General features: G+C 43.2%; 2 protein-coding genes across 2 annotated transcripts; one reads left to right on the forward strand and one right to left on the reverse strand.

Moving 5' to 3' along the window:
- Positions 1–29,894: 29,894 nt before the first annotated feature.
- TIMM21 (translocase of inner mitochondrial membrane 21) lies at positions 29,895–47,986 on the reverse strand. Its single transcript, XM_073676698.1, has 6 exons — positions 47,612–47,986; positions 41,733–41,795; positions 41,554–41,651; positions 32,274–32,347; positions 30,534–30,639; positions 29,895–30,439 (listed from the first exon to the last, which is right to left on the reverse strand). Exons 1-6 carry the CDS (start codon positions 47,859–47,861, stop codon positions 30,338–30,340), a joined length of 693 nt encoding a protein of 230 aa, XP_073532799.1. The 5' UTR covers positions 47,862–47,986; the 3' UTR covers positions 29,895–30,337.
- A 267-nt stretch (positions 47,987–48,253) lies between these two features.
- FBXO15 (F-box protein 15) lies at positions 48,254–155,158 on the forward strand. The gene is made up of 12 exons (XM_073676699.1): positions 48,254–48,433; positions 53,774–53,903; positions 96,861–96,965; positions 97,842–97,946; positions 99,421–99,666; positions 103,953–104,162; positions 105,895–106,024; positions 108,234–108,316; positions 112,128–112,273; positions 149,077–149,201; positions 151,157–151,426; positions 154,189–155,158. The coding sequence occupies exons 2-12, from the start codon at positions 53,782–53,784 to the stop codon at positions 154,201–154,203; spliced, it is 1,557 nt and encodes a 518-aa protein (XP_073532800.1). The 5' UTR covers positions 48,254–48,433; positions 53,774–53,781; the 3' UTR covers positions 154,204–155,158.
- The last annotated feature ends 133,200 nt before the right edge of the window (positions 155,159–288,358 follow it).

Consider the following 288,358-nt stretch of genomic DNA (forward strand, 5'->3'; position numbering starts at 1 on the left):
ACCACAGCATCTTGCAGCGGCATGCTATTCCATCCAGTTTGCATTTAGTTGGACCATTATTTATTTTTCAACAGGACAATGACCCCAAACACACCTCCAGGCTGTGTAAGGGCTATTTGACCAAGAAGGCGAGTGATGGGGTGCTACGCCAGATGACCTGGCCTCCACAGTCACCAGACCTGAACCCAATCGAGATGGTTTGGGGTGAGCTGGACCGCAGAGTGAAGGCAAAAGGGCCAACAAGTGCTAAGCATCTCTGGGAACTCCTTCAAGATTGTTGGAAGACCATTTCCGGTGACTACCTCTTGAAGCTCATCAAGAGAATGCCAAGAGTGTGCAAAGCAGTCATCAAAGCAAAAGGTGGCTACTTTGAAGAACCTAGAATATAAGACATATTTTCAGTTGTTTCACACTTTTTTGTTAAGTATATAATTCCACATGTGTTAATTCATAGTTTTGATGCCTTCAGTGTGAATGTACAATTTTCATAGTCATGACAATACAGAAAAATCTTTAAATGAGAAGGTGTGTCCAAACTTTTGGTCTGTACTGTAGGTTCAGCAGTCTCAGCCACAGATCTGCCTGCTTTTTCACAGCTGTCCACAACTCACAAGCAGTGTGAGGTTTATCACCTAAGCTTATGAGTTTCAGCACAGCCTGTTGCCGCTTGGCTGAGGCAGTACTGCAGTGCTTCTAGCTTGTAACTGATGTGGTGATATCTGAAATGGAGGCTGAACATGAGGAGGAGGATGATGCGCAGGAGCTGTACACTATGGGGGCAACTCTGACTGACTTAGGGCCTGCAATCCTCGGTGTGGGGAGGATGTGTTCCGTCCAAAGGTCCGAGTGGGTCCCGGCTTCCACTATGTTTACCCAGTGTGCCGTCAGGGAGATGTACCGTCCCTGGCCACAAGCACTTGTCCACGTGTCCGTTGTCAGGTGGACTCTCCCAGTAACTGCGTTGCTGAGGGCATGGCAGATGTTTTGGGACACGTGCTTGTGTAGTGTGGAGATGGCACACCCGGCAAAATAGTGTCAGCTGGGGACTGAGTACCGAGGGACGGCCACTGCCATAAGGTTGCGAAAGGTTTCCGTCTCTACCAGCCTAAAAGGCAGCATTTCCAACGCAAGCAGTCGTGAAATGTGCGAATTTTGGACTGTGGCCTGCGGGGCGTTGGCTGACAATTTGTGCTTTCTTTCAAAGCTCTTGGATATGGACAATTGAACGCTGCGGTGGGATGTGGACGTTGATGCTGTTTCTTGAGAAACTGCCATAACAAGTGAAGACTGAGAGGAGGGGGCATCTTTGCATGCAGTATGGACAGGGGATTGCCTTGCACGCACAACAGGGGGTTCTATTACACGCACAACAGCGGAAGAAGCAGTGGTGACACCCGCTGACACTGGTCGTGGACTCTGGGGTTCGCCCCACAAAGTCGGGTGCTTTGCTGACATGTGCCTGATCATGCTGGCGGTGGTCAGGCTGGTAGTTTTGTCTCCCCTGCTGATGCTGACATGGCAGGTGGTACAAATGGCCTTTTTGGGGTTATCAGCAGTCTTTAAAAAAATTCCATACTCTGGAAGACCTACCGGTTGTTCTGGCAACTTCCCTCGTGTTGGTGTTACGGGGGAACTGTTGCCCGCCTTCTGTGTGCGGCCACCACACTGCTTCTTCCTGCCTGTTGGGTTACTCTGCCTCCCTCCCCCTGTGTGCTGCTGGCCTCACTCTGCGTGTCCTCCTGCCACGTTGGGTCAGTTACTAGATCATCCACCACCTCCCCCTCTTCCACACCACGATCCTCCTCCTCACTTCGTGACAATTGTGTCTCATCATCGTACACCTCTTGTGACAAATTGCCAGCGTCGACTTCCTGTGGCTGTGGCTGTTCAAATATTTGGGCATAGCTACATGGGATCTCCTCTTCCACCACTTCAAGCGGAGCAGGTGAGGGGCACAAATATGGAAATGGACCAGTAAACAGCTCTTCAGAGTGTCCAAGTGTGGGATCAGTTGCTGTCTGACGACACTCGGCATGGTTGGAGGAAGGAGCATCAGGGTGAGGAGGAGTATGCGGTCGAGACTCACGGCTACTAAAACTTAACCGTGTGGAAGACAGACCGGAGGTGGTGGTGCCCAGGTAACTGGAAGTATTATCTGCTATCCAATTAATAACCTGTTCACACTGATCAGTTCGCAATACTGGTGTTGTAGTGTGCTTCCCTAGAAATTTGGTCAAAAAGTGGGAGGGAGAAGATGTGGCTGTTGGTTGTGGCACATTTTCACCTTGGCCACAGCCCCGTCCTCTATATGCCCATCACCAGAACGTCCAGTTCCACGTCCCTTGCCACGCGCTTTGCCCATTGTAAATGAAGTAAAATAGCTTACACTCGCAGTATCAATGGAAAAAGGGTAATACAAAGGAGATTAGAACCGTGGAAGAGGAAAACCACAGTTATATTTATCTGGCCTACACCAGACTCTTGTAAACTGATATATTGGTGTCTGACCAGTCAGGGAGACGCTATTACAGTTTTTTTTTACGGCAAAAAATGCCAAAAGCGGGATAATACAGAGATTTGACCCGTGGAACTGCAAAACCACAGTTCTATTTCTCTGGCCTACAACAGACTCTTTTAAACAGATATATTGGTGTCTGACCAGTCAGGAAGACACTATTACAGTTTTTTTACGGCAAAAAATGCCAAAAGCAGGATAATACAGAGATTTGACCCGTGGAACTGCAAAACCACAGTTCTATTTATCTGGCCTACACCAGACGCTTTTAAACAGATATATTGGTGTTTGACGAGTCAGGTAGACACTATTACAGTTTTTTTTACGGCAAAAAATGCCAAAAGCAGGATAATACAGAGATTTGAACCGTGAAACTGCAAAACCACAGTTCTATTTCTCTGGCCTACACCGGACTCTTTTAAACAGATATATTGGTGTCTGAACAGTCAGGGAGACACTGTTACAGTTTTGCAAAAAAAAGGAGCATGGACCGCACCTCCAAAAATCATACATTTGATCCAATGCCTCTCGGCAAAAATATATAAAACTGAACATGAGGTTCTTAGTTTAACATTCTGATCAGACTGTATGAAGCCCACTGCTACGTCACGGCAAACCTCGAAGTGGGTCCTAACATTTCCTACCTGAACGGGAGCGGAGCCGTGCGCCAACCACTGCCACAGCGACAACGCACCAGCAGGGTGGGCAGCCTGGTGCCTCACAGCACCCATGCTGCAAGACCGAGTCCCCATGACTCCAGGCCATGCCGTCCCACAAGCGCAAAACCACAGCAACAATGGCCGACACTGCACCAACACCACAAGAAAGGAGCATTGTGACTCACCTTCCTAAACCTCTCAAGTGAGAGCAAAAATAGGCTAGACCCTCTTTGCAGTCTCCTGCTAATTAAAATTACATTTTGTGAAAGTTCGGAGTCCCCGCACTTCCATGTTTTCTATGTAGTGGATTCCAGGAAAATGGCCACCGGAGGCGGCACCTGCGCAGAATGAGATCTCGGCACTGAGATCTCCCGTGCCTTGGACTTCTGAATGGGTGAGCTGAACTGACCTCTTTTCTATTCTCCCCCACAAATCCCCTCTCCATAATATCCTCCCAAACTGTTCTTGCTCTTACATCCCACCCACCTCCCTATGTGCCCAAACAGTAACACCCTCCTCCCTTATAATATACAGCTCTGGCAAAGATTAAGAGACCACTGAACAATTTTCTATTGGAAAGCATGGAAAGACTGGTGGAAAGCATGCCAAGACGCATGAAAGCTGTGATTAAAAATCATGGTTAGTCCACCAAATATTGATTTCTGAACTGTTCCTGAGTTAAAACATGAGTAATTTGAGGTCTGAAAGCGCTGTTTCTTTTTTAGTATTTTGACGCTTTATCATTTGCTGCAAATAAATACAAAATTTTTAGCTTTGAATTTCGGAGACATGTTGTCAGTAGTTTATAGACTAAAACCACAATGTACATTTTACTCAAAAATATACCTATAAAGAGAAAAATCTGAGAAACTGAAAATTGTGCAGTGGTCTCTTAATTTTTGCCAGAGCTGTATATAATATAATAATCCATACATTGAATCTTTGTCTCCTATATAGAGCACTTACCATCCCCTGTTATGTTCGCCATGTCCTTGCCACCTTTACGGTGACAACAGGAGTGTGATGAGGTCAGCAACATGATGACCTTATCACGCCACTGCAAATTGGGGAGGGGAACTCCCAAATGCTGCTTTCCTCCCAAGTCTGTGCTAAAGGCTTCAAATGTATTCACACCTGAAAGACGCAAATGCAATTCAGTACAGAAAGAAGGGAATCTACTGGTTTTCCAAAGGCCGCAGGAAACTCTTTGGTGGGCTGAATGTTGTGCAGGGTTGCCCTATAGCAGGTTAACACATAACAGGAGCACTTCAGTCTCTTTCCCCACTATATGTCTACTTCTGCCAAGTTCCAGCCAAGACCATACCATACACATAAAACTTACTCAGAGAAGCAGGACACAAAGGGATGGTAAAATCCTTTACCATTTTGGAGCCTCATGTGAATGTGCGCTAAAAAATAAAAACAGCAAATGGGTTCTAGCAGCACATTTCTGTTGAGGATTAGCCTCTATACTGATGGGGGCGACTGTCTGCAGACCCCTCTATGAGCTCTTTCACAGCTTCAGTGTAATCTTCACAAAATAACAGTGCAGCTGGTGATGAGGAACAATGTGATACAGAGAAGAATGATGAAAAGTGGGCTGTGGATATCCACAGGACGCCACGCTCTGAGTCAGGAACCACCCAGGTCAGATAAAAAAAAGTCAATTTATTCAACACACAATGCGTTTCAGGAGCAATCCGTCCCCTTCATCAGGTGGTTACAAAATGTATACCACGCTCAGTGCTTTAAAGAGACAGACACTAATGTGATTGGTTGATAACTAATTGCACACAGGCTTTAAAAATCATGAATATACAGTGGGGTAAATAAGTATTTGATACAATTTAATTGTTTAAAAATCATACAATGTGATTTTTTGGGTTTTTCTTTTTAGATTCTGTCTCTCACAGTTGAAGTGTACCTACAATAAAAATTACAGACCTCTCCATTCTTTGTAGGTGGGAAAACTTGCAAAATTGGCACTGTATCAAATACTTCTTTTCCCCACTGTTCACAAACCTTACACAATTACAAATCATATAGGACAAAACAATAATAAAAATCAATAATACACTACTAATTAATTGTTAGAAAGAGGATAAAAAATATATAAATATACAATTCAAATACTCCTAAGATCCCATCCCCCTGGGCGGCTCCATTGGATTTGGATCAAAAATTGTATAGCAGGACTTATTTGTGTTAATAGACAGAACCCATAAATGTAATACTATTATTAATCAGAACTTCACCTAGCTAAGTTATATGATGTTCAATCGATGGGTGTGCTCAATACTAAGGTTCAAGCACTCTGAATGCAAAGTAGCCAACTTATACAGTTGTGCTCAAAAGATTACATACCCCGGCAGAATTTTTGCTTTCTTCGCTTTGTTTCAGAGAATATGAATGATAACCTAAATACCTATTCTCCACTCATGGTTATTGGTTGGGTGAAACCATTTATTGTCAAACTACTGTGTTTCTCTTTTTAAATCTTAATGACAACCAAAAACATCCAAATGACCCTGATCAAAAGTTCACATACCCCAGTTCTTAATACCGTGTATTGCCCCATCTAACATCAATGACAGTCTTTTGTGGTAGTTGTGGAGGAGGTTCTTTATTTTCTCAGATGGTAAAGTTGCCCATTCTTCTTGGCAAAAAGCCTCCAGTTCCTGTAAATTCCTGGGCTGTCTAGCATGAACTGCGCACTTGAGATCTCCCCAGATTGGCTCTATGATATTGAGGTCAGGAGACTGAGATGGCCACTCCAGAACCTTCACTTTTTGTTGTAGCCAATGGCAGGTCGACTTGGCCTTGTGGTTTGGATCATTGTCATGTTGGAACGTCCAAGTAAGTCCCATGCACAGCTTCCGGGCTGATGACTGTAAATTTACACATCCCCAAAACATCAGCAATCCATCTCCGTGCTTTACTGTAGGAATGGTGTTCCTTTCATTTATGGTTGTGACCAAAAAGTTCAATTTTGGTCTCATCACTCCAAATTACCTTGTTCCAAAAGTTTTGAGGCTTGTCTCTGTGCTGTTTGGCGTATTGTAGGCGAGATACTTTTTGGCATTTGCGAAATAATGGCTTTATTCTGGCGACTCGACCATTCAGCACATTTTTCTTCAAGTGCCTCCTTATTATGCATCTTGAAACAGCCACACCGCTAGTTTTCAGAGAGTCCTGAATTTCAGCTGATATTATTTGTGGGTCTTTCTTTGCATCCCGAACAATTTTCCTGACAGTTGTGGCCGAAATTTTTGTTGGTCTACCTGACCGTGGTTTGGTTTTTACAGAGCCCCTGACTTTCCATTTGTTAATCACAGTTTGAACGCTGCTGACTAGCATTATCAATTCCTTGGATTTTTTTTCGTATCCCTTTCCTGTGTTATACAGTTCAACTACCTTTTCCCGTAGATCCGTTGACAATTCTTTGGCTTTCCCCATGACTCACAATCCAGAAACGTCAGTGGCTGGATGAAAGATGCAAGAGTCTATCTGGATCCCAGAAACTCACTCAGCTTTCATACACACACACTGATTACAAGCAAACAGGTCACAGGTGAGGATGTTACCTTTAGTAGCCATTCAAACTTATTTGTGTCAAATTCTGTGCATGTTATCAGGACAAAATCACCAACGTATTTGAACTTTTGATCAGGGTTATTTGGATGTTTTTGATTGTCATTAAGATTTAGAAATTGCCATTTGCCATTTATTGCCATTTTGACAATAAATGGCTTCACCCAACCAATAACCATGAGTGGAGAAAACGTTTTTTGGTTATCATTCATATTCTCTGAAACAAGACCAAGAAAGGAAAAATTCTGCTGGGGTATGTAAACTTTTGAGCACAACTGTATATCCAGAAGGATTCTCTGTTATTCAGCCTCTGTGTCCGATCTGGACTGGTCTCAGGTACATATTCAAGAATGGTCAAATGTAAATTATTAGGCATTTTTTGGTGATACATTAGAAAATGCCTCGACAGGCTATGATTGGTTACCCCATTTTTGATGTTGTGCCATTGATTGAACATCATATAACGTAGCTAGGTGAGATACTGATTAATAATAGTATTACATTGATGGGTTCTGTCTATTAACACAAATACACAAATAAATCCTGATATACAATTTTTGATCCAAATCTAATGGCGCCACCCAGGGGGATAGGATCTTAGGAGTATTTGAATTGTATATTTTTTTTTTCCTATTTTCTCCTTTTTCTAACAATTAGTGTATTATTGATTTTTATTATTGTTTTGTCCTATATGACTTGTAATCATGTAAGTTTTATGTATATTCATTTTTAAAGCCTGTATGCAATTAATTATCAACCAATCACGTCAGTGCCTGTCTCTTTATAGCACTGAGCATGGTATATATTTTGTAATCACCTGATGAAGGGGACGGATTGCTCCTGAACTGCGTAGTGTATTGAAAAAATTGACTTCTCTTATCTTACCTGAGTGGTCCCTGACTCAGAGCATGGCGCCCTGTGGATATCCCCACCTTTCATCATTCTTCTCTGTTCCCTTACTTTCACACCTAAAATAAGGTTTGATTTCTGGAGTGACGAGAAAAGGTTGGGCTTCTCGCTAAGACCACAGTCCTTGTCTTGGGCAGTCTAATGAGCTATATTAGGAGCAAGCTAAGTTGGCTTCTTAAAAAAATATGTGCGCTTTTCATTTTTCTATACATTGCTCCCAATCTGATAGTGTCCAGGTAGCCTAGGAGGATTTATTTTGTTTAGATGCCCAAAATCATACGAAAGGTGTGTGTATGGAATTTGCGATCTAAGGGGTATAGCTTCTCCTTAAGACAAACAGGTATAGGGAGACGCACTGTATAAGCCATTCAATGTTTCCAGAGGAACAATATATGTAAATAGATTCTTCATAGATGAAGAGAGCAGGTTCTCTAGTGCCACCTATTGGAAGTAACAATCCTAGAAGTTATTATTGACCCTTTAAAGATCCTTCCCACATGACTTAGGAATTAAAGCCGAGCCAGAATATTTATATGCATACAGATGTTTAAGGGTTTTTGCCCCTCATCAGTGCAAAGTAGGAGACTGGTTGGTTCCATTTACATGCAATTCATGGATAAAATGTCTCATTACTGTGTAGCAACGAAAGTTCTCCTTCAAAATTTGTGTCTGCCTTTTAATTTATGCAAGAACTGTTTCCTGATTCTGCTCTTCTAATTTCATTACTCGAGCCAGTGTCTCAGTAATTAATACAAGCAATAATTAAACATGAGTAGCTATTTCTGTCTGTGTGTTCGTAAAGGTTATCTGTTTATAGAAATTGAACAGATTACAAATTCCTAATATGCATTTCACCAGTTTCCCTTCATGTACATTTAGAGGGTATTTAAGGAATACATCATTTTAATTTTTTAATGTCTAATCAACTGTTTTTAATTTCATTCATTACAGCCATTAACCAAGGTTATGATAAGTATGATTTTAGCACTTACTTCTTGCCAGTCTTGATGCCTGCTGCGGTGTTATTTTAACCGCTGAATGTCACAGCATCATCCCTCTTTAAGGAGAATCTGTCACCATTCAGAAATGGTAATGAAAATGATAGGAAATGTTCCATTGGGCAAGGGATTCATTAATTTCAGATTAAGAAAGCAGCCATGTGAAACAGTGAGGGCCAAATATCATATATTTCATAATGTAGTACATACAGAAGATGATGTAGCATATACCAAAGAAATGTTGCATATCTGATTTCTCATTATTGACTCCATTTGTTAAATCCTGATTTTTAAACTCTCAATTTTGGTGCATAATATGCATTATACAGTTATATGAAAAAGTTTGGGCACCCCTATTAATCTTAAGCTTAATGTTTTTTAAAAATTGATGTTTTTGCAACAGCTATTTCAGTTTAATATATGTAATAACTGTTGGACACAGTAATGTTTCTGCCTTGAAATGAGGTTTATTGTACTAACAGAAAATGTGCAATCTGCATTCAAACAAAATTTGACAGGTGCATAAGTATGGGCACCTCACCAGAAAAGTGACATTAATATTTAGTAGATCCTCCTTTTGCAAAAATAACAGCCTCTAGTCGCTTCCTGTAGCTTTTAATGATTTCCTGGATCCTGGATGAAGGTATTTTTGACCATTCCTCTTTACAAAACAATTCCAGTTCAGTTAAGTTTGATGGTCGCCGAGCATGGACAGCCCTCTTCAAATGATCCCACAGATGTTCAATGATATTCAGGTCTGGGGACGGGGATGGCCATTCCAGAACATTGTAATTGTTCCTCTGCATGAATGCCTGAGTGGATTTGGAGCGGTGTTTTGGATCATTGTCTTGCTGAAAGATCCATCCCCTACGTAACTTCAACTTTATCACTGATTCTTGAACATTATTGTCAAGAATCTGCTGATACTGAGTGGAATCCATGCGTCCCTCAACTTTAACAAGATTCCCGATGCCGGCATTGGCCACACAGGCCCAAAGCATGATGGAACCTCCACCAAATTTTACTGTGGGTAGCAAGTGTTTTTCTTGGAATGCTGTGTTTTTTTGCCGCCATGCATAACGCCTTTTTGTATGACCAAACAACTCAATCTTGGTTTCATCAGTCCACAGGACTTTCTTCCAAAAAGAAATTGGCTTCTCCAAATGTGCTTTTGCATACCTCAGCCGACTCTGTTTGTGGCGTGCTTGCAGAAATGGCTTCTTTCGCATCACTCTCCCATACAGCTTCTCCTTGTGCAAAGTGTGTTGTATAGTTGACCGATGCACAGTGACACCATCTGCAGCAAGTTGATGCTGCAGCTCTCTGGAGGTGGTCTGAGGATTGTCCTTGACTGATCTCACCATTCTTCTTCTCTGCCTTTCTGATGTTTTTCTTGGCCTGCCACTTCTGGCCTTAACAAGAACTGTCCCTGTGTTCTTCCATTTCCTTACTATGTTCCTCACAGTGGAAACTGACAGGTTAAATCTCTGAGACAGCTTTTTGTATCCTTCCCCTGAACAACTATGTTGAATAATCTTGTTTTCAGATCATTTGACAGTTGTTTTGAGGAGCCCATGATGCCACTCTTCAGAGGAGATTCAAACAGGAGAACAACTTGCAAGTGGCCTTGTTAAGTAGCTTTTCTCATGATTGCATACACTTGGCTATGAAGTTCAAAGCTCAATGAGGTTACAAAACCAAAAAAAGTGCTTTAGTAAGTCAGTAAAAAGTAGGTAGGAGTATTTAAAACAAGAAAATGATAAGGGTGCCCATACTTATGCACCTGTCAAATTTTGTTTGAATGCAGATTGCACATTTTCTGTTAGTACAATAAACCTCATTTCAAGGCAGAAACATTACTGTGTCCAACAGTTATTACATATATCAAACTGAAATAGCTGTTGCAAAAACACCAATTTTTATAAAACAATAAGCTTAAGATTAATAGGGGTGCCCAAACTTTTTCATATAACTGTATGTTAAAGGGATTGTCCCACGAAAAAAGTACATTTTAATTAATGGATCTTGGAATAATAACAAGTTCCACAATTGGTTGTGTTAGAAATGAGATAATCTTATAAATGTGCCCCTGCTATAAATTTCTTATGATAAGTGAGTATACAGTCATGGCCAAAAGTATTGAGAATGAGACAAATAGTAATTTTTCCAAAGTTTACTGCTTCATTTTTTGTAATGGCAATTTGCATATACTCCTGAATGTCAAAGAGTGATCAGCTTAACAGCAATTACTGTACTTGCAAAGTCAATATTTGCCCAGAAAATGAACTTTAACCCCCAAAACACATTTCAACATCATTGCAGCCCTGCCTTAAAAGGAGCAGCTAACATCGTTTTAGTGATTGATCCATTAACACAGGTGTGGGTGTTGATGAGGACAGGGCTGGCGATCAATCAGTCATGATTAAGTAAGAATGACATCACTGGACACTTTAAAAGGAGGCTGGTTCTTGGTATCATTGTTTCTCTTCAGTTAACCATGGTTATCTCTAAAGAAACACGTGCAGCCATCATTGCACTGCACAAAAATGGCCTAACAGGGAAGAGTATCGCAGCTACAAAGATTGCACCTCAGTCAACAATCTATCGCATCATCAAGAACCTCAAGGAGAGAGCTTCCATTGTTGTCAAAAAGGCTCCAGGGCGCCCAAGAAAGACCAGCAAGCGCCAGGACCGTATCTTAAAACTGTTTCAGCTGCGGGATCGGACTACCAGCAGTGCCGAGCTTGCTCAGGAATGGCAGCAGGCTGGTGTGAGTGCTTCTGCACGCACTGTGAGGCGGAGACTCTTTGAGCAAGGGCTGGTTTCAAGGAGGGCAGCAAATAAGCCACTTCTCTCCAGAAAAAACATCAGGGACCGACTGATATTCTGCAAAAGGTACAGGGAGTGGACTGCTGAGGACTGGGGCAAAGTCATTTTCTCTGATGAATGCCCTTTTCGATTGTTTGGGACATCTTGAAAACAGCTTATTCGGAGAAGAAGAGGTGAGCTACCACCAGTCTTGTCTCATGCCAACTGTAAAGCATCCTGAAACCATTTATGTGTGGGGTTGCTTCTCAGCCAAGGGAATCGGCTCACTCACAGTCTTGCCTAAAAACATAGCCATGAATAAAGAATGGTACCAGAATGTCCTCCAAGAGCAACTTCTCCCAACCGTCCAAGAGCAGTTTGGCGCCCAAAAATGCCTTTTCCAGCATGATGGAGCACCTTGCCATAAAGAAAAGGTGATAGCAAAATGGCTCATGGAACAAAACAGAGATTTTGGGTCCATGGCCTGGAAACTCCCCAGATCTTAATCCCATTGAGAACTTGTGGTCAATCATCAAGAGACGCGTGGACAAACAAAAACCAACAAATTCTGGCAAAATGCAAGCATTGATTATGCAAGAATGGACTGCTATCAGTCAGGATTTGGTCCAAAAGTTGATTGAGAGCATGCCAGGGAGAATTACAGAGGTCTTGAAGAAGAAGGGGCAACACTGCAAATATTGACTTGCTGCATTAACTCATTCTAACTGTCAATATAACCTATTGGTACTCATAATATGATTGCAATTATATTTCTGGATGTGATATAAACATCAGACAAACACTAATAAAAACCAGAGGCCAGCAGAGCATGTGAAAATATAATTTTGGTGTCATTCTCAAAACTTTTGGCCATGACTGTACAAACAAAACAGCAAGGGTTGACACCTGCAATTTTGTCAGGTAACACATTTCTCTGCCTTTTTTATGACAGGAGTGAGTGTTTCTTCCGCCCTCTGAGCTCATGATAAATAAAGTCAGTGGAAAAAAATTGTGGAATTATTCCAAGATCTATGAATTAACATGTACTTTGTTTGAGGAACAACCCCTTTAAGTTAAAAAGTATTCAAATACATCTGAAGATGTTATCTGTTTTAAAAGTTGAACTTGCATTTTTATAGCTATGGGTGTCATGTGGGCAATGCTTATGGTCAAATTGGCCATCATGAACAGGTTTGGTGCTAGCTACTCTGTTTTCCAGATCCCAGGGGTTTCCTTGACCTTCACCCTTTAACCCCTGTGCAGGGATCTGGACATTACATGGACTCGTAGACTGGGGCAACAGAGTCAGCTGCTGTTCGATGGTGGAAGCTGGCAAAAATAGTCAGGTAGAATGGGTTAGAACCAGGAAGTACAGGAAGCACAAAATAGTCACCCAGGACAAATATCAGTATACAAACCAAAGTCAAAATCAGGACAATCCACTAACACATCAAATCTGATACACACAAAAACAGCTAGTTAGGTTATAACTGGCAGTGGGACCGGAGTCTCAAGAGTTTTAATAGTGACCATCCCCACCCATTGCTAAAAGCTGGTGCAGACATAAACTGATTGATTGGGTTGTCTGACCCCCAACAATCTCATACTGATGATCCATGCTATGGATAGATCATCATTTGTTAAGTTCCAGAAAATCCTTTCAAAGAGAACCTGTCATCACAATTTTGCATATTAAAGACATAGCCATAATTGCGCTGTTAGGCTGTGTGCCCACAATGCGTTTTTTTAAGCGTTTCCACAGCAGCAATTCCGCTGCAGAAACGCTTAAAAAACGCTTGGTAGAAGGTCTGCCATGTTCCCCAATGATAATCCGTATGTGCTGTGCACATGCTGTGGAAATTTCCACTGCGGATTATCATTGCAGAAAAAAACGCAGCACTACCAATTATTTTGCGGAAGCGCGGCGTTTTCGCCGCCATTGACTTGCATTGGAACGCATGGAATCCACATCACTGCATCTGTACATGCGGAATACATGCTTTTCAATGTGCGGATGGTACCCGGGTCTGGAGGAGAGGAGACTCTCCTCTGGACCCAGGTACCATAGAACCTGTAAAAAAAAAGAATAAAATAAAAAATAAATATACTTACCTTCTGATGGCCCACGGTGCGCTTGTCTTTGCTTGCCGGCAGATCGCGGTGGACTGAAGGACCCGCGCTGACGTCATTTAGTCATGTGAGGGCAGGTCCTTCAGTGTACTGCGAGCTGCCGACAAGCCAGGACGGATCGAATAAAGACTCCGGGGGCCATCAGAAGGTAAGTATAGATTTATTTTTTTATTTTTTGACATTCTTTGGGGTCACACTATATAAATCCATGCCGTTTGCATGGATTTATATAGTGTGACCAAGTTGTCAAGCACTTTCCAAGTGATGCTAAAATCGCTTGAAAAGCTCTTGACAACCCGCATGCGGAAATGCATGTGAAGAACGCTTCACATCCGCATGTCCCTGGCAGGAAAACGCATGTACAATCCGCATGTACAATCCGCATGTGTTTTTTCTGCCAAGGAGATGCAGAAACGCTCAGGAAAAAATCCAGAGCATTTCTGCATCGTGGGCACATAGCCTTATACAGATTAAATATATACTTTTAGTGAAGAGATCAGCAACCAGGTTTTTCTTTAATCATAATTTGAAGTTTAGGTGTAATAAGCTTTCAGTGGATATGGTCATGACTGTGGGTAGGGTCTTCGGCTCCTGCCCCTCCGCCTACTACGCTACAGCATTAGAAGGTTAAAGGGCATTTTTTCACCACTTTTAAGCTATGTAACCTATTAATATGGGCATATAGGTTATAGACTGCTGAAAATAGTCCTACCTGTATGCCACATATCAGATACCTTGTTGAGAAATCATCTTTTAATCACTTTATGTAAATAAGTTCTTCCAGGCTATGGGCAGGACATTGCCTGGAAGATAACTCTGCCTCCATACTTCATTATCATGTGAATTGCCTCCCAGAGTCACTGTGTGCCTGTGACATCGGGTTTTCCTCCTGTAATCTCGCGCCTGCGCAGTCCCAGTTCTGTCATTGCTCTTCCGTGTTTCGCCCTTCTCTGGACATTGGCTTCACATTCCTACTGTGCAGGTGGCAGAGAGTCACTGGTACTTTCGCTTCTAGTGTTTCTGCATGCCGGAGAATGTTGGGAGCAGAAGTACCAATGACTCGCCGATGCAGTAGAAACGTGAATGTTGTTTTCATTGATTTGATCTGCAAATACACCTAAAGTTTACATTTTTGAATGTGGTATGAAAGTGTTTAATAAGTGGGCTCCATGTGTGGCCACTAAGCTGTCCTTCAACCGAATCCATCTGAAAGGTACAGCATAAGGCCACGTTCACACATTCAATATTTTATCAGTATTTGTAGAATACTAACCAAACACTGAACATGTGAATGTGGCCTAAGGCCAGTCCAGTTTGCAGGTTTCTTTTTTTTTAGTATATTCCATATTTAACTCCTTCCAACCCAGGCAATTGTCTGCTCTTCCGCTTTCATTATTCTTTTTCTTCTTCCAAGAGCCATAATTTATTTAAATTTTCCATTTATATAAAAATAGTGCGGTGAAATTGTGAAAAAAAAAAAAAAAAAGACGCAATTTGTCAAATATATATAATATATTTATAATATATATACACACACACACATTTTTTTTGACAGTGTTAATTATGTGGTGGAAATGACTACGCAATATGATTCTCCAGATCAGCCCGATTACAGGAATACAAAACATGCATAATTTTTTTCTTATATTTATGGGGTGGAAAAAAAAAAGTTAAAAATTAGTAAAAAAAATAAAATAAAAAAATCGCTTTTTCCAAGACCCATAACCTTTTTATTTTGCTCTATGGAGCTGTGTGAAAGCTTATTTTTAGCGTAGCAAGCTGACATTTTTATGATAGATATAAGGTTTTGATCGCTTCTCTTACATTTTTTGCAGAGTTGCGACAGCTAAAGAAACCGCAATTCTAACATTTATTAGTTTTCGTGTTGCAAAGTTTACCCATCATGTTAATTAGTTTTATATTTTGATAAATTAGACTTTTGCAGACCCAGTAAACATACATTATTTTTTTTTTATAAATTTGTTTTTATTTTTAATTGGCGAAAAAGGAGGTGAATTGATTTTTTTTAAAATAAATGTAAAAATAAATATATTGTATATATTTTCTTTTACTTTTTACTGTATCATTAGGGAACTTGAACCAGTGATCGTCGTAGGCTGGGTTTCAACAGAGTACCATCATGACAGGCACAGGGGTCTTCAGTAGACTCCCCTGTGTCATGGCAACCCATTGGCACCCTGCGATTGCGACCCCAGGGCCGTGTGCTGTGGGTGTTGCTGTCAGAAATTGACAGCAGCAATTAAAAAAATTAATAGCAGCTCCACCCATTGTTGCTAAATGCCAATGGTGGCTGAATAACACAGGCACAGCTTCTCAGCAACAAAAACAGGGAGCAGACACTAGATGTACTAGTAAGTTCAATGGCTGTAAGGGATTAAAGAGAATTTTTCACCGAGTCAAAAGTGGACAGTTTTTGCCTTTATTTTATTCCTGCTGCTCACCAGAGTATTGCTTTTTTATAAACCTATCAAGACAGTTCCAGAGAGATGAGTCTTTTTTATTTTGTACTACTTTTTATGGTCTTTTCCAAGGAGGTGTTGCTCCCAGAATATAATCTCTGTGCCTCGCCCACATAGTACCAATTTAGCACTTTTGCGTTAGCAATAAGAGTGTACCGTGCTATTTAAATGACGTAGATTTCTTTGAGAGGATATTTTACTGGGGTTTTCTAGAAAATCTTCTAAGGCTTAGGAGGAGTTTTTAAAATTTCCCAAAGATTCCAGATTTTGTTGTAAATATCTAGTTTGTTGATTCTTTTTCATCTAATTTTCTCAAAGTTGTTAATTAGATTCTATGATATCTTGGGATGTTACATCTCCCTTGGTAGCAAGATTTTTTTTGCTGCATTTAGAATATGTGAGGGGATGATACAGGTTTGCTGACATAAAAGTTACATTCACACGTCTAAAAATGTGCTGTTTTTCGGTATTGCATACGATTTAAAAAGCTGAAGGAGGTAAGACTGTCTGAAGTTTTACTTATTACATTGACTCTTAACAATGGATCAGTGAAAATATAAAAACAGTACAGTATAGGTGCTTGTTATAGTTCCCAGATGTATTTTAGTTGTTGCAAATATATGGCCATAACGCAGTGGCAAGGGTAATAGCCTGGGGTGTCACGCAGATCCCACTACTGTTACCACTTTGTCACAGATGACGCCAGAGAGATCTCACAAATCCTACCGCTGCCACCTTTTGCCAAGGAAACGCAAGTCCGCTGCCTCCAATCGTCAGGGCAGTTAAGCAATTGAGTGATGGATGAGGCCGCAGCTGCTTCCACTACTGGGCTGGTTACTGGGGAACTCACAGCGAGTGTATGGTATATACACCTCCAATTTCAATGGATGGAATATATATATATATATATATCCTGGTACAGTCACTGCCAGCTCCATAATAACAAAAGAGGAACCACTACTAGCCGTCACCACCAATAGTTTATACAGGCCGATTGAACTCCTGTTACAGGTAGCGTATAGCTTCATGGGTGCGGCTTACAGAGCTAGAGGAACAGAGCTATTACATTTTATATATTTAATACAGAAAGTCAGGCAGTGTTTATTAAGAGTATACAAAGATGATACAAAATGGGAACAAAACAATACAGTATATACAATTACATAAAATAAAAAGGAATAATGAAGGAAAATTACTAAACCTGATGACACGAAAATGGCTATGAGCCTAGCGGAGGGAAATACTCCTTAAGAAAAAACAGACAGAACCACAGCAAGCTCTACCTTACAGGACTGAATGGACCAAACCCAATTTCTGCTTTTTATTAAATCAAAGTTACATCCATATACCTCCCCTTGATAAGCTCATGTGGGGGCTGTTTGTGGGATGTGCTCGGCCCTTCAGAGCTTTATGAGGTCCCCAACCTTCAGGATATCTGTCCCTGGAGGTCCCAGGAGGTAGATATCAATCATTTTTCCTATTGCGATTTTACCTTGCCATGGAGATTAAAAATGGCATGCACAACGTCATCTATAGGACCGATATCAAGTTGGAAGTGTTCTAATGGCCCTACGGTGATGTGATTGAATGCGTTCTGTTCGCCCCTTCACTAAGACGCCGAAAATATATCAGATCAATGCAAACCCCAATATTCATATTTGGACACTGGAGACAGAGTGTCCAGCTGAAATTGTCCAGTTTTTCTTTTAAGAGAGGAAGCTGATTGGCTTGGAAGCTTAAAACCCTGCCTCTGCGTAAACCGATCTCAGGCTTGTTGTCTCCTTCCCAGCAAATCTGTTTGCTGTAATTGTCTTCTCCCTTCTCTGGCGAGGTCTTTATGGATTTAAATTTTTCTCTATAACACGCAGCAACAGCACATCACCACTATCTGATCTCCAGAGGAAAAGGTGCACAGCTCCTCTTCAGTAGCCAATTCCTGTGGCATCAAGTGGGGAGTCTCTTTCTCCTACCTGCAAAGCCTCAGTTCTCCAAATCACCTACGGGCATCTTTGCCATCAAGTTGAGCAGCCTCCATATCTCAGTGACATTCCCAGCAGGCTCTTTAGGCTTAACTGGTGCAGGGGACCAGTTAGGCATCCCCAGTTTGGAATGTGTACAGAACAAGGGCTACTGCCCATGCTTGTTGCAACTTTCCAGGTCCCTTTGCTCTGCTACACACAGGGAACCCCAGAAAGATCTCCATCAGGATGCACACCCCACAGCCAAATGCCTGAACACCCTAGTGATAGCAAAACCTGACACTTTTATATAGCTGAACATGCCCCCCATAGTGTTGCAGTACGCTAGGCATATAAAACAGGGAAAGTTTGTGGTCCATATCCATGCTGCCAGATGGTGAATAAAATGCCAGAGATAATAAAAAAATTATGGATTTTTTATTTTTTCTACGTGTTTCGAAGTGTAACCCACTTCTTCAGGAATAAAAAGAAAACATATTACTGGTTTCAACGTTTCCATTTGGCTAGCATCACAATTTCTCTTCTGCCACTTATTGGGGCTGTGGCCAATTTATGCAATGCCCATTTGGGTTCTAGACACAGTATCCTCCATCCACGGTGGGTTCTGGCTCCACCTTATGAAACTCAAGAGCTCCATTTCCCTTTACAGAGCCAGAAGCTTCCATCACAAATTCCTGTTTTGCAGAAATCATTGCATAAGATTTACACATCCATTTAACTTTAAAATAAATCAACATTCAGTAAGTGTTTAATACACTCGGTACTTTGATAAAGTAATATCTTTGCCTAGTAATTTGGTTTTAGTGAGTAATATTAGAACTATTGAGAACTGCAAGTAACATTTATTTTTGGGTTCTGGTACAAATACAGTTATTAAATGAACACTCTCTCTGGTGCGTGTAATTTAAAATGCAAAGGAAATCTGATTTTTTTATTTATGGTCAATGAAACGCCATATTAAATCTAATTTAGAAACGGCTTCCTGATGATAGAGAATTATATTTACATTCTTCTCAGCATCCAACAGAATGTTCAACCTGTTTTTGCAAGAAATGGCTTCACATCGGGCATTTGTTTAGTGTTAATAGTATCACAACAGGGAGGACACATTTAAAGCATTTTGTTTGTATGCCACAGAGCAGAGTGGGAGCTTGTTATTATAGTACGGAAAACATAATTAGCTCCTTACTCCCTATTTTACTAAGCATATATAAAATATAAAAGACCTGATGAATAGTCTGTGGCTCTTGTCAAGATGTGTAAATGGAGAAGACTAAGTCATAGAAGAAAAATTCTTAAAAAAAAAAAGATCTTGAGTACTGAAAGCAAGAGCGACCCATAGCTGATGCACAAGGTTAATGGACTAAAATGTAATTATAAATTGTAATTTTAATTGGTTTGAACATGCATTTGTGTGGATTTTGTTCACTATGATTATTCAATATAATTATTTTTCCATATAGTATTCAGATTGCCTGTTCAGTTATATAAGTTCTAATGCTCCCTCACACCAAATAATCTTTATTTCCTTAAAATGTAATTAACACCATTATACAAAATAATTCTAGATGAGCAGGAAAACATTTAAAAAGACTGCAGTAAAAGGTATACAAAAGGTCATGCTGACCTGAGTCAATTACCGTATTTTTCGGACTATAAGATGCACCGGACCATAAGATGCACCTAGGTTTTAGAGGAGGAAAATAGGAAAAAAAATATTTAAGCAAAAAATGTGGTCATGATGCCCTGTTATAGGGGAGGGAGTCTGCTGCTGACACTGGTATTGAGGTAATGTCCCCCAATTCTGTTAATATCCTCCATCCTGGTATGAATGGCCCCTCCTTCCTGATATACGTGGCCCCCATCCAATCCTGGAATGCATGGCACCCCTTGATCCCCCATCCTGGTATTCATGGCACCCCATTTGATCTACCATTCTGGTATGCATGGCACCCCTTGATCCCCCATCCTGGTATTCATGGCACCCCTTTTGCTCTACCATTCTGGTATGCATGGCACCCCCTGATCCCCATCCTAGTTTTCATTGCACCTCTTGATCACCCATCCTGGTATGCATGGCACCCCTTGATTCCCCCATCCTGGCATGCATGGCACCCCTTGAGCCCCCATCCTGGTATGCATGGCACCCCTTGAGCCCGCATCCTGGTATGCATGGCACCCCTTGATCCCCCACCCTGCTGCCCACAAAAAAAAAAAAAATAATCATACTCACCTCCTCTCTCCTCCAGCGCTGTCCCGCTCTGCTTCGGACACTCTCACTGTGTGTGCCGTGCATGGCGTCCCTGCCATGCGCCCTCACACAGTGTGAGCGCGCACACTGTACCGCAGCACAGCTCCTGCTGCCGCTCTGCGGTCAGTGTGCCTGTTATTAAAGACCATGGATATTCACTACAACCCATGGGAGTGGGTTGTAGTGAATATTCATGAGCTTTAATAGTGGGCACACAGACCGCAGCAGGAGCCGCGCTGCGGTACAGTGTGCCGGCTATTAAGTAAAATGAATATTTCCTGCTCCCCACGCCCATGGGCGTGGGGAGCAGGGAATATTCATTTTCTTTAGTAGCGGGCACAGCGCAGGCTGCAGCAGTCTGATCCCCCGCTGCTGCTCCCCCAGACCTCCTACCACGCAGAGCCACAGTATATACAGAGAGATAGTATTCGGACTATAAGACGTACCCCCCCAATATTTTGGAGGAAAAAAGTGAGTCTTATAGTCTGAAAAATACGGTAAATTGCAATTAATGCATTAAGATTCGAGATGAACAGATCTTTTGAAATTTGACTTAGACTAATTTTCCCTAAAAATTTGACTTGCGGCGAATACATTTGCGCAAATTTCAATACTGGAAAGCTTGTAATTGCTTGTAAAATACATGTGGGGAAGAGGAGTGATAATCTTGTAATAAATGTATTTTTCACTTACTATTACTTGATTCATCACAGTGGTGACTACTAGCTGTTCTATGGAGTCCAACAAAGCAGTTAACATGGGAAAAAAAGATACGCAAGATATCTCTCTGCAAAACTATCTCAAATGTCACATATAGATAACTACCCTGTAAGTCAATGGGACCATTGCCTGGCCTGTAAGAGTCCCTTTGATAGCTGACAGGGTTCATTGGAAGAAGCAGTAACCCCAAAAGCTGTGTCTTCTCACTCACCCTAAAACAGTGCTTTCTTTTGGAGGATTGGTGGTTTTGATAAAATCTCTAGTATTGACTCTTTAATGGATCTATCTGCAATTCTATAGTGCCTATAGAAAGTAGAGGGAGAAGACCAAGTGGCAGCCTTACAAATTTCCTCAATGGAAAGCCCTGTCTTCTCCGCCCAGGAGGTTGATACCGCTCTGGTAGAATGCGCCCTCAATCCCTCCGGTATCTCTTTATCCCCTGAGGAGTATGCGAGGGAAATGGCCTCCTTGATCCATCTAGCGATTGTAGCCTTTGAGGCCTTACAACCCTTCCTAACCCCCTGATAGCACATAAATAGGGACTTATCCTTTCTAAAGCCACGTGATACTTCTAAGTACCTTAGTACGCACCTCCTAACGTCTAAAGTGTGAAGTCTCTTCTCTTTTTGATTTTTGGGCGGAAAGCAAAAAGTTGGGAGAACTATTTCCTGGGTTCTATGGAATCGAGTGGCCACTTTAGGAAGAAAGGATCATATTAAAACCTGATCCAGCCTATCGTCCAGAATTTGCGTAAATGGAGGGCATATTGAAAGGGCCTGTAGGTCACTGACTCTCCTGGCTGAAGTTAGGGCTACTAACAGGACCGTCTTCAGGAAAATAATTTTGGGGGAGACTAAATCTAGTGGCTCAAAAGGAGGACTGGTCAAGGCATCGAAGACAAAATTCAAATCCCAGGGAGACATCTTTACTTTGGTAATGGGTCTACACCTAAAGGAAGCTTTTAAAAAACGGGCTATCCAATAGTTATCTGCAATATTGGAAGAAAATAAAGCTCCCAACGCCGACACCTGTACTTTCAAGGTACTGGTAGTGAGACCTAATTCTAAGCCCCGCTGCAGAAATTCCAGAATTTTCCCAATAGGGGGCCCCTCCTCCACCTTAACTTCTGCAAAGGACAGAAACAGGTTTTCTGCTAGCTAGGAGAGTATTCACTACATTTGCGGGGAATCCTTTGTTGGTCAATAACACCCTCTCAAATTCCAAACCGTCAAATGTAGACTCGGGGTTGGAGGATGGGAAAGTGGCCCTTGAGTGAGGAGGTCCGGAATCACCCAGGGATCTGATATGGACATCTTCCGGAGACAAGGGAACCACGGTCTTTTGGGCCAAAAGGGACATATGAGTATCACTCTGGCCCGGTCTGCCCTGATCTTTCTTATCACCGCTCGGAGCAGGATCATGGGAGGGAAGGCATATGCCAGAGGAAATCTCCAGGGAACCATGAAGGCGTCCACTGCCAGGGGTCCTTCTCTGGGGTCTAAGGAACAAAAATTTTCCACTTTCCGATTGGCTCTTGTTGCGAATAAGTCCACAGTCGGAAGGCCCCACATTTCTACGATTCTGGAGAATATTTGTGTATTTAGGGACCACTCTCCCTCTTTTACAGAAGTACGGCTGAGGAAATCCGCTGTGATGTTTTCCTTGCCTTTTAGATGAGTAGCCGAAAGAGAGAGACAGTGATCTTCGGCTTTCAGCAGAAGTGCGTTCGCTACCCTCATCAAGTTTCTTGAGCGGGTTCCCCCTTGGTGGTTTATGTAAGCTACCGTGACTTGATTGTCCGAGAGTACACGGACATGATGGTCCTGAAAATATATAAGGAACTCGTTGAACGCATGCTGCACCGCCAGAAGCTCCTTAACATTTGATGACAACTGTTGCTCACTGCTTGACCAGGTTCCCTGCACTAATTTCCCTTCAAAGTGAGCTCCCCAACCTGTAGCACTCGCATCAGTGGACAAGACTGCAGTTGGACTACATTCCCAGGGAACCCCTTTAGCAAGATTGTCTTGTCGTAACCACCAACGAAGGGACCATATGGCACGAGGACCTAGCGTAAACTTACGGTCTAGATGCCCCTCTAAAGCTGCGTTATTGTACAACACATCCCACTGAAAGGCTCTTGAATGCAATTGTGACGAACGAACCGCAGGAAAAGTGGAGGTGAAGGTTCCCAATAGTGACATGGCCTTACGGAGTGACATAGAAGGTTTACGTATACATTGTTCTACCAACTCCCGGATTTTATCAATTTTCTCTTCTGGAAGACAACATACAGTGCCTACAAGTAGTATTCAACCCCCTGCAGATTTAGCTGGTTTGATAAGATGCAAATAAGTTAGAGCCTTCAAACTGCAAACGAGAGTAGGTTTTATGAACAGAAGCATAAATCTTACAAACCAAAAAGTTATGTTGCTCAGTTGAATTTTATTAAATTTTAAACATAAAAGTGTGGGTCAATTATTATTCAACCCCTATGTTTAATATTTTGTGGAATAACCCTTGTTTACAATTACAGCTAATAATCGTCTTTTATAAGACCTGATCAGGCCGGCACAGGTCTGTGGAGTTATCTTGGCCCACTCCTTCCTGCATATCTTCTCCAAGTTACCTAGGTTCTTTGGGTGTCTCATGTGGACTTTATTCTTGAGCTCCTTCCACAAGTTTTCAATTGGGTTAAGGTCAGGAGACTGACTAGACCACTCCAACACCTTGATTTTTTCCCTATTGAACCAGGCCTTGGTTTTCTTGGCTGTGTGCTTTGGGTCGTTGTCTTGTTGGAAGATGAAATTACGACCCATCTTAAGATCCTTGATGGAGGAGCGGAGGTTCTTGGCCAAAATCTCCAGGTAGGCCGTGCTATCCATCTTCCCATGGATGCGGACCAGATGGCCAGGCCCCTTGGCAGAGAAACAGCCCCACAGCATGATGCTGCCACCACCATGCTTGACAGTAGGGATGGTATTCTTGGGGTCGTATGCAGTGCCATCCAGTCTCCAAACGTCACGTGTGTGGTTGGCACCAAAGATCTCGATCTTGGTCTCATCAGACCATAGAACCTTGAACCAGTCTGTCTCAGAGTCCTCCAAGTGATCATGAGCAAACTGTAGACGAGCCTTGACATGACGCTTTGAAAGTAAAGGTACCTTATGGGCTCGTCTGGAACGGAGACCATTGCGGTGGAGTACGTTACTTATGGTATTGACTGAAACCAATGTCCCCACTGCCATGAGATCTTCCCGGAGCTCCTTCCTTGTTGTCCTTGGGTTAGCCTTGACTCTTCGGACAAGCCTGGCCTCGGCACGGGAGGACACTTTCAAAGGCTGTCCTGGCCGTGGAAGGCTAACAGTAGTTCCATAAGCCTTCCACTTACAGATGATGCTCCCAACAGTGGAGACAGGTAGGCCCAACTCCTTGGAAAGGGTTTTGTACCCCTTGCCAGCCTTGTGACCCTCCACGATCTTGTCTCTGATGGCCTTGGAATGCTCCTTTGTCTTTCCCATGTTGACCATGTCTGAGTGCTGTTCACAAGTTTGGGGAGGGTCTTAAATAGTCAGAAAAGGCTGGCAAAAGAGATCTTTAATCCACACATGTGAAGCTCATTATTCTTGGTGCCTGAACTACTTCTTAATACTTTAGGGGGACCAAACAGAATTCTTGTGGTTTGAGGGGTTGAATAATAAATGACACTCTGAATTAACTTTTTCCGTTTTAAAAAAAAAACAAAAACAAAATTTGCTGCAGTGCATTTCCCACTTCCAGGCTGATCTACAGTACAAATGTCACAATGCCAAGTTAATTCCGCATATGTCAACCAGCTAAATCTGCAGGGGGTTGAATACTACTTGTAGGCACTGTAGCTGTTTCCTGGAATCTGATATGACCCCCAGATATTGTTGTACCTTGAGTGGAGATAGTCTAGACTTTTCTAAATTTAGAAACCACCCCAAACTCTTTAAGACCGACATGGTCTCCTGCAGGTGGGTCTCGCACTGAACCAACGAATTCCCCACTATCAGGAGATCATCCAGGTAAGGGATAATTAGAATGTACCTTTCTCTTATATGGGCCATAACTTCCGCCATTACTTTAGTAAAAACCCGTGGGGCTATAGCTAAACCGAAGGGGAGTGCAGTGTATTGGAAGTGTTTAACCACCCCGTCTATTTCAATGGCCAGCCTCAAGTATTTCTGGTAATTACTATGAATTGGGATATGGTAATACGCATCTTTGAGATCGAGCACTACCATATAGCAGTGGGGAAAAAGTAACTTTATTACGGATTTTAAAGACTCCATTTTAAAGGTGTGTATTTTAAGGAAATTATTCAGGGATTTCAGATTTATAATTGTCCTGAAACTTCCATCTGGTTTCGGAATCAAGAAGAGCGGGGAGTAGAAACCAAGACCCTTTTCAGCTTCCGGAACCTCAATCAGGACGTGCTTTCTTATTAGGGTTTGTACTTCCGAAACGAGGGCAGCCTGGCGTTCTGGGGAAGAACTGGAGGGAACAACCATGAACCTTTTGTGAGGCAATGCTTTAAATTGAAATTTAAGACCATACTTAATCAGGCTCAAAATCCAATTACTATGAGAAATCTGTTCCCAAGCTGGGACAAAAAATGACAATCTCCCTCCCACCTGGGCTGATTGTGTATCCCCTGGCTTCTGCTCAACTTTTGGAGACGGACCAAAGAGTAGACCTCTACCTTTTCGACCTCTTTCATCAGACTTGTCTTGCTCCCTGAAATATCTCTTCCGGAAAAATTTCCTCTTCCGGAACGATCTCTTAAAGGAGGGTAGAGGTACTGATGGAAACCCCTTCTTAGGGTACCCCGCTTTCTCCAATAAGTCGTCCATGGTCTGACCAAAGAGGTATTCCCCTTCACACGGGATTGTACACAGTCTGGACTTAGTCTGTAAATCCCCTGGCCAGCTTTTAATCCACAAGGCTCGCCGAGCCGCATTTGACAGTGCTGCTGACTTTGCTGCCAACCTCACCGAGTCCACAGATGCATCAGCAAGAAAAGCTGCCGCCCCCTGAACCAGTGGAAGGGAAGAAATAATGTCTTTCCTAGAAGTCCCATCCTTCAACTGACTGTCTAGCTGTTCAAGCCACACCATCAGGGCTCTGGACGTACAGGTAGCTGCTACTGTTGGTCTCAGTGCTCCCGCAGCTGTCTCCCATGCCCCTTTCAGGAAAGTATCAGCCCGTCTGTCTAGGGGATCTCTCAATGCACCCATATCATCGAACGGGAGGGAAGTTCTTTTCGCTGCTTTGGTAACAGCAACATCCAGCTTGGGTGCTTTTAACCAGGAGGAACACATAGCATCCTCAAATGGATATTTCCTTTTAAAGGATGGAGGAACACTACCCTTCTTGTCAGGCTTTCTCCACTCCTTATCAATGAGGTCTTTCACCTTTGAATTTACTGGAAAGACCCTTCTCTTCTTTAGCCCCAGACCACCAAACATAACATCCTCAGCTGACTTCTCTACCCTCGAATCCACTATCCCCATTGTAGATCGGACGGCTTTTACTAGGGCATCAACCTCCTTCAGGGGGAAGCACTGTCTATTTGGCTCACTATCAGAGGAAGAGAAGGCGGAGGAGGAAGCGACCGATAGCTCAGAGTCTGAACCCAGCTGGGTTTCTTGAGGAATATGCCCAGACTCTGAACGTTGCAATGCTTTGCCTATTTCTTCCCTTATTAAAGTTCTTAGGCCTAGGGAAAAATCTGGGGTCTCCTCCGATATCATTTTGCTGATACAAAGCTGACATAACCTTTTGCTATATGAATCAGGGAGCGGACAGCTGCATAAGGCACACTCTCTGTGCTTGGACTTCGAGGAACATTTCTTGCTCTAAAAGAAAGTCATAGATAGAAAGAAGGAGGAAACATTAGTAGAACTTTCACGAAGATTCCACTCACCCCACAGAACCTTCGGTACCGTAGAAGCAGAAGAATCCAGCATGCATGGCGAGGAATCACGCCACACCGGACCGTCCTTCCTGCTCTTAGTGGTAGCTCTTCTAGCTGTACGACCAGACCCTAGCCGGGAATGACGCTGCGCCACTAGTTGTGAGGGCTCCCCAGAGGGCTGCTCCTGCAGCAGATGTTGTTGCCTAGGTGACAGCTCCTGTGAATCTTCCATAGCTTACAATGTAAGAATGGGCTGGGAAGCATCTCTGTATGTTACCAGACCCTTTATATACTGGCCATACCGGTACCATGTGTGGGTGTGTGTTTCCTTTCTTTTACCCAGGAGGGCGCTACCTGCTCCTTGGTCTTCCTCCCCAGGTCCAGGTGGGATCCAGGTGGGCTCCTCGCCGCCAGGTCCTCAATCCCCCGGCGTTCAGCTGCTCGCGCCAAAAATTCAAACGAGCCCCGCCCCTTCCGGTGACATCACAGGGCTTCCTGCCCGGCGCACCGGAAGTCACGTCAGAAGGTTGCGCCCGTCACGTGCGTCGCCGGCGCGACCTGGATCTCCTGCAAGCTGTAGCGGGGGGGGAGGAAGCCCGCTAGCGGCCCCACACCTGGCGGACATCTACCTCCCGTGAGGCGATGTCGCGCCCGCCGCAACGCTCACGGAGGAGCCCCAATGAGCTCTGCCGTGGCGTCTCCAGAGGACCGGGATGGACCGGCTCCAACCACCTGCTGTGGCCCTCTCTGGGACAGGAGTCCATCTTCTGCAGGTAAGCCTGCAAGGTCCCCCATCATGGACAGGAAACCTAAACTGAGGCGGGAAGAGAGGGCCGCCCTTTTTAACCTGTAGGTTTCCTGTCCTTGATGGGCGGATCCTCTCTCTCACGTGGTGCTGTCATGGGCGACCGAATAATACACCATTCCCTGCTACCGAACTACTTGACGGGTTTAATTACACATTTTAAGAGAGGAAAATGTTTACACCGTCAACCACTTTCCCCCTGATCCTGTCACAATAGCTAATGTCCCATCTATCTATCACACCGACTGATCAAGATGCAGGAGTAGGGAAGCTACTGGACATGTGCATCCTCCACCAAAAGTGGTCCAATATTCCAGTTTTTTACCACATTGTCAGTTTCTTTTTGAAACAAAACATCACTTGTTACTTTACCATGAGTACAGTATTTGGAGCTATGACAATGCCCAAGCATGGTCTGCAGCACAAGGGAGCGTCCTAGTTCATAAGCCACCATAAATTTTATGCAACATATCAGTACACAAAAATAAGATGAAGGACCTGATGCATCAAAGCTTTTAACCAAAAGTTCAGACTTAAAAAGCTTTGAAAAGTTGCAAAATTTTGTCACAACTTGAGGCTATGCTAAAATGTTGTGACTTGGCGTTCACACTCCATTTTCGCCCAGCTCTGAGAAACTCAGCTGGGATGGGATGGGACACAGAGCATGGCAACCCCCTCTCATCTAATTCATGGCAAGGGTGCTGGAGCAAGTCTTGTGTCGAGGCGCACGCCACTTTTCAAATGCTCCTGGTTCATTAAGAGGCTTGCAACAATGAATTAGTAGCGTCTTACTCCAGCAAGAAAAACGTCGGTCTTTATGAATTGGGCCCAAAGTATCCTTTAAATAATGAAGGCAATTCAGCTTGCATACTTATTTTAAAGAGTTTTATACAGTTTTGACATTAAGTGTTTTATGTTCGTTATAAAACTAGATACACCACAAATTTAGATTAAAAACAAAAAAACATCTGTTGGCCGAAGAGGTGGCAACTAGTGTTGAGCAAGCGTGCTTGGTAAACTCTTTCACCGAGCATGCCCTGGTGCCGACCGAGTATTTTCGGCATGCTCTACAACTATGTTCGAGCAGCCGTATGTGTCGTGGCTGTTGGACAGCTGCGACACAGGCAGGGATTGCCTAACAGCCGCGACACATGCAACCACAGCTGCTCGAACATAGTTGTCGAGCACGCCAAAAATACTCAGGCAGCACCCGAGCATGCTCTGTGAAAAGGTTAACCGAGCACGCTCGCTCAACACTAGTCGCAACTACTGTCCTAGTGGTAATGTATCATTCTTTACTCGATATGGAAAATTGAAAGTCAATTTTATCACAAAGTGTGAGTGACACTTTCCCTCCATTCTTATTGTGGATTTCATGGAATATGTTTTCATAAAGAGCTGATCCAAGATTAGAAAAGTAGTTAGCTTGTTTCACCTTAAAAAGAATCTGTCAGTATAATCCACCATTCTAAGCCATCTATATGGCCAGCAGGAAGCTGGATAAAATATCTTGAGATTTGCAACCTAATGTCTTTTTCCAGAGAAATCCACATACTTCCTATAAATGAGCTGTTAAAGGGGTAGTCTGGTATACAAAGTAATTTTCATCCTAAATAGCTATCTATTTAATGCCTTAATTTAAACTACTGTAATTTCTAATATACTTGAATTAAAAGTTTCCTATCCTTCCCTAACTACATTATCAATTTAAGATCTATGGGCCTGGCACAGATCTCCCAGGGAATTTGTCTCCAGAGTTTATTTTAAACTAAAGGAGCCTTACCAGAGTCCCTTTAAAAACAGTGCTGCTCTTTCCTACGGGTGGTCTCTGGCATGGCAGCTCATCCTTATCTAAGGGGTCTATTTTGGAGGAAAAAAAGCAAATCCTTTCTTCTAATTCTAGACTTCTCCTTAAGGGTTTTTCCTATCCAACCAGCCACTTTTATTTGTTATATAAATGTAAAAATTACATGTTATAGTCTAGCTAGAAGAAATAATTTTAAAGGCTGCTTTTATATATTACATTATGTTCAATTAAACATTATCCACTAAAAAGATATGAATAATGTAACACGGCAGTTAAATGAGAAAAGAAAAATATGCAGAAATTAACAAAACATTGTTTTTCTTTATTCTTTAGATCGGTCATTGTGCCGTGGACTGTTCATGAACAATAAAGGCGCTTTGTAAAAGTACAATAAATTGCAGTGTTTGATTAAATTATTGGAATGCCCTGGCGTCATTAAAAGCAAAAAAGGACTAATCCATGTTAAGAAATATCACAGTACGGACAGTGCGTATTTGGCATCTGATTATTTTCTGTTGCAGGCAGAAAGTCACGTATCGCTGATAAGGGGCCAATGAATCTTCATATGCCTTTAGAATAAAGAAACGACATGATTCATTCGAGTTCCTGTATTCCAAACAAGTCACGATTCATTTACAGCTCGGGTCACAGTATTTCTTGCCATAGTGAGAGTTTCATGTCCAACGCACCAGAAAATCTTTTTCACATCTATAAAAAATAATTGTTTGATACAATGGTACTTTTCTAATGAATATACCGATTATCCTCCACAACAATAGATCTGCGAGGAATAGTGTCCACTTCAACAATTATATACTGATATTCATACTTCTTGCTTTCTGGATTCTGCAAAGTGAAACAGAGACAAGTTCTGTACTTGTATAGGAAATGCATTGACCTTATGGGGCGGGAGAGAAACAATTCAGAAAACATACTGTACCTCTTTCAAATCCACATGCACGACACCTTGTATTCTTGGCTCTGAACCCGATATGTAAAACTTCAATCGCATGCACTTTATGCCATCTTTAAAGTATTCAGAGGAGCTTAAAATAAATTAAGAAAATTATAGATTTACACATTAATTAAAGGGGATTTCAGGGCTCAAGCAAAATTTCTGCACTCACTCTGATTACAAATTTCTGCATTGTGAGTGTGTAATGTGCCCATTGTCAGGATCTCCCTTTATTTCCAAGGCGAGTGGGCTAACGTGAGAGACATACACGTATTTTTTTTGGCCACAAGGCCAGTGTCATTATGTAGTACTAGCCTTAAAGTTGATCTGTCACCAGATTTCACAATACAAATTGAATATGTTAAGTCTATTTTTTAGACCTGACAAGACTGATGTCCTTGTCAGAATGACTGTGTAATCTTGAAATAAAAAAAAAAAAAGATCATGTCACTATTAAGAAGTAAAATGTAAAAATGAAGGATTATGCAGCCATTCTGGGGTACCGTGTATACTCGAGTATAAGCCGACTTTTTCAGCACTTTTTTATTCTGAAAAAGCACCCCTCGGCTTATACTCGGGTATATACTTTATGGTATATATATTCCGGTGGTGGATAGTGGGGGGGGGGGTTGCGGCAGAAGAGTGGGGCACAAGCAGTAGCCGCAGCTACCACATGTGCAACTGCAAAAAGGAAAATGAATATTCACTGTTCTCCACGCTCATGGCAGTGGAGGGGAGTGAATATTCACTCTCTTTAATAGAGCACGCAGTATAAGTCACAGCCGCCGGCTTCCTGCTGCAGCTCAGCTATCCTTTGTGCCCGCTATTAGAGAGTACGACTATTCACTCCTCCCCACTCCCATGGGCGTGGAGAAGAGTGAATATTCATTCTTTTTAGTAGCGGGCACACAGGATCGCTGCACGTTATTAAAGAAAATGGATATTCACTGCTCTCCAGTCTCGGCATGGAGAGGAGTGAATATCCCCGCAGCTCACCTCAACATCTTAGGGCGCATGGCAGCGACGTTATGCGTTGCTCAAATGAGCTAGTGGCAGAACAGGACACAGTATTAGAGCAGAGGGAAGGAAGTGGATACAAGTGTTTATTTTTTTCATGTGTGCAGTGATGGGGGGCCATGCACACCAGGATTGGGGATGAGGGGGGCTATGCACACCAGGATTCGGGATAAGGGGGCCATGCACACCAGGATGGAGATATTTAACAGTATCTGCTACATTTCCCACAATAGGCTTATACTTGAATCAATAAGTTTTCCCAGTTTTTTGTGGTAAAATTAGGTGCCTCGGCTTATACTCGAGTATATACGGTAATTACACCATTTTTCCAAACATAATGCAGACAAAACAAAAGGGCAATAGTTTCATTTTGATGCGATAAGGGGGAATGATGAGACCAGAAAATAAAAACAAAACAATTTGGTATATCAGACTTCAGAATTAATCCAAAAAAGATCAATGACCCTTAATCCAGAAAGGGTTACAATAAGTCCAAGTGAAACCTTTGAAATATTGCTCAAAGGTTCCTATACATTTTATTGGGAATCTTATCTTAATAAATTATTTTTAATGAAAGAGAGTATATTGTATTAGTGTGCGGAGTACTTATCCAATATTTTTAGCCTAGCAATGTAGTTCAATGTCATACCTTATATTATCAATGTATAGTGCAATATGGTATATAATCCAATTGCCTCTAATACTTACGCAACATGCTGTCTTCTTCCACGCCTTGTGGTCTCTCCAAATGCCTTGATGGGCTCACCAAAAGCTCCAATAATCTTTATAGAAAAAATAACAATTAAACCTCTAACATAGATAAATGAACGTGGAGAATTGTAATTACTGTATTTTGCCGATTATAAGACGCACCGGATTATAAAATGCGTCTTCTAATCCATTTTACCTGGGGACGGCTGTGGTGGAGCGGGGATCACAGGAGCCAGGGTCACAGATACAGGAAGTTGGCGGTGGCTGCGGCAAGAGACAGGCGATGCTGCGGGCCCCATCCTCAGAAGGGTCGCTGATTCTGGCTGACCTGGGCGGTGGTGGTGGCGGCGGGATTGGGGACGATGCTGCGGCCCTGTCCTCAGAAGAAGTTGGCGGTGAGCGAAGGTTCCGTATCCCATACATAGCCCTGGAAAATGGCCGCTGGAGCATGCGCAGATCGAGAGACGAGATCTCGTCTCCAGAGATCTCAATCTGCGCATGCTCTGGCGGTCATTTTGTCGAAGCCCACCACAGGGCTATGTACGAGATAGGGAACCTCCGCTCACTTCTTCTGAGGATAGGGCTACAGCATCGTCCCCAATCCCGCCGCCACCACCATCGCCTAGGTCATCCGGAATCAGCGACCCTTCTTCTGAGAACGGGGCCCGCAGCATCGCCCAACTCCTGCCGCAGCCACCGTCAACCTCCTGTATCTTTGACCCCGCTCCACCAAGGCAGCCTCCCAGGTAAAATACCGTACCTTCACATTATAAGAGGCACCCCCTTTTTGCTCCCAAATTTTGGGGGAAGAAAGTGCGTCTTATAATCCGAAAAATATGAGAAAAGAAATTACAGCACGGTGGCTCAGTGGTTAGCACTGTAGCTTTGCAGCGCTGGTATCCTGGGTTTAAATCCAACCAAGGACAACACATGAAGGAGTTTGTATGTTCTCCCCATGTTTGTGTTTTCTCCGGTTTCCTCCTACAATCTAAATACTGATAGGGAATTTAGATTGTGCGCCCCGAATAGGACAGTGATGATGAGGTCTGTAAGTCGCTGTGGAATTAATAGAGCTATATAACATATAAATGAGTAAAATAAATAAGAAAGGAATCTGTACTCTGAAATAAGAAAGTGAAATAACTGTAACTAGGGACTGTCACTACTTTACGCTGCCTCAGAGAGAGCTGCATAAACCTCGGAAGAAATTCCCTTTAAAAGGGTTGTCCACTACTAGGAGAACCCCTTCTTGATGTAAATATTTGGCCCTGATAAAATAAAAAAGCTGTGTCACGTGATCCCGGAGCCCAACCAGCGCGGGCATCACTGTCCCCGCCTTTGGACGTTTTAAACACGAAGAGGAGGTCAGGGCTGCAGCTGATCTCTGACTTCCTCTTCATGTTCAATTCGTATGAAGGTGGGGACAGTGACGCCAGCGCTAATAGGACACGCGATACCCGGTGCCCAAAGAACCGCATGAGAGCCCTGGGGACCGCGAGTGCTGACACCACTAGAACGACGCAAGCACGGGATGCGAGTAGAAGCTTTTTTATTCTATCAGGACCAAACATTTAGATCAAGAAGTGGTTGCCCTAGTAGTGGACAACCCCTTTAAAGGAGTTGCCGGACTTAGGGTTCAAGTCTGCAGTCACTATGTGACTGCAGACTTGTGAATCCTCACAGCGTGCAGTTTGTGTGAGGTCAGGATTCTTCAGTGCAGAGAATGGGCAGCCATATGACCGTAATTATGAGATTTGTATACATGCAGTCACGTGATGACTTGACGTGCACGGCCTTGCTCAATACATGTGAACTGAGCGAGGCTGGCACGACTAGTTGAACATGGCTACAAATAACCAAAAACGCATGCTTGTGGTCACATCACCGCCTGCTCCCAGCGCCAGAGAATGCAAGAATCCTGACAGCGTGCAGTGTGAGGTTTCAAAAGGCTGCAGTCACCCTTACTCTTACACCAGTACACAGAATTGTACCAACAAGTAAAACAACACCATGAAAGAAACTCCTATCTAACAAAATCCCGCGTGACAATCATGTCTGACCACTGACTAGACATCTCTCCTGCTTCTGCTGTGCCGTATTACTTGTCTGCCATTTAAATGAATAGCTGACCATGTAAGATGGCAATCTGTTAATCCGCGGCTCCCCATTCTTGCTCATGCGAGGAGAGCCCCTTTATGACATACATACATACATACAGTACAGACCAAAAGTTTGGACACACCTTCTCATTTAAAGATTTTTCTGTATTTTCATGAGTTTGAAAATTGTACATTCACACTGAAGGCATCAAAACTATGAATTAACACATGTGGAATTATATACTTAACAAAAAAGTGTGAAACAACTGAAAATATGTCTTATATTCTAGGTTCTTCAAAGTAGCCACCTTTTGCTTTGATGACTGCTTTGCACACTCTTGGCATTCTCTTGATGAGCTTCTAGAGGTAGTCACCGGAAATGGTTTTCACTTCACAGGTGTGCCCTGTCAGGTTTAATAAGTGGGATTTCTTGCCTTATAAATGGGGTTGGGACCATCAGTTGTGTTGTGCAGAAGTCAGGTGGATACACAGCTGATAGTCCTACTGAATAGACTGTTTTAAATTGTATTATGGCAAGAAAAAAGCAGCTAAGTAAAGAAAAACGAGTGGCCATCATTACTTTAAGAAATGAAGGTCAGTCAGTGCGAAAAATTGGGCAAACTTTGAATGTGTCCCCAAGTGCAGTTGCAAAAACCATCAAGCGCTACAAAGAAACTGGCTCACATGAGGACCGCCCCAGGAAAGGAAGACCAAGAGTCACCTCTGCTTCTGAGGATAAGTTTATCCGAGTCACCAGCCTCAGAAATCGCAGGTTAACAGTAGGTCAGATTAGAGACCAGGTCAATGCCACACAGAGTTCTAGCAGTAGACACATCTCTACAACAACTGTTAAGAGGGGACTTTGTGCAGCAGGCCTTCATGGTAAAATAGCTGCTAGGAAACCACTGCTAAGGACAGGCAACAAGCAGAAGAGACAAGTTTGGGCTAAAGAACACAAGGAATGGACATCAGACCAGTGGAAATCTGTGCTTTGGTCTGAGGAGTCCAAAATTGAGATCTTTGGTTCCAACCATCATGTCTTTGTGCGATGCAGAAAAGGTGAACGGATGGACTCTACATGCCTGGTTCCCACCGTGAAGCATGGAGAAGGAGGTGTGATGGTGTGGGGGTGCTTTGCTGGTGACACTGTTGGGGATTTATTCAAAATTGAAGGCATACTGAACCAGCATGGCTACCACAGCATCTTTCAGCGGCATGCTATTCCATCCGGTTTGCGTTTAGTTGGACCATCATTTCTTTTTCAACAGGACAATGACCCCAAACACACCTCCAGGCTGTGTAAGGGCTGTTTGACCAAGGAGGAGAGTGATGGGGTGCTACGCCAGATGATCTGGCCTCCACAGTCACCAGACCTGAACCCAATCGAGATGGTTTGGGGTGAGCTGGACCGCAAGGTGAAGGCAAAAGGGCCAACAAGTGCTAAGCATCTCTGGGAACTCCTTCAAGATTGTTGGAAGACCATTTCCGGTGACTACCTCTTGAGGCTCATCAACAGAATGCCAAGAGTGTGCAAAGCAGTCATCAAAACGAAAGGTGGCTACTTTGAAGAACCTAGAATATAAGATATATTTTCAGTTGTTTCACATTTTTTTGTTAAGTATATAATTCCACATGTGTTAATTCATAGTTTTGATGCCTTCAGTGTGAATGTACAATTTTCATAGTCATGAAAATACAGAAAAATCTTTAAATGAGAAGGTGTGTCCAAACTTTTGGTCTGTACTGTACGTCTAATTGAGTGTATAATAATAATCATTTTTTATTTTTATAGCGCCAACATATTCCGCAGCACTTTACAATTTTAGTGGGGACTTGTACAGACAATAAAGACGTTACAGAGTAGGCATAACTCAGACATCAAAAGGAGTGAGGGCCCAACTCGCAACCTTATAATCTATGAGGAAATAGGTGAGACAAAAGCTAAATGGTAAAATGTGCTTATATTGTACAATACAGCCAAACTATACTAAATAGGGTATGCACATAACACTGCATGAACTGGCCGCCAGCCAGTATGTGTACAGTACAGACACAGAGGCTATTAAGTGCATGGAGGGTATGAACATGATTTTGATGAAAACTGTGTATGGGCCAAACTGGGACAGTTAGACAAGTATGTTGAGGCGATAGGCCAGTCTAAAGAAATGGGTTTTTAGGGCACGCTTAAAACTGTGGGTATTGGGAATTAATCAAATTGTCCTGGGTAGTGCATTCCAAAAAATTGGCGCAGCACGCGAGAAAAGACGGGAGTGGGAGGTTCAGATTATGGAGGATTTTAGTTTTAAGTCATTAACAGAACGGAGGGCACGGGTAGGGTGGTAGACAGACGAGAGAGGAGATGTAGGGCAGTGCTGAACCAAGGAGAGCTTTTTGGATGAGAGTGATAAGTTTATATTGAACTCTATATTGGATGGGCAACCAGCGCAATGACTGGCACAGGGAAGAGGCATCGCTGTAGCGGTTGGCGAGGAATATGATCCTGGCTGCTGCATTCAGGATGGATTGGAGAGGTGAAAATTTAGTAAGAGGGAGACAGATTAGTAAAGAGTTGTAATAGTCCATACGAGAATGAATAAGAGCTACAGTAAGAGTTTTTGCCGAGTCAAAGGTAAGAAAAGGTGTAATTCTAGAGATCTTTTGGAGGTGTAGGTGTCATGAGCGAGCGAGTGATCGGATGTGAGGAGTGAAGGAAAAATCTGAATCAAAGATGACCCCAAGACAGCGGGCATGTTGCTGAGGAGGAATGGTGGAGCCACACATGGAAATGGCAATATCGGGCATAGGTAGGTTAGGGGAGGGAGGAAACACTAGGAGTTCAGTTTTTGACAGTTTCAGTTTTAGATAGAGGGAGGACATAATGTTAGAGACGGAGGAAAAGACAATCACTGGTATTTTGTAATAATGCAGGGGCGATGTCAGGAGAAAAGGTGTATAATTGGGTATCATCAGCATAGAGATGGTACTGAAAACCAAATCTACTGATTGTTTGTCCAATAGGGGCGGTGTACAAGGAGAAAAGGAAGGGGCCTAGGACTGATCCTAGAGGTACCCCGACAATAAGGGGAAGGGGAGAGGAAGAGGAGCCAGCAAGATACAGTGAAGGAGCGGTCAGAGAGATAGGAGGAGAACCAGGAGAGGCAGATAGTGCATAGCAGAGCGACAAAGAGCTGGTAACCCATGGGCAGTGTCGAATGCTGAAGAGAGAACCTGGAGAATCAGCAAGGAGTAGTGACCATTGGATTTAGCAGTTAGTATATCATTAGAGACTGTAGTGAGTGCAGTTTCAGTAGTATGTAAAGATCGGAAAAAAAGATTGTAAAGGGATAAGAAGAGAATTATCTGAGAGATAGCGGATTAGACGGGAGTGGACGAAGCGTTCCAAAAGTTAGAGATAAAGGGAAGATTGGAGACGGGTCTGTAGTTAGCAGCGCAGTTCTGGTCGAGGGATGGTTTTTTAAGTAATGGATGAATGCTGGCGTGTTTAAAAGAGGAGGGAAAAATACCAGACGAGAGAGTGAGATTAAATATTTTAGTTAGGTGAGTGGTGACAGCAGGGGAAAGGGACTGAAGGAGATGGGAGGGAATAGGGTCACTGGTGCAGATAGTAGGGCGAGAAGATGCAAGGAGCCTGGTCACTTCTTCTGGCGTGACTGGTTCGAAGTCAGAAAGTGAGCAAGATGCAATGTGGGAGGGAGGAGAATGCATAACATTAGGGGATTGGGAGAAAATTTCCTGTCCGATATGGTCAATTATTTGTTTTTCCCGTGAACAAAAGTTCATTTTAATCAATAGATTTTGGAATAATAACAATTTCCACAATTGGATGTGTTTAAATAAAATGTCCCTGTGCTGAGATAATCTTATAAATGTGCCCCTGCTGTGTACTGTGCAATGGCTGTTTCTGACTGTGCAGGAACATGGTCTGATCATACCACATCTCCTGGGCAGGGAAGGAAACAAAGGAGCACACAGACATATTAGCAGGGGATCTATTGATTAAATCTATTGATTAAAATCAACTTTCATTTGTGGGAAAATCCCTTTAGGTTAAGTGCACAAGTAGCGTTTTCTCAAAGTGGAAATGCATCAAAAACGCTCAGTAATCTTTCTGCCAGCTAATGCAATGACAATCCTGATGTGCTGTGCAAATGATGTAGTATTTTCCGCTCAGGATTGTCATTGTGTTTAAATACGCAGCATGTCCATTGTATGCTGCGTCTCTCACCCATTGACTTTAATTGAACCGCAGCAAACCCGCAGGTATAAATATATCTGCGGATTTGATGCAGTTGTTTGCTGCGTATTTGACTAGTCAATGGGTCAAATATGCTGCAAAAATGCACAAACAATGGTACCCGGGTCGGACGAGGACTACTTCTCCCATCATCCCACCGCCGGTCCCGCTGATAATAGCGAGAGCGGCACGGCTGAGGGGAGCAGTAGTCTCCTCAGCTGAGCCGACGCCTGTGTGCGCTGTGTGTAAAAAAAAAATTAAAACACATTCTCACCTGTACGGCGTCCCCCGGTGTCCTCGCGATGTCCCCCAATGATGCGATCAGCCTGGAAGCCGGCGGTACACTGACATGAGATCGCTTGCTCCAGGCAGTGTATTGCTGCTGCCGGGACTGAGTTCACGTGCGGTCATCAGCTGAAGATCACCGTTGCAGTTTTTTTGCTTTTTTTTTTTTACAGAAGATCAAGGGATTTGGGGACTGGGCGTATAATAAAAAAATTATTAAAACCGTGTGGAATTTTATTTCAATAAAATGCTTTTTCAATAAAAGACACGGCCAGAATAAAGTGTTGAAAACACGTGGTTAGTAATGGGGGCGTCCTCCATTACCAAGCTGGGCTTCATGTCAGCCGCCAATACAAGACTGACATGAACCCCAACCCCATTATCCCACTCACCACTACAGGGCAGTGGGAAGAGCGGAAACTAAGTGCCAGATTTGGCGTATCTTATGGATGCTCCATTTCTGGGACTGCTGAGGGGTGATATTACAAGCCTGGGAGGGGCCCAAGATACATGGCCCCTTCCCTGGCTATTAATATCAGCCCGCAGCTGTCTGTTTAGCCTTTTCTGGTTAGATTTTATAGGAGGACCCTACGACAATTTCTTTTCTGGGGTCCTCCTGTAATCTAGCCAGTAAAGGCTAAGCAAACAGCTGTGAGCTATTATTAATAGTCAGGGGACATTGTTGGCTAATATCAGTTCCCATCGGTCGGCTTTCCCTCTGCTGGATATGAAAATGACGTGGGAGCCCACGCCATTTTTTTTTTTTTTTAAATTTAGGCTCTGTGCCCACAATTCAGACTTACCAGTGCTTTGGACGCATATTTTTGCTGTGTCCAAAATGTTGCATTCTATTGAACACAGGTAAATCCACATGTGTTCACTGAACCATGCGGATTTACTGCATTCTATACGCTCTAGTGGTCAAATTTATGTTGCGGAGACTAGAGACTCTGCAAGAGAATTTTACATGCTGCGGTCCCGAAAGACGCGCCGCATGTGCTGCATGTCAGTGTCCGCGGGTGATCCGCAGCCTCAGATGCACGCATAGTGGACATGGGATTTCTAGAAATCCCATCCACTATGCTGTAACATCTGGACGCTGCGGGTTTGACGCTGCATAAACACGCAGCTTCAAACCCGCAGCGGCTCCTGATCGTGGGCACGACTCAAACTCACCCGCAGCATGTCAATCTCTGTAGTGGAGACGCCAGTCTCCTCTGCAGATTTTGACTGAGCGAAGTTCATTATATGCGGTAGAATGTCATGTACCGACAACAAAAGTGCAGCATTAGAACACTGCGTTTTGGAAGCAGCAAAAATACACTGTGGCCAAAGCGCTGCTTGTTGCTTATCGGGGGGACGTAGGGGCTAACGAAACTGCTGTGAGCTGTTCTTAATAGCCAGGGACCATGTTTGCCTAATGGCACCTTCCTAGGCTAAAAATAGCAGCTCTCAGCTGCCCCAGAAATTACATGAATGGAAATGCTAATGAAATTGGGTATATAGGATTGGCTGACACCTGTTTGTCATCTGTTTGGTGAAGACAAGGTGTCAATCAGACCCTTTCATTACCAAACCTAATTAAACTCAAGTAAAGAGTTAAATAAACACAGAGACACAGAGCAAACACTGCATTTGAAATACAACAGACACATTCTTAAATTAACCAATATACTCACCCCAGTTCTGACGGTAATCCAAGGGTTAAAGCAATGTTCCACATTTCTTTTTCAAATAACTTTATTTAGCTCCCAACAGCATGCATTTCAGAACAAAAAACGCATAAAAAAAAATCAGGAAAAAGGGTGTTTTTTCCTCAGCGTTTTTCCTGCCAAAGAGATGCAAAAACTATGCAGAAATTTCTGCTTCAAATCCTGAACGTGCGTACATAGCCTTAAGGAAAGAGTGAAAAGTGTCAGTTGTTTAGGATTATTGGATAGTGAGGTGATAAGGTTGTAGGTTTGTTTTGAGTGGTGAAGGGCAGAGTTGTATGTTTTAAGCATAAATCTATAATGGATGAAATCTTAAGCCAAATTGGATTTTCTCCATAGACGTTCGGCACATCTGGAGCACCGCTGGAGAAAACGTGTTTGCAGTTTGCTTTTTAGACTAAGTTGGCAGGTTGAAGTGAAAGGCTAAGTCTGAGGGGGAAGTTTGAGGGCTATCTACAGGTAATCAAATGTAACCCCAAGAGTGCTCAGTGGGGAGTGATGTAATGTATACCTTCTGTTACCCATCGTATGTATCCAGAAATGGTTTCAGAAAATTACTCATCCTGCAACAAAAAAAAAGAAAGCAAGCCCTATACAGCTCTAATAACAGTAAAATCGCCACACCAAAACAAGGTTGAACAGTGCAACATCTAAAACAATGGTGGAGTTCTCTTTCCAAAAGCATTACTGAGAAAAGTCAAAGTAAAAAAAAAAAAAAATGCTGGCTACTCTACTACACCACTGAGGCCAGTGATTGGCTGCAGTGGTCACATAGGTAATTGGACAACATTATTACTACAGGGTGGACTGGCGAGAATATTTAGAGTGGAAATTGATTTTTCAGGTAAGTAATATGTCTCATTTTCTTTCAACTCCATGGTACAATTTTTAATAAGTCAGGAAAACCCTTTAAGAGTTGTGCTCACCTCCGGGTGGATTCGGCACTTCTCAAACGCATTTCCATATATCTTACTTGGACTTGAAGAAGAAAACAGTTCTGTGAACACCACATATAAAAGCCCTCCTGCACAATGACAAAAAATGTTAATGAAAACGCAGACACAGTTATTGCTACAGAGAGGAAGAAGAATAAGGGTCTTCTCACCTGTAATGCCGGCTCCGATCAGCGCCACAATCATATAGGTAAAGTCTGCTCCGGCTTGCGTCACTGTAAGAAACGACAGGACAGCAATCTTCAGAATCTCTGCGATTTGGGAACTGCTCATCCATCCCTCATCCATCCATCCCTCCCTCATCCATCCATCCATCCCTCCCTCATCCATCCCTCCCTCAATCAATCCATCCATCCCTCCCTCATACACATACACACTACCATAGACTGAGTTTCTGCAGCAGCTGAGGTATATTATGTGGTATATACAGTGAAGGAAATAATTATTTGATCCCTTGCTGTTTTTGTAAGTTTGCCCACTGATAAATACATGAACAGTCTATAATTTTAAAGGATAGGTTAATTTTAACATTGAGAGATAGACTATCCCGCCAAAAAAATAAAAAAAAAATCACATTGTATAAATTAGATATTATTTTAAAAAATATAACGCAAAAAAGTACACGTATGGTATCGCCGCGTCTGGTACGACCCACCCTATAAAACTGTCCCACTAGTTAACCACTTCAATGAACAGTGTAAAAAAATTAAACAAAAAACGAGGCAAACGATGCGTTATCATAATACCTCTGAACAAAAAGTGTAAATAAAGATGCTTATGGCTGAAAACGTCATCTTGTCCCGCAAAAAACAAGCCGGCAAACAGCTCCATCAGCGAAAAAATAAAAAAGTTATAGCTCTCAGAATACAGCGATGCAAAAATAATTATTTCTTCTATAAAATAGTTTTTATTGTGTAAAAGCGCCAAAACATAAAAGTTATTAATGTGATATCGCTGTAAACGTACTGACCCAAAGAATAAAGATGCCTTATCAATTTTACAGAAACACCATAAAAAAAACAAAAGAAATCCTGAATTGCTGTATTTTGTTCATTCTGCCTTCCAAAAAGCAGAATAGCAAGCGATCAAAAAAGGTCATGTGTCCGAAAACGATAACAATAAAAACGTCAACTTGTCTCGCAAAAAACAAGCCCTTACATGACTCTGTTGGCCAAAATATGTAAAAATTATAGCTCTCAAAATATGGTGATGCAAAACTAGTTTTTGCAAAAAAAAAAAGGCATCTTTTAGTGGGTGACAGCAGCCAATCATAAAAAGCTGATATATATCTGGCATCGCTGTAATCGCACCGACCCAAAGAATAAAGCTGTATAATCATTTATAGAGCACGAAGAATGGCATAAAAAATAAATAAAACCAATTCTTCACCTGTTGTTCATTTTGCCTCACAAAGATCGCAGTAACGCTCTTTCACACATCAGTGTTTTGAGTATGTGCGGTGACAGTTTCCACATGTACTGGAGACACTGACACATGCAGACCTATTCAAATCTATGGATCTGCGCACACGTCAGTGTGTTTTCATGGACAGTGTGTCGTGGGCAAAACACGCTGACATGTCCGTTTTTTTGCGGATGCACGGTCCGCAAAACGTTCCACATGGATGACATTTGTGTGTCATCCGTGTGACAAGTAACGGCTCCTAGGAATCAGTGTACAGGTAGCGCTGTTCCCAAGCGCCGATGCTGAACGCTGCCCTCATCATGGTTCCCTGGTGGCGCTGCGATCAGCACCAGCAGGGACAATGATGGGAGTAGTAGTAGTCTTCTACGGCTCCGGAGCTGAGTTCAGGAGCGGTGTCCTGTCACTCACTGAGCGCAGCTCGCGGCTCATTATCCCGGCTCCTCTGCTGATCGATCGCATGGATTACAGCGGTGGACATCTCCGGACAGGTGAGTATAAGGATTTTACTATTTTACTCTTATTTTTACACTGCGGGAGCAGACTACTACTACCCTCATCATTGTCCTTGCTGGTGCTGATCGCAGCGCTGATAGGAACCATGATGAGGGCAGCATTCAGCACCCGGCGCTTGGGAACAGAGCTAACTGTAGCGCTGATTCCCAGGCGCCGGTCCGTATGATCCTGATGCGGCACATGGGCGGCACACGGTTGCCACACACAGATATCTCCGGTACCGGAAATATACAGACGTATGAAACCGGCCTTATCCTGGGATCTACGCTTTCTGTGCCATTTTTACCCATTTCCCAGTGTGAAAATGTAAAATGTGGGGCTCTGCCAATGTGATATGACATCCTCAAACCAGTCCAGCAAAATCTGAACTCCAATTTTCAAGGATCAACGTTGTAAAATTTTGTGAAGCACCTGTTGGTTCAAGGTACTCACCACACATCTAGATAAATTCCTTGAGGGGTCTAGTTTCCAAAATGGGGTCAACAGTGGGGGTTCCCCACTGTTTAGGCACATCAGGAGGAGCTCTCTAAACTCAACATGACACCCGCAGACCATTCCATCAAAGTCGGGGTTCCAAAACATCACTCCTAATGTCGGGTATACCGGGACCAGAGGCTCCTTCCCTGTCCCTAACGCTAGGGTTGCCGGGGCCACGTACCTTGTCTGAGCTCCTCAATCCGCCCTCAGTCTGTTCACTCCTCCCACCCAGTGAAGTAGTAGTGTATGCTAAGGCTATGTGCCCACGTTGCGGAAATAAAGCGGAAAATTTGCGCTTCATTTCTGCATGTCCTTTCCCAAAAAAAACGCATGCGGGATTTCGCAAGCGTTTATCGTGCGTTTTCGACAAGCGGAATTGCCTTGCGTTTTTTATTGCATTGAATAGGCAATTCCGCTTGCGGAAACGCAAAATTAATTGACATGCTGCGGATTTTTGTGCGCAGCAAAAACGCTGCGGAAAAATCCGCAGCATGGGCATAGAACTTGCGGATTCTCATTGGTGACCATGGGGTGCGGATTACCAAGCGTTTTACAAGCGTTTCCGCTGAGGAAATTCTGCATCAAATACGCTTGTAAAACGCTACGTGGGCACATACACTAACCAGACTAACAAGGTAATACAAACAGGGATAAAGAAAAATACCGATCATACAAATATACTCACACAAACAACAGAGGAAAACACTGGGGAGTGGAGGATAGGGAAAAACCAAAAGTAGGAAAAGAAGGGGATTAACACACAACCAAAACCACACAAGTCTTAGATAAATCCACCAAAAGTCTGAAACCATGCAGCAATTACTGCTTGCCAGAGCCCAGAACATATAGGTGAGGGGAATGGCTAAAAGTGAACAGCTGAAAGCCAAGGCAGAGAAGCTTCCAAGAGCACTCAGCTAAGCAGATTAACCCCTGCACTGCTAAAAGAAGCCTGCATCATTTCAGGCCTCTTTCACACGTTCGGATATTTCCGGAACTGGAAAAAACAGTACCAGAGATATTCGTGTCCGTGTGCACCTGTGTGGCATATGTTTAGCAACCATGTGCCGCATCAGGATCACACGTACCGGCACTTGGGAATCAGCACTACAGTTAGCGGCCGGGTGCTGAACACTGCCCTCATCATTGTCCCCTGCCGGCGCTGCGATCAGCACCAGCAGGGGACAATGTTGAGAGTAGTAGTGTTCTCCCGCAGTCTCCAACTGTAAAAATAAGAATAAAATAAAAAAATCCATATCCTCGTCTGTCCTAAGTGTCCCCCGCTGTAATCCATGCAACCGCTCACGCAGAGGAGCCGGGGAGAATTACTCCTGCAGCGAGCAGGCCCCGAAGCTGCGCTGAGCTCAGTGAGTGATCGGGCATCGCTCTAGGGCCCGCTCGCTGCAGGAGTTATTCTCCCCGGCTCCTTTGCATGAGTGGTCGCATGGATAACAGCGGAGGACACTTAGGACAGATGAGTATATGGATTTTTTTTATTTTATTCTTATTTTTACAGTTGGAGACAGCGGGAGCTCACTACTACTCTCAACATTTTCTCCTGCTGGGGCTGATGGCAGCCCCGGCAGGGGACAATGATAAAGGCAGCGTTCTGCACCCGGCACTTGGGAGCAGCGCTAACTGAACTGCTGATTCCCAACCGCAGGTAAGTGTCACACGGATGACACACGGATATCATCCATGTGTCATCAGTGTGGGATGTTTTGCGGCCCGTGCAGCAGGTAAAAAACAAGCTTTGTCAGTGTGTTTAGTCCACGGACACATGGTCCATGGGAATACGCTGACGTGAACAGATCCACGTGTGTCAGTGTCTCCAGTGTGTGTGGAAACTGTCACTACACGTACTTAAAACACTGACGGGTGAAAGAGCCCTAATATCAAGGTGAAATGCTTTTAATCAGTGCAGAAGAGGAATCAGACGCGCAGTCTTCTGGCTCCTCTTTGTGTCTGTACACCTTACTTTCTGAGCATACATATGGGGTATCTGCGTACTCAGGAGATATTGCACAACAAATTTTGTAGTCCATTTTCTCCTGTTAACCTTGTGAAAATGCAAAATTTGGGGCTAAAAAAACATTTTTTGTGGGAAAAATTTGATTTTTTTGTTTTCATGGCTCAACATTATAAACTTCTGTGAAGCACCTGGGGGGTCAAGGTGCCCACCACACATCTAGGTAAGTTCCCTGAAAGGTTTAGTTTCCAGTCCGCTAATTATTCCAGCAAATTTTACATTCAAAAAGTCAAATGGCGCTCCTTCCCTTCCGAGCCCTGCTGTGCGCCCAAACAGTGATTTTCCCCCACATATGGGCTATCGGCCTGCTCAGAAATTGGGCAACAAATTTTGGGGTTAATTTTCTCCTGTTACCCTTGTGAAAATAGGTATTTTCTGTCATATAAGCCCCTCAAAGTCACTTCAAATATGATCCCTAAAAAAAATGTTTTTGTAAATTTTATTGTATAAATGAGAAATTGCTGAAGGTCCTGCACAGAGGAGCTCACACGATCACTTATGTGCAGGCCTTGGGACCAGTGGGGTTTTTCTTGGTGAGCTGGATCATTGGCTCAGCTAACCAAAAGGAGCGGTGTCTTGGATCCCAGATATATGTGCACAAACAGGTGAACTCAATACTTATGGTAAAATAACACAGCCACAATACAATTGAACCCCCCCACTTGCAGTAAGCCAATGGCAGAGCGATTTTCAAGGTGGGTGGGGTTGCAGTCACATTTGCAGCCAAACTGCCATTTTTCATCCTCTGAGATCCATTAATAAAGTGCAAGTGGCTCTAAATGAAGTGCTGGTGAGTGAGCAGAGCGTGTGTGCTGCCGAGTAGTATGTATTTCTGAAGGAGGTTTGCAGTTATTTTGGATCATACATTTACCCTGTCTGTACTCTACAAACCTTTCTGAGGTATGTATTTGTTTTTATGGGGAGTCCATATTTAGGGGTCTGCTCTGAAACTGCATTTATTCAGGGGTCTGTATTCTGGAGTCTAGTTATATGTATATATAATATTTTGTGGTTTATTTAATATGCATGTAGTTATTTTTGGGGGTCCATATTTCTTTAAAGGGTTATTTCCAATACATTAAGTTATGGGATTGGGGATAACTTACTGACCTCTGTGGCCCCTCATGGATGAAGAACAGGGCCCGACGTGACTAGAGCAGAGGTGCACAGGCTCGACCTCCGCCATGTATGGTCTATGGGACGGCCGGGAATAGTGAAACACTGTACTCCACTTTCTCCAGCAATTCCATAGACAATGAATGGAACAGTGGTCAGACATGTGCACCCCTGATGAGCATAAAGCAAGCCCTGAGCTTGTTGGGGTCCCAATAGGAGGACCCCCAGTGATCATTACCCCCAATCCTATGAATAGGGGATAGCTTACCATCTTGGAAATATCCCTTTAAGGTGTATGAATGTATCAGGTTGTGTTGGGGCATGGTACTGGACAGAAGGCTGCAGGAGACTCAGGAGTGTTGCTGGTTATTCCCCTGGGGTGTGTATACTGGGCAATGGCCGGATGGCTGCACACTGCCCATAGCTGTGCGCGGGGTCCCCGCAGTGCAGGCCCCGACATGCGCCTGCAGGTACCTTTCTGGGCGGTGGTCAGTGGAGTGGCCTCTTCAGCCTTGGCCTGCAGGGACGTGCGCTTCTGCTCCCGCACCTGGGACAAGCCGCTGCCTGTGAACAGGGGCTGCACCCAGCAGCTGCAGGTGGACGGCGCCCTCCCGCGGTGGGGCAGTAAGAACAGGCTGCAATTTGCGGCACTGTAACCGGGTGTGTAGTAGAGGAGCGGCCGCCTCCTCACCGCAGCCCTCCACAGAGACTGGCACAGACTCATGACTGCCGTTACCGGAGCCACATGCCTGTCACTGAATGAACTTCATGTGTCCTGTCTGCTTCTGCTGCAGGCCTCTCGGCGACCTTTGCACAGACTTCTGGGAAGTATAGTTCGCAAGGGCATGACTCTGGGTACGTATACTGAGAACTAGACTACATTTCCCGGCGTGCACCGTATTGGGCGCGTCTTGAGACTCACACAACTCTACTTCTATATGACGGACATCGTGAGCGTCATGTCCCCAGATGCCAGCCACATAGTAGCGCCATTGTAGAGCTCCTGAGTAAACAATATATTGATATATGTCTCAAAAGAAAAGGACACTGTACACAGATAGGAAGTGCTGATGACGGCTTATACCAGGCACGATCTGCAGGGGGCGCTGGAGAGTCCGCACATAGCCGCCTGGTCACCCGTGGTTACCGGCACACGGAAGTGTACACTGGTGAAGGGAGGCGGCGCTCTGGTGTGGTGCTCCGTCTGGTGTTTCTGTGGCGGAGCCGCTCCCGGTATAATCGGTCGTGATAATTAGCACTTCAAGAGTTTCAACTTGAGGGGCCAAAACTGGCAAGGTACCCTCAAAACGCATCTAAACGCTATATGTGAGGGCAGCCTTAGTGAAATGGGATTGAACTCTTTCCTTTAGGTAACATCACTTAGGATCTCTGGATGCAGTCAGCCTGGTCAGTCACCTTTGCCTCAATGATGTTTGTGTAGTTTCCATTGGTCATCTAAAAAATAAATATATATATATATATATATATATATATATATATATATATATATATATATATATATATATATATATATATATATTAATTACAGTGGGTACAGAAAGTATTCAGACCCCTTGTTTCATTGCAGCCATTTGGTAAATTCTAAAAAGTTCATTTTTTTTCTTATTAATGTACACTCTGCACCCCATCTTGACTGAAAAAAAAACAGAAATGTAGAAATTTTTGCAAGTTTGTTAAAAAAGAAAAACTGAAATATCACATGGCCATAAGTATTCAGACCCTTTGCTCAGACACTCTTATTTAAGTCACATGCTGGCCATTTCCTTGTGATCCTCCTTGAGATGGTTCTACTCCTTCATTGGAGTCCAGCTGTGTTTAATTCAACTGATAGGACTTGATTTGGAAAGGCACACATCTGTCTATATAAGACCTCACAGCTCACAGTGCATGTCAGACCAAATGAGAATCATGAGCTCAAAGGAACTGCCCAAGGAGCTCAGAGACAGAATTGTGGCAAGGCACAGATCTGGCCAAGGTTACAAAAGAATTTCTGCATTACTCAAGGTTCCTAAGAGCACAGTGGCCTCCATAATCCTTAAATGGAAGAAGTTTGGGACCACGAGAAGTCTTCCTTGTCCTGGCCGTCCAGCCAAACTGAGCAATCGTGGGAGAAGAGCCTTGGTGAGAGAGGTAAAGAAGAACCCCAAGATCACTGTGGCTGAGCTCCAGATATGCAGTAGGGAGATGGGAGAAAGTTCCACAAAGTCAACTATCACTGCAGCCCTCCACCAGTCGGGCCTTTATGGCAGAGTGGCCCGACGGAAGCCTCTCCTCAGTGCAAGACATATAAAAGACTGCATAGAGTTCGCTCAACAACACATGAAGGACTCCCAAACTATGAGAAATAAGATTCTCTGGTCTGATATGATGAAGATAGAACTTTTTGGTGATAATTCTAAGCAATATGTGTGAAGAAAACCAGGCACTGCTCATCACCTGCCCAATACAATCCCAACAGTGAAACATCGTGGTGGCAGCATCATGCTATGGGTTTTTTTTTTTCAGCTCCACGGACAGGACGACTGGTTGCAATTGAAGGAAACATGAATGCGGCCAAGTACAGAGATATCCTGGATGCAAACCTCTTCCAGAGTGCTTTGGACCCCAGAATTGGCCGAAGATTCACCTTCCAATAAGACAATGACCCTAAGCACACAGCTAAAATAACAAAGCAGTGGCTTCAGAACAACTCTGGGACCATTCTTGACTGACTCAGCCAGAGACCTGACCTAAAGCCAATTGAGCATCTCTGGAAATACCTGAAAATGGCTGTCCACCCTGACGGAACTGGAAAGGATCTGCAAGGAAGAATGGCAGAGGATCCCCAAATCCAGATGTGAAAAACTTGTTGCATCATTCCCAAGAAGACTCATGGCTGTACTAGCTCTAAAGGGGGCTTCTACGCAATACTGAGCAAAGGGTCTGAATACTTATCACCATGTGATATTTCAGTTTTTCTTTTTTAATAAATTAGCAAAAATTTCCACATTTCTGTTTTTTTCGGTCAAGATGAGGTGCAGAGTGTCCTTTAATGAGAAAAAAAATGAACTTTTTAGAATTTACCAAATGGCTGCAATGAAGCAAAGAGTGAAAAATTTAAAGGGGTCTGAATACTTTCCGTACCCACTGTGTATGTATATATATGTATGTGTGTATATATATATATATATATATATATATATATATATATATATATATATATATATATATATATATATATATATATATATATATATATATATATATATATATATATATATATATATTCTCGTCTTATCCCGTCTGTCTGTCTGTCTGTCCAGTAAATCTCGCGTCGCTGAATTGGTCCGGCCGCGGCCAATCAGCGACGCGGGATTTCAGAAAAAGATGGCGGCCGTTAGCGCCTCATCTGCGGCACGGAGGTCAGCGGCGATGCAGCCGGGAGATGACCGGCGCTAGCCGCTGCTCGCATCAGAAGGCTAGCCGCTGCCCTCCATGCGGCTACCATCGGGAGATCAGCGCCTAGGGCCGCTGATCTCCTGACGGCAAGTGTGAAGGGAGGACAGAGAAGCGGCGCCGCCGGTCGGGGTACTTCTGGTGCGAGCAGCTGGTCTTCTCCCGGCAGCTCGCAGCGGAAGTACCCACACAGGCAGGTCCGCTCCCCGGTCCTCACTAATACGATTCGCTGATTGGTCGTGGCCGCCGGTCGCTACCCATCAGCGATATTGTCACCAAATTTAAACACCGCTCTGCTGATCGGTCGCCGGCCGCGACCAATCAGCATTATTGGCGCCAAATTTAAACACCGCTCTGCACAGAGGTCAGCGGCGTTGCAGCCGGGAGATGACCGGCGCTAGCCGGTCATCTCCCGGCTGCTCGCAGCAGAAGTACCCAGACCGGCAGCGTCGCTGACCTCCAGGCGAGTACCGTCGGGAGATCAGCGGCTAGGGCCGCTGATCTCCCGACGGCAAGTGTGAAGGGAGGACCGGGGAGCGGCGCTGCCTGTGCGGGTACTTCCGCTGCGAGCAGCCGGGAGATGACCAGCTGCTCGCAGCAGAAGTATCTCCCGACCGGCGGCGCCGCTCCCCGGTCCTCCCTTCACACTTGCCGTCGGGAGATCAGCGGCCCTAGCCGCTGATCTCCCGACAGTACTCGCCTGGAGGTCAGCGACGCCGCCGGTCTGGGTACTTCTGCTGCGAGCAGCCGGGAGAAGTACCCGCACAGGCAGCGCCGCTCCCCGGTCCTCACTAATACGATTCGCTGATTGGTCGCGGCCGCCGGTCGCTACCAATCAGCGATATTGGCGCCAAATTTAAACACCGGTCTGCTGATTGCGCCCAGTTGGCCGCATGCATATTCTAGAATACCCGATGCGTTTGAATCGGGCAACCATCTAGTGTTTGTATCTGCTGGGTGAAATATGGCTACACTGTGTCATTACAAACACCTCTGCAGCTCTCACCTCAGCAGTCAGTATGGGGGGAGGGGAGTAGAGCACAGCTGTGTGTCATTACAAACACCTCTGAAGTGATCATCTCACAGCAATTTATAAAATGTTAGGGACCTCCAGGGTCATAGTGTTCAACCTCCTGCTCAATGCAGGATTCTCTAAACCATCTCAGACAGATGTCTGTCCAGCCTCTGAAGACTTCCATTGAAGAAGAACTCACCACCTCTCGTGGCCGCCTCTTCCACTCATTGATCCCTCACTGTCAAAAAGATTTTTCACTCTGGCTTCCCAGCGCCTGCACACAAGTTCCCTGCTCCACAAGGCTATACAGACGGCAGGAAGAAAAGCGCCCTCCATACAGGGGAAACTGCGCAGACGCGGGATCCGGCCGGGAACACGTCACAGGGCCCTGTGACGTGCAGGGGAGGTGGGGTGAGTATGGAAACGAAGCAAGTAGGCAGGCATTTCGTGGCGGATGTTAAGCTTGGCAGAAATAATTTAATAAAAAGCTATTACACAGCAATCAAACCGCTAGTGTGGGCCATACAGGTAAGTATAGATTCACATTTCTATAGCGGGAGCTAACACTGCGGCCCAGCAATCCCAGGCAGCTTCAGTGCAGTTTTTACAAGCTCAATAGAAAAGAGCTGGAAAGAAAACATATTGGTGGCCTGTCTTTTAGGCAACGGGATGTAAACAAAAAGAAAGGATGTAGTGATTGTAATACACAGAAAATCAAAAAGTTACTTGTTATTACTGGCACTCTCCAATTACACTCATCCCTGAAGATGTGAAGAAGTATTTAAAGAGGTTTTCTGGGAATACATTTTGAGATTTTGATTGAAGCCATACGCCCCCTTTTTTTTTTTTTGTCCAGGGATGCCACTACCCCACTCTTTGACAGTCAGCAGTGTTGACTTCAGGGCATGTGACTGCTGCAGTGATCCAATGGGCTCAGCGGCTTGACCTGTCAAGATCAGCATCATACAGCCCAGTGATTGGCAGCTGTGGTTACTTGTGCCGTAGTCGTGATATCACCACTGCAACCTGTCAGTATCAGAGCAGCAGCAGAACGCCATCTTGTGGACCTGGGGAAGGCGAGTGTAAGGCTGTGTGCTCACGTAGCATTTTTCAAGCGTATATGCTGCGGAATTTCCGCAGCGTAAACGCTTGAAAAACGCATGTATATCCGCACCCCATGTTCCCCAATGGGATTCCGCAAGTTCTATGCACATGCTGCGGATTTTTCCGCAGCGTTTATGCCGCGTTCAAAAATCCGCAGCATGTCATTTAATTTTGCGTTTCTGCAAGCGGAATTTCCTTTGTCCAATGCATAAAAAACGCAAGGCAATTCCGCGTGTGGAAAACGCGTGATAAACGCGCGAAAAATGCGCGATAAACGCGTGCGGAATTCCGCATGCGTTTTTCCGGGAGAGGACTTGCATTTATGCAGCAGAAATTTTCTGCTTCATAAATGCAACGTGGGCACATAGCCTAAGGCTGTGTGCCCACGTAGCGTTTTACAAGCGTTTTTGATGCGGAATTTCCGCAGCGGAAACGCTTGTAAAATGCTTGGTAACCCGCACCCCATGATCCCCAATGGGTTTCCGCAACTTCTATGCACATGCTGCGGTTTTTTCCGCAGCGTTTATGCCGCGTTCAAAAATCCGCAGCATGTCATTTAATTTTGCGTTTCCGCATGCAGAATTGCCTTTGTCCAATGCATAAAAAACGCAAGGCAATTCCGCATGTGGAAAACGCGTGAAAAACGCGCGAAAAAAGCGCGATAAACGCGTGCGGAATTCCGCATGCGTTTTTCCGGGAGAGGACTTGCATTTATGCAGCAGAAATTTTCTGCTTCATAAATGCAACGTGGGCACATAGCCTAACACTTGCCCTTTCTTCGTAAGCTTGAAGGAGTAAAAAGATATTTTGTTCCTGGAGAACCTCTTCAGTTGTAAAGCTTTAAGCTCTGTTTACACTATAGATACCAAATTTATAGTTTTTGTTCTTTTTAAGTAATTTTGCTTAGTAAAAGACTAGTTGATGCACTGTGGTTTTGACCAAATACTAGTGACTCCTACTATAGAGTCTCTGCTGAGTGGGATGTAGTTAAGTGGCACCCACAATGTGGATGGATGACCTACAAAAGTCTTATACATTCTTTTTTGTTGGTGAATGTCCAGATTTTCCAATGGCGTCAGGACGTGGTTGGATTAATCAGCAGCACATGAATAAGATTCAGAAACCTGGACTAACTGCACAGACTCAATTACAGCCGTCTCAAAGTCCAAGTTTAGTAGGACAACAAAGGTGGTAAGCATTTATTGTAACACTCTTCAGCTTTATAACTATAGCTCTAAATAATTATGCCGTATAAGCCTGCAAATATACCTTTTTTTTTATAAGTAAGTATAACACATTATCTGCAGCATTTCTATGTCAGTCATGTATACCTCTTGATCAAAGTGTTTGGTGTCCATATGTCCTAAATTCAAAGAGAAATGTAATATGAAAGTTGTATCGCAGCTGAAATACACAGCAGACCACAGATTCTCCTGCCTAATCCATTTTTCATTAATTGTTTGGTCCATTTCAATTTAACCCCTTCATTATGTTTTTTTTTTTTTTCCGTCCACAAATCTGTGAGGATTTGTTTTTTGAGTAACGAGTCGTACTTTTGGATGACACCATTCATTCTCGCACATGGTGTACTGGAAAACAGGAAAATAATTCCAGGTGTGTTGAAACTGAAAAAAAAGTGCAATTTCACAATATTGTATGTGTGTGTATGTATGTATGTATGTATGCATATATACATACATATATATACATACATATATATACATATATATATATATGTGTGTGTGTGTGTGTGTGTGTGTGTGTGTGTGTGTGTGTGTGTGTGTGTGTGTGTGTGTGTGTGTGTGTGTGTATGCTTATCCCGTCTGTCTGTCCATCCAGGAAATCCCACGTCGCGTAATTCCCCCGGCTGCAGCCGGCTCTTGCTTCCGCTTACATCACGACTATTTGCGGCTGCAGCCAGGGGTCTCCTGTTCGCCGGCCGCGGCCAATCAGCGACGCGGGATTTCAGAACAAGATGGCGGCCGTTAGTGGCTCATCTGCCGCACGGAGGTCAGCAACGATGCATCCCCGCTGCTCGCAGCGGAAGTACCCGCACAGGCAGCACCGCTCCCCGGTCCTCACTAACACGGTTTGCTGATTGGTCGCGGCCGGCGAACAGGAGACCCCTGGCTGCAGCCGCAAATAGTCGTGATGTAAGCGGAAGCAAGAGCCGGCTGCAGCCGGGGGAATTACGTGCTGGCTGTGCGTCGTCAGCGATGTTGTCACAAGCAGTATTGACAACATGACGTAATTACAAAATTCATTAGGGGCCCCGGGGGGGATACATTGGGGGGTTAATTTAAAGTAGTGCCCAACCCATTTAAACACTGCTTCGCTGATTAGTCGCGCCTGGTCGGCCGCATGCATATTCTAGAATATGTGTGTGTATATATATATATATTATATTAAACAGTACAGACCAAAAGTTTGGACACACCTCATTTTAAACATTTTTCTGTATTTTCATGACTATGAAAATTGTACATTCACACTGAAGGCATCAAAACTATGAATTAACACATGTGGAATTATAAACTTAACAAAAAAGTGTGAAACAACTGAAAATATGTCTTATATTCTAGGTTCTTCAAAGTAGCCACCTTTTGCTTTGATGACTGCTTTGCACACTCTTGGCATTCTCTTGATGAGCTTCAAGATGTAGTCACCGGAAATGGTCTTCCAACAATCTTGAAGGAGTTCCCAGAAATGCTTAGCACTTTTTAGCCCTTTTGCCTTCACTCTGCTCTGTTAAGTATATAATGCCACATGTGTTAATTCATAGTTTTGATGCCTTCAGTGTGAATGTGCAATTTTCATAGTCATGAAAATACAGAAATTTCTTTATATGAGAAGGTGTGTCCAAACTTTTGGTCTGTACCGTTTAATATATTATATATATATATATATATATATATATATATATATATATATATAATATATATATATATATATATATCTCTGTCATGTTGCGCACATACCAAACACATATATAGTTTTTTTATTTTTTTTTATTTAAGTAATGATAAAAAATGTGGAAATTTGTAAAAAAAATAAATAAATAAATTTGCTTTTGTCACCATTTTCCAAGACTCGTAACACTTTCATTCTTTGGGATATGCAGCTGTGTTAGGGCTTATTTTTTGCTCTGTGAGCTGACACTTTTACGGATACAAATTTGGGGTAGATATAATGTTTTGGTCGCCTTTTATTGCAATGTTGCGATGGCTAAAGATTGGTAATTCTGACGTTGATTTTTTTTCTCATTACGCCGCTTACAGATCATATTCATTTTTACTTTTTTTTTTTCATCGGATTTTTACGAACTTGGCAATACCAATTTTTTTTATTTTTATTTCAATTGTTTTATTTTTAATGGGGCAAAAGGAAGGTGATTTTGAACTTTTTTTTCACAATTTTAAAAATGTTTTACTGTATTTAATAGTCCCCTTAGGGGACTTAAATCATCGATTGTCTGATTGTTTGTGCTATACAATATCAGGGCTTCAGCACTACTATGTATCGCTAAAATTACAATCTCCTATGAGCGCCAGTTACTGTCACACAAGGTGTAGGAAAGACTAAGTGCAATACGAAGGGAAGAGGGGAAGGGAGCCCAGACACTAGGGAAAGGGAGAGTAAAGACCTCCTAGGCTGATCTGATATCACCTTGTCTTCCCTAACGTCCCTATATTGGTTCCTCACCAATCGCTGCACAGGAACCTAAACCCTGTATTTCCCTAGAGTTTGGCCCTGGATAGGAAAGGGGGGGGGTGAGCACTAGTCAGTCCCCACTAACAACTAAAGACAACAAGGGAGACAAACACGGGGGGAAAGTAATTTGGCTTGAGCCGAATTCAGAGAGATTACACCACATGTCCTCCTAGCACCAGAGAGGAAGTAAGCAGACTGCAATAGCTCCAAGCCTTCACAAGGGAACATGTGAATATCACCTGCACCTCCCTGTAGCAAACAGAAAGTATTTAAACACCCAGGCCATGGTGTCAATTAGCAGGAGGGAGGTAGCTGCTGGGTCCTAGAGTGATACAGATCTAAGAAGGCGTCTGTAATGCCAAACGAAGAGATCTTCTACAACCAACTGCAAGGAGACTGTCTGTCACATCTGACACACCTGTGACAGCTACAGGCTGGCTTTCACAGGAGTATCATAATGACAGGTACAGGAGTTATCAGTAGACCTCCGGCTGTCATAATAACCCATTAGCGCCTTGCAATCATGTCACTGGTGCGACAATGGGCACCTGGAATGACGCACCATCCTGCTGGTGCATGTTAAATGCTGCTATCAGACATTGACAGTGTGATTTAACACGTTAACAGACGCAGGCTTGGCTCCGTTCCTCCAGCTACTGTTAAAGGCAAATGATGGCTGATTAAATCAGCCATCATCTACTGGGAAAGATGATACTCGGCTTGCGAGCCCGTATCAAAGGCAATGACGCGACATGATGTACATGTATGTTATCTGTTGTAAAGCCTGGGTTAAATAGATGCTTTCAAGATGGGACAACCCCTTTAAAGGGAATCTGTCAGTAGGATCAACCCTCCTAAGCCAGCTATATGGGCTTGTAGGTCATATGAAGCGGAATAAAATGATACTTTATACATCTGTGATCCAGTGTCTTATTCCAGAGTAATCCATGTTTTTCTTATGTAAATGAGGTGTTGAGGACTATGGGCCGGACACTGATCTGCATGAGAGTCTGCCTCCAGAGATTATTAAGGGGCGTTACAGTGTGATGTGATGGCCGCTCTCTGCTCTCCTGATCTCACTGCAGAGCTGTGTGTGATTATACCTGACACATCTGCAGGTTCCTCTCACTGCAGAGCTGTGTGTGATTATACCTGACACATCTGCAGGTTCCTCTCACTGCAGAGCTGTGTGTGATTATACCTGACACATCTGCAGGTTCCTCTCACTGCAGAGCTGTGTGTGATTATACCTGACACATCTGCAGGTTCCTCTCCGCTTCCATCTCACAGGATAACGGGGCTGCAATATTGTTGTAAATGTGTTTGTAAGGATACAAAGTTCAGGTCTCCTGTTCTGTGTTAGTTAATTGTCTCATACTAGTAACTCCCGCTTATTTATAATAATCTCTGGAGGCAGATTCTCATGCAGATCAGTGTCCGGCCTGTAGCCTGGAACAGCTAATTTACATATAAGAAAATGTGGATTTCTCTGGAATAAGAGACATCACTGATGTGAGGCTCACTTTGAGGCAAGGAGTAATGAGCTCCAGTGCATGTGTCACGATTGTTACAGCACAAATCGCTGAACTACGATCATAATAACCTCTTGATGTGCCTGTGAGAGTACACGGGTGAAAAGCATCGAGGGTTAAATAAGGGAAGTGAGGGAGTGTGAGCATCAGAAATTCCTGAGCTTGTAGCAGAGACTTAGGCTGTGTGCCCACTATGTGTTTTTTTAAGCGTTTTCTGCAGCGGCAATTCCGCCGCGGAAACGCTTAAAAAATGCTTGGTAGAAGGTCTGCCATGGTCCCCAATGATAATCCGCATGTGCTGTGCACATGCTGCAGAAATTTCCGCTGCGGATTATCATTGCGGAAAAATCTGCAGCACGTCCATTACTTTTGCGGAAACGCGGCGTAATTTCCGCCATTGAATCGCATAATATCCGCATGAGTACATGTACACATTCGGATATTAAACGATTCAATGCGCAGATGGTACCCGGGTCTGGAGAAGAGGAGACTCTGACCCGGGTACCATAGTACCTGTTAAAATAAAAAAAAAATTACTCGCCTTCTGATGGCCCACGGTCTCCTGTACGATGTGTCCTTGCTCGCGGTGGTGTAAAAGGATCTTCCATGACTTCATTTAGTCATGTGACAGGTCACGCAACCGCTGACGTCGGCGGGAAAAATGCGGAGCATTTCTGCTTCGTGGGCACTTAGCCTTAGTGTATGAGCTGTGGGTGGAAACATTGTTTCACTAACAGCCTGACAGCAGCTACAAAAGTGATGGTATCAGATACAGAAATGCTGAGAGAGAAGGAGCATTATGAATTAAGGAGCTAGAGCAGTCATATGCATGAATTGGCTAGGGTGATAGCTGATTAAATCCCAGGAAAGATTCTCAGTGAGGATTTATTTAAAGTGCCTGGGACTAGACTTTATGAATGTAGTAGTTTTATTCTAATTGTGGATAAGAAGCAATCACAAATGATTCTGTGTTAATGATGGGCTGCCATTTAATATATGTGGCAGCTATATTATATGCGAATAATTAAGGGCAGAGTGCAATATTGACAACCACAAAGAGCATTGGGTGCATTATCATTAAAATAGTGCAATAGTCTATGAAGTATATGAGCTGTGTAGCTGTAAAATCTTCCTGGGAGTGTAGTATATGAGTGGTGGGGTCTGTTTATAATTATATGCAGATATATTATAATACAGATAACAAAAATAATCACCCGGACAATCTATATTCAAAATATTTGTTTAATTTGTATCTGTTTCGGACACATAATGGTGCAGAACAGACTGCAATTTGGAAATTCTGGAATAAGACATCGGATCGCAGATATCAAGGTATCACATTATTCCGTTTCCTATTACCTACATGCTTAGGAGAGATGATCATATTACCTTTAACCCCTTTCTGACATGGGACGTATCCATACGTCCTTGTGGCCTGGTACTTATTAACCAGGGATGTATGGATACAGCCAGGCAATTTTGCGCGCACAGAGGCTGTGCGTGCGTGATCGCCGCTGGGTGTCAGCTGATTCCGACAGCTGACACCCGGGACTTAGTGCCAGGACCTGTACTGCGTCCGACACTTTAACCCCCTAAATTTAGCATTTAGCGACCGAGCAGAGGAACAGAAGCCCCTCTGCTCTTGGATAGGAGACGCCGCAACATCATTGCAGGGTCCCAATCTTTGCCATGGTGATCCAATGTCGTCACAAGGCACTAGTAAGTTAGTTAGATCATGCACTACTCGTTATATAACTAACTTGTGTCAGTGCAGAACTGACAGTTAAGCTAAGTGCCCACGATGCAGAAATGCTGCAGAGCGTTTCTGCATCTTCCTGGTAGAAAAAACACATGCGGATTTTACATTCGTTTTATCTGGCAGGTAGAAGCGTTTGTGAAGCGTTTTTAACATGCAATTTCGCATGCGGGCTGTCAAGCGCTTTTCCAAGCAATTTTAGCATCACTTGGAAAAGTGCTTGACAACTTGGTCACACTATATAAATCCATGCAACCGGCATGGATTTTTGTTGTGTGACCAAGTTACAATGCTGCAAATGCAGCATCAATAGTAAAAAGAAAGAATAAAAAAAAAAAAACATTATACTCACCTTCCGATGGCCCCCGGTTTCCTCTGTGGTGCGTCCGGTGTCTTCGGCGGCTCACGGTGCTCTAAAGAGGACCTTCCATGACGTCATTTAGTCATCTGACAGGTCACGCGACCGCCAACATCAGCGGTCGCGTGACCTGTCACATGACTAAATGACGTAATGGAAGGTCCTTTTACACCACCCTGAGCAGCCGAAGAGCCAGCAGCGCCGCCGGGAGCAGACAGGGGGCCATCAGAAGGTAAGTATATGTTTTTTTTTATTTTTATTCTTTTTTAACTACAGGTACTATGGTACCCGGGTCTGGAGGAGAGTCTCCTCTTCTCCAGACCCGGGCACCATCCGCGCATTGAATCGCATAATATCTGCATGTGTACATGTAGTCATGTGGATGTTATGCGGTCCAATGCAAGTCAATGGCGGCGATTTTGCCGCGATTCCGCAACATTATTGGTAGTGCTTCAGATTTTTCCGCAATGATAATCCGCAGTGGAAATTTCTGCAGCATGTGCTGTGCACATGCGGATTATCATTGGGAAACATGGCAGACAACTTAAGCCTTTTTAATGGCGCCGCGGAAACGCATTAAATCCGCATCATGAGCACGCAGCCTTATGAAGTATAGTAGTGATCTTACACTGCTATTCCTTATAACTGTGATCTGACTGCTAAAAATGCAAGTCCGCTGAAAACGTCATCTTGTCCCGCAAAATACAAGCTGCCATACAGCTCCATCAGCCGAAAAATAAAAAATGTATAGCTCTCAGAATAAAGCAATGCAAAAATGATTATTTTTTTCTGCAAAATATTTTTTGTGCAAAAACGGCAAAACATAAAAATAACTATATAAATGTGGTATCGCAGTAATCGTACCGGCCAGAGGAATAAGGCTGCCTTATCAATATTACCAGATGCAAAACGGCATAAAAAAACCCTCAAAAAACAGTTTCTGAATGGTTGTTTTTTGTTTATTCTGCCTCCCAAAAATTGGAAAAGAAAGTGATCAAAAAATGTCATGTGCCCCAAAATGGTACCAATAAAACTGGTCACTTGTCCCGCAAAATACAAGCTGCCATACAGCTCCATCAGCCGAAAAATAAAAAATGTATAGCTCTCAGAATAAAGCAATGCAAAAATGATTATTTTTTTTCTGCAAAATATTTTTTGTGCAAAAACGGCAAAACATAAAAATAACTATATAAATGTGGTATCGCAGTAATCGTACCGGCCAGAGGAATAAGGCTGCCTTATCAATATTACCAGATGCAAAACGGCATAAAAAAACCCTCAAAAAACAGTTTCTGAATGGTTGTTTTTTGTTTATTCTGCCTCCCAAAAATTGGAAAAGAAAGTGATCAAAAAATGTCATGTGCCCCAAAATGGTACCAATAAAACTGGTCACTTGTCCCGCAAAAACAAGCCCTCACATGACTGTCGGCTGAAATATGGAAAAATTATAGCTCTCATAATATGGCAATGCAAAAAGTAGTCTTTGCAAAAAAAAAAAAAAAAAAGCGTTTTTTTAGTGTGTGACAGCAGCCAAATATAAAAACCAGATATAAACCTGGTATCGCTGTAGTCGCAACGACCCGAAGAATAATGTCGTCTCATCACTGCACGAGGAACGGCGTAAAAAATAAATCCAATTCTTCACCTGCTGTTGATTTGTTCATTCTGCCTCCCAAAGATTGCAGTAAGGCTCGGCTCACATTTATCCTAAGCTGAGCACCTAAATCAGGGTTTCAGTGTAAAGCTATGAAATACGTGATTCAGACGGAACCCCAGGTGGAAGATTCCCTGTAACGAGGCAGATGGAGGCACTGTGGACGCCATCTGGCATATGATCTGGCTGTGTCTGTCTTTTTAGGCGTGCATAAAAGCGCGGTCATCCACAGTTTTGTGCACCGATGTAAAAAAAGACACCACTGAACAGAGGCCAGACGGAGTCCAGAGTAACTGCTGCCTCATCATAGTGAGTGGATCCCTCAGGAGTTTCATCTGAATTACGTCACTCAGAAATTTAAATGGAAACCCCGATATCAATGTTCAGTGTAGAGCACAGGATAAACGGGAACATTTTACGTAACATTTTGGATCACAATAAAAGCTTCGACTCAATCCAAAAAAAAGCAAGTCTCCACTCAGGTCTGTCATTTGTTAACGGAATTATAGGGGGCTTCCATGTTACTAATAGCACAAAGGCTCTGGAAAAGCGAAATGTCCCCCCCCCCCAAAAAAAAAAGAAATTCAGCAAATTCTGTGCTCCTAAGTCCATGTTCCCCCTCCCCTTTCTAAGCCCCACAGTGTGCCTAAACCGCAGTTAGTGTCCACATGTGTGGCATTTCTGTAGCGATGAGAGTCCGCCTAATTTACGGGTGCATGTTTCCAGAAGCATGAGATGGGCATAACGTAATGGTCACTACAACGTACTGGTCACTACAATGGCAGTTTGCAATTTTCACTCAGCAACATACACTACTGCTTGTTTCTGAAAAACACTCATGTAGTTAAAAATCCTCACCACATCTGCACTCTAGGAGGCAAATAGCGCTCCGTCCCTCCCGAGTATCGCCGTGTGGCTAAGCAGTACTGCACAGCCACATATGGGGTATTTCTACATTCAGCAGAAATTGTGGGACAAATTTTGATGCCATTATACTCATTTCCCAGTTTGAAAATGTAAAATCTTGGGCTAAAACAAAACTTTGGTTGTAAAAATGTAATTATTCTCTCTTCACTTCCCAATGATGTAAAATTCTGTGAGGCACATGTGGTGTCAACATGCTCACTGCACCCTAGATGAATTCATTGAGAGGTGTAGTTTGTAAAATGGGGGAGATTCTGCTGTTCTGACACCTCAGGGGCTCTGCCAATGTGACATGGCAGCGTCAAACCAGTCCAGCAGAATATGAACTCCAATATGGCACTCCTTCCTTTCTGAACTCTCCCATGTTCCTCAAAAGTAGTTTTCGACCACATATGGGGTATCTGCGCACTCAGGAGAAATTGCACAAAAAAAATTTGGTGTCCATTTTCTCCTGCTATCCTTGTGAAAATGAAAAAAAATGGGGGCTAAACCAATATATTTATGGGAAAAATATAGATTTTTCATTTTCACAGATCAACGTTGTAAAATTCTGTGAAGCTCCTGTGGGTTCAAGGTGCTCACCACACATCTAGATAAGTTCCCTGAGGGGTCTAGTTTCCAAAATGGTGTCACTTGTGAGGGGGTCTTCACTGTTTAGACACATCAGGGGCTCTCCAAAAGCAACATGGCGCCGGCTAATTATTCCAGCAAATTTTACATTCAAAAAGTCAAATGGTGCTCCTTCCCTTCCAAGGCCTGCTGTGCGCCCAAACAGTGGTTTTCCTCCACATATTGGGTATCGGCGTACTCAGGAGAAATTGCACAACAAATTTTGGGGTCCATTTTTTCCATGTTACCTTGCAAAAATAAAAAAAAATTATGTCTAAATTTAACTCTTTTTCACAAAAATTTTATTGTCCATTTTTTTTTTCTTCCACATTTCAGAAATTCCTGTGAAGCACCTGAAGGGTTAATACACTTCTTGTATGTGGTTTTGAACACCTTGAGGGGTGCAGTTTTTAGAATGGTGACACTTTTGGGTATTTTCTGTCATATAGACCCCTCAAAGTCACTTCAAATGTGATGTGGTCCCTAAAAAAACAAAACAAAATGGTTTTCGTTGGAAAAATGAGAACTCGCTGGTCAACTTTGAACCCTTATAACTTGCTAACAAAAAAAATTTGTTTCCAAAATTGTTCTGATGTAAAGTAGACATGTGGGAAATGTTATTTATTAACTACTTTTTGTGACATATCTCTAATTTAAGGGCATAAGAATTAAAAGTTTGAAAATTGCAACATTTTTTACATTTTCCCCAAACTTTTTTTCACAAATGCAAGTCATATCGAAGAAATGTAATTTTACCACTCTCATGAAGTACAATATGTCACGAAAAAACAATGTAAATCAGCGGGATCCATTGAAGCGTTCCAGAGTTATTACCTCATAAAGTGACAGTGGTCAGAATTGTAAAAATTGGCCTGGTCATTAAGGTGCAAACCGACTTTGGTGGATAAAGGGGTTAAAGAGCATTTTCAAACATTCCTGACTTCAGTGAACAACAAAAGGTCTAAAAAGAGAACATTTAGGCCCTGTTTTTGTTTCTCCGCTTTTCTTGAGTCATTTTCTCCCTTTTTAGTGGCTTAATTATTTGCACCTTATTCTCTGTACGTTTTTGTACCATTTTTTTTTTAAGTTGCCTTTGATTTTTAAGTCTTTTTATTTTTCTTCGACAAGTTTGCTTACTTAGATGTTTTATACAGATAAATGAAATTCAACTTTTATCAAATTTCAATTTTATTTTTTTGTGCCTGTTGCTCGTGTCACCCCAGAATAAGATTTCTAGATGAGTTTACAATTTGTCACTTTTTTGCCAATTTTTAAACAATTTATGATTTTTCTTGCTAAAAATATCTTAAATCCTGATTAAAAAAAAAAATAAAGAACATTTTTTTTTTGTTGTTGAATTAATGAACCACGTGCATTATTTTTAAGAGTTGTAAGAGATGCGGGTGTGCTGCGCTGCTGGTCAGTATGGAATAAAGGATATTCACAGAATAATGAAGTAGTAGTTTTATTCTCAACGTGGTTCGAAGTATCTATAAATTCTTTTTCAGGATAACCACAGAATTTGATTTTCTTTGGTTTATCCTGATGAAGAAGTTCTCTAATTTTTAAGAATTTGGCACAAAAAAACGTTCACGAATACCACAAGACAAAATAAGAAGTGACTTCAATAAATTGCAAATGAGGAATTGGAGCCCTAGGTCTACTGGCTGCTAACTATGGTAGGAGTTTCATCCTCCTCCATTCTCCTTGTCATACAGCGCCTTACTTTTAGGGGTGAACCAGCCATTTTTTTTTTTTTTTGCATTGCGTTCTTTATTTTTTTTTTGTTTTAATATGTAAACACATTGCAAAGCTGTCACGATTTGGCAAAAATAGGGTTGTATCTGATATCGTTTTATGTACATTGGTTTTTGTCATGAGTTTTTGCAAAATGCCTCAAAAGGCAAGGGTCCTGTGCGCAGGAGGTGAGAGGATTTACATGGAATCTGCTACAACGGTGCCAACATGCAGGAATAGTGAATGATGACCAGCAGATCTTGCTAGATTCAGACTGGAGAATGGTAGGAAGCATAGCAGCTGTATATAGAAGTTGGTAAACCTCTATGGTAATGGATATAACAAGCAGACTAAACGTGCGAGAAGACTGTAGACGTAGAGCCTCGATGAATTCTCATGTTCAGCTTGCTATGATTGCGGCTGAGAGCAGGGAGGTGAGTGTAGGAAATCTATAACCACTTACGGTATATCACTCTCCCACCTGTTGTATACTTACATGGGGTGGAGGAGCACAGTATTTTAATGCCCCAAAGTTATTGTGTATGTGCCTTTAAGGTGTAGCAGAGCTAGCATCTAACTCATTATACAAGCATAATGTTGACATTTCTCTTTGCAGATAATGTACATGAGGATTCAGTACATAGAAGTGGTTTATATGTGCACAAAGCAAAGTACTTATTATGTTCTGCTATTAGGAGGTTAAGAGTTAACCAACCAGCCCTGCTTTCCATATATGGCCATAAGGTCAGATGGTTACAGCACATGACCAGGTCCTGGGCTTAGTAGTGAAGGAGACATTTTGTGTATCAGCAAGTCCTCCTAGAGAAGCTGAAGGAGCAGATAAGGGAGCAGCCATAGCTCCTGTATATGAGAAACCACAGCCTCCGGTTCAGACAGCTGCGTGATCAGAACTGTACATACGAGTATAAGCAGAAGTGGGAGCTCAGGAATCATTGCACTATTTATATATCTGCATTACTATACTGGAAAGTAACTTTGATTGCTGCATAGGAATTGAATCTCTGTTCAATCATTGTTTGTCTGGATGTACCTGTGTGTTCGTGCAACAAGTAAAAGTTATCAACCTCCCTGTTTTCTGGACTATTTGGAATGCACCACATTACAGCACACTACCAATAAGCAGAGGTTAATTAAGTGCACCCTGGTGTCACAAAATTTCTTTTATTTTATTTTCTTTGTCACTGCTATCGCAGAGTGGTAACTTCTGTCTACCACATGGCATATTGCATGACAGAATGGGTGTGCGTACTATCATGGCTCATACTGTGCTCATTTTCCGCTCTTTTACAGCTCTATAATGACAACTCATGGCTCCTTCCACTCTGACATGTCACATACAATCTGTGAAGAAGCATGCTGGGAGTGCAGGGGAAGCTTTGAAGAAGCCATGTCACATAAGAGCTGTAAAGGAGTGAGGAGGGAGCACAGAACATGGTATGACAGTTCTCATTCTGCTTTCCTTAACCTTTCCTTCACAACTCGAATGTGACATTTAAGCCTGTTACTATAGAACAGGAGGGGGAACATCATGCATTTGCAACCAATGATTAGTTTGGTCAGAGTACTGGCTTGTATAAGGAAAATTCAGGCAGTAATCCAGCCCCCCCCCCCCGTTTTGTGCCGTAGAGTCCCAGAAGAGAGGGGGAGCACTCGCGAGGAACATCAATGCTGTGACATGAGGTCAAAAAGAGCAGCTGTAAAATCGCATGAAGTGGCATATAAAACCAGCAAGGGTGATATGAGCTTTCATAGTTTTTTTGAGAGGATGTGGAAAAAAAATAAATTTTTATCTCTTTGGAGTATTATTTTAAAAACAGCCCCCCACTAGATACCTACGTCTTGCTCTTATAACTGCACTTTATGGACACCCTTGGAGACACTTTTTTTTTTTTTACTTAAATGCATGTATTTTGGACCAAAAATTTATTTGTGCAATATATATCTATACATACTGTGACAAAGTGATTGTGAAAGTGAAGTGGCAAGACGACTCACTCGTCGGAAGTAGACACAGGAACGGTTACGACTTCAGGTTTATTATGTCAGCATAAAGCTCTGCAGACTTCAGCAAAAATAAACTCAGCCTTGCTGGCATAAAGGTAAAACAAAAGACAAATTGCAACACAGTCCATATGTGTGTGCGTTGCCCTCTTTTCCAGTTTGTAGCACCTTCAACTCCTCTCTGAGCTGAAGTTACACAGCCTGGAGACTTGTCTCTCAAGACTCACCAACAACACAGAAAAAAAAACAGGACTGCACATTTAAACCATGCTCAGCCACACCTTGAGGGGAGGTATGGTGAATGACATCCCTCCCGTCGGTCATACACATAAAACCACACCCTTTGAAAAAGTTAACCCCCAGCATATAACATGCTGGCAGAAATTCAGTAGGTCTTAGTTCACACAGGAAAGCAACCTGAGTGACACATACCTCCCCTCGTATATCACACCAGTGACTCTGTAACATATCCCCCCCCCCCCTCTGCCCAAAGCCGGGGGTTTGGGCACCTTCAGACACCCAGCAGGGAATTCTGGAAAGGGCATCAGCATTAGCGTGTAACTTCCCGGGTCTTTGCTCCATGTGAAAATTAAAGTCTTGGAGACCTAAGAACCACCTAGTTACCCGGACATTCTTACTCTTCTTTTCCATCAACCATCTCAAAGGGGCATTGTTTGACACCAATTTAAACTTTCGGCCAAGTAGGCAATATTTTAGTGTGTCTATGGCCCATTTTATGGCTAAGCATTCTTTCTCCACAATGTCATAATTTTTCTCGCAGGGCGAGAGCTTCCGGTTCATATACAGGATGGGATGCTCTTTCCCACTTGTCTCCTGCAAAAGCACAGCTCCTAGGCCAACTTCTGAGGCGTCTGTCTGGAGCACAAACTCTTTAGTAAAGTCTGGTACGACCAGGACCGGCTACTTACAGATTGTCAGCTTCAGCTGCTGGAACAGTTTCAACCGACCATTTCACCATCGTTGATTTTGTGCCTTTCAGAAGGTCCGTCAGTGGTGCGGCAATCATAGCAAAATTTGGGATAAACCGCCGGTAATATCCCATGATTCCAAGAAACACTCTCACCTGCTTCTTGGAGAGCGGTTGCGGCCAGTTCTGAATTGCCTCGATCTTATTGACCTGTGGCTTAATTTTGCCTCTCCCGATGGCGTAGCCTAAGTACTTGGCCTCGTCCTTTCCAATGGCACTTTTTTTCGGATTTATTGTAAGTCCCGTCTTCCTTACAGCATCCAGAATTGCCTGTACCTTTTGACAGATGACTAGCCCAGTCTGGGCTAAAGACGACAATGTCATCAAGGTAGGCCTCGGCATACTTTTTATGTGGGCCAAGGATCCAATCCATGACCCTCCGGAAGGTGGCTGGTGCCCCTTGCAGTCCGAAAGGCGTTTCGGTGTACTGGAAACATCAGGTATTGAGAAAGCTGTTTTCTCCTTGGTCCTCTGTGACATGGGGAACTGCCAGTAGCCCTTCGTCAAGTCGAAGGTGGTAATATACCTCACAGGTCCAAGCCTGTCGATGAGTCCATCGACGCGGGGCATCAGGTATGCTTCACACTTGGATACTTCATTCAGCCATCGGGCTTCGGCTTGAGAATGCTGGGACCATCCGCTCTTTGGTTTCTCTATCACCCCGAGGTCCAGCATCCTCTTCACCTCGGCTGAGATTACCTCACGGTGGGCTTCAGGAATCCTATAGGGTTTAAGGTTTACCCTAACATGCGCTTCCATCAGTACGTCATGCTCGACCACCTGCGTACGCCCCCTTAACTCCGAGAACAGGTCACGGTTCTGTTGCAGCAGCTCTCTACATTGTTGCTTCTGTGCCGGCGATAGTCTCTGCTATCGTGACGTCCTCGACTTTGGCTTTGGGACTGGCTCCCAAACAAGGAGCCCCCAACGTTTCCTGATCTCGCCATGGCTTGAGCAAGTTCACATGATATATCTGGTGCGGTTTTCTTCGGCCTGGCTGGTGGACTTTGTAGTTCACTTCTCTGAGTTTCTCCACCACCTCATACGGGCCTTGCCACTTGGCCAGAAACTTGCTCTCGACGGTGGGAATAAGCACCAGAACGCGATCCCCAGGCTGGAACTGTCTCAGCCTCGCTGACCGGTTTTAGACCCTTGTCTGGGCTTCTTGTACCTGGAGGAGATGCGCCTTCATGATAGGCATCACTTTCGCCATTCTCTACTGCATCTGGGCGACATGTTCTTTGATGCTCCGGTGGGGCGTAACATCGGCTTCCCAGGTTTCCTTGGTAATATCCAGGAGCCCTCGTGAATGTCGTCCTTACAGTAGTTCAAACTGGGAGAAACGCGTAGAGGCTTGTGGGACCTCTTACCGAAGAGCAGGAACGATAGCAGGTAGTCCCAGTCACTACCATCCTTCTCTACAACCTTTTTGAGCTTCACTTTTAAGGTTTTATTAAAGCGCTCCACCAGGCCGTCTGCGGATGGTAAACGAAGGTTTGCAGGACTTTACACAGCTCCTTCATTACCATGCTCATGAACGGGGTTCCTTGGTCCGTTAGTATCTCCTTCGGCAGACCGGTCTTGGAAAATATACAGTTGGTATGGAAAGTATTCAGACCCCTTTTAAATTTTTCACTTTGTTTCATTGCAGCCATTTGGTAAATTCTAAAAACTTAATTTTTTTTTATCATTAAAGTACACTCTGCACCCCATCTTGACTGAAAAAAAACAGAAATGTAGAAATATTTGCAAATTTATTAAAAAAGAAAAACTGAAATATTACATGGTCACTGCACCTGCCTCCTTTTAAAATTCAGCGCCGCCGCCATCATTGTGTGGGTGGCGCGTGCACAGTGGGTGCCGGCGTCCTGTATGCAGGACTTCAATAAAATGGCGCCGGAGGAGTTCATAGCCGAAATCTCGATCTGCGCATGTGCCGCCTCCGGCGCCATTTTGTTGAAGTCCTTCACACAGGACACTGGCTCTCACTGTGCAGTGGATCCCTTCACAACAGGTATCATAGTAATCAGCATCACAGCTCCATTTATAGCCATGCCTTTTAGTTTATAGGGCTAAATCCTGATGACCGATTTCCTTTTAAGGGTTGAAATGCACAGCGTCTGAGGTTTCAATGATCCTTGCTTTTACAGCAGGAACCCTTCTGTCAGTCACCTCCAGGCTCCCGCTGTGTATTACTTCCACACTGCTGCTATGCAATGAAACTGGTAAAAGTGATAGTTTTATAAAAAAAAAAAAAAAAAACTTTCCAAAATGTAAACTAATATTGATGTGTGTCAAAGGGAAAAACAATTTTTGTCCTGTGTGGACGTAAGTTGAAGGATTACTGTGCGCACCTGTGTAGTTGTTACCCATCAAATCATTTGTATGACTGTGTAGCCCTTTAAAAGGTAAGCTAGTTGATACTTATGTGTTTTGAGGTTGTCTGGAAGTGCATTGAAGTGTGACGACGCATTTCTGGATTCTCAGCCAACGGTCACGTTCACACATTCAGTATTTTACATCAGTATTTGTAAGCCAAAACCAGGAGTGGGTGAGAAATTCAGAAGTGGTGACGTGTTTCTATTATTTCTTCTGATTGTTCCACTCCTGATTTTGGCTGACAAATTCTGAAGTAAAATACTGAATGTGGCCTTTTGCGGTTTCCTACCTAGCAGCACCCTCTCCTAGCTGTTTGACAGGTCAGTGGCTGTGTACCACATCAAACGACTTGGCAGTGAACCAGGAGAGAGCACCGCTAGATGGGAAATACAGCTGAGAATCCAGAAGTGCATTGTCACACCACAATGCACTCCCATACTTGGCTTCAAAATGTGATTTCTTGCTGCTTGAACAGTGTTTTGGGGTCATAAAGGGATTGACTAACTTATCTTTTAAAGGGCTACACAATCTTGTTAATGGTTTGGGGAGTGGTAAAAGTTTCTGACAGGCTCCCTTTTAAAGGAGTGTTCTCAAGTTGTCTCTATAGTCTGATTATTTCCTCATTTCTGGGGGACAGGCACTCCTTGAGTGATCGGTTTAGTGAATAGTAGAGTACTAGTAATACTTTAATACTCAGCTAAAGTCCTGCTATAAGCCAGTGGTTTGTTCTGGAGTTTACACTGTTATGACTGTATTTTCATATAGAGATAACAGACTTTTGAACAAGCACACAGCTCTGGACAGTCGGAGCCATGATTAGAAGACTTCTTCTGGGAGAAGCCAATGTTGCGGGCTGGTGATTTTGCAAGATTTATAACAGCAGCTTGTCCGGATCTGAGTGGAAGGGGGAAGGATGTGAGCAGCTAACTTCTGTATAGAAATTAATGGTCTGGAGAGGTGACTGGGATGTTAGGAGTTAACTTCTCTCCTGGAATGTAACTGCTATACTCTCTGGCCAGGGTCTGGGAAGTCACTGTAGCCCAGCTCCATGTAAATCAGCAGTACACTCTGAAAAATAAAAGCTCTGATCGCAGCAGAATGATAGTAGGTAGTAAAAGCAAGACAATTGCAAACTTGCTTACTCTCATGCTGTCTAACTGATTAAAACCATTTAATAACATAACAATAGCCTTTTAATAAACATACTTCTTGTACATGCTAGGGCATGACCTAGATGTGGCCAATAACTGCTAGAATCCAAACTGTAACAGTTAATACAAGACGCATAGTTTACCTTTTAATAACTGCATGTTTTACCAGAACATCAAAAAAAAGAAAAGTCCCGAGCTTTCCTTGCTGTGTGTAGAAACTCATTTAAGTTGCTGTATCGGTAAAGTAACCTTTTGTCCTTAGAAATTCAATTAATGTAATTGTTTGTATAAGTGCCTGTGTTTATGATCGCTTCAGGGTTTAGTACACACATGCCAAGACTGGAAGTGTCAGCATCTAATTTCAGTAATGGTCCTGTTTTTTTCAGTGGTCAATGGGCCAATTCTGCAACTGTTTTTATCTGCGGGTAGCACCTTCTTTTTTTTTTTTTTTTTTTTATTTCCTCTCCTCCTTTTACCTTCAGTTGTATTATCCACCTGAGATATACACTTTTTTTCTTTATTTGGGTTGTGAAGAATTAGGGCCCTGAAATCGATTAAAAATAAGACCTATAACGTTTGTGGCTTTTCGTGTAATTTGTTAGTCTGGACTGTTTTGCATCTGAGAGAATAAACTCTCAAAATATGTGTTTTAACAAACAATTAGGTTCACCAAGGACTGGTATGGTTTACATCCAGGAGTTCTATTTCTTTAGGCGTCACCAATTTGTATGAAACAGTTTTTGCTTATGTTCCCATTTTCCGTGACTTATTTTTTGCACCCTGAGCTGACGTTTTTATTGATACCAGTTTTGGGTAGATACAATGTTTTGATCACCTCTTATTGCATTTTATTGCAATGTTGTGGCGGCCAAAAAAAGGAATTCTGACGTTCTTTTTTTCGCGTTTCACTGTTTACCGATCTGATTAATTTATTTTATATTTTGATATCTGTGCATTCAGAAATGCCCAAGCTATCAAATATGTGTGTATATATTTTTTTGTTTCATTTTCAATGGGGCAAAAGGAGGAGGGGTTGAACTTTTGTGGGATTTTATTTTTTTCATATCTTTAAAACTTTTTTTTTTTTTACATAATTTATTAGTTCCCTTAAAAGACTTGAAGCTGTGATCGTTCGATCCTCTGTGCTATACATAGCAATGCTTCAGCCAGTGTGAGCGAGCTTTAAATGTGCCGCTGCTGTGTACTGTGTAATGGCTGTGTCTGACTGTACAGGGAACGGTCTGATCATACCACATCTCCTGGGCAGAGGAGGAAGCAAAAGAGTATACAGATATTACAGCAGGGGATCACAGCTGCTGGAGTCTGTAAAGAAAAACATTTCCCTGCCTGTTTCAAAAATTTGTTTTACCTCATGAAAAGAATCATCAGCGACCACATGCTGTAATATCTGTATTCTCTCTTTTCCTTCCTCCTCTGCCCAGGAGATGTGGTATGATCAGACCATGTTCCTGCATGGTAAAACACAGCCATTACACAGTACATAGCAGGGGCACATTTATAAGATTATCTCAGCACAGGAACATTTTTTTTTTAACACATCCAATTGTGGAACTTTATTATTCCAAGATTTATTATTTAAAATGTACTGTTTCTGGGAAAACACCTTTCAGGGGGAATCAGGTTTTGCTAGCCCATCTGAGAGCTTGATATCCAGGCCATTACTCCAGCAATGTATTACTTACAGAGATGCTTGCTGCAGTTTTGATAAAATCACCATTTTCTCTGCAGCAGATCTAGCTGTTCTCTGAATGTTGAGCTCTGTATAACCCCACCTACACCACTGATTGGCAGGGTTCTGTGCATAGGCAGAAAGCTGCCAATCATTGGTGGGAACAGGGTTTACAGAGCTCATAGATATGTAGGACTACATGGCAGCAGGTTTACTAGTCCTCTAATGAAAATCTGCTGATAAAACACTGATTTTATTGAAAAGGCAACACACAGCCTAGTAAGTGACTCATGACTGGAATCCATCCATCATCCCCTAAATTGTGATGCTCTCAGATTACATGGTAAAAAACCCGCTTACAGATTCTCTTTAATGACATAATTTTGGGATATATAGAACTTTATTAACTTTGTGGGGTAATTAAAAAAAGCACTATGCTATTCTGTCATGATGCTTTTGGATGAGGTAGCAACAACCTGGTGACCGATTCCCTTTAAGGGGTTAAAGGCAGACGGTCCGGATTATTTAAAGGGAATCTGTCGACAGGTTTTTGCTATGTAATATGAGATCAGCTTAAGGTAGAGGCAAGAAAGCATGGTTCCAGTCATTTATTTACTGGACTACTTGGTGTAGTTTGGATATAATCCCTATTTTCTCTGCTGAAGATGTAGCAGTGGTCAGAATGCTGGGCACACACACTACAGATTGGTAACTTGTGACAATGTGCACAAGAAGCTGTCAGTCAGCGGTAGGGGGAAGAGTTGACTGACTGGACTGCATGTGAGACCTAGCCCTACAGTGATAATCTCTTGCTGATAAAACACGGATTGTATTGAAATTACAGCAAACTGCTGAGTAAGTGACACATCACTGGATTCAGTCTCTCGAAGCAGTGCAATGACAATGAAGTTTATTCCAGGTAGCTTCATGCAAGTATAGGAAAGAGCTTGCAAGTGCATGCTGCTTGCCTAGGAAACCCCTCACCTCTGAGAGACTGCAGAAGTGGTCGGTAATCTTTACAACATGCTGTAAAACTAGAAGACTAAAAGTACCTCCATTCTTGAACAGAGGGGAGTTTTAATAAGTAGGAAATTTCAAAGTTCTTTATTCTTACAGTACTTTACAAATGTGCCTGTTTATGAAGAGGAGACATCCCCTTTAACATAAAATTGTTAAACTTCAATCCCAAGATTACATAGATGAGAAACTTTCTGGAACTGCATTTTAACATTTCTTCAAACTCCTAAGGTAAAAAAAAATAGACATTGACAGCGGAGGGCAAAAGAAAGAGAAGAAGAGCTGACAGTGCGATTTCATTATGGAACAATAGCGCAGTCAGCTATTGTGATATTATTCTATAATGAAGATTAATTAATGTTCTGGCTTTATTCCCTATTTCCTTTCCATAAATATGCAGGATACAGGACTGATGTTATAGTGTGTGTGTATTAAAATATATATTACACCACACTGATGTATAAGAAGCTCTGCTGCTGACATTGGGGAAGGGAAGAATAGATGAGAGATCGTTTGATTACCCTTTTTATGGGCAAAAAATCTTCAGCTGCACAACAAATGTAGCAGTCTTGGTATAATGTCTGGTCACGCCAGGGGTGCACAACATTTTTTGGTCCAAGGGACACATTGTCATATTGAACTAACAAATAAAGCAGCACTCTCTAGCGCTATAGCATGTAAACATGACATTTGAATTGCATTACTGCTCTAGATAATAGGGAAAAAATTAAGATACTTGGCACATAATTTGACCAGTTCTTTCCCAGAAGCCAATGACTAGACAATCTCCTTTTGCTGGGAACCTATCCTAATGTAATTCCTCTCCTAGGCTGAAGTCTGCTCTATATGGGTAGGTAGGATCATGCTGTAATTAAAGCCGCAACGGGCTGATGGGTGGAGTGAGCCTATGTATGACTAACAAAAGACTGACCATCACTTCCAAACAGAAAACTGTTGCATACAGGTGCATGCTATGAGTAGCCGTAGTCATATTGAACCAATCCAAAGGGATGCAAAAAAAATTAAAGGGGGATTTACATGAATACATTAGCAGAACCACCGTCAATACTAATACATCATCAGAACTAGGTGGTGTTTATTTGAGAAGGATTTGGAGAGTTTCTGCTAAAACAAAAAATCAGTGTGAACACACGCTAACTTACTGAGTTTTTGGAGCAGAAACTCAAACAAATCCTCATAAGCTCAAAACTAATGACTGCGGATTTTTCAGTTTTAATATGAAGCATGTTATGGAATGCTACATGATCAATACATGAAAGCCGCACCAGAACCACCGTAGGTATATGAAAGCTGCGCCACAACCACCATCAGTACAGGAATATATCACCAAGCTTAGTACAGTGATCCATTGAAGTTTCAGGTCAGCCCCATATACACTTATATCACGTAAACCTGCAAGTCCTTAACAATGGTAAGTAGTAGATATGAGCGAACCCGAACTGTAAAATTTTGGGTTCATACCAGATACCTAGTGTCCAATGCTGAACTCCAAACACTGACTTCTCCTGGAAGTTCGTTTTGCTGTTCGGGAGTTCGTGAGAGTGAAATTTTCCAGCTCCAAAGTTCAGGACCCCATTGATTTCTATGGGGTTCAAGTTCTGGAACAGTTCTCGTACTTGAACCGAACTTGGGAATAAAGTTAGGTTGAATCCCAACTTCCACGGGTCTGCTCATCCTAGTAAGACGATACTCTACGTCATATTTCCCCTTGCGCACAGTTCCTCTGTCTTATTCTCCCTCACACACAGCTCCTGTCCGCCCTATTCCCCTCACATACAGCTATTCTCCATCTTATTCACCCTCACATACAGCTATTCTCCATCTTATTCCACCCCTCACACAGCTCCTCTCCATTATAGTACCATACACACAGCTGGCAATAGCTGGAACGTGATAATGTCACAGCGTGATAACCTCATTACATTGCTGCATGTCGGGGCGGTGGCTGACGAGCGCTCCTCTTCTCTGCCCCTGTCCCGGCACCATAGTGTCTAACTGTATTCGCGCCTGAAAAGACGCGAATAGAGCTGAACACAGGACGACGGAAACCGGAGTCTCCCTGTTCTCTGCGGGCTGCACAACATCCTTCGGTGGGCCGCATGTTGTGCTGGCCTGGGTCACCACTGAGTTCCATAAACAGCCAAACCTGCCACTTTGAGGAGGACCGGCTGACTATTTAATGTGTAGGTGTGCCTCCCAACTCTCACCTGGCAGATACTTGGGACAGAAGGATCATTCAAGCACACCATCATGGGAGATGAGCTGCCACCAGAGCTAACTGATAGAGGCTTATTCTACTCCCTCCATTGAAAACTGAAATGTTTTTGTGTATGAAGGATTCAGGAGAAATAACTGGAACAAGCATTTGTCTCACAGTTATCTAAGATGTATGGGTGCAACAGATGAGTGATTCAGTTCACAGGACCCTGATCCATCAGCCATGTATTAATGGCCGCCAGATAGAAGCTCTGCAAACTACCTCCTACCTGCTGGCATCCCCGGCATCTCTTCTGATTAATAGGCCTGCTGCAACGCACCATGCCATAACATTGACCTCACACCAGGCCTACAAGGAGGTTCTGGGGATGTCGGCAAGTAGGAGGCAGTTCGGAAAACGTCCATCCAGTGGCTACCGAATACTGACGTGGCCACTGGACCAGAACCCTGCGAATCTCCAATGGGCACCTATAAACTTATTTAACTCAAATGGTGCCTAAATCACATTTTGCAATTTGAGTCCTGTTGGTGTGAGTTATTATACAGCAGACATTGTTGCGTACCCAGTGCTTTTGTTGGAGAGTAGATGGCAGGACCTACCACCCGTTCATCCTCACCTAGATCTACTGGACTAAGTGGAAATAGATCCAGATTTCAGCACATTCTTGGGTCGAGTTACCTGCTCTTGTGTATTGGTTTCCACAGTTTCTTCCAACCTTCCTGCGTCTGTTATGTGTAAAAAGAGGCTGGCCAGTGGGCACAGGTTTTTTAACCTGATCAATCCCTTTCACTATCACAGCTCATTCAGAGAATAAGAAAGGCACTGGCTTATCTAATGAGCTGAGCCAGTCAGCCAGCCCCCTCCAAGTATGTGACCTGTAAATAGGGGAGTGGGTGGGTGCTCTCCTCTATGTTAAAACTATTGGGAAGCAGAGGAGACTGAGTCTGAAATCTGGACGCAACTGTTTATCTAGCTGGATAACTCATTTCAGTAATAAAATGCTATTTCCATCCTAAGTGAGCCGTAATATTTAGGTCAATTCAGATTTTGCAGAACTTACGCTGATTTTTGGTGAAAATTTTTTAGGGAAAATCAACTACAGCTTATAATGTAATAAATTTGAGTTATACATGTAACAAAAAGAGCAACAACAAAATATAAAAACCAGGTGCAGATTCCAGTTCATGCTACAGGCTTAATTCTGGATGATGCCCAATATGTTGCAGCTTTCAAGAAACTGCAGAAACTTCATGTTTTTGGTGAGTTTTTGACGCTGCATATTTTTGCAAAAAAACTAAGGGTCTTCCCATTCCAGCAAAGTGGATGGGAACTCTAGAAATCTCATGCCAGCCATGCTTTATGTATTTATTTTTTAACCCCTGATGCGTGTTTCTAATTGCAACATGTCTCTTGCGGGTACGCTGAGTTTGTGCAGACAAGATGTAAAAAAAACACATGCATTTTTAATGTACAGTGTAAAAAATAGTTCATTATACGATTGGTAGGTTTTCTGCAGCTATTAAGGGAGTTGCGCTTATGCCCACAATTCACAGCAGACAATATAAAAGTTTTTTTTCCTAACTCAATAAACCCTAATCCGGTAAAGGTTGCGGTTTGTCATTCGGAAGCTAATGATGTCTGGATGCTGGAGGCTGTGCTTGTACTACCTTATCTCTGCTATCTTTAAGATGTATGATGAGTATGCGTGGAAAACCTTTTACAAGTGCATCTAAAGAATTATTCATAATTTCACTATCAAATCCCCCAGCTCAGTGATTCAATAAACTTTGTACATCAAGTGATGAAGCCTGGAAATCGTCTTGATCTTGTCTTGATCTCCAGACTCAATTGTTCATATTACATTTTTGCAGCGGTGACACAAGTTCAGAGCCTGTAAGTCCTGCGGAATGACGGCACGTAAGAGAATGTGTACTGCGGCTTGGGAGTAGATTCTGTGTTGTCTTCTAGTTAACGCCGCAGCATATTGAGTAAGGCAGTGTTTTAATTTTATTTCACCTCAGTAGTGGTATCACTAATGCATGTTCTCTGCCCCTAGTAATATACTTGCGGTATATTTAAAGGAGGAAACAGGAGTGTTTGAAACTTAAAAACAATAAGTTTATTTGAAACCAATTTAAAAACTCCCTAATGAGTGTAAAATAGGACGATACAAGTGATAAAGAGCACAAGGGGATGTGGACACAAAGGCAAAAAAGATATTCACATAAGGATGAATTTGCAGAACAATCCAAAGAACACGTGCAGATTTTAATGCGGAATTTGTTGCAAGATCCACGGAGGAGAAATTCTTCAACATGTGGCCTTACCCATAAAGAGGTTGTCCATTGTTTCTATACTGATGACCTATTGAAAGGATATGGCATCAACATAAGATCGTTGGGGTCAACATATAGTCTGTAGTTACCTCTGGCAGCTGGATGTAAGCTGTGTATTGAGCAGAATCATACAGCTACATTCATTGTGTAGCGGCTCATGCAGAGTACTGCAGATCAGCTCCTATTCTAATTGGATGCAGATTTTAATTTTCCACACTGCCCTTTCAACAGTCTATTGTCAGGGTTACAGTTGGGGATGTTGGGCTGTTATAAGCTGTTGCTTAAAGGGAACCAGTCACCATGAAAATGCCGTCCAATCTGCAAGCATCATGTTATAGAGCAGGTGGGTCTGAGCGGATTGATAATATAGTTTTGTAAGAAAAGATTCAGTATAACTTCTGTTTTTAACCATTTAAACTTCTGCTCTTTCTGGTATGGGACCATTGGGCCGTAATAACAGTGACTAACAGTTTATCTCTGTATGCTCACTTATACAAAGAAAGTGGTCCTTCACTGATGGGACTGCCCCCTGATGGGACTGCCCCCTGATGGGACTGCCCCCTGATGGGACTGCCCCCTGATGGGACTGCCCACTGATGGGACTGCCCACTGGACTGAAAATCTCAGAGCAGAGTATTAAATGATTAAAACCCAGGTTATACTGAATCTTTTCTTACAAAGCTATATGTCAATCCGCTCAGCTCCTCCTGCTCTGTAATGTGGTGCCTGCAGACTGGACTGCAATTTTATGGTGACCCTTTTAAAAACTTGAGGAGTTTTTGGATTTTTACTACATGTAGGGGAAAAAAAGACATGGTTTTATAGTAAAGAATCTCATCTACAATTAAGGACCGTTAGACTAAAAATTTTGGGGAAACTTTAGTGGCACAGAATTTTGCAATTGGATTCCTTTCTTGAAAGCTATACCGTACATATTATAATGATGTGCTAGACGGCTGAGATACGTCCTTGATTCAGGGATTTGTTCTCATTTCCATATTTGGAGTCCAGATGGATTTTGTTCCCCCTAAAATAAGGCAATCGGCAACTTCTGTCTTCAACCTTACTAACTTTGGCATTTTGTTACCAATGACATTGGGTCTACTTGTTTGTCATATCTGTTGGAAAATAAACTATGATACAAATTTATGTCTTTGCTAATGTACTTTACTCAATGTCCTATGTTTGTGTTCTTTCAGCACAGCTTTTTTTCTAAGTCCACTATCTTTTTCCCTTTTTAGCTGTATTGAAAATTGTGCTTAATTTTTCTATACAATTGAACGTTGCGGAAGGTTGTATACCATGTGATGTAGTTTTTTTTTTTGTATATAATGCAAGTCGATGCATCAGAGCCTAGTTGCATATGTTGCTGCGGCACTGCTCAGATGTGTATGCGGACAGTGTAGCCGATCTGGATGTGAACAAAGCCTTATTGTAGCTGGCTGCCATATTGTGGCAGGTAGGCCTAACCCTGAAAATGGGGCATATCTGTGGGCACAAAGGGAACAGATAAGGGCTTATGGTCTTCATGTGAAACCCCTTCAAGTGTTATGTTCAGAGTTTTTTTCTGGCTGAAATGCCTCAAGAATTGGAATGACTCTTCTTTTCCCACTCTAAAAAAGCAATATGAATCTTATTTGAAGCTGTTTTTATGTGGATTTTGAATCAGGACCTGCTCCAAACTCCACATGAAAAATTCTTTGTGAACATTTAGTCTTGGGCCACATCAAGACTTTTTATCACTCATTACAGAAAGTTACTGTCCATATGAATGCATTAGGCTAGGAATATACATTTTTTTTTTATCTCATTACAAAATAATCCTAGTGAGTTGCTTAAAATGTCTAGAACATTGATCCAGTCAAGTAAGGAGCTCTGAAATATTAGTGTGTTTTTCCTTAAAAATATTGCTGGCAAATTGCTTGACTGGAGTGATTTTGAACGCCGTTATCAAGGTACTTAATCCATTCCTACTGACAGTGATATCCAATTGATTTATTTGCAGTGAGATAAAAAGTTCATTTTTGTGAGCCATAGAAAGTCTAGAGGGCACACTTTTTTAAAGCGGACCTGTGACTAAACAAATTCAGTTAAAGGGATCTCTCAGCAGGTTTTTTGCTATATGTTCTGAGAGCAGAATAACATGGGGCAAGAAAGCCTGATTCCAGGAATGTTTCACCTACTGGGCTGCTTGGTGTAGTTTTCATAGAATACCTGATTTTGTGTAATGTAGATGCAGCAGAGCTAAGTCTTCTGCTCTGGGTATAACCAATCCCACACAATCTGACTGGCAGCTTCCTGTGTACTGGCATTGTGAGCAAGCTGCCAATCAGTTGTGGGGGCGGAGTTACACAGATAAGTCTGACTGCTGGTCACCTGAGCTGTAGTCCTGTAGTGTTAATTTCCTGCTGATAAAACACTGTTTTGCATGGACACTACAACACACAGTATAATAAGTGACACATCTCTGCAATCATGATCTTGTGCTCTATATTATGATACTCTCAGATGATATAGCAAAATCCTGCTGACGAGAATAATCCCTTAAAGGGAATCTAAGTTATCTCTTGACCCGTTCACAACATGCAGTCTCCTTACTTCTTGGTTTCTGGCAGGACAAGCCCTCCTTGAGTGGCCGGTCTGGTGAGTAGCAGAACTTTAATATTAGTGAACTATAAAGCTCAGCAGAAGTTCTGTAGCACATTCAGCTAGCAGTGGTTTATTCTGGATTGCACACTATGACTAGATTTACGCATAAAGATAGCAGGGCATTTGAACAAGCGCTCTGTTCTGGAAAGTGAGAGCCATAATTAAGAGACCTGCTATTGAAGTAGCTTATGGCAGAGTTGGTGATTCTGGAAGATTTAGAACAGCAGCCTATCAAGAGCTGAAAACGCTTGCTTATCTGGTAAAATGATCTTTTGTGTTGTGTACCAGAAAAGATCGTCGTTTTTGTCAGGGCATCGTCCTGTGTGAGCCTCTGTGCACTGAGCGATCTAGTATAGATCGCTTAGTGTGCATTATTTATTTTGGTCTGCATGTATAAAGACATTTAGGCCATGTGTCACAGGTTTACCGCAACAGAGAGGAGCCAGAAGACCACAGTGTCTGATTCCTCCCACTCCTGCACTCACTAGAAGCCTTTCACCTTCATATTAAATGGTGCAGATTTCTTTCAGCAGTGCAGGGGTTAATCTGCTCAGTTGTGAGCTCCTGGAAGCTTACCTACATTAAGGCTCTCATCTGATCTGTGTTAGCCACTCCCTGCTCCTATATATCCCAGGCTTTGGCTTACATTACCAGAGCTAGCTTATTCTGCATGGTGCTAGGAGGGTGGTGGAGTGTTGTTTGTTTGAGAAGGCGTTTGGAGGATTTAAGCTAAGACTGTTGTGTGGTTTAGGTTGTGTGTAATCCTCCTATTTTGGTTTTTCCCCATCCTCATCTCCCCGGTGTTAACCTCTGTTGTTTATGTGCATATATTTGTATGATTGGTATTTGCATATATTTGTATGATTGGTATTTTCCTTTAGCCTTGTTTGTTTTACCTTGTTAGGCCACGGCCCCACTATCAGTATTCGGTCAGTATTTTTTCTTAGGAGTGGGAGGCAAATCCAGGTGAAGAACACTCAGAGAAAAGGCATAATAGAAAGAAGTGCACCAATTCTGCGTTTATCACCTACTCCTGGTTTTGGCTCCCACTCCTGTGGAAAAAATACTGACCAAATACTGATAGTGGGGCCATGGCCTTAGTCTGGTTGGTGTACTGCCATACACTACTACTCCCCTCTTCCCTGGGTGGGGGAAGGGAACAGACTGAGGGCGGATTGAGGAGCTCAGAAAAAGTACGTGGCCCTGGCGTCTTCACCTTCAGAAGTAATCTGGGGAACAGGGCCAGCTAGGGCGTCCCTAGCGTTAGGGACAGGGAAGGAGCTCCCTGGCACCGGGATACCCGACAACAGAGTCGTGAGACTATGTTCCCATGTTGCGTGTTTTATTCAAATTAAAAGCTGCAGTACCACCAAAAGCTATAAGATTTTAGAAATCTCATGCACACACTTTGTTGTTTTTTTTTCCTTGCTGAATTGGAAAACGTCTCTTTTAGCGTTTTTGCAGCATTTTTCAGCCATTGAAAGCAATGAGAAGTGCAAAAAAGCAACAAAAACTCAGCAAAAAAAAAAAATGTCATCAGTTTTTGCTGCGGTTTTAGTGGTAAAAGCTTGTACACCAGGATGTGAAACCCATTTATTTTTGTGATTTTTCTCAAGTTTAAACCAAAATGTCTTGGGAGTAATCACCTGAGAATGGCAGATAGGATTAGTACAGTTTAATTAAATTACTGATGTGTAAAGTAAACATTGACTGACCAATGTGTAAAACTAAACATTGCCTGACTAATAAGTGGAATTGAACAACGCCTGACATACTCAATGGCCCTAACCAATGTGTGAAAGTAAATGGTGTCTGCCCTACAAAATGCACTGCCTATGTCTTAAGTAAACTGTTTTAGACTAATTAACCCCCTCCTGCTGTTTTCACATTTGCAATTTTGTATTTTTTCATGAACTCATATGAACTTTTTTGTTCACAATAGTCACTGATTTTTTCAGACATAACAATCTTTTTCCATTAAATATTTTCATCAATTTGCCCTGGTTTCCAAAAAATGTTTTATGGTTTCAAATATGTCTTGCATTGGTTCCCTAACACCTTGCATTGTTCATGCTTGTATGGTGGAAGCAAAGTTGAACTTTGGGCTCCTGAAAAGCGGCAAAAAAAACAGGAAAACATGCTTTTTTACTGCCAATAGATCAGGCTTTGGTTGCAGAATAAAAGCAGCATATGAATATAGCTTTAAAGGACCTGTGATCAGTAATCATTTACTGATCGGCGGTTGTACCGTGCCGCCGGTTGGTCTGTATAAACAGATCTTTGCTCTGAGTTTGCTCTTTGTATGTGATTGAGGATGGCATCAGTGGCTTCCAAGTTCAGTTCCGTTAACCAATTGTTCATCTGTTCATTTATCTATCCTACAGTAGCTAATCTAAATGGTACAAGTAGCTAACAGACTTTTTAATTACCAACCTCAAAGCTTATTAAGAAAATGTGCCTTAATATATCCAAACAAAAGGGGTAACAACACCAGAAGATAAAACACCTGACAAGGCTTTCTGTTTGTGGATTTTATTTGCAAATCAAACCTAATTAAGATCTCCAGTGCAATGAAAATGGCATCTTGCATCTTGCCAGAAAGAAGGGTAATTAGACAGAGCAGTCCAATAAAGAGCTGATGTCTATAATGTTACTCCATGGTTCCCAGGGAGGGGAGAGAGCCTTCACCTGGGGAGCCATGAATCAACATTATTGCACTTTAGCACTTTATTCCGCTGATCTCACTAATGAGCTCTCCTCCTAGAAAGATGCATGAGGCTGCGTTTGCCGTGCTTCAGTGTGTTGACGAAGAAACTGAATTCAGCACCAGAATTTTGAAACTCTTTTGAACTGTGGAAGTTGAGTTTTATTACACGTGAAGGACTGTTTGTGTTGTGAATGTGCTGAGCGCTGGCCAGAATATGCATTAGGCATTCTTCCCATGTGCAGAACATCATGAAGTCTGAGTCTTTTCTCTCTTTATAGTTTTCCATTAAAGGTGTTTCAGGTTTAACCTTTAATGATCAAAGGCTTGATCTTTTAGAAAATAATGTCCAGCCATTACTTACCTCCTGCATCCACTCTAGCGCTGTCTGTCTGGACAGTCTTCATTCAGGTAGCTGTGATGTGCCCAGCGTTTATGCCAAGGTAGATGGCACCAAACCCCTGAGCTTAGTGATTAGCTGCAGCAGTTGTGTGCTAGCGACGTGACCTCACAGAGTCGGCCATTTCAACAAAGACTGGCTAAGAGTCTGATGGGCAGGAGTTAAGTTATGACAATTGTCATTTTTATAGCCTTTGGTTGTAATAAAGTTTACTACTCAAAACCCTTTTCCAGAAAATTACTATAAAATGGCACTAATATTTGTTATAATAGTGATATTACAAATATATGAGAATTTTTTTACTGTGGCGTTATATTTCTCTCTATACAGTTTGTAAGCTCTATGCTCGGACTACACAGCAACTCGTTTAGTGTGACAGCAATTTTCTGACAGGTCACGCGACCAAAACATCTGTGAAACTTATCTGCGGCTTTCTGTCTTGCAGCTATTTTTGAGCTGTGATTTTTGTGTTAAAAAACAAAAAGGACCTAGTCTCACGCAAGTCTTGGTCACATATGACTTGCACTGAGGTCTATGGCAAGTGACCTGCATGTAATATGCAACCAGCGACAGAAAAAACATCACATTTGCAACTCTGACACAGGTGTAGGAGGTCACAATGGAACACCATAGAAAATCAGTAGATGTGATGTCTCAATGTGTGTTGCTCAACACTACTCGCCCTGTAGCCCTTAATTACTGCTACTTAAGACACAAACATTGTTGCCAACCAAATACAGTGGTCTCTTTCTGCCGGATAATGTCTCTCATCATAGTGCAAAAAAAGTTGTTTAAAGAATGGTTGGAGGAATATGAGAGACTTTAAGGTGTTAACTTGGTCTTCAAATTCTTCAGATCTCAATCGAATTGCGCATCTGTGTGATGTGCCCCATGTGGAGTCTGACCCATGTAGGTCTCACCTCAATTTACTGGATTTATAGGATGTGTTGATAATGTAATGGGGCCACATACCCAGAACATCATGTTGCAGACTCCTCAGCACTTAGATGTTGGGTCTAGCAACCATTATCTATATCATTACAACATGGATGATTTCAGGAGAGACAGACACAAAATAAACCATGAGAGGTCAGACAATACAGTGGAGGAACATGACTAAGCTGTTACCATGAGGTCAGACAATACGGTGTAGAGAGGAACATGACTAAGCTGTTACCATGAAGTCAGACAATACAGTGTAGGAGGAACATGACTAAGCTGTTACCATGAGGTCAGACAATACAGTGTAGGAGGAACATGACTAAGCTGTTACCATGAGGTCAGACAATACGGTGTAGAGAGGAACATGACTAAGCTGTTACCATGAAGTCAGACAATACAGTGTAGGAGGAACATGACTAAGCTGTTACCATGAGAGGTCAGACAATACAGTGTAGGAGGAACATGACTAAGCTGTTACCATGAGGTCAGACAATACGGTGTAGAGAGGAACATGACTAAGCTGTTACCATGAGGTCAGACAATACAGTGTAGGAGGAACATGACTAAGCTGTTACCATGAGGTCAGGCAATACGGTGTAGAGAGGAACATGACTAAGCTGTTACCATGAGGTCAGGCAATACGGTGTAGAGAGGAACATGACTAAGCTGTTACCATGAGGTCAGACAATACAGTGTAGGAGGAACATGACTAAGCTGTTACCATGAGGTCAGACAATACAGTGTAGAGAGGAACATGACTAAGCTGTTACCATGAGAGGTCAGACAATACAGTGTAGAGAGGAACATGACTAAGCTGTTACCATAAGAGGTCAGACAATACACCGCGTGCAGAATTATTAGGCAAATGCGTATTTTGATCACTTTGATACTTTTTATACATGTTGTCCTACTCCAAGCTGCATAGGCTTAAGATCTAACTACCAATTAAGTAAATCTGGTGATGTGCATCTCTGTAATGAAGAGGGGTGTTGACTAATGACATCAACACCCTATATAAGGTGTGCTTAATTATTAGGCAACTTCCTTTCCTTTGGCAAAATGGGTCAGAAGAGAAATTTGACGAGCTCTGAAAGGTCCAAAATTGTGATATGTCTTGCAGAGGGATGCAGCAGTCTTGAAATTTCCAAACTTTTGAAGCGTGGTCACCGAACAATCAAGCGTTTCATGGCAAATAGCCAACAGGGTCGCAAGAAGCGTGTTGGCCAAAAAAGGCGCAAAATAACTGCAAATGAATTGAGGAAAATCAAGCGTGAAGCTGCCAAGATGCCATTCACCACCAGTTTTGTCATATTTCAGAGCTGCAATGTTACTGGAGTATCAAAAAGCACAAGATGTGCGATACTCAGGGACATGGCCAAGGTAAGGAAGGCTGAAAAACGACCACCGTTGAACAAGAAACATAAGATAAAACATCAAGAATGGGCCAAGAAATATCTTAAGACTGATTTTTTTCAAAGGTTTTATGGACTGATGAAATGAGAGTGACTCTTGATGGGCCAGATGGATGGGCCAGAGGCTGGATCAGTAAAGGGCAGAGAGCTCCACTCCGACTCAGACGCCAGGAAGGTGGAGGTGGGGTACTGGTATGGGCTGGTATCATCAAAGATGAACTTGTGGGACCTTTTCGGGTTGAGGATGAAGTGAAACTCAACTCCCAGACCTACTGCCAGTTTCTGGAAGACCACTTCTTCAAGCAATGGTACAGGAAGAAGTCGGTATCGTTAAAGAAAAACATGATTTTCATGCAGGACAATACTCCATCACATGCATCCAACTACTCCACAGCGTGGCTGGCCAGTAAAGGTCTAAAAGAAGAAAAAATAATGACATGACCCCCTTGTTCACTTGATCTGAACCCCATAGAGAACCTGTGGTCCATCATAAAATGTGAGATCTACAGGGAGGGAGGCTGTGGTGGTTGCTGCACGCAATGTTGATCGAAATCCGATCAAGCAACTGACAGAATCTATGGATGGAAGGCTGTTGAGTGTCATCATTAAGAAAGGTGGCTATATTGATCACTATTTTTTTGGTTTTTGTTTTTACATGTCAGAAATGTTTATTTCTAAATTGTGTGCACTGATATTGGTTTACCTGGTGAAAATAAACAAGTGAGATGGGATTATATTTGGTTTTTATTAAGTTGCCTAATAATTCTGCACAGTAATAGTTACCTGCAAAAACAGATATCCTCCTAAGATAGCCAAATCTAAAAAAAAACCACTCCAACTTCCAAAAATATTAAGCTTGGATATTTATGAGTCTTTTGGGTTGATTGAGAACATAGTTGTTGATCAAAAATAAAAATAATCCTCTAAAATACAACTTGCCTAATAATTCTGCACACAGTGTACAGTGTAGGAGGAACATGGCTAAGCTGTTACCATGAGAGGTCAGACAATACTGTGTAGGAGGAACATGACTAAGCTGTTACCATGAGAGGTCAGACAATACGGTGTAGGAGGAACATGACTAAGCTGTTACCATGAGAGGTCAGACAATACTGTGTAGGAGGAACATGACTAAGCTGTTACCATGAGAGGTCAGACAATACTGTGTAGAGAGGAACATGGCTAAGCTGTTACCATGAGGTCAGACAATACTGTGTAGGAGGAACATGACTAAGCTGTTACCATGAGAGGTCAGACAATACGGTGTAGGAGGAACATGACTAAGTTGTTACCATGAGAGGTCAGACAATACAGTGTAGAGAGGAACATGACTAAGCTGTTACCATGAGAGGTCAGACAATACGGTGTAGGAGGAACATGACTAAGTTGTTACCATGAGAGGTCAGACAATACTGTGTAGGAGGAACATGACTAAGCTGTTACCATGAGAGGTCAAACAATACGGTGTAGAGAGGAACATGGCTAAGCTGTTACCATGAGAGGTCAGACAATACAGTGTAGAGAGGAACATGGCTAAGCTGTTACCATGAGGTCAGACAATACTGTGTAGGAGGAACATGACTAAGCTGTTACCATGAGGTCAGACAATACAGTGTAGAGAGGAACATGACTAAGCTGTTACCATGAGGTCAGACAATACGGTGTAGGAGGAACATGACTAAGCTGTTACCATGAGGTCAGACAATACAGTGTAGAGAGGAACATGACTAAGCTGTTACCATGAGGTCAGACAATACGGTGTAGGAGGAACATGACTAAGCTGTTACCATGAGGTCAGACAATACAGTGTAGAGAGGAACATGACTAAGCTGTTACCATGAGGTCAGACAATACGGTGTAGGAGGAACATGACTAAGCTGTTACCATGAGGTCAGACAATACGGTGTAGAGAGGAACATGGCTAAGCTGTTACCATGAGAGGTCAGACAATACTGTGTAGGAGGAACATGACTAAGCTGTTACTATGAGAGGTCAGACAATACAGTGTAGAGAGGAACATGACTAAGTTGTTACCATGAGAGGTCAGACAATACAGTGTAGGAGGAACATGACTAAGTTGTTACCATGAGAGGTCAGACAATACAGTGTAGAGAGGAACATGACTAAGCTGTTACCATGAGAGGTCAGACAATACAGTGTAGAGAGGAACATGGCTAAGCTGTTACCATGAGAGGTCAGACAATACGGTGTAGGAGGAACATGGCTAAGCTGTTACCATGAGAGGTCAGACAATACGGTGTGGGAGGAACATGACTAAGCTGTTACCATGAGGTCAGACAATACAGTGTAGAGAGGAACATGACTAAGCTGTTACCATGAGGTCAGACAATACAGTGTAGGAGGAACATGGCTAAGCTGTTACCATGAGAGGTCAGACAATACGGTGTAGGAGGAACATGACTAAGCTGTTACCATGAGGTCAGACAATACAGTGTAGAGAGGAACATGGCTAAGCTGTTACCATGAGGTCAGACAATACAGTGTAGAGAGGAACATGACTAAGCTGTTACCATGAGGTCAGACAATACGGTGTAGGAGGAACATGACTAAGCTGTTACCATGAGGTCAGACAATACAGTGTAGAGAGGAACATGACTAAGCTGTTACCATGAGGTCAGACAATACTGTGTAGTAAGAACATGACTAAGCTGTTACCATGAGGTCAGACAATACTGTGTAGAGAGGAACATGGCTAAGCTGTTACCATGAGGTCAGACAACACAGTGTAGAGAGGAACATGACTAAGCTGTTACCATGAGGTCAGACAATACTGTGTAGGAGGAACATGACTAAGCTGTTACCATGAGAGGTCAGACAATACGGTGTAGGAGGAACATGACTAAGTTGTTACCATGAGAGGTCAGACAATACAGTGTAGAGAGGAACATGACTAAGCTGTTACCATGAGAGGTCAGACAATACGGTGTAGGAGGAACATGACTAAGCTGTTACCATGAGAGGTCAAACAATACGGTGTAGAGAGGAACATGGCTAAGCTGTTACCATGAGAGGTCAGACAATACAGTGTAGAGAGGAACATGACTAAGCTGTTACCATGAGGTCAGACAATACAGTGTAGGAGGAACATGACTAAGTTGTTACCATGAGAGGTCAGACAATACAGTGTAGAGAGGAACATGGCTAAGCTGTTACCATGAGGTCAGACAATACTGTGTAGGAGGAACATGACTAAGCTGTTACCATGAGGTCAGACAATACAGTGTAGAGAGGAACATGACTAAGCTGTTACCATGAGGTCAGACAATACAGTGTAGAGAGGAACATGACTAAGCTGTTACCATGAGGTCAGACAATACGGTGTAGGAGGAACATGACTAAACTGTTACCATGAGGTCAGACAATACAGTGTAGAGAGGAACATGACTAAGCTGTTACCATGAGAGGTCAGACAATACTGTGTAGGAGGAACATGACTAAGCTGTTACCATGAGGTCAGACAATACGGTGTAGGAGGAACATGACTAAGCTGTTACCATGAGGTCAGACAATACGGTGTAGGAGGAACATGACTAAGCTGTTACCATGAGGTCAGACAGTACGGTGTAGGAGGAACATGACTAAGCTGTTACCATGAGGTCAGACAATACGGTGTAGGAGAAACATGACTAAGCTGTTACCATGAGAGGTCAGACAATACGATGTAGAGAGGAACATGGCTAAGCTGTTACCATGAGGTCAGACAATACTGTTTAGGAGGAACATGACTAAGCTGTTACCATGAGGTCAGACAATACAGTGTAGGAGGAACATGACTAAGCTGGTACCATGAGGTCAGACAATACTGTGTAGAAGGAACATGACTAAGCTGTTACCATGAGAGGTCAGACAATACGGTGTAGAGAGGAACATGGCTAAGCTGTTACCATGAGAGGTCAGACAATACAGTGTAGAGAGGAACATGACTAAGCTGTTACCATGAGGTCAGACAATACAGTGTAGGAGGAACATGACTAAGTTGTTACCATGAGAGGTCAGACAATACAGTGTAGAGAGGAACATGACTAAGCTGTTACCATGAGGTCAGACAATACAGTGTAGAGAGGAACATGACTAAGCTGTTACCATGAGGTCAGACAATACAGTGTAGAGAGGAACATGACTAAGCTGTTACCATGAGAGGTCAGACAATACAGTGTAGAGAGGAACATGGCTAAGCTGTTACCATGAGAGGTCAGACAATACGGTGTAGGAGGAACATGGCTAAGCTGTTACCATGAGAGGTCAGACAATACGGTGTAGGAGGAACATGACTAAGCTGTTACCATGAGAGGTCAGACAATACGGTGTAGGAGGAACATGACTAAGCTGTTACCATGAGAGGTCAGACAATACGGTGTAGGAGGAACATGACTAAGCTGTTACCATGAGAGGTCAGACAATACGGTGTAGGAGGAACATGACTAAGCTGTTACCATGAGAGGTCCGACAATACGGTGTGGGAGGAACATGACTAAGCTGTTACCATGAGGTCAGACAATACAGTGTAGAGAGGAACATGACTAAGCTGTTACCATGAGGTCAGACAATACAGTGTAGGAGGAACATGACTAAGCTGTTACCATGAGGTCAGACAATACAGTGTAGGAGGAACATGGCTAAGCTGTTACCATGAGAGGTCAGACAATACGGTGTAGGAGGAACATGACTAAGCTGTTACCATGAGGTCAGACAATACAGTGTAGAGAGGAACATGGCTAAGCTGTTACCATGAGGTCAGACAACACAGTGTAGAGAGGAACATGACTAAGCTGTTACCATGAGGTCAGACAATACAGTGTAGAGAGGAACATGGCTAAGCTGTTACCATGAGGTCAGACAATACAGTGTAGAGAGGAACATGACTAAGCTGTTACCATGAGGTCAGACAATACGGTGTAGAGAGGAACATGGCTAAGCTGTTACCATGAGGTCAGACAATACGGTGTAGGAGGAACATGACTAAGCTGTTACCATGAGGTCAGACAATACGGTGTAGGAGGAACATGACTAAGCTGTTACGTTGAGAGGTCAGACAATACGGTGTAGGAGGAACATGACTAAGCTGTTACCATGAGAGGTCAGACAATACGGTGTAGGAGGAACATGACTAAGCTGTTACCATGAGAGGTCAGACAATACGGTGTAGGAGGAACATGACTAAGCTGTTACCATGAGAGGTCAGACAATACGGTGTAGGAGGAACATGACTAAGCTGTTACCATGAGGTCAGACAATACGGTGTAGGAGGAACATGACTAAGCTGTTACCATGAGAGGTCAGACAATACGGTGTAGGAGGAACATGACTAAGCTGTTACCATGAGGTCAGACAATATGGTGTAGGAGGAACATGACTAAGCTGTTACCATGAGGTCAGACAATACTGCGTGAGAGGAACATGACTAAGTTGTTACCATGAGAGGTCAGACAATACTGTGTAGGAGGAACATGACTAAGCTGTTACCATTAGAGGTCAGACAATACGGTGTAGGAGGAACATGACTAAGCTGTTACCATGAGGTCAGACAATACTGTGTAGGAGGAACATGACTAAGCTGTTATAGTTTTCACAGCGCCATCTACTGTCTGCTCAGCTGTTGTGTACTCCAGCATATCATAGGACTGGTTAAATTCAAACCTGATGGGTCTGAGCTGCTTAGTGACACATTGAGGACGTACACAATATTAGGCTGGTGGTTTTAATGTTATGGCTGGTTGCCATATCGTCTCTGACAGAGTAATTGCTTCCATTGCACTTTACGTACTGCTTTTTTATTTCTTTAGGTCACGTCGTTCGATCCCTTCATGGCACTATTTGTCTAGTACAGAGCAGACAGAATGAATGGCTTTTACAGTGGAATACGATCCTTTTCTCTGCCCTTCTGCTCTGTCTTTATTCTTCCTGGGAGACGGAGGTAGAAAGGTTAATCTAATTGCCTTCTCCGCCGTAGTCACTAACATATGGTGTTCTCCTGCATTGTTAGGCTCAGACATGATGGCAGTGTCTTATTTGTAGATTTGTGAGAACAATGACGTTCCTCCCATGGTTCACGTATATATTCTTTCTCTGTACAAATCAGAACCTTAAGTATGTGTATGTGTAAGGTACACTATGATTGTTATTGTGTATACATGGTGTGTATGTACAGTACAGACCAAAAGTTTGGACACACCTTCTCATTTAAAGATTTTTCTGTATTTTCATGACTATGAAAATTGTACATTCACACTGAAGGCATCAAAACTATGAATTAACACATGTGGAATTATAAACTTAACAAAAAACTGTGAAACAACTGAAAATATGTCTTATATTCTAGGTTCTTCAAAGTAGCCACCTTTTGCTTTGATCACTGCTTTGCACACTCTTGGCATTCTCTTGATGAGCTTCAAGAGGTAGTCACCGGAAATGGTTTTCACTTCACAGGTGTGCCCTGTCAGGTTTAATAAGTGGGATTTCTTGCCTTATAAATGGGGTTGGGACCATCAGTTGTGTTGTGCAGAAGTCTGGTGGATAAGCAAATGATAGTCCTACTGAATAGACTGTTAACTTAGAATTTGTATTATGGCAAGAAAAAAGCAGCTAACTAAAACGAGTGGCCATCTTTACCTTATGAAATAAAGGTCAGTCAGTCCGAAAAATTGGGAAAACTTTGAAAGTGTCCCCAAGTGCAGTTGCAAAAACCATCAAGCGCTACAAAGAAACTGGCTCACATGAGGACCGCCCCAGGAAAGGAAGACCAAGAGTCACCTCTGCTTCTGAGGATAACTTTATCCGAGTCACCAGCCTCAGAAATCGCAGGTTAACAGCAGCTCAGATTAGAGACCAGGTCAATGCCACACAGAGTTCTAGCAGCAAACACATCTCTACAACAACTGTTAAGAGGAGACTTTGTGCAGCAGGCCTTCATGGTAAAATAGCTGCTAGGAAACCACTGCTAAGGACAGGCAACAAGCAGAAGAGACTTGTTTGGGCTAAAGAACACAAGGAATAGACATTAGACCAGTGGAAATCTGTGCTTTTGTCTGATGTGTCCAAATTTGAGATCTTTGGTTCCAACCGCTGTGTCTTTGTGCAACGCAGAAAAGGTGAACGGATGGACTCTACATGCCTGGTTCCCACCGTGAAGCATGGAGGAGGAGGTGTGATGGTGTGGGGGTGCTTTGCTGGTGACACTGTTGGGGATTTATTCAAAATTGAAGGCATACTGAACCAGCATAGCTACCACAGCATCTTACAGCGGCATGCTATTCCATCCGGTTTGCGTTTAGTTGGACCATCATTTATTTTTCAACAGGACAATGACCCCAAACACACCTCCAGGCTGTGTAAGGGCTATCTGACCAAGAGGGAGAGTGATGGGGTGCTACACTAGATGTCCTGGCCTCCACAATCACCAGACCTGAACCCAATCGAGATGGTTTGGGGTGAGCTGGACCGCAGAGTGAAGGCAAAAGGGCCAACAAGTGCTAAGCATCTCTGGGAACTCCTTCAAGATTGTTGGAAGACCATTTCCGGTGACTACCTCTTGAAGCTCACCAAGAGTGTGCAAGGCAGTCATCAAAGCAAAAGGTGGCTACTTTGAAGAACCTAGAATATAAGACATATTTTCAGTTGTTTCACACTTTTTTGTTAAGTATATAATTCTACATGTGTTAATTCATAGTTGTGATGCCTTGAGTGTGAATGTACAATTTTCAAAGTCATGAAAATACAGAAAAATCTTTAAATGAGAAGGTGTGTCCAAACTTTTGGTCTGTACTGTATATGACGTCTTTAAGACCAATGCTGCCAAATGTTGTCTCTTCCTATCGCTCAACATAGGAAATGCTAATAATGGATGTAAATTGCTGCCAGTGCAGAAACGTCTCTTAACACTTCCGATCTTATTTCTTGCCATACGTTTCACTTACTGTGCTTCTGTCCTGTAGCCGTGACCATCAATCACTAGAACATTTTAGCCTGTGCCGGAGGTTTTGCACTTAAAGTTTAATGGATGTTGCTGTGATTGGCATTGGAATGGCTGGATTTAAAGGTGTTGTTATCCAGGATTGTAAAAACTTGATTGCTCCCTTCCAGAAACAGTGCCGCACCTGTCCACAGGTAGTGTCTTGTATTGCAGCTGAGATCTGTTGTGATCTGCAATTGCACATGCAACTTGTGGACAGATGGGGTACTGTTTTTCTAAGAAAACAGCCATGTTTCTGGGCAGTCGCTCCAGCTCCTTAACACCCCTTAACACTATTTGATGTACATATCCATCAAGAACACCTTTCACTTTGTGCTCCATGATGGTGCAGCTTCTGCACTGGTGTACACAGCCGTCCTTCTGCACTGGTGTACACAGCCGTCCTTCTGCACTGGTGTACACAGCCGTCCTTCTGCACTGGTGTACACAGCCGTCCTTCTGCACCGGTGTACACAGCCGTCCTTCTGCACCGGTATACACAGCCGTCCTTCTGCACCGGTGCACACAGCCGTCCTTCTGCACCGGTGCACACAGCCGTCCTTCTGCACCGGTGCACACAGCCGCCCTTCTGCACCGGTGCACACAGCCGCCCTTCTGCACCGGTGCACACAGCCGCCGTGTTGTTATCCAGGATTGTAAAAACTTGATTGCTCCCTTCCAGAAACAGTGCCGCACCTGTCCACAGGTAGTGTCTTGTATTGCAGCTGAGATCTGTTGTGATCTGCAATTGCACATGCAACTTGTGGACAGATGGGGTACTGTTTTTCTAAGAAAACAGCCATGTTTCTGGGCAGTCGCTCCAGCTCCTTAACACCCCTTAACACTATTTGATGTACATATCCATCAAGAACACCTTTCACTTTGTGCTCCATGATGGTGCAGCTTCTGCACTGGTGTTCACAGCCGTCCTTCTGCACTGGTGTTCACAGCCGTCCTTCTGCACTGGTGTTCACAGCCGTCCTTCTGCACTGGTGTACACAGCCGTCCTTCTGCACTGGTGTACACAGCCGTCCTTCTGCACCGGTGTACACAGCCGCCCTTCTGCACCGGTGCACACAGCCTCCCTTCTGCACCGGTGCACACAGCCGCCCTTCTGCACCGGTGCACACAGCCGCCCTTCTGCACCGGTGCACACAGCCGCCCTTCTGCACCGGTGCACACAGCCGCCCTTCTGCACCGGTGCACACAGCCGCCCTTCTGCACCGGTGCACACAGCCGCCCTTCTGCACCCGTGCACACAGCCGCCCTTCTGCACCCGTGCACACAGCCGTCCTCAGCTGTCCTTCTGCTATAACTGCTGGTATCAATGTTCTGACCGATCCCAGCAGTATGGAGCGGTATAGCCCTTCATATCACTTTGTCAATAGTGCCAGCAGTACATGAGGAGTTTGCGCAAGGGAGAGCGCCCCCTATGTCAGCCCACTAGCATCTGGATCACAAGGTTCAAAATCAATAGTCAATTAATTAATCTGGCAAGTCTCACAATGCATTCATACGATATGCAGTCGGAAATCAAATTGGGTATAAATAAAACTCGAATTGGGTGAAAATTTGCTTTTTTCTTTTTACTACTACTAAATCTAAATATTGGCATTTATTCATACATGGCTGTTGGGCTGGTAACCAAGATGCGAAAATTGTGCACCAGTGACCTTCACCTGTGCTAGATGCCATTCTGCATAAAAAAAAAGGTAAAATGCAACCCAACCGCAGTGTCTGGCCAAAGCTTACATTGTTCAAGGAAGGAACATTTATAAGGTGAATTATTACTGTACTATAGGTACTGTAACAACCTTCTCCCTACATAGTTCACCAACGGAATTGACCCGCTGCATTATTCCGAGCACCACCACTGAATGAGGGGCACGCGAGCCAATGGACACTCTGTAGAGCCTTATTCTAATTCTTGTGTCAGGACATAACTTCTGATATGTTTTCTATATTATAGCACATTTTCAATGGCAGCCCCAGAAAAAAAAGCTTCATTTGTAAGAAAACCCACGAAGAACTTACTCAAGACGGCCTGCCCCAGTAAAGCCTCATACATACAGAGGTACAGTATGTGACAATCTATGATAATACTGTTTGTCAGGCGTGCAGTCATCAGGCATGGCTATGATCATTATTTGCAACGTAGCCCAAGAGTAGACGCAGCATCAAATCTGAGATGAATTAAATTCCGCAAACCATTTTGTGAGTCATGAGTGAACGCACCGCTTGGAATCGGCTCCTCTCTGATATGCTTTTCAAGCCTAAGCAATGCGCTGGTTTAACAGAATGTGACTTTTGATTTGTAAATGGCTCATGTGGTGCCTTTCTTGCATGCAAATCTATTAGTTATTTGATTATTTCACCTTTTTAAAGGGACAGATTTCATTACATGGTTATTGTGGATATTTTGTATTTCTATATTTTATTTTTATTAATTGATTGCAAAAAAGTAGTTAAGCCTTTTTAGTCGGTAATAATACTATAACATTTCAGATGATGAAGTGAACTCCAGTATCACTTTTCTCTTCCCAAGTAACATTCACCAAAGTCCAAGAAGTTGTAACTAACCTGAGATATGCCGGATTCTCCGATCGAATGGGTTTCTGGATTGGTGCACGTAACAGTGATGGATGTCCCTTCTCCACTTGGGACTCATCTCTATTATCCAAAGCACAAAATGTCTAGAACTGCCTCCTAACTTCAGTAGGCAATATGACATTATACATAGTGGTTGCTTACCCAGGGAATGATGGCTTGTAGCCTAGTATTTCCTCCAAGAAGAAAAAAAATGATTTCTATTCTAGCTCGCAGGGCTGCGTAGTGAAAGGACCATTCCTGAGAGTGAGTATATTGGGGAGGCTGACTGGTAATAAGAGCACTTGTTTGGTTTTTATTTTTTTGCAACAGTACAGTAAATTGCTATCCTTGGGTTTTGCAGTGTACCATCTGAGATCCTTCTGAAGATATGCTCATATTTAGACCCGATATCTCTGATGATGCTTGGTAGTGTCAGTAAGAGGTTCTATGAACTATCCAAGGACAAGTAAGTGTGTGAGTGCAGCAGCTCTGGCAAATTTATGTTTCTTCAAGGTGAAGTTTATTTTAGGTGTTTAATGAGTCAGACATTCTTTCTTTCTGGAATTGTTGCTGGCATTAAAGTGATATATAATGTGGATTTTCAGAAAATCAGATGAAGAATTCAAAGAAAGAAGTATACTTTGTCGAGGCTTGGGGTCCAAGTCTGCAGTCACTCTGTGTGACAGCAGATTTGTGAATCCTGACAGCGCACACACTACACGCTGTCAGGTTCGCCAGTGCCAGCATCGGGAGCAGGAGGTCACATGACCACAAGTATGCGATTATCATACTTCAGGTCACATTCCGACTAGACGTATCTGGCATCTCTCATACAAGTGAATTGAGCGAGGCCAGACACATCTAGTGCATGACCAGTCGGCGCATGAATGCCTGTATGCAAATTGCACACTTGCGGTCAGGCAAGCCCCACTATCTCAACACTTGTGAATCCTGACAGTGCACAGTGCGCACGCTGTCAGGATTCTCAAGTCTGCAGTCACATACAGTGACTGCAGACTTGAACCCCAAACCTGGACAACTCCTTTAGCATTGTATTTTGGGCCTTCTTTCTGATCCATCATTGCTAATAGGGTAGCTTCACTCACAGCGGATTTGCTACACAAATCCATGCCAGATTTTTGCAAATTTTTGTTCCCTGCAGGAAAAAGCTGATCGTGAAAAGTATAAAAAAAAAAAAAAAAAAACCTCAATATTCGCCTCCCCTGTTACTCCCATGGTAATGTTAGACTTCCCCACCATCGAGCTCTATACACATAGCCTCCAGCGATGACGTGTCATCACTTGTAAGCTCTGCAGCCAGTGAATGGTTGTAGTGGGCACTTGTGACAACATGTCATCACTGGAAGCTGGCTGTGTAGTGGCCGGGAAAGCAGAGTTTAGGGTGGGTTTTTGTAATCAAGCCTTGTAGACTTTGCTGTGTATTTAGGAGTAATCCACAGCAAAATCCATTGGGATATGTTGTGAATTTAGGCCCCTCCCCATCCTGTTGAACTCAATGGACTTAAAGAGTTTTCTTCTACTGGACCATGTTCCCAAGTTGCTGCATAAAGTATTTTCTGGACCGGCACCATTCCTGTGCTCTGAGCTGTGTGTCCCTTGGTGATCTTGTGATTATGCCGTATGACCGCTGCAGCCCATCAACATGAGATCACCAGGGAACACAGGGCTCAGAGTGGAGGAGCCGTGCCGGTTTGGGAGGTAAGTATATATTTTTTTATTTAATACAGCACATTCTGCACCATTCTTAAGAGGATTGTCCAGTATTGGGCAACTCCTTAGACTCCACTACAATTTACTGTGTATATATAGGGAGCTGTACCCGGCAGTGATGTGAACAGGACCTAAGAGTTTAATAAGAAACTATACTTGCATACTAGTAGCTGTGCTATATTTTGACTGAACCCTTTCATTGTTCTCAGCGTAACATGGTATAAAATTTACCTTTCACGTCTGAACGTTAATCAGTGTTGGAAATGTGACTCTATGAACCCGCTGGAGAAGAAGTTAAGCGGAGCTACCCTTTCAGATGTAGATCCTGGTTACTGGAAGAAGGCCTATGTTCAGGAATTGACAATGACCAGAGAGAAGAAAATCACTCAGATAATAAAATCTGTGAAGCGTAACACTTCTAGAGACAAACCCGTTAATATGGAAAAGGCAGTAAAGTAAGTAGCTTCAGCATTTGTGATGACTGTACTAGTAATATTATAATCTGCTTTTCACTGGGTCAGGAATAGCCTGATTTTTGTCCCTCAAGAATGTACAGTAGGGTAGACCTTATAAACTGAGACGAGAGTACCTCTGGTGCCCCCATTGATGACAAGAACAGCGGACCATGGTGCAGGGAAGGGCACTTGAGACAAGTGCCCAGCAAGTGGCTGGTATCGCTGTTCAGGGAAAACCATTAGGACACGTTCACACGTTCAGTATTTGTTCCACTCCTGGTTTTGGATTTCAAATACTGATGTGAAATACTGACCAATCAGAGGAAAAGTAAAATAGAAACACGTCACCACTCCTGTATTTTTCACCCACTCCTGGTTTTGGCTTACAAATACTGATGTAACATACTGAACGTGTGAACATGGCCTTAGGGGAGATTCAAAGGACAGAGACACTCTGGGTTTTCTTGAAAATTTACATCTGAAAAATTTGCAGTGTGAATACTGTACAAAGAGAAGAATAAACCAGCTCACCCACGCTCCCAGGGTCCTGAAGCATGGAACTCAAGGGACCGCTTGTGCATACAGAAAAAGAGATGTTCCGCTTCATTGATATGCAAAATTTTATTGAATAAAAAAATACAAATTGTCTCTTCAGAGAAGAAAACTAGAACTCTAGTGCCACCTATTGGAAGTAGCAATCCTAAAAGTCAATATTGACCCTTTAATGAGCCTTATCACATGACTTAGGAAAAAAAAGCCAAGACCAGAAACTCAATTTGCAGACACTGTGTTTCGGGGTACTGCTCCTCGTCAGTGCAAAGTTTGAGTTCTGGTTTGGCTGGGTGAGGGGCGTCAGACCGTATATATGGGGTAACATTTCTCCTTGCGGAGAGCGACATGCTGAGCATGTCAAAGTGAGGAGACTTTTCAAACCGCAATGCTCCTCTGGGAAATATGCAAATTTGTCTCTTCAGAGAGGAAGAGAACTAGAACTCTAGTGCCACCTATTGGACGTAGCAATCATAAAAGTCAATAGTGACATGATTTAGGATAAAAGCCAAGAAGAGAAACTTAGCTTGCAGACACTGTTTCGGGGTACTACCCCTTGTGCCCCAAAACAGTGTCTGCAAATTGAGTTTCTGGTCTTGGCTTTTATCCTAAGTCATGTGATAAGGCTCGTTAAAGGGTCAATATTGACTTTTATGATTGCTACTTCCTGTAGGTGGCACTAGAGTTCTAGTTCTCTTCCTCTCTGAAGAGACAATTTGCATATTTCCCAGAGGAGCATTGCAGCTTGAAAAGTCTCCTCACCTTGACATGCCTAGCATGTCGCTCTCCGCAAGGAGAAATGTTACTTCTTAGATACTTTAATTAAAACAGGAATCCATTGAAAAAGTTGGCATAGCTGTACAAACCAGGCCAAACGCTGACCACATTTTGTTCACGGAAATTGACCCGTCCTGCAGAGTTTTAGATCTGCGGTTTGTTATTTTGTAGAACCTAAGATAAAAACAAAATGAGAAAATACCCTGTAGTAAGTAAAGAAATCGTAATACTACATATAAATAACATAGGGTACTTGGTTAACATTGTTTAATCAAAAAAACGTAAAGCCATCCCACCACGACAAGGTGTACCCTTAAAGGGACGGTACCTAACTCTTCTAGTTAACCTCCCTATGCGTCAGCAGATGTAAAAAATAAATAAGCGCACAATAGGACCTGGGTCTTGACTATTTAGACCCCTGCCCATGGAAAGCTATATAAACAAAAAGAACAGCACAAAAAGAGGGAGCTACACCGCTTTTTGTACAATTTTTTTTTTTTTTTTGGATTAGTTTTTTTTACTTTGTACAAAAAGGGACGTGACTCCCCTCTTTTGGGCTGTTCATTTTGTTTTTATAGCTTTCCACGGGCAGGTATCTGAACAGTCGGGACCCAGGTCCTTCTCTACCCCAATCTACTTTTACATCTGCTGACCCATAATGAGGTGAACTACAAGAGCTAGGTACCGTTCCGATTGGGGTGCACCTTGTCATGGTGGGATAGCTTTTACGTTTTTTTTTTAATTTTTATCAAAACCATGTTAACTAAGAACCCTATGTTATTTACATGGTACCATTTATTTATTACAGGGTATTTGCTCATTTTTTTTTATCTTGGGTTCTGCTTCTTAAGTGGCCACAGCGTGAATGCACACGTAAGCATTGCACTTATACAGGTGCATCTCACTAAATTAGAATATCATCAAAAAGTTAATTTATTTCAGTTCTTCAATACAAAAAGTGAAACTCATATATTATATAGAGTCATTACAAACAGAGGGATCTATTTCAAGTGTTTATTTCTGTTAATGTTGATGATGATGGCTTACAGCCAATGAAAACACAAAAGTCATTATCTCAGTAAATTAAAATAATTAACAAAAAACACCTGCAAAGGCTTCCGAAGCATTTAAAAAGGTCCCTTAGTCTGTTTCATTAGGCTCCACAATCCTGGGGAAGACTGCTGACTTGACAGATGTCCAGAAGGCAGTCATTGACACACTCCACAAGGTCCCAGAGTTCCAATTTTCATTTGGAAATCAAGGTCCCAGAGTTTGGAGGAAGAGTGGAGAGGTCACAATCCAAGCTGCTTGAGGTCTAGTGTGAAGTTTCCACAATCAGTGACGGTTTGGGGAGCCATGTCATCTGCTGGTGTAGGTCCACTGTGTTTTATCAAGACCAAAGTCAGCGCAGCCGTTTACCAGGAAATTTTAGAGCACTTCATGCTTCCCTCTGCCGACAAGCTTTTTGGAGATGGAGATTTCATTCTCCAGCAGGACTTGGCACCTGTCCACACTGCCAAAAGTACCAATACCTGGTTTACAAACAACAGTATCACTGTGCTTGATTGCCAGCAAACTCGCCTGACCTTAACCCCATAGAGAATCTATAGGGTATTGTCAAGAGGAAGATGAGAGACACCAGACCCAACAATGCAGACGAGCTGAAGGCTGCTATCAAAGCAACCTGGGCTTCCATAACACCTTAGCAGTGACACAGGCTGATCACCTCCATGCCACGCCGCATGGATGCAGTAATTGGTGCAAAAGGAGCCCCGACCAAGTATTGAGTGCATTTACTGAACATACATTTCAGTAGGCCAACATTTTGGATTTTAAAATAATTTTTTAAGCTGTTGTTATAAAGTATTCTAATTTACTGAGATAATGACTTTTGTGTTTTCATTGGCTGTAAGCCATAATCATCAACATTAAGGCTATGTGCCCACGATGCAGAAATGCTCCGGATTTTTCCTGAGCATTTCTGCATCTCCCGGCAGAAAAAACGCATGCGGATTGTACATGCGGATTGTACATGCGGATTGTACGTTTTCCTGCCAGGGACATGCGGATGTGAAGCGTTCTTCACAAGCATTTCCGCATGCGGGTTGACAAGCGCTTTCCAAGAGATTTTAGCATCACTTGGAAAGTGCTTGACAACTTGGTCACACTATATAAATCCAACCGGCATGGATTTATATAGTGTGACCGTAAAGAATGTTAAAAAATAAATAAATATCATATTTACCTTCTGATGGCCCCCAGAGTCTTTACTCGATGTTTCTTGGCTTGCTGGCAGCTCGCTGTACACTGAAAGGACCTGCCGACGTCAGCGGTTGCGTGACCCGTCACATGACTGCCGGCAAGCCAAGACAAGCACACCGGGGGCCATCAGAAGGTAAGTATAATATTTACTTTTTATTTTATTCTTTTTTTATAGGAATTGTCGCTGCGGAAACTTTTAAAAACTAATCGTGGGCACACAGGCTTACAGAAATAAACACTTGAAATAGATCACTCTGTTTGTAGTGATTCTATATAATATGAATTTCACTTTTTGTATTGAAGAACTGAAATAAATTAATTTTTTGATGATATTCTAATTTTGTGAGCTGCACCTGTACCAACATTACCAACATATGCTCTGGCTCAATTTTTTTTTACATTTTAAGTGTCATTTTGTGCTGCAGAATGTGAACAGATTTGCTGTGGATTTTTCTTCCCTGTTGACTAGTAAAAATCCACAATAATATTTTCTGAGAATTACCCGAAGATCCGCAGCAACATTCTCAGATGCGAATAATTGTACAAAATACGTGGAAATCATAAGGAAAATTGCAGCAAGATGAATTTTGATTTTTGGATAAAAAAATGTCTAAGTGCGTATGCTCCATGGCTGTGGGCTTTTTTCCTTCCCTGATATGGCGGGTACCTGTTCAATGTATTCTTTGCTCTTTTTACAGGATGTCTGGACTGATTTTGGCCCTTACCTTTCTGGACAACCATGGGAAGGAGACTGTGATAGAACAGACTAATTTGCATTTTAGGGATAGTTCTCTTACTGTGACATGGAATAGTTATATTTGGCCCGCGTTTCACTCCCTGGTGAAGCTTCAGCTCCATGGGATCACACCAGTCCTAACAGATAAATGTTTGCAGTCCTTCAGGAATGGGTGAGTATGATACTAGCAGAAATCACTATGGAATTGAATTAAAATTTGAATTAGTTTTATCATCTTGTAGTCTGTGGTCCAGCTATGAAGGTATTGTTCCCTTGCTTCATTTTGTTTAAAAAAAATAAAACAAATCCTGTTGTACTCCCTTTCCCTGGGTCCACCAGCGAGGCTCCTGGCATAGGCATTGGTTGTGGGCGTTGGTAATGCCTTGACAGCATGGTAGCCAATTGGTGAACTCTGCTTCTGCGAGTAGGGCATTTCAGTGTAGAGTGAATGCCAGACTCCGAGCCACTGAGCTTACCGATTAGTTGACGTGATGTCAGTCCCGCAGCCAATGTTAGACACCGCCATGGAGACTTAGCGGTGGACATAGGGAAGATGGGCACAGTTTTTTTTTTTTTTTTAAATCAAAATGCTGCAAGGGATGAATTTATATTTGAAAAGGATCAACCCTTTTAAGCCCACCATAATCAAAAAATAGTGGTGGTCCCACAGGTATCTCGCCGACAGATATGCTCATTTTGGCTGAGCGCTCCTGTGTTCTCTATCAGAGAGCTGCTGACAGACTCCTCTGGCTGCTTCTTATACCCTGGAGAAAGAACTGATTCTTAAATCGCAGATGCCGGATCCATCTCTTCCCCGACATCCTGTTTCTGGGGAGATCAGGAGATCCCAGACACAGCAGAGAGTCAGGCTATCTCACCAATCGTGGCAGGTGCAGCCTGGCCTAATAGGTATGGGGTATCAACTCCTGCCTTGACTACTGTAACTCTCTATTAATTGGCCTCCCCCTCACTCGACTCTCCCCTCTCCAGTCCATCCTTAATGCAGCAGCCTGGGTCATCTATCTGGCTAATCGTTACTCGGACTCTTCCTCTCTGTGCCGGGCATTTCACTGGCTGCGCATACATTATAGGATCCAACTTAAATTGCTTGTTCTCACCCACAAAGCTCTCCACAGTATGGCACCCCCTACATCTCCTCGCTCATTTCTGTTTATCTGCCTACCCGTTCTCTACGCTCCGCTAGCGACTTTCGACTAACATCCTCACTAATCCATACCTCCCACTCCCGGCTCCAAGACTTCTCCCGAGCTGCACCCATTCTTTGGAATGCTCTACCCCAAGAAATTAGGACGAACTACAACTTACACAGTTTTAGGCGCTCCATAAAAACACATCTGTTTAGTATGGCCTTTCACATTCCCTGATCAAAGTCATTTTAAATATTTATAGCCCATTCATTATTTCTCCAAACATAAGTCTCCACCGCACCCAAAAGCACTACAGATACTGGCTGGTGACGAGCTCATGCAGCCTTTATCTATCCCTCATCCCCACGAGATGGCTGGACCTTCATTGTAAATAAGCCCCTGTACTTTGTGTCACCCCCACCTCATTGTAGATTGTAAGCTCTTACGAGTAGGGTCATCATTGTTGTTGCTTTAATTATTGTATTATCTTTAGCCATGTTACTTATGACTGTTGTATATGAACGTCTGAACTGTTAAGTGCTGCGGAATATGTTGGCGCTATATAAATAAAGATGATTATTATGGGGGTCTGCATATCTCCCTGACAATGTGATGTATGGCTGCACCACACCAGCAGGGATATCTACAGTAGTAAAGATCCCAGACTTGAATAGTTTTGGAGTTGCACTCTTTTGTATTATTTAAAATGAATTTTTAGATTTTAAACATAATGTTTTTATGTGACATTTTGCTAAGGCTTCAAAGGCTTTCCCTCATTGTGGAATATGACCTGAGCAAAAAAAAGGATTTCGGCAGGTACATTGGCCAGGACATGCACATTAAACTTTTCCATCTTCATCCCGGTCTTATCATTGGCATGTGGAAGGTAAGCTTTTCTTCTGATGGAAAGGGACATCTTGGTTTAATACCAGCCTGGTGCTATGCATGTCAGAACACTATATATTTCATCCTATACACAGATACCTTATAGTACCAGCCTTCTGGAGGAGACAATCCATTTACTATTTTTTTCTTATCACTGTAAATCAATAGGTTTAATATAAATAACAATAAATGTCTTGATTTAAATTGAACCTTAGAGGCTTTCTCCAACTTCGCTATGTTACTTGGAAATCTTGTGTGGAACATATTAGAGATTTTCATTATTGACTGGCCAATGGCTGCTGTATCCCATTATTTTCCAGTTCACTTAGATGACTTTTCTGGGCCATGCCCTGGAAATCCACTGATACCATGTAAAGCCCATGTTGTGAGGTCAGATATCGTTCCCTCATTGGCTCCCTTGTATGTGATATATGCCTAAGCGATATCGACGTTACAAGCGCAAGCATTATTATTTTATGACTGAAGGCTGAATTCAGAATGAGCATAAATTGATGTTTTATTTTTAGGTGGCTCTTGGGAAAAAAACGTTTTCTCATTTTTTGTAAGAGCATGTTTCCACCTTCGTTAAGAAAAAACCCACTATAAATAGTAATAAATGTATCTGTCACTAATTTTTTTGGAGTAATTAGTTCAAGTTTTAGAACATATTTTTGGGGCAAACGGAGCCCCCACAATAGATTCCATCAAAAAGCTAGAGAAGAAAAACTACACTGCATGCTGTGCTTTTTTCACCAGGAATAAAACCTTATAAGCTTCTCTAGGCATAGCACATCAGGGCAAGAAATACAAGCTGTAGTAGTAGATTGCAGATGAATGTAACTAAAGGTATTTTTGTTTTAGGTAGACATGACATTTGAATGTATTGTCCCTCAGGTTATCATCTGTCTACATTCATTAGTGGAGCATGGTAAAATCATAGACATGGCTTCTTCGCTTCAGTCCCCACTCTGAGAACAGCAATTTTTGTTCTGGTGAATTTGAGAGATACATATATTATATAGATGACCCTTCGTTTTCCTACAACAGCTGCTGCTACCACAGTAAAATAAGCTGCCTGGATGTCCAAAGAGTTATGGTGGCACCAATGATGCAAGGCTCTTGTCATGCTTCTGGATTTGAATCCTTGAGTCTGTGTTCTTTGGTCAGCGTCTCTTTATGCTGAGCCACAACTGATACGCCTTTTATTTGGGTGTTTTTGTTCTGTTATCTTTGTGTCTGTCGGTTTTGGGTAACAGGTGTTTTTCATTTATTCTGTTTGTCTGTCCTATCATCTTTCGAGTGCAGCTTTAAATACCTTTCCCTGTTGGTGATAGACTTTGTTGAATTGATTCACTGTGCTGTAGTTTGTGTTGGTTGCAGTTGCTTTGTGTGTGATTCCTTTTCTCCTTAGGGAACTGCTACTCTAGCAATCCTAGGATCTGTTAAAGAGATTCTGAATAAGCTGCCATCGAGTGGGGGTGCGTTATCTTAGGGTGCCAACCTTCATGGTCAGTCAGGGACAGACCCGGGTCAGAGAAGGATTTTTCCTAGCCTGAACAGGGACCTGTCAGGTTTAGGTATTTGTCTTCCTGGTTGTACATGCGTGTGCTTTAGTGGTCATAACAGACCTTAAATGGGTTTTCCCTCAAAAGACATATATTCTCTATCCACAGGAGGGCTTTACCACTGGGACTCGTAGCAATATCAAGGATTTGGGGTCCCAATATCTGGGGTCAAAATTGAAGGGAGTATCATGGTTATGACCATTGCTGTTCTATTAAGTGCCTATGGGCTAAAATACAGTATCAATCTGTCACTCCCATAGATGTGAGTGGAGCAGCAGCGTTCATGTAAGGCCATGCCACTTCAATGGCTTCACAGTGAGAATAAATGAGGGCTCGTGTCCCGTTCGAGATCGATGGAGGACTTGGAAGTGGATCTCCCAGTGTTCAGACCCTTATCACCTTTTCTGAGACTAGGTCATAAGTGTCCTTTGTGGAAATACCCCTGTGAGTATGGTGGCAGGTGCAGAGTTGCAGGAAATAAGCACAAATATACCTTTGCTTATTTGAACCCTCAGTTTTTGCTAAAATGTGTTGAGGGATGGGTTAAAATATATTCACATTGTGGCAGGTGATTGTTCTTTCTGCTGCCCAGAATTGAGTCTCTTTTTGTCTGCTGTTTCTATCATGCCTCCTGGATTATTGTAGAAGAGTCCTGACATAGCGTTTGTGATGGCCACACTACATTATCATCAGTTACTGGAGAAGAGTTTCTTGGGCTCTGCTGGCTGGTAAGTATTTGTCTAGGTGGGAACTTCTTCCTACAGAATCTGATTATTGTTTATTGATAATACTACAATTATAAGGATTGTTTTTGCCATTTAAGGGATTTCCAAATTGTAACCATATGAGCCAGATCAGATAGTGCTAGGAAAAGTGAATATGCCTGTCGTGTATTGGCCTCCTAAATACATTTGATTGATTGTTCAGTGGACAGCTATCGACTGACCAGTATCTGTCCTGATTCTCCTCTCCCTTATACACAGGATCACTCCTCTTAGCCGAGCGTTCCTGTGTTCTCTATGAGAGAGCCAGCGCCAGAATCTGCTGACAGCAGTTTATCCCACTGAGCACTAAAGGATCTGCCGCTGAGATTCAGCAGACCTCACCCGTCTCTTCCCCTGGCGTCATCTGTCAGTACAGTCCGACGGGCCCCATATACATTGTCTGTTTTCCTTGACTGGCGCCTGACATCACACTGACAGAGATCTGTCAATCAAGCTAGAGGATAGTGAGGGAAAACGGCCTCAGCAGGCAGTGCCTTATTCATTGGTCTGTCACATCAAGAGGCACTTGAAGAGTAACTGTCGTTTTAATTTTTTTTTTTTTAACAAATCAGTAGTATACATATAAATAAGCAACTTTTGCAATATATTCTGCTATATAAATATGCTTTTTCTCCTCCTAGACTGATCATTCATTCTCAAGGTTCTCAATTCATGGGTAAAGTCTATATTCAGCTCCTCCCTCCTGCTCCCTTCTACATGGAATCTGATCAGTAGCAATTATCATCTCCTATCTCAGTAATGGGAAAGTCTGTCTTCACTAAATACAGATTTTACCCATGTATTTAGAATTTTGAGAATGAATGACTAGTCCAGAAGGAGAAAAAAGCAGATCTCTCTGATAATTATATATTTCAAAATTGCTTATTTTAATGTGTACTATTGATTTATGAAATAAAAATGAAAAAGGATGGTTACTCTTTAATGCCTCGTTTGCATATGAATGCAAATTTCTCCGGAATGCAGCAACAGATAGAAGATATAAAGGTGTCAATGAATTTACATTTAAAAGACCTGCATGCTCCTAAATGCCTTTTGGGGGTTGCTATGTCTGACAGATTACTTTAAAAATGGGTGTTACTGTGTAAGCCCATCAGCACCTGCCATGTATAGGAGTCTATTAGCAACAGTGACAGACCATTCTCCAATAGAAACTAGGGCCAAGCACAAACAAAGAGGCACCACGCTCATCTAGGTCCTTCCCCCTACATTTTGGCAATTGTTGAGTCTCCGTACGCTGACCTCCAGCTTTGCCAGTGAGAAATTTTAACTTTTGTTAAAGGGCTAATTAAAACTTTTCTAAATCTGACAGAGGACATCTCAAAGACATATATATTTAATGCTTTTTATTTTTTAAGGACATGGGAGTTTTGCTTTGTAAATTATATTGGGTTAGCTAATACTTTGCGAAGCTTCCTATCTGTCCTGTCGGGCTTTGTGTGTTCATTATCTTCTTCCCACTTATTGGCTTTTTTGAAGGGATTGAAAAGATTGTTTCTGTGTTTCTCAAATATTTAACAAAGAGGCTCTAAGCCAGTCTGTGTAAAATCCCAATACCCAATCTTAATTAGTGGCACATAATCTCCCTTATATCCCTAATTAGCACATTTTCAGTCTTTTTTGGAAAAACAAATATAGTAAATCACAAATGAACCATAAAAAGAAGAGTAATCCTAGTAATATCTGCATCACTCAGTAATTTCCTAATTCTTTTTTAATAATGAGTGAAGCCGAAAGACGCCTAAGACTAGGTAGAAACAGGCTGATTGAAGTGCATTAATATACTATAGTTTATCTATAGTTTAAGGTAACAAGGAAAGTTCCTATTAAATGCCATCAAGCATAGTTTTGAAAAATTGTGAATTATTGATCCAAAAAATATATGGAGAAATGTTGTTCTTCAGTACATAGCCTTGAAAATGAGGTGTGTGTGTGTATGTATGTGTGTAAATGTATACACTTCCGATTCTGCAAGTTTTCCCACCTACAAAGAATGGAGAGGTCTGTAATTTTTATCGCAGTTACACTTCAACTGGGAGAGGCAAAATTTAAAAAGAAAAAACAGTCACCATGTATGATTTTTACATAATTAATTTGCATTTTACTGAATGAAATAAGTATCTGATACAATAGAAAAACCAAACGAAATATTTGGTACAGAAACTTTTGTTTGCAATTACAGAGGTCAGACGTTTCCTGTAGTTCTTGACCAAGACTGGCTAGGCCACTCCAGGACCTTGAAATTCTTCTTACGGAGCCACTCCTTAGTTGCCCTGGCTGTGTGTTTCGGGTCATTGTCATGTGGGAAGACCCAGCCACGACCCATCTTCAATGCTCTTACTGAGGGAAGGAGGTTGTTGGCCAAAATCTCGCTATACATGACCCCATCCATCCTCCCTTCAATACGGTGCAGTCATTATGTCCACTTTGCAGAAAAGCACGCCCAAAGTATGATGTTTCCCCTACCATGCTTCATGGTGGGGATGGTGTCCTTAGGGTTGTACTCCTCCTTCTTCCTCCAAACATGGCTTTGAGTGGAGTTGATACCAAAAAGTTCTATTTTGGTCTCATTTGACCACATGACCTTCTCCCATGCCTCCTCTAGATCATCCAGATGGTCATTGGCAAACTTCAAACGGGCCTGGACATGTGCTGGCGTGAGCAGGGGGACCTTGTGTGCCCTGTAGGATTTTAATCCATGAAGGCATAGTGTGTTACTAATGGTAATGTTTGAGACTGCGGTCCCAGCTCTCTTCAGGTCATTGACCAGGTCCTGTGTAGTTCTGAGCTGATTCCTGACCTTTCTCAGAATCATCCTTACCCCACGAGGCGAGATCTTGCATGGAGCCCCAGACCGAGGAAAATGACAGTCATCTTGTGTTTCTTCCATTGTCTAATAATTGTGCCAACAGTTGCCTTCTCACCAAGCTGCTAGCCTACTGTCCTGTAGCCCATCTCAGCCTTGTGCAGGTTTACAACTTTGTCCCTGGTGTCCTTAGACAGCTCTTGGTCTTGGTCATGGTGGAGAGGTTGAAGTGTGATTGATTGTTTGTACAGGTGTCTTTTATACAGGTAATGAGTTCAAAAAGGTGCAATTAATACAAATAATGAATGCAGAGGAGGAGGGCTTCTGTGAGAGCCAGAATTCTTGCTGGTTGGTGGTGATCAAATACTTATTTCATGCAATAAAATGTGATTTAATTATGCGAAAATCATACAATGTGATTTTCTGTTTTTTATTGTTAGATTCTGTCTCTCACAGTTGAAGTGTACCTACGATAAAAATTACTGATCTCTCCATTCTTTGTAGGTGGGAAAACTTGCAAAATCTGCAGTGTATCAAGTATTTATTTTCCCCACTGTCTATATCTGCTAGAACTTGAGCTTCTCCATCATTATCCATCCCTGTTAGAGAATTAGGGAAAAGATGTCTGGAAAATCAAAGGTGGGTGTTGTGATGTGCAGAATTCAAGGTTAGTGTTTATAGGGAGCTCATGAGAGAAGGATTTGTGCAATGTGCTGGATCCTCAGCCGCCTTCTGTTCTATAGCATTGCTGACAATGAAGTGCAGAATCAGAATTGGGTGTCAGGCAGTTGCTTTGACAACTGCTCCATCTGGGGCGCTGCAACATCTTGCCATACCTGATGTCAGATGGAACAGGAGAGCGGAGCCGCACAGCTCCTTCTAATGCTTTTTTTTTTACATTAATATTGTGTGTTTCCTTAACTGATTTGTCTTATATTTGATCTTTTACAGCTCTTACATATTTCCTGCACATATTCCCGTCCTGGATGACATTGACCCTAATTATGGACTTCATGGGTACCAGCTTCATATTGACATGTACAGCGGACCAAGAACATACCTATGCAGCACCTTCCGTAGCTTGTTTTGTCGAAAAGGTAAATTCTTCCAAATTGTGCCGTAAAAGCCTAAAATTGCTTTTCTGTGATCTGCTGAAAATAAAATTCCTTTCCACTGGTTGCTGTGTATTTAGCCCCCATATTCTCTAATCTGCAGCTGGTAAAAGGGTTGTTCAAGATTGGATCAAATTAAAGCGAAGGCAGGTAATATGCTGAAATGTAAAATGAGCATAACTTACCTGTAGAGTAGGTTATCAATACAATATCAAATTCCTGGACAGTGAACAGTGCCACAGTCTGCAACATTGAAGGGGTTTTGCAGTCACAGAGTGAATTGTGGCAGAATACAATGTACACATTGCCGAGATTTCCCTGTATTCCTTGAGTGAGTGGGCAGCCACATGACTGTATATATGCGATGTGCATACTTGTGGTCACATGCCGACTAGACCCTTTCACTTCTCTCAATTCTATTCTATTGAGAGACGCCGGATGAGGCTAGTCGGCATGTGACCACAGATATGTAATTTGAATACATGTGGTCAAGTGACTGCCCAAATGTCGGTAGAATAGAAGGAAATTCTGACATTGTACCCGTTGCACAGTGTCTCGACATAGCAGTCATGTAGAGGGACTGCAGACTTTACTTCTTAGACTGGACACCTCCTTTAAAGAAGTTCTCCGGAGAATTAATGGCATAGATATTTACTAAATAAGTAACGGAAGAGACCTAATGCCATCTTTAAAAAAATAAAATAATAATAATTTCTGTAGTTTGAGGGCACTTTAGTTGTCCAAGAGATGTCTTTGTCCCCCCCCCCCCGTCCCGTCCCCCCTTCCAAACACAAAAAAAAAAGTAGATAAAAAAATTCTGCTGACACAGCAATATAAATGGAGGTAAATTAATGGGAAAGAGGCCACAAGCTGGGAAGCATGTTAACCATGGAGCATATTCAGTTTGTGGCATAACGGCTCTCCATTCCTGGAGTACAGCTCTGAACAGCTCCTGACAGCATGCTATAGCACTGATTGCCAACAGATGGTGCTAGTGTTAATTTCAGTTTATTTTCTCCCATCCTTAGAAGAAAGCCATTACCGTTTTTAGAAGCAAAATGTTTCCCTATTTCAGCTTTCCACACTATATAAAATCGAGCTGGTTAGAAACTAGCAGTAGATTAAACGCTGTGAACCCTTTTATCGAGCAAATCTTTCTAATCTGTTCTCCTGTGCCGCTACGAGGCTGCTCTACTACAGCTATTATTCTAAGAATATGCAACATGCCAGTGTTATTGTTGTTTTTGCCCATTTTTTAAGGAAATTATTCTAGAAATATCTTTCTGTATTTGCTTCTATGGAAAATTAGATTTGCCTTTTGAAATTGTAACCATTGTTTTTTCCTGAATGCAATCAGTAGCAGAAAAGCTGTAGTAAAATACACGACAAAACGTTGGATAAAGCACATACGTTACATGACGCAGCACTGTTTACGGCATTGTATGACCAGGGTTTTTACGGCAGAGACCCATGTCCAATCAGGAGATCTGGATGTACCCTGATCCATAATTCTTCACAGAGCAGATCACTTTGTGACTGTAGTTAGGCTTCAGGCATAATACGGCATTGATGGTTCCTTCTGGATGAGTCCAGAAAATATCCATAGAGGAAGGGAGATTACTTCTGTACAGACGGTACCAGTGCGGCCTGTGCAGAGCCGGGCTAGCATATATTTGTATAGCTTTTTTATTTCTTTTTTAACTTGGAAGCCTTTGGGAGACGACTGGGACTGTATACCTAGATAGTGCCATGCAATGAATGTATGCATTGTGCAATCCTCCTGACGTATACTCTTGATGAACACACTTAAAGCGGTGGTCTGAAACGCAAAATAATTTTCATCCTAAATGCCTATCTATTTAATTCCATAATCTAATCTAAGCCCCAGCTTCATGTCAGATGTGTGAATGTGCCAGAGCCGCTCTTGAGTCAGTGGCTACATGACATGTCAGCGAGCACGCTATGCTCTTCACTGTGTTCCTCCTCCACGCTGCGCGCCGGCGCATGCGCGCATCTGACATGAAGCTGGGGCTGTATACCCAGAGTCAGTGCGCATGCCCGGGGAGCGGATGGGCAGTGCGCATGCGCAGGATATACTACGTGGTCACCGTGACGTCGGGCCAGTCACGGCAATGAAATACAATGCTGTGGGCGTGCCTAATTTCAAAAGTCCGTTACTAAAAAGATAGTCGCCACCCCTATGACTAAAAGAAAAGGTATGTGAGGGTATCCCCTAATGATATAAAGTGTTCTTTTAAGCCAATACATCACTAAGAGCACACTGTTTACAGTTTAATGGCTAAAAACGGGGTGACAGGTTCCCTTTAACTAAAATGTCACTACCAGTCCCTCACTACACAATTTAACTACTTTTGCTTCCTTTTTGATGACTTTGTTTGAGAATCATAGTGCATGCCACAGCCTCTGCCTCCTCCCTGAAATGAACCATCATCAATTACACCGGTTTCAGGGGCTGGGCTAATCCCTGCTTTACTGCACATAAGTCACTTGTCAATTCCAGTGGATGCTCAGTAGAGTCGTGTCACCGCTCAACATGCACATTGACAGAGCGCTCTCTTGACTGCTCTGATCAGAAGTAACGAGCCAGCAAGAGAGCGCATGGTCAGTGTATTTTGTAAAAAGAATTCCCGGCATTCAGAGGCCAGCGCCACCTCTGCAACTGACGTCACTTGTTGGAACGGCGCTGGACTCTGCACGCCGGGTGTTCTCCTTACATTGCGCACTGATAGTGCGCTCTCTTGCTGGCTCACTAGTTCTAATCAGAGACGGCGAAAGAGCGCACTGTCACTGTGCATATTGCATGGTGACAAGAATCTACTTGCCTCTTTCTTTAAACCACATTAGCTGTAAAGGCTCCATGTACATGCACACAATTTTGTAAGGAAATTATCTATTTTTTTGTTAAAATTTTACTTATACATAGATATATTGAACTAATATGATATAGAATGAGGATCCCTCACCAGATCACAGAACAAAACTGCTTCCAATAATAAATGCAACTCCAGAAGACTCAAAGGAACTGGTGTACTTCCTTTAAAAGTCAATATCAGGATGGCTGTATAATTCAGATGTAAAAATAAGTATTTTGTAAGTCCATCTATAGAATGTTATGGCTTATGAGTCCCCGTGTATTGATTTTCCAACCACCCAACCTGACTGACAACTGCAGCTTGTAGTGAGCAGTTTGAGATCTCAGCAGGGAGGGTGGACACTGAGGAGCTGTCAGTAAGACTAGGTGGGCTAAGCTACTTTCATAAAAAATTACACACCCATTGTAACATGTATTTTTACAGTAAGTACACCAGCCTCATCAGGAATGAGAGACCTATTTAGTAATGTATGCGATTTGTATTGTGAAATATGATGACAGATCTGCTTTAAAATTAAATGTATAGCAGGTCTTATGCTAATAGTCATTCGGGAAACTAATAAAATGTTCGTTCTCTCAGTAAGCTGCAAAAGTATTGTATTGAGTTCTTCAATGATTCCCAAGCCAATAGCACGCACATCCTATCTTCTCCCGTGTCTCAGCATGCTTTTAAACGCGTTTGGAAATTGAAAGTAACAGGGAATTGTATTGAGTATATAAGAAAATCAAGATACAGAAACTTATCCTGATGCAAGTTATAGTGATTTTCCTTAATGTTTTCAGGTATATCCTCTGTCTGCGTCTTAAAGTCCATTATATTATAACACCGTGAAATGGTTTTTGAAGGTTTTTATGTAACATTGTAACTGGTATTGAATAAAGGATAAGTACACAGCTGCTGCCGTGCTGTAGACTGTAGTCGAGCCTAGCACAGATTACTATGCAGCTGCATAATTACATTTTAAAAGGTCTTACTTCAGCACCACCGTCTCTGCCGTAATCACCTTAGACAGGCTTCCCCATTGTGTCGCTAAGTATTTGATCTGCAGAAGGTAGCAGCTCCTTAATCACTGTCTCAAATGCTGCATGTTGGAATTCGCTGGGACTAGAAATCTGTATATGTTGTATATGGTATATACCTCCTGTATGCATGTTTATGCAGTACAACACCATAAAAGAGGTGTTTATTACTTTAATAAGTTATTTTATTCTTTTTAAAATTAGAATAATGTGCGTATGTTAAATTTTATTTCATACTGAAGCTTTGGTAATGATTTTTTTGCCTGTGCTGGGTACATATACAATTAAATCACTCATTCAGCTAATATTGTTAATACTGTTAAAGGAATACTTGTTATTTAAAGGGAATCTGTCATCAGGTTTTTGCTACCCCATTTGAAAGCAGCATGATGTAGGGGCAGAGCCCCTGAATCTAGTGATGTACCACTTACTAGGCTCATTGCTTTAACTTTGATAAAATTACTATTTTCTCTGCTGCAGATTTAGCAGTTGTATGACTGCTGAGCTCTGTATAACCCCGCCCACATCACTGATTGGCAGCTTTCTGTGTGCACTGTGCATAGGCAGAAAGCTGCCAGTCAGTGGTATGGCCAATTTTATACATTGCTCATGAATATAGAGGACTACATGGCAACAGGTTGCTAGTCCTCTATTGATAATATGCTGTTGATAAAATCACTGTTTATCAAAACTACAGCAAGCAGCCCAGTAGGTGTCACATCTTTAGAATCAGGGTCTCTGTCTCGACATTGCTCTGCACTCAGATTAGGTGTCAAAAGCTTGGCGACAGATTCCCTTTAATGGAGCATGCCATGATTTGTATTTACTGTATAGCTATATGGAGCAATAATAATATAGCCATGGGGATAAGCTAAAAGCGATAGTAGAAATATCCATTTATCGGCACTACTTCTATTTGATAATGCGCTCAAACCCATAGACTATTGGAGGCTGAGATCTTCATCAAGTGCTTCCAGAACATAAAATGCATGAAATTATTATAAAGCTAAAGAGGTTTTTCCAAATCAGATATATTTTTTTTCACCGAGTGAAGAAGAACTAGTACCCGTCCAATAAATCCACCTCTGATCCAGAGTGTCAACGTCGGTTTACTTCCCTCCATCAATCAAATGGCATCTACCAATTGACCGCTGCAACTAATCCTTTGTCTCATCTGTCTCATGTTGTACTTTTCAACACTGCTGCGGAGGTAAATGATTAACTGCAGTGTTCAGAGGTGATCGTACTTGATATCTGGACTGGAGCTTGTGGGGGCAAGCAATGCTGTAGAGGCCAGGGATTTATCCCGTTAGTACTGGCGCTTTTGTTGTGTTATGACATTTCCTCCTTTTGGGTCAATTTCTTTCTGATCTTATAATTCTGATCTCGCCTCTTTAAGCAAGAGAAAATGGAAGAATCCTGAATTTCGGAACTTTAGAAAAAGACAAGATGCCATAAAGTCAGGTTTCAGCTTTGATTCCTACACTTTCTAAAAGAGTATATTGCTTAGGCTCTCCACTAGAGGGCAGTCTCACAGTCCTCTTCTGGTAATCTAGCACTGAACAGAGCTGGTGACGTGCGGACTGACTGATGTCTTGGTGACTAGTTTGTGTCTTACTGCAGCATTGGGATAAGAGCTGCTGCATCCCTTCATCTTTCCTTACAGCCTATTATCCTAAACACAGAAAATAAGAGAGATAGAAGGTATTCATTTGCACATATTTTGTGTTATTTCTTTTTAATTCATTATTGAGATAGGTAGCAGTGCTCAGGCTGGGTACTACTACTCCTCATTATCATATACTATTGCAGAGCTATCTCCAGAGCCGGTATGAATATCACAGCTATCAACTACCAGGCCTATGTTCCATTTGCTCCTGAGAAATGTCTAGAATAGCACGAGACGCCAGCTCTCAAGGCTGCAGCTCTTTGTGATCACCGTTGCACCTCCTCACATGTTCTGCCCACCTGGAAAACGGATTTAAAGAACTCCAAGCAGTGATTTATTTTTTTTCTTACTGCCTGTTATATTACTGATCAATACATTTTACAATAGTTCTTCTGATGTTGGGCACAGTAGGAAAGAGCTATTACTTTGTCTCCGCTCCATTAAATTTATTTGCCCTTGCTGACAATTTTTCTTAGTTGTTGGAGTTATAGAGGACCTGTCACTTCAGAGCAATACCAGATATGATTAGTTTATAGCGCTAATAAAGAGGAAAGACTGAAAGAAGCTCTGCGGTTGGAAAGCGCCACAATTAACAGCGAAGGTACCAATGCATATTACTAAACTCATTTATGAAATAATATGTAAAATGGATATGAAAAGGGGGGCCTGTATGTTATATAGAGCCATAATATACCACTTTGCTCCTCCAGTTTTATACAGAGGCATGCAAAGTTTTTTTTTTCTTTAGAAAATTCCATATATTCTTAAAGGGGTTGTCCACTACTAGGACAACCCCTTTTTGAACTAATTGTTTGGCCCCGATAAAATAACAAAACCTATACTCCCCTCCTGTGCTGGCATCGATTCAGCGGTGTTTGCACTCGCGGTCCCGGAGGCTGTGATGCGGTGGAATGACATGTGGTGCCCGGCGCCCAATCACTGGTCCCGCCTTGGTACAGATTGAACATGAAGAGGAAGTCCGTTCTACAACTGATCTCTGACTGCCTCTTCCTGTTCAAGCGGTGCGAAGGTGGGGACAGTGACGGCAGTGCTGATTGGGCGCCGGGCACCACGTGTCATAAGAACCACATCACCGCCCTGGATCACGAGTGCCGACACCGCTGGAACGGCACCAGCATGGGAGTAGATTATAGGCTTTTTTTTTTTATTTTATCAGGGCCATACATTTAGTTCAAGAAGGGGTTGTCCTAGTAGTGGACAACTCCTTTAAGGAGGATGTTTGTGGGCTTAAACAGAGCTTTATCACCTTTCCACAGGTCGGATGATAAATGTGTGATCGCTGGGTTCCTGCTGCGGAGAACCCCAGCAATATCGAGAAAAGGGGGTCTAAAGTCCCCTGTATGGGTGTAGCCTAGCAAAGAGCAGTCACCTCTGTTTCTCCAATCATGTCTACTGTTCATTTGATTGGCATTCTGGTTAGCCTGCGATAGGTTTTTAGTGTGATGTCAATCAAGTGAACAGTGAGTATTTGGTGAGTTTTTTTACCTCAGTATTTGTAAGTCAAAGCCAGGAGTGGAACAATCAGAGGAAAAGTATAATAGAAACACGGCACCACTTCTGTATTTATCATCCACGCCTGGTTTTGGCTTACAAATACTGATGTAAAAAAACTCACCAAATACTCAGCATGTGCATGTGGTCTGAGACATCAATCAAGTTAATGCTCCTTTCTTAGATGACTGGATTGGTTCAGGAGCATCATAGTTTTAACATTTTTTTTCCCATTCACCGCTGTCTGCAAACTACAACCTAGACATCATTGAAAAGGTAATGGCAAACCATTTGCTATCTTCACTTAGGCAATTCTGAGATGATGGGCTCCTTTCAACTTAGAATTCCCCAATGCATTATGACAGGCGCTGCACACTGCTGCTGATCGGTGGTGGCCCTGAGGCCTCCACTGATCAGTCAAAATACTGCTCTAAAGTCCTGCTTGAGGTGCGAACAGAGAGCTGTTTATGTGCTTAAAGGATGTTTGAATAGTAATAACTTAACACAATTAGATGTGTTAAAAAAATGCTCCTGTGCTGAGCTAATCTTTTAAGTATCCCCTGCTATGTACTGTGTAATGTCTGTGTCTCACCATGCAAGAACATGCTCTGATCATACCACAGCTCCTGGGCTGAGGAGGAAGCAAAAGAGTATACAGACAGGACGACATGGGAGCGCAGCTGCTGCTTTCTGTGAGGTGAAACATTTTCCTGCCTGTTTAAAAACCCGTTTTACCTCACAGAGCAAATCATCTGCAATCCCATGCTGTTAAAATCCTACTGTATACAGACCATGTTCCTGCACGGTCAGACACAGCCATTACACAGTACACAGCAGGGGCACATTTATAAGATTATCTCAGCACAGGGACATTTTTTTAACACCTCTAGTTGTGGAACTTATTATTATTGCAAAATCTATTAATTAAAATGTGCTTTAATAGTAAGGCTATAGCTCCGTAGACAGCTGTTTGAGAGTGAATGTACAGACTGAAAATGTTGCTATAGAACCTTTACACCATTCTGTATGCGCAGCTCACGCAGGAGCTGTGGTCTTCGGAGTGGTATTTTCACTGATTTTCAGGGGTCTCAGCACCCAGAACCCTACCGATCAGCAGCATTCTGTATATAATGACAGTTGGACTTTTAAACAGTTTCCAGTGTTTTTTTTTCTAATACAAAACGTAATGGTTATTGCCCTACGTGCGGAATTTATCAGTTCTGATTAGAAATGTAGAAAAGGCTACGTGGGTTAACCACAGATGTACTTACGTTGATATATTTTTTATTAACCTTTTCAGATAACAAAACTAATGTGGTTATGAATTAATGATCAGGATAGAATCAAACACGAGGGAAAAAAGAGTTTTGTGCGGTTGGACGTTGTGAAGAAACCAGGAGATTTCCGGTGACCATCTATATTACAGTGTAAAAATGCCAACATATTTAATATAAGTGCTTTAGCATGAGGAAGGTAAAATATACAGTATATGTAAGGTCTTGCATTTAATTTCACAAAGTGCAATGTAATATGTTTATAGCCAAAACAGTCCAAGCAAGAACATGGAATTAATCTTACTCTATTGATCCACTGTTATGGAGGAACATAGTTGAGTGTACACCACTTAAATAAGCCAATGAGATTTTCGAGCCTGCATTCCCAGCTAGATTTTCACCACTTCAATCCAACTTATAATTGCACTTATTACTTGTGTGACACACTATTACACGGGAAGACATGAGGAATGTTATCAGTGCAGAACAGAGGGAAGGTTAGAAAGCTAATTAATACTTGTTGTAAGTCACAGCACATCGAAACTATAGCAAGCAGTCCAGTGAACATCCTGGGAATCGGTATCTCTGCCCCTACATCATGCTACTCTCAGTTTAGGTAGCAAAAACCTGGTGAATGATTCCCTTTAAAAAGTAAAACAACCAAATCTATGTGAAGTGATGGACCGTTTCTCAAATTCTTTTCTTTCACTTTCACTAACGGCAATTATTTTTTCTTTTTTGTTTTTCTTTTTCTCCCTCCATTTCAGATCTATTTTTTTTTCAGGCTATGCAGAGGGGGTTGGGGATTTATAATCCGCTTGCTAGACTGCTATAAAATAGGGATTAAAGGTGGTGGCAGCAGTTTATATTGGGAAAACCTGGTGACAGGTTCCCTCTAATGGTGAAAGAGGGAGCCTGAATACTCCCTTATTACATCATTGTAGTTCATGGAATCTGCATCCTGAGGTTGCAGATATAATTTAAATCAGAATATTCAGTGGAACGGAGGTTGCTGCTCAGCCCCAGGCCTCCCAGGTCACGTGGCCCATAGCGGCTGCTTAGTCTTCTGCTGTGGGTGGTAGGCCCCTGGTTTGTGCCCTTCATGACCACACATATATCTGACTAAAAAAAGACTGCATCATATATGTATCTTATATAGTGCATGGACAGAACTGCATGTGGAAATGCAGTAGACTGGGACTATCCTGCTAAGTTTAAGCCAACTTGTTCGCTACATATATAATTGTGAGGAGCTGGCCTTGTTGTAAGACTATTGGACCAATGCATGTAGAGCAGAGTCCACGGCTCTAAGGGATGCATATTTTTTCCAGCGCAGAGCCCGGTCCGTAGATCTTATTATTGTTTTATTAGTGATTTGCTTGCTCGTCAGTTCAGCCTCAGGAATCAATGCTTCCATTCAGCGACCGTAAGCAGGGAATGACATGCAGGCTGGATCTTGCATACATAAGGCCAGATCCAAGATTGTTAATCAAGGAAAGCCATCACTCCTTTAATCTCGTTAGTATCTCAGGAGCCTCAAGTCATTGTCCTAACAGCCACTAGTCTTATTGTGTGGATGGGGATGGTGACCTAGCGGAACCATCAACACAGGGGGTCTCACATGCAGTCACCAGTGATGGGCTGCTGGAATATTCTTCATTCTTTTAGCTAAAAGCAAATGTTTAAGGGGGAGGGTGTGAACACTTCTGCTCAGGGGAGCTGATCCCATGAAGGGAGGAAAATAGGACACATGTTTAGTGAGATGTTGGTGGAATGATATTGAAGGGATAGGATCTAGGCTGAGATCCTGGAACCATGGATGATGGATGGATGGCCTATGGAGTTTTGGAGATCTGTTACCGTCTGAGCTGGATAAGCGTGGGACCTGTCATTTGGATTTAAATTTTCTTAAGGACTATTGCTATTGGATAACTGTGCTTCTATCGTTTTATCTGTCATCTTGAGGAGCGTGGACTGTGACTACAGAGTATAATGGCTTGAGATACGAAATCTGTGGGCCAACCAAAAGTTGGGAGACAGTGAGTATCGCCTGGCACAAAGGCAATGGAACTTGTGGACTGAGACAATTGTATTTTGGCCATTTAACTGGAATTGTTGTATTACCATGGATGGGAGGAATAAAATATTGTTGCATTGTTAACCTGCCTAGGTGATTATTTACAACCCACAACCTCAGATCTTCACAATAATAGTTGTATTTTCTTCAGCCTATGCAACAAAGATTCATTCTATTTGGCCCTTGTGTGGTGTAGCAAAGCCAGGTAGGCTAGGGTTAAATCCTAGCTCTACAGGTTCTAATTAGATCACTTGGCTAGCTCTACCTAAAACTTGGCTAGCTGTTCTTCTTAGCTCAGGGAAGCTGATCAGATTGGCTGTGTCTTAGAGCTGAAGAAAGAGACAAGAGTGGAGTGAACCGATTTATTCACAATCTACCAAAATCCGTGCAAAACTGGTTTGCCCAAAGAGGTCCCCAGAATGCAGATGACCTTATGGAAAGATACTTGGCCACGAAGAACTTCCTGAGCAATCAAGGGAGCATAAGATCACATTTCTAGTAGACCCATAAGAAGGGGCTGAAGCCCACGTCTGACGGGCGAACAAAGACCCAGGAGGGGTCAGAGGCGGGTTCAAAGGTTACAACTCGTACCATTATCTGTTGGAAGTGTCGAGTCCCGGGTCATATATCAACCTTTTTTTGTTACCTCGGAGCCAATGGACTGCAGCGTAAGCCGGTGCTACTCCTACTTCACCTACCCTACCTGCAGTGCTGTTCCTCAGGAATACCAGGTGACTGTGAATGGTGTCAAAGTGACGGGACTTCTGGACTCAGAGTTTTGTAATCCTGGGAAGAGCCACATTTCCACATGTGCTAATCCCTGGGAAGGGGGTGGGGGTAAGGGGCATCCATGGAGATGCCAATAACTATCCCATGGCCCAGCGCGACATACGCACAGACTGTGGTTCAGTATCCCACCAAGTGCGAATGGTCAAGGTCTTGTTCCATTCCATTGTTATTAGTCGAGAATTTCCTTTGTTCCTGGAATTGTGGGCTGAACTGTAGCACCCAGTAGTCCAGTATGCCGCCAGGAGTCTGCTATAGTAACAAAGTCACATGATTTAAAAAGTGCATTTCCATTCACTATACTGGCTAGAAAAGAGGATGGAGAAGCATCACCTGATGCCAATATCCCTGACCCTGGATGAGTCTCAGGACAACTTGGGGACTGCCCAGCTCAGAGATTTAACAGTAAAAGGTACTGATGGAAAATGTAAATTGGGTTCCCCAAGAGTCAGGAGCCCACAGTCGGTTTTTGCAAGGGGCCAGGCATAATGATTTGTTCTGACTTGATTTGTGTCGTGGGAACAAAGTGAAGTGACAAGTAAAAGAGAACCTCCTCAAAGCCCAAGTGAAAATCCAGGGGGTGTAATCTGTCTGCTCGAGTGAGATAATTTATGTGTTAGTGCCCACATGGGAGATCACATTCCTTACACAGTGGCAGGGGCCCTATAAGGTGGTTGAAAAGTAAGGCCTTTCCCATATATTATGGCAACCTACTAAAACCCTGGAAGGATAGGAACTTGTTTGAAACCCTTTGCTGGTTGGCCTAGCCGGAAGCCAACCTTGCAGGTGTCAAAGTGGCAGGAACTTTTGCCACCTTCCAAAAATCAGCAAGGCCAAAGTAGGGGCAGGTTCTTGGAGTTACTAGGTCACCCTCGTGTCATTAAGCATGAGCCTCCCTTTCGAGTCAATTTAAAGCCCAGAAGGCTGTGTGTTGGCAGATGATGCCCAGCCCCTGGCTTTGAGTAGAGGGGGTGTATGTACTAAAGCCAGGTAGGTTAGGGTTAAATTCTAGCTTTACTGGTTCTGATTAGTTCACCTGGCTAGCCATGCATATAACTAGGCTAGCTTTTCTTCTTAGTCAGAACCGCAAGTATCAGTGGTTGCTATGGACAATAGCTGTTTTGTTTGACCAAGCTGGGGCTAGCTCATCCGTGTATGAGTAACCAGGGTCTGTTCTGTTTAATTAGCACCTGGACAAGACTAGGGTGTTTTTGTTTTTGTTTTTTTTTGTTTCTTTTGGTGTTGTGTAACCTGTGGAAAGCAATAAAAACTGCATGTGTTTGGCCCAAAACTGCATTGCCTGTGTGAACGCTAGCTAAGGCCAAATGCCTACTTGAGAGCATGAATCCCTACAGTAGGTATAAGCTTTCTCTAGCTTGGTTAGCATACCGATCTAGCTCAGTCTCTCCTGTTAAGCACTGGTCACACAGATTGGTGTCGGCAGGGAGAAAGAACTATGCAGCCACATAAGCTCTGTGATCCCGAGCACAGCGCTTTATGAATGCTTTGTCCAATCATTTAAAGGCTGTGTGCCCACGATGCGTTTTTAAGCATTTCCGCAGCGGCAAAAACGCTGCAGAAATGCTTAAAAAACACATGGTAGAAGGCCTGCCATGTTCCCCAATGATAATCCGCATTATTTTGCAGAAGCGCTGCTTTTTCGCCGCTATTGACTTGCATAGGGTGGCACGGTGGCGCAGTGGTTAGCACTGCAGCCTTGCAGCGCTGGGGTCCTGGGTTCAAATCCCACCAAGGACAACATCTGCAAGGAGTTTGTATGTTCTCCCCGTGTTTGCGTGGGTTTCCTCCGGGTTCTCCGGTTTTCTCCCACACTCCAAAGACATACTGATAGGGAATCTAGATTGTGAGCCCCGATGGGGGCAGCGACAATAATGTATGTAAATGTATGCTGCGGAATATGTTAGCGCTATATAAAAAATAAAGATTATTATTATTGGAACGCATGGAATCCGCATCACTGCATCTGTACATGCGGAATCCATGCATTTCAATGTGCGGATGGTACCCAGGTGTGGAGGAGAGGAGTACCATAGAACCTGTGAAAAAAAGAATAAAATAAAAAATAAATGTTATATTTACCTTCTGACGGGCCCCGGTCTCCTTGTCTTCACTTGCCGGCAGCTCGCGATGGACTGAAGGACCTGCGCTGACGTCATAGTCATGTGATGGGTCACGCGATGCTGACGTCGGCAGGTCCTTCAGTGTACCGTGATCTGCCGGCAAGGGAGAACGGAGGAAAGCAAGACACCGGGGGCCATCGGACGGTAAGTATATATTTATTTTTTTATTTTTAACCATTCTTACGGTCACACTATATAAATAGTGTGCATGGATTTATATAGTGTGACGAAGTTGTCAAGCACTTTCCAAGTAATGCTAAAATCGCTTGGAAAGCGCTTGTCAACCCGCATGTGGAAATGCATGTGAAGAACGCTTCACATCCGCTTGTCCCTGGCAGGAAAAACGCATGTACAATCCGCATGCGTTTTTTTCTGCCAGGCGAGATGCGGAAATGCTCAAGAAAAATCCGGAGCATTTCTGCATCGTGGGCACATAGCCAAAGGGTTTATCCAGAACTATTTTTATTTTAATTTTTTTTTCTCATGAACTGGCAGGCGGGTAGTTCCTAACTATCCTATTTGTCTGTTCTATCTGGCTCAGAGCGATCACAGACCGCTTATCAGGGAAAGATAGTGCATGCGGGTGAGCTGGACTCTATTTGAAGTTCCGGAGCAAAATAAGCTCCCATGCCTTGAACATGGATGATTGCAAAGAAAGCTGAATCTAGCTCCACAGAAATACAAAACTCTTTTTTTTTTTTTTTTTTGTGAATAGAAACACTTCAGTCGGTGAATTTAAAATGCCATGGTAGTAGATAAAACAACTAGTTTCAGGTAGTAAAACCCTTAATCGTGGCCGGCGTTCATAGGAGATAATAATTTCTGCTATAAATTGCAGTGCTTCTAGCAGATGATTGCAGCGTCAAGTCTCTTAAGATGACTATTAAATATAGTGAAAAGTGATTTTTTTAAAAATAATATGAAAATAAACACAAGATTAAATCCCCCCTTTTGCCCCATTTGAAAATAAAACTATAATATTAAAAAAATACACGTACTTTGTATCGCTGCTTTCAGAAATATCTGCAAAATATAAAATAAGTTAATCAGATCGGTAAACAGATTGAGAAACAAAATTGAAAATCCAGAATTGCTGGGTTTTTTAGCCGCCACAACATTACAGTAAGAGGCGATTAAAACATCGTATCTAACTCAAAATGGTTTCAATAAAAAAAAGTCAGTTCAGGGCACAAGAAATAAGTCCTCACTCAGCCCCAAGTCCCGAAAAATAGAGAGCCCCTACATGTCTCTGAAAATGGCGACAAACGCAAAAAAAATTTTTTCATACGAATTTCAGATTTTTTTTTCATTACTTAAATAAAAAATAATCTATATATGTTTGGCATCTACGTACTCTTACTGACCTAAGGAATCATATTGCCAGGTCAGTTTTGCAATATAATGAACATGGTAAATTAAAAAAAAAAAAAAAAAAAAAATTATGTACTTTTTTTTTTTTTTTTTTTGCAATTTCACCGCACTTGGAAATTTGTTTCCGTTTTCCAGTACACTATCTGGTAAAATCAATGGTGCCAGTTTGCCCACTGACAAAGACATGAACAGTCTATAATTTTAAGGGTAGGTTAATTTTAACATTGAGAGATAGAATATCCCAAAAAAAAAAATCAAGAAAATCACATTGTATAAATTAGATGCATTTATTTGCATTTTGCTGTGAGAAATAAGTATTTGATTCCTCTGGTAAACAACACTTAATACTTGGGGGCAAAACAGCAGTCAGACTTTTTTTTTTTAGTTGATGATGAGGTTTGCGCACATGTCAGGAGGAATTTTGGTCCACTCCTCTTTTCAGATCATCTCTAAATAATTCCGATTTTGAAGCTGTCGCTTGGCTAGGCCACTCCATGACTTTACTGTGCTTCTTTTTGAGACACTCCTTTGTTGCCTTGGCTGTATGTTTTCGGTCATTGTCTTGCTGGAAGACCCAGCCACGACCCATTTTTAATGTCCTGGCGGAGGGAAGGAGGTTGTCACTCAGGATTTTAAGGTACATGGCTCCATCCATTCTCCCATTGATGCGGTGAAGTAGTCCTGTGCCCTTAGCAGAGAAACACCCCAAAACATAATGTTTCCACCTCCATGCTTGACAGTGGGGATGGTGTTCTTTGGGTCATATACAGCATTTCTCTTCCTCCAAACACGGTGAATTGAGTTAATTCCAAAAAGCTCAATTTTTGTCTCCTCTGACCACAGCACCTTCTCCCAATAACTCACAGAATCATCCAGGTGCTCATTGGCAAACTTCAGACAGGCCTGCACGTGTGCTTTCTTGAGCAGGGGGACCTTGCGGGCACTGCAGGATTTTAAACCTTTAAGGCGTAATGTGTTACCAATGGTTTTCATGGTGACTGTGGTCCCAACTGCCTTGAGATCATTAACAAGTTCCCCTCGTGTAGTTTTAGGCTGATCTCTCGCCTTCCTCATGATCAAGGATACCACACAAGGTGAGATTTGCATGGTGCCCGAGATCGATGTCAATTGACAGTCATTTTGTATTTCTTCCATTTTCTTACTATTGCACCAACATTTATCTCCTTCTCACCCAGCGTCTTACTTATGGTTTTGTAGCCCATTCCAACTTTATGCAGGTCTATGATCTTGTCCCTGACATCCTTAGAAAGCTCTTTGGTCTTGCCCATGTTGTAGAGGTTAGAGTCTGACTGAGTCTGTGGACAGGAGTCTTTTATACAGTTGATTATGTAAGACAGCTGTCCTTAATGCAGGTAACGAGTTGATTAGAAGCGTCTAACTGGTCTATAGGAGCCAGAAATCATAATGGTTTGTAGGGGATCAAATACTTATTTCTTACTGCAAAATGCAAATAAATTTATCTAATTTATACAATGTGATTTACTTGATTTTTTTTTTCTTTGGATATTCTATCTGTTCTATATGTTAAAATTAGCCTACCCTTAACCCCTTTACAACCCAAGGTGGTTTGCACGTTAATGACCAGGCCAATTTTTACAATTCTGACCACTGTCACTTTATGAGGTAATAACTCTGGAACGCTTCAACGGATCTCCTGATTCTGAGATTGTTTTTTCATGACATATTGCACTTCATGTGGTAAAATTTCTTCGATATCACTTGTGTTTATTTGTGAAACACCTAACTGCAATTTCTTATAATTTTGAATATTCCTTCTTTTAAACTAGTCTAAGAGCTTTGGAGCTTCTTTTATCCATTATTATTATTATTTTTTATTATTATTATACATATATATATATATATATATATATATATATATATATAATATCTAATTTTTTTTTTCTTTTTTTGATCCAAAAATTTCACCAAATTTATTTATTCATTTAACTACTTTTTTTAATATATTTTAAAAAAAGTAAAAAAATTCTGCATTTATATTTTTAAATGTTTAAGCGATATACTCCTTTATGTTTTGACTGTTTTGTGTGTGCTTTACGGTGTATACATGCATTTAGTCTGATTCCCCGCCCACTGGGTGTGGTGATTTTTTTGAAGGGAGGCGTCTCCATGTGCATTCTTTTGCTATAAATAACAGACCCTGTATGTGTATGTGTATAGACTGTCCTGAGGAAGTGGTGTGATCACCACGAAACGCGTAGAAATAAAGTCTATTTTCTCATTACATAGACTTGGATTCCTCTGGTACATAATTCTGACAGGCGAGCAACGCAGTCTGATGCCTCATTCTCTTCACCCAACAAAGGATTACAGAAGTTTATAACATAGAGCCGTGAAAATAAAAAAATCAAACTTTTTCCACAAAAATGATGTTTTTTGCCCCAATTTTTTTATTTTCACAATGGTAAGAGGAGAAAATAGACCCCAAAAACTTTTGTGCAATTTCTCCTGAGTCCCCCAATACCCCATATGTGGGGAAAATACAGTATTTGGGCGCACAGCAGAGTTCAGAAGGGAAGGAGCACTGTGTGACTTTTTAAACGCAAAATTGGCTGTAATCGAGAGCGGACGCTATGTCGCATTTGGAGAGCCCCTGATGTGCCTAAATAGTGGAAACCCCCCATAAGTGACCTCATTTGGGAAACTACACCCCTCAAGGATTTTATCAAGAGGTATAGTGAACATTTTGAACCCAGAGGTACGACACAGAATTTGATAACATTAGGTCATCATATTGAATAAGTTGTCAATAGTCTTGAGCACAAGTGCTCGCTACTTGAGTTTGCATCGGGTACTCAGGTATGCACCATGTATCGTGGGTGCTCGAGTCCCCGCCCGCATGTTTCATGGTTATTAGACACCCAGAAAAAAACATGCGGGGATCGCTCGTGCATGGCAGGCAATCGCTGCAAGGTTTTTTTGGCCGCGAAGCATATGGGGCGGAGGCTCGAGCATGTCACTCGAGCACCCACGATGCTCAATGCATACCCGAGCACCCGATGCAAGCTCAAGTAGCGAGCACTTGCGCTCAACACTAGTTGCCATATCCTCATCTTAACCCTAGCCCAACCCTAACCCTAGCATAACCATAATGCCAACCCCAACCCTAACCCTAGCACAACCCTAACCCAAGAGTTTATTTTTTACGCCGTTCCTCGTGTGGTATAAGTGATTAGACGACTACAGAGATACCAGAATCATATCGGGTATTTATGATTGACAGCTGTCACACACTAAAAGACGCATTTTTTTTGTAAAATCTAGTTTTTGCATCGCCATATTTTGAGAGCAAGAATTTTTCCATATTTTGGCTGACAGTCATGTGACGGCTTGTTTTTTTGCTGGATGAGTTGACGTTTTTATTGGTGCCATTTTCAGGCACGTGACATTTTTTGATCGCTTTCTATTCCGATTTTTGGGAGGCAGAATAAACAAAAAACAACAATTCAGGAATTGTTTTTTTTTTACATTTTTTTATTCTCTTCCGCGTGTGGTAAAATTGATAAGGTAGCTTTATTCTTCGGGTCAGTACGTTTACAGCGGTACCACATTTATATAGTTTTTTCTATGTTTTGGCGCTTTTACATAATAAAAGCAATTTTATAGAAAAAATTTATTTTTTTGCATTGCTTTTATTCTGAAAGCTATAACTTTTTTATTTTTCGGCTGATGGAGCTGTATGGCAGCTTGTTTTTTGCGGGACAAGATGACTTTTTCAGCGGTACCATTTTTATTTATATTAGTCTTTTTGATCGCGTGTTATTCCATTTTTTGCTTGGCGGTATGATGATAAAGCATTGTTTTTTGCTTCGTTTTTTATTTTTATTTTTTTACCGTGTTCACTGAAGGGGTTAACTAGTGGGACAATTTTATAGGTCAGGTCGTTCCGGATGCGGCGATACCAAATACGTGTACCTTTTATTGTGTTTTTTTTTTCAGATTAATATTTATTGATGGGTACATATATATATATATATATATATATATATATATATATATATATATATATATATATATATTTATATTTTGCTGGATTTTTTTTTTTTCTCACTTTCTGACATTTTTTTACTTTTTACTTTGTCCCACTATGGGACTTTCACTTTTTTTATTCTGATCGCCTGTATAGCACAGGAATGCAGCATCATCCCTGTGCTATACAGGCTGTCAGCGCTGCACAGGGAGAAGATAGTTTGCTCATGCGCAGTGCATGACCAAACTATCTTACTGGTGACCCGGATGTTGTCATGACGAAATCTGGTCGTCATGGCAACATCCGGGAAGCCGCGGCAGACAGCGCTGGAGGCCGAAAGAGGAGGTGAGTATTGCGATCACCTCCCCTTGCCACCGCAATGCTGCGATCGACTTCGATCGCTGCTGCGATTGACTTCGATCGCAGCATTGCGGGGGTTAATGTGCCGGGAGCGGTGCGTGACCGCTCCCTGCACAAAGTACCAGGTGTCAGCTGTGACAATCAGCTGACGCCCAGCGGCGATTGGGCCCGCACAGCATGTGTGTTGGCGCGATCGCAATGATGTATTAATACGTAGCATGCTCTGAAAGCCCAGGGCGCAGATACATACTAATATGCCTTAGGCTTTAAAGGCGTTAAAATTATAGACTATTCATGTCTTTGTCCGTGGGCAAACTTACAAAAACAGCAAAGGATCAAATAATTATTTCCTTCGCTGTATATATTTGGTGTTTTCACGCTTTTTTGGCTGGTGAATAGAGTTGGAGTAACAGAGGCTTCAGATCTACCATAGCTCTTCAGCCTCTTTTGCATATCAATTCAAATGCTGATTTCTCAGTAATGAGGGAACGGACCAGCCATGTAATCATGTTACTGGACTTGTTTTTGAAAGAGCTTAATGGATATATAAATAGTTTGGGTGGTGAAATCCTGCTGCCAGATTCCCTTTTAGGCTATGTGCCCAAGATGCAGAAATGCTTTGGATTTTTTCCTGAGTATTTCTGCATCTCCCTGGCAGAAAAAGCACATGCGGATTGTACATGCGTTTTTTCTGCCAGGGACATACGGATGTGAAGCGTTCTTTACATGCATTTCCGCATGCGGGTTGTCAAGCGCTTTCCAAGCTATTTTAGCATCACTTGGAAAGTACTTGTCAACTTGGTCACACTATATAAATCCATGCAAACGGCATGGATTTATATATAAATCCATGCAAACGGCATGGATTTATATAATGTGACCATAAACAATGGTAAAAAATAAAAAAATAAATCTATACTTACCTTCTGATGGCCCCCGCAGTCTTTATTCGCTCCGTCCTGGCTTTCCGGCAGCTCACGGTACACTGAAGGACCTGCCGAAGTCAGCGTCGCGTGATCCGTCACATGACTAGATGACGTCAGCGCAGGTTCTTCAGTCCACCACGAGCTGCCAGCAAGCGAAGACAAGGAGACAGGCGGCCATCAGAAGGTAAATATAATATTTATTTTTTATTTTATTCTTTTTTTTTTTACAGGTTCTATGGTACCCGGGTCCGGAGGAGAGTCTCCTCTCCTCCTGACCCGGGTACCATCCGCACATTGAAACGCTTGGATTTCACATGTACAGATGCAGTGATGCAGAATCCATGCGTTCCAATGCAAATCAATGGCGGTGAAAACGCAGCGATTCCGCAAAATAATTGGTAGTGCTGCGTTTTTTTTCCGCAATGATAACCCGCAGCGGAAATTTCCGCAGCATGTGCACAGCACATGCAGATTATCATTGGGGAACATGGCAGGCCTTCTACCATGCGTTTTTAAGCGTTTCTGCAGTGTTTTTGCCGCTGTGGAAACGCTTAAAAAAACGCATCGTGGGCACCCAGCCTTAAGCTACTATAAAGTTAATAAAATATTATCAAATGAATCCACACAGAAAGGTGTTTAAAGGTTGATACACATTACAAGTCCAGATCTTCAAATTAAATTTCCTCGCAAATGGTTTCACTAGTGCAATGAAATTGAGCATTAATGTATTTTTCTATTTAGACTTTCAAGAAAAATACTTTTGTAAGCTGTGCAGATTTACCCTTGCAGCCATTTCATAATATTCAATATGTGACTTTATTGCTGAGGCTTACTGCCAACAAAGCTTGGACTGAATATCAAGCAAAAGATTGTATTTCTCTTTCATAGATTGCTGGTGTCTGCTTTTTGGTTAACCTTGACAGCTGCCCTACAAATCCTCCAACTCTCTCATCCTTGAGATGTACACATTTCAAGCACTAAGCTATGAAGAATATTTGGAATGTAAAATGATAATTCAGGTGGGAGTAGTGCATTAAACTTTTCTCCCGTTGGTTAGCAGTCTTGGATTTGTCACTAAACACTTTGTTGCCTACATAGGGTTTTTTACATTGCATTGTGAAAGTATTTGGCCCCGTTGGACTTTTCTACCTTTTGCCACATTTCTGGCTTCAAACATAAAGATATAAAATTCAAATTTTTGGGGGAAGAATCAACAAGTGGGACAAAATCGTGAAGTGGAACGAAATTTATTGGATAGTTTCAACTTTTTTAACAATTTAAAAACTGAAAAGTGGGGCATGCAATATTATTCGGCCCCTTTACTTTCAGTTCAGCAAACTCACTCCAGAAGTTTAGTGAGGATCTCTGAATGATCCAATGTTGTCCTAAATGACTGGTAATGATAAATAGAATCCACCTGTGTGTAATCAAGTCTCCGTATAAATGCACCTGCTCTGTGATAGTCTCAGGGTTCTGTTTCAAGTTCAGAGAGAATCATGAAGACCAAGGAACACACCAGGCAGGTCCAAGATACTGTTGTGGCAAAGTTTAAAGCCGGATTTGGATACAAAAAGATTTCCCAAGTTTTAAACATCTCAAGGAGCACTGCGCAAGTGATCATATTGAAATGGAAGGAGTATCAGACCACTGCAAATCTACCAAGACCCGGTCGTCCCTCTAAACCTTCATTTCGAACAAGACTGATCAGAGATGCAGCCAAAAGTCCCATGATCACTCTGGATGAACTGCAGAGAGTCTGTCCATAGGACAACAATCAGTCGTACACTGCACAAATCTGGCCTTTATGGAAGAGTGGCAAGAAGAAAGCCATTTCTCAAAGATATCCATAAAAAGTCTCGTTTGAAGTTTGCCACAAGCCACCTGGGAGACACACCAAACATGTGGAATAAGGTGCTCTGGTCAGATGAAACCAAAATTGAACTTTTTGGCCACAATGCAAAATGATAAGTTTGGCGTAAAAGCAACACAGATCACCCTCAAAACACCATCCCCACTGTCAAACATGGTAGTGGCAGCATCATGGTTTTGGCCGGCTTTTCTTCAGCAGGGACAGGGAAGATGGTTAAAATTGATGGGAAGAAGGTTAAAATTGATGGGAAGATGGATGGAGCCAAATTCAGGACCATTCTGGAAGAAAACCTGTTGGAGTCTGCAAAAGACCTGAGACTGGGACGGAGATTTATCTTCCAACAAAACAGTGATCCCAAACATAAAGCAAAATCTACAATGGAATGGTTCAAAAATAAACGTATCCAGGTGTTAGAATGGCCATGTCAAAGTCCAGACCTGAATCCAATCGAGAATCTGTGGAAAGAGCTGAAAACTGCTGTTCACAAATGCTCTCCATCCAACCTCAATGAGCTCGAGCTGTTTTGCAAGGAAGAATGGGCAAGAATTTCAGCCCCTCAATGTGCAAAACTGATAGAGGCATACCCCAAGTGACTTGCAGCTGTAATCGCAGCAAAAGGTGGCGCTACAAAGTATTAACTCAAGGGGGACGAATAATATTGCACGCCCCGCTTTTCAGTTTTTAATTTGTTAAAGTTTAAAATATCCAATAAATTTCGTTCCACTTCACGATTGTGTCCCACTTGTTGTTGATTCTTCCCCCAAAAATTAGAATTTTATATCTTTATGTTTGAAGCCAGAAATGTGGCAAAAGGTAGAAAAGTTCAAGGGGGCCAAATACTTTCACAATGCACTGTATATTTTCCAATCTTGGCCATTAAAGGGAAACTGTCAGCAGGGTTTTGCTATGTAATCTGACAACAGCATCATGTAGGGGCTAGGACTCTGAATTTTGGTAGGTCACTTCAAAGGCTGTATGTTGCTGTTCCAATAAAATCAGTGTTTTATCAGATTATCACTACCGGACCAGGTGTCTCCTGCCTCCTAGTCAACTGCTCTGTATAACCTCACTCCCACCACTAATTAGCAGCAATCAATGTACACAGAAAGCTAACAATCATTGGTGTGGGGGTGGGGTTATACAGAGCTCGGTATTCTGAGCACTGCTGGATCTAAAATAACATCATGCAGCCCAGCAAGTGACACATTGCTGGAATCAGGGTCTCATCCCCTTAATCCTGCTTCTCTCTGATAACATGGCAAAAACCTGGTGACAGATTTTCTTTTAAGGCTTTTGAAAATTAAACACCCAACCCCTTGCTTACTGGCATATTTTAATAAAAAGACGGTAGTAAAATATAGGTTTGGAAAGTAACTTTAACGTCGTCCTTTTAGTATCTCTTCAGTAACCTCACATCCTTGGTAACATTTGTTATGTAGCCTACATTCTTGACTTCTATGGCGCACAGCTGCTGTTGACAGTTCTGACACGGTTTTCTGAGCGATACCAGTAGTTTCACCCTTTAAAGCTTAAAAAGCAGGGCCGGAGGGGTGATGCATGAAATGAGATTCAAAGACCACTGAAGAAAGAATCCATGTGCCACGCACCACCCTCTCGAACATTGCCCTAGACATAACACTGTGTTGGAGCTACTTTGAATGTTTTTCTACACTTAGCATCTGCTATTTTGAATTTTTTTCAATATCTTGCAAAAAGTTTACCAACTAAACAGTTACGCACAATGATAAATATAAAAAAAAGAAATCTATCCAAAGAGCACTATGAGATAATTGCCCATAAGGGAAAATATACACACAGTGTATGTACACTCGCGGTCAAAATTGTTGGTATCCCTCGTTGAATGAAAGAAAAACCCACAATGGTCATATAAATAACTTGAATCTGACAAAAGTAATAATAAATTAAAAATCTATGAAAATGAACAAATGAAAGTCAGTCATTGCTTTTCAACCCTGCTTCCACAGAATTTAAAAAAAAAAAAAAAAAAAAAAAAAAAAGAAACTCATGAAATAGGCCTGGACAGAAATGATGGTACCCCTGAAAATAATGTGACCAAAGGGACATGTTAAATCAGGTTGTGTCCACTAACTAGCATCACAGGCGTCTATAATCTTGTAGTCAGTGGGCCTCTATATAGGGCTACAGATACTCACTGTGCTGTTTGGTGACATGGTGTGTACCACACTCAACATGGATCAGAGGAAGCTAAGGAAAGAGTTGTCTCAGGAGATTAGAAAGAAAATTATAGACAAGCATGTTATAGGTAAACGTTATAAGACCATCTCCAAGCAGCTTGATGTTCCTGTGACTACAGTTGCACATATTATTCAGAAATGTAAGATCCATGGGACTGTAACCAACCTCCCTGGACGTGGCCACAGGAGGAAAATTGATGACAAATCAGAGATGGATAATACGAATAGTAACAAAAGAGCCCAGGATAATTTCTAAAGAGATTAAAGGTGAACTTCAAGCTCAATGAACATCAATATCAGATCGCACCATCCATGATTGTTTGATCCAAAGTGGACTTCATGGGAGACGACCAAGGAGAACACCATTGTTAAAAAAAAAAAAAAAAAAAATCATAAAAAAGCCAGATTGGAATTTGCCAAACTGCATGCTGACAAGCCCCTAAGCTGCTGGGAGAATGTCCTATGGACATATGATACAAAAATGGAAGTTTTTGGCAAGGCACATTAGCTCTATGTTCACAGATGGAAAAATTAAGCATATCAAGAAAAGAACAATGTCCCTACTGTGAAACATGGAGGAGGCTCTGTTATGTTCTGGGGCTGCTTTGCTGCATCTGGCACATGGTATCTTGAATCTGTGCAGGGTACAATGAAATCTCAAGACTATCAAGGGATTCTAGAGAGAAATGTGCTGCCCAGTGTCAGAAAGCTTGGTCTCAGTCGCAGGTCATGGGTCTTGCAACAGGATAATGACCCAAAACACACAGCTAAAAACACCCCAGAATGGCTAAGAGGAAAACATTGGACTATTCTGAAGTGGCCTTCTCTGAGCCCTGACCTAAATCCTATTGAGCATCTTTGGAAAGAGCTGAAACATGCCGTCTGGAAAAGGCAACCTTCAAACACGAGACAACGGGAGCAGTTTGCTCATGAGGAGTGGGCCAAAATACCTGTCGAGAGGAGCTGAAGTCTCATTGACAGTTACAGGAATCGTTTGATTGCAGTAATTGCCTCAAAAAATTGTTAAATAGTGATGAGCGAGTATGTTCTGTTAACCCTTTCGCCGAGTATTCTTGGACCGAGGGCCGAGCGCCGAGTATTTACAGCTGCTCGGTGATATGTTTTGAATCGCTCCCGTGTGCATGATTTGCGACTGTTTGACAGTTTTAATACATGTGAGGAATGCCTATTTCTTACACATTCCTCATATATAATAAAGCTGTCAAACAGTCGCAAATCATGCACACGGGAGTGATTCAAACATATCACCGAGCAGCTATAAATACTCGGAGCTCGGCCAGAGCATACTCTGCGAAAGGGTTAACAGAACATACTCGCTCATCACTATTGTTAAACAAAATATTAAGTTAAGAGTACAATCATTTCTGTCCAGGCCTATTTCATGAGTTTAATTTTTTTTTAATTCTGTGGAAGCAGGGTTGAAAAGCAATGACTGACTTTCATTTGTTCATTTTCATAGATTTTTAATTTATTATTACTTTTGTCAGATTCAAGTTATTTCTGTGACCATTGTGGGTTTTTCTTTCATTAAACGAGGGGTACCAGCAATTTTGTGTGTGTGTGTGTGCGCGCGCGCGCGCGTGTGTTTTTATATGTAATAAATATATATCTATCTCTATCATAAGGGAAAATATAATGTGTTTGCATAACGCTAGCACATACTGCCGCACACTAACCTCAGTATTATTCTGTGTAATTATAGGTAGGTACATCCATCAATTTATAATTCAAGTCAATGAAGATTGGTAGTGCAGATATAAATGTGGACATCAATGTGAAAGTCTAGAATATGTTACTCTTTACTTGTGAGCATAGTGGCACATATAGAGGAAAATGCGTTGAAGAAATTTGCTGGGCGTCAAATCAACGCTGTGTAAAAAGTCAGTATCTCCAGAGGGTTGTTCCACTAACCTCCTCTGATTTCAGTCACACACAGTCCACGCACATGAGAGGATAACGAGAGTCTAATGATATTGTAGGTAAATATTAGTCTAGCCTTTTATTAAATATGCAGCGGTCCAGTGGGTGTTCCGATATACGCTCAGTCTCGCTCCAGTGGTGCGATGCTCCAGGATAGTTGTTTGGAGTTGTTCTAAGTTGTTAGCATTCATTCTTGATTCAGGTGGCGTCCCGGCCGACGGCGCGCGTCTGAAGAAGTCAGTTCATGTTGGGATCTACATCCGGATGTCTTGGTGAACTTTGTAATCCAGTATTGTGTGACACCACAGTGATTGCGATGTAGTTTGTTAGATCAGGACTAAATCTGACGCGTTTCAAAGTGGGCTGCTTTCTTTCTCAGGGATGGTCCACAGTGAGTCACAGTCATTATATACAGTTCATGGGTTACGTCATTAGTTGTCAGCATTCATTATTATTCCACCTGATCACTGAAATGAGAACATCTCTATCTCGCTATTGAACCCCTTGGGTTTCAGAGTGTTTTAATTCAAAAATCCATTCACTTCATGTACGGGACTTTTTTTTAATACATTCTCCTGCTCACCAGTCTTTAACGGTATTTTTGTACCTGCTCCCATGTTTGACTGCATAATGTTTAGAAAGGGGTGCCCTTCAAATATTTTTTGCTGTGTTTCGTACATTTTCACCTATTCTTTTGGTGAGCGTTCTCTTAGTGTGGCCAATATACATTGATAAATGCATTTATAAAAGTATGATTCTTGAAATCCATGCTTCTCGATATCCCAGTAAACACTACTGGATTAGTAAAGTGAACACTGCATCATACCACGCCGGTACTGCCTAGCCACGGAAACTTGTGAAAGAAGCAACAGAGACACCAACTATCCCAGAAGAAGTTACAGAATGGAATGGCTAAGACAAGTACAAGTCCATTTCAAGAGCTCAATAGTACAATTGTACTATGAGTGGTGGCTAAATAAAAGAATCACAGAAGATCATGAGTGTGCCAGAAATCATCAGCGTGATCAAGCAAAAAATGCGTGATAACGTTTTGGGGTTAATGAGACAAAAACATTCTTTTATTTATTTTTTATGCCTTGTGTGACTCCCACTCAGGTTTTTTTTTTTTTTTTAGCAAACACCCTCTCAAGAGTGAAAACTTACTTTAACATTAGGCTCCTTTGGAGAAAATCTACCAACGGAAACATTTGGTAATTGTCCATTTTTTTAGTGAATGCAATGCTTTGTATATAAATTCCATAGATCGGTTCATGTTTTATAACTCCACAAACTAACAGCTCTTGATGTCTCATGTTATTGTTTTCTGTAGTGTGTAGATGTGGGTTATTTTTTTCGGATTACTTAGAATTAGCTTGTTTTAATGCATTATGTGCAGAGATGTGATTAACTGTACAATGTGAGCGGCATCTTGTTTAAATGAATCAGACATCTCTGTTGTGAGGAAATGCTAGACCTCCGACTGCTTTTACACTGTTTATTAGATAATGAAAAGTGACTTGCGGGCTTAGTCATTCATTGTATCACAGCAAATTTTAATGTCTTTATGCTTTAATTATTTTCAGTAAATGTTGGATAATTCAAAAAAATGATTACGGTTATCATAGGAAAAGTGAATGTGTATAATATTAAAATGCTGATCTACCAGTTAAGATTTAAAATAAACATTCATTCAGTATGCATTAAACCTTTCTAAGAGAATACATTTTACTGATCTTTTAAATAATTCTCTTTTTATGACCTGTTCAAAGAATCATGGGCAGCACGGTGGCTCAGTAGTTAGCACTGTTGCTTTACAGCACTAGGGTTCAAATCCACCCAGGGACATTAACTGCAAGGCGTTTGTATGTTCTTCCTGTGTTTGCGTGGGTATCCTCAGTGTACTCCGATTTTCTCCCACACTCCAAAGACCTATTGATGGGGAATCTAGATTGTGAGCCCCCATCAGAACAGTGGTGATGATGTTAAAGGGAATTTGTCACCACATCTGACCTATCTAAACTAGTAATATGGACATACAGGCTATGCTGAAAAAAGTCCTACCTGTATGTCTCATATTAGATGCCTTGTTTCAGGCAAGATCCTCTCCATAGCCTGGAAGAGGTCAATTACATAAAGGTGATTAAAAGATCATTTAGTAACAAGACATCTGATGTGAGGCATACTGGTAGGACTATTTTCAGTAATCTTTAACCTGTATGCCCATATTAATAGTTTAGATAGATAGGTCAAATGTGGTAGTGATAGTCTCCCTTTAAGTGTTGTGGAATTAATGGCACAATATAAGTGATCAAAATAATTAAATACTAAGAGAAGTAATGTTTGCTTTGACTATACTTTGCCTGAAAAACTAAATTTAGCTGAATCCAGCATCCTGGACAAAGGACCCTCTAGTTTGGACCACTGATCGGCTCAGACAATCAGGCTTTCTGCTTTTCCCATCAGGAGGAATTTACCTCTCCTCACCCCTTGAGTAGCTGGGTGAAAACGTTCCTTTCCTTATAATATTTATATCTGTCTGTCTATCTAAATAAAAAAGACAGATAGCAGCACAACCTTAAGCAGATTTTGGGTGCAATACTTCCTGAGTAAAGCGGTTGTCCAACGCAAAATATGTAAATGGAAAAAATCAGGCAGCACTCCAGTTCAAGGAAAAATTGTGGACTTTAATCCAGCACCAAGTAGTGCAACGTTTCGACCTCACAGCACAGTCTTTGTCAAGCACCTTTGTCTATCTATCTAGATCACATATGTCAATCTCTTGCCCATGGGCCAAATCTGGCCCGCAGGCTGATTGTATTTGGCCCACAACACCAGAACCACCACCACTATGTGGGGGGCCCATTATTCTGTATGGAGGACTGTGGGGGGCCCATAATACTGTATGGAGGACTGTGTGGGCCCATAATACTGTATGGAGGACTGTGTGGGGCCCATAATACTGTATGGAGGACTGTGTGGGGCCCATAATACTGTATGGGAGGACTGTGTAGGGTCCATAATACTGTATGGGAGGACTGTGTGGGGCCCATCTATAATATACTTACCTTGTAATGTCTTCACATCCTGTTCCATCCAGATGTGTCCGGATCCAAGAATTCCAAGCGGTGGAAGTTCGTTGACCGCCATATTGGGACACCCAAGTGATGGGTGTCTCAATATGGAAACCGCTGGTGGTACCAGCATCTTGGGTGGTCTTACCAGCGGAACACTGTTGCGAACACTCTGTACATGCCGCCGCTGGGATCAGCCAAATGATTCACTGACCGCCGCCATCTTTGTACAGGAGGAGTGCATGCGCAGTTTTAATGTGACCGCTGCGATCTGCCTGCACAAAGATGGCGGCGGTCTGATTTACTGAGCGAGGAGACAGCTCAAACGAGAGAACACATGAGGGAAGAAGACCGCACAGGGGTGGAGAGAGAGAGCAGACAAAGGGGATAGCACATGGGGTAGACAGGTCAAAGAAGAGAGCACAGACGGGAGAAGTCAGCACATGGGGGAAAGAGAGAGTGGATAGGTGGGTGAGCACATGGGGGTGGGATTCTCAGCTCTGCAAAGCCTGCCCCCATCGTAACATTACTGCCCTCTCGATGCGATAGCATCAGGCCTCCATCTAGTGGTGTTTATAATTCCTCTAATTTTGTTACTCTCATTTGGTATTGTGAAATTATAAGCTGCACATGTACTGGTGGATTTTAGTATGAGTATGACACTATTTTACTTCTTTAATCCTATACCAAATGGTCAGGCTAATAGAGATGTAGATTTTCCTCCTCACAAAAGAGGTACAAATTCCTCTAATATTGTCACTGTCATTTGGCATTGTGAAGTTATAAGTTGCATGTGTATTAGTGCACCTTGGTATGAGTGTGATCACTATTAACACTGTAGTACTGCCTTATTCCTATTCCAATAGGTAAGGCTAATAGAGATGTTAGACTTGTATATTTTTCTCATCTCTTTAGAGTTACAAAAGGGTAGAGGTTATTGGCACATTGTCTGGGATGATCCCAGTCTGGACCAAATAACCAGAGATGCACCTTGTTTACGTGCTGTCATATTTTAATATAGATTTATTAAAGGTTATTGTGATGAATGGCACCAGATGGACCCTGCAGAATCCCACTGCTGCCACCACATGTGATGAATGGCATCAGAGAGATCCCGCAGAATTCCACCGCTGCCACCACTTGTGATGGATCCACACATCGCCACCCACCTGACGTCTCAATTACGTCAGACAGATCACGTGATACGGATCTGCCCTTTGCATCAGCATGACGTTCCACACCCCATCGGGGATGCGTAAGGTCTGATTGGTACAGTTCTACACAGACACCCCCTGTCCACATTGGTACAGGAAGGCACCGGAAGTGAGAAGAGGTGGCCCACTAAGTCACTGACGTGGCACCACACTCGATCACACCCCTGACAGGCTGAGGGGCCTCTTCACTAACCCCAGTGAAGCAGAACCTTGTCGATCCAGTAGGGCTGCCACCAGTTCCTATTGAATATAATTCCCACTAGGACTGGGGGATTATATTCGGTCAGGAACCAGCCCCGGTAGCGTGTTTGTTGGACCGAACAACGGGCGTGAGAATTCCTGGATCGAGATAAAAGAGCAGCCCAAGGTTAAATTATATATTTAATCGTCTTCAGGGCACACTAGACAATACACTACATACATAAGGGTTATACATACATAATGGTCAGAGATGCAAACACAATAGTAGTGGTACAAAAGATATATAAGCAGTTATTGAGAGTCAGTTATCAATCAGATGGAAGGCCTGTCTTGCGGGGGAGGGGCTGCCACATGAGAGGCTTGTGGTCCCCTTTGTTGCCGGACTTCTCCCACATGATGTGTCGTCGCGACCTCCCAGGAAAAAAAATTGGGGTCACTCCCCCTCCGGCCCCCTGGCTGGACCTAAATCTCCACCCCTGGTCTCTCTGCTACAAACTCTAAATACTAAAATGGGCTATGCTTCCTTTAATAGACGGTCCTAGGGAGCCATTTCTGGTGTCATCGGATACAGCCGGGCCTCTGCTACTTGGGGAGACCAAACACAGGGGCCCTAGGGGTTTCTGAAAGGCTGTGCCGTGTATCTCTTCATCCCTACATGCTAGACTGTGCTGGAAGCTAGGATGACACTCCTCCTCCTGTTTATGTGATTCCAAAAATCTATTTGGTGTATCGCTGGGATGTATCATATTCCTATAACTCGGTATTGAATTATACCTGTCTGACACAAAGGACATGCCACATGGCTGCGGTCCACAGGGGGTCTTCCTGTGGCAGCTCCACAGCAGAAGGTGTGGATTTTGTCATTCACTGAGCCCCCTCCCTTCTTGTTTAGTTGCAAAAGTGTCCGGTTACAGCTGTACATTGTAGCCTCTATAAGCCCTCGCCAAACAGGGCACAATGATTGACATGGGATTATATCTTGAATATTCTTCAGTTATAATTTATTACCTCATTTTTTATCATATCTATATGAATCAGGCATTTACAAAATGCCTGATTCATTTTTATCCTTTTTTATTATATATTTTTTAAAAAGTTATTACTAATAATAAAAAGAGGCCAAGTGTTTTTTAAGACTACAAATTGTGACAAACCTAATTTCTATTCTACTCTTGCCACTGACTAGTGCATCATAAGTATTTTTTTTTCTTCTTGCATTAGTTGAAAAAAGACTCAGCAGTGATATGCAGTGCAATTTGGCCTCCAAACATGATGTGTATTATCGCATCCAATGAGTTCAATTTTGGGCTACGCTGACCAGACTATTTTCTCCCAATATTTCACAGATTTGTCTAAATGTTTTTGAGCAAACTTTAAACATGCTTGAACATGCTTTTTGTTCAGCAATGGAGTCTTGCATGGTGATTGTGCATACAGGTAATGGAGGTTGAGTGCATAACTTGGTTTTCTTTGAAACAATTGTACCTGCTGATTCCAGGTCTTTCTGTAGCTCTCCACAGGTGGTCCTTGGCTCTATCGGAATTCTTGCTGGGGGCACCTGGTTGTGGCCAGTTTATGGTGAAATTATGTTCTTTCCACTTCTGGATTATAGCCCCAACAGTGCTCACTGGAACCTTGAGTTGTTTAGAAATTCTTCTGTAACCAATGCCATTAGTATGTTTTGCAGCAATAAGGTTGCAAAGGTCTTGAGACAGTTCACTGGTTTTACTCATTATGAGATGTTTCTTGTGTGGCACCTTGGTAATAAGACACTTTTTGATAGGCCATCAGTTGAACGGGCTGATATTTTTCACTAAGTGGCAGGGTTTCCTTCTGATTACTGATCGATTTCAACTGGTGTCATGACTTTCCATGACTTTTTGCACCTCTCTTTTTTTCATGTGTTCAATACTTTTTCCATGTGTCATTTCTCATTATTACACATGTCCATAAATTATCTATGGTTTGATTTCTTTGCCTGTTTGGATTGGTTAGGTTGTTACTGACATCTGGGGAGAATAGAGTGTCAATAGCACCTTTTAGAAATATATTTACTTAGAAAATTGATGACGTGTTCAATACTCCTTTCACCCGCTGTATATCTCGATAGCAATTTTGTTTAAATTACATTGTGCACGGAATATTGTGTTGAACTTGATATTAATTAAGTGTTAATAGCAGATGGTCAGGGCATTGCTGCCACTATAGTAATTTTGGCTGGGAGCCATGAAGTAAATCAAAAGTACATAATGAAATATTTCCACATTGCAGATATGTCTTTACAGGTATAGATGCCACTGGAGATATGAAAATAGAAAAATTCTATTTCTAGTCTATAGAACATCTTGTTATAAGGTTGTTGAAATATATTGGTTTCTTTTCCTTCACGTTGAGTTGTACAGTGGTGGTGAACTAATAACTGTTTTCTTTATTTTTCTGATCATTAGTTGTAAGTAAAGAGCTCATCCAGGAGGCCACAATAGAGTGTAGTTTATAGATGTAGTCTTGTTAATCTCATGCTTTATTACAGAAAACAATTGATTCAGCCATTCAAACTAACTTTTCCAGTGTCCTTCCACAACTCACTATCTACAAATATAAGAAGGATCTGCATACACGCTGTTAATCCTGTTCTTTGTGGTTTTAAATATTATTTGTTACAGAGCTGCTCTGTACTACTGTATATTTGCAAATGATCATTAAGCAGGTTGTCCACTACCCTAACTCAGTTAAAGCACCACTCCAGCTTTTTTTTTTTTTTTTTAGCGCTGGAGTTGTGCTTCTAAATGTAAGACTCCTGCTATCTGTCTTATATTCACCGTCTGGATTCTTCACCATTTTTCGTTGCCTGTCCGGTCCCACTGCACCATCTTGTGACCACAACTTCTGACTACCCGGAAGTCGAAAGCTACGTCACAAGCTCTCAATGCAAGTCTGAGAGCCAGAGTGAGGCTCTCTTAGACTTGTATTGAGTTCTGCTCTTCGTCTCGCTCCATGAAACACTGGAGTGATCCAGCAGGTCACAAACTGCGGGAGACGCAGTGATAAAAGGTGAAGGCTGCAGCAGGTGGGCATAAGAGTAGGGTGAAGGACCTTAGATTAGAAGCATTACTCCAGCCTTTTAAATTAAAAAAATGCTGGAGTGGTGCTTTTAATGGTTTTGTCTTAAATGCCTAATAATACCCCTAAAGATCGCCATGTATCTTTTACTGCCTGTTTCATGTTCATTTGTACCCTTCTGCATTAATTCCTGTCCCCTGGCACCAGCTCTGCTGTCATAGCCATCACTTGCTGTTCAGAAGAGTCTGCTCCCTTCTGACTACATTTCCCATCTGCTCTTGTGCTGGTTTGCAAGCCAACAGGGAGCACTCCCGCTGTAACTTTGACAACACCCCTTTCACTTCTCCTACCAGGTTCAGCAAGATCTTCTATACTTGCTGCTGTTACAGGGAATGAAAGTAATGAACAAAGCTCCAGAATAGCAGTCCTGGTAATAAAGATTACCCCCTGCTCCCCCTCACCGACTAATCAATGGGATGGTCATGTGTATATCTAAATAAATTATTATACATATACAGTTGAAACCAGACGTTTACATACGCTATATAAAAAGACACATATTCATGTTTTTCTCAATATCTGACATGAAATCAGAATAAACCTTTTTCCCGTTTTAGGTCAATTAAGATAACCATAATCTTTAATATGTGCCAAATGGCAGAATAATGAGAGAGAGAGAATGTTTTAAGGCATTTTTATTACTTACTGAAAAGTCAAAAGTTTACATACATCTCATTAGTATTTGGTACCATTGCCCTTAAACTGAATGATTTGGGTCAAACGTTTGGGATATCCTTCCACAAGCTTCTAATAGTTGGTCGTCATTTGGGCCCATTCCTCCTGACAAAACTGGTGTAATTGATCCAGGTTTGTAGGTCGCGTTGCTCGCACCTTCCTTTTCAGCTTTGCCCATAAATTTTCAACAGGATTGAGATCAGGACTTTGTGATGACCACTCCAAAACATTAAATTTGTTATCCTTAAGCCACTTTGTTACCATTTTGGCAGTATGCTTTGGGTCATTGTCCATTTGGAAGACTCATTTCCTCCCAAGCTTTAACTTCCTGGCTGATGTCTTGAGATGTTGCTTCAGTATTGCCACATAATCTTCTTTTCGCATGATGCCATCTATTTTGTGAAGTGCACCAGACCCTCCTGCAGCAAAATAACCCCACGACATGATGGAATGGTGTTCTTAGGCTTCCAAGCTTCTCCCTTTTTCTCCAAACGTAACGATTCATTATGCCCAAAAAGTTCAATTTTAGTTTCATCAAATCACAGGACATGTCTCCAAAAATTAAGGTCTTTGTTCCTGTGTGCATTTGCAAACATTAATCTGGCTTTTTTATGTTTCTTTTGGCATAATGGCTTCTTTGTGGCAGAGTGGCCATGTTGATACACTACCCGTTTCACTATGGTTGTTGACACAATCTTACCAGCTTCCGCCATCATCTTCACAAGGTCTTTTTGCTTTTGTCCTTGGGTTGATATGCACATGTCGGACCAAAGCACGTTCATCTCTGGGACACAGAACCTGTCTCCTTCCTGAGCAGTATGATGGATGTACATTCCCATCTTGTTTGTACTTGCGTATAATTGTTTGTACAGATGAACAAGGCACCTTCCGGTTTCTTGAAATTGTACCAGAGGACGAGCCAGACTTGTGCAAGTCCACAATTCTCTTCCTGGTATCTTGGCTGATTTCTTTAGACTTTCCCATGATGCTACACAAAGAAGCAGTGTGTTTCAGGTGTGCATTAAAATACATCACAGGTGTGTCTCTAATTAACTCAGATGTTGCAAAAAAAGCTTCCAAACACATGATAGCGAATGTAAACTTTTGACTTTGCAGTAAGTAATAAAAATGCCTTAAAACATTCTCTCATTATTCTGGCATTTGGCAAATATTAAAAATTATGGTAATCCTAATTGACCTAAAAAGAGAAGTTTATTATGATTTCATGTCAGATATTGAGAAAAACATGCATATGTGTCTTTTTATATTATGTATATATAATATATCTATATTTATATATAATATATCTAAATAAATATATATAATATTTACACACACCCTGTACACATATAGATTCAAGAGAGAGCTGTGTTTGCAGGGGGAGGGGAGCTGTCTTGGCAGAAGCATGCACAGGTGTAGAGAAATTCGGAGAGCACACACTGGGTGTGGACGAGGTGCTAGTGGAACGGGAGTGAGATCCAGGGATACAGTAGAGGATATTTACCACACACTCGAATAAAATTCATACTTCTGCATTAATTAAGGGGTTCAGGCAAATAAAGAATTCTATAGTGCTGCTTGGTTGCGACATTTCGATTTAGCAAAATCTTTTTCAAATTGTCGCTATGGGAGTAGCAAAAGAAATATGTATGTCCTGGTATAATTACATAGGTGGTTGAGGGAAAAAATGAGGGGGTGAAGGAGATTGAGGAAAATACTATAGATTTATATTTTTGTACATAGACCAAAAGCATAAAAAAAAAGTCAAACATGTATATACATAAGTTGTAGCAGTACAACAGTACATGTAGCAGTGCATGGTGAACATCGACAAAGGACAAAAAATGACGATATATAAATGTATACAAATACATATACAAAATCCAGTAGTTAACATCCGTGCATAATCACTGACTTGTGCTATTATGGAGGCTAATCATGCAAAGCCAGGGCTGTCTGAAAGGTTACCGCAGAGGTAAGTATGTACAGGAGCAGTGTGTAAGTCAGAGCATTCTCCGCCAAAGATCATGTGACCAGGAGAGCAGCTCAGATTTCAGAACGAGTATGGTATCTAGTACAGTGCTTATCAATGAAAGTTCACATGAAAGGGGCTTATAAAGCAGTGGCCGCCCCCTTTAAGTAGGGGCTGGATGCTGATGCCATGCCAAGGGGGTATTTTATTTTCAGTATAAAAAATTCTGTTCACTGTATGAGAAGCTTGTTTATATAAATATATATTTCTAATATACTGGTATACTCTTGTAACTCCTAAACATTTCTTCAGACTTTTAAGGTGTCTTCATCCTATATAATGGAAACGACTGTTTTGTTTCCAGAGGGTAAAAATCTGCCCTGGATTTGTGACTAGCATTAGGTACATGGTATGTAATGTAATTAATAATCTATGCATGTGGTCACTTGCTTTAAATTTCTGTTTTATAGAATATATCAAGAATGGCTGTTTACGAATGACAGCCATAGGACTGTCGAACAGTAAAACACATGCCCCTGTTTCAGGAAGAGTTGACTTTTTGTGGAAGACTTTGACATTAAGTGGAAGTATACAGGTAAAAGAAATTTCAACAGAAATGCATACTTATAAAATAAGTAAATATAGATGCAATTTTTAATGTACATTTAGTTAGTTTGCTAGCCCTCAGTAAAAAGGCTTAGGGGTAGAAATCCTCAGATTTGTTTTATTATAAGCCACCATATGGCTCATGGTTGACATTCTTTTCTTGCACAGTGGAATTCATTACCTCATTTACCTAATAAGAGCATGTAGGCGCCCATTGATGTCAAATTTGCATTGTAACACAGACGGAAGCAACACTTAGGCAATGTGCCCACAATGCGGTTTTAATGCATTTCTGCAGCGGAAACACATTAAAAATGCTTGTTAAGTTGTCTGCCATGTTTCCCAATGATAATCCGCATGTGCTGTGCACATGCTGCAGAAATTTCCGCTACGGATTATCACTGCAGAAAAATCCGCAACACAACCATTAATTGTGCGGAATTGCGTCAAAATCGCTGCCATTGACTTGCATTGGACTGCAAAACATCTGCATGACTACATGTACACATGCCGATATTAGTGCGCGGATGGTACCCGGGTCTGGAGAAGAGGAGACAGTCCTCCAGACCCGGGTACCATAGTACCTGTAGTTAAAAAGAATTAAAATGAAAAAAAAAACATATACTAACCACCTGATGGCCCCCCTCTCTGCTCAGGAAAAATCTGGAGCATTTCTGCATTGTATTTCTGCATTGTGGGCTCTTAGCCTTAAAGCAAAATGCTACCAGATATGGGAACATGTAATACATGAAATGTATCTGTTGTGTTGTTTTTGTATTCACGGCTTAAGTGCACATGCTGTAGTGAGTGATCATGCTGTGAACTTCTAATCTTCACTGCAGGTCAAGCTCCAGGACAGGATTTTGATGAGCTTTCATAGAATCTTATCCATAATGCTGTTATTGTAATATGTTGCAAATCTTCTGCTATGAAAATCCACAATGATAAGTATTCTATCATGACTTATACGGGGTGGGCCATTTATATGGATATACCCAAGTCAAGAGTGGGAGAAGAGGGTTGCATTGACAATCCAACACAAATGGGCAGCACTTTGAACACATTTTAGAAGTGGTCATAAACTTGTAAATAACTCATGAAAGAACAAAGTTACATTAAAACCAAGCACACCATTGTTTTTCTTATGAAATTCTCAATAAGTTTGATGTGTCACATGACCCTCTTCCCATTGAAAAAAATAAAGTTGGATCCAAAATGGCTGACTTCAAAATGGCCGCTATGGTCACCACCCATCTGGAATAGTTTTCCCCTTCCCATATACTAATGTGCCACAAACAGGAAGTTAATATCACCAACCATTCCCATTTTATTTAGGTGTATCCATATAAATGGCCCACCCTGTAGTACACAACTTAGCACATCACATGGCAATTTAGCTGTTCATGCTTCTAATTCCTACTGAGTGGGTCCATGGTAGTGAAGAACCTTGCAATGTTATGATTAGAAAAGAAAAATAAGTGGAACTCAAAACTGGCGCATTATTTTGTGCTTTTTTTTAAACCAAGGTCATATGGGAATGCAGAGTAAAGGCACAGCCTGGGCTACAGCTGTTTCGCATCTAATTACTCTTGAGAGGGCCAGATGAAGCATAATTAGACGTGAAACAGCAGCAGCCCAGTCTGTGTTTTCACTCTGTATTCCCATATGACTTTGGATTAAAAAAAGCACAAAATGATGCGCCACTACTGAGTGCCACTTATTTTTCTTCTCATCTTGTAATATTTGAAGATTGTATTGCTGCACAATTAAGCACCACATCGTCTGGCGTTCTCTTTTAGCCATCATTGCATACTCCAGTTGTATATACTTGGCGGCTGTGTCGATCTGCTGATCTATTGCAATGGATGAGAAATTTGGAATGTTCTCACGATCTATGAGGTATGTGTATGTTAGCTACTAATAGCCATTTCTTTTATTTCATAGAACTGCTTCTTGATGGATGTAACAGTTCTAGATGAATCAGAAGCTCCATATTGGTGTTGTAGTGCCCCAGTTCAGCTGTTTGAAAGGAAATGCCCGGAAGCACGCTATGACTTTATGGGGCAGAGCTTCCAAATGAACTACAGTGATGACATTGGAAAGGTTCATGCTGAACTCATTTGGATGAAAGAAACAGAAGAGCATTTTGTGATAAATCTGATCTTGTACTTAAATACAGAGAAAGTCAACAGTTACTTTGGAACAGATTATGCAGTGAGTAAAATATCTATACACAAAACATATTTCTCCTTTTGCTGTGATAGATACTACAATAATATGCCTTTTCATTAAAACATTTTTTTTACCAAAGATCAATAATCAAAGTGACTATTTCTATATTTCACAGATGGTTTACGGAGCGTTTTGAACCTAAACCATGCACTTAATCAGTGTTCCTCAGGAGCCAGCAACTGATCATGTTTTCCGGATTACCTTACTATTGCACAGGTGATGGCACTATCATCTGTGCAATTCAACTGAAATCCTGAAAACATGACCTGTCGGTGGCGGTGGCCCTTGAGAACTGGAGTTGTAAAACACTACTCTTAATCACGAATTTGACCATGCCCAAGTCAAAATTATTTCATGTTTAAATGAGTTTTCCACCACTTTTATTACTTTGATGTTGATGCCCTATCCTTGAGATAGGTCCTCAATACCAGATCAGTGGAGCTCTGATACCCAGCACCCCCTGTAATCAGAAGTTTGCAGTTACAGCAGAGATTGGATGTAAACAGTGTGTGGGGAAAAAAACACCATGCTCTATGATACTGTTAAAATAATTGGAGTTGGTCTGTAGTACCCAGCAGTTGCCATTAAATAGTGTGATCAAACACTGGTAGGAATGCCAAAGCTGCCACTGTCACTTGACTGCTCCACCTGAAGAGGAAGTCAAGAGCCCGATGAGGGGAGGCAACCGAATGGAGGAAATGCATATGTCCAGTACATAGAGCGGGTGAAATAAGTATTGAACATGTCACCGATTTCCTAAGTAAATATATTTCTAAAGATGCTACTGACATTTCTCACCAGATGTTAGTAACAATCTATCTAATCCACACCGCAAACAAACCAAACCATAGATGTCCATAAATTAAATTGTGTTATAATGAGAAATGTCACAGGGAAAATTATTTAACACATGAAGAAAGAGAGGTGCAAAGATCCATGGAAAGTCATGACACCAGTTGAAATCAATCAGTAATTAGAAGGAAATCCTGCCACTTAGTGAAAAATATCAGCTGGTTCAACTGATGACCTATAAAAAGGTGTCTCCTTACCGGTGTGCCATACAAGAAGCATCTCATGATGGGTAAAACCAGTGAGCTCTCTCAAGACCTTTGCAACCTTATTGTTGCAAAACATACTTATGGCATTGGTTACAGAAGAATTTCTAAACTACTGAAGGTTCCAGTGAGCACTGTTGGGGCCATAATCCGGAAGTGGAAGGAACATAATTTCACCATAAATTGGCCAAAACCAGGTGTTCCCTGCAAGATTTCAGACAAAGGAGTGAAAATCAGAAGAGTTGTCCAAGAGCCAGAGACCACCTGTGGAGAGCTACAGAAAGACCTGGAATTAGCAGGTACAATTGTTTCAAAGAAAACAATAAATAATGCACTCAACTTCCATGGCCTTTATGCATGCTCACCATGCAAGACTCCATTACTGAATAAAAAGCATGTTCAAGCGTATTTAAAGTTTAATCAACAACATTTAGACAAACCTGTGACATACTGGGAGAATATAATCTCAGATGACACCAAAATTGAACTCTTTGGATGCCATTATACACACCATGTTTGGAGGCCAAAAGACACTGCATATCACCCACAAAACACCATACCAACAGTTAAGTTTGGAGATGTGAACATCAGCATTATTACACATACCTTAATTCATGGACATCTATGGTTTGATTTCTTTGCCTGTGTGGATTGGATGAGATATATTTACTTTGAAAATTGGATACAAGTTTAATACTTTTCACCTGCTGTATGTATCTTTTTTTTAATTTTTTTATTAAGGCTAATGGGCCCATTGATAAAGTTTTTAATAGTAGTAGACAACCCCTTTTATTGTCTTGTGAACAAATGCGTCCCCTTTAATGTTCTGTGGACAAATGACTCTTTAAATAGCACCAGACCAATTATTTAACATGTAAATAAATACGATTTGTACATAGAGTTAACCTTCATGTTGGTGGAAGGGGTGCACTATGGAGGTAAGGGGGAGGGGAGGTGACTTGAGGACCCCGCAAGCTCTTATCAGTTTCAGAAAAAAATCCAATAATGTGTTTTATTATTGAGGAGCTGTAAAAAATACAGAATCAGAAGGCTTGGCGCCCTTTAAAGGGAATCTGTCGACATCTCAAAGCAGCATAATGTAGGAGCATAGTCCATGATTCCAGCTATGTATAACTTACTGGCTGCTTGCTGCGGTTTTGATAAAACCACTCATGTCTGCTACAGATCTACTAGTTCTCTGAATGCTGAGCTCTGTATGACCCCGCCCACATCACTGATCTATGTACACTGTGCATAGGCAGAAAACAGCCAATCAGTGGTTGGAGCTGGGTAATACAAAGCTCAAAAAATGGAGGACTACATGGCATCCGGATTACTAGCCCTCTCTGTTGACAAAACTGTGATTTTATCAAAACTACAGTAAGCAGCCCAATAAGTGGCACATTGCTGGAATCAGGATCTATGTCTTTACATTGATATTCTCAAATTAGGTTGCAAAAACCTGGTGAAAAATAGATAACCTTTATAAGCATTGTAAACCTATACACTTTAAGACAGCAAGAGACAATTCAGCACTTTATAGTGTAAAGCTGTATATGTTTTTTTGTAGCCCAATACATACTGTATTCTTTATTTAACTTGTACAGAAATTGTTCTAAACTGAAATGTAAACTAGAACATAGTTTTTTTTAAATGAAATTGCATTTACTTAAAATTTCTTTGTTTCAGGATTTCCCTTGTTGATTCATATGTTAATATTGTTCCTTGAAGTATTTCAATCCGACCTGACTAACGAAGAACAAGACTAGGAATTCTACTGACTCTCTTCTCTTGCAATCTTTCTAAAGAAAATTACACTTCCTTTCAGTACTGGGTGCCGTTAAGAGGTCTATATATTATATTTTGGAATGTTTTTTTATTTATTTAATATCTCTGTATTTTAAATTATTAGGAAACTAAAGTGTTTTTTTAAGCTAACATAAAAATGTAACATTCTCTGAGGACTCTTTGGTAAAGTTATATGGTGCCCTTCTTTTGCATTCCTCTGCCACAGCTTCCCCAGCCCTTTTTTTTTTCTCCCACCAACTTGGTCACAGCATTTCTGGCCAATGCTAGAGCAGTGGTTTCTAGTGACGAGTGATTATGTTGTGTTGACCCTTTCGGCGAGCATGCTCGGGTGCTCAGGTGTTATGTTTTTGTCACTCAGTGCTCATGATTTGCGACTGTTTGACAGCTTTAATACATATAAGGAATGCCTAAGAAACAGGCATTCCTCACATGTATTAAAGCTGTCAAACAGTCGTAAATCATGCACACAGCGCGACTAAAACATAACACCTGAGCACGCTGAAGATACTAGGGAAACACCCGAGCATGCTTGTAAATCTCAAGCATCGAGCATGCTCGTTCATCACTAGTGGTTTCTCATACTACCACTGCACAGTGTACATAGGGCTGTATGAGTGCCACAGCCTTTTGGAAAATGAAGAGGTGCCTGTGATTTGTCAGATCGGCGGCAGAAACATGCAAGAGGAGGCAGCAAAAAAATTTTGCTAAATATTCCCTCAATAATGTTCTTTTTTTCATACCGAAGAGTTATTGTTATTTAAAAGTTATTTCTAGTTTCTTGTAATGTTTTTGGTTTTGATTTTTTTTTCTTTGTCCACTTTTGAAGGCTTTATTCTAAAGGTTTTCTTAATATTGCTAAGTACATTGCCTAATGAATAAAGGACTAAAAGAATCACTTGCTTAATAGCTTTTCTTTAAATATCATTGTTGATCCACCATATTTATTAGTTGCATAAAGCGTATCCACTTCTGAGCCATAAATGAAAGGACTTGAAGCTGTAATTATTGCTAACCAGGTGAAAAAGATCCGATCTAAGCTACCGACAAAAATCTTCACTTAATTGTAGGTTAGATTGAGTTGAGTAGTACGTTCGCAAAATGTTTACAATAAACATGGCTGATCTGTAGACCAGTACTTGAACTAAACTGTTAGGATTATTGGTATGTGTCTCCATGTTCAGACCACATTTGACTTTTCAACATAAGCCTCGTAATATTTATATAGAGTACCATGCAAAAGTTTTAGGCTGGTGTGGAATAAATGCTGCAAAGTAAGAATGCTATCACAAATAGAAGTATTTTTATCAGTTGTTAAAATACAAAGTAAATGAACAAAGGAGAAATCTTATATGAAATCAATGTTTGGTGTGACCACTATGCATTCAAAACAGCATCAATTCTCCTAGATACACTTGCACACTGTTTTTCAAGGAGCTCAGCAGTGAGTTTGGTCCAAACATCTTGGAGAACTAACCACATATCTTCTGTGGATGTAGGCTTGTGCAAATCCTTCCTTCTGTCTCTTGATATAATACCAACGGACTCAGATGTTAAGCGATCAGAGCACTGTGGTGGCCATATCATCATACTCCCTTTTTTTATTTCTTTATCCTGAAGATATTTCTTCATGACATTGTCTGTCTGTATATTAGGGATGGTTGTCCTGCTGCAAAATAATTTAATTTTAGTCAATTGGATGCTTCCCTGATGGTATTGCATGATGGATAAGTATCTGCCTGTATTTCTCAGCATTGAGCCCCAAACTTGCTAGCAACCACCACCATGCTGCACTGTTACCTGCAGCCCTCATTATTGTACAGTACTGCTCTCCAGCGCTTGGTACAGATCATCAGTCCAGATAATCTGCTGCCATTTTTCTTTAACCTGATTTTTTTTTATATATATATTTTCATGCATAGTTGAGTCATTTTACCTTATTTCCATATCCAATGTTTGTTTTTTTACTGCAATTCTGCCATGAAGACCATTTCTGGACAGACTTCTCTGAACAGTAGATGAGTGTAGCTGTTTCCCATTGGTTGCTGGAAGTCATGATCTTTATGGAACTGCTAGACATCTTCCAAGTTCAAAAGGACAAAAGTATTATGATACTGATTCATCAACACAATTACACCAGAATTTTGTCATAAATCACTTTGAAAAGTCACAAAATGTTTGCACAGTGCAGAGTTGCCCCAAAATTTTGACTTCTTGCGTTTTTATGCCAGTTTCACCCAGCTCCACCAAAATAGGCGAATCAGGCGTGACGAATGTGACGAAGGTGCTTGGGTTTCTTAATGAATCACGGGCATCTAACGCTAACATGCCCACAACACTCCCTAATCAAGGCCGGCGTTAATAACTCTTGTCTTGATGAATGGTGGCCTATTTTTCTCATCTGGTGCACTAATTTTTCATGACTGACCATTGTTTCTACTGTCCTCAGTATTGCCCATTTCTGGGTGCTTCTTCAAAAGATTCTGATCAGCACATCTGAAAACCCCCAAATCTGCTTTTAAATCTTTGCCTGGGAGAGACCTTGCTGATGCAGTATCACTAACTTATGTCTTATTGCTGAGCTCCATCCTGCCGTGTTGTATGACTTGTGATGTGAAACATGAAAATCTTCTACAACCCCATCTTTGGAGCAGAACTTGCCTGTTAATTAGCCAGTTTCAAGCCTCCCACATAGCTGTTTCAGTTGATGACTGTGTTTCAACCTACATATTATTATTATTATTATTAATATTATTATTAATAATATTTATTATTATTTATCATATGACCATTATGATCATTATCACCTTTTTGATATAATCGATTACTTCTGCAGCTGACTGCAATCCTTAACCCCTTTACCCCCGAGGGTGGTTTGCACGTTAATGACGAGGACAATTTTTACAATTCTGGTCACTTTATGAGGTAATTACTCTGGAACACTTCAATGGATCCACCTGATTCTGAGATTTGTTTTTTCGTGACATATTGTACTTCATGATTGTGGTAAAATTTCTTCGATATCACTTGCGCTTATTTGTGAAAAAAACGGAAATTTGGCGAAAATTTTGCAATTTTCAAAATTTGAATTTTTATGCCCTTAAATCAGAGAGATATGTCACACGAAATAGTTAATAAATAACATTTCCCACATGTCTACTTTACATCAGCACCATTATGCAACCAAAATTTTTTTTATTAGGGAACCAAATTTTTTTTTATTAGGGAGCTATAAGGGTTAAAAGTTAACCAGCAATTTCTCATTTTTCCAACAAAATTTACAAAACTATTTGAAGTCACTTTGAGGGGCCTTTTTGACAAAAAATCCCCAAAAGTTACACCATTCTAAAAACTGCACCCCTCAAGGTACTAAAAACCACATTTAAGAACTTTATTATCCCTTCAGGTGCTTCACAGGAATTTTTGGAATGTGGAAGAAAAAAATTTACATTTAACTTTTTTCACAAAAATGTTATTTTAGACCCAATTTTTTTTATTTTCGCAGGTGTAACAGGAAAAAATGGATGCCAAACTTTGTTGTGCAATTTCCCCTGAGCATGCAGATACCCCACACGTGGAGAAAAAACACTGTTTTGGCACACGGCAGGGTTCGGAAGGGAAGGAGCGCCATTTGACTTTGAATTTAAAATTTGCTTACATAATTAGCGGACGCCATGTTGCGTTTGGAGAGCCCCTGATGTGCCTAAACAGTGGAAACCCCCCACAAGTGACACCATTTTGGAAACTAGACCCCTCTGGGAACTTATCTAGGTGTGTGGTGAGCACCCTGAACCCCCAAGTGCTTTACAGAAGTTTATAACATAGAGCCGTGAAATTAAAAAAAATCAAACTTTTTCCACAAAAATGATCTTTTAGCCCCAATTTTTTTATTTTCACAAGGTTAAGAGGAGAAAATGGACCCCAAAAACTGTTGTGCAATTTCTCCTGAGTACGCCAATACCCCATATGTGGGGAAAATACAGTGTTTGGGCGCACGGCAGAGTTGAGAAGGGAAGGGGCACTGTGTGACTTTTTGAACGCAAAATTGGCTGGAATTGAGAGCGGACGCCATGTCGCGTTTGGAGAGCCCCTGATGTGCCTAAATAGTGGAAACCCCCCACAAGTGACCCCATTTCGGAAACTACACCCCTCAAGGATTTTATCAAGGGGTATAGTGAACATTTTGAACCCAGAGGTACGACACAGAATTTGATAACATTAGGTCATCATATTGAATAAGTTGTCATTAGTCTTCAGCGCAAGTGCTCGCTACTTGAGTTTGCATCGGGTATTCAGGTATGCACCAAGTATCGCAGGTGCTCAAGTGAAATGCTCGTGTCCCTGCCCCGCATGTTTCACGGTTATTAGACACCCAAAAAAAAACATGCAAAGATCGCTTGTGCATGGCAGGCAATCCCCGCGAGGTTTTTTTGGCCACGAAGCGTATGGGCGGAAACTCAAGCATGTCACTCGAGCACCCGCGATATTGGTGCAAACTCAAGTAGCGAGCACTTGCGCTCAACACTAGTCGCCATATCGTCATCCTTTTTTTTTTTTATGAAAAAAATCCCAGCCCTAACCCTAGCCCAACCCTAGGCCAACCTTAACCCTAGCCCAACCCTAACCCAATGTCGTAGTGAGGGTTTGATAATTTTCCCTTGCGTAGTCACTACTACCTTTCTGTATAAAGGGCATGTGGGATTTCTATACATACCTCTAGGTGTATGGAATACATTGCATACACTTTTGTGAGATTAGCTGCAGGAATTACATGTGCTCGGGTGTTGAGTGTAATCACTACATATTATATATCCCTTTGAGCATATTCACATTATCCCTTTAAGAATTGTTACTATAAATGTCAATTAGGGTCAATAAGAGTTAATATCTAATAATATACTCCTCTGTGTTTTGTATGAACAGAGGCTGATTATTTGAACCCTATATATTTGGGATTTGGCATTTCAGTATATGTGGTATGTATGCACGGCTATTTAGCTGGTGATGGTAATTCGGAAGACCCAGAATTTATTTTCGGCTTTTTGGTCTTGTTGATTTTTGAGAATAGATTTTAATATATATCCAATAAATGTTATATTTTAACTACTTTGCTTATCTAATTTTGACTATTTAGTGGTTATCCCCGATAGCTCTTTACTATATTGAATCTTGGGTATGGCAGGTTTCCTAACCACAGGTGTGGATACCAGCAGCTGGGCAACAGAGGCCAGGGAGGTTTTTTCTGATCATATATTTGTTAAAAAAAAATACACTCCATCTTTCACTGCGGCTTTCAAGGATCTCATGAAAGCCTTTAAAGATCAAACCACGTCATGGTGGGAGGTATAAACTTTAGAAAGCTATCTTAAGGCAGGGATTGTTCCCAGACATTTGAGAATTACGCTTCATCCCCCCTTTAGATATAAGAACCCTAATCTATTAAACAGGTGGGAGAGGGAAGCAACGGAAAGCTCTTTGAAATTCATGAGGTTGCTTTTGGAAGAAGAGAAGCAGACACTTACAGCCCTTAATGACTCTCTTAAACGCAAATAGGTTCAGATGCAAATTTCTTTGTAATCTGAGTTTGCATCCAAGGAGATTGCCCAACAGAATACACTGGAGAAATTTCAGTACCATTTAAAAGAGCGTAAACATATAAATGCTTTGTGAGAGATCTCCAAGATTTTAAAGAGAACAAAGCATATAATTTTCCAATATATAGGGGTTCTAGATTTCAAGAGACTGATATTTCATCCACAGACATGGAAGCGTATGACCCCGAGACCAGATATAAATCACAGAGGGGGAGACAAAGGGGTAGAGGCAATAGAAATAGGAATAACAGGAGGTCCCCAGTTAGGGGGCATTTTTTAGAAGAGGGGTATCCACTCAGGAGTCGTTTCAATCTATCCAACCCACAGGGCCCATAACTAACCTGCAGGTCATTAATCTCTCTTCCAAAACCCTTAACGCACATGAGATGGGGGTTTTAAGTAAGGGGCTTACCTTTGTACCGACAACCGATTATAAATCATTTGATGCAGTGAAGGATGTTAACCTATTTATCCGTAAAGTCAAATGGAGGAAACATTTTGTCCATATAAACAAACTTGTTCTGACCTAGGGGTGTCAGACGATTTTTTGACTGACATCAGAACTCTTTTTGATATGGGTTTGCCAGACCCTAATTTGGAGGGCAGGGGCCATTTTACTGATCTACAATTGAAAAGCACTAATATGCCGCTATCACAGGTTGATATTGGCCCCATTGATGTGTTTCTGAACCTTGTCATAAAAGATTTGACCAGGTTGGAAGAGCAAAAAAACAGATGTAAATATAATCTGACAAAACTCTAGATGCAGGCACTATGTAATCTTGAAGGGGATCATTCAATAACTATTAAGCCCTCAGATAAAGGGGGCAATGTTGTGGTGATGAATTCCAAAAATTACCATCAAATGTGTCTGAATCTTTTGCGTGATAGACTGTTACAGGGTTCTGAAGGGTAATCCTATTGGTGAATATATGGACGATTTGAAATTGCTTGCATCTGAGGGCCTGACAAGTGGGGTTATTAGTAGAAAAGAATTTGACTTTATTTTCCCTAAATTCCCTATAATGGCCACTTTCTATAGTCTCCCTAAGGTGCATAAGGGGACGAGTCCTTTGAAAGGACGACCTATTGTGGCGGGGGTGGATAGTCTTACCAAAATCTGGGTGTTTATCTTGACAAAATCTTGAGACCATTTGTTACTGCCCTTAATTCACATATTAGGGATACTAGTGACCTATTGAGAAAATTGGATGGTATATCTGTAGATCCTGACTAGAGATGAGCGGTGTTTGACTCGAACACCACCCAAAACAGCTCGAATTTGAGATTGGCGAACAGTTCGAGTCGTTCGACGAACTCGAACGATTCGCAAAAAATTAGACTGTTCAAGGTTATGTTCGATAACTGTTCGTGCACCAAAAGCTTAACTGGATTTTTTCCCAGTAATACTGTTAATCAATGTTAATAGACAGTTTCAGTGTAGAGTGGGCGGGGGGAGGGACAGGGGATGGATCTCTGCAGAAATAATGCCGATCTCCTTTTTTTTTTTTCTTTCCCGCATTTACAGTGGGGTGGTGCAGTCTGTGTCAGCAGCGCACACAAGCAGCGAAGTGCTTTTCTTTCACATAAGCGAGGGCATGTGTCATTGGCTGTGTATGTCACATGTCCTTGCCCTATAAGACCCAGCCATTTTCCGCGTCGCCACCATTTTCTCTCTGCTGCAGCTGATTGTTAGACTGTTATGTTCTGCTACCAGAGCTAAGGAAAGAGAGGAGATCTGTCCCTACGATAGAACTCAGCTTGATCCCTACGATGTAACAGGGAACCTGATCCTGCGATCAGACCTGCTAAAGTCCTCAGCTAGTCTGTACGGAGACCTATAGATGTGGGGGAGGAATCCCTACAAGTACTAGGGACTGGGAGCAAAATGGACACCTCCTAACAGAAATAGTAGCAGACAGACGAACAAACAAACAATATAGAACACAGAGGTCCGAAGACCAAGCAAACTAACAGAGTTAGATACTGAGCACTGGCTAGCTAAAGAGTAGTAATACAATGAAGTCCAGCAAAGCCAGAAGGGCGGAGCAAGACTAAATAGGCCAACAAGGTCATGTGACCAGCAATAGAAAAAACCTAAGAGCAAGGTTCTAACAGTACCCCCCCTTCTAAGAGGATCCTCCGGATCCCCTAGGACCAGGCTTATCAGGAAATCTCCTGTGAAACGCTCTGATAAGTCTGGACGCGGAAACATCCTCCGACCTCACCCATGAGTTATCCTCGGGTCCGAAACCTTTCCAGGCCACGAGATACTGCAAACTACCTCTATACCGTCTAGAATTAAGGATGCGAGAAATTTCATATTCCCCGTCCTCCACCACCGGAGGAACAGAGGCAGAGGCGTCACAATCCGACACAACAGCTTTTTTCAACAGAGAGACATGAAACACCGGATTAATTCTCCAGGAGGTAGGAACCTCCAACTTAACAGCAGATTGGTTGACAACCTGAAGCACCTTAAAGGGCCCTACAAACTTGGGACCCAATTTCTTAGAAGGAATCCTCAACCGCAGATTCCTAGAGGACAACCAAACCATGTCACCAACAGCGAACAAAACCTCCTGTCATTTCCTATCAAAGTAGTCTTTAGATTTTCTGTTAGCCTCCTGAAGATTACCACGTACATCCGTTCAAACTCTCTCCAAATCACCGGAAAAATTCTCCTCCTCAGGCACGGCAGATCCCAACTTGGAGAACGACCCAAACGACGGATGTCTCCCAGAACAACAAAAAAAAGGCGAACAACCAGCAGAAGAAGATGTATGATTGTTCAGAGCAAATTCAGCAAGTGGCAGAAACTCAGACCACCCCTCTTGATTGTCTGCCACAAAACAACGCAAGAACTGCTCAACATCCTGGTTTTTCCTTTCTGTCTGGCCATTAGATTCAGGATGATATCCGGATGAGAACGACAAATGAACTCCCAACCTGTCACAAAAGGCGCGCCAAAAACGAGCCACGAACTGAGGTCCCCTATCAGAAACAATGTCAGTAGGAACGCCATGAAGTCTGACGATTTCCTTGACAAAGGCCTTAGCGAGAGTCTTAGCGCAGGGCAGTTTGACGAAGGGAACCAAGTGACACATCTTGCTAAAACGGTCCACGACCACCCAGATGACAGTAAAACCCTCAGAGGGGGGAAGGTCAGTTATAAAGTCCATAGCCAAATGTGTCCAAGGAGCACTGGGAACCTCCAGAGGGCAAAGTAACCCCGCAGCAGGAGTATGTGAGGACTTAGATCTAGCACATATAGTACATTGACGCACCCACTTAATGACTTCCTTCTGCCATCCAGGCCACCAAAAACTGCGACCCACCAGTCTCTTGGTCTCAGAGATTCCGGGATGACCTGCCAACCGAGATTCGTGACACTCAACAAACAAATCTCTCCTAAAGGTCCCAGGCACAAACAACCTCCCATGGGGAGTGTTAGATGGGGCATTCTCCTGTGCTTTAAAAATCTCATCTTCCAAAACGGAGTCCAAAGCAGCTATCACAACACCTTCTTGTAAAATGTTCTCCTCTTTCTCAGCACCGACTATGGGAGAAAAACTGCGAGACAAGGCATCCGCCTTAACATTCTTAGTACCTGGGATGTAAGTAACGGAAAAATTAAACCGCGAGAAAAACAGTGCCCACCTAGCCTGACAGGCATTCAGGCGCTTGGCAGCATCAAGATATATCAGATTTTTATGATCCGTAAAAACCTGAACGGGAAATTCAGCACCTTCCAAGAGGTGGCGCCAGTGTTCAAATGCGAGTTTAATAGCCAATAATTCCCGATTACCAATATCGTAATTCAGTTCAGTCTCCGAAAATTTTTTTGAAAAAAAGGCACAGGGATGTACTCCATCCCCGTTATCCTGAGACAATACTGCGCCAACCCCCACAGAGGAAGCATCAACCTCAACCAAAAACGGCTTAGTCACATCAGGCTGCATAAGGATGGGAGCAGAGGTGAACCTCTCCTTGAGATACACAAAAGCTTCAATGGCCTCAGAAGTCCACTGAACCGCATCAGCACCTTTCCTGGTGAGATCGGTCAGAGGTTTGACAATAATAGAAAAATTTTTAATGAATTTTCTATAATAATTGGCGAAGCCCAAAAACCTCTGTATCGATTTCAAACCAATAGGCCTAGGCCATTCCTGCACAGCTTGAACTTTAACCGGGTCCATCTCAAAACCTTCACTGGAGATAATGTAGCCCAAAAAACTAATTCTCTGTACAGCGAACTCACATTTCTCCAGCTTAGCAAAAAGCGAATTGTCAATTAATAACTGTAATACTTCACGTACGCTCCGCCAATGAGACTCCAGATCCGGCGAATAAATCAAAATGTCATCCAAATACACAACCACATTTTTGCCGATCAAAGGTCTAAGGATGTCATTGATAAGATTCTGAAAAAATGCAGGAGCATTAGTAAGACCAAAAGGCATAACCAAATTCTCAAAATGACCCACAGGAGTGTTAAAAGCAGTCTTCCATTCGTCACCCTCCTTCATGCGCAACAGATTGTATGCCCCCCGAAGGTCAATTTTAGAGAACCACTTGGCCCCCACTAACTGGTTAAACAGATCAGGAATCAATGGCAGTGGGTAAGGATTGCGTACAGTAATTTTGTTAATCTCACGAAAATCCAGACAAGGACGTAAACCGCCGTCCTTTTTTTTTACAAAAAAAAATCCAACCGCCACAGGAGACTTAGAGGGCCTAATGTGACCGGCGGCCAAACTTGTCTGTATGTATTCCTCCAAAGCCTTTCTCTCAGGAATAGTAAGGTTAAATAAACGACTTTTAGGAAGAGTCGCTCCAGGGACAAATTCAGTAGTACAATCATAGTCTCTATGGGGAGGCAAAACCTGCGATTCCTTCTCAGAAAAAACTCTCCAAAAATCCTGAATAGGAACAGGCAATTCCCCCCTATCCACAGCTGCAATACGCCCGTTACAACACTTGTCATAACATTTATGGCTCCAGGATTTAATTTCATTGGTAGACCAATCCAGTACAGGATTGTGCAATTTTAACCAGGGCAATCCCAACACCACCGGAGAAGGCAAGTTATTCAAAACTACCAAATCCAATTTCTCATGGTGAACACCATTAATAGTGAGGGGAAACTCACAGACCCTCAGAGTAACATTCTTCAAAGGGGAGCCATCCACAGAAACCACAGCAATGGGGGATGACAAAGGTTTGGGTTTTAAATTGAGTTTTTCCAAGAATCCCCCATCAATTACATTCAGAGTAGACCCACAATCGACAAACACCCGAAATTCCATTAATTTTTCCTGAGCAATAGTGGAAGCAGCTAAAAATACACCCTTGGAATTTAAACAGGCAATACGGGCATGACTGACCATTTTTTTTTTTTTTCTTCATACGAAGCACACAGCTTTTAATGAAATGACCAGAATTTCCGCAATAGAAACACAAACCTTCAGAAAATCTGCGGTCCTTTTCTTGAGAGCGAGGTGCCATCGCTCCAATCTCCATCGGCTCTCCACTGTCAGTACACACATTCTCATGACCAGAAACTGACATAGCAGAGGATTTGCTCTCATTAACCCTTGCACGCAGTCTCCTATCCACCCGTATAGCTAATTGCATAGCCTGTTGCAAATCTTCAGGTGTGGGATAAGCAATTAGCAGGGCTTTAACCCTTTCACTAAGCCCAGCAAGAAACAGACTCTTCAGAGCAGAATCGTTCCACCCTATTTGAGTAGACCACCGACGGAAATGAGTACAATATTTTTCTACATTACCTGATCCCTGTCTCAAACGTCTCAACTCAGTCTCAGCAGATGAGACACGGTCAGGATCATCATATAATAGCCCCAAAGCAGAAAAAAAAACTATCCACTGATCTAAAGCATGTATCACTAGGTTGCAAAGAAAAGGCCCACTCCTGAGGCTCTTTGCGCAAAAGTGACATTATGAACCCTACGCGCTGGGATTCATCCCCAGAGGACCTGGGTCTCAAACGAAAATACAATAAGCAAGCATTTTTAAATGAAAAAAATTCTTGGTGTTCACCAAAAAATAAATCAGGCAAACGTACCTTAGGCTCCAAGAAATGTGCTCCAGGACAGTTACTCACGTGCTGACGGAGCTCGGCCACCTCCAGAGAGAGTCCCTGCAGGCGTTGAGCCAAATCCTGAACCGACACCATGATGGAACAGAAAAATCTTTCCTTAGAGAATTTGCAGGCTGGACTTACTGTTATGTTCTGCTACCAGAGCTAAGGAAAGAGAGGAGATCTGTCCCTACGATAGAACTCAGCTTGATCCCTACGATGTAACAGGGAACCTGATCCTGCGATCAGACCTGCTAAAGTCCTCAGCTAGTCTGTACGGAGACCTATAGATGTGGGGGAGGAATCCCTACAAGTACTAGGGACTGGGAGCAAAATGGACACCTCCTAACAGAAATAGTAGCAGACAGACGAACAAACAAACAATATAGAACACAGAGGTCCGAAGACCAAGCAAACTAACAGAGTTAGATACTGAGCACTGGCTAGCTAAAGAGTAGTAATACAATGAAGTCCAGCAAAGCCAGAAGGGCGGAGCAAGACTAAATAGGCCAACAAGGTCATGTGACCAGCAATAGAAAAAACCTAAGAGCAAGGTTCTAACATAGACGGCACCGCTGCTGCTGTAGGCGCTATACAGTATAACTGTGAATTGCGAGTGAATTTCCAGTTACATAGAGAGATAGGGAGTAGAGATGAGCGGTGTTCGACTAGAACTGTTCGCCAATCTCAAATTCGAGCTGTTTTGGGCGGTGTTCGAGTTGTTCGACGAACCCGAACGATTTGCAAAAAATTCGGCTGTTCGAGGTTATGTTCGATAACTGTTCGTGCACCAAAAGCGTGTCCTGCATGTCTGGTGCTATTTAGAGCACCAATCATGCAGGGATTGTCTGCCACTCACTGTAATGCCACAGCCATGGTGGTTGTGGCATTACAGTGATTGCCCAAATCGATGGGAACAGTGCCAACAGTGAAACATGAAAAGCCGGCAATTCAGCAGCGGCATACACCGGTACCCGACAATTTAGAACCGAAAGAATAGAGCTTCACACATAGATTAGATAGATATAAACATGTCAGCCACATACAGTGCCTACAAGTAGTATTCAACCCCCTGCAGATTTAGCTGGTTTGATAAGATGCAAATAAGTTAGAGCCTTCAAACTGCAAACGAGAGTAGGTTTTATGAACAGAAGCATAAATCTTACAAACCAAAAAGTTATGTTGGTCAGTTTAATTTTATTAAATTTTAAACATAAAAGTGTGGGTCAATTATTATACAACCCCTATGTTTAATATTTTGTGGAATAACCCTGATCAGGCCGGCACAGGTCTGTGGAGTTATCTTGGCCCACTCCTCCATGCAGATCTTCTACAAGTTATCTAGGTTCTTTGGGTGTCTCATGTGGACTTTATTCTTGAGCTCCTTCCACAAGTTTTAAATTGGGATAAGTGCAGGAGACTGACGAGGCCACTCCAACACCTTGACTTTTTCCCTCTTGAACCAGGCCTTGGTTTTCATGGCTGTGTGCTTTGGGTCGTTGTCTTGTTGGAAGATGAAATTACGACCCATCTTAAGATCCTTGATGGAGGAGCGGAGGTTCTTGGCCAAAATCTCCAGGTAAGCCGTGCTATCCATCTTCCCATGGATGCGGACCAGATGGCCAGGCCCCTTGGCAGAGAAACAGCCCCAAAGCATGATGTTGCCACCACCATGCTTGACTGTAGGGATGGTATTCTTGGGGTCGTATGCAGTGCCATCCAGTCTCCAAACGTCACGTGTGTGGTTGGCACCACAGATCTCGATCTTGGTCTCATCAGACCATAGAACCTTGAACCAGTCTGTCTCAGAGTCCTCCAAGTGATCATGAGCAAACTGTAGACGAGCCATTTTCCGGGGTGGCTGGGGGCTGGAATCCGCAGCGCAGGGAGGCCCAAGCTTTCTGGGCCACCCCCGCTGCAAATTGCAGTCCGCAGCCACCCCGGAAAATGGCGCGTTCATAGAAGCGCCATCTTCTGGCGCTGTACCCAACTCATCCAGGGCCCTGATGCGGTGGCTCACTGGGTAATAAAGGGGTTAGGGCCAGCTTGGCATTATCAGCTGGCCCTAAGCCCAAAATTCATGGGGTCACGCCAATATTAGACATGACCACCATGAATTTCTAGTAAAGTATTTAAAAAAAACACAACACCCAGAAAAAAGTCCTTTAATTGAAATAAACACACAATTCTTTATTGTTCTAAATTAAACCATACTTACCGTCACGCCCATTCCAGCGGAAGCCAACGATCTCCTGAAATAAAAGAAAAATAATAAAGCAACATCATCCTTACCTTTCCATGGTTCCCATGACAGCTTCAGCTCTGCTACATCGAGATGACAGGCTGGACCGCAGCAGAACGCTGCCATCCAGCCTGTCATCCCGCAGACACTGAGAAGCGCAGGCTTGCTTGCGCTCCACAGTGTCTCTCTGTGAGGGCATCCAGATGAGCCGAGTTAATGTCCAATGAACTTGGCTCACCTCATGCACGTCACTGACAGCGTGGGAAAATTCTCCTGCACTCAGCGCTTCAGCGTGGGAGAATTCTCACACTGAAGCGCTGAGTGCAGGAGAATTCTCCCACGCTGTCAGTGACGTGCAGGAGGTGAGCTGAGTTCATTGGACATGAGCTCACCTTATGCACGTCACTGACAGCGTGGGAAAATTCTCCTGCACTCAGCGCTTCAGCGTGGGAGAATTCTCACGCTGAAGCGCTGAGTGCAGGAGAATTCTCCCACGCTGTCAGTGACGTGCAGGAGGTGAGGTGAGTTCATTGGACATGAGCTCACCTTATGCACGTCACTGACAGCGTGGGAGAATTCTCCTGCACTCAGCGCTTCAGCGTGAGAATTTTCCCACGCTGTCAGTGACGTGCATGAGGTGCGCCGAGTTCATTGGACATGAACTCGTCTCATCTTTATGCCGTCACAGCCAGACACTGCAGAGCGCAAGCATGCCTGCGCTTCTCAGTGTCTGCGGGATGACAGGCTGAATGGCAGCGTTCTGCTGCGGTCCAGCCTTTCATCTCGATGTAGCAGAGCTGAAGCTGTCGTGGGAACCATGGAAAGGTAAGGATGATGTTGCTTTATTATTTTTCTTTTATTGCAGGAGATCGTTGGCTTCAGCTGGAATGGGCGTGATGGTAAGTATGGTTTAATTTAGAACAATAAAGGATTGTGTCTTTATTTCAATTAAAGGACTTTATTCTGGGTGTTTGTGTTTTCTTTTAACTTTGACTATGGGGTTAGTAATGGGGGTGTCTTATAGACGCCTCTCCATTACTAACCTGGGCTTGATGTCAGCTGGCATTATAAGCTGACATCAACCCCAGCCCTATTACCCCCTGCCACCGCTACAGGGCAGCGTGGAAAAGCGAGGCTAAGTGCCAGAATTGGCGCATCCTATGAATGCGCCATTTCTGGGGCGGCTGACGGCTGGTGTTTCTAGCCTGGGAGGGGGCCAATATTCATGGCTCCCTTCCTGGGCTATTAATATCAGCCCCCAGCTGTCTGCCTAGCCTTTGCTAGCTATTAAATTAGGGGGGACCCCACGTCATTTTTTTGGGGGGGTCCCCCATTTTAATAGCTAGTAAAGGCTATGTATTCAGCTGGGGGCTCATATTAGTAGCCTGGGAAGCTCCGTGGGTATTACCCCCTTCCCAGGCTTCAAACATCTGCCCCAGCTGTCTGCTTAACCTCCGCTAGAGACTAAAATGAAAGGGAACCCCACGCCAATTTTTTTTAATAATAAATCCTTTATTTTAATACTAAATGACAAGTACAGTAACCAACACTATCACTGTACTTCATATATATGTGACTGACATGTTTCTATCTATCTAATCTATGTGTGAAGCTCTATTCTTTCTGTTATAAATTGTCGGGTACAGATGCTGAATTGCCGGCCGGCTTTCTTAAAGAGACGGTGCATGAAAACACTATTATTTTTTTTAATAAATCCTTTACACTAAATGACAAGTACAGTAAGCAACACTGTCACTGTACTTCATATATGTGTGACTGACATGTTTCTATCTATCTAATCTATGTGTGAGGCTCTATTCCTTCTTGTCTAAATTGTCGGGTACCGGTGTATGCCGCTGCTGAATTGCCGGCCGGCTTTTTTAAAGAGAGTGTCTTCTGAGCAGTTTGTCAGCTTTTGGACACCTTTGAAGGTGTTTTCTATGTGTTTCTATGTGTTTTTGTTTGCCTGCCATTGGTTTTAACGGTGTTCGACGAACAGTTCGACGAACAGTTCCTCGAACATCCCGGTGTTCGACGAACCGAACCGAACCCGAACACTACGGGGGTGGCTCAACACTAATAGGGAGTAGGGACTAATTCTAATTGCAGCCCTTTTGAGGGCTAGGTTACAGCAGTTCATAGCACTTTTTGCCAGGCAGGTCTGTGCCAGTGCTGTGCAAGTGTTTTTCACAGCATTTGGCGAAATGTAGCTCAGCCAATCCTTTTGAGCCTGTAGCAGTGTCTGTTAGTCATTGGAGTAACCCATCTGAAGCAAGCTACACCACCTGTGTATCTAATAACAATTTTTTACTGCATCTAACCCAGGGAATCTTTTTGGGCCTAGTAGCAGTGTCTGGTAGTCAGCAGAGTAGCCCACCTGTGAAGGAAGCTACACCGCCTGTGTATCTAATAAAATTGTTTTACTGCACCTAACCCAGCCAATCCTTTTGGGCTAGTACTACAGTTTGGCCACTCAGCTCTGCTCGGTTTCCATCCATCGTTTTTTGTGGAAACACCCATTTGACAAAGTATCTCACACCATCCTTATTGAAAAAATGACCAAGTATGCAATGGACCAGGCAACTGTTAGGTGGATTCATAACTGGCTTAGTGATCGGACTCAAAGGGTGGTTGTAAATGGCTTCACATCCAGCTGGATGAATGTCTCAAGTGGGGTACCACAGGGCTCCGTCCTGGGACCTGTATTATTCAACATCTTTATCAATGATTTAGATGAAGGAATTGAGGGTAAGCTAATTAAATTTGCTGATGACACAAAGCTAGGAGGGATAGCTAATACTAGAGAAGAGAGAGAGAGGATTCAAAAAGACCTAAATAAACTGGAACAGTGGGCAGCAACCAACAGAATGGTTTTTAACAGGGAAAAATGCAAAGTACTACATCTGGGCAATAAAAATGAAAAAAGCATATACAGAATGGGAGGAATAGAGCTAAGCAACAGTACATGTGAAAAAGACTTAGGTATACTAATAGATCATAGACTGAACATGAGTCAACAGTGTGATGCAGCAGCAAAAAAGGCAAATACAATTCTGGGATGTATTAACAGAAGCATACAGTCTAGATCACGTGAAGTCATTATCGGTCTTTACTCCTCTTTGGTCAGACCTCATCTGGAATACTGTGTACAGTTTTGGGCACCACATTTTAAAAAAGACATAGACAAACTGGAGCAAGTTCAGAGAAGAGCGACCAGAATGGTGACTGGTCTGCAAACCATGTCCTATGAGGAACGGTTGCAGGATTTGGGAATGTTTAGCTTGCAAAAAAGAAGACTGAGAGGAGACTTAATAGCTGTCTACAAATATGTCAAGGGCTGTCACATTGTAGAAGGATCATCTTTATTCTCATTTGCACAAGGAAAGACTAGAAGCAATGGGATGAAACTAAATGGGAGGAGACACAGATTAGATATTAGAAAAAACGTTTTGACAGTTAGGGTGATTAATGAGTGGAACAGGCTGCCACGAGAGGTGGTGAGTTCCCCTTCAATGGACGTCTTCAAACAGAGGCTGGACAGATATCTGTCTGAGATGATCTAGTGAATCCTGCTTTGAGCAGGGGGTTGGACCAGATGACCCAGGAGGTCCCTTCCAACTCTACCATTCTATGATTCTATGATTCTATGAACTACAGAGTTGCCAATTAGTTAGCCACCAAAATGAGTGGCAAAAGGCCTGCTGCTGGCGGAAAGGGGAATAGGCGTGTTGGAAAGGGAAATAAAAGGTTGTGTCCGTGGGGTAGGTGGTAAAGCAACAGTAACATCTGCAGAAGAAAGACCATCTTCCAGCCAAACTAAGATGTCTACTTCTTTTCGTGGACAATGTGATATGAGCTCTTTCTTACGGACACGCCCATCGCTACAAATTCCAGATGAGGCTCACAAACAGCAGGTGCTTCAACGGATATCAAGTGCTCCTTTAAGTGGGCTCTCCTCCACCTCAACTTCAACATCACAAATACTCCAGTCCTCAGAGGTGTCACCCCAATCGCACTTGCTTCCTCACAGCTCCCAAGTCTCCAGCTGCCCGTCTGAGTATGGGGTAACACAGATGGTTGAGTATGCAGAGCTGTTTACTCATACTATAGCCTGGGAATCCGAGGTCTGCTCCAGAGCTTCTGTGAATCCAGACGAGGAAATGATGTGCACTGATGCCCAGAATGTTTGAGTCGGATCCAGGCCCAGATGAAGAAGGTTCTGAGCATAATGTAGACCCTCGTTCCCAAACTGTAACTCCTGTTGGTGGAGACAATGAGGAAGACAATGATGAGACTCGGATACATGATTGGAGCGACAGCTTGAATTTTCGGTCATGGCAGGAAGAGGTTGGCTCTGAGGACGACGGGTGTGAGAACACACAGGGTGATGATGATGAGGTTGGAGATCCCACTTACTGTCAACCCACAGTCAGCCAGTCGATGAGGTCAGCAGAGGAGGTGGAGGAGGATGCTAGTGACGACTAGGTAAGGTTGTGCCTTCCTGGACAGAGACGTAGTACTGGAAGCACGTCAACAACTGCATCCTCAACCACAACTCTGCCTCTGACCACAAGTCGTGGTGGCTCTTCAGGTCGCATGGGCTCTAAGCCTTGCATAGCCTGGGCATTTTTTGAGATCTCAAAGGATGACCCAACTCATGTTATCTGTAACTTTTGTCACCAAAAGCTAAGTAGAGGCCAAAAAATCCATAGTTTGAGTACTTCATGCATGAACCGTCACATGGATATGAAGCATAAGTTGCAGTGGGAAGCTCATTGTGCTACAATGCGGCTTTGCGGGCCGGGCCAACCACTGTCTGCCCCATCTTGTGCATCCGCGGCCTCTTCATCCTCTGTGACTGGGGGGACAGCAGTCACACCTGTTTTGGGATGCAGACCTGCCATCTCTTTACCCGCAACAGCCAGTGTGATTGGCAGGTCATTAGTTCATTTGGAAGTGGAAACACCTGCTGGTGTTGAACGCTCTCCGACATCGAGAGCACCAACTTTGGATCAAGGCAACATAGCATGTCCGCCTGCATCTTCCTCACAGATCGGCAGTTTGCCGGGGACACCCTACCCACCCCCGTCTAAGCACAACAGCCAGCCCTCGGTCCCTCAGATGTGGACAAGTAAAAGACCATTTTCTCCTAGCCATGACAAAGCTAAGAGGTTGAATTTCACCATCTGCAAGTTGTGGCTGCAGAAATGCTGCCTTTCCGCCTGGTGGACACAGAGGATTTTCGAGACCTTATGTCCGTCGCAGTGCCCCAGTACCAGATACCCAATCGCCACTACTTCTCAAAGAAAGCTGTGCCTGCGTTACACCCGCATGTCGCACACAACATCACCGCTTCTTTGAGAAACTCTGTGTGTGACAGGGTGCATTTCACCACAGACACTTGGACGAGTAGGCATGGACAGGGGCGTTACATGTCGCTGACTGGGCACTGGGTAACTATGGTGACAGCAGGACAAGGGGCTGCTGTCCAAGTCTTGCCGTCCCCACGAGTTGTGCGTCAATCCTCTTTATCTCAAAGTTCCTCCACTGCTTCTGCCTCCTCAACCTCCTCTCGGTCCTCCACCTGCACCCAAAGCCTATCTGGTAATGCCACCCGCTTTCTAACTGCGCAGAAGGAATCCTGCACACCTCCTTACTATGCTGGCAGCAGGGCTCAACGGCATCAGGCGGTGTTTACTTTGAAATGTCTGGGAAATGTGAGTCACCCAGCTGAGGAGTTGTGGTCAGCTCTGGAGACCGAGTTTCATGAATGATTGTCTCCACTGAACCTGCAGCCAGGGAAGGCCGTGTGCGACAATGCTGCAAACCTGGGTGCGGCCCTTCGCTGGGGCAATGTCACACACGTGCCTTGTATGGCTCACGTGTTGAACCTGGTTGTCCAGCAATTTTTAGCCCGCTATCCTGGACTAGATAGCCTTCTGCTGAGGGCATGGTCGCATCCCACAGCTCAACGACTTACATCTCTACAGAAGTCACTGGGCCTGCCAGTTCACCGGCTGAAATGCGATGTGCCGACACGATGGAATTCAACTCTGCACATGTTGCAGCGACTGTGGCAGCACCGACGAGCCCTGGTGCAATACGTTCTGACGTATAGCCTGGGCCAACGAGATCCAGAGGTGGGGCAAATCACGCTGCAGGAGTGGTCTCAGATCAGGGACCTATGCACCCTTCTGCACAGTTTTGAAATGGCGACGAAGATGTTTAGTGCTGACGATGCCATTATCAGCATGACCATTCCGGTCATTTACTTGCTGGAGCACACTTTAAACAGTATTCTGAGTCAGATGGTGGGACAAGAGGAGGGGGAGGAAGTACAGGAGGAGTCGTATGCAGAAGGGATAACATCTCCAAGGTCCAGATGGTCGGCAGCACCAAGGCGGCAGGCATGGGAGGGTGGGGGAGAGGGATTAACAAGGGCGCATGGTAGCAGCCAAACTGTTTGAAGGTGCAGGAGCCGAGGAAGAAGTGGAGAACGAACTGGCGATGGTCATGGAAGACTCATCAGATGAGGGAGACCTTGATCACATTTCTGTTGTGCGAGGTTGAGGGGAGAGGGCAGAGAAAGGAAGCATGATTCTTACCTCGCCACCAACACAACAAGGACTTGGTCCTCCTGGATGCGCAAGACACATGAGTGCCTTCTTGCTGCACTACCTGCAACATGACCCTCGGATTGTCAGAATTCGAAGTAATCCCGACTACTGGGTTGCCACACTCTTAGATCCCTGGTACAAAAGTAAATTTGCCGAAATAATTTCTGCCATAGAAAGGGATTCACGCATGCAGGAGTATCAGCAAAGGCTGTTACAGAATCTTACATCTGCTTTTCCACAAAACACCAGTGGTGCACGTAGTGAATCTCACAGTTCTAACTTGCCAACCGTGGGACTGTCAAGACTTCATCACTCAAACCATAACAGTAGCACCGTATCTGCTGGTAACAGCAATTTTGTGGAATCGTTTCACCAATGTTTTAGACCATCAACGCCTAGAGAGGATGGTACAGGAGTATCTCCAAGTGAACATCGAAGCCATGACTGTGTCACTGGACCCTTGCTCATTTTGGGCTTCCAATCTGGAAAAATGGCCTGAGCTTGCCACTCACGCCTTGGAGATCTTGTCGTGCCCCGCAGCCAGTGTTCTCTCTGAACGTGTGTTCAGCGCTGCTGGTGTTGTGCTGACAGATAAGCGCACGCGGCTGTCCACTGAGAATGTAGACAGACTCGCGTTCATAAAGATGAACAAATCATGAATCCACAAGGACTTTTCTACCCCTGTGTCATCCTGGGGAGACTAAAAGCTTGAGGATTTTGGAAAATCACCTCACCAACCATTTCAAGCAACTCTGGGGCAATTGATGCCACTTAAGTGGTGTCTGTGCCACAATTTTTGGAAAAAATGGAGTCTCTTTTTTGGAGTCCCCTTGCTGTGTTTTACATGACATTGGCATTGTCAATTCCAGGTGGGTCGGGTCGCTCCCCCCCCTTTTAACTGTAAGAAACTACATACGCTATGGCTTGGGGTAACACAGATGGTTGAGTCTGCAGAGCTGTTTACTCATATTATAGCCTGGGAATCAGAGGTTTGCTCCAAAGCTTCAGTGTCTGTTAGTCAGCGTAGTAGCCCAGCTGTGAAGCAAGCTACACCGCCTGTAGATCTAATTACAAATTTTTAACTGCATCTAGCCCAGGCAATACTTTGGGCCTAGTAGCAGTGTCTGCTAGTCAGCGGAGTAGCCCAGCTGTTAAGCAAGCTACACCGCCTGTAGATCTAATTACAAATTTTTAACTGCATCTAGCCCAGGCAATACTTTGGGCCTAGCAGCAGTGTCTGCTAGTCAGCGGAGTAGCCCAGCTGTTAAGCAAGCTACACCACCTGTGCTTTGGACACTTAATTTTTTCAAAGGAAATGCTTCTGGCCCCCGGGACACTCAGTCAAGAGCATCGGGGAGGCGCCCCAAGGCAAAGGTTCTGGGACTGGCGGTAGCACGCCTTGCTGCGAACCGCCAAGCTCGATCCTTATAAAAGCTTTTTAACTGCAGCAGCTTTAGTGGACGCTACTGGAGCTGGAATTACTGTGGCTGCTGGCACCAGATTTGCCCTCAAATGGATCATTGTAAAAGGATTTAAAGTGTACTTATTCAAATTACAGGGCCAATTTAAATTACAGAGCTTAGACCAGCCTCCACCGCGGGGGTTCTCGACCCACCAGCGGACAGGCACCAGTATTGGGAGAGTGGGGCTGGCCGTCAGGGTCCACCTCGGCTCTGGCACAAACCCGGCGACACGGAGGTCGCACGGGCAGGAACGGCCTGGCCATGTCGGCTACGCACTCCAGCGTAGTCCATCTGCACGCTCGCGCTTGTAATCTTAAAGGGATGCGCAAGCGGCTTTTCTTCCCAGGGCTGTTCCCCGCCCAGCAGGAACATGGGGGAGCTCGGGTCAGCCTTCCACCGTACTCCCTTACCTCTCTCGCCCTCTTTCCTTCTTCCGTTCTCCATCTAACCCCTCGGCTCTGTGGTGTTCGCTCTCCCTCCAGCTCTCTCCTTCTCATAGGTGGACTACCGTGTGTATTCACACTGTGGCGAATCTTTTGGGCCCAGGCATAAGAAGTCGTCGAGGTAATGGATAATATGTGCCCCCTTAGAAACGTCCATGACGACCCATTCGAGGAAGCAACTAAACGCCTCAAATAGTGAGCAGGATATGGAACACCCCATGGGCAAACAGCGATCTGTATAGCATGCTCCTTCCCAGAAGCAGCCCAATAGGTGGACACTATTCAGAGGCACAGGTAGTAAGTAACCGGAACGCCCCCTCAATGTCTGTTTTGGCCATTAGGGTGCCCCTTCCCAACTTCTTGACCCGCTTGATTGCCTTGTCAAAGGAGGTACAGTATATACTACTGTACTTGGTTCCGCGTTGATGTTGTCGTTTACTGGCCTGCCCCTTGGATATGACAAATGGTGGATTAGTCCTAATGTATTGGGTTCCGTTTTTGGCACGACTCCCAACGGGGATACCACTAAGTCTTGTAAGGAAAGTGTTCTGAATGGAACCGCCATTCTACCTAAAGATATTTCTTTTTTTAATTTTCTTGTCATGATGTCTGGGTGTTGGTAGGCTGATTTTAGATTTTTACGCCAGCCTTTCTTGATTTTAGAAGGGCATGACATGCCTATATCTGTGTCTCCTCCTCCTTTTACTCCTCCACCTCTTTTCTTTTCGCATGACTCTATGTACTTGTCACTTTTCCATGTGTTAGTTGTGTCTTCTGAGCAGTTTGTCAGCTTTTGGACACCTTTGAAGGTGTTTTCTATGTGGTTTCTATGTGTTTTTGTTTGCCTGCCATTGGTTTTAACGGTGTTTGACGGTGTTTGACGAACCGTTCGAACATGCCGGTGTTCGACGAACCGAACCCGAACACTACGGGGATGGCTCAACACTAATCCTGACGTCATTCTGGCTAGTATTGACGTAGAATCCTTGTATTCATCTATTCCCCATGAACAGGGCCCGGAGGCGGTTAATTATTTTTTACGCAGCAGAGGGTGTCAATTTGCCAGCCATAATGAGTTTATTATAAAATCACTTGAGTTTTGCCTGAACAGAAATGTTTTTTGTTTTTGCACTTCCACCAGCTCAGGGGGACAGCGATGGGGAGTTCCTGTGCCCCATCGTACGCCAATCTTTACCTGGGCTGGTTGTAGGAAACAGTTGTGTTTGGGGAATATCCCGTGGAAGGTAGTGATAGAATATCCCTATGGATACGGTATATCGACGATATCCTAATCTTCTGGAAGGGAGACTCTGAACAATTTGAGAGTTTTGTGAGGACACTCAATAAAAACAGTCTTAATCTACGGTTTACCTGTGAGATAGGTATTAATACCTTACCATTTCTGGACATTTTGTTGTGTAAGAATGAGGACGGTAGTATTTCTACTCGTACATACCGTAAAAAAACAATCACAAATTCACTAATGAAATGGGAGAGCCCCCTGCCCTTGAAGAAAGGGATTCCAAAGGGCCAGTTTTTGAGAGTTCATAGAAACTGTTCATGCGGTTTTTGATCAGCAGGCTTCTGAATTACGAGATAGATTCATTGAAAGAGGATACCCCAAAAAAGTTTTGTCTAAGGCCTATGAGGTAACCCTGGCCAAGGATCGCACTGCTCTTCTTTACCCATCTCCACAGGATCAGGAGGAGAATGATACATGCAGATTGATTACCACTTATTCAAATAAGGCACATGAAGTCAGAAAAATTCTCCAGAAACATTGGAAAATCTTTCAGATGGACGAAGACATAGGGAGCTATGTCAAGTCGACTCCACAGATTACATACCGAAGGGGTAGATCCCTTCGTGATGTCCCTTCGTACATAGCCACTACGTTTCTAAAGCAGGTACCGACTGACTTAAATCCACTGTCAAGGGTTGCTTTAGATGTAGCGGTTGCGTGGCATGTAAAGTGATCAAGGTACAGCAATAGGGGTTCAAGAAAACCACACAGAAAAATGAGTATTAAAGCGAGTGTAGTGCTACAAAGAGTTAAAACTTAACATTTATTACAACTGAATAAAAAAAAAAAGTAATACACAAGTCCAAAGGATCTAAAAACGAGTATAAGCCTGTCTGTGATAGTGAGTGACCCTAAAAATCAATAGCTCATTATGTCCAGGAATATAACCATATGTGATACCAACATAGTCTACCTGTAACATCACACAGAAAATGGCGGGAAATTAGTAACGGAGCTCTCAAGACAGTGTCTCAAACGTATCGTGTCTCAGCCCACAAGAACCTTAATACATTTACACAATTAATGGTGAGCCTTTAAACACCTATAAATATATTAATGGAACGACCTCACCAGATAGAATGTTGGTTCTTGCTCTCTGGCTTTAAGACAGCTCCATGTGATGGGGCATCCAAAACCTTATTCAGCCTCCAGCAACTCACAGCACACCGCTCCCAACGCGTTTCATTGCCTCAGCTAATCATCAGGGGAGAAGAGGGTGTCATGTGGTATAGAAGCTGGCATCAAACGCTCAGCTTATCCATTAGACAGTGCCGATAACAGGCAGATAGGTCCTCCTTTTGAATATGCCCGCGCTGACAAGCGGGCGCGTCACTTCCGTTTCCAGCCAGACGGCATCCGGTATGTGGAATGCAGGCGCCGGCCGTGACACGCAAACGTCACTTCCGGCTCGCGCGTCCCACAGGAAGCCAGTGCACAGACCAGGAAGCGACGAGTAGGGGGAATGAACACAGTGTGCCAACACATAGCACGCCGCGGTGGGTGGTAACAAGAATCCCCACCCACCCAAAATCACCCCCACTAGGAGGAGTGTCAGAAAAAAAGGGAACAATGTATGACACTCCTCCGGTCACATACCATATGCCGCGCAGTCTATAATGACCACGCTAGACATACCCCAGTGGTCAAAAGACTGGAGATACTTCACGGGTCAAGTCAGATCAGTGGTAATGAGACAGAGGACAACCTCGCACACATAAAGCCCAAAAGGAAGGAAAGGTAATTTGTAAAAATAGGGAGAAAACTGGGGAGGACCTCACCTCCAGAGCAAGGGAAGGGGGAAGGGGAGATGAGAAACGGGAGGAAGGAGAGTGGATAAAGGGGCATAACGCAGGAAAAGATATTGAGCAAAAAATCAAAATCAACCAGATGAATACATCAAAGGGAGTAGAGACAGCAGAGGGGACTACACAGCCCTATTGATAAACTAGTGAGGACTGTCCCTACCTGTCAGTGGAGGTTGGCATCCTAAAACCTGCGCAAGTGGCGCCCCCACTCTTTGGCTGTCCCTACTCTCCTTGCCCTATTTCGCCCTGCACTCATAAGAAGGACCTGTAGGACAACTGTTCATTTAGGCCCTGAGGGGCCATTGTCTGCAATCTAAAAATCCACTTAATCTCCCTTTGGAGAATCAATTTGTCCCAATCACCCCCTATTGGCGGGGCAGTCACTTTATCGATTCCCATGAATCGTATCACGTTCGTGTCGTTAGGATGCACGTTGTTCACATGTCTCGCCAGGGGGGTGTCTCTTTTCAGGGCTATATCCCGTTGGTGTTCCCCCACTCTTCTTCTTAGTTCTCTTTTAGTTTTCCCCACATATTCCACCCCGCACACACAAATGGCCATATAGATTATCCCCTTGGATCTGCAATTGATAAAATGTTTGACGACAAAGGTTTCTCCGGTGACATTGCTTCTAAAGTCCTTTCCTTGTATCATAACTTTACATGATACACATCCACTACATCTGAAACTACCATTGATAGAACTTATTAACCAATTGTTTCCCAGATGACCCGTGTAGTGGCTGTGGACCAGTCTGTCCCTAAGGGATCTGCCCCTTTTATAGGTAATCATGGGTCTTGAATCGACCACATCACCAATGTCTTCATCCATTTGGAGGATCGGCCAATGTTTGTGTAGTATCTCACGAACTGTATGTGCCTGATTGGAGAAGGTAGTAATAAGTCTACATGGAACACTATCCTTGCTCGGTTTAGGGGGTGGGTGTAGTAGGGAGGTGCGATCACTAGCCAGAATCTCACCATAAGCCTCGGCCACCACCTTCCTAGGGTAACCCCTCTCGTGAAAACGCCGACAGAGGTCACTGGCCTGAGTTCTGAAAGTGACGTCATCCGAGCAATTTCTTCGGATCCTCATGAACTGCCCCTTTGGTATTCCCTTCTTAAGGGGGACAGGATGGTTACTTTCCCACCTGAGAAGGGAATTCGAAGCAGTTGTCTTCCTATAGGTACTTGTCACTATCTCACCATCCATACCTATTCGGATGAGGATATCGAGGAAAGGCAGCTCATGAGGACCAAACTCAAAAGTAAAGTGTAGATTGAGATCGTTGTGGTTCAGTCTGTCGACGAGATCCCCGAAGGATTTTTTGTCCCCCTTCCACAATACTAGGACGTCGTCAATGTATCAAACCCACAACAGGATGTTTTCGCTACCCACCATAGGGATATCACCAAACACGACAGTTTCTTCCCACCAGCCCAGGTAAAGGTTAGCATACGATGGGGCACAGGGACTCCCCATCGCAGTGCCCCTGAGCTGGTGGAAATACTTCCCGCCGAAAAGGAACACATTTTTTGTCAAGCAGAACTGTAGGGCCTCCATCACAAAGTGATTATGTCTCTCAAATTGCTTGCCCCTCCCACTGAGGAAGAACCGTATCGCTTCCAAACCCCTGTCGTGAGGTATTGAGGAGTACAATGACTCGACATCAATAATCTCAATCTACACTTTACTTTTGAGTTTGGTCCTCTTGAGCTGCCTTTCCTCGATATCCTCATCCGGATAGGTATGGATGGTGAGATAGTGACAAGTACCTATAGGAAGACAACTGCTTCGAATTCCCTTCTCAGGTGGGAAAGTAACCATCCTGTCCCCCTTAAGAAGGGAATACCAAAGGGGCAGTTCATGAGGATCCGAAGAAATTGCTCGGATGACGTCACTTTCAGAACTCAGGCCAGTGACCTCTGTCGGCATTTTCACGAGAGGGGTTACCCTAGGAAGGTGGTGGCCGAGGCTTATGGTGAGATTCTGGCTAGTGACCGCACCTCCCTACTACACCCACCCCCTAAACCGAGCAAGGATAGTGCTCCATGTAGACTTATTACTACCTTCTCCAATCAGGCACATACAGTTCGTGAGATACTACACAAACATTGGCCGATCCTCCAAGTGGATGAAGACATTGGTGATGTGGTCGATTCAAGACCCATGATTACCTATAAAAGGGGCAGATCCCTTAGGGACAGACTGGTCCACAGCCACTACATGGGTCATCTGGGAAACAATTGGTTAATAAGTTCTATCAATGGTAGTTTCAGATGTAGTGGATGTGTATCATGTAAAGTTATGATACAAGGAAAGGACTTTAGAAGCAATGTCACCGGAGAAACCTTTGTCGTCAAACATTTTATCAATTGCAGATCCAAGGGGATAATCTATATGGCCATTTGTGTGTGTGCGGGGTGGAATATGTGGGGAAAACTAAAAGAGAACTAAGAAGAAGAGTGGGGGAACACCAACGGGATATAGCCCTGAAAAGAGACACCCCCCCCTGGCGAGACATGTGAACAACGTGCATCCTAACGACACGAACGTGATACGATTCATGGGAATCGATAAAGTGACTGCCCCGCCAAGAGGGGGTGATTGGGACAAATTGATTCTCCAAAGGGAGACCAAGTGGATTTTTAGATTGCAGACAATGGCCCCTCAGGGCCTAAATGAACAGTTGTCCTACAGGTCCTTCTTATGAGTGCAGGGCGAAATAGGGCAAGGAGAGTAGGGACAGCCGCCGCGGAGTGGGGGCGCCACTTGCGCAGGTTTTAGGGTGCCAACCTCCACTGACAGGTAGGGACAGTCCTCACTAGTTTATCAGTAAGGCTGTGTAGTCCCCTCTGCTGTCTCTACTCCCCTTGATGTATTCATCTGGTTGATTTTGATTTTTTGCTCAATATCTTTTCCTGCGTTATGCCCCTTTATCCACTCTCCTTCCTCCCATTTCTCATCTCCCCTTCCCCCTTCCCTTGCTCTGGAGGTGCGGTCCTCCCCAGTTTTCTCCCTATTTTTACAAATTACCTTTCCTTCCTTTTGGGCTTTATGTGTGCGAGGTTGTCCTCTGTCTCATTACCACTGATCTGACTTGACCCGTGAAGTATACCCCAGTGGTCAAAAGACTGGAGATGTCTAGCGTGGTCATTATAGACTGCGCGGCATATGATATGTGACCGGAGGAGTGTCATACATTGTTCTCTTTTTTTCTGACACTCCTCCTAGTGGGGGTGATTTTGGGTGGGTGGGGGTTCTTGTTACCACCCACCGCGGCGTGCTATGTGTTGGCACACTGTGTTCATTCCCCCTACTCGTCGCTTCCTGGTCTGTGCACTGGCTTCCTGTGGGACGCGCGAGCCGGAAGTGACGTTTGCGTGTCACGGCCGGCGCCTGCATTCCACATACCGGATGCCGTCTGGCCGGAACCGGAAGTGACGCGTTCGCTTGTCAGCGCGGGCATATTCAAAAGGAGGACCTATCTGCCTGTTATCGGCACTGTCTAATGGATAAGCTGAGCGTTTGATGCCAGCTTCTATACCGCATGACACCCTCTTCTCCCCTGATGATTAGCTGAGGAAATGAAACGCGTTGGGAGCGGTGTGCTGTGAGTTGCTGGAGGCTGAATAAGGTTTTGGATGTCCCATCACATGGAGCTGTCTTAAAGCCAGAGAGCAAGAACCAACATTCTATCTGGTGAGGTCGTTCCATTAATATATTTATAGGTTTTTAAAGGCTCACCATTAATTGTGTAAATGTATTAAGGTTCTTGTGGGCTGAGACACGATACGTTTGAGACACTGTCTTGAGAGCTCCGTTACTATTTTCCCGCCATTTTCTGTGTGATGTTACAGGTAGACTATGTTGGTATCACATATGGTTATATTCCTAGACATAATGAGCTATTGATTTTTAGGGTCACTCACTATCACAGACAGGCTTATACTCGTTTTTAGGTCCTTTGGACTTGTGTATTACTTTTTTATTCAGTTGTAATAAATGTTAAGTTTTAACTCTTTGTAGCACTACACTCGCTTTAATACATGTAAAGTGATCACACAAAGTAAAACATTTGAAAGCAAGGTGACTGGTAAAATGTATTACATAAACTCCTTCATTAACTGCAGATCAAAAGGGATAATCTACAAGGCCACATGCCAGTGCAACATCGAGTATGTGGGTGAAACGAAAAGAGAACTTAGGAAGCGCATAGGAGAACATTTACATGATATTATCAACAAAAAGAATACACCCCTAGAAAAACATGTCAACATCATACTTGAGGGAAAAGTTGATTGTGTAGGTTCGTAGGTATTGATAAGATCAAGATTCCAGAGAGGTGGGGACTGGGATAAAGCTCTACTTCAAAGAGAGGCCAAATGGATACATTATCTATGTACACTGGCTCCTAGTGGACTTAATTAACAAGTCTCCTAAAAATGTTTTCTATAGAATGAGGGACTTTGTACGGAAAGGAGTGTAGGGGCAGCCGCCATCGAGTGGGGGCTCCATTGCGCTGGTTTTAGGTTGCCAACCTCCACTGATAGGTAGGGAGAGAGGTTTAGGTTCAATGGAGTTGAGATGCAGCGTACACCCTTTCTATCCTCTACTTAAGGCCTCACAGAAACAGTGCCTTACTCTTCGCCAGGGTCCCTCAATATTTTGATCGGCCCTATCTCTATTTTCCTACTTCAGCTGCTGTACTTTTTGCTTTTTGTTTTGGGTTCAGGTTTGAATTAGTTCTGATGTGGACAAATATATGTGGGAATGAGCCTTTTTCCTTTGTTTGTCTGCCTAGCTGTCTGGTGAAGATAGTCTATGGTGGGAGGCCATGCATAACCCTTAAGGGGGGGTGGGACGACGGTTGTTTCCTTTTTTTCTAAAAAAGTTGATGTGTTATGATGAAGTTGTTCCCGATGTTTAATATCTGCCGTGTGGTAACAAATCTGGCCGATGTGTTTATGTGGAGGTGAGGAGGTGTATTATATACCCCTTTCGTTTGGACGTTTAAAGTAGATTGTCCAGATCTGTCCTCCCTCATATTGTAAACTCCAGATTTAGATGGGCGGTTTTGTACCCGTGAAGCGCCAGTGATGTGCTCAATATGTGCTCCATTAATGCATACATGCGTTCCAGTAACCGGATATGGGGATGATGTCACCGGATGTGACGTCTGTGAGATGCTGTATGCGTTCCACCTGAGGGTGGATGCGTTCCAAATACTGGATATACCAGCCCACGTGACCGGATGTGGCGTAGCGGCGTGGTGTTAGTGCGGCTGATTTTAAAGGAGACTCTGTATAGGGAGATAATGTGGAACTCTGGGTCTTCTAAATGTAACCGGAGAGAGGAGGATAAGGGCTGATACTTATAGCTCTTTACTCAACCCTAACCCTAGTTTATTTTTTACGCTGTTCCTCGTGCGGTATAAGTGATTAGACGACTTTATTCTTCGGGTCGGTGCGATTACAGCGATACCAGAATCATATCGGGTTTTTATGATTGACAGCTGTCACACACTAAAAGACGCATTTTTTTGTAAAATCTAGTTTTTGCATCGCCATATTTTGAGAGCTATAATTTTTCCATATTTTGGCTGACAGAGTCATGTGATGGCTTGTTTTTTTGCGGGATGAGTTGACGTTTTTATTGGTACCATTTTCAGGCACTTGACATTTTTTGATCGCTTTCTATTCCGATTTTTGGGAGGCAGAATAAACAAAAAACAGCTATTCCAAAATTGTGTTTGTTTGTTTTTTATGCTGTTCCGCATGTGGTAAAATTGATAAGGTAGCTTTATTCTTCAGGTCAGTACGTTTACAGCGGTACCACATTCATATAGTTTTTTTATGTTTTGGCACTTTTACACAATAAAAGCTATTTTATAGAAAAAAAATATTTTTTTGCATCGCTTTATTTTGAGAGCTATAACTTTATTTTTCAGCTGATGGAGCTGTATGGCGGCTTGGTTTTTGCGGGGCAAGATGACGTTTTCAGCAGTACCATTTTTATTTATATTCGTCTTTTTGATCGCGTGTTATTCCATTTTTTGTTTGGCGGTATGATGATAAAGCATTGTTTTTTGCTTCGTTTTTTATTTATTTTTTTAACCGTGTTCACTAAAGGGGTTAAGTAGTGGGACAGTTTTATAGGTCAGGTCGTTCCGGATGCGGTGGTACCAAATATGTGTACTTTTATTGTTTTTTTGTTTGTTTTTTTCATAATATTTATTGATGGATACATTATATTTTTATTTTTGGTGGATTATTTTTCTATATATATATATATATATATATATATATATATATATGTATATATATATATATATATGTGTGTGTATGTATATATATATATATTTTTTTTGCAAAAAATTTTTTTTTATTTTTTAACACTTTTTGGACTTTTATTCTTTGTCCCACTATGGGACTTTTTTTAATCTGATCGCCTGTATAGCACAGGGATGGAGCACTGCCCATGACCAAAATATCTTCTTGCTGTCTGGTGACCCCGATGTTGTCATGACGACATCGGGTCGTCATGGCAATATCCGGGAAGCAGTGGCAGACAGCGCTGGAGGCCGGGAGAGGAGGTGAGTATTGCGATCACCTCCCCTTGCCCCCGCAATGCTGCAATCGACTTCGATCGCAGCATTGAAGGGGTTAATGTGCCGGGAGCGGTGCGAGACCACTCCCAGCACATAGCACCGGGTGACAGCTGTGACTATCAGCTGAATCAGCTGACACCGGTGGCGATCGCCCCGCACCGCTTGTGTGCGGGCGCGATTGCCTTATGACCTAATAGTATGTCATTGGTCCAATCGACCCAGGTCACCATGACGTGCTATTAGGTCACACGCCAGAACGGGGTTAAAAGTTATTGACTTTGTGCAGTTGTACCTAGAAGAATTGATGCTGTTTTGAAGGTAAAGGGCGGTCACACTAAATATTGATTTGATTTAGATTTGTCTCTTGTTCATCCACTTTATTTTTATCAATGGATAAAATAAAATGCAAACTATGAATACTTTTCTTTTTGCAAGCTTTCTTAATTTGCAGTATTTATTCCACACTTTCCCAAAACTTTTATTTCTATTGTACCCATAGACCAAATTAATTTCTATAGAAGCCACGGAGATAGTGTAGGTCAGCTGCCTAGGCTTTTACTGTAGCTCATATTACAGTGGTTGGATTCTGGATAGTGTTAGTACAATCTTAGTTATTTAGGGCTAAGATGGGAATAACCCTTTAAATTTGAAGAATAATTTTATATATAATTATATATTACATACCTGAAAGCAGTAAAGAAACTTCTAAAGATAATGGTAACAATGTAATCACTATATCTCAGTTTCTACTTTGTCTATTTCAACAAGAAAACTATTTTCAAATAATCCCATGTTTTATCATCTTCTAAAGTCTGATAGCGATTATAGTGTTCTATTGTAAAATCCCTGGAGTTAGGACTTGACACCTTCTTAAAATTGTATCTGATATTTTGGCATCAAAGCTGTCCCACGTTTTAGCTTATCTATCTGCACAGACCTGCTATTTAATACCTGACTTGTTGAGAAATTTTCATTTCACCTCCCATCATCCACAAATACAGGTACGAATCATTACCAGCCACTTCTGACAAAAAGCTCTTTTCCAATCATATACATGACAGAACTTTCACTGTTACTCTTATAAGTATATCCCAGAGATGAGACATGGAAGGGGGTCAGCCAAAAAAGGCAAACGCACGTTAGATCTTGTAAATGTAAACTTTTCTACCTTTATGTTCTTATTTTCACCATCAGCATAAAAGGACTGATTCATCAAACAGTTTTTTTTTCCCCAATTCTGGTGGAAAACTGAAATTTTGCTCTTTTTAAGCCAGTCCAGGCCAGTTTTGCTTATTTTTCGAAAAGTGGGCAGAACTTAACTAGGAGGGTATGTGGATGAGTGCGGCCGACACATTCATCATAACTTATGCCAAAAGAGTGGCGTACAGTATGACAGAAATGTACTACAGTCAGTGATGGTAGCGCACAGCAGCTGAAAAAATGCGACAAATTCATGAAGAGGTGCACTATAACACATTACCGCTGCAGCCGATCGCAGAGCTCAGCACCTCATGCCGTCTACGTTTGTACAGCTGCTGAGCTCAGTAATTGGTTTCAGTGGTGATATGTGATGTCATCACTGCGGCCTTGAAATTAAGAGCAGCGGCAGAGAGGCAGCCCTGGATCCAGGTAAGGTGATTAACAGCTTTCTATAATTTTACCTTAACACAATATGGTATTCTGGGAAAAACTGTTTTAACTGCCTTGATGGATATACTGAATATATAATATCTAAATTTTTAAAAGGTGTCCAGAGAGCTTTCTGGAACACTGTATCAATAGATTATGCCTTAAATGTCTTCTGATAAGTCAAGAATTGTTTGCAATATGCTATGAATATTTTTAGTTGGAATGCTCCTTTAGCATTTTAAGCAGCATTTTTGAGGAAACAAGAAGATATAGTATCCGTAAATTTGGCTGCTCCTTGGGCAATCTTTTGCTGGCTTAATGTGATGGTGCAACACTCAACTTTTCATTCACTACTATGCTTAAAGTACTGTGCACTGTTTATTTATATTTTGCTTTATTTGGGAGACGACTCAAGAAAATTAAAAATGACAGGGGCCATGTGTGGTTAGTGCAACACATTCACTTTGCTTTCCTACTGTCAGGGTACATAAGGAATAGAAATGCAATTAAAGCATTTAGGTGCTGATGAGAAATTGAGAAGTTGAACTTCCCTATGCAATCACCAGACTGCCACAGACTCCTCACTAATCTTCTAGTGTAATACTATTTTATAATAATGTAGATGAACTATGGTATCTATTTTTCACATCTCTACGTTACTCTTGTGACGTTATAAATTGTCTAGGATTGATAACTTCTAGTTTCTGGGTGTAAGCAAATTTTTATCCTAATCCTATGAGAAATATGGATCTTACTTTAGTTCTAAAATACCTTTCTGGCAGGTATATTAAAGAAATGGAAGAAGAGTCCATGAGGACTGGATTCAGCACCAATGGGAAAATGTTAAAACATAATGGCTATGAATAAGGGTTGCTAACCTGAAATGCGTAAGATTATGGATTCTTTATCTTTTTTGCTTTTTCTCACAATGTTTTTAATTGTACAGTAAAAGTTAGGTTTTAACATTTTCCCATTAGTGCTGGAGCCCAGTCATCATGGACTATTCTTCCATTTCTGACCTGGATACCAGTCTGGTGTGTTCCTACACTCCCTGCACTACAACTTGACCAAACAAGGATTGCTATGTGAATACAAGTTGTTTTCACACTGAATTGTCCTCCCTGGACAGTGAGCTGATTACCATTTTTTTTCCTTCCCTACATATTAATAAATTGCCCAAGTACTTCCTTGAGTTACTGCTTTCCTTTCGTCCTTTTTTTTCCCCCCAATTAAAACTAAAACATATAAAAAGAATCTCCTCTGTCCCCAAGTATCAGCTTCAGGGGTGGATTAAGAGTAGCAAGGGCCCGGGCAGTTTAGAAGGCACGGGCCCCCCCACCTCCCCCACACACACACACACATACGTACACACACACACACAATGTATCACATGTCACATGATCCCCTGTGATAGATCATGTGATAGTTCACGTAAAATTAATTTGGCACAATATTAATTATAATATTTTTTTTTAGGCTGTGTGCCCACTATGCATTTTTTAAGCGTTTCCGCAGCGGCAATTCCGCTGCAGAAACACAAAAAACGCTTGGTAGAAGGTCTGCCATGTTCCCCAATGATAATCCGCATGTGCTGTGCACATGCTGCGGAAATTTCCACTGCGGATTATCATTGCGGAAAAATCCGCAGCATTACCAATTATTTTGCGGAAGCGCTGCGTTTTCTCCGCCATTGACTTGCATTGGAACGCATGGAATCCGCATCACTGCGTCTGTACATGCAGAATCCATGCGTTTCAATGTGCGGATGGTACCCGGGTGTGGAGGACAGGAGACTCTCCTCTGGACCCGGGTACCATAGAACCTGTAAAAAAAGAATAAAATAAAAAATAAATATTATACTTACCTTCTGATGGCCCCCGTGTCTTTATCCGATGCGTCCTGGCTTGCCGGCAGCTCACGATGGTCTGAAAAGGACCTGCCGTGACGTCATTTAGTCATGTGACGGGTCACACGACAGCTGACGTCGGCAGGCCATCAGAAGGTAAGTATATATTTTTTATTTTTTTACCATTCTTTTACGGTCACACTATATAAATCCATGCTGGTTGCATGGATTTATATAGTGTGACCAAGTTGTCAATCACTTTCCAAGTGATGCTAAAATAGTTTGGAAAGCGCTTGTGAACCCGCATGCAGAAATGCATGTGAAGAACGCTTCACATCCGCATGTCCCTGGCAGGAAAAACGCATGTACAATCCGCATGCGTTTTTTCTGCCAGGGAGATGCAGAAATGCTCAAAAAAAATCCGGAGCATTTCTGCATCGTGGGCACATAGCCTTACATTAATTGTATGACTCAATATGGAGCACACGTAGCCATCTATACACAGCAGGATACCGCACGTAGCCATCTATACACAACAGGAGGCTGCAAGGCGCCATCTATACACAACGGGAGGCCGCAAGGCGCCATCTATACACAGCGGGAGGCCGCACATAGCCATCTATACACAGCAGGAGGCCACACGTAGCCATCTATACACAGCAGGGGGCCGCACGTAGCCATTTATACACAGCGGGTGGCCGCACGTAGCCATCTATACACAGCGGGAGGCCGCACATAGCCATCTATACCCAGCTAGAGGCCGCACATAGCCATCTATACACAGCGGGAGGCCGAACGTAGCCATCTATACACAGCGGGAGGCCGCACGTTGCCATCTATACACAGCAGGAGGCCGCACATAGCCATCTATACACAGCGGGAGGCCGCACGCAGTCATGCACACACAAACATATACAAACATATACATACACGCATAAACACATTTGAAACACAAAAATACATATAAACAGACATCACACAATGATATCTGCCAACACACACACTCACTCTCACACTCTCACACATACACACTCTCTCACTTACACACTCTCTCAAACACACTCTCTCACACAGACACACCATCCCCCGGCTCGGCTCCAGTCCTCCTGCTCCTTTCCAGTGCAGCACTGCAGGCTGGGCGCGCACTGCGTGACATCACATTTAGGAGACATGGCCGCGCACAGGGCCGTGTCTCCTAGAAGTGACGCGGCCGGGCCAGCACAGGGAAGTTAACAGCTGCAGTGCTGGCCCGGCCGGAGAAGAAGCAGCGTCCGTGCGCCGCTGCTGGAGGAGCGGTCCGGGGCCCCCCCGCCACTGTCTGCCAGTATGTGCCGCGTCGCCGCACATATAATGAGGGCAATCTGGCCATAGACACCCTGGAGTCCCGAGACCCCGGGCGGTAGCCCAGATTGCCCTCATTATAATCCCCCTATGATCAGCTTACCTTTCCTCCTCATTATCCTGTGTCTTACTGTAAGATAAGAAGATGCAGTAGGAGTCTCCCCCTTCTGTCTTGCCTATCGTAAATATTAAAGATCATAACCCCACACTTCTTTTGCTATGTCTTGCCACATTAGTCATTCAAAGGTGAAAAATGGAACAGATTAGTAAGAAATTAATCTCTGCCTTTTCTTTATTCAAAACTCTTTTAGAAGCAAGCAGAAATTCCTGCAGTCTAAGAGGGTTGGAAAGCTTAACTCCTATTTTACTTTTCTCATTCATTTTTTTGGTGTAGTTATCCTGTATAAGAGTGGTCAAAATGTAAAATGTGGCGCATAGGTAGTGATTTTATAAAAATGGTCTAATTATATGACTCTCATAATTGCTGTGCTTTTAAACACCTTATGATCTACATTATCCTGGTGTCTGCTTTGTTAACCTACGTTTTGCTGTTCTATTTCTTGATGCACTTATCTCCAATTGTTGCATTAGATTAACCTTCTAAAATGCATTTTCTAATCTCTGAAGTATCTACACATGAAAAGTTTATTTTATGGAAAAGTCAGCAGTCATTTCACTTGTTATATTGCACTGTGAGAAGTTTATGCATCTTGCAAAAGACAATCAACCTGGGCCTCTGACATTACTGCAAGCGTTAGAGTACTCTAAGTGTGGTCTTGAGCAGCTCAAAGACCTGTTTCTACAACATTCAAGACTGGTAATAGATTACCTCTAGGGACAAGTAACAAGGTTCAAAGGCGTTGACCACTTTTATCTTTATTTTAACTCGTTCAGGATGGCAATTTTTCATTTTTGCACTCTTTTTTACTCCTGTTCTTCCAGAAGCCATAACTTTCTTATATTTTCATCAACAGAACTGTACGCGCACTCCTTTTTTTGTGGGACGAGTTGGACTCTTAAATTACACTTCATTTTAGGGTACAACGTACTTAACCCCTTTACACCCGAAGGTGGTTTGCACGTTAGTGACCAGGCCAATTTTTACAATTCTGACCACTGTCACTTTATGAGGTAATAACTCTGGAACGCTTCAATGGATCCCACTGATTCTGAGATTTTATTTTTGTGACATATTGTACTTCATGATAGTGGTAAAATTTCTTCGATATGACTTGCGTTTATTTGTGAAAAAAATAGGAAATTTGGCGAAAAGTTTGAAAATGTTGCAATTTTCAAACTTTGAATTTTCATGCCCTTAAATCAGAGAGATATGTCGCACAAAATAGTAAATAAATAACATTTCTCACATGTCTACTTTACATCAGCACAATTTTGGAACCCAAATTTTTTTTTTTAGGGACCACATCACTTTTGAAGTGACTTCGAGGGGCCTTTTTGACATAAAATCCCGAAAAGTGACACCATTCTAAAAACTGCACCCCTCAAGGTGCTCGAAACCACATTCAAGAAGTTTATTAACGCTTCAGGTGCTTCACAGGAATTTTTGGAATGTGGAAGAAAAAACTTGAACTTTATACACAAAAATGTTACTTTAGACCCAATTTTTTTTATTTTCGCAACGGTAACAGGAAAAAATTGACCACAAAATTTGTTGTGCAATTTCTCCTGAGCACGCCAATACCTCATATTTGTGAGAAAACCACTGTTTGGGCACACGGTTCGGAAGGGAAGGAGCGCCATTTGACTTTTTGAATGTAAAATTTGCTTGAATAATTAGTGGATGCCATGTCATGTGTGTGTGTGTGGTGAGCACCTTGAACCCCCAGGTGCTTCATAGAAGTTTATACCATTGAGCCGTAAAAATAAAATTTTCCCATTTTTCCCACAAAAATGTTTTTCAGCCCACAATTTTGCATTTTCATAAGGGTAACAGGAGAAATTGCACCATGCAGTTTGTTGTGCAATTTCTCCTGAGTAAGCAGATACCCCATATGTGGGGAAAACCACTATTTGGGCGCATGGAAGGGAATGAGTGCCATTTGACTTTTTGAATGTAATATTTGCTTGAATAATTAGCGGATGCCATGTCGTGTTTGGAAAGCCTCTGATGTGCCTAAACAGTGGAAACCGCCCACAGCTGACCCCATTTTGGAAACTAGACCACTCACGGAACTTCTCTAGATGTGTGGTCAACCCCTGAACCCCCAGGTGATTCACAGAAGTTTATAACCTAGATCTGTAAAAATGAAAAAAATATATTTTTTTCCACAAAAATGATCTTTTAGCCCCAAATTTTTTATTTTCACAAGGGTAATGGACCCCAAAAACTTTTGTGCAATTTCTCCTGAGTATGCAGACACCCCATATGTGGGCCAAAAACACTGTTTGGGCGAATGGAAAGTTCAGAAGGGAAGGAGCACTGTGTGACTTTTTGAACGCAAAATTGTCTGGAATGGAGAGCAGACTCAATGTCGCATTTAGTGAGCCCCTGATGTGCCTAAAAAGTGGAAACCTCCCACAAGTAACCCCATTTTGGAAACTAGACCAACTCAAGGATTTTATCAAGGGGTATAGTGAACATTTTGAACCCAGAGGTACAACACATTTGATAACATTAGGTCATCATATTGAATATGTTGTCATTAGTCTTGAGCGCAAGTGTTCGCTACTTGAGTTTGCATCGGGTACTCGGGTATGCATCATGTATCGCGGGTGCTTGAGTGACATGCTTGAGTCCCCGCCCCACATGTTTCACGGTTGTTAGACACCCAAAAGAAAAACATGCTGGGATCGCTCGTGCATGGAAGGCAATGCCTGCGTGTTTTTTTGGCTGTGTGACAGCCGTGAAACATGGGGCGGAGACTCGAGCATGTCACTCGAGCACCTGGGATACTCTGTGCATACCCGAGCACCCGATGCAAACTCAAGTAGCGAGCACTTGCGCTCAACACTAGTCGCCATATCGTCATCATTTATTTTTCTTTACTTTTGAAAAAATCCCAACCCTAGCACAACCCTAACCCTAGAGTTTATTTTTTACACTGTTCCTCGTGCAGTATAAGTGATTAGACGACTTTATTCTTCGGGTTGGTGCGATTACAGCAATACCAGATTCATATCGGGTTTTTATGTTTGGCAGCTGTCACACACTAAAAGACGCTTTTTTTCAAAGACTAGTTTTTGTAATCATTTTCCCATATTTCGGCAGATAGTCATGTAAGGGCTTTTTTTTGCGGGACACGTGACGTTATAAACAAAAACCAACAATTCAGGAATTATATTTTTTATGCCGTTCTGTGTGTGGTAAAATTGATAAGGCAGCTTTATTCTTCTGGTCGGTACGTTTACAGCGATACCACATTTATATAGTTTTATGAAAAAACTTTTATAGAAAAAATATATTTTTTTGCATCGCTTTATTCTGAGAGGTATAACTTTTTTTATTTTTCAGTTGATGGAGCTGTATGGTGGCTTATTTTTTCGGGACAAGATGACGTTTTCATTAGTACCATTATTTACATTTGTCTTTTTGATTGCGTTTTATTCCATTTTTTTGTTTAGTGGTATGATGATAAAGCATCGTTTTTGCTTTATTTATTTATTTTTTATTTTTTTTATCATGTTAACTAGTGGGACAGTTTTATAGGTCAGGTCGTTCCGGACGTGGTGATACCAAATGTGTACTTTTGTTGTTTTGGTTTTTCATAATATTTATTTATGGGTACAGTATATATTTTTTTGACTATTCTTTTATATTTCTACAATATTTTTCCCCACTTTTTAATACTTTTTTTTCACTTTTACACAGCATGCCTATGCTATGCAGGCTGTTAACTCTGCACTGGCACAAGTTAGATAGATCGTGCGCAGTGCACAATCTATCTAACTTCCTGATGCCTGGTTACCTGGATATTTTCATGACACACCAGTATGCTATTAGCTTATTTAACCATGATATAAAGCCAGGAACCAGTAGACGTTATTCCCCTCACGAAGCTATGCATAGACTCGGCGATACGTGTGGGGCATGGGGCTCTGGTCCTTCATCCTTTCCACATGACTGGTATACTTTAGCACTAGCCACACTGACGGGGTACACACGTCTACATCTCTTTCTGCCGGGCATTACATCCTGTATATGTGGATGTGTTATATCTAGATACAACCCCTGGCAAAAATTATGGAATCACTGGGCTCGGAGGATGTTCATTCAGTTGTTTAATGTTGTTGAAAAAAAGCAGATCACAGACATGGCACAAAACTAAAGTAATTTCAAATGGCAACTTTAGGGCTTTAAGAAACACTAAAAGAAATCAAGATAAAAAATGTGGTACTTAGTAAGGGTAATTTTTTTCAGACCAAGCAGAGGGAAAAATTATGGAATCACCCTGTAAGTTTTCATTTCCAAAACTAACACCTGCATCAAATTAGATGTGCTCGTTAGTCTGCAGGAGTGATCACACCTTGGAGAGCTGTTGCACCAAGTGGACTGACATGAATCATGGCTCCAACACGAGAGATGTCAATCGAAACAAAGGAGAGGATTATCAAACTCTTAAAAGAAGGTAAATCCTCATGCAATGTTGCAAAAGATGTTGGTTGTTCAGTCAGCTGTGTCTAATATCTGGACCAAATACAAACAACATGGGAAGGTTGTTAAAGGCAAACATACTGGTAGACCAAGGAAGACATCAAAGCGTCAAGACCGTAAACTTAAAGCAATATGTCTCCAAAACAGGAAATGCACAACAAAACAAATGAGGAACGAATGGGACGAAACTGGAGTCAATGTCTGTAACCGAACTGTAAGAAACCACCTAAAGGAAATGGGATTTACATACAGAAAAGCTAAACACAAGCCATCATTAACACCTAAACAGAAAAAAAACAAGGTTACAATGGGCTAAGGAAAAGCAATCGTGGACTGTAGATGACTGGATGAAAGTCACATTCAGTGATGAATCGTGAATCTGCATTGGGCAAGGTGATGATGCTGGAACTTTTGTTTGGTGCCATTCCAAAGAGGTTTATAAAGATGACTGCATGAAGAGAACATGCAAATTTCCACAGTCATTAATGATATGGGGCTGCATGTCGGGTAAAATCACTGGGGAGATGGCTGCCATTACATCTTCAATAAATACCCAAGTTTACATTGATATTTTGGACAGTTTTCTTACCCCATCAATTGAAAGATGTTTGGGGATGATGACATCATTTTTCAAGATGATAATGCGTCCTGCCATAGAGCAAAAACTGTGAAAAAATTCCTTGAAAGAAGACACATAAGGTCAATGTCATGGCCTGCAATTAGTCCGGATCTCAATCCAATTGAAAATCTTTAGTGGAAGTTGAAGAAAATGGTCCATGACAAGGCTCCAACCTGCAAAGCTGATCTGGCAACAGCAATCAGAGAAAGTTGGAGCCAGATTGATGAAGAGTACTGTTTGCCACTCATTAAGTCCATGCCTCAGAAACTGCAAGCTGTTATTAAAGCCAGAGGTGGTGCAACAAAATACTAGTGATGTATTGGAGTGCTTTTTTGTGTGTTTGTTTTTCATGATTCCATATTTTTTTTCCTCAGAATTGATTTATTCCATATTTTTTTCTCTCTGATTGGTCTGAAAAAAATTACCCTTACTGAGTACCACATTTTTTATCTTGATTTCTTTTAGTGTTTCTTAAAGCCATAAAGTTGCCATTTGAAATGACTTTAGTTTTGTGCCATGTCTGTGATGTGCTTTTTTTCAACAACATTAAACAATTGAGTGAACATCCTCCGAGCCCGGTGATTCCATAATTTTTGCCAGATGTATATGCAGATGGGTCAGATCAAGTGATATACTTACCTTGTGCTGAATATAGGCTATAGATAGTATTTATTTCGGATATTTATCCCTGTATATTAATAATGAGACCTTTTGCATTATTGGGATTTTATATAAGAATACCTTGTAAGACTATTGTGCCATTTTGCAGGAGCATTAAGGATTTGATATTACCTGTTTTTTTATATTAGACATTGGGCTCTTATAGTGTACAAACCTTCATGATCAGGTGGCAAAAAAATCACGTTGTGGCTATTGTTTTTTTTCTGGTTTATCCTGTACAGTGTTCATGGACTCTCTTCTGCAAGTTCTATCTGTGTATTTTGATATGTTATATACGCATGTATTTATTGCATGATATACAGAGCATTTTCTATTTTTTGTATTGGTGACCATTTATTAACTTGAGCAGTCATGATGGCCAGACTCCTTTGTGTCTATATACTTTTTAAATGTTTTTAAATGTTTTGTCTACGAAGTTTCGGGAATAAAATTATACCTTTTATATATAGAAGTGTGCTGCTCTGTGCATGTGGTTCTTTTCTCTTTTACTTGCATTCTTGGTTATACCACATGGGTTAGCACCTTCTTTAATATTATTGGACTCCATATTTGCTGTGCACTCCTGTGTGTACATATATACAGTACAGACCAAAAGTTTGGACACACCTTCTCATCTAAAGATTTTTCTGTATTTTCATGACTTTGAAAATTGTACATTCACACTGAAGGCATCAAAACTATGAATTAACACATGTGGAATTATATACTTAACAAAAAAGTGTGAAACAACTGAAAATATGTCTTATATTCTAGGTTCTTCAAAGTAGCCACCTTTTGCTTTGATGACTGCTTTGCACACTCTTTGCATTCTCTTGAAGTCAATCAGGTTTACAGTTTTATATAATCTTCGCCTGTATGGTGTGTTTATAAAAAGTAGCCCTATGTCCTTCCCCAGGCTTGAAATTATCCATATCAAATTTCATCACAAACAGATTACTAAACACTGATTAATAAACAGGACGGACTGAAGTTACTTGCGTTTAATATTGTTCGTGTTAGTAAAGAATTAGTATGTAATTGGAATAATGGACATCTGCAGGTAATTTATCTATGTGTTTTTACTGCAATATACTCCTTCCTGTAAACTATGTTATTTGATTTCTTTCGTTCAGCGAAAATATGTAGATTTTGCGATTTAGAAACACGTGAGCAAGCTACGTATAGCTGACCGTGGGAAAAACAGGGCGTGCCTAAATGTATCCCCGCTACCTTCAAAGTTTGCCCTTGCGATTTATTGATGGTCATTGAAAATGTAACTTTAAGTGGGAACTGCAAACGTTTGAAATTAAAGGGTAAGTTATTGGGTATTATTGGGATGCGTGGTATAAGAATATTTTCACCCTTAGCTTCTCCAGTTAAAATTGTGGCCTTTACAATGTGCCTGCCTAGTTCAGTGACTCGCAATCTAGTGCCATTACATAATCTCAGGGCGTCCAAGTTGCGCATTAACAAAACGGGTATACCGACCTTTAATTCGAGCTTATGAGATGGGACCCCGGATAGCTCCAAAGAGTTAAGAAACTCCACGGGGTAGCTCGTACAGTCTTCAGATGACATGACTGTGTCGATGGAGTTGTAGGTTGTTGCATCGCTGGTTACTTGGTCCAAGATAATTTTATTGATTTTCGCAACTGTTTCATTTCTTGGTGCTAGTATAGTTCTTTCACATAGCCAATTTTCATCGTGGATGTTTTGTTGCAAATTTGGAAAAACTTTAGCAATAAGTGCGTCTTCCGAATCCACAACATGACAAAATTGGTTAGTGAATAGAACCATACCTTCTTCGTCAGTTTCGATTCGACCTTCACCGATCTCGAGCAGTTTCTCAGTGTACGCACCCGACTCTAGATCACTGAATAACTGGACACGCATGTTGGTGGTGAGGTGCAGCTTTTCAACTTTGGTCCATAAATATGAGGATTTCAGACATGCGTTAATTTCGTCTGCTGCAGTGCCTCGCTCGATGACAGGCAAAGTTTGCCTAAAGTCCCCAGCCAATAAAACAACCACACCACCCATTATTGTTTGATTACTGTGTAAGTCTTGTATACAACGATCAAGAGCTTCGATGGCGCGTTTGTGTGACATTGTACACTCGTCCCACACGATTAGTTTGCACTGTTGCAACAGGAGGCCACGGGCGCTGCTCTTGGTGATATTACACGATGGGGTTTCTTCGTTCACCAGATTAAGAGGTAATTTAAAGACTGAATGTGCCGTCCATCCACCGCTTAGCAATGTTGCAGCAGTTCCAGAGGAAGCCACAGCTAATGCAACGTTATGACCGCTACGAATTTTTGCTAAAAGTAAATTAAGCAAGAAAGTTTTTCCTGTATCACCCGGGGCATCAAGGAAAAAAAGTCCGCCTTCACCATTCTCAACTCGTCCTACTATTTTGTGATAAATCTCTCTTTGATCAGGTAGCAAACGTGAGCGTCTAACTGTTGGTATCATAGCTTAGCTCTTTTATCAACTCATTCGACAGCTCTCCTCTACGCCACGGTGAGGGTAGACCAAAATCGGACAATTTCTTTCCAGAAATTATTAATATTTTGTCCTCGATAAGCCCCAACGCCTCATTGAAACAGAGATCATCATTAACGTGATCTATTCTTTCAAATCTGTGCATGATATCCTCTGATAACGCAGTTTTATACTTGTGCCAGAGTTGTAGAGGATTGGATAAACCGCAAGTGCATATCAATATGGCAAACAGCTCTCTTATTTGCGCCGGGGAGCGACATAGCACGGTGGTATCCCAGTGGTTATCATCTTCCAACAACCCCATCTTCTCACACACCTGCCGAAAAGTTGCAAGTTCTTGACCTTCAAATGTTTTTAAATCCGAGAAGTTAGTTGGACCCCTTATTACATTCAGCAGCATACGCAAGCAATAACATTCAAAATTGCTAGCGTGCACCGTGTAAATGCGACCTAGAGCGTCTCCTGCCTTCACACCTGGCCAGCCATCGACAGGTGTTCCTTGTAAACGACGTTTCCATTGCTTCCGTGCCACATTCCAAGTATAGTAGCGAGGCACGTCAATGTAAAGTAATGTTTTTGCAAACGTATCACTTTGGCACAACAGGAAAAATGCAGTTAGTGTAGTTTTAGGTGGTGCTTCTAATCTCTCTAAAATTATTTTCCGTAAAGTAAACCCTCTCGCCATTGGGTAAATGAATCGCGAGATGAGTGACGGTTGGGTGTCTCTCGTGCAGAGGCAGACCTAAGATCCGCCACGCTGCTTCGTTACTACTAACATATCGTCCGGTCTCTTGGGTCAATGTTAACATTCCCTTGCTGGCGGATGTTAAAAATAGCCTGGTCGCTACCCTTATTAATATATTTACAAATATATTTTATCGCCTGTACCGTATTGCAGAACTCTACATTTAAATGAGAATTAAAAAATTTTTGATAAGAGTGGAGAATATGGGACCACCCAGCTATTGTCCACCAATATTTCCTGTGTTCCTCTCTGGGTTTTTATAATCGTCATGCGTCCACCATTCTCTGGTGCTCTGCGCCTGTACAAAGGATAACCTTTGTCATTGGTTTGAGTATCTTTTAAAAGCTTCCTCGGATATTTTTTGGTACATTTTCCTTCCTTCATGCATGGCGATGAAGAATTGAATGTACCACATGGCCCGTGAATCATATTCTTTGTCACTGTATCATAGAGCTTTTGATCGGTTTCTGGGTTTGGTATCTCAGCACATATGATTTCGTCAATTTGGTTCGGATGCAATTTTTCCTTTAACCACAGCAGTAAGTGCACATGAGGCAAACCTCGCTTTTGCCACTCGATCGAGTACATGAAGCATTGCATATCACCAAATATGTTACCTTTTGTAAGTAGAGCTACCAACTTCTGTACTTTTATTCTAAATACTCGAGCTGTTAAGTCATGTCTGTCCGTTGAATTTTGACCAGCCATAAGCTCTTTGGTGATTTCTGGCCAAGCGGGGTTGCAAGTCATTGTAATAAATAAATCAGGCCTCCCATAATTACGTACGTATGTTAACGCATCTTGTGTGTATTCGTGTAGGTATCTCGGGCTATTTACAAATGATGACGGGAGAATCACCATCTGACCTAAGTTATTTGGATCCAAATCCGCATCATTTCTTATTGCATCTTGCAAGTGAATATAATTTTCTGCACGCAGTTTTTTTTGATTTAAAGAAATGAACCTTAAGCACTCACTTTCCATCTTTACATACATGTCAACCAGAAACTGATGAAGTAGGAGTCTACACTTAAGCATCAAATTAAAATCGCTGCGATGGACCATCAAGTGAAAGGCATAAAAATCTTTGCAGGACACCTTTTTGCTTGGCATTGCTTGTTTGGTAATTGGATTTATCTGAGGAATATCAATGCTGTACCCCTCTTGTCTAGTGTTGAGCCACCCCCGTAGTGTTCGAGTTCGGTTCGGTTCGTCGAACACCCGTGTGTTCGCCGAACTGTTCGTCGAACTGTTCGTCGAACACCTTCGAACACCGTTAAAACCAATGGCAGGCAAACAAAAACACATAGAAACACATAGAAAACACCTTCAAAGGTGTCCAAAAGCTGACAAACTGCTCAGAAGACACAACTAACACATGGAAAAGTGACAAGTACATATAGTCATGCGAAAAGAAAAGAGGTGGAGGAGTAAAAGGAGGGGGAGACACAGATATAGGCATGTCATGCCCTTCTAAAATCCAAAAAGTGAGAAGCCGAGACGGCCAGTCCGCTCCTGCCCGTGCCACCTCCGTGTCGCCGGGTTTTTGCCAGAGCCGCGGTGAACCCTGACGGCCAGCCCCCCTCTCCCAATACTGGTGCCTGTCCGCTGGTGGGTCGAGAGAGCCCCCCTGTGGTGGAGGCAGCTCTAAGCTTTTTAATTTAAATTGTCCCTCTAATTTGAATGAATACACTTTAAATCCATTTACAAGGATCTATTGGAGGGCAAGTCTCATGCCAGCAGCCGCGTAATTCCAGCTCCAGTAGCGTCCACTAAAGCTGCTGCAGTTAAAAAGCTTTTATAAGGATCGAGCTCGGCTGTCCACCGCAAGGCATCCTACTGCCAGTCCCAGCCCCTATGCCTTGGGGTGCCTCCTGATGCTCTTCACTAAGTATCCCGTGGTCCCGAAGCATTTCCTTTGAAAAAATTAAGTGTCCAAACTACAGGTGGTGTAGCTTGCTTAACAGCCGGGATAATCCACTGACTAGCAGACACTGCTACTAGGCACAAAGTATTTCCTGGGCTAGATGCAGTTAAAAATTTGTAAGTAGATACTCTCGTTGGATGCTGAGAAAGCATTCCATAGAGTCTCCTGGCACGCCATATATGATTCTCTTAAAAAGCTTGGGGTAGGGGTCTAGGGGACCCTTTTATAGCCAAAATCACGGCCCTGTATCACAATACGTCACCTAGGCTGAAGATAAATGGAACTGTAGCACCGAGGGCTCGGTTGCTACAGACGTATTGCACCTCACCCAGAGGTGTGATATCTCACTCTCAGATAAGGATGGAGTGTGGATCAGGACCCGACACCTGCATGCATTACACCACATTGCCGTGGGGCAGGGCGACCAATATGCCCCTGAGATGGGCACGACAGTCCCTGTCCCTGGCTGGAGTGGGGGGAGGGAACACTGAGGAAGGGGAACCCTGCAGTGCAGGAGCAGGGAGGAAGCAGTTCCTGGGTGCATTGAGAAGGGAGTATAAAAGGTGGGCACCATCTTAGTTCAGTGCAGAGAAGTCTGAGCAGAAGTGGCAGGGAGCAGGGGCTCTGCATGAGCTCTGCTCCGGAGGCGGGCCTAGTAACAGAGGCCCAGGCCTGCAAGAGGGAGAAGGAAGGAAGAGGAGCGGAGAAGGCTCCAGGAACGAGGAATGAAGGGATCCCAGGGGTGCGGACGGGCGAGTCGCCACCGCACGCCCGAATCCACCTGCGTGGAGGGGTCAGGCCAAAGGGGGAGACCGGTCCCCGAACTAGTGGAGGCAGGAAACGACCCTCAGCTAGAAACCGGAGGCTCTGACATTTTATGTGGCGCAGCCCCTTGCTCCACCCGCTAGGAAGGCACCACATAGGGTCAGGGAAACTGGCGCCAAGTTTACCAAGAGGAGGCCCGAGGCAGCCGGACAGAAGTGTTGGTAAGAAAGGCCAGACAAAGGACACACAAAGGGGGTCCTGTGAAGCGCTCCAAAGTTATCTGGGAGTTGTCTGAGCCCCTCACCTGGTGAGCACAGTACGACGTGGGCAGCCGTTACCTGCAGACGTGGTCTGGATAATAAGAACTGTGAGTAAAGGCCCTGAACTGCATCACTGACTCCGTGTCGTTACTGCTGCTGCCCTGCACCATCACCCCCATCCTCCGCATACACTGCCCTGAGGCTATACTCCTCCCGTGGGGAGTTATGCTACGCTCTGCTGCACCCACAACACCAGCCTTAGCGGTCTGCCCTGTAGCGGCGGTTCACTCTGACCGCAATCCACGGGTGGCATAGTCGAACATTTAAACATCAAAACCACATAAATAGTTCCGCCACTGGTTTGACCGCCCTGAGCCACGGAACCGGATCGCCGCCACGAAGACTACAACCACCAGCATCCACCAAAAAGGGTCCGGCTCCGGGTGTCCCAAGGCCCAGGGGGTGCGTCAGAACATTTTCATCACCTTTCACAATCACCAATGGGACAAGGCAGGGATGTCCTCTGTCCCCTCTCTTATACATCCTAGTGACGGAGCACCTGCTCTCATCAATTCGCCATAACCCCAATATTAGGTGGATTGAGGTGGGAGGCACCGAGTACAAGTGCTCTCTATTTGCTGATGATGTCCTAGTATATATCACTCAATCACATATATCCATCCCTGCTGTTATGGCTGAAATAGATCACTTTGTTACATGGTAAAATTTTAAAATCAATGCAGCGAAGTCTGAGGCCCTCGATGTCTCCCTCCCTAAATCCATATAGGATTCCATCCAGTCCAACTTTCCCTTTGCCTGGCCCTCACAGGGTATCAAATACTTAGGAATTCCTATTCATAGAGACCTCTCCCATCTATGTTATCTTAATTTTGGGCCCTTTATTGAACAATTCCATACAGACCACGGTTGGCAAGTTGGAACTGTGAGATTCACTACGTGCACCACTGGTATTTTGTGGAAAAGCACATGTAAGATTCTGCAACAGTCTCTGCTGATACTCCTGCATGCGTGCATCCCTTTCTATGGCAGGAATAATTTCTGCAAATTTACTTTTGTACCGGGGATCTAACAGTGTGGCAACCCAGTAGTCAGGATTATTTCTAATTCTCACAATTCGAGGGTCATGTTGCAGGTAGTGCAGCAAGAAGGCACTCATGTGTGTTGCGCATCCAGGAGCACCAAGTCCCTGTTGTGTTGGTGGCGAGGTAACAATCATGCTTCCTTCCTCTATCCTCTCCCCCCAACCTCGCACAACAGAAATGTGATCAAGGTCTCCCTCATCTGATGAGTCTTCCATCAGTTCGTCCTCCACTTCTTCCTGGGCTCCTGCACCTTCCTCACTAGTTTGGCTGCTACCATGCGCCCTGGTAAAACCATCTCCCCCACCCTCACATGCCTGCCGCCTTGGTGCTGCCGACCGTCTGGACCTTGCAGATGTTAGCCCTTCCGCATACAACTCCTCCTCCTCTACTTCCTCCACCTCCTCTTGTGCCACCACCTGACTCCGAATTCTGTTTAACATGTGCTCCAGCATGTAAATCACCGGAATAGTCATGCTGATAATGGCATCGTCAGCACTAAACATCTTCGTCGCCATTTCAAAACTGTGCAGAAGGGTGCATAGGTCCCTGATCTGAGACCACTCCTCCAGCGTGATTTGCCCCACCTCTGAATCTCGTTGGCCCAGGCTATACGTCAGAACGTATTGCACCAGGGCTTGTCGGTGCTGCCACAGTCGCTGCAACATGTGCAGAGTTGAATTCCACCGGGTAGGCACATCGCATTTTAGCCGGTGAAGTGGCAGGCCCAACGACTTCTGTAGAGATGTAAGTCGCTGAGCTGCGGGATGCGAACGGCGGAAGTGAGCACACAGCGACCGTGCCCTCTGCAGAAGGCCATCTAGTCTGGGATAGTGGGCTAAAAATTGCTGGACAACCAGGTTCAACACGTGAGCCATACAAGGCACGTGTGTGACATTGCCCCGGCGAAGGGCCGCACCCAGGTTTGCAGCATTGTCGCACACGGCCTTCCCTGGTTTCAGGTCCAGTGGAGACAACCATTCATGAAATTGGTTCTCCAGAGCTGACCACAACTCCTCAGCTGTGTGACTCACATTTCCCAGACATTTCAATGTAAAAACCGCCTGATGACGTTGAGCCCTACTGCCAGCATAGTAAGGAGGTGTGCAGGATCCCTTCTGCGCAGTTAGAAAGCTTGTGGCATGACCAGACAGGCTTTGGGTGCAGGTGGAAGACTGAGAGGAGGTTGAGGAGGCAGATGCAGTGGAGGAACTTTGACATAAAGAGGATTGACGCACAACTCGTGGGGACGGCAAGACTTGGACAGCAGCCCCTTGTCCTGCTGTCACCATAGTTACCCAGTGCCCAGTCAGCGACATGTAACGCCCCTGTCCATGCCTACTCGTCCAAGTGTCTGTGGTGAAATGCACCCTGTCACACACAGAGTTTCTCAAAGAAGCGGTGATGTTGTGTGCGACATGCTGGTGGAGCGCAGGCACACCTTTCTTTGAGAAGTAGTGCCGACTGGGCATCTGGTACTGGGGCACTGCGACGGACATAAGGTCTCGAAAATCCTCTGTGTCCACCAGGCGGAAAGGCAGCATTTCTGTAGCCAAGAGCTTGCAGATGGTGAAATTCAACCTCTTAGCTTTCTCATGGCTAGGAGGAAATGGTCTTTTACTTGTCCACATCTGAGGGACCGAGGGCTGGCTATTGTGCTTAGACGGGGTTGATAAGGGTGTCCCCGGCAAACTGCCGGTCTGTGAGGAAGATGCAGGTGGACATGTTAGGTTGCCTTGATCCAAAGGTGGTGCTATCGATGTCGGACAGCGCTCAACACCAGCTGGTGTTACCACCTCCAAAGAAAATGATGACCTGCCAATCACGCTGGCTGTTGCGGGTAAAGAGGTGGCAGGTCTGCGCCCCAAAACAGGTGTGACTGCTGTCCCCCCAGTCACAGAGGATGAAGAGGCCGCGGATGCACAAGATATGGCAGACGGTGATTGGCCCGGCCGGCTAGGCCGCATTGTAGCACACTGAGCTTCCCACTGCAACTTATGCTTCATGTCCATGTGTCGGTTCATGCATGAAGTACTCAAACTATGTATTTTTTGGCCTCTACTTAGCTTTTGCTGACAAATGTTACAGATAACACGAGTTGGGTCATCTTTATCGATCTGAAAAAATGCCCAGGCTATGCAAGGCTTAGCACCCATGCGACCTGAAGAGCCACCACGACTTGTGGTGAGAGGCAGAGTTGTGTTTGAGGATGCAGTTGTTGACGTGCTTCCAGTACTACGTCTCTGTCCAGGAAGGCGCAACCTGACCTCGTCGTCACTAGCATCTTCCTCCACCTCCTCTGCTGACCTCATCTCTTGGCTGACTGTGGGTTGACAGTAAGTGGGATCTCCGACCTCATCATCATCACCCTGTGCGTTATCACACCCGTCGTCCTCAGAGCCAACCTGTTCCTGCCCTGACAAAACACTAAAGTTGTCGCTCCAATCAGGTATTTGAGTCTTATCATCATCTTCCTCATTGTCTCCACCAACAGGAGTTACAGTTTGGGAATGAGGGTCTACATTATGGTCAGAACCTTCTGCGTCTGGTCCTGGATCCGACTCATAAAGATTCTGGGCATCAGTGCAGATCATTTCCTCGTCTGGATTCACACAAGCGCTGGAGTCGACCTCTGATTCCCAGGCTATAGTATGAGTAAACAGCTCTGCAGACTCAACCATCTGTTCTACCTCATACTCAGACGGGCAGCTGGAGATTTGGGAGCTGTGAGGAAGCAAGTGCGATTTGGGTGACACCTTTGAGGGCTGGAGTATTTGTGATGTTGAAGTTGATGTGGAGGAGAGCCCACTTAAAGGAGCACTTGATATCCGTTGAAGCACCTGCTGTTTTTGTGCCTCATCTGGAATTTGTAGCGATTGGCGTGGCCGTAAGAAAGGGATCTTATCACATTGTCCGCTAAAAGAAGTAGACATTTTAGTTTGGCTGGAAGATGGTCTTTCTTCTGCAGATGTTACTGTTGCTTTAACACCTACCCCACGGACACAACCTTTTTTCCCCTTCCCAACACGCCTATTCCCCTTTCCACCAGCAGCAGGCCTTTTTCCACTCATTTTGGTGGTTAACTAATTCACAACTCTGGAGTTGTTTGCACAAAAAAACAATGGATGGTAACCGAGCAGAGCTGAGTGGCCAAACTGTGGTATTAGGCCAAAACTATTGGCTGGGTTAGATGCAGAAAAAAATTATTTTGAATTTGCAACCTGATGGAGGTCAGTATAGATGGACTAATACAAATAGTCCCACACACTGCTAGAAGCCCAAATATTTTTTCAGAGGTACTGTAGATGCAGATAAAAATTATTTTTAATTTGCAACCTGATGGAGGTCAGTATAGATGGACTAATAGACCAAGTCCCACACACTGCTAGAAGCCCAAATATTTTTTCAGAGCTAGATGCAGAAAAAAATTATTTTTAATTTGCAACCTGATGGAGGTCAGTATAGATGGACTAATAGACCAAGTCCCACACACCGCTAGAAGCCCAACTATTTTTTCAGAGCTAGATGCAGAAAAAAATTATATTCAATTTGCAACCTGATGGAGGTCAGTATAGATGGACTAATAGACCAAGTCCCACACACTGCTAGAAGCCCAAATATTTTTTCAGAGCTAGATGCAGAAAAAAATAATTTTTAATTTGCAACCTGATGGAGGTCAGTATAGATGGACTAATAGACCAAGTCCCACACACTGCTAGAAGCCCAAATATTTTTTCAGAGCTAGATGCAGAAAAAAATTATTTTTAATTTGCAACCTGATGGAGGTCAGTATAGATGGACTAATAGACCAAGTCCCACACACCGCTAGAAGCCCAAATATTTTTTCAGAGCTAGATGCAGAAAAAAATTATTTTTAATTTGCAACCTGATGGAGGTCAGTATAGATGGACTAATAGACCAAGTCCCACACACTGCTAGAAACCCAAATATTTTTTCAGAGCTAGATGCAGAAAAAAATTATTTTTAATTTGCAACCTGATGGAGGTCAGTATAGATGGACTAATAGACCAAGTCCCACACACCGCTAGAAGCCCAAATATTTTTTCAGAGCTAGATGCAGAAAAAAATTATTTTTAATTTGCAACCTGATGGAGGTCAGTATAGATGGACTAATAGACCAAGTCCCACACACTGCTAGAAGCCCAAATATTTTTTCAGAGCTAGATGCAGAAAAAAATTATTTTTAATTTGCAACCTGATGGAGGTCAGTATAGATGGACTAATAGACCAAGTCCCACACACCGCTAGAAGCCCAAATATTTTTTCAGAGCTAGATGCAGAAAAAAATTATTTTTAATTTGCAACCTGATGGAGGTCAGTATAGATGGACTAATAGACCAAGTCCCACACACTGCTAGAAGCCCAAATATTTTTTCAGAGCTAGATGCAGAAAAAAATTATTTTTAATTTGCAACCTGATGGAGGTCAGTATAGATGGACTAATAGACCAAGTCCCACACACCGCTAGAAGCCCAAATATTTTTTCAGAGCTAGATGCAGAAAAAAATTATTTTTAATTTGCAACCTGATGGAGGTCAGTATAGATGGACTAATAGACCAAGTCCCACACACTGCTAGAAGCCCAAATATTTTTTCAGAGCTAGATGCAGAAAAAAATTATTTTTAATTTGCAACCTGATGGAGGTCAGTATAGATGGACTAATAGACCAAGTCCCACACACCGCTAGAAGCCCAACTATTTTTTCAGAGCTAGATGCAGAAAAAAATTATATTCAATTTGCAACCTGATGGAGATCAGTATAGATGGACTAATAGACCAAGTACCACACACTGCTAGAAGCCCAAATATTTTTTCAGAGCTAGATGCAGAAAAAAATTATTTTTAATTTGCAACCTGATGGAGGTCAGTATAGATGGACTAATAGACCAAGTCCCACACACTGCTAGAAGCCCAAATATTTTTTCAGAGCTAGATGCAGAAAAAAATTATTTTTAATTTGCAACCTGATGGAGGTCAGTATAGATGGACTAATAGACCAAGTCCCACACACTGCTAGAAGCCCAAATATTTTTTCAGAGCTAGATGCAGAAAAAAATTATTTTTAATTTGCAACCTGATGGAGGTCAGTATAGATGGACTAATAGACCAAGTCCCACACACCGCTAGAAGCCCAAATATTTTTTCAGAGCTAGATGCAGAAAAAAAATATTTTTAATTTGCAACCTGATGGAGGTCAGTATAGATGGACTAATAGACCAAGTCCCACACACTGCTAGAAGCCCAAATATTTTTTCAGAGCTAGATGCAGAAAAAAATTATTTTTAATTTGCAACCTGATAGAGGTCAGTATAGATGGACTAATAGACCAAGTCCCACACACCGCTAGAAGCCCAAATATTTTTTCAGAGCTAGATGCAGAAAAAAATTATATTCAATTTGCAACCTGCTGGAGGTCAGTATAGAAGGACTAATAGAACAAGTCCCACACACTGCTAGAAGCCCAAATATTTTTTCAGAGCTAGATGCAGAAAAAAATTATTTTTAATTTGCAACCTGATGGAGGTCAGTATAGATGGACTAATAGACCAAGTCCCACACACTGCTAGAAGCCCAAATATTTTTTCAGAGCTAGATGCAGAAAAAAATTATTTTTAATTTGCAACCTGATAGAGGTCAGTATAGATGGACTAATAGACCAAGTCCCACACACCGCTAGAAGCCCAAATATTTTTTCAGAGCTAGATGCAGAAAAAAATTATATTCAATTTGCAACCTGCTGGAGGTCAGTATAGAAGGACTAATAGAACAAGTCCCACACACTGCTAGAAGCCCAAATATTTTTTCAGAGCTAAATGAAGAAAAAATTATTTTTAATTTGCAACCTGATGGAGGTCAGTATAGATGGACTAATAGACCAAGTCCCACTCACTGCTAGAAGCCCAAATATTTTTTCAGAGCTAGATGCAGAAAAAAATTATATTCAGTTTGCAACCTGATGGAGGTCAGTATAGATGGACTAATAGAATGATGCTATGCCCAAAAGATTTTACTTCACTAGGTGCAGTAAAAAAATTGGTATTCTATACACAGGTGTTATATCTTGCAACACAGATAGGCTACTCCACTGACTAACACACTCTGCAATAGGCCAAAAAGGATTAGCTTTGCTAGATTCAGCCAAATGCTGTGAAAAAAACTTGCACAGCACTGGCACAGACCTGCCTGGCAAAAACTGATAGGAACTCATGTAACCTAGTCCTGAAAAGGACTCCAATTACAATTAGTCTTTACTCCCACAACCTATCTATTTAAGAGCACAGACCTCCCTGATAAAAGTCGTAGGAAATGCTGTAACCTAGTCCTTAAAAGGACTGCAATCACAACTATTCCCTACTCCCAAGCTATCTGTATATTTGTGCGAAAATTGGCTTGAAATTAACAAGGTATAGCGCACACAGCAACAGCGGTGCCGTCTAACACGCAGCTGCAGCAGTGAGAAAATGGTGGCGACGGGGAAAATGGCTTGGTCTTATAGGGCAAGGACATGTGACATACACTGCCAATGACACATGCCCTTGCTTGTGTGAAAAAAAGCACTTCGCTCCGTGTGTGCACTGCTGATAGGCTGACAGATTGCACCTCCCCACTGCAAATGCGGGAAAGAGAAAAAAAAATGGAGATCTTCATTGTTCCTGCAGAGATCCATCCCCTGCCCCTCCCCCCACCCCGCTGTACACTCAAACTGCGTATTAACATTAATTTTCATCATTACTGAGAAAAAATCCAGTTATGATTTTGGTGCACGAACAGTTATCGAACATAACCTCGAACAGCCGAATTTTTCTCAAATTGTTCGTGTTCGCCGTCCGGCTCGAACACCGCCCAAAACAGCTCGAATTTGAGATTGGCGAACAGTTCGAGTAGAACAACGCTCATCTCTACTCTTGTCCTTTCCAAAAAATTATTGGGTACTCGAGAGCGTCATAGAATCTATGTGTATCGGGAACCCTAGTGAGCATGCCATCGCGCGGCTGCACAACGATGTCCCGAGACATAGTTTGTTCGCTACTAACTATTACAGCAGCTATTTCATTTGTAGTAGGGGCATTGAATCGTCTCTCATGTTGACCACGTGGTACACCGTCTGGGTGAATCACTACTTTGAAATGATCGTCATTGATCATTCTGTCTCTAGCCGTTTTAAATTCATGCACCAAAATGTTGTGGTCGTGAAGTACTCGTTGTAATTTTTTAACTATGTTTCTATCTACGCTTTGCACGCACTCAGTACGCCTGTTGATTTGTTCTTCTTCGTCACCTATGAAATAAACTTGTAAAAATTGTGGTTGCGAAATGGACGTAGGAATTAAAGAACCGATACGGTGGTATACTTGTCCTTGTATTGTAAAGGTCGGGCAAAACCCTGGCATTGAGACAATTTGATCTGCTCCAAAAGACGTCATATAAAAGCACATGTAGTATTTTCTTATATTATTTAGAAAAAGGCGAGATTCATCAGTTTCATTAGAGAAAAGCTCTTTTAAAGGTTGAACTGGCTCGTCTATATAAGGAAGAGCTACTTTCCCGCCCAAACAACACATACCTGCTGCTTCCTCTTTCCACTTAAGAGCTCCGCAATATTTGCAATATATGGTCATTGCTTCTATTTTTATAAGCTTGTGAGTTTCATAATCAAGAGTCTCGTCATACTCAAATGCAGCTTTATTAAACAATATCCATGTATTTCTTGTAAATGTTTGACGTCGCTGTGCTGCCCTTTCAGCAACAGTGCGTCTGCGAGATTCGGCCATTTCATAAGTTTCAGTGGCTCTTTGGGACGCCATGTAAGTCGCTTGCTGCTGACGTCGAGCTTGGGACTGTTCTGGAGTTTCAGCAGCCCGTTGAGACGCCAGATATTCCGCATGCTGTTCACGTCGGGCTTGGGATTGTTCTGGAGTCTCTGCAGCTCTATGTGCTGCACAACGCACCGCCTGCTCAAGCCTTCGTTGCTCGGCTTGTTGAGACGTCTCATCACGTCTAATTATTTTCATAGCTCGGGCTTTATTAGAGCTTTGCGAAATGTTAGACTTAAGCTTTCGCGGCATTTTTATAAGTACTAATTACAAAATAGGTACCTAATAAAGTTCAAACAAAATACTAAAACAATCTAATTAGTTATATTACGATCGCTGTACAGACGATATCAGTTGTATATGACTGGTCTATGAGGAGCAGCTGTGGCGCGGTTACCCATAGCAACCATTCCCAGTGCTCTGTGGGAGCTGAGAGCAGCCTGCTGGTGCTGTGGGTGACATGCTGCACTGCACACACACAGGGCTGTGCTGCACACAGGAGGGGAGGACGCTATTTGTGTAGCGCTGCTGCCGGTGCTGTCAGGCAGCAGTGTGTGCATCCTCCATGGAGCCGCGCTCAGGTTACTGCCCCTCCCCGTGTGTGAGTCACTTCCCCTCCGCCCAGGTGAGGCGCTCGAAACTTTCCCGGCTGCAGCAGCTGGCTCAGGTGAGCGCATGTTTTATTATACGGTGTTATGTGGAGGGACAATGGCGGCAGGGACCCCCTGTGTGAGGACAATGACGGCCCGGTGCCCCCGGGCAACCTGCAGGAGGAAGCCTCACACTCCCCCCCGGGGCTGTGGGTGCGGGCAGGCCGTGCTGGGACATGTAGTTTCCTGTCACCTGCTTGAGGCGTGATCTCTGCCTGCTCTGCATCACCCCACCCTCGCTCTAGATACTGACTACTAGAGCATTGTGTACCTCCCTCCTCTGGACAGATGTCTTCCTAATCCATTCACTCCTCCTCATCCTCCTCACAAAGTGTCCCCTGCCTAGGCCTTTGTGAGGAACCACATTGCGCAGACTGTAGAGAAGCAGATGGTATTTGTGACTCCTCATCCTCCACCTCTTCCAAAACCTCGTCCCTTAGTGCTTGCAGTGTTTTTTCAAGCAGGCAGATAAGGGGGATAGTCATGCTGACTAGTGCATCATCTGCACTCGCCATCCGCGTGGAATAATCGAAGGCACGCAAAACGTGGCAAATGTCCTTCATAGAGGCCCACTCAGTGGTGGTGAAGTGTGAACGGCGCGCACTGCGACTTGTTTGCGCCTGCTGCAGCTGGTACTCCATTACCGCTGCCTGCTGCTCACACAACCTCTCCAACATATGTAACATTGAATTCCACCTGGTGGGTAGGTCACATATGATGTGATGTTCTGGAAGACGTAATCGGTGCTGCAGAGCTGCAATGCATGATCTTGCGTTGCTGGAACGCCGGAAGTGAGAGCACTATATGCGGACCTTGTGAAGCAGTGCATCAAGATCCGGATAGTCCCTCAAAAAACTCTGCACGACCAAGTTGAGCACATGTGCCAGACATGGGATGTGAGTGAGGTTGCCTAGGCCCAGAGCTGCCACCAGATTTCGGCCATTGTCACACACTACCATGCCTGGCTGGAGATTCGCTGGCACAAACCACTCGTCGCTCTGCTGCTCGATGGCATTCCAGAGCTCCTGCGCTGTGTGGCTTCGATTCCCCAAAGAAATTAATTTTAATACGGCCTGTTGACGTTTGGCCACGGCTGTGCTCATATTCGTCACCATAACAGGTAACCGTTCACGGGTCGATGTGGAGGTAGACCGTGACGGCTCCTGCAGCGCTGATTCAGAGGAACTGGAGTATGAGGAGGAGTCAATGTGTACAGACTGGATTCCTGCAATCCTTGGAGTTGGCAGAACACGTACAGCGCCACTCTCAAGATCTGTACCCGGCTCCACAACATTTACCCAATGGGCAGTGAGGGAAAGGTATCGTCCCTGTCCATGCTTACTGGTCCACGCATCGGTGGTCAGGTGGACCTTGCTACTGATGGCGTTTTGTAGCGCATGTTTAATTTTTCCCTCCACATGATGTTGCAGGGCAGGGACGGCTTGCCTGCTGAAATAAAATGGCTGGGCACGTTGTATTGTGGGACTGCCAATGACATAAAGTTACGGAATGTGTCAGTCTCCACCAGCCTGAATGATAGCATTTCAAGGGCCAGTAGTTTAGCAATGCCAGCATTCAGAGCCTGTGCTCGGGAGTGGTTTGCCGAGTATGGGCGCCTTTTCTCCCATGCCTGTGCTAACGATGGCTGTAGACTGCAGATAAAAATTATTTTTAATTTGCAACCTGATGGAGGTCAGTATAGATGGACTAATAGACCAAGTCCCACACACTGCTAGAAGCCCAAATATTTTTTCAGAGCTAGATGCAGAAAAAAATTATTTTTAATTTGCAACCTGATGGAGGTCAGTATAGATGGACTAATAGACCAAGTCCCACACACCACTAGAAGCCCAACTATTTTTTCAGAGCTAGATGCAGAAAAAAATTATATTCAATTTGCAACCTGATGGAGGTCAGTATAGATGGACTAATAGACCAAGTCCCACACACTGCTAGAAGCCCAAATATTTTTTCAGAGCTAGATGCAGAAAAAAATTATTTTTAATTTGCAACCTGATGGAGGTCAGTATAGATGGACTAATAGACCAAGTCCCACACACTGCTAGAAGCCCAACTATTTTTTCAGAGCTAGATGCAGAAAAAAATTATATTCAATTTGCAACCTGATGGAGGTCAGTATAGATGGACTAATAGACCAAGTCCCACACACTGCTAGAAGCCCAAATATTTTTTCAGAGCTAGATGCAGAAAAAAATTATTTTTAATTTGCAACCTGATGGAGGTCAGTATAGATGGACTAATAGACCAAGTCCCACACACTGCTAGAAGCCCAAATATTTTTTCAGAGCTAGATGCAGAAAAAAATTATTTTTAATTTGCAACCTGATGGAGGTCAGTATAGATGGACTAATAGACCAAGTCCCACACACTGCTAGAAGCCCAAATATTTTTTCAGAGCTAGATGCAGAAAAAAATTATTTTTAATTTGCAACCTGATGGAGGTCAGTATAGATGGACTAATAGACCAAGTCCCACACACCGCTAGAAGCCCAAATATTTTTTCAGAGCTAGATGCAGAAAAAAATTATTTTTAATTTGCAACCTGATGGAGGTCAGTATAGATGGACTAATAGACCAAGTCCCACACACTGCTAGAAGCCCAAATATTTTTTCAGAGCTAGATGCAGAAAAAAATTCTTTTTAATTTGCAACCTGATAGAGGTCAGTATAGATGGACTAATAGACCAAGTCCCACACACCGCTAGAAGCCCAAATATTTTTTCAGAGCTAGATGCAGAAAAAAATTATATTCAATTTGCAACCTGCTGGAGGTCAGTATAGAAGGACTAATAGAACAAGTCCCACACACTGCTAGAAGCCCAAATATTTTTTCAGAGCTAAATGAAGAAAAAAATTATTTTTAATTTGCAACCTGATGGAGGTCAGTATAGATGGACTAATAGACCAAGTCCCACTCACTGCTAGAAGCCCAAATATTTTTTCAGAGCTAGATGCAGAAAAAAATTATATTCAGTTTGCAACCTGATGGAGGTCAGTATAGATGGACTAATAGAATGATGCTATGCCCAAAAGATTTTACTTCACTAGGTGCAGTAAAAAAATTGGTATTCTATACACAGGTGTTATATCTTGCAACACAGATAGGCTACTCCACTGACTAACACACTCTGCAATAGGCCAAAAAGGATTAGCTTTGCTAGATTCAGCCAAATGCTGTGAAAAAAACTTGCACAGCACTGGCACAGACCTGCCTGGCAAAAACTGATAGGAACTCGTGTAACCTAGTCCTGAAAAGGACTCCAATTACAATTAGTCTTTACTCCCACAACCTATCTATTTAAGAGCACAGACCTCCCTGATAAAAGTCGTAGGAAATGCTGTAACCTAGTCCTTAAAAGGACTGCAATCACAACTATTCCCTACTCCCAAGCTATCTGTATATTTGTGCGAAAATTGGCTTGAAATTAACAAGGTATAGCGCACACAGCAACAGCGGTGCCGTCTAACACGCAGCTGCAGCAGTGAGAAAATGGTGGCGACGGGGAAAATGGCTTGGTCTTATAGGGCAAGGACATGTGACATACACTGCCAATGACACATGCCCTTGCTTGTGTGAAAAAAAGCACTTCGCTCCGTGTGTGCACTGCTGATAGGCTGACAGATTGCACCTCCCCACTGCAAATGCGGGAAAGAGAAAAAAAAATGGAGATCTTCATTGTTCCTGCAGAGATCCATCCCCTGCCCCTCCCCCCACCCCGCTGTACACTCAAACTGCGTATTAACATTAATTTTCATCATTACTGAGAAAAAATCCAGTTATGATTTTGGTGCACGAACAGTTATCGAACATAACCTCGAACAGCCGAATTTTTCTCAAATTGTTCGTGTTCGCCGTCCGGCTCGAACACCGCCCAAAACAGCTCAAATTTGAGATTGGCGAACAGTTCGAGTAGAACAACGCTCATCTCTACTCTTGTCCTTTCCAAAAAATTATTGGGTACTCGAGAGCGTCATAGAATCTATGTGTATCGGGAACCCTAGTGAGCATGCCATCGCGCGGCTGCACAACGATGTCCCGAGACATAGTTTGTTCGCTACTAACTATTACAGCAGCTATTTCATTTGTAGTAGGGGCATTGAATCGTCTCTCATGTTGACCACGTGGTACACCGTCTGGGTGAATCACTACTTTGAAATGATCGTCATTGATCATTCTGTCTCTAGCCGTTTTAAATTCATGCACCAAAATGTTGTGGTCGTGAAGTACTCGTTGTAATTTTTTAACTATGTTTCTATCTACGCTTTGCACGCACTCAGTACGCCTGTTGATTTGTTCTTCTTCGTCACCTATGAAATAAACTTGTAAAAATTGTGGTTGCGAAATGGACGTAGGAATTAAAGAACCGATACGGTGGTATACTTGTCCTTGTATTGTAAAGGTCGGGCAAAACCCTGGCATTGAGACAATTTGATCTGCTCCAAAAGACGTCATATGAAAGCACATGTAGTATTTTCTTATATTATTTAGAAAAAGGCGAGATTCATCAGTTTCATTAGAGAAAAGCTCTTTTAAAGGTTGAACTGGCTCGTCTATATAAGGAAGAGCTACTTTCCCGCCCAAACAACACATACCTGCTGCTTCCTCTTTCCACTTAAGAGCTCCGCAATATTTGCAATATATGGTCATTGCTTCTATTTTTATAAGCTTGTGAGTTTCATAATCAAGAGTCTCGTCATACTCAAATGCAGCTTTATTAAACAATATCCATGTATTTCTTGTAAATGTTTGACGTCGCTGTGCTGCCCTTTCAGCAACAGTGCGTCTGCGAGATTCGGCCATTTCATAAGTTTCAGTGGCTCTTTGGGACGCCATGTAAGTCGCTTGCTGCTGACGTCGAGCTTGGGACTGTTCTGGAGTTTCAGCAGCCCGTTGAGACGCCAGATATTCCGCATGCTGTTCACGTCGGGCTTGGGATTGTTCTGGAGTCTCTGCAGCTCTATGTGCCGCACAACGCACCGCCTGCTCAAGCCTTCGTTGCTCGGCTTGTTGAGACGTCTCATCACGTCTAATTATTTTCATAGCTCGGGCTTTATTAGAGCTTTGCGAAATGTTAGACTTAAGCTTTCGCGGCATTTTTATAAGTACTAATTACAAAATAGGTACCTAATAAAGTTCAAACAAAATACTAAAACAATCTAATTAGTTATATTACGATCGCTGTACAGACGATATCAGTTGTATATGACTGGTCTATGAGGAGCAGCTGTGGCGCGGTTACCCATAGCAACCATTCCCAGTGCTCTGTGGGAGCTGAGAGCAGCCTGCTGGTGCTGTGGGTGACATGCTGCACTGCACACACACAGGGCTGTGCTGCACACAGGAGGGGAGGACGCTATTTGTGTAGCGCTGCTGCCGGTGCTGTCAGGCAGCAGTGTGTGCATCCTCCATGGAGCCGCGCTCAGGTTACTGCCCCTCCCCGTGTGTGAGTCACTTCCCCTCCGCCCAGGTGAGGCGCTCGAAACTTTCCCGGCTGCAGCAGCTGGCTCAGGTGAGCGCATGTTTTATTATACGGTGTTATGTGGAGGGACAATGGCGGCAGGGACCCCCTGTGTGAGGACAATGACGGCCCGGTGCCCCCGGGCAACCTGCAGGAGGAAGCCTCACACTCCCCCCCCGGGCTGTGGGTGCGGGCAGGCCGTGCTGGGACATGTAGTTTCCTAGTAACCTGTTCCTGACATATGGGCTGTTTTCTGGGCTATTTTTTATTTTTTTAAGTCTGAGAAAATGTCATAAATTATCCTTCTCCCTTCAGCTGTTTCCAGAGTGTAATGTATTAGGGTGAGCTCATGACAGACAGCTGCCAAAGTTTCTAGGAAATGTCAGTCCCTGGGGGTCGTGTGTGAACCCCCTGTGCCACACTTGTACCTGGCCACGGTATATGATCACCCCTGTATTCTGACTGTGGACAGGCGGCAACTGTGACCTCACTATACAATGATCCACTATGGGCAAATTATTGTATTATCAATCTCTTCTGACTGCTGTAAATCAGCCATTTAAATATCACCTGTGTATGTGTATATATAAGAGTTTGATGAATATACTAAAAAGGTTGATAAATATACTAAAATGTGCATTGTAAAATTGTAAAATAGTATCTAATTTAATTAAATTTATGGTTCACAATTTTGGTCATAGTGGCTTCCACATAAAAGGTAGATTTATGCTGTCGCGGACTTTTATTTAGAACTATTCAAGACAAACAATTCTACGGTACATCATCTTTGTGTAACTCCAACGGTTTAGGCAGCGTACGCCAAGATAGCTCTCAGAGGCCAGATTTTTTTCCGACTTAATTGACATGTATCGTTATATTACGACCAAAATTACATAAAATCATTACAAATTGTAGCCTATATGTTATTCCGATGTACAATCTATATTACTGTAAAGTTTCATGCAAATCCGTCCAGTAGTTTTATCGTGAAAGAGTAACAAACATACATACTCACAAACTTTCGCATTTATAATATTAGTAGGATAGGATATATATATATATATATATATATATATATATATATATATATATATATTGACCTGGATATTGTCATGATGACATCAGGTCGCACACAGCGTGGGGTCTCCAATCCAAGGTAAGAGGGGCTCTCTTACCTCGGCTTTCCCCTGAAATGCTGCAATTGATTTTGATCACAGCATTTCGGCCGTTAATGTGCCGGGAGCGGTGCATCAGCTGACACCCAGCGGCGATCGCGCCTGCATAGCCTCTGTGCGGGTGTGATCGCAGGGGCGTAATAATACATACCTGGTCAATAAGGCGCAGGACGCAAGTGCGTATTATTACTCCCCATGTCAGAATGGGGTTAACAGGAAAAAGAATTTTGAGTGTGACGAATTAATGAAAAATATGCAATTCCAACATTCTTTGTGGGTTCTGTTTTTATGGCATTCATAAATGACCTGGAAACCTGATTGTCAAGGTTTGTGCGAATCCAGTGATACTAAACTATATTTTTAGGCCAATGGGAGGCGGCACGAGCTCTCACCGGCTGTGACATCACTTAATTGCCTGCGCTGTCAGAGACTAATAGTGGCATCTAAATGGTTAGCAGCCACAGCTAAAACTTGACTCCAGCCACAGCCGTTAGACATATGCCGACAATTAAATATAGCTGGAATTTGCTGCTTTTGGATGGAGCTGAGCCCCCTCCTCATTCAGTCACCCAGTGCATGACATACAGTTAAGTCCATATGCACACAGATGTTTTGGGCACGTACTAATTTATAGCCATGACAGGTTATTCTGTACTAGTTAGTGCTGCCTACCTCACAGATTGCACAGCTCTCCTGTCCATAAAAACCGTACTAGTGCATGAAAATAATATAGGGTACTTAACATAATTTTGATAAAAAATACTGCAAAAGTCATCCCACCACGTCATGGTGACCCAAATCGGGATGATGACAACCTTTAATATTAAAAACCTTACCTTTGTCAAGTGACATGCATGTGGATAAGGGCTGAGAAGGAACCTGCTAGTAGACATGCAACCATGTGGAACCACATAAACATAATGCCCAACTCAAAGAAAAGGTAGGTCACTCCTTTATATGCAGAGGGTGCAAACAAACTGAAAAAAATCCCAAAGAAATTAACTGGGATATAAGTTGGTGTGCATGCAGCATGTTAGTGCTTGTTCACACTGGCCACTAAACAGACAAAAACCGAAGATAAAAACATACTGTAATAAGAAAATACCGTGCAGTAAATGAATCAACATCAAAAGTGCATAAAAATAATATAGGGTACTTAGTTAATATCATTTTGGCTAAAAAAAAATGCAAAAGTCGCCCCACCACATCGCGGTGACCTTAATATTTTTAAAAAATATATATAATGGGACCAACCCGTTTACTTGTTTACCACTTTCTTACTAGAACCTTATTACCTTGTGTAAAGATGTGCGGTTGTGGATTTTAATAATCACCTAGGCAGGTTAACAATGCAATTAGTTTTATTCCTTCCGACCACAGTAAACAGCAATTCCAGGTAAATGTCCAACAGGCAATTCTCTCAGTCCTTGAGTTTCCAACCTGGGGTCAGTAGTTACCACTTCCCCCGTACCAGGTGATACCCACTGTCCCCTAACTTTTGGTTTCCCACAGTTTTTTGTATCTCCTGTCGGTATATTGGCAGTCGCAGCATATGCTCCTTCAGATGATGGGTATCACGACCTCAGCACGTGATACCACTCAGCTCTCTGTCTGGCTCGAAACTCTGTCTTCTCTCTCTCCTTCTCTCCTTCACAGGGATCAGTCGCCTGAATGGGCAGAAAAGCTCACCCCTCCCTCCCACAGCTAATTGTGCCTTAGTGGAGATATTTTCTCAGGTCGAAGCTATCACCTGGGTTTGCATGTGGGACTCCCTGTAGTGACGACTACTCTGCTTCTACTCTTTCCATCTACACATGGGATATGTGGGCTGAGCGAACAATGGCCCAAGGCCCCTGAGATATGGTCACTGAATGGAATTGATACCTCAGTTGAACTGATGAGCAAACAAATCACTAACAACACAGCAAGCAAATTTCTAACAAAACACAAAAATAAGATCGACGAAAATGGGTGCTCAGCGCTGGAAAAATATTTAGAAAGTGGCCAGGTCCTCACACCTTGTGCTGATTTTTTTTTCATTATATGAGGTTTTAGTCTTCATTGAGACCAGCTTCAAAAGTTGCCTGGATTTTTGCAAGTAAAGAATGATGCATTGCGGGAACTCAGAAGATTATTTCAAAATAAACTCTTAACTAGTGTTGAGCGATACCTTCCGATATCGGGAAATATCGGATCGGATTGGATCTGACCGATACTGAAAAAGTATCGGATATCGCCGATTCCGATACCGGAAACCAATGCAAGTCAATGGGACAGAAATATCGGAATGAAAATAAACCCTTTCTTTCCTTGTAGGTTAATTCTACATGAAGGAAAACAACTAAGAATAATGTAGAATGTATTGGGGGAGGTGGAGGAGACAATAAAGGCATAGAGGTTTAGCCCAATCAAATGGAATAGCAGGAATTAATATTTTTTTTAAGACGTTCTGAGTTACGGAAATATTGACTATGTTAAGTATTTTTATATTTTGTCAGATATTTATGTTTCACTACTTCCATGCTCTTCACCTTCTTTTTTACTTCTCCCACACTTTCTCCTTCATCATCCTCAGCATCTTTTTCATCCACTTCTTCACCTTCTTCATCTTCTTCTTCTTCACCTTCTTCGTATTATTCTTTTTTTTTTACATTCTTCATATTCTACTTCTTCATCTTCTTCATATTCTTCTTCTTCATCATATTCTTATTTGTGACAGGCATTCCTGTAGTTGTTATCTATAAAAGGTTGGACATCACACCTTTCGTTCTGCCCATCACAAAAGATTTACAACAGGATTTGTCCGCGTTCAGTTTGGCCTGCAGCAGCACCACGAGTAGGAACGGACTCACCCCCATACACTGCTTAGTCATCTTCTGCTTATAATTTAGATATTATCTTTTGCTCTGATTTTTAGTCTTATGCTTAATGTTCTTCCGCTTTTTGTTCTGCAGCTTCTTGTATTTCTGCTTCTTGGTTTTCTGTCTCTTGTTCTTCTGTATCTTGGTGCTTGTCTTCTCTTCTTTGTCCTCTTGGTCAACTTCTTCAGGGTCATCTTCTTGGTCTTCTTCGGGGTGGTCTTCAGGGTCGTCGTCTTCGGGGGTCCTCGTCTTCGGGGTCCTCGTCTTCTTCGGGTTGGTCTTCTGGGTCCTCGTCTTCGGGGTCCTCGTCTTCTTCGGGGTGGTCTTCAGGGTCCTCGTCTTCGGGGTGGTCTTCAGGGTCCTCGTCTTCTTCGGGGTGGTCTTCAGGGTCCTCGTTTTCAGGGTCGTCGTCTTCGGGGTCCTCGTCTTCTTCGGGTTGGTCTTCAGGGTCCTCGTCAGGGAGATCCAGAGTGATTACCAAGAACCATTTCAAAAAGCTTGAACTTGGAAATGTAGCAGAAGGTACAAGAAGGCTGAGGAACTACCGAGGACCAGCTGACGGTACTGGAACCCGGATGGGTAGCAGAAGGTACAAGAGCCAATGGAACTACCGAAGACCAGCTGACGGTACTGGAACTCGGTTACTAAGCAGGAGGTACCTGTGCCAGAAAGCACTACCAAGGACCAGCAGACGTTGGTGGAACTTGGATACCGAGAAGGAGGCACCTAATCCAAAGGCACTGCCGAGAACCAGCTGACGGTACTGGAACCCGGATGGGTAGCAGAAGGTACCCATGTAAAAAAAAGTTTCAAGGCCGCGAGCCGGCCGCAGTTACCAAAACCCACAGTCCTACAGGGGGTGCTTGTCCTATTGGCACTATGGAACCAGCCTTCATTGCCAGATCCCGCAGTCCACATAGGAGTCATCTAAACTGCAGGCACCATAAAGTCGGCTAACCCGACCGCAACATAACAGGACAACGCATTGGAGGCAAAGTGACGTTGACACTACCCGGAAACAGCTGGCGTGCTGGAACCAGGCTGGGCAGGAGGGAGTACCCGTGCCAAAGACACTGCTAGGAAACAGCTGGCGGTGCTGGAACCCAGGGTAAATACTAAAAACAGAGTGGAGCCAGAGGCGTAATTGGAGCAACTTAAAAATCTGTAGTAGTGTGAATGTGGACAGAGCAGGAGAAATTACCGGACACACAGCTGGGGAACAGCTGACGTTACTGAACCCCAATAACTCTGGACCAAGTGTTGACTGTGCAGACGGCACTTCTGAGCAGCAACTAGCGGTATTGGAGCCCAGGGTTAATACTAAAAACAGAGGAGCCAGAGGTGTAATTGGAGCAAGTTTTAAATCAGTAGTACAGTGTATGTGGACAAAGCAGGAGAATTTGCCAGACACACAGCTGGGGAACAGCTGACGTTACTGAACCCCAATAACACTGGAGCAAGCGTTGACTGTGCAGACGGCACTTCTGAGCAGCAACTAGCGGTATTGGAGCCCAGGGTAAATACTAAAAACCGAGGAACCAGAGGTGTAATTGGAGCAAGTTTTAAATCAGTAGTACAGTGGATGTGGACAAAGCAGGAGAAATTGCCGCCCGCACAGCAGGGTAACAGCTGACGTTACTGAACCCCAATAACACGGCAGCAAGTGTTGACTGTGCAGACGGCACTTCCGAGTGCCAACTGGTGGTGTTGGAGCTCAGGGATAATACTGAAAACAGAGGAGCCAGAGGTGTAATTGAGCAACTTTAAAATTTGTAGTAGTGAGAATGTGGACAGAGCAGGAGAAATTGCCGTCCGCACAGCAGGGGAACAGCTGACGTTACTGAACCCCAATAACACGGCAGCAAGTGTTGACTTTGCAGACGGCACTTCCGAGCGCCAACTGGCGGTGTTGGAGATCAGGGATAATACTAAAAACAGAGGAGCCAGAGGTGTAATTGGAGCAACTTTAAAATATGTAGTAGTGAGAATGTGGACAGAGCAGGAGAAATTGCCGTCCGCACAGCAGGGGAACAGCTGACGTTACTGAACCCCAATAACACGGCAGCAAGTGTTGACTTTGCAGACGGCACTTCCGAGCGCCAACTGGCGGTGTTGGAGATCAGGGATAATACTGAAAACAGAGGAGCCAGACGTGTAATTGGAGCAACTTTAAAATCTGTAGTGGTGAGAATATGGACAGAGCAGGCGAAATTGCCGTCCGCACAGCAGGGTAACAGCTGACGTTACTGAACCCCAATAATACGGCAGCAAGTGTTGACTGTGCAGACGGCACTTCCGAGCGCCAACTGGCGGTGTTGGAGCTCAGGGATTACAGTTCAGGTGGTAGAAACATGAACACAACAGGAGACCTGGATACTGTTGCCAACCAATTATTTATTCTGGAAGAGGACTGGCAAATTCATGAGAGATCCAGGCCTTGTTCATTTTGAGAAAAGTAAGCCGGTCAACATCATCGGAGGATAGTCGCATGCGACGGTCTGTTAGTACACCACCTGCGGCACTAAAGACGCGTTCCTATAATACACTAGCAGCAGGGCAAGCTAGCACCTTCAATGCATACTGACTAAACTCTGGCCATGTATCCAGCTTACAGACTCAAAACTTGAAGGGAGAAGAGCCGTCTGGGAGTACACTAAGAGGGCAAGACATGTAGTCTGTCACCATCTGACAGAAACGTTGCCTCCTGCTGACTGGAGCCGTCTGTGATGGTGTAGACATTTGTGGCGGCGGGGACACAAAACTTTGCCACATTTCGGCCATACTGGTCTTGCCTTGTGCTGAGGCGCTGCTTCTGCTCCCTCTTTGTGCAGAGCTTCCTCCACTGCCTCGATGCACTGAGCTTCTTTGTAAAGCACTAGCAGCACTGCTCTCGGTTGGAATGGATAACATGATGGAATGCACCAGTGCGTCTTGGTACTCCCGCATTTTGCGCTCCCGGTTCAACGGTGTTATGAGGCTTTGTAAGTTGTCCCAGTAGCGAGGATCTAGGAGTGTGGACACCCAATAATCAGCCGTGTTGAGAATGTGGGCGATGCGGCGGTCGATTCTCAGGCACTGCATCATGAAATCAACCATGTGCTGCAGACTGCCAACTGGCCAAGAAACGCTGTCCCCTGCTTGAGGCGTGATCTCTGCCTGCTCTGCATCACCCCACCCTCGCTCTAGATACTGACTACTAGAGCATTGTGTACCTCCCTCCTCTGGACAGATGTCTTCCTAATCCATTCACTCCTCCTCATCCTCCTCACAAAGTGTCCCCTGCCTAGGCCTTTGTGAGGAACCACATTGCGCAGACTGTAGAGAAGCAGATGGTATTTGTGACTCCTCATCCTCCACCTCTTCCAAAACCTCGTCCCTTAGTGCTTGCAGTGTTTTTTCAAGCAGGCAGATAAGGGGGATAGTCATGCTGACTAGTGCATCATCTGCACTCGCCATCCGCGTGGAATAATCGAAGGCACGCAAAACGTGGCAAATGTCCTTCATAGAGGCCCACTCAGTGGTGGTGAAGTGTGAACGGCGCGCACTGCGACTTGTTTGCGCCTGCTGCAGCTGGTACTCCATTACCGCTGCCTGCTGCTCACACAACCTCTCCAACATATGTAACATTGAATTCCACCTGGTGGGTAGGTCACATATGATGTGATGTTCCGGAAGACGTAATCGGTGCTGCAGAGCTGCAATGCATGATCTTGCGTTGCTGGAACGCCGGAAGTGAGCGCACTATATGCGGACCTTGTGAAGCAGTGCATCAAGATCCGGATAGTCCCTCAAAAAACTCTGCACGACCAAGTTGAGCACATGTGCCAGACATGGGATGTGAGTGAGGTTGCCTAGGCCCAGAGCTGCCACCAGATTTCGGCCATTGTCACACACTACCATGCCTGGCTGGAGATTCGCTGGCACAAACCACTCGTCGCTCTGCTGCTCGATGGCATTCCAGAGCTCCTGCGCTGTGTGGCTTCGATTCCCCAAAGAAATTAATTTTAATACGGCCTGTTGACGTTTGGCCACGGCTGTGCTCATATTGGTCACCATAACAGGTAACCGTTCACGGGTCGATGTGGAGGTAGACCGTGACGGCTCCTGCAGCGCTGATTCAGAGGAACTGGAGTATGAGGAGGAGTCAATGTGTACAGACTGGATTCCTGCAATCCTTGGAGTTGGCAGAACACGTACAGCGCCACTCTCAAGATCTGTACCCGGCTCCACAACATTTACCCAATGGGCAGTGAGGGAAAGGTATCGTCCCTGTCCATGCTTACTGGTCCACGCATCGGTGGTCAGGTGGACCTTGCTACTGATGGCGTTTTGTAGCGCATGTTTAATTTTTCCCTCCACATGATGTTGCAGGGCAGGGACGGCTTGCCTGCTGAAATAAAATGGCTGGGCACGTTGTATTGTGGGACTGCCAATGACATAAAGTTACGGAATGTGTCAGTCTCCACCAGCCTGAATGATAGCATTTCAAGGGCCAGTAGTTTAGCAATGCCAGCATTCAGAGCCTGTGCTCGGGGGTGGTTTGCCGAGTATGGGCGCCTTTTCTCCCATGCCTGTGCTAACGATGGCTGTAGACTGGCCTGGGAGTGTGAGGATGACTGGGAAAGTGGTGCTGTGGGTGGAATTACACTGTGTCTCTGTACAACAGTGCCAGAGATTCTTCCATGGCGATCCTGTGAGGAAGCCGAACCAGCTGTGTGTGAGCTGGAGGAAGAGGCTACAACACGAGCTGAAGAGGTGGTAGGTGGTGCTGTAGGTTGGCCTAGGTCTTCAGTGTGTTTTTGTAACTCCACCACGTGCTTTGTCCGCACATGTTTCCACATATTTGTGGTATTGAGGTTGCTGACACTTTTCCCTCTTTTCACCTTCTGATTACACAGCTTGCATTTGACAAAGCAAATGTCATCTGCAACTGTGTCAAAAAAGGACCAGGCACTGCAAGTCTTGGGAGCGCCCGCTTTGGATTTTGGAAGAGCCATGCTCCTAATGGGTGCCGAAGTGGAGGCTACAGGCAACCAAGTCTGCCCCCTCCCTCTCCCACCTTTTTGGGCTGTTCGGGGAATCTCTTCCTCAGAGCTGCTCCCACCACCTTCCTGTCCCTCACGCCATGATGGGTCAAGGACCTCATCACCTACACCACCCTCTTCAAACAACTGCTTCTCCTGGGTAGTCTCGACAGCACAGTACGCACCAGAAAGTGGCACCTGAGTCTCATCATCAGATGCGTACTGAGGTGTGCTGCTGACCATAGGCACTGGCCCACCCGCCTCTTCAGATTCAGAGAGACAAAACGGTTGCGCATCACTGCATTCTACCTCTTCTTCAAATTCTCGAATTCTGCTTGGCTGGCCCCCTCTTTCCAAGCCAAGAGATTCAGAGAACCGAAGTAGAGATGGCTCCTGTCCAGGGCTCTCTGACTGCCTGGGCAATTTGGCAGGTGGTGAAGAGACAGATGGGTGCTCTTCAGTGCTCAGGACCTGAGAGGATCTGGAACTAATTGAAGTCGATGCATTAGCTGCCATCCATCCGACAACGGCTTCAATTTGGTCCTCCCGCAGCAGTGGGGTACGGCTAGCTCCTACAAAGCTGCGCATAAAGGACTGTTCCCTGGTAAAACTGGGGGATGCTGAGTCACTGGTGCCCGCAGCAGGCACAGAATCCCCACGTCCTCTCCCTGCAGGCACAGAATCCTCACGTCCTCTCCCTGCAGAAACTCCACGCCCAAGACCACATGCCTTACTCCCTGCCTTCTTCATCTTGGTAGACTGATAAAGATAGGCAGAAAAGTACTAAGGGCTTAGTGTGCTTATTCCTGAACAGCTGCTAACAGGTATAAGAAACACTAATTTTATAAAGTGTGGACTTTAATATGAGCTAATGTGGCCTACACAACTGTAAAGTGGAGTGTTTGGTGAACTTTATTTAGTTTTTTTGTCACAAAAAGACACTGGATGTGCCTAAAGATGTAATACTGATAGTATCACAAACTTTTCGTAGCTATTACAATGTAGGAAGGTAACCTACAATGCAATAGATGAGGCTACAAAAAATAGGCTAATACTAATCTGGCTGGGGCTGCAGGGCCCAATGCTGCAGAAAGGCTCCTCTAACTACTCCTATATAGTGTGTTTGGAACCAATTTAGCTGAATACGGATGGAACCACCACACTAATAGGAGAAATCAGGAAAAATTATGAATTGACAAAAAAGGACAATGTATGAGGCAGTGACACACACTGAGTGCACTACAACCAGATGTGGCTGAAGCACACCCTACAGGGTGAGCTGCACTCACACACACACAGACCTTGCAGACAGCGGTGAACAGTGCAGATGCAGAGCACTGTGCACTAGCGCTGCAAGACCAAAAAAATTTCTCTATCTACTCCTATATAGTGTGTTTGGAACCAATTTAGCTGAATACGGATGGAACCACCACACTAATAGGAGATATCAGGAAAAATTATGAATTGGCAAAAAAGGACAATGTATGAGGCAGTGACACACACTGAGTGCACTACAACCAGACGTGGTTGAAGCACACACTACAGGGTGAGCTGCACTCACACACACAGACCTTGCAGAAAGCGGTGAACAGCACAGAGAACTGTGCACTAGCACTGCAAGGCACAGCGATTTATAAAGTAGCTTGGGTAAAGCAGAATAGACCAAATAGGTAGCTAAAACTGTCCCTCAGAACAACAGCGTCCTATCCCTAACTGAATTCACAGCAGAGTGAGCTCAAAATGGCGGCGGCGGCTTTTATAGCGCATCATGACATCATTTCAGCAGCCAATCACAGCCATGCCATTAGTTAAGATGCCTACATGCCTAACAGGATGTGCCCACACTTCTTAGGATCCTCATTGGCTGAATAAAATGAAAATGGCTCATTGCATTATGGGAACTTCCGATTCCGGTATACGATATTGCAAAAGTATCGGAATTAAGTATCGGAATTCCGATACCCGATATTTCAGTATCGGAATGCTCAACACTACTCTTAACCCATTAACACAAAATTCCATATGCAGATTATATCAGCTATAAATTCTCTTAGTGGTAAATTACTCTAAACTCCAGAGAAACTTGAAAAGTGTAAAAATAAAAATGAGTATATAGTTTATAAATATCAAAAAAGATAAAAAAAAAAAACAATACAAAAATGTTCACAAATAATTTCCGATGTTTTACTTTTGCACGTTTAACCAGGGCCAACTGAGCCTGGACCCTGCTTTTGTCAACGCTCTGGAACAATTAGCTAGGTGTGTACTTGGCAGATGTAGGGTGGCTGAAAATATTTAGGGCTCATTCAGACATCAGTTTTTTTCACATACGAGAAAAAGACGATTTTCATCAGTGATTTATTTATATTTCATCAGAGTTTGGTCTGATTTTCAACAGTTTTTCTCGTATGTGAAATTTTTTTTTTTATGCTGTCTTATCTGACAGTCCATGGAAAATATAAAGCACCCGGATGGCATTTTGAGTGCTGTCCGATTATTATTTTTTTTTCTTTTCTTTTTTTTTTCTTCACAAATCCTTAAACTTGCCTTGCTGAGTTTGATCCGACACTCAGATCAATATCGGAATTATCTATGTGATTTTGCACAGACCACTCGGGCTGAAAAAAATCATGTACGTGTGAACAATCTCAAAGACTATCATAAGTACAAGTGCTATCCATGCTAAATACTGATAGCAGTCATATGAGGAAAAACTGCTGTGTAAATGAGCCCTTAAATTTGCACATAAATGGCTGTAGCTTGCCAAGTTCAGTAAAATAATTACAAGATAAATGACCAGATAGTATAGATGTCCTGAGACTCTACATTAATTCTAATCAAGCCAACAAATGGAAAGCAGGAATATAACAAACAGTCCAAAATCTGTATAAAATATAATATACAGGTGCATCTCACTAAATTAGAATATCAACAAAAAGTTAATTTATTTCAGTTCTTCAATACAAAAAGTGAAATAACTCATATATTATATAGAGTCATTACAAACAGTGATCTATTTCAAGTGTTTATTTCTGTTACTGTTGATGATTATGGCTTACAGCCAATGAAAACACAAAAGTCATTATCTCAGTAAATTAGAATACTTTATAACAACAGCTTGAAAATTGTTTTTAAAATCCGAAATGTTGGCCTACTGAAATGTATGTTCAGTAAATGCACTCAATACTTGGTCTTGGCTCCTTATGCATCAATTACTGCATCAATGAGGCGTGGCATGGAGGCGATCAGCCTGTGGCACTGCTGAGGTGTTATGGAAGCCCAGGTTGCTTTGATAGCAGCCTTCAGCTTATCTGCATTGTTGGGTCTGGTGTCTCTCATCTTCCTCTTGACAATACCCCATAGATTCTCTATGGAGTTAAGGTCAGGCGAGTTTGCTGGCCAATCAAGCACAGTGATACTGTTGTTTGTAAACCAGGTATTGGTACTTTTGGCAGTGTGGACAGGTGCCAAGTCCTGCTGGAGAATGAAATTTCCATCTCCAAAAAGCTTGTCGGCAGAAGGCAGCATGAAGTGCTCTAAAATTACCTGGTAGACGGCTGCGCTGACTTTGGTCATTATAAAACACAGTGGACCTACACCAGCAGATGTCATGGCTCCCCAAACCATCACTGATTGTGGAAACTTCACACTAGACCTCAAGCAGCTTGGATTGTGTGCCTCTACAATTTCCTGCAGACACTGGGACCTTGATTTCCAAATGAAAATTGGAACTCTGTGATCTTGTGGAGTGTGTCAATGACTGCCTACTGGACATCCATCTGTCAAGTCCGCAGTCTTCCCCTTGATTGTGGAGCCTGCTGAAACAGGCTACGGGACCTTTTTAAATGCTTAGGAAGACTTTGCAGGTGTTTTTTATTAATTATTTTAATTTACTGAGATAAATCATCAACATTAACAGAAATAAACACTTGCAATAGATCACTCTGTAATGACTCTATATAATATATGAGTTTCACTTTGTATTGAAGAACTGAAATAAATTAACTTTTTGATGATATTCTAATTTAGTGAGATGCACTTGAAGATTAGATAATGCAGGTAAAATATAATGACAATTAAAAAGCATATTATAAATCAACTCGCATTGTTCGAAAAGGTTGAACAACATGAATCCCTTATGATGACACTTGAATAAAATTCAATTGCAATAATACAGGTATAAAGGACACCTATACTTGTGTATATGTCCTTCATGCTTGTGACATGTGTATGTATATGTGTACTTCATGCTCGTTTTTGTATTTGTGCTCTTTATGCTTTTGTTATGTTTGTGTACTTCATACTTGAAGTATTGCAACTGATTTTTTTTCAAGTGTCATCATTAGGGAGCCATGATTTTCTACTCTTTCCACCAGTGTGAGTTCATTTATGTAATTGTCTTAACATTTTATTGCATTTTCTAATAAATATTCAATTTCTATATGAATTTTGGATTGTCTTAGTTGTATTCATGAGGCTAGAGAGCCTAGTTCTGAGTCTCACAAACTTATGTTGAGAAAATTGAAAATGTAACCTCTGCTCCACAATGTATTGTATGATTCGGCAGGCCTTAAATGTGGTCACATGATACCAGAGCGACACTGGAAACAGCAGAGGATGATGACTGCTAAGTATTGGAATATACTCTCTCCATGCACATCACTTTTTGCTAAGGGAAAATAATTTTTAAAAAATCACCGGAGTGCTCCTTTAAAGGGAATTTTTCTATAGGATCAACCCTTCTAAGCCGTCTTGATGGGCATGTACATCATAGGCAGCTGAATAAAATGATACCGTGATATCTGTAATCTGATGTCTTATTCGAGAGAAGTCCACGTTTTTCTTATATGTAAATGAGCTATTCAGATCTATGGGCCGGACACTAATCTGCATGAGAGTCTGCCTCCAGAGATTATTATACATGAAGGGGGAGTTACCAGTGTGATACATGTAACTAACACAGAACATGAGAACTGAACTTTTACACATTTGCTGCAGCTCTCTCAGCTCTGTTGTATTGTAACAATACTACAACCCTGTCTGCCTGTGAGATGGAAGCGGAGAGGAACCTGCAGATGTATCAGGTATAATCACACACAGCTCTGCAGTGAGAGGAACCTGCAGATGTGTCAGGTATAATCACACACAGCTCTGCAGTGAGAGGAACCTGCAGATGTGTCAGGTATAATCACACACAGCTCTGCAGTGAGAGGAACCTGCAGATGTGTCAGGTATAATCACACACAGCTCTGCAGTGAGAGGAACCTACAGATGTGTCAGGTATAATCACACACAGCTCTGCAGTGAGAGGAACCTGCAGATGTGTCAGGTATAATCACACACAGCTCTGCAGTGAGAGGAACCTGCAGATGTGTCAGGTATAATCACACACAGCTCTGCAGTGAGTGCAGCCATTACATATCACACTGGTAATGTCCCCTTTATAATAATCTGAACAACTTATTTACATATACATGTAACAACTCATTTACATATAAGAAAAACCTGGATTTCTCTGGGATAAGACATTGGATCGCAGATATCAAGGTATCATTTTACTCAGCTTCCTATGACCTACATGCCCATATAGTCTACTTAGGAGGGTTGATCCTACTGACAGATTCCCTATAAAGAAGTCCAATATTGATGGCTTGTCCATATAGTGGGTTAAAAATGTGCAGTCAAATGTAGTCCTACCAGCACCTTTTTTATACAGAGTGGCCCATGGAAAAGTAGCCTGCTGAATTTCTTGCACGGCTTTTGCTGTCCTGACCTAATGGAGACATCTGTTTGTTCATTTTTGTGACAGAGCCACTTTGACGCTATTTAGCTGGTGGTTTTGTTCCTGGGTACTTTTCGATGGAGGCCTTTTGCTCTTCCTTAATCGATCTGCTTTGCTCATAGCCTTCCACAATCGCTATTCGCTGTTAGTTTCAACACGACACAATGTGCACAGAAGAATTGAATAGGAAGGTAAAATAAAGCTGGAACGCTGCACATTGGGAGACACAAAATCGTCAGACAGAGCACAAGGGGCTAAGGGCTCCTCCAAAGCACTGATATTTGGGCCACCCTGTAGTAGTGTAGTAGACCCCTGTCTTTGCATTGTCATATACTATAGTTTAGCCTGTGTTTGGTCCAGGCATGGACAGGCACAAAATACAGACTGGCTTTAGCTTCTGCATCATGTTTAGTCCCATTCTGTTATCCCATCGATGCTTCCTGTGTATTAACTTGTTGATATCAGTAAAAATCAGTCCTAGAGAAGTAAAGGAAAGTCTTTCCAAATTTGCTGAACTTTTTAAAGAGATTTTAATGGTGACATGTTGTTCAAAGTGCAATTTTTTTTAACATTCCTTGTAAAAGAACATATTTCTTTTGAAGGTAACAAAACTAATTTTAAGGTAGACTGGTCACTTCTTTCTGTTAAAGGCCGTGCACACTATTCACTGTGTGAGCATCATGACTGTACTATGAGCAGGTTATTCAGTAAGACCAAATCCTATATTTGATGAATTTTTATGGTATTGATTGATCTCACGTAAAATGTTTATATAATAAGAATCTACACTGGTAAAAAACTCTTTAAACCAAAATGGCATTTTGGCAAGTTTCCTACCCAAAAATAACGTAAAAATTGCTGAATTGGGAAGCTCTGCCGGTTTGTGCTGTGAGGACTTTACATCCTATGGATCTGAGCGATGAAAATAATCATACTTGCTTTATGGATCAGTGATCTAACTTTCAATTTGTTTTTCCAGACTCCGAATATGATTGAATATCCCTTCCTGTCTGGGAGACAGCGAGAATTACTGTGTTAGAATGACAGGCGTGACTGATTTGTTTTTATGTTACATATCCCTTTATCTGGGTTAGTTTCTCTTAGTGTGGACTATAGTCGAAAAACAATGGTGGAGAATTGTTAACAAACAGAAATACATTTTAAATAGTGTAATCATAAGGAAATAGTAATTACTTAGTCTTTATGCAGGATATGAATGCACAATGCTTAATATACAGCTCCACTACAATTCTTATAGGTGCTCTCCAGGACTACAATATTGATTGCCTATCCTTAGCATAGGTTGTCAATATTAGATAAGTGCCTCTTGTCAATCTACTCATTTCAGCATAACATCTCCTTTTAGAGTTTTTGTGCTGAATTTTTGGTGCAGAAATTCCAAAAACACAAGGAATTCAAAAATCATCAGTTTTGATTGGAGAACTGGAGAGTTTGAGCTACAAAGGCTCAGCAAAAAACTCAGCATGAAGACAACTTTATTGTGCACCAAACACATTTCTGTACTTTTGTTAGTGACTGCCTGGTATTGCAGTCCACTGCCATTCAGTTTAATCAGACTGGGCTGCCATACAAGCCGCAGCCACACAGTACGTGGTACACAATAAAGGAGATGTGCTGTGGCTTCTTCAGTCTGTTAAGCTGTTGACATACTGGGCATCTGACCATTACTGATCTGATGTCTACACATTGTATAGTGTATTGGTGGATCTGCTCGCTCCATAGTCCATGCACCCTTATTTACACATCTTTTCCTAGACAGGTTTTAATTTGTTCTAAGTGGGATTATATCTGTTCTTTAGTTCATTTGAGGCCTGGTTAGGCATATAGAGAGGCAAGTCAATAGGGTTGGGGTCCATCCAGTTAGGTCATCTTGTTGCTGGTGGATGGCTTATATACGTTTTGACCAAAAATCTTAAAATACCTCTCTTTTTTTTTGTGTAGCAGCAGCATTGAAATGCATGTATTTCTTAATTGCAGAGTGTTCTTACAGGTATATATGTCCATATATTGCCCACACATACTGACACATTAATTATTACATTATTTTACTACTATACGAGTGCCACCTTATCCTATACTGATCTGATATTAATGCTTAGAGTCCTGTAATACCCTATAAGCAGGATGCATTTAATCATTTTCTCCTGGAAGCATTCTAGGTTTATTGACCAGTACAGTTTATTATTTTGTATGCTTTAGTCAAACTGCTGTAACTTTTATTTTTTAGTTGTTTTTTTTTCCCAATGGGAATTATTATTTTACTAGTTTTAACAATTTTTTTTTTTTTTGTAACTATATTCAACCTTTTTTTGTTCAAACTATTTTTTTATTGAAGTACAATAAAAATTCACTAAATAAATTAGATTTTTTTGCCATGATGTGACAGTTATTTTAATATACGTCATTCCCTACGATTTTTCAAACTATGGTTACTTTTTCCAATTTGACGTATTGATTTTTTTTTCTTATGGCTTATGAGGTATCCATCTTTTGTAACATTGGTTGGTACCTATGCACATGGGCAGCAGTCCATTTAATATGGCTACTTTTTACTATTTTATTATACTCTACATGCACACAGATTTTATCTCTGCCATGTGATTTAAAACCTCAAGACGTTATCCACCCAAATGTATTTCCATTTGCTTGATATTGGTCCTTTTTAATCGCTAATGTGATATTATTTTTAATGCAATAAAATTTGGCACTTTTTTTTCTCTTTTTCGTCATTATATGTCATGCCCTAGTTGAGGTAATAACTTCAGGGTTTTTTTTCCATTACTATTTTGTCTCATAAGTGGAGATCTAGCAATTCTGGATATAAGGTAAATCAGCTATGACATGGCATAGTAGTGTGACCTGCTATCCAACTGTCACACAATTTATGGGTCATATACAGAAGGAGATTATCAGCAGGAGATTATCACTAGAGGACTACAGCTCCGTGCATCCTGGTCAAACCCAGCCCCAGCACTGATTAGCAGCTTACTGTCAATATACATTGTACAGTACACAACCGCTTTGGTGTGGATGGGATCTGCTCTCTGAGCTCTGCTACATGCAACAGCTAAAAATTCTGTGTCACAACTGCTGCACCCAGTAAGCTAAGTGATATATTGCTGGATTTAGGGTCTGTTCCTCTATATTATGCTGCTCTCAGATGAGGTACCAAAAACCTGGAGACAGATTCCCTTTAAGTTCTTATTCCTTTTCCACTTATCTGGAAACAAGATAAGATACAACAGTAGTCAGGGAACTTCAGCTTACAAAGTGTTTGGGATTTGGGAAATTTTAAGGTATGACCAAGCTGTATTGTAAAACTTGTGCTTAGGCCTCACGCACATAAGCATGCTAGAACTATGGTATCGGGGAAAGTTTCTGATATACAATTCCGCACTGAACTTGGCTAAAGTTAAAATTCCCTAGTATCACAAAATCAAATTATTTCAAAACTGGTAATCTAGTACCACTCATCTTTGGATATGTTGAGCAAAGAAAAAGTGTAAGAAATGGCAGGTATCTTGGTATATTATGACCGGAGTGAGTACATACAAATTTATTGTGCACATCTAGAGCATACACGTCGAACTCTGGCCCATGGGCCAAATCTGACCCGCAGGGTGGTTTTATTTGGCCCCTAACTCCAGAACCCCCACCCCTATGTAGGGCCATTATTCTGTATGGAGGACTATGTGGGGCCCATTATTCTGTATGGAGGACTATGTGGGGCCCATTATTCTGTATGGAGGACTATGTGGGGCCCATTATTCTGGATGGAGGACTATGTGGGGCCCATTATACTGTATAGAGGACTATGTGGGGTCCATTATTCTGTATGGAGGACTATGTGGGGCCCATTATTCTGTATGAATAACTATGTGGGGCCCATTATTCTGTATGGAGGAATATGTGGGGCTCATTATTCTGTATGGAGGACTATGTTGGGCCACTATTCTGTATGGAGGACTATGTGGGGCCCATTATACTGTATAGAGGACTTTGCGGGGCTCATTATGCTGTTTGGCCTGCGACTTTGTCCAAGCTTTTGGCCCTCTGTGTGTTTTGAGTTTGACATCCCTGATCTAGAGTAAGTGCAAAGCTAGCTACCACCTTGCATTTGGCACATTGTCACTTTGTGTACGGAGGCTGCTCTTTTACTTTGTACACAATAATGTAGTCTGAGCAACACACTATCAATCAGATACAATCATGGCCGAAAGTGTTGGCACCCTTGAAATTGTTCCAGAAAATGAAGTATTTCTCCCAAAAAATGATTGCCTTTTATTATGTTTTTTTTGTTTGTTGTTCCAATGCACACAAAGGAAATAAACATGTGAGTAATAAAACTTGTGTAATTGCAAACTGGACATCATTCCACACAAAACCCCAAAAATGGGCTGGACAAAATTGTTGGCACCTTTCCAAAACTGAGGGTAAACAAGTGGGCAGGGAGAATCTGGCCCGGACCACATTGGACTCCTTTCGTCTCTCCTTATTGTCCCTGGTCAGCTCTTCAAACTATGTTTTCTCTGAAATGCTGCAATAATTGTGCAGCCAGGCTCTGATTCATGCTGCCCGTGGATTGGGGAAGTGTTAATCGAGTAACCGATTTCTGTTAGTACTTCAAATGATTAGCTTGGGTGGACTTTGATGCCTAACTAGATTTGAAATAATATTCAACCCCCCGCTGTCCTAATGCTGATGATTCTAGGGCACAACTACCACATGTTTAAAAGATTTTTCCCTCATGTAAATGGGACAACACTGGAATTTTTTACATCATCGCTATGAAAAGTACAGCGCAGAAAATATCTAACCATGTAAGGTAACATTATGCATAATAGTGTTCATTATCCAACACCTAAACTCTGGTGCTAGGGTCACCCTTGACGTATCTTGATTAGTATACAGTATATCGCCTTTTGATACAATGGTGAGACATGTGAGAATAGGTACAAGCAGAAGCCATATAGACTGTACTGCAGGGAAATATGAAATATTATACAGCCATGGAGAAGGAATATCAGGATTTTATTAGCAGTCAGAGCACGAAAGGTGACTCAGATAAACGGAGTACTTTAAAATGAAACTTTATATAGATGAAATTAAACAGAAGTCTGGGGAGCTCTGACTAATTCAATCACTTGCTCTTCGACATGACCTCAGATTACTGACAATTGTCTCCATATATTTCTACCATACTTGGGATGTATCAGGAGAGTTTCATAGTTACTTTGTAGTATTAATTTTAATGTTATTACTGCGTCTTGTGTTATAATAATCAAGGTGAAAGTTCTGACTTGTGAATCTCACTGTTTACCAGAATTAGTTATTATATTATTAATGGGGTTGGCATATTAATTATGACCGGTATTAAAAATCTCATAGGCAAAGTAACAGGTTTAACGCTGCTAATCTGGAAGTAGGTTTTACTGCTATTGATTTAAAATAAAATAAATGTGAGAATCACATATTAAGTGCTTGGGCTCTTCCTTTTTGAAGCCACCCTAAGCAATTTATGGACTTACAATAAGTTCTTAAATTTTCTAAGCTTTCAAGGAATAACATTAGTTCTACTGAAGCCAGCATAGCATAGTCTGAGTAAACTAGCATTTAAAGATCTTGTTCACTACTGGACAGCCCCAATTAAAATAAAAACAAACAATGCTCACCTCCCACAGAGGCGCTGTTCCTGCGATGTCTGCTATTCCCAGTGGGTGACATGATATTGTACTGTCAAGTGCCCACTGCAGTGAATTGTGCTTTACCCATGCAGTAAAAAAGCATAATCTCATATACATATATATATATATATATATATATATATGTGTATATATATGTGTATATATATATATATATATATATATATATATATATGCGTATACACACATATATATACAGTTGTGCTCAAAAGTTTACATACCCCTGCAGAATTTTTGCATTCTTGGCCTTGTTTCAAAGAATATGAATGATAACAAAAAAACTTTTTCTCCACTCATGGTTATTGGTTGGGTGAAGCCATTTATTGTCAAACTACTGTGCTTTCTCTTTTTCTCTTTTTAAATCTTAATGACAACCAAAAACATCCAAATGACCCTGATTAAAAGTTCACATACCCTGGTGATTTTGGCATGATAACATGCACAGAATTTGACACAAATAGGTTTGAATGGCTACTAAAGGTAACATCCTCACCTGTGACCTGTTTGCTTGTAATCAGTGTGTGTGCATGAAAGCTGAGTGAGTTTCTGGGATCCAGATAGACTCTTGCATCTTTCATCCAGCCACTGATGTTTCTGGATTGTAAGCCATGGGGAAAGCAAAAGAATTGTCAACGGATCTACAGGAAAAGGTAGTTGAACTGTATAACACAGGAAAGGGATACGAAAAAATATCCAAGGAATTGATAATACCAGTCAGCAACATTCAAACTGTGATTAACAAATGGAAAATCAGGGGCTCTGTAAAAACCAAACCATGGTCAGGTAGACCAACAAAAATTTCTGCCACAACTGCCAGGAAAATTGTTCGGGATGCAAAGAAAAACCCAGAAATAACACCTGAAATTCTGGACTCTGAAAACGAAGCACTTGAAGAAAAATGGGCTGCATGGTCGAGTCGCCAGAAGAAAGCCATTACTGCGTAAATGCCACAAAGTATCTCGCCTACAATACGCCAAATAGCACAGAAACAAGCCTCAAAACTTCTGGAACAAGGTCATTTGGAGTGATGAAACCAAAATGTAACTTTTTGGCCACAATCATAAATTTGGAGAGAGGTCAACAAGGCCTATGATGAAAGGAACACCATTCCTACTGTAAAGCACAGAGGTGGGTCGCTGATGTTTTGGGGATGTGTGAGCTACAAAGGCACAGGAAACTTGGTAAAAGTTGAAGGAAAGATGAATGCAGCACGTTATCAGCAAATACTGGAGGCAAATTTGCACTCCTCAGCCCGGGAGCTGCGACGTACTTGGACGTTCCAACATAACGATCCCAAACACAAGGCCAAGTCAACCTGTCATTGGCTACAGCAGACCAAAGTGAAAGTTCTGGAGTGGCCATCTCAGTCTCCTGAGCTCAATATCACTGAGCCACTCTGGAGAGATCTCAAGTGCGCAGTTCATGCTAGACAGCCCAGGAATTTACAGGCAACAAAGAAAATGATGGCACTTCCACTATAAGAAATAAGTGTGAACAGGTGCTTACCAAGAGGAGCTACCTCCATATATAATGAAAAAACAAAGTAGCACTCTGTAATGCTGAGTATGTGAATATGAAGTATGAAATATGAATAGCATTACTGCTGTAGAAAATAGAAATAAATGAAAAATATTTGAAAAATTTTTGAGCCTGTAAATACAGTGGTGGCCAAAAGTATTGGCATCCCTGCAATTCTGTCAGATAATACTCAGTTTCTTCCTGAAAATCATTGCAATCACAAATTCTTTGGTGTTATTATCTTCATTTAATTTGCTTGCAAGGAAAAAACACAAAAGAGAATGAAGCAAAAATCAAATCATTGATCATTTCACACAAAACTCCAAAAATGGGCCAGACAAAAGTATTGGCACCCTCAGCCTAATACTTGGTTGCACAACCTTTAGCCAAAATAACTGCGAACAACCGCTTCCGGTAACCATCAATGAGTTTCTTACAATGCTCTGCTGGAATTGTAGACAATTCTTCTTTGGCAAACTGCTCCAGGTCCCTGATATTTGAAGGGTGCCTTCTCCAAACTGCCATTTTGAGATCTCTCCACAGGTGTTCTATGGGATTCAGGTCTGGACTCATTGCTGGCAACCTTAGAAGTCTCCAGTGCTTTCTCTCAAACCATTTTATAGTGCTTTTGGAAGTGTGTTTTGGGTCATTGTCCTGCTGGAAGACCCATGACCTCTGAGGGAGACCCAGCTTTCTCACACTGGGCCCTACATTATGCTACAAAATTTGTTGGTAGTCTTCAGACTTCATAATGCCATGCACACGGTCAAGCAGTCCAGTGCCAGAGGCAGCAAAGCAACCCCAAAACATCAGGGAATCTCCGCCATGTTTGACTGTAGTGACTGTGTTCTTTTCTTTGAATGCCTCTTTTTTTTTCCTGTACACTCTATGTTCATGCTTTTTCCCAAAAAGCTCTACTTTTGTCTCATCTGACCAGAGAACATTCTTCTAATACGTTTTAGGCTTTCTCAGGTAAGTTTTGGCAAACTCCAGCCTGGCTTTTTTATGTCTCGGGGTAAGAAGTGGGGTCTTCCTGGGTATCCTACCATACAGTCCATTTTCATTCAGACGCCGACAGATAGTACGGGTTGACACTGTTGTACCCTCGGACTGCAGGGCAGCTTGAACTTGTTTGGATGTTAGTCGAGGTTCTTTATCCACCATCCGCACAATCTTGCGTTGAAATCTCTCGTCAATTTTTCTTTTCCGTCCACATCTAGGGAGGTTAGCCACAGTGCCATGGGCTTTAAACTTCTTGATGACACTGCGCACGGAAGACACAGGAACATTCAGGTCTTTGGAGATGGACTTGTAGCCTTGAGATTGCTCATGCTTCCTCACAATTTGGTTTCTCAAGTCCTCAGACAGTTCTTTGGTCTTCTTTCTTTTCTCCATGCTCAATGTGGTACACACAAGGACACAGGACAGAGATTGAGTCAACTTTAATCCATGTTAACTGGCTGCAAGTGTGACTTGCGAACACCTGTTAGGTGCCACAGGTAAGTTACAGGTGCTGTTAATTACACGAATTAGAGAAGCATCACATGATTTTTCAAACAGTGCCAATACTTTTGTCCACCCCCTTTTTTAGGTTTGGTGTGGAATTATATCCAATTTGGCTTTAGGACAATTCTTTTTGTGTTTTTTCCTTGCAAGCAAATTAAATGAAGATAATAATACCAAAGAATTTGTGATTGCAATCATTTTCAGGAAGAAACTGAGCATTATCTGACAGAATTGCAGGGGTGACAATACTTTTGGCCACCACTGTATGAAGTATGAAATACATTACAGACCAAAAGTTTGGACACACCTTCTCATTTAAAGATTTTTCTGTATTTTCATGACTATGAAAATTGTACATTCACACTGAAGGCATCAAAACTATGAATTAACACATGTGGAATTATATCCTTAACAAAAAGTGTGAAACAACTGAAAATATGTCTTATATTCTAGGTTCTTCAAAGTAGCCACCTTTTGCTTTGATGACTGCTTTGCACACTCTTGGCATTCTCTTGATGAGCTTCAAGAGGTAGTCACCGGAAATGGTTTTCACTTCACAGGTGTGCCCTGTCAGGTTTAATAAATGGGATTTCTTGCCTTATAAATGGGATTGGGACCATCAGTTGTGTTGTGCAGAAGTCTGGTGGATACACAGCTGATAGTCCTACTGAATAGACTGTTAGAATTTGTATTATGGCAAGAAAAAAGCAGCTAAGTAAAGAAAAACGAGTGGCCATCATTACTTTAAGAAATGAAGGTCAGTCAGTGCGAAAAATTGTGAAAACTTTGAAAGTGTCCCCAAGTGCAGTTGCAAAAACCATCACGTGCTACAAAGAAACTGGCTCACATGAGGACCGCCCCAGGAAAGGAAGACCAAGAGTCACCTCAGCTTCTGAGGATAAGTTTATCTGAGTCACCAGCCTCAGAAATCGCAGGTTAACAGCAGCTCAGATTAGAGACCAGGTCAATGCCACACAGAGTTCTAGCAGCAGACACATCTCTTCAACAACTGTTAAGAGGAGACTTTGTGCAGCAGGCCTTCATGGTAAAATAGCTGCTAGGAAACCACTGCTAAGAACAGGCAACAAGCAGAAGAGACTAAATAGCACAAGGAATGGACATTAGACCAGTGGAAATCTGTGCTTTGGTCTGATGAGTCCAAATTTGAGATCTTTGGTTCCAACCACCATGTCTTTGTGCGATGCAGAAAAGGTGAACGGATGGACGCTACATGCCTGGTTCCCACCGTGAAGCATGGAGAAGGAGGTGTGATGGTGTGGGGGTGCTTTGCTGGTGACACTGTTGGGGATTTATTCAAAATTGAAGGCATACTGAACTAGCATGGCTACCACAGCATCTTGCAGCGGCATGCTATTCCATCTGGTTTGCGTTTAGTTGGACCATCATTTATTTTTTAACAGGACAATGACCCCAAACACACCTCCAGGCTGTGTAAGGGCTATTTGACCAAGAGGGAGAGTGATGGGGTGCTACGCCAGATGACCTGGCCTCCACACTCACCAGACCTGAACCCAATCGAGATGGTTTGGGGTGAGCTGGACCGCAGAGTGAAGGCAAAAGGGCCAACAAGTGCTAAGCATCTCTGGGAACTCCTTCAAGATTGTTGGAAGACCATTTCCGGTGACTACCTCTTGAAGCTCATCAAGAGAATGCCAAGAGTGTGCAAAGCAGTCATCAAAGCAAAAGGTGGCTACTTTGAAGAACCTAGAATATAAGACATATTTTCAGTTGTTTCACACTTTTTTGTTAAGTATATAATTCCACATGTGTTAATTCATAGTTTTGATGCGTTCAGTGTGAATGTACAATTTTCATAGTCATGAAAATACAAAAATTTCTTTAAATGAAAAGGTGTGTCCAAACTTTTGGTCTGTACTGTGTATGTATATGTATATGTATATGTGTGCGTGTGTGCGTGTGTGTGTGTGTGTGTATACAGTCATGGCCAAAAGTATTGAGAATGAGACAAATAGTAATTTTTCCAAAGTTTACTGCTTCATTTTTTGTAATGGCAATTTGCATATACTCCTGAATGTCAAAGAGTGATCAGCTTAACAGCAATTACTGAACTTGCAAAGTCAATATTTGCCCAGAAAATGAACTTTAACCCCCAAAACACATTTCAACATCATTGCAGTCCTGCCTTAAAAGGAGCAGCTAACATCGTTTTAGTGATTGATCCATTAACACAGGTGTGTGTGTTGATGAGGACAGGGCTGGCGATCAATCAGTCATGATTAAGTAAGAATGACATCACTGGACACTTTAAAAGGAGGCTGGTTCTTGGTATCATTGTTTCTCTTCAGTTAACCATGGTTATCTCTAAAGAAACACGTGCAGCCATCATTGCACTGCACAAAAATGGCCTAACAGGGATGAGTATCACAGCTACAAAGATTGCACCTCAGTCAACAATCTATCGCATCATCAAGAACTTCAAGGAAGAAAGACCAGCAAGCGCCAGGACCGTATCTTAAAACTGTTTCAGCTGCGGGATCAGACTACCAGCAGTGCCGAGCTTGCTCAGGAATGGCAGCAGGCTGGTGTGAGTGCTTCTGCAGGCACTGTGAGGCAGAGACTCTTTGAGCAATGGCTGGTTTCAAGAAGGGTAGCGAAGAAGCCACTTCTCTCCAGAAAAAACATCAGGGACCGACTGATATTCTGCAAAAGGCACAGGGAGTGGACTGCTGAGGACTGGGGCAAAGTCATTTTCTCTGATTTCCCCTTTTCGATTGTTTGGGACATCTGGAAAACAGCTTATTCGGAGAAGAAGAGGTGAGCGCTACCACCAGTCTTGTCTCATGCCAACTGTAAAGCATCCTGAAACCATTCATGTGTGGGGTTGCTTCTCAGCCAAGGGAATCGGCTCACTCACAGTCTTGCCTAAAAACACAGCCATGAATAAAGAATGGTACCAGAATGTCCTCCAAGAGCAACTTCTCCCAACCGTCCAAGAGCAGTTTGGCGCCCAACAATGCCTTTTCCAGCATGATGGAGCACCTTGCCATAAAGCAAAGGTGATAACTAAATGGCTCATGGAACAAAACATAAAGATTTTGGGTCCATGGCCTGGAAACTCCCCAGATCTTAATACCATTGAGAACTTGTGGTCAATCATCAAGAGACGGGTGGACAAACAAAAACCAACAAATTCTGGCAAAATGCAAGCATTGATTATGCAAGAATGGACTGCTATCAGTCAGGATTTGGTCCAAAAGTTGATTGAGAGCATGCCAGGGAGAATTACAGAGGTGTTGAAGAAGAAGGGGCAGCACTGCAAATATTGACTTGCTGCATTAACTCATTCTAACTGTCAATATAACCTATTGGTACTCATAATATGATTGCAATTATATTTCTGTATGTGATATAAACATCAGACAAACACTAATAAAAACCAGAGGCCAGCAGATCATGTGAAAATATAATTTTGGTGTCATTCTCAAAACTTTTGGCCATGACTGTATATATATATATAATCTCCCGTTTCCGACGTGGTCAGTAATAGTACGCGCCACATCGGAAAGGCTGGTTCAGTGAGGGCTCCGGCGCTGAGCCCGCACTGAACCGAGCACATGTCAGCTGATTATTACAGCTGACATGTGCCCGCAACAGCCACGGGTGGAATCGCGATACACCCGCGGCTGTTAACTAGTTAAATGACGCTGTCAATCTCTGACAGCGGCATTTAATGGCGTAGCACCCCATCACTCTCCCTCTTGGTCAAATAACCCTTACACAGCCTGGAGGTGTGTTTGGGGTCATTGTCCTGTTGAAAAATTAATGATGGTCCAACTAAACGCAAACCGGGTGTAATGTACACGCCCGGGCTGAGTGGCGTGTGCGTGTATATGTAGTGATTCCACTGGACCGTGCCGGAGAGTGAATGCCTGGAGGGGCGTAACTAAGTATCCACCCGATCCAACCAGGGTCGCACGACGGCATACGACGCCAGTGCACCAAGGAGGAACCGAGCAGAGGTACCAGGTGCTACTCCAGGACAGACCCCGGACACGGCTGTTGACCCACACAGGGGAATACAGGAACAGGCAGGTTAGGCTGGCACACAGACTGCTGGGTATAGGCAGACACGGCTGGTATGCAGATTGGCGGATGCTGGTAAGCACGACTGGTATGCAGGCAGGGAGGTACTGGCAGGTGCGACAGGTTGGAGCACTGAGTGGATTGGACCCAGTACAGACTGGGACTCAGGAACAGAACCGCAGATACGGTGGACAAACACAGCAGAGTGAGGCCGCCCAGAGCGGCGAGCAAGAGCAGAGCAAGACAAGACCGCCTGGAGCGGTGAGCGAGAGAAGAGCAGGACAAGGCCGCCTGGAGCGGTGAGCGAGAGAGGAGCAGGACGAGACTGCCGAAGCAGTGAGCAAAGGGTCAGAGCAGGACGAGACTGCCGAAGCAGCGAGCAAAGGGTCAGAGCAGAGTGAGACTGCCGGAGCAGCGAGCAAAGGGTCAGAGCAGAGCGAGACTGCCGGAGCAGCGAGCAAAGGGTCAGAGCAGAGCAAGACTGCCGGAGCAGCAAGCAAAGGGTCAGAGCAGAGCGAGACTGCCGGAGCAGCGAGCAAAGGGTCAGAGCAGAGCGAGACTGCCAGAGCAGCGAGCAAAGGGTCAGAGCAGAGCGAGACTGCCGGAGCAGCGAGCAAGACTGCCGGAGCAGCGAGCAAAGGGTCAGAGCAGAGCGAGACTGCCGGAGCAGCGAGCAAAGGGTCAGAGCAGAGCGAGACTGCCGGAGCGGTGAGCAAGGCAGAGCAGAGCGGAAACCGCAAGAGCGGTGAGCAAGGCAGAGCAGAGCGGAAACCGCAAGAGCGGTGAGCAAGGCAGAGCAGAGCGGAAACCGCAAGAGCGGTGAGCAAGGCAGAGCAGAGCAGAAACCACAAGAGCGGTGAGTAAAGCAGCACAGGCTAGAACCGCCGGAGAGGTGAGCAAGGCAGAGCAGGCTAGAACCGCCGGAGCGGTGAACAAGGCAGAGCACGCTAGAACCGCCGGAGCGGTGAACAAGGCAGAGCAGGCTAGAACCGCCGGAGCGGTGAGCAAGGCAGAGCAGGCTGGAACCGCCGGAGCGGTGAGCAAGGCAGAGTAGGCTAGAACCGCCGGAGCGGTGAGCAAGGTTCAGCAGACGGGACAGGGCTCTGTTCACACGGAACAGACAGGAAGGGAAAGGCAGAACCAGATACACAATCGATACTTGCAATGAAGTAGCGAGTGAACTCTAAACTCACAAACAGAAGTACAGCGACAACGAGAAGGAGTTAGGTGCAGGTTCAGACTCTGCAGAAAAAGGGAAGGTACGGACATAGAGAAAAACAGGAGACAGTTTAGGAGACAGTTCAGACAGGAACTGTTACTGCGACAAATACAGGAACGAGCCAAGGTAAAGCCAAGTGCTGGTTCAGACAAAGCAGAAGAAAGGGAAGGTACGGACACAGAGAAAAACAGGAAGCAGGTTAGGAGACAGTTCAGACAGGAACTGTTACTGAAGCGAGATACAGGAGCGAGTCTGGGTATGCGGCCCCCAGAGGGCGAGATGAACAGGCAAAGAGCGTGTTCACACGGGCCTGGAAATACAGCCTCCAGGAAAGGCAGCAGGCAAGAGAACACAGACAGGACTCAGTTCAGACACGGGAACTGATACCGCAAGGCAGGAAACATAGACAGGACCTGGCACGTCAGCGACCAGAAGCCAACTGACAGAACACAATGCTCAGGCAAGGATTCCAGGAAAGAGCTGAGTTAAATACCAGGTGACAGACAGCAATAGGCTGAGGACGCACAAGGGGTGTGCCCGCAGCAGCTACAAGAAGCAGGAAGTGATCGGGCGCCGCCCTTAAGCAGGAGAAACAGAGGCTAGCAGACAGCATGGAGGAAAGCCAGAGTGATAGTCTGGACTGGAAATCAAGTGCGCGCTCTTGCACAGTGGGAGATGGACCACTATGCCAGGACGCCGCCAGGTATGTTACACTGGGTGCAATAGCATGCCGCTGCAAGATGCTGTGGTAGCCATGCTCGTTCAGTATACCTTCAATTTTGAATAAATCCCCAACAGTGTCTCCAGCAAAGCACCCCCACACCATCACACCTCCTCCTTCATGCTTCACGGTGGGAACCAGACATGTAGAGTCCATCCGTTCACCTTTTCTGCGTCGCACAAAGACACGGTGGTTGGAACCAAAGATCTCAAATTTGGACTCATCAGACCAAAGCACAGATTTCCACTGGTCTAATGTCCATTCCTTGTGTTCTTTTGCCCAAACTTGTCTCTTCTGCTTGTTGCCTGTCCTTAGCAGTGGTTTCCTAGCAGCTATTTTACCATGAAGTCCTGCTGCACAAAGTCTCCTCTTAACAGTTATTGAAGAGGTGCGTCTGCTGCTCGAACTCTGTGTGGCATTGACCTGGTCTCTAATCTGAGCTGCTGTTAACCTGCGATTTCTGAGGCTGGTGACTCGGATAAACTTATCCTCAGAAGCAGAGGTGACTCTTGGTCTTCCTTTCCTGGGGCGGTTCTCATGTGAGCCAGTTTCTTTGTAGCGCTTGATGGTTTTTGCAACTGCACTTGGGGACACTTTCAAAGTTTTCCCAATTTTTCGGACTGACTGACCTTCATTTCTTAAAGTAATGATGGGCACTCGTTTTTCTTTACTCAGCTGCTTTTTTCTTGCCATAATACAAATTCTAACAGTCTGTTCATTAGGACTATCAGCTGTGTATCCATCAGACTTCTGCACAACACAACTGATGGTCCCAACCCCATTTATAAGGCAAGAAATCCCACTTATTAAACCTGACAGGGCACACCTGTGAAGTGAAAACCATTTCCGGTGACTACCTCTTGAAGCTCATCAAGAGAATCCCAAGAGTGTGCAAAGCAGTCATCAAAGCAAAAGGTGGCTACTTTGAAGAACCAAGAATATAAGACATATTTTCAGTTGTTTCACACTTTTTTGTTAAGTATATAATTCCACATGTGTTAATTCATAGTTTTGATGCCTTCAGTGTGAATGTACAATTTTCATAGTCATGAAAATACAGAAAAATCTTTAAATGAGAAGGTGTGTCCAAACTTTTGGTCTGTACTGTATATATAATATGTAATTGATTTTTTTATCGACACCTATTCAGCAGGTCTCCAGGTTTACTGGTACTAGTCAGCAGAGAACTGTATTATAGTCGCTACCATGATTTTGCTCTTGGGCCACAGGTGTGAGAATGAGCTGTATGTAATGGGAAGCAGAAAATATTGAAGTATGCTTCAAATATGAATGGTCAGCATGGTATATGCTTAAATGGAACCTGTCAGCAAGATTTCACTACTGAAACTAGTGGTATGATTGTATAGATCATAGAACAACAATAAAAGTTATACCTGTTTTGTAGTAATCTGATGTGCCAGAGCCAAGAAGTTAAAAGGGGTTTTCTCACGAACAAAAGTTCATTTTACAAATTGTCTGTGTCTTACCGTGTACGGATCATACCACATCTCCTGGGCAGGGGAGGAAACAACAGACAATACAGACATTACAGCAGGGGATCGCAGGGGATTCATTTTGTGTGGTAAAACATTTCACTGCTTGTTTTTAAACAATATTTTACCTCACAAAATCCCCTGCTGTAATGTCTGTATTGTCTTTTGCTTACCCCCCTGCCCAGGGGATGTGGTATGTTCCGTACACGGTCAGACACAGACAATTTTTAAAATGAGCTTTTGTTTGTGGGGAAACCTCTTTAAGCTTTAAAGTGAACAATGTCAGTTGATACATTCTGCCCAATCCGTGGACAAACATGTACAAGGCACTGGCTGTATTACCTGCAGCGTTTCAGAGAAAAAACTTACTTTAAGAGCCGCCAGGGGACCAAGTCACTCTGTAGACTAGTATGTCCCCAGCGGCTTCTCCTCACCCGCTGACCTGGAGTGACATGTCTCTGCCTATATGCACACGTAGGCTGAGACCTGTAACTCCACGTCAGCAGGCGGCTATTAAAGTATATTTTTCTGTGAAACGCTGCAACGTTTGAGTCGCGTGTACCTGGCTGAGATAATACAGCCAGTGCCTGATAAATGCTGCCTTCAGATTGGGCCGCATGTTCCGGCTGTCAGGTTCACTTTAAAGCTACATACAGATTAATCCAGAAGTGCCCTACGTGTTTATGCATTGTTCATGCGTTCAGAAATCATCAGGTAAGTACAGTCGTGGCCAAAAGTTTTGAAATTGGCAAAGTACATTTTTGAGTTATTTTTAGTGTTTTTAAATCTTTTAGTCAGATGTTTCTATGGTTGCTGAAATACAGTTATCAACATTTCACAAGTTTTTAAACTTTTATTAACAAGTTTAATCGGAGACTCAATAGTTGGTGTTATCTCTTGTTTTTCTGCCCTACGCTTTGACACGCTGGATATCAGCTTCTAGGCCAAATTCTGACTGATGACAATCCATTCTTAATCAGTGCTTGGATGTTATCAAAATTTAAGTCTCAAAACTTTTGGCCATGACTGTACAATTCTTTGAGATTTGCCTGGAAGGAGAGAATTTTTCTTGGGTTAGCACATTCTACTGCACTTTACATGCATGGATAATGGTACTTATAGTCTTGACACCCAGCATTTGTGACACTTTATTTATAATTATTAGTTATTAGTGTTGAGCGAACATGCTCGACACTGCTCGGTACTCGCCCGAGCATCACGCTACTCGGGATGTTCGGCGAGCACCGAGCATTTCCAGGTTACTCGGGCGGGAGCTCGGGTCTCCGCCCTGCATGTTTGGCGCTCTTTACAGAGCCAATGAACATGCAGGGATTGCCAGCCAGTCACTGTAATGCCGCAGCCATGTTGTTTGTGGGCATTACAGTGATTGGCTGGCCGCACAGCGTCATCTCGAGAATTTAAAACCGGGCGCCGCCATCTTGGACACAGTCACTCCGGATCAGACAGTGTAGGGACAGCGCTGCTGATTTAGGGAGAGATATATCCTGCAAAATAGTTAGTGTAGGGTCTGTAAAGGCTGCCAGATCAAACAAACAGTCCTTCTCAGGACTAATATCCATCCCAGGTATATCAGGCAGGCTGTATAGGAGACGCAGTGGTTATACCAGCAAACGCTGCATTACAGTCCTGTGTGCTGCTCCTGTTGCTGAAATTGCTGGACTTAGCTCCAGGTCCCGGGGGCCATGAAAAATCCTTTTTTTTTATCTAAATCCTCTTTTTTTTTTCCTCCTTCACAATGTACAAATACCCATCTTATTAACCTTTTGGTGCCCCCCCCCCCCCCCCCAAAAAAAAAGTGTGCCTCCGATTTTTCAGACACAAATATATCTGTTGAAAATAGTCTGGTGTAGGCCAGAGAAATAGAAGTGTGGTTTTGCAGTTCTATGGGCCATTTGTATCTAAAAAAAACAGTTTGAGTGTGTCGCTCACTGTTCAGCCGCAAATATATATATATTTTAAAAAGCCTGGTATACACCAGTAAATTATTACTGTGGTTTTGATGTTCCACGGTAAAACATCTCTATTATCCTGTTTTTGGTATTTTTTGCTGTATAAAAATAATAATAGTGTCTCCCTGATTTTTCAGACACAAATATATCTGTTGAAAATAGTCTGGTGTAGGCCAGAGAGACAGAAGTGTGCTTTTGCTGTTCCACGGTAAAAAATCTCTATTATCCTGCTTTTTGCATTTTTTGCTGTAAAAAAAAAAAAAATAGTGTCTCCCTGATTTTTCAGACACAAATATATCTGTTGAAAATAGTCTGGTGTAGGCCCGAGAAATACAAGTGTGGTTTTGCAGTTCCACGGTACAAACCTCTGTATTATCCACTTTTGGGCCATTTGTATCTAAAAAAAACAGTTTGAGTGTGTCGCTCACTGTTCAGCCGCAAATATATATATATTTTAAAAAGCCTGGTATACACCAGTAAATTATAACTGTGGTTTTGCTGTTCCACGGTAAAAAAATCTCTATTATTCAGGTTTTGGTAGTTTTTTCCGTAAAGAAAAACAGTAGTGTCTCCTGACTGTTGTGACACAAAAATATATCTATTGAAAATAGTCTTGTGTAGGCCCGACATCCCAGTGTGGTTTCACAGTTCCACGGGTCAAATCGCTGTACTATCCAGTTTTGGGCCTTTGGTATCTAAAAAAAAAGCAGTTTGAGTGTGTCGCTCACTGTTCAGCCGCAAATATCTCTATTTAAAAAAGTGTGGTATACCCCAGTAAACAATAACTGTGGTTTTCCTCTTCCACGGTTCTAATCTACTCTTTATTACCCTTTTTCCATGGATAGTGCAAGTGTAAGCTATTTTACTTCATTTACAATGGGCAAGGCGCGTGGCAAGGGACGTGGAAGTGGACGTTCTGGTGATGGTTCGTGCAGAGGACGGGGCCGTGGCCAAGGTGAAAATGTGCCACAACCAACAGCCACATCTTCTCGCTCCCACTTCTTGACCGAATTACTAGGGAAGCACAGAACAACACCAGTATTGAGAACTGATCAGTGTGAACAGGTTATTAATTGGATAGCAGACAATACTTCCAGTTACCTGGGCACCACCACCTCCGGTCTGTCTTCCACACGGTCAACTCTTAGTAGCCGTGAGTCTCGACCGCATACTCCTCCTCACCCTGATGCTCCTTCCTCCCACCATGCCGAGTGTCGTCAGACAGCAAGTGATCCCACACTTGGACACTCTGAAGAGCTGTTCACTGGTCCATTTCCATATTTGGGCCCCTCGCCTGATACGCTTGAAGTGGTGGAAGAGGAGATCCCATGTTGCGATGCCCAAATATTTGAACAGCCACGGCCACAGGAAGTCGACATTGGCAATCTGTCACAAGAGGTGGACGATGACGAGACACAATTGCCAGGAAGTGAGGAGGAGTATCGTGGTGCGCAAGTGGAAGAGGAGGAGGTGGTGGATAATCTAGTAACTGACGCAACGTGGAAGGAGGACATGCAGAGTGAGGCCAGCAGCACACAGGGGGAGGGAGGCAGAGTACCCCAACAGGCAGGAAGAAGCAGTGTGGTGGCCGCAGACAAAAGGTAGGCAACCGTTCCCCGTAACACCAACACGAGGGACATTGCCAGTACAAGCGGTATGTCTTCCAGAGTCTGGAATTTTTTTAAAGACTCTGCTGATAACCCCCAAAAGGCCATATGTTCCACCTGCCATGCCAGCATCAGCAGGGGTGACAAAACTACCAGCCTGACCACCACCAGCATGATCAGGCACATGGCAGCAAAGCGCCCGACTTTGTGGGGCGAAACCCAGGGTCCACGACCAGTGTCAGCCGGTGTCACCACTGCTTCTTCCACTGTTGTGTGTGCAATAGAACCCCCTGTTGTGTGTGCAAGGCAATCCCCTGTCCATACTGCATGTAAAGATGCCCCCTCCTCTCAGTCTTCACTTGTTATGGCAGTTTCTCAAGAAACAGCATCAACGTCCACGTCCCACCGCAGCGTTCAATTGTCCATATCCCAGACCGTTGAACGAAAGCGGAAATTCGCAGCTAACGCCCCACAGGCCACAGTCCTAAATTCGCACATTTCACGACTGCTTGCATTGGAAATGCTGCCTTTTAGGCTGGTGGAGACGGAATCCTTCCGCAATCTTATGGCGGTGGCCGTCCCTCGGTACTCGGTCCCCAGCTGACACTATTTTGCCCGGTGTGCCATCCCTGCACTACACAAGCACGTGTCCCAAAGCATCTGCCGTGCACTCAACAACGCAGTTACTGGGAGAGTCCACCTGACAACGGACACGTGGACAAATGCTTGTGGCCAGGGACGGTACATCTCTCTGACGGCACACTGGGTAAACATAGTGGAAGCCGGGACCCAGTCGGACCTTGGGACGGAACACATCCTCCCCACACCGAGGATTGCGGGCCCTATGTCAGTCTGAGTTGCCCCCACAGTGTACAGCTCCTGCGCATCCTCCTCCTCCTCCTCATGTTCAGCCTCCATCTCAGATATCACCACATCAGTTACAAGCTGGAAGCATTGCAGTACTGCCTCCGCCAAGCTGAACCTACATCCCGGCATGGTCGTGTGTGATAATGGCCGTAACCTGGTGGCGGCTCTGAGGCGAGGTGAGATCACACACGTACCATGCCTGGCTCATGTGCTTAACCTCGTGGTTCAGCGGTTTCTTAAATCGCACCCCGAGTTTCCAGATCTGCTCGTGAAAGTACGCCGCCTGTCAGCTCATTTTCGCAAGTCGGCTACAGCTTCCGCCGCCCTTGCTGTGTTGCAGCAGCGTTTGCAGCTTCCGGCACACCGACTGGTGTGTGATGTCCCCACACGTTGGAACTCTACCCTCCACATGTTGCAAAGGATTTGTGAGCACAGAGAGCAGTTGTGGAGTACCAGCTGCAACAAGGCCGTCGATATTCAGGTCAGACTCCACACATAAGACCTCAGGAGTGGACCTGGATGTCTGACATATGTACCATCCTGACAAACTTTGAGGAGGCCACCAAGATGGTGAGTGGCGATGACGCTATCATTAGTGTCAGCATCCCACTTGTCTGTCTTTTGCAACGCTCTCTGCAGAGAATTAAAGAGGAGGCATTGCAGCCAGAGTATGATGAGATGGATCAAGAAGCCGTAGCGGGCGATTACACACAGCCCAGCCTCATCTCATCCCAACGTGCATTGGGGGACAATGAGGGAGAGGAGGAGGAGGAGGAGGAGGAGGAAGAACAGAAGCTGCTATCATGCGTTGTAGACGGTAGTACCTGTACAAGTGTCATACCGTCGGTTCAGCGTGGGTGGCCTGAGGACAGGGGGGAGGAGGAAGAGGAGGAGGAGAGCATGGTCAGTCGTCATCTTGGTGAGGACACGGAAATCTTGCCCGTTACCAGTCTGGCACGCATGGCTGACTTTATGTTACGCTGCCTTAACCGTGACCCTCGCGTTGTCAAAATGTTGGGTGACAGTCATTACTGGTTGGTGACACTTGTAGACCCCCGCTACAAGGAGAACTTTCACTCTCTTATTCCTGAGGTGGAGAGGTCTACAAAAATGAGGCAATACCAGAAGGCCCTTGCTGCAGAACTCTTAAAAAAATTCCCATCTGAACACGCTAGTGGCAGAGGTCACAGTTCGTTGCCCAACCAAGGCGTACAGGCGAGAGAGATGCAACTACAATCCAGCAGAGGCAGGGGAACACTGTCAATGTTCTGGGACAGTTTTCTGACACCCGACCAGCTTACAGGCCCTGAGGCGCGGGGTACTCTCACAAGGAGTGGAAAGTTTCAAAAGATGGTGAGGGAGTACCTTGCCGATCGTACCAGTGTCCTCCATGATTCCTCTGTGCCTTTTAATTATTGGGTATCCAAGCTGGACACTTGGAATGAACTCGCTCTGTACGCCTTGGAGGTCCTGGCCTGCCCTGCCGCTAGCGTGTTATCGGAGCGTGTTTTTAGTGCCGCTGGGGGAATTATAACTGATAAGCGCACTCGCCTGTCAACTGACAATGCTGACAAGCTGACCCTTATCTAAATGAACAAGGGCTGGATTGGGCCAGACTTCTCATCACCACCAAATGACAGCAGAGTAACATAAAGTCAAATCCACTGTGTTATTTCGGGAGGTGTATTCACATGCACCGCTTCACACCCACACATGGGTATACGCTTCCTCGTTTCGGTTGTTTAATCTTCTCCTTATCCTCAGCCTCCACCACCACTATACCACCAGGGTGCCAGCATTGCAAGTTCCTCCGTCCTAATTTTTGGCAGCTTTTGCTGGGAAAGCATAAGCAAATACCATGGGACACCCACTCCCCAATAATGGGACTTATGTTTGTAGTATGCTGTACTGCATGGCTCTTGTAATGGGCATTGCAAGTTGCTCCATCCTAATTTTTGGCAGCTTTTGCTGGGAAAGCATAAGCAAATACTATGGGAGACCCACTCCCCAATAATGGGACTTATGTTTGTAATATGCTGTACTGCATGGCTCTTGTAAGGGGCATTGCAAGTTGCTCCGTCCTAATTTTTGGCAGCTTTTGCTTGCAAGGCATAAGCAAATACTATGGGACACCCACTCCCCAATAATGGGACTTATGTTTGTAATATGCTGTACTGCATGGCTCTTGTAAGGGGCATTGCAAGTTGCTCCGTCCTAATTTTTGGCAGCTTTTGCTGGGAAAGCATAAGCAAATACTATGGGAGACCCACTCCCCAATAATGGGACTTATGTTTGTAATAACCTGTACTGCATGTGACGCGCCCCCTGGGCCGTGTGTACACGTGTGTGGGATACCCGGTGCCGGGTCTCTGGGGTCTGTAGTCTCCGTGGCGGTGACCCGGTCCCGTGGCTCAGGCTGGTCAAACCAGTGGCAATCTTTCTGAGGTTTTGAGGCTAATTGTCCGACTGCGCCACCCGTGGATTGCGGTCAGGGAGTACCACCGCTGCGAGGCAGACCGCTGAGACTGGTGTTGTGTGCGCAGCATAGAATGGGATAACTCCCCTCCGGAGGAGTATAGCCTCAGGGCAGTGAGTGTGGATGATGGGGTTGATGGTGCACGAGCGCAGCAGGGATGACTCAGAGTCTTTGCAGTGCAGTTCAGGGTCTTTACTGATGATTATAAGGTAGACCCTCCCAGGAGTACTGGCTAGCATAAGAGGCCTGGTCAGTCTGTGAGCAAGCAGGAGTTCCCCTGGCCAGGTGGAGTTGTAGGCCTCCCCGTCTGTCTGCACTCTTCCTGGCTACCTTGCTGTAAGCGGGTAGAAGTAGCCCACGTCCCTGAGTGTACCGTGTAGTGCTCACCCGTATGGCTGGTGACTTGGGGCCTTCTGTTAGCCTCCGCTCCACGACGGCGGTGCTGATCCCTTGCTTGTGACTGAGCCTCCGGGCTTCTATGGCCAGAGGACCTGAAATCCCCTGCCGGCTGGTTTCTGCTGCTGGATATATAAGTCCTCACAGCTTCGGACTCATGTGTCCGGTTCCTATTGTCTTCTGCCAGGGCGAGCTCTGCTCAGCTTCCAGCCCCTGGTCTTTAGCTCCTAGGTCCTACAGAGCTCCTTGCTGTTACTTTCCCTTGCTCTTACTCTGACTCTGACTGTTCTCTGACTCACTCAACCCCACCCCAGATACAGTTTATAAGGGCAGAATTCTCCCCTCCCAGGACTGGGGCAGGAGGATGTTGCATGTATAAGGGATCCTGACCAGGAAACCTCCCACTTGCTCTCCGACGTAATATCTCTATTACTGTGGTGACCAGACCCCTGGGGTGCCACACATGGCTCTTGTAAGGGGCATTGCAGTTCCTCATAATTTTTGGAAAGCCTTCAATTCACTGCTTAGGCCAACAGTGAATGGGAGGCCCAGTTGCTATAAATCGAAAAAAAGGTTTAGTTAACGCACTCTGACCTCCATGTCATTTCCAAGGGGCATTGGAGTGGCTCGAAATTTTTGGTAGGCATTGCACTCACTGTATGCCCTATAACTGTGTAGCCGAACCGCTCCTTTTGTTACAGAAACATATCCTACAAGACATATCTGGTTGACTGGCCTGATATTGATGTGAATGGTCCCTGTTCCTCCTGCTCTTTCTCCTTTGCCACCACCTCATCCATCATTTATCACCTGAAGCTTTGTTTTAACGGGAGTCATAGAACTGGGATATTAGCAGGAAAACATGCAGCAATCCTCGGAGGAGGTAGGATATGCACCAAAACGTGGACCACCTCAGGCCTAGCTGCTACTACATACATGCGCTTGCATTCCAAGAAAACAAAGCAGATGCTAACTTCTATCATCATCATCATGCTCCTCACCTAGGCACTCTCAACTCCCCTGATGGAGAAGCCAGGGCCCACCGGAAGAGTCTGGTTCTCTGGTGGGCTCGTCCAATGCTGCCCTTAAGCAGGCCAGGCTAAGAAAAGTGTGGGGGAAGGTGACAGGAGAAATCAGGGCGGCTGGGGACCGAGTATGGACACCTGGCCGCCACCTGGTGGCTGGGGACCGAGCGTGGACACCCGGCCGCCGGGCGGCTGGGGACAAAGTATGGATACCTCGCTGCCGAAGCGGCCATGAGGTAGTGGCCAGCTTCAGCCTCCTCCAAACTAAAAGGCCCCATTTCAAGTGAAAGCTAGCAGTATGGTATTGCAGCCTGCGGGTGGGTGGGTGGTTGGTTGGCTGCATATTTTCGCTTGCATTGCAAGGAATGGGGGAGGTACAATTGAACACTGCCCTGGGACAAGGACTTGCATGGGGATAGTTGCAAGTCTGCATCTTCTGATGCGGCAAGGATCACTTCTGATCGGCACACTTTTAGACAGTGACCTGGGGGTCAGAGATGCTTCCAGGGGTCTTCCCCATGCTGATCCCTTGTCTTTTCAGCACTGTATGCATGTGTCACACAGCACATGGCCAGATAAGGTTGTAAAATGTTAAAATGACATTTCCCGGTGAACGCATTTGTCATGGTTGAAAGCAATACAAAAGTGCAAAAACACATGAAAAATGCTACTTGTGAACATAGCCCAAGGTGTGGAGGAGTATTTTTGTTTTTGGCTATTTATTTTACCTTATACACAAGTTTTTACCCTGGAAAGAAAATTCCTTAACATATTTCACAGGAAAACAGTTTCAGTTTCGTTTTTGAACGTTTTATTGTGAGCCCGCAAAAGTGGCTTAATACCTCTGACCACGTAGTTGACAGCAGTGACCTGGGGGTCAGAAACGCTTCCAGGGGCGATCCCCATGCTGCCCCCATGTCTTTTGAGCACTGTCACTATCGTTTTGGGCACTTTTTAGGCTTTCTACAGACTGCCGGGGGTGCTGCCGCAAAAATGCTCGGGTCTCTCATAGACTAACATTGAGCTCGTTGCTCGGGTCGAGCACCCGAGTATCACGGTAAGCTCGGCCCGAGCTTCGAGCACCCGAGCATTTTAGTGATCGCTCAACACTATCAGTCGTCATCTTGGTGAGGACACGGAAGTCTTGCCCGTTACCAGTCTGGCACCCATGGCTGACTTTATGTTACGCTGCCTTAACCGTGACCCTCGCATTATCAAAATGTTGGGTGACAGTCATTACTGGTTGATGACACTTTTAGACCCCCTCTACAAGGAGAACTTTCACTCTCTTATTCCTGAGTTGGAGAGGTCTACAAAAATGGGGTAGTACCAGAAGGCCTTTGCTGCAGAACTATTAAAAAAATTCCCATCTGAACACGGTAGCGGCAGAGGTCACAGTTCGCTGCCCAACTAAGGCATACAGGCGAGAGAGACGCAACTCCAATCCAGCAGAGGCAGGGGAACACTGTCAATGTTCTAGGACAGTTTTCTGAGACCTGCCCAGCTTACAGGCCCTGAAGCGCAGGGTACTCTCACAAGGAGTGGAAAGTTTCAAAAGATGGTGAGGGAGTACCAGCATCCTCCGTGATTCCTCTGTGCCTTTTAATTATTGGGTATCCAAGCTGGACACTTGGAATGAACTCACTCTGTATGCCTTGGAGGTCCTGGCCTGCCCTGCCGCTAGCGTGTTATCGGAGCGTGTTTTTAGTGCCGCTGGGGGAATTATAACTGATAAGCGCACTCGCCTGTCAACTGACAATGCTGACAAGCTGACCCTTATCAAAATGAACAAGGGCTGGATTGGGCCAGACTTCTCCTCACCACCAAATGACAGCAGAGTAACATAAAGCCAAATCCACTGTGTTATTTCGGGAGGTGTATTCCCATGCATCGCTTCACACCCACACATGGGTATACGCTTCCTCATTTCGGCTGTTTTTTGCTCTTCTCCTTATCCTCAGCCTCCACGACCACTATACCACCAGGGTGACCGTGGTCCATGTTGCCAGCATTGCAAGTTCCTCTGTCCTAATTTTTGGCAGCTTTTGCTTGGAAGGCATAGGCAAAGACTATGGGAGACCCACTCCCCAATAATGGGAATAATGTTTTTAATATGCTGTACTGCATGGCTCTTGTAAGGGACATTGCAAGCTCCCCCTTCCTAATTTTTGGCAGCTTTTGCTTGGAAGGCATAGGCAAAGACTATGGGAGACCCACTCCCCAATAATGGGAATAATGATTTTAATATGCTGTACTGCATGGCTCTTGTAAGGGGCATTAAAATCGTCTTGTTAAGCTACTGTGACCTCCACGTCTCTTACAAGGGTCTTTAATATTGTCTTTTTATTCCACTGTAACCTCCACCACTCTTCCAAGGGTCATTGATATTGTCTTTTTATTCCACTGCGACCTCCACCACTCTTCCAAGGGGCATTAAAACTGTCTTGTTAAACCACTCTGAACTCCACGTCTCTTCCAAGGGGCATTAAAACCATCTTGTTAAGCTACTGTGACCTCCACATCTCTTCCAAGGGGCATTAAAACTGTCTTGTTAAACCACTCTGAACTCCACGTCTCTTCTAAGGGGCATTAAAACTGTCTTGTTAAACCACTCTGAACTCCACAGCTCTTCCAAGGGGCATTGACATGTTGTTTTTAATTACCTCTAACCTCCACGACTCTTGCAATGGGCATTGCATTTCCACCTAATTTTTGTCAGCTTTTGCTTTTCAATGCATAGGCGAACACTAAGGGAGACCCACTCCCCAATAATGGGTAGAAGGTTTTTAATACGCTGTAATCCACGTCTGTTTCAAGGGGCATTGCAGTGCCTAATAATTTTTGGAAAGCCTTCCATTCCCTGCTTAGGCCAACAGTGTACAGGAGACCCAGTTGCTATAAATGGAAAAAACAGTTTAGTTAAGGCCCTCTGACCTCCATGTCACTTCCAAGGGGCATTGGAGTGCCTCGAAATTTTTGGTAGGCATTGCATTCACTGTATGCCTTATAACTGTGTAGCTGAACCGCTCCTTTTGGTACAGAAACATATCCTACAAGACATGTGTGATTGGCTGGCCTGATATTGATGTGAATGGTCCCTGTTCCTCCTGCTCTTTCTCCTTTGCCACCACCTCATCCATCATTCAGCACCTGAAGCTTTGTTTTAACGGGAGTCATAGAACTGGGATAGTAGCAGGAAAACATCCAGCAATCCTCGAAGGAGGTAGAATATGAGCCAAAACGCTGACCACCTCAGGCCTAGCTGCTACTACATACATGCGCTTGCATTCCAAGGAACAGAAAGCTAAGGAGGTGGATGGCCTCATGATCATGAATAATTTACTCGTTGTGTAGGAGGCCGACCACTGCTGCTGTCTACCTTCTGAACTTTGTGTTGAAGCCTGATTGACCCAGGACCCGCAATCCTCTTTGTCTGGAGGACGTGTTGCATCCCAGTGTCCAACTGTGTCCCGGCTTCCACAATATTAACCCAGTGTGAAGGCGTCAGTGAGATGGACCATTCCTGGCCACATTCACTTGTCCACGTGTTTGTGGTTAGGCTGTCCTTCCCACTAAATGCACTGGGGAGGGCACAGGTAATGTTTTGGTATGCGCGCTTGTGTATAAGGCGCACCGGGACAAATAGGGGCGGCTGGGGACCGTTTATGGACACCCGGCCACCCCCACGCGGCTGGGGACTGTGTGTGGGCACCCGGCCGCGGGGCGGCTGGGGACTGAGTATGGACACCCGGCCGCCCCCTGGCGGCTGGGGACCAAGCGTGGACACCCGGCCGCCGGGCGGCTGGGGACTGAGTATGAATACCAGGCTACCGACGCAGCCATGACGTGGTGGCCAGATTCCACCTCCACATGCCTAAAAGGCCCAATTTCAAGTGCAAGCAAGCTAGCATTATGGTATTGCAGCCTGGGGGTGGGTGGGTGGCAGGCTGCATACTTGCGCTTGTATTGCAAGTTATGGGGGAGGTACAATTGAACACTGCCCTGGGACAAGGACTTGCCCGGGGATAGTTGCAAGTCTGCATCTTCTGATGCGGCAAGGATCACTTCTGATGGGCACACTTTTAGGCAGTGACCTGGGTGTCAGAGATGCTTCCAGGGGTCTTCCCCATGCTGTTCCCATGTCTTTTTAGCACTGTATGCATGTGTCACAGCACATGGCCAGATAAGGTTGTAAAATGTTAAAATGACATTTCCCGGTGAATGCATTTGTCACGGTTGAAAGCAATACAAACGTGCAAAAACGCATAAAAAATGCTACTTGTGAACATAGCCCAAGGTGTGGAGGAGTATTTTTGTTTTTGGTTATTTATTTTACCTTATACACAAGTCTTTACCCTGGAAAGGATGTTCCTTAACCCCTTTCCGACCTGGTCAGTAATAGTACGCACCAGGTCGGGAAGGCTGGTTCAGCGGGGGCTCCGGCGGTGAGCCCGCACTGAAGCGAGCACATGTCAGCTGATTATTGGAATCGCAATCCACCCGCAGCTGTTAACATGTTAAATCTCTGACAGTGGCATTTAACTCGCGCTTCCGGGAGTCCTAAGCCCCGCCCATCAGTGACCCCGTCACGTGATCACGGGTCACCAATGGGTGGGCATGACAACTCAGGGTCTGCAGCAGACGCCTGTGGTTGTCATGTCTCAATTGCTATGAGCGCCACCTAGTGGTCAGCGCTCATAGCAAGTGAGCATTTCTCCTGCATACAAGCGATCTGCTCATCGCTTGTATGCAGTAGAAGCAATCAGACAACTGCTGCTTCTAGTCTCCTCTGGAGACTATAGAAGCAAGCAGAAAGTGTAAAAAAAAAGTTTTTAAAAAAATAAAAAATATATAAAGTTTTAAGTCACCCCCCTTTCGCCCCATTCAAAATAAAATATATATATATAAAAAAAAAACCACATGCACATATTTGGTATCGCCGCGTTCAGAATCGCCCAATCTATCAATATAAAAGAAGAATTAATACAATCAGTAAACGGCGTAACGAGAAAAAAATTTTAAACGCCAGAATTAAGTTTTTTTGGTCGCTACAACTTTGCAATAAAATGCAATAATGGGCGATCAAAACATCGGATCTACCCCAAAATGGTATCAATAAAAACATCAGCCCGGCATGCAAAAAATAAGCACTCACCTGGCCCCAGATCCCGAAAAATGGAGAAGCTAAGGGTCTCGGAAAATGGCGCCATTTTTTTTGTTTTTTTTAGCAAGCTTTGGATTTTTTTTCACCACTTAAATAAAAAAGAACCTATACATGTTTGGTGTCTATGAACTCGTAACGACCTGGAAAATAATGATGGCAGGTCAGTTTTAGCAATCTGTGAACGTGGTAAAAAAAGGACCCAAAAAACAACTGTGGAATTGCATTTTTTTTGCAGTTTCACTGCACTTGGAATTTTTTTCCCATTTTTCAGCACAAGATATGGTAAAACCAGTGATGGTGTTTAAAAGTACAACTCGTCCCGCAAAAAATAAGCCCTCACATGGCCATATTGAACGAAAATTAAAAAAGTTTTGGCTCTGGGAAGAAGGGGAGCAAAAAAGGAAAACATAAAAACAGAAAGACCCATGGTCATTAAGGGGTTAACATATTTCACAGGAAAGCACTTTCACTTTCGTTTTTGAACGTTTTATTGTGAGCCTGTAAAAGTGGCTTAATACCTCTGACCACGTTGTTGACAGCAGTGACCGACCTGGGGGTCAGAAATGCTTCCAGGGGCGATCCCCATGCTGTCCCCATGTCATTTGAGCACTGTCACTATCGTTTTGGGCACTTTTTAGGCTTTCTACAGACTGCTGGGGGTGCCGCCGCAAAAATGTTCGGGTCTCCCATAGACTAACATGGGTGCTCGACCCGAGCAACGAGCCCAGAGTATCACAGTGAGCTCGGCCCGAGCTTCGAGCACCCGAGCATTTTAGTGCTCGCTCAACACTATTAGTTATATATTCTTTGAATTTTTACTTTTTCTTGAGAATTTGTTTGGGGGGGGATAAAATATTGTCAATTATCATTCCCTGTTTGAGGGGCCATTTTACTTGCTTGAGGGTCTAAATAGTATTATTAGGTGGAGCCCTCTGGTCATAATATAGTTTTAATGTCTTTTGTAGTGTAGTAATTAGTGATTAGTGTTTTCCGAGTATCTTCAGCGTGCTCGGGTGTTTGAGTCACGCCATTCACATGATTTGCGACTGCTTGACAGCTTTAATACATGTGAGGAATGCCTGTTTCTTAGTCATTTCTCACATGTATTAAAGCTGTCAAACAGTCGCAAATCATGCGCACGGAGTGACTAAAACATAACGGCCGAGCATGCTGAAGATACTCGGCGAGCACCTAAGCATGCTCGCCGAAAGGGTTAGCAGAACATACTCGCTCATCACTAGGTTTTTTTTTAATCACCTGACCGTGGGCATGTCTCGAACTCCTTAAGGACGTAGAGGACACAACGCCTGCTTAGTTTTTCTTTTATCACTGTCTTCCAAGTGCCAAATCAGTTTAATATTTTCAGTTGAAGTGGCCATATCATGGTTTACTTTATCCAGGATAAATTGTATATTTAATAGTACCACTTTGGGTTACATATTTGTTGAAAACTGTTTACTTTTGTTTTAGTGGGGGGAGGGAATGGAAAAACAATGAAATTTGTGAATTTTTTTTTTTTTTTTGGGGGGGGGGTTTGACTGAGACTGAAAGAAACACTAAGATAGCAGCCATGGGCCATTATGGCCCCCCTCCAATCAGATGACAGTTCCTTCCTCTGTTCATTTACTTAGTGTTGTCTCTTTTGATATTTTTGGTGCTTCGCAGTCTCTATGAATGTCAGTTAGGCTTTTGCATCTAATTATACAGGCTGTACCCGTCCGATCAGCATGACCTATAAATGTGAACAGGCTGTACCCGTCCTATCAGCATGACCTATAAATGTGTCTTGGATAGTTAATTTACCAACGCTCATGACAGATATATACTGTATATTACACTTCTCAAAAAACTAAAGGGAATACTAAAATACCACATCCTAGATATCACTGAATGAAATACTCCAGTTGCAAATCTTTATTTATTTCATTGCACAGTGGAATGCGTTGAGAGCAATAAAACATAAAAATGATCAATGTAAATCAAAATTATTATCCCATGGAGGTCTGGATTTGGAAAGATACTCAAAATCAAAGTGGAAAATCAAATTACAGGCTGATCCAACTTCAGTGGAAATGCCTCAGTACAAGGAAATTATGCTTGGTACTGTGTGTAGCCTCCATGTGCCTGTATGACCTCTTTACAAAGCCCGGGCATGCTCCTAATGAGGCAGCGGATGTTCTCCTGAGGAATCTCCTCCTAGACCTGGATTACTGCATCAGTCAACTCCTGGACAGTCTGTTGTACAATGTGACATTGGTGGATAGAATGAGAAATGATGTCCCAGATGTGCTTGGATTCAGGTCTGGGGAATGGGCAGGCCAGTCCAAAGAATCAATGCCTTCATCATGCTCAGTACTCTGGACACTGTGCTGACAGACAGAGCTAGCCTTCTTGCCACAGCTGCATTGATGTGCCATCCTGGATGAGCTGCATTACCTGATCAACTTCTGTGGGTTGTACTGTAGATACTGCCTCATGTTACTGAACCTCTAGGGGTAAGAGCAATGACAAAATACAAAAGTGACCAAAACAACAGCCAAAAAGAACAGAGAAATGATCTGTGGTCACCACTTGTAGAGCCTCTCCTTTATAGGGGTTGTATTGCTAATTTCCTATCATTTCTACTGGTTGTCTGTTCCATTTGCACAACAGCAGGAGAAATTGATTCAGAATCAGTGTTGCTTCATAACTGGATGTGTTGATTTCACAGAATTGTGATTGACTTGGAGATACATTGTGTTTTATTTTTTTGAGCAGTGTGTGTGTATATGTGTGTGTATGTATGTGTATATATATATATATATATATAATATATATATATATAGAGCGGTAATGAGTTAATTTATAGCTTTAGTTTTAAGTATCTGGTTGAATTTTGCACATACTATATTTGACACTCCTTTTGTGATCAATTGGTGTCATCTAATTTTTCAGTTTCCTAAATCTATATTAAGTCTAGTAAAATTTTCTGCTGTATACTATAACAGATGACTTCACAAGTAAGTTGTAGAAACTTGCCTGGAATGATGCATTAAAAATTGAAGTAATACACTTCTACTACCTACTGCAAACTTTGCTTTAAAGGGGTTGATCCTCTATAAAAATCCCTTTCTCTATGTGCTTTTGGGAACTGCTTCCTGCTTGAGACACCCCTCTATTCACCTCCAACCCCTCAAGAGCATAGAGCCTCTAACAAAAAGTGACCTGGCCAATCCATATAGGAGGATGACTTTTAATTTTCATAGCCAAAGAGTAATATTATATATTCTCCAGATATGGCTTTTAGGGATAAGCGAACGTGCTCGGTTATCACTCGAGTATCACTGTGCTCGGATATGCTTGTTACTCAGCGAACAATGGGCGGTGCTCGAATTCAAACTATAATCCCCATCCCACATCTTTGGCGCCTGTTAGGCAGCCAATGAGCATGCGGGGATTGCCTGTGTTACTGTAACGCTGTTGTCATCTTTGTTATGATCTGCAACATGAACTAAGGAAAGATAAGGGAAAACTGTCCCTACAGTAAAACTAAGCTGAATCCCTACGATGTAGCGGGCTGCCTGTTCCTAGCGAACAGACCCGCCTTAGTCCTCGGCTAGTCTGAACGAAGACCTATAGCATAAGGGGAGGGGTCCCTAAAATAACTAAGGACTGGGACAAAAAAGGGACACCTCCTAAACAGAGAAGTTGTTGCAGAACACAAAAAGACAAACAGACAAAAAAGTACTAGAGGTCCCAGAAGGACAAGACGAACTGACAGAGAAAGGCACAGAAGCACCTGGCTAGAGAAACAGTCAAACACTGAAGTCCAGCACAGCCAAAAGGGCGGAGCTGTAATATAAAGGCAGATGGTCATGTGACTGCAAAACACAAGATGGAAAAAACAAACAGGAGGGTTCTAACAATCTTGGTCGTGGCATTACTGTGATTAGCTGTCCGTCTGACACCAGAGATTATAAAAGAGCACACGGCATCAGGCTTAGCACATTGATGCCATTGCACAGCTCAGGGACAGTTCATATTGGAGGGAGAGAGCACTTTTATAGACGTGTTTGCACAGTATAATAATTGATACTGGTGCAGAAGCAGAACCATCATACTAAAAGTCCATGTCAGGGCTAATCCTGTGCTTTGCAGTTTGTGCACATACATTCTGCATTAAGTGTAGAGATGGAGAGAGTGCTTATACAGCCATGTGTGCACATTGCACAGATTTAGAGTCCTGTACTGATGATACTGGTGCTGAAGCTGAACCATCATACTTACAGCCCTTGTCAGGCTAATCCATTGCTTTGATGTTTGTATCAAATACATTGTGCATCAAGTCTATGGAGAGAGAGAGTCTCACGAGCAGGGAGGATTGCAGAATACAGTCTGTAGACAGGGATTAGGTCTGTGCAGTCCATTGGTAAATATACAGCTGCAGCTTTTTTTGTCGGGGCTGAAAAAATTGAATATATTTTGATACATCAAGTATTACATGCTTAGATATCCTTTTGTGTTATATAACACTCCCAAAAATTGTTGAAACTTTTTCCTGGCTTCCATTTCTCAGCCACACAGTGTACCGTGGTCTGTGAAAATGTATGTGATGTGTAAAACTGAAAGCTGTTAAAAAAATTCTAGGGTTCCATTTCTCAGCCACACAGTGTACCCTGGCCTTTGAACATTTTTGTGCTCTGTAAAACTGATCAAAAGCTGTTAAAATGTTTCTAGGGTTCCATTTCTCAACCATACATTGCTACGTGCTTAGTGGGTGACAAAGGTGGCTGAAGCACACGAGACTCCTGAGGATATGAGCATAGGAATCTCGCAGCCAGAGGATGCTGGCACAACAGCAAAGGTGGCAGGAGCCTGTGGTCCTGATCTGCCCGATATCCCTTACCCACCCGCCAGGATCCAGCAACTGGTTAGCGGACTGCGGGGCCAAGGCTGGTCAGAAGAGACAAGGAGGTGAGCCAGGACCAGGTCTGGAGAAATGTCGGGCCCCCCAGTCGTAAGGTACCGAGAGTTGGCATCCTGGGGGGTGGTAATTACTTATGACCGTCAGTGGAGAAAGGGGTCCATTGAAGAATTTGGGACCTGTCATCACATCTTGTTCAACCAGCGTGCAGTAGAGACGGAACACTTGCCTCGAAGGCTGCAAGAGCTGATGGCTGGAACCAGGGTCACATTCTTCAAAATGAAGGGGAAACATCGCTGGTATGCAGTGGGTGTGATCCCAGAAGGAAGGGGGCAAGATGAACAGTTTTTGAAAAATTAACGGTCCTGGGAGAAGCTCCTTGATGCGGCTCAAGACAGGGCTACCACCATCCCAGAGAGATCGTATTGTCCTTGGGGTTCCCCACCTCCTATGCATGAGCAGCCAATGGTGCAGGTGACACAGGGGGCTGTTGTACATTTCTATATGTTGGGGGCTCTGGCACTGCCCAAGCTCGGTCACTTACAACCCAGGCAACAGGATTCGGGCTCCAGGAAGCAGATGGACGAAGTCCCCTCCCAGCCTCAAGAGGAAGGAGAAGAAGAAGCGGACACCTGAAGAGAATTACTGTATTACCCTCCTTACGATTTTGGACTGGATTTGTACTTTGTGCAAAGCTTTTATGAGTGTACACTTTAAAAATATTGCAATGAGGCCAGACAGTTGTTGCCTTTCAGGGATCTATGGATGACCATCCTTATCATTTTTAACTGGCTTTGCACTTTCTGCAAATCCTTTGAGTGTATAAGTACATAAAGTACACTTTCAAACTATTAATGTTCCAAATTTTTTTATGGATTCTGTCACTCATCCATCCGGTTTAACAGTTTTTTTTTTTTTTGCAGTACGGTGGTATGTAAGACTAGCAAAAACATTTGAAAAATATTTTTGGATTACTTTACTCATCCATACAGTATTACATGCTTTATTTCACATTTTGGTGGTATCTAACACTACCCAAAAATGTTTAAAAATATAGATTCTTTACATTTCTTAACCAACCAGGGATACATATTTTGATATACGTATAACACTCATAAAAAATGTATAAATTTTTTTCTAGGTTACATTTCTCAGCGATATAGTTTATCGTGTTCTTGGGTACATTTCGGTGGTATATAACCCTCAAAAAAAAAGTGTTGAAAACATTATCCTTATTAAATTGCTCATGTACAGACTATTCCGTGGTCTGGAGTACATTTTGGTGGTATATAACCCTCAAAAAACTTGTTGACAAATTTATCGGTATTATATTGCTCACCCATAGAGTATTACATGCTCTTGGGTATATTTTGGTAGTATGTAATCCTCAAAAAATTGTTCCAAAATTTGTCAGTATTTTATTGCTCACCCATAGACTATTCCGTGGTCTGGAGTACAATTCCTTGATATATAACCCTCAAAAAAAATTGCTCAAAATTGATCGGTATTATACTGCTCATCCATAGGGTATTACATTTTTTTAGGTACATTTTGGTGGTATATAAGCCTCAAAAAACTTGGTCAAAATTGATCGGTATTATACTGCTCATCCATAGGGTAATTCATTTTCTTAGGTACATTTCGGTGATATATAAGCCTCAAAAAACTTGGTCAAAATTGATCGGTATTATACTGCTCATCCATAGGGTATTACATTTTCTTAGGTACATTTCGGTGGTATATAAGCCTCAAAAAACTTGTTCAAAATTTTATTGGTGTTATATTGCTCACCCATAGACTATTCCCGAGTCTGGAGTACATTTTGTTGGTATATAACCCTCAAAAGTGCATAGCCTTTATGAGTCTAGGAGTACCACTGCATGACAATTTGAACAGAATGTGTATGAGACCCTCCTTTCTGTCTAATACAGGATGTATTGGAGTCCCTCTGAGTCCCTAATTTTTGGCAGTTCTTGCTTCAAACTGTTATGCGCTACGCAGAGAAACCCAGCAAGACTGGCACCAAACCAGCAATTGCGCAACCACAGGCACACTTGGCGCAAGCTGCCCAGCTAGGCAGTGTACCATCTGCATGACAGCGTGGCAAATCAGGGATATTCGTGGGCGGAGCCGATTTTTTGGCGCAAACAAGCAAGAACCACGAACCCGAATTTGAAATGCCGAACAAATTCGCTCAACATTACTCCTAATGATCAGGTGTTGAATACCTCCCAATCATCCACAGACAGCCACTCCCTGCTAGCTAGCACAGCAGAATGGACAAAATCTCACCATTGCCTAGAGCCAGACACAGCATCCTGCGTTGCCTGGCAACCGGGGAAATCCGTGAGAGACACGACGTCGTGCGTCCTCACACATCTTACAACACCAGAATGCGATGCTCCATAAGATTGGGATTGTTTCTCTGCACGCATAGTAGTTCTGCCTCCAGGGTCAGGACAATAGCGGCACCTGTGACCGGAATAGCGTAGCACCGGAACAGATCCATTCCCAGGTGGGAGCACAGAACCACACTTCCTAACACCTTCATAAATGAAACTGATATTTCCTATTTTTAATTAAAAAAAAACTATTTTGCTTTACTTAAATTATATTTTTTTAAAATACTTTTTAAATTTGGCCTTCTATACAAGTCATTATACAGGAAAAAATAATTCTTAACATTTTTATTCCTGTAAAATACAATTTCTTGTTGGTTTGGAATGTTTTATTGTCAGTCCTTAAAGTGGAGTAAACGTGTGACACCATTGCTCTCAGCAGCGATCTGGGAGTCAGATGCTTTCAGGTGTCTTCCCCATGCTGTTCTCCTTCCAATCAGCACTTTTCTCATCCATTGGAACATTTTCACTGCTCCCCAGACCTCTTTGTAGGGTCTACCGGAAAAAAGCTTGGCTTTCCCATTAGCTTCCATTATACTCGTTACTCGTAACGAGCATTCTAGTATTAGGAATTGCTTGATTCAAGCAATGAGTACCCGAGCATTTTAATGCTCGCTCATCTCTAATGGCTTTCCTTTCCCTGCCATGGTGTATGTGGTGAACAGCTAAAACTAAATGACAGGAGCAAAAATAAATATATTTCAATAACATTTGGAGAATTTTAGGAAGTAATATGCAGCTTGATCCTTGTTAACCATTTTCAAAATAAATTCAAGATGTTTTTTTCTCCTGCCTTTTCTGTTGATTTACAACCTTTGCTATCCTTAGAGATTACAAAGCTTAAATAAATTAGATTTCAGAACTCTAGCCATTTGCTTCACCTTGACATGCTATCCCAGTCAAGTCATGATAAAGCACCATTGCAGCTCTGGAGAAAGAAATACTGAACAAATAGATCTTTTTTTTCCACAGCAGACCTGTCTTTGAAGCAATCAGAGAAAAATATGACCATGGATATTTAGGTCGTAGTATCTGCCCTTCAATGTAAAAATACATTTATTATAGCTATTTGAATGCACTAATTTGACAAATATTACTACCAATCTCCCTGTGAAATGATTAGCACTGCCCACACCTCTGATAGATGGAAAAACTGTCCCCGATTAGGTTTTCCACAATGGAAAATCCTCATATTGTCCCATTTTGGACAATAAACAGAAATATACAATGGTTTTGTTCAGAATATAAAAGTTTTTTGGAGAAGAACTTCTAAAATAAAGACATATTTTATGTATCCATAGTATGAACTTCAAAAATGTCTATGATATGGTAGTGTGAGAAATAGGTTGGAGCTCTTTAGTTCTCTTTATGAACCAACAATTGCAACTTCAGACATCTAATGTATAACATGTCGACAATGGTTTCCTGGATCACAACTTTTTCAGGTATAGATTTACCACTAGTGTTGAGCGATACCTTCCGATATCGGGAAATATCGGATCGGATTGGATCGGACCGATACCGAAAAAGTATCGGATATCGCCGATTCCGATACCGGAAACCAATGCAAGTCAATGGGACATAAATATCGGAATTAAAATAAACCCTTTCTTTCCTTGTAGGTTATTTCTACATGAAGGAAAACAACTAAGAATAATGTAGAATGTATTGGGGGAGGTGGGGGAGACAATAAAGGCATAGAGGTTTAGCCCAGTCAAATGGAATAGCAGGAATTAATATTTTTTTATTATGTTCTGAGTTACGGAAATATTAACTATGTTAAGTATTTTTATATTTTGTCAGATATTTATGTTTCACTACTTCCATGCTCTTCACCTTCTTTTTTACTTCTCCCACACTTTCTCCTTCATCATCCTCAGCATCTTTTTCATCCACTTCTTCTTCACCTTCTTCTTCTTCACCTTCTTCGTATTATTCTTTTTTTTACATTCTTCATATTCTACTTCTTCATCTTCTTCATATTCTTCTTCTTCATCATATTCTTATTTGTGACAGGCATTCCTGTAGTTGTTATCTATAAAAGGTTGGACATTACACCTTTCGTTCTGCCCGTCACAAAAGATTTACAACAGGATTTGTCCGCGTTCAGTTTGGCCTGCAGCAGCAGGTCTTTTCCAGGGGCACCACGAGGAGGAACGGACTCACCCCCATACACTACTTAGTCATCTTCTGCTTATAATTTAGATATTATCTTTTGCTCTGATTTTTAGTCTTATGCTTAATGTTCTTCCGCTTTTTGTTCTGCAGCTTCTTGTATTTCTGCTTCTTGGTTTTCTGTCTCTTGTTTTTCTGTATCTTGGTGCTTGTCTTCTCTTCTTTGTCTTCTTGGTCAACTTCTTCAGGGTCATCTTCTTGGTCTTCTTCGGGGTGGTCTTCAGGGTCCTCGTCTTCGGGGTCCTCGTCTTCTTCGGGGTGGTCTTCAGGGTCCTCGTCTTCTTCGGGGTGGTCTTCAGGGTCCTCGTCTTCTTCGGGGTGGTCTTCAGGGTCCTCGTCTTCAGGGTCATTGTCTTCGGGGTCCTCGTCTTCTTAGGGTTGGTCTTCAGGGTCCTCGTCTTCAGGGTCCTCGTCAGGGAGATCCAGAGTGATTACCAAGAACCATTTCAAAAAGCTTGAACTTGGAAATGTAGCAGAAGGTACAAGAAAGCTGAGGAACTACCGAGGACCAGCTGACGGTACTGGAACCCGGATGGATAGCAGAAGGTACAAGAGCCAATGGAACTACCGAGGACCAGCTGATGTTACTGGAACTCGGTTACTAAGCAGGAGGTACCTGTGCCAGAAAGCACTACCAAGGACCAGCAGACGTTGGTGGAACTTGGATACCGAGAAGGAGGCACCTAATCCAAAGGCACTGCCGAGAACCAGCTGACGGTACTGGAACCCGGATGGGTAGCAGAAGGTACAAGAGCCAATGGAACTACCGAGGACCAGCTGATGTTACTGGAACCCGGATGGGTAGCAGAAGGTACAAGAGCCAATGGAACTACCGAGGACCAGCTGATGTTACTGGAACTCGGTTACTAAGCAGGAGGTACCTGTGCCAGAAAGCACTACCAAGGACCAGCAGACGTTGGTGGAACTTGGATACCGAGAAGGAGGCACCTAATCCAAAGGCACTGCCGAGAACCAGCTGACGGTACTGGAACCCGGATGGGTAGCAGAAGGTACCCATGTAAAAAAAAAAGTTCAAGGCCGCGAGCCGGCCGCAGTTACCAAAACCCACAGTCCTACAGAGGGTGCTTGTCCTATTGGCACTATGGAACCAGCCTTCATTGCCAGATCCCGCAGCCCACATAGGAGTCACCTAAACTGCAGGCACCATAGAGTCGGCTAACCCGACCGCAACACGACAGGACAACGCATTGGAGGCAAAGTGACGTTGACACTACCCGGAAACAGCTGGCGTGCTGGAACCAGGCTGGGCAGGAGGGAGTACCCGTGCCAAAGACACTGCCGAGAACCAGCTGACGGTACTGGAACCCGGATGGGTAGCAGAAGATACAAGAGCAAATGGAACTACCGAGGACCAGCTGATGTTACTGGAACCCGGATGGGTAGCAGAAGGTACAAGAGCCAATGGAACTACCGAGGACCAGCTGATGTTACTGGAACTCGGTTACTAAGCAGGAGGTACCTGTGCCAGAAAGCACTACCAAGGACCAGCAGACGTTGGTGGAACTTGGATACCGAGAAGGAGGCACCTAATCCAAAGGCACTGCCGAGAACCAGCTGACGGTACTGGAACCCGGATGGGTAGCAGAAGGTACCCATGTAAAAAAAAAGTTCAAGGCCGCGAGCCGGCCGCAGTTACCAAAACCCACAGTCCTACAGAGGGTGCTTGTCCTATTGGCACTATGGAACCAGCCTTCATTGCCAGATCCCGCAGCCCACATAGGAGTCACCTAAACTGCAGGCACCATAGAGTCGGCTAACCCGACCGCAACACGACAGGACAACGCATTGGAGGCAAAGTGACGTTGACACTACCCGGAAACAGCTGGCGTGCTGGAACCAGGCTGGGCAGGAGGGAGTACCCGTGCCAAAGACACTGCCGAGAACCAGCTGACGGTACTGGAACCCGGATGGGTAGCAGAAGATACAAGAGCAAATGGAACTACCGAGGACCAGCTGACGGTACTGGAACCCGGATGGGTAGCAGAAGGTACAAGAGCCAATGGAACTACCGAGGACCAGCTGATGTTACTGGAACTCGGTTACTAAGCAGGAGGTACCTGTGCCAGAAAGCACTACCAAGGACCAGCAGACGTTGGTGGAACTTGGATACCGAGAAGGAGGCACCTAATCCAAAGGCACTGCCGAGAACCAGCTGACGGTACTGGAACCCGGATGGGTAGCAGAAGGTACCCATGTAAAAAAAAAGTTCAAGGCCGCGAGCCGGCCGCAGTTACCAAAACCCACAGTCCTACAGAGGGTGCTTGTCCTATTGGCACTATGGAACCAGCCTTCATTGCCAGATCCCGCAGCCCACATAGGAGTCACCTAAACTGCAGGCACCATAGAGTCGGCTAACCCGACCGCAACACGACAGGACAACGCATTGGAGGCAAAGTGACGTTGACACTACCCGGAAACAGCTGGCGTGCTGGAACCAGGCTGGGCAGGAGGGAGTACCCGTGCCAAAGACACTGCCGAGAACCAGCTGACGGTACTGGAACCCGGATGGGTAGCAGAAGATACAAGAGCAAATGGAACTACCGAGGACCAGCTGATGTTACTGGAACCCGGATGGGTAGCAGAAGGTACAAGAGCCAATGGAACTACCGAGGACCAGCTGATGTTACTGGAACTCGGTTACTAAGCAGGAGGTACCTGTGCCAGAAAGCACTACCAAGGACCAGCAGACGTTGGTGGAACTTGGATACCGAGAAGGAGGCACCTAATCCAAAGGCACTGCCGAGAACCAGCTGACGGTACTGGAACCCGGATGGGTAGCAGAAGGTACCCATGTAAAAAAAAAGTTCAAGGCCGCGAGCCGGCCGCAGTTACCAAAACCCACAGTCCTACAGAGGGTGCTTGTCCTATTGGCACTATGGAACCAGCCTTCATTGCCAGATCCCGCAGCCCACATAGGAGTCACCTAAACTGCAGGCACCATAGAGTCGGCTAACCCGACCGCAACACGACAGGACAACGCATTGGAGGCAAAGTGACGTTGACACTACCCGGAAACAGCTGGCGTGCTGGAACCAGGCTGGGCAGGAGGGAGTACCCGTGCCAAAGACACTGCCGAGAACCAGCTGACGGTACTGGAACCCGGATGGGTAGCAGAAGATACAAGAGCAAATGGAACTACCGAGGACCAGCTGACGGTACTGGAACCCGGATGGGTAGCAGAAGGTACAAGAGCCAATGGAACTACCGAGGACCAGCTGATGTTACTGGAACTCGGTTACTAAGCAGGAGGTACCTGTGCCAGAAAGCACTACCAAGGACCAGCAGACGTTGGTGGAACTTGGATACCGAGAAGGAGGCACCTAATCCAAAGGCACTGCCGAGAACCAGCTGACGGTACTGGAACCCGGATGGGTAGCAGAAGGTACCCATGTAAAAAAAAAGTTCAAGGCCGCGAGCCGGCCGCAGTTACCAAAACCCACAGTCCTACAGAGGGTGCTTGTCCTATTGGCACTATGGAACCAGCCTTCATTGCCAGATCCCGCAGCCCACATAGGAGTCACCTAAACTGCAGGCACCATAGAGTCGGCTAACCCGACCGCAACACGACAGGACAACGCATTGGAGGCAAAGTGACGTTGACACTACCCGGAAACAGCTGGCGTGCTGGAACCAGGCTGGGCAGGAGGGAGTACCCGTGCCAAAGACACTGCCGAGAACCAGCTGACGGTACTGGAACCCGGATGGGTAGCAGAAGGTACAAGAGCCAATGGAACTGCCGAGAACCAGCTGGCGGTGCTGGAGCCCAGGGTAAATACTAAAAACAGAAGAGCCAGAGGTGTATTTGGAGGAGGTTTTAAATCCGTACTACAGTGGATGTGGACAAAGCAGGAGAATTTGCCGGACACACAGCTGGGGATCAGCTGACGTTACTGAATCCCAATAACACTGGAGCAAGCGTTGACTGTGCAGACGGCACTTCTGAGCAGCAACTAGCGGTATTGGAGCCCAGGGTAAATACTAAAAACGGAGGAGCCAGAGGTGTAATTGGAGCAAGTTTTAAATAAGTAGCACAGTGAATATGGACAGAGCAGGAGAAATTGCCGTGAACACAGCAGGGGAACAGCTGACGTTACCGAACCCCAATAACACCGCAGCAAGTGTTGACTGTGCAGACGGCACTTCCGAGCGCCAACTGGCGGTGCTGGAGCCCAGGGATAAGAATGAAAACAGAGGAGCCAGAGGTGTAATTCGAGCAACTTTAAAATGTGTAGTACAGTGGATGTGGACAAAGCAGGAGAAATTGCCGTCCGCACAGCAGGAGAACAGCTGACGTTACTGAACCCCAATAACACGGCAGCAAGTGTTGACTGTGCAGACAGCACTTCCGAGCGCCAACTGGCGGTGTTGGAGCCCAGGGTAAATACTAAAAACGGAGGAGCCAGAGGTGTAATTGGAGCAAGTTTTAAATAAGTAGCACAGTGAATATGGACAGAGCAGGAGAAATTGCCGTGAACACAGCAGGGGAACAGCTGACGTTACTGAACCCCAATAACATGGTAGCAAGTGTTGACTGTGCAGACGGCACTTCCGAGCGCCAACTGGCGGTGCTGGAGCCCAGGGATAAGAATGAAAACAGAGGAGCCAGAGGTGTAATTCGAGCAACTTTAAAATGTGTAGTACAGTGGATGTGGACAAAGCAGGAGAAATTGCCGTCCGCACAGCAGGAGAACAGCTGACGTTACTGAACCCCAATAACACGGCAGCAAGTGTTGACTGTGCAGACGGCACTTCCGAGCGCCAACTGGCGGTGCTGGAGCCCAGGGATAAGAATGAAAACAGAGGAGCCAGAGGTGTAATTCGAGCAACTTTAAAATGTGTAGTACAGTGGATGTGGACAAAGCAGGAGAAATTGCCGTCCGCACAGCAGGAGAACAGCTGACGTTACTGAACCCCAATAACACGGCAGCAAGTGTTGACTGTGCAGACAGCACTTCCGAGCGCCAACTGGCGGTGTTGGAGCCCAGGGTAAATACTAAAAACGGAGGAGCCAGAGGTGTAATTGGAGCAAGTTTTAAATAAGTAGCACAGTGAATATGGACAGAGCAGGAGAAATTGCCGTGAACACAGCAGGGGAACAGCTGACGTTACCGAACCCCAATAACACCGCAGCAAGTGTTGACTGTGCAGACGGCACTTCCGAGCGCCAACTGGCGGTGCTGGAGCCCAGGGATAAGAATGAAAACAGAGGAGCCAGAGGTGTAATTGGAGCAACTTTAAAATCTGTAGTAGTGAGAATGTGGACAGAGCAGGAGAAATTGCCGTCCGCACAGCAGGGGAACAGCTGACGTTACTGAACCCCAATAACATGGTAGCAAGTGTTGACTGTGCAGACAGCACTTCCGAGCGCCAACTGGCGGTGCTGGAGCCCAGGGATAAGAATGAAAACAGAGGAGCCAGAGGAGTAATTGGAGCAACTTTAAAATGTGTAGTACAGTGGATGTGGACAAATCAGGAGAAATTGCCGTCCGCACAGCAGGAGAACAGCTGACGTTACTGAACCCCAATAACACGGCAGCAAGTGTTGACTGTGCAGACGGCACTTCCGAGCGCCAACTGGCGGTGTTGGAGCTCAGGGATTACAGTTCAGGTGGTAGAAACATGAACAGAACAGGAGACCTGGATACTGTTGCCAACCAATTATTTATTCTGGAAGAGGACTGGCAAATTCATGAGAGATCCAGGCCTTGTTCATTTTGAGAAAAGTAAGCCGGTCAACGTTATCGGAGGATAGTCGCATGCGACGGTCTGTTAGTACACCACCTGCGGCACTAAAGACGCGTTCCGATAATACACTAGCAGCAGGGCAAGCTAGCACCTCCAGTGCATACTGACTAAGCTCTGGCCATGTATCCAGCTTACAGACCCAAAACTTGAAGGGAGAAGAGCCGTCTGGGAGTACACTAAGAGGGCAAGACATGTAGTCTGTCACCATCTGACGGAAACGTTGCCTCCTGCTGACTGGAGCTGTCTGTGATGGTGTAGACATTTGTGGCGGCGGGGACACAAAACTTTGCCACATTTCGGCCATACTGGTCTTGCCTTGTGCTGAGGCGCTGCTTCTGCTCCCTCTTTGTGCAGAGCTTCCTCCACTGCCTCGACGCACTGAGCTGCTTTGTAAAGCACTAGCAGCACTGCTCTCGGTTGGAATGGAGAACATGATGGAATGCACCAGTGCGTCTTGATACTCCCGCATTTTACGCTCCCGGTTCAATGGTGTTATGAGGCTTTGTAAGTTGTCCCGGTAGCGAGGATCTAGGAGGGTGGACACCCAATAATCAGCCGTGTTGAGAACGTGGGCGATGCGGCGGTCGTTTCTGAGGCACTGCAGCATGAAATCAACCATGTGCTGCAGACTGCCAACTGGCCAAGAAACGCTGTCCCCTGCTTGAGGCGTGATCTCTGCCTGCTCTGCATCACCCCACCCTCGCTCTAGATACTGACTACTAGAGCATTGTGTACCTCCCTCCTCTGGACAGATGTCTTCCTCATCCATTGACTCCTCCTCATCCTCCTCACAAAGTGTCCCCTGCCTAGGCCTTTGTGAGGAACCACGTTGCGCAGACTGTAGAGAAGCAGATGGCATTTGTGACTCCTCATCCTCCACCTCTTCCAAAACCTCGTCCCTTAGTGCTTGCAGTGTTTTTTCAAGCAGGCAGATAAGGGGGATAGTCATGCTGACTAGTGCATCATCTGCACTCGCCATCCGCGTGGAATAATCGAAGGCACGCAAAACGTGGCAAATGTCCTTCATAGAGGCCCACTCAGTGGTGGTGAAGTGTGAACGGCGCGCACTGCGACTTGTTTGCGCCTGCTGCAGCTGGTACTCCATTACTGCTGCCTGCTGCTCACACAACCTCTCCAACATATGTAACGTTGAATTCCACCTGGTGGGTAGGTCACATATGATGCGATGTTCCGGAAGACATAATCGGCGCTGCAGAGCTGCAATGCGTGATCTTGCATTGCTGGAACGCCGCAAGTGAGCGCACTCTATGCGGACCTTGTGAAGCAGTGCATCAAGATCCGGATAGTCCCTCAAAAAACTCTGCACGACCAAGTTGAGCACATGTGCCAGACATGGGATGTGAGTGAGGTTGCCTAGGCCCAGAGCTGCCACCAGATTTCGGCCATTGTCACACACTACCATGCCTGGCTGGAGATTCGCTGGCACAAACCACACGTCACTCTGCTGCTTGATGGCATTCCAGAGCTCCTGCGCTGTGTGGCTTCGATTCCCCAAAGAAATTAATTTTAATACGGCCTGTTGACGTTTGGCCACGGCTGTGCTCATATCGGTCATCATAACAGGTAACCGTTCACGGGTCGATGTGGAGGTAGACCGTGACGGCTCCTGCAGCGCTGATTCAGAGGAACTGGAGTATGAGGAGGAGTCAATGTGTACAGACTGGATTCCTGCAATCCTTGGAGTTGGCAGAACACGTACAGCGCCACTCTCAAGATCTGTACCCGGCTCCACAACATTTACCCAATGGGCAGTGAGGGAAAGGTATCGTCCCTGTCCATGCTTACTGGTCCACGCATCAGTGGTCAGGTGGACCTTGCTACTGACGGCGTTTTGTAGCGCATGTTTAATTTTTCCCTCCACATGATGTTGCAGGGCAGGGACGGCTTGCCTGCTGAAATAAAAGCGGCTGGGCACGTTGTATTGTGGGACTGCCAATGCCATAAAGTTACGGAATGTGTCAGTCTCCACCAGCCTGAATGATAGCATTTCAAGGGCCAGTAGTTTAGCAATGCCAGCATTCAGAGCCTGTGCTCGGGGGTGGTTTGCCGAGTATGGGCGCCTTTTCTCCCATGCCTGTGCTAACGATGGCTGTAGACTGGCCTGGGAGTGTGAGGATGACTGGGAAAGTGGTGCTGTGGGTGGAATTACACTGTGTCTCTGTACAACAGTGCCAGAGATTCTTCCATGGCGATCCTGTGAGGAAGCCGAACCAGCTGTGTGTGAGCTGGAGGAAGAGGCTACAACACGAGCTGAAGAGGTGGTAGGTGGCGCTGTAGGTTGGCCTAGGTCTTCAGTGTGTTTGTGTAACTCCACCACGTGCTTGGTCCGCACATGTTTCCACATATTTGTGGTATTGAGGTTGCTGACACTTTTCCCTCTTTTCACCTTCTGATTACACAGCTTGCATTTGACAAAGCAAATGTCATCTGCAACTGTGTCAAAAAAGGACCAGGCACTGCAAGTCTTGGGAGCGCCCGCTTTGGATTTTGGAAGAGCCATGCTCCTAATGGGTGCCGAAGTGGAGGCTACAGGCAACCAAGTCTGTCCCCTCCCTCTCCCTCCTTTTTGGGCCGTTCGGGGAATCTCTTCCTCAGAGCTGCTCCCACCACCTTCCTGTCCCTCACGCCATGATGGGTCAAGGACCTCATCATCTACACCACCCTCTTCAAACAAATGCTTCTCCTGGGTAGTCTCGACAGCACAGTACGCACCAGAAAGTGGCACCTGAGTCTCATCATCAGATGCGTACTGAGGTGTGCTGCTGACCATAGGCACTGGCCCACCCGCCTCTTCAGATTCAGATCGACAAAACGGTTGCGCATCACTGCATACTACCTCTTCTTCAAATTCTCGAATTCTGCTTGGCTGGCCCCCTCTTTCCAAGCCAAGAGATTCAGAGAACAGAAGTAGAGATGGCTCCTGTCCAGGGCTCTCTGACTGCCTGGGCAATTTGGCAGGTGGTGAAGAGACAGATGGGTGCTCTTCAGTGCTCAGGACCTGAGAGGATCTGGAACTAATTGAAGTCGATGCGTTAGCTGCCATCCATCCGACAACGGCTTCAATTTGGTCCTCGCGCAGCAGTGGGGTACGGCTAGCTCCTACAAAGCTGCGCATAAAGGACTGTTCCCTGGTAAAACTGGGGGATGCTGAGTCACTGGTGCCCGCAGCAGGCACAGAATCCCCACGTCCTCTCCCTGCAGGCACAGAATCCTCACGTCCTCTCCCTGCAGAAACTCCACGCCCACGCCCACGACCACGACCACATGCCTTACTCCCTGCCTTCTTCATCTTGGTAGACTGATAAAGATAGGCAGAAAAGTACTAAGGGCTTAGTGTGCTTATTCCTGAACAGCTGCTAACAGGTATAAGAAACACTAATTTTATAAAGTGTGGACTAGACTTTAATATGAGCTAATGTGGCCTACACAACTGTAAAGTGGAGTGTTTGGTGAACTTTATTTAGGTTTTTTTTGTCACAAAAAGACACTGGATGTGCCTAAAGATGTAATAACGATAGTATCACAAACTTTTTGTAGCTATTACAATGTAGGAAGGTAACCTACAATGCAATAGATGAGGCTGCAAAAAATAGGCTAATACTAATCTGGCTGGGGCTGCAGGGCCCAATGCTGCAGAAAGGCTCCTCTATCTACTCCTATATAGTGTGTTTGGAATCAATTTAGCTGAATATGGATGGAACCACCACACTAATAGGAGATATCAGGAAAAATTATGAATTGGCAATAAAGGACAATGTATGAGGCAGTGACACACACTGAGTGCACTACAACCAGACGGGGTTGAAGCACACACTACAGGGTGAGCTGCACTCACACACCAGACCTTGCAGACAGCGGTGAACAGTACAGATGCAGAGCACTGTGCACTAGTGCTGCAAGACGGAAAAAAATTCTCTATCTACTCCTATATAGTGTGTTTGGAACCAATTTAGCTGAATACAGATGGAACCACCACACTAATAGGAGATATCAGGAAAAATTATGAATTGGCAATAAAGGACAATGTATGAGGCAGTGACACACACTGAGTGCACTACAACCAGACGGGGTTGAAGCACACACTACAGGGTGAGCTGCACTCACACACCAGACCTTGCAGACAGCGGTGAACAGTACAGATGCAGAGCACTGTGCACTAGTGCTGCAAGACGGAAAAAAATTTCTCTATCTACTCCTATATAGTGTGTTTGGAACCAATTTAGCTGAATACAGATGGAACCACCACACTAATAGGAGATATCAGGAAAAATTATGAATTGGCAAAAAAGGACAATGTATGAGGCAGTGACACACACTGAGTGCACTACAACCAGACTTGGCTGAAGCACACACTACAGGGTGAGCTGCACTCACACACACAGACCTTGCAGATAGCGGTGAACAGCACAGGGAACTGTGCACTAGCACTGCAAGGCACAGTGATTTAGAAAGTAGCTTGGGTAAAGCAGTATAGAGCAAATAGGTAGCTAAAACTGTCCCTCAGAACAACAGCGTCCTATCCCTAACTGAATTCACAGCAGAGTGAGCTCAAAATGGCGGCGGTGGCTTTTATAGTGCATCATGACATCATTTCAGCAGCCAATCACAGCCATGCCATTAGTTAAGATGCCTACATGCCTAACAGGATGTGCCCACACTTCTTAGGATCCTCATTGGCTGAATAAAATGAAAATGTCTCATTGCATTATGGGAACTTCCGATTCCGGTATACGATATTGCAATAGTATCGGAATTAAGTATCGGAATTCCGATACCGCGAATATCGGCCGATACCCGATATTTCAGTATCGGAATGCTCAACACTATTTACCACCCATCGGATATTAGAATCTGCTCAATTGCTATGTCGTTTGTCCATTCATTAATTATAACATCATATAGTAAAGCCAAACAAATGAAACTAGATTTAACCAATGTTCTCCATCATCCGTGATTGGTTGGAAGACTCAGCCAATCATCAGTGCAATTCACTGTTAAATCCCCAGTGATTGGCCACAGTAATGGTCAACATAATTTTTTTTAAAAATAATTAATCCTACAAAAAACAACTCAAGCAAAATATATGACTATGAGTGATTAGAAAAAGCCTTGAACACTAAACCAATAACACTGTTCTACATATTTTCAAAAGTTGCCAGGTTCAATTATGAAATGAGCCATTTCTTAATGATTTTGACCTCCTGAATTCAAATCTGCTAATAACATTTTTTAGTTGCCTCTTGTTTCTGTGGTAATTGGACGTCCACTAATCTTCCAGACATTTCAGAAATGGTACAACAAACTGGAGCAACAACTCGTATGACATGTGAATTTTTTTTCACAGAACTTGATTTATTAAAGAAACTATTTATGGAATAAATTGCTGATGGAAGCAAAATAAATGTAGACGCTACTGGACATTGAGTCCATATGTACCCTAGTAAAAATGGACAGAATGTAACCATACCAGTACAAGAAGTGTTGTATGTTCCCAGTGTACCAGGACAACTGTTATCTGTAAAGCGTATTACAGCTAAAGGACCCACTGATAAATTCCAAGTTGATGAGTGTGCTATCCTGGATAGAAAACGGGTGATAGCCAGATAAGTAATGTAGGGATTTATGCTCAGCACTAGGCACTTAGCACTGGTCTTGGTGCGAAACAAGGTAAGGTATGTTGCATATCTCTGCACTCCAAATGAAAATGCTTTCTCCATCATAAGGAAATCAAAACATGACTGTTTTTCTTCAGCCCAAAATGAATAATAAACCTCACAGTCCTTTTGTCAAGGTAGGCATAGTACATTAACACTATTGTACTCCCAGCACAGGCATTAGTTGTCACAGGCACAGTCTGCAAATCAACACTGGCTTCTCTTCAGCTCCACTATCACAGAGAAGTGTTCACCTCTCCAACAGCTCACATTTGCTGGTCACTCACCAGCTCCAAACACACAGACTGCTCAGTTTCTCCCAGCTGACTGTATAAAAATGAACATAGGGCCTGGCTCTAGACAAAACTAGCCAGGTGCATGTAATCAGGAAGTCCAGTGCTAGGTATTCACTCTGTCCTAGCTGGGCTTCCTGCAGCATTTATATCTTCTCATCACAGTTCAGGAACAGGTGAGGCCCCGCACACATTAACACAGTTATCATATTAAAACATGGCATAAATGTCCTGGTCATAGGTATTTATAAAGCATTAAGGGATGAGAAGAGACCTGATAAAGGATGTTAGATACAGGCATGATGATTATTGAAAATAATGTTCTGAAGGTGAAGATTAGAGAACTTTGACAAGCTAGGATGAATACTTTTGCAAACTTATTGACTGCAGAGAGTGACGTTCCATACTGATTAAGAGGCTGGGACCTATGGAATAAGCCTTATCTGAAAAGTAAGACTGTTGGAGAATACAATTGCAATCCCATACTGTGGAGGGGCATCATGATGCTCTATGTGAACTGTTAGTTAGTAGGTATGTTTAATAGTTTTTTTTCTGTACTGTGTAACTTCAGTGGTTTTGTTTGTGTTCAGTTTCCTTCCTGTAATCTTCCATCTTGCAGTGGTGCAGTTATTTTTATCTGTATTTCCCAGGTAAAACCATTTCATACTCCTACAATATCTGACCGCTGATGACTGTACTAAAGGTTGAGATTTGCAACAGTGGAAGCAATTTTTGTTGTGCTGTATTACATTTACCATCTGGTAATCTGATGGATGAATCTGGTTATGGTGAATGTCCAAGAATATTTATTGGAAATCCTAGTACCTACTGTAAAATATGTGGTGGAAGGATAATAGTATAGTTGCGTTTTTTTTTTTTTAGTATTTTGGCTTATTCTCAGTTAAGGATAATGTTAGTGTTACAGCATACAGAGGTATTTCAGACAACTGAATTCTCCTAGCTTTGTGAAAACCGTTTAGGGAAGCCCCTTTCCTAATCCAGCATGACTTTGCTCCTGTGCATCAAGCGAGATCCACCATTTGGAAGCCCAACTGTGAGTTAGACCTTCATGGGCATCATCAGTGCCTGACCTCACAAGTGCTCTTTTGACAGAATGGGTACAACTTTCCACAAACGCACAACAAAATCTTGTGCGAAGCCTTCCCAGAGTAATGGATCCTGTTTATAGTCGCTAACGAGAACCGAACTCCATATTAACACCCATGGATTTGGAACAGGATGTTCAGGATTTTTTTATTTTTTATGTGTACACATATTATTGGTTATTTAGTGTGCTTTATCATTGAAAGACTTTAGTTTTAGCACTGTAATTATTACTATGTTACAATGTAAAACAATAAAGTCTATATTACAATATATAACCCTACATATTATTTTGTTGCATTACTGTATTACTAATTTTATGAGCTGTCAATCAAATGAATCATATAATCATGGCAAATTCACCTGCACTACATGAAGCCCAGAGATTTAGTGTACAATATCAGAATGACTAGGCTGCTAAGGCACGCTATTTTCCCAGCATCATGTTTTTATCTGGTCTCTTTAGCAGGTGTTATTTTCCAATTGCTGGAATAATAACAGTAGAGGAATACCATCTAATAATATAGTGCTTGTTGAGTAGCTTAGACAGTCAGTACCTTACCATTCACTAAGATTAAGGGGTGACTCTGGCTGAGTCCTTAATAATCCATGTGCTTTATCTGCAGGTGTTTTGCTTACTTGACGTGTTAACAAGTGACAACATTTCATTTAGATTTTAGTTTACGATTTCTTGCAGAGACTGTGTGGCAAGGCGCACTGTTAATGCTATAAAAATATAGTGTGTATGTAACCTTCATTACCATTAATCAAAATCCTAAAAGGATGAGCATTTCTCACAGTTGTGTAGAAATATATTCTTATAGTGTAAAAATATTGTTGGATATAAAAGGAACATCTGCATTATTAGATATGTAATTTAGACAAGATTGACAGATATGGAGAGGGAATGAGAGGATTGTTATAGCTTGAGGTTAATAGTGCATTTTCTGTCATCATATTGGTGTCTTATTTGCTGAGCAATGGATGTACTGTATAACACCTCAACACATCATTATCTTGGATAAACATACAAGTTATAGTACATATGAAAAAGCCTACTCACTCCTGTTAAAATGATAGTTTTTTGTTTTTTAAAAAAAATCATGGCAAGAATACTTACTTGAGAACTTTTTTTCACCTTTAATGTCACCCATAATCTGTACAAATCCATTGAGAAACAGACTGTTTTAGCTTTATTTTTATTTCTCCCTTCAAAATTATTTCAATGTGGTTGCATAAGTGTGAACACCATCTTATAAATGGGCATCTGGTTGTGTTCAGAATTAGACAAGCACATTTAAATTCATATTAAATAGTTACACAGCTGCCATCATTTACAGTGATTCTGATTAACCCCATATAAAGTTTAGCTGTTCTAGTAAGATTTTTCTGACATTTTCTTAGTTGCTTTGTATAGCAAAAGCCTTGGTCCGTAAACAGTTTAAAACATAGCAAAGGGATCTCAATGTTGAAAGTTATCAGCCCGGAAAAGAGTACAAATAAGTTTTCAAGACTTTAGAAATACCATGGAACACTGTGGTGACAGTCATTAAGAAATGGCTTAAATTTGGCACAAGAGTGACATTAGCCAGAACTGGATGTCCCTCAAAAATGATGAAAAGACAAGAAGAAAATTGGTCTGAATGGTGTCATAAATTCAAATGGTACTTCAACAAAGTATTAGCTTAAAGGTGTGGATATTTATGCAAACATATTATTTTAGGTATTTTTCTTTTTCCACCTTGTGACAAAGTACTGGTGGGGAGATATGTGTCACTGAGGTTATTAGTTTCAGTGATATAAACCTCGGAAAATGCTCCAGCACACCAAGTGCTGAGAGGGGTTAATCAACCATGTTGAGAGCTAGATTTAGTGAACAGCTGTAGAGTGGGTGTGAGGCTGTTCACCATATCTCCACCCCAGGGAAGAGTCCAGAAGGTAAATACAGTCTTCTGGTTCATTCAGTGTTGGGTGTGCCTGGAGATGCAAGCTCCAGAGCTGTGTTTTCATGATAAGGAAAGCTGTACCTTTTTGTTGTTTGTTCCTGAGCAGGCGGATACCCGCAGCAACATGGACTGTTCCATATGTTATGTTTGTTTTCCCATTAGGCCAGAAAGGTCATGTTTGTTTTGCTAACGCTGCACTGGTTTATGCAGTGCCTTTTTAATAAACCAGTAGAAGATTTAAAGAGACACGTGTTCCTGTATCTACCTCTATATGCAGCCCAGTGATCTGATCTACCACAACCTGTAAATTTTCAGTTTGTTTCTCAATTGAATAGTACAGATTATAGGTGACATTAAGGGTGGAAGAAGTTCTGAAATGATTCTTATTGGTATGATTTTTTTTAAATGAAACAAAACTGGCATTTAACAGGGGTGTGTAGACTTTTAAGATCTTAATCTTAATATTTTTTAAATCATGGTGTGATCACTGGAGGCCGCCTGGTTTATAATGTGCAGCAGAAATGAAGGATCTAGCTTTCTGGTAGTCAGACACTTTTGGAATGTGCCCCTTCAATCTTCTTCATCCATCTGTGCCATTTATAATACATTCGGGCTTTTTTTTCACAACGCACTTTGGGTACTCGTTGGCAACAAGGCACAAGTGTTACTGCTACTTCAGCATGCTCTAAAACTACGCCTCTGCTTACATTTTGTATACAAGATAATCAGTATTAGATTAACGCAAAGGAACAGTAAGCCTTCACCTAACACTAGTCTTAGTATAAAGACACCTGCTGAAGGATAAAAAATATATATTAATAAACTGAAATGAGGGTATTCATATCTAAATTGTGAGCATATTTAAATAAATTAGATCCTCACAGTGCTGTGAAAAAAATGATGGACGCCAAAAGGAGGGGAAAGCTGCAAAATGTGAACAAAAACATATTAGGCTATGTGCCCACGATGCAGAAATGCTCCGGATTTTTTCCTGAGCGTTTCTGCATCTCCCTGGCAGAAAAAACGCATGTGGATTTTACATGCG

Source organism: Phyllobates terribilis, unplaced genomic scaffold (genome assembly GCF_046119375.1).
Source record: "Phyllobates terribilis strain yellow unplaced genomic scaffold, ASM4611937v1 Scaffold_4__5_contigs__length_816908805, whole genome shotgun sequence".
Lineage (NCBI taxonomy): Eukaryota > Metazoa > Chordata > Amphibia > Anura > Dendrobatidae > Phyllobates > Phyllobates terribilis.

Coding starts and splice junctions, on each gene's coding strand:
- TIMM21 (XM_073676698.1), bottom strand. CDS start 47,861: ATGAGTCTGTGCCAGTCTCTGTGGAGGGCTGCGGTGAGGAGGCGGCCG. Junction 41,796..47,611: donor ACTGACCACCGCCCAGAAAG/GTACCTGCAGGC, acceptor CGTTTCTTACAG/TGACGCAAGCCGGAGCAGAC. Junction 41,652..41,732: donor GATCGGAGCCGGCATTACAG/GTGAGAAGACCC, acceptor GTCATTGTGCAG/GAGGGCTTTTATATGTGGTG.
- FBXO15 (XM_073676699.1), top strand. CDS start 53,782: ATGGCGTCAGGACGTGGTTGGATTAATCAGCAGCACATGAATAAGATT. Junction 53,904..96,860: donor TTAGTAGGACAACAAAGGTG/GTAAGCATTTAT, acceptor TCTATATTATAG/CACATTTTCAATGGCAGCCC. Junction 99,667..103,952: donor AATATGGAAAAGGCAGTAAA/GTAAGTAGCTTC, acceptor CTCTTTTTACAG/GATGTCTGGACTGATTTTGG.